This window comes from Patagioenas fasciata, chromosome 1 (genome assembly GCF_037038585.1).
Source record: "Patagioenas fasciata isolate bPatFas1 chromosome 1, bPatFas1.hap1, whole genome shotgun sequence".
NCBI classification, from domain to species: Eukaryota; Metazoa; Chordata; class Aves; order Columbiformes; family Columbidae; genus Patagioenas; species Patagioenas fasciata.
The window spans coordinates 183,605,457-183,857,015 of NC_092520.1; the positions used below are offsets into that span (position 1 = coordinate 183,605,457).

The 251,559-nt window shown below is 39.8% G+C and overlaps 4 protein-coding genes and 1 long non-coding RNA gene across 9 annotated transcripts; 4 read left to right on the forward strand and 1 right to left on the reverse strand.

Moving 5' to 3' along the window:
- The first annotated feature begins 23,690 nt into the window (after window positions 1-23,690).
- On the forward strand, window positions 23,691-88,404 carry PRICKLE1 (prickle planar cell polarity protein 1). Of its 3 annotated transcripts, none has more exons than XM_065853148.2 (8): window positions 23,691-23,929; window positions 78,852-79,031; window positions 81,275-81,388; window positions 82,205-82,342; window positions 82,825-83,028; window positions 83,595-83,781; window positions 83,921-84,784; window positions 86,162-88,404. In XM_065853148.2, the coding sequence occupies exons 2-8, from the start codon at window positions 78,900-78,902 to the stop codon at window positions 87,016-87,018; spliced, it is 2,496 nt and encodes an 831-aa protein (XP_065709220.1). In that variant the 5' UTR covers window positions 23,691-23,929; window positions 78,852-78,899; the 3' UTR covers window positions 87,019-88,404. The 3 variants fall into 3 exon arrangements, with proteins under 3 accessions (XP_065709220.1, XP_071659126.1, XP_065709229.1); XM_071803025.1 differs by lacking the exon at window positions 23,691-23,929 and adding an exon at window positions 72,973-72,994; XM_065853157.2 differs by lacking the exon at window positions 23,691-23,929 and adding an exon at window positions 73,171-73,283.
- Window positions 88,405-94,402: 5,998 nt separating this feature from the next.
- Window positions 94,403-159,247, reverse strand: PPHLN1 (periphilin 1). 3 transcript variants are annotated; one of them, XM_071803049.1, is made up of 10 exons: window positions 159,162-159,247; window positions 153,849-153,896; window positions 152,991-153,082; window positions 149,454-149,624; window positions 148,530-148,591; window positions 134,844-135,100; window positions 130,829-130,911; window positions 126,577-126,696; window positions 124,399-124,539; window positions 94,403-94,996 (listed from the first exon to the last, which is right to left on the reverse strand). In XM_071803049.1, coding segments are annotated over exons 2-10 (1,137 nt in total). In that variant the 5' UTR covers window positions 153,850-153,896; window positions 159,162-159,247; the 3' UTR covers window positions 94,403-94,786. The 3 variants fall into 3 exon arrangements, with proteins under 3 accessions (XP_071659150.1, XP_071659142.1, XP_071659134.1); XM_071803041.1 differs by having other exon boundaries at window positions 134,886-135,100; window positions 149,445-149,624; XM_071803033.1 differs by having other exon boundaries at window positions 149,445-149,624.
- A 68-nt stretch (window positions 159,248-159,315) lies between these two features.
- ZCRB1 (zinc finger CCHC-type and RNA binding motif containing 1) lies at window positions 159,316-175,098 on the forward strand. The gene is made up of 8 exons (XM_065854943.2): window positions 159,316-159,458; window positions 166,697-166,784; window positions 166,955-166,983; window positions 171,262-171,373; window positions 171,456-171,563; window positions 173,073-173,182; window positions 173,283-173,358; window positions 174,456-175,098. Exons 2-8 carry the CDS (start codon window positions 166,701-166,703, stop codon window positions 174,585-174,587), a joined length of 651 nt encoding a protein of 216 aa, XP_065711015.1. The 5' UTR covers window positions 159,316-159,458; window positions 166,697-166,700; the 3' UTR covers window positions 174,588-175,098.
- A 33,489-nt stretch (window positions 175,099-208,587) lies between these two features.
- Window positions 208,588-243,433, forward strand: YAF2 (YY1 associated factor 2). The gene is made up of 4 exons (XM_065854956.2): window positions 208,588-208,830; window positions 208,988-209,113; window positions 232,265-232,417; window positions 234,971-243,433. The coding sequence occupies exons 1-4, from the start codon at window positions 208,805-208,807 to the stop codon at window positions 235,206-235,208; spliced, it is 543 nt and encodes a 180-aa protein (XP_065711028.1). The 5' UTR covers window positions 208,588-208,804; the 3' UTR covers window positions 235,209-243,433.
- Window positions 218,555-221,856, forward strand: LOC139826679 (uncharacterized). The gene is made up of 3 exons (XR_011736835.1): window positions 218,555-218,627; window positions 218,725-218,854; window positions 218,985-221,856. It is a non-coding gene; the product is annotated as an uncharacterized lncRNA (long non-coding RNA).
- Window positions 243,434-251,559: the final 8,126 nt, after the last annotated feature.

A 251,559-nucleotide genomic window follows, 5' to 3' on the forward strand; every position in this document is an offset into this window, starting at 1 on the left:
ACTAGCCTCTATCCTGTTTCATGGCTGGAAATAACATTTGATTAAGTAGCTGAGAAGATAAATTAATTAAAAAGTCATAAAAAAGCCTGCAAGAATATAGCAGTGTTTTATCCCCATACTGACTATGCAGATCTAGAAATTATTTACACAAATAGGGATCATTCACTGCCATCTTTCAGGGGTAAGACACAAACTTTTAAACAGCACATGGTCGCATATGTATTCACAAGCATTTTCTCAGACAGACCAATTTGCTCAAAAATCTTGATTTTGCAGGAGGACCAAACCTCTAGAATATGTTATGCTATTCTGAAGCTGCACCTAAACCAGCTTTCAATCCCAATGTTATCTTGTGCCCACACTGCTTGGACATGGTTCCCTGGTTGGTGTCAGTACCATTCCTTTTATCCCCACGCCTTGATATGATTATCTGCTGACTCATTGAGAAGAATGCTCAAAAGTTATTTTTCTGAAATATATATTTATTTATTTGGTGGCAATTCAGTTAAAAATATTTAATCTCAAACATGGTTGCCTTGTTAAAATAGCGGAAAACATAGGACAAGCATTCCTGCCTGACCCAGAGATTAGATCACCATGGACATCCTGAAGTATACTCAACAGACCTTTAAAAATATTGGTGAGATTTCCACTGGGTTAGCAAATTCTCATATGTTCTAGAAGAACTAGAAAAGATGAACCAATGCAGAGGAAAAGTGATCCAATATCAAAGAAGAATCCTTCAGATATTTTTCTCTGACAATCTAACTACAAATTCCTGCTCTGCATCTGATTCCTTGTTCATATAATACAGGACATTATGAGGCTGTCCACACGAAAGTGTGACTTCAGTAGTACAATAACAGAGTGACCCAAACTCCTAGAATAAACAAAACAAAAAAGATGTAGACAGTGAACTCCATTCTTCCTCAGGAAACCCTTTTGAGGATGCCATGCAAAGACCCCACATGGGACACACCAGCAAATCTCCCAGATGTGACTCTAGAACACTTACCATATGGTCTCAGTTTTATTGGTTTATGCCAGTAACTTCAACAGGACCAGGCTGAAATGCCTTCACATGGTCATCCATTCCATTTAGCTGTTAGCAAGCTCCATGTGATCTCTGTCCATCACAGCTCACGCTCTTCTCACCTGGGTGGGAGTCCTTATGAAAGACTGTTCCTAAATGGCAATATGGGGGGAACCATCCTATTTTGAAGGGAAAAACACTACGGTTTGAGCTGTGCTGTGTCGTGTTGTTTGCCCTCAGAGTGCCAAGGGCAACTGCTCCACGCCCTCACAGGTCCACTTTATTCACTAGAATAACCCTAAATCACAATCCCAGACCGAACACCTTCCATAGCTGCTGAAAGACAAATTCGGCATCTTGTGTTTTATTGTTGATGGCTTTAGTGTTGTTAATAGGTAGAGAAGCACAAGGTATAATAGGGAAGTTTTTCCTACTGTGCCCTATTCCCATAACCTTCTTCACTTTTTCTTTAAATCCCAGGCATGCATTTCTCTTCATTATGGAAAATGTATGCTTAATTTAAGGCCCAAAACTGAAATGCTGCTTACAGTAATGCTTTCTTGAGTCTTATTAACTTATGAACTCTTGGTGGGTTGCCCAGCACTCAGAGCAGCTTTTCTGTTATTTTCCAAGCTACATCAAAGTGTTTGTCTCAAGGGCCTGAGGTTTTCTTGTAATTTTCAGTGAGAGAAAGCCTCAAGAATAGTTTTCTAATGTTACTCATGTGTGCTATAACTGCATTTCTCTTTTATGCAAAGCTTAGCAGTTCCCCTACACAGAACACTGAGGGGATACAGTATTCCAATGCTAGACACAAGTGATGTGAAGGTTATGCGACGTATTACTCCTTCTAGCAACCTTGGGAAGTGAGAAGAGGGCCTCAGACATGCAGTGCAAACCTATACCCAAATCTGCTTCTGTTACAATGACTTGGGGTACTACATAAACACCACATGGCAAACTCCCAGTGAACTTCAAGGCACTGCTGCAAGTATGACGTTAGCTTTTTCTTCCTCTACCGTCCCCAGATAGAGCAGGACCACATCCATCAAAAGTATTTATAAATTCAAAGTTTACTTTCTAGCTGGCAGCACTCACACCTGAAGATGAATAATGAATAATACGGGTTACTCAGGTGTGCACACTTGGAATGGTGACAGATTTCTTTTCCTATAAAACAAATTTTTACAACTGGTCCTTTTCCTCCAAATTACATGAAGCCACAGCTACAGAGTAAACACATTGCTGATGGGATCTGGAGCAGCAAATCTTACACACTCCAACCTCTACAGCACGTATTGGACAATATTTAGATTATTAGTATCGATACATTTCCCAAATCATGAAGGGTAAAATTCACTTAACAGTCACTGCCCTGTGGAGAGACTCATAAGCTTCCCCTGACACCTGAAGAAGCCCTTCTGCATAGCTGTGGATGAAGCAGGACCACCACTGCACACCACAGGGCAATACAATTGTCTCTGCCCAGATTCAGCTCCTGCTCACACCCAGAGCTACCAGTTGGCATATATTGTGCCACTGTATTTTACCTCACCAGTTTCTGGAAAACTTGAGAGCTGGCTATCAGATTTTAATTCTTTCTACTATTTATCTTTGTCCTGGCTGGAAGTAAAGCTCTTTTTTGTTAACCTTTTCAGATGCATTGCACAGCTACCAATACAGCAAAGACTTCAAGCAGCAGCACATACTGATGCCAGCCGTTCTGAACATTTATTGCCTCAGCAGGAGACTGCAAATCAAACACAACAAACCAGCAGCTTTCCTTTCAGCAAACAAATGCCCTGCCTTCACCTCTCCAGGGATCAGAGCATCTCGGCCTCTGGCCTCTGTTTCTTACAAAAGAAAACCTGCTTACATTTATAAGCCCCAGAGATCTGTTTGACTAGAAATGGTCCTTCAAAGCAACTTAGGGTGGATCTAAGTCCACAACATGATTCCTTTATTCTGCTATATGAGATAAAGAAGTCACATTGACCTTCTAATACAACTCTCAGATTAAGAGCAGATTTGTGCTAGCAAATAAGCACCATGGGCATGCATCTGCAAACATCAGCAGGGCTTGCTCCCTAATGCATACCACAAAATAGATAGATACACTGGAGAGGAGTTTGGAGAGAACAATTTTATCATGTGTTGTTTGTGTTTTTTTTTTTTCCTGTGGAGTGAGGGAGTGTGAGGATTAATCAGTACATGTGCAGTGTGGATGATGAGAAGACATCGGTTCGTGCAGGACAGAGACGCAGCCGGAGCGTGCAGCCCCATGCCCAGGACAGCTGCATGGCACTGCCCTGCGCTGCCCTGCACACCTGCACAAGAAGGTGCAGAGGTGCGATCCCACGGGCCTCCCTCCTGTACCAGGGGAGGTGCTCATGGCAGCAGGGGGTGAGGTTAGCTGTTCCTGATTTTCCCCTGGGTTGAGCGTCCTGCACAATGCTCTGTAGGCAACACAACACAGAATCGGACCTTTCAGCAGTGACATTACCCAGACTGGATGAACTTTGCGTCTCGGGCTGAGCTTTGCATCTTACAGTCAGCTCTTTTAGTATGTGCTGGGTGATTTTATGCTATGTGCAGTGTATTGTAATCCACTATATATCCCCTTTTGCATTGCAGCTTCAAAGAAACACACTTCTTATTTAAACATAATTCATTCACTTGGGGCTACAGACAACCTTAAGTGACTCCAAAGGCAAAGGCAGGTAACAAAGACAAGACCTAATCCTGAAGCATGTTAATGTTGAGTTTTGTTGGGAATTTTGTCTGAGCTGGGATGAGAAAATCTGGCCACAAAGTGTTTGTAGAAGCACAACTCTCAGAAAATGTAACCTATTGAACTCTTCCCAATTAGTAATCAGGCTCCTTTCATTCTTCTGAATTACAAATACCAGCTAGAGAGGGAAGGGGAAATCCATACCAATGTTTTACATCAATTAATTCCAACAGAACCTCAGAGTTTATGTATTATTAAATCTTCCGTATAATTATACCAAAGCCTCTTTCAGTGGTTTGTTAGATATGTCAAATAATCACTTTTTCCCTATATCACTCCTTTGTTTATTTCATAATTTTATCTGCCATCAAATAGTTATTTTGTGTTTTTTTGTTTTTGTTTGGGGAGGGGTGTTTGTTTGTGGTTTGTTTTTTGTTTTGGTGGGTTGCTTTTTGGGGTTGTTTTTTGTTGTTGTTGTTTTTTTTTTTTTTAATCTCACAGTTCTTTGCTACTGGTTAGACATCTTTCATCATTAATGTTGCTATAACATCAGCAGCAACACAGGACCAGACTGTGGCCCCCCTGCTCACAATAGCAAAAATTTGAGTGTACCTCTGCTGACTTTGGTGTAATCCCTTGTGTGAGCATCTCTTCACCAATGGAAGCTGTTCACAATTTGGCATGTGATGTTTTCGTGGTCACTGGCACTACTGATTTCAGAGAATTTTTGAAAATATAGTGGCTTATCGTTTATTCTGTCATTGATTTTAATCTTGACAGTCTAGTAAATAAGCACAGGTAAAAGAAAAATATTTCTATGAACCCCATTTTATTGATGAGGATACGTGGGCAGAGGGATGATGTACCACTTCTAAGCCTTGCTTCATAGGTATTTTAGAAACAAGATGGAAAGTGACTGCAACACTCAGTACTGTGGCTCCCAGGCCATGAGGCAGATTGTCAGGAGACTACTGTCTGCAGCTCCTGGGCTCATGCCTTCTGAGGCCAGATGAAATCCAGACCTAAGTTGTTCCTATCTATTATTTGTGTATTTATAGGGTGTCAGTCGCTGAAGTACTGAAAGGCCAGACTAGCCTGAGGCCGCAGACTCAGCATCCAAACGAAGTTCAGATCTCACGAATTCCTCCGTCCCATTCCCATGCTCTGTTCCCTTCTCTGTGTGACATGAAAATAAAAATAAAGCTCAGGCCACCATTATCTCTAGGGTTCTTTGATTTGAAATAATAGATACAAATGTGCCATCACTGCTCCCAGTAAGTATTTACACATTTTGCCCATATTTCTACAGGAATTTTATGATGTAAAAGAGCAGCGCTGCAATCATATAAATCATGAGACTTGTTTCAGAATTGCCATGCTAAGCCAACCGCACTCCCCTTGTTTGAAGTGGACAAGAAGGAGTAGAGAAACAGTGGTGACATAAAATATATGTTAACATTCAGCCACATCTCTGATATGCTCAGTAAAGTGCTTGTTCATTGCCTTAATTCATTCTCACACCCTTCTTTGTCCCATGCAAGACAATAAAAAGGTTGGGAAAAGAGTGAGGTAGTGAAAGAAGGGAATAGGTGGATTTTTTGGGGGTACTCTTTTGTTGCCCTAAGTGATTACCTTTTTCTAGTAATCATGATGTAAGCAGTGAAGGTGACCTCTTATACAAGTTTTACAAACTGCAGGGACCTGAGAACCTCTAATCAAAATCTGCTGGGGAATCTAGCAAAGTTAACTCCTTTATTCTCTTCTTGCCTAAGCCACAGTTGGAAACAAAGAGAACAGAGTTCACCTAATCAAGCATATCTGACTGTATCTGAGTTAATTATCAGTGTTTCCTTTACAGTTAACAGAAATAAACAGGCATTTCAGCTGAAAAAGGCCAGGTAAATCTTGCTGTAATGTTTCTCTCCACTGGTTATGTAGGGGATTTGTGGGTACCTTAAACAAGGTTATCTCTACTAAAATTCTGTGAGACTAATCCCAATCTGATCATTTCTGGATCATGAACAGTATAACACAAGGCATGAAGTGTATAATCCTTTATTTTATTTGCTTGAAATAGATATCATAACTTATAAGTTCCCTGTTCTCTCTGAATGACTCCACTCTAAGGGCCAAACACAGTGGGTATCGCTCAGACATGGTTTCTCTTCGATGAGTAAGAAACAAGGCCCTGCAGAACCCACAGAGCTTCTCTGCCCTCCAATCTTTTAACTTCTCTCCCTATTCTTCTATCTCACCTAAGCTCTCATCACCATCTATAGCTTTTAGCAGCTGGTGGCCATGATAGAACAGGTCAGCTGCTGAAATTCTTCAGATAACTTTTGACAGTCAATTTGGATCAACGGACTACAGGAATAGTGTATTTCTTCTGAAAGCCACGCTCAGTTTATACCCCTGTGCAAATGGCTAATGTTCAAATATGTCAAACAGCTCAGGATTAACTGTACTGGAAAGTACAAATTTAATTTCCTCTGTTTAAGAATTAGAAGAGAAGCTTGTTTTTCAACTTCACATATGCAGAATAGTAATTTCATTTTACTTTAGGGTTGTTTTGTGTGGGGTGGTGGGGTTGGTACCACCTACAGTATTAATTCAACAACATGCTTAAGCACACACATAGTTTTAAGCAAGTAAGCAGCATTAATGAAGAAAATAGATTAATATTGTGCCATACTTTGGTAGGCAAGACCTGAAAGTCTGAAAATAATTTGTATTTTTTCCACACATAAAAAGCAATAGAAAAACACTTATTCCTTTAAAAGCTATTCATGCAGTAACTAATGGCTTGACTTTGGACCATGGCATTGTCTTGATAAACTTTCTTTCCAAAGGTACTGCTTAGTTTACTCCAGAATAGGAAGAAAGCCAGCAAGTGAGAAAGATTGACGCAGGGTTGTGTTTGAGGCCAGATTACCCAGAGGCAGAAAGTGGTGGGCAGCCTTCCTTGGGACCCTGTCCCAGTGACATAGTATGTCTTTTCATTAGAGAAAAATTGCTTTCACAGGCATCATAGCAACTCCTGAAGGACGCTCTGACTTTCAAAATGGGATAGAGAGTTACTGTTTAACACTGAAATACTATTTATTAGATAAACATTAAATTTAAATACCAAGAAAGCACATTAAACCATTGCAAAAGTTAATGTATTTTCTTTGCTGCAGCTTTGCCTTTCATGTTACTTTTGTTGAAGAAAGAGTTTCGTATCGGAGCAAAGCTTCAAAAAGCACCAGTAATATTAACTGCAAATTACTTGCTCAGTAATATTGTGCATTCTCCACACTGTCACATCGTTGATTTCAGTGTTTACTCCTGAATAATTGCTTTCTTTTTCACAGCTCAAGGATCTTCTCATAGGTGCAGAAAGAAAGTAAAAACTTCTGTGTATGTGACATCAGCCTGCTGCCACAGCAATGCGTGTCATCTTACATGCAACCTTTCCAGCTAAATTCTGCTCTTAATTATACTTGATTCATACTGTTGGCTTGCATACTTTTGCAGAAATTTAAGAGAGGAGAGAGATCTATTGCAAGACTATTATGGGTACAGCTCTGCTCCCTAGCTAATCTTACTTCACTGGTTTCAACCAAGTTGCTCCTGATTTATATTAGTTTACCAGAGATCAGGTTCAAGCATGAAAATTATCAGGAAGTAATAGACCTTTATTCAAAATAAAAATATATTTCCTCATTAATCAGGAAAGGCCATGGAAAAAGTAAAGAAGTAACTTTACATTTGCTGATATGTGGGAACATTTGTCGAAGTACTAAATCCCCCTTTAAAGAAAAATAACATGTGCTGAAGCTTTAAAAGGAGTCCAAACACAGGATTAATTGAGGAGATTGATTTCAGTTTTCCCCACCCTAGTTTAATAGGCTTTTTCCCAACTGGATTTTGGGGAGTTTGGTTTTTTCAACCACTTGTTCTTAACAGCAGTAAGGAAGAAATATGGGAATTGATTTATCTTGAGGATTTTCCATTGTACTCAATGGACACTCTGTCCTGCCCTTTTTTCTTACTTTTTAGCTAATATGAATCTGATATATTTTATACATTGCATCTACTAGTATCATATATCTTATTTAAACACAAAAGACCTGGACCCTGTATTTAAAAAATTACATTTCAATATGATATTTTACTGCAACATATAGTTCTTATTTTCAGGTTGCTTGGGACTGTAAATTTGCTGATACACCACTGTGTTTTAGAACTGCTGTGTATTAGCTGAGGAGCATGGAGTTAGATCGAATCTGAGAACTAAAAATCTTTCATAATAAATGTAGCATTTGACCACAGACCAAATCCTGGCTTGGTTTTGGGTCATAAAGGTGCAAGTCCCTCATCAATCAAGTTCTTTTTGAACTGATCTGATTCCAGGACGTTAACTCTTAAGAGCCCCAGGAGCTAAAACAAAGAGGAAATTACTCCTTTTAACAGAGAACACTCTTGTAACTGCAGCAGCGTGACCCACCGACAAAGACAGCTGTGTCGGACACTGCAGGAGCTCGGGGCAGCTCATCTACCCCTGGTCATACCACAGGTGGGGACGAGCAGTCAGAGGCAGCTATTTCTCCACGTTGCTCTAACCTCCTGCTATTTAAAGCTCTGGCACACAGCAGTCTGATCCGGCTTTGCTGCAGCTCCGCTGGCAGATTTGGTCCTGCTCTGCATACACCGGTGTAACTGGGACCAGAGTCAGACCCACCAGGCCAGATCCTTGGCTGCTTTTGCAGACCACACACCCCGCTGGCTCGGTCTCACCTCAGCTAGCAACAGCCAGAGCTGCTCAAAAAAACAGAAGCAAAACGCCTTTCTTTTTTTTTTTTAGCAGCATAATTTTTAATTGTGCGAATGTTCTTCCAGGTTTATTTAAGCCACAAGAGATCAGAACAGCAGGCAGGGGATCAGCTCCCCAGGAGACTATCCCACGCACACCCCTTTCTCTCTAGGAACAGATATGCCCGTACTATGTCCAGAAATTGCTGACTCTGTGATGCAAAGCACATGATCTGGCCCCTGTACTACATTTTCTGTCAAAGCTGTACCTAGAATTTATGAAAATCTGGTGATTATTTTTCCCTCTGTTCTGTTTTAGATCAGGCTGAGAATTCATCTGAGCATTCAGAGATTTTTAATATCGTCTTTTTCTGGCTAAGCAGACATAATGTTTTATTATTTTCCCACATTGCAGGCTTTCCAAAATGTATTGCTTTTATAAGTATAAATGCAAGAAGAGGGAGAAAAAAATGAGTAATTATATGTCCTATCCTTTCTTAACAAAGCTGTGTGTTGGAAAAGAGGGAGAAATTGAGAAAAATTGAGAATAAAATTTATTGTAGAAATTATTTCTCATCTCAGCTGAATGTCTTCCAACTAAGCTTCCTCTCCCAAACCTCGTGATTTCAAAGATTGTGTACGATACATCTTATATGCAAGGATTTTTTTTCGGTGCAAGAAAACGTTTCCAGTCTCACTCAAATACCAGGAAAAAAAAGTGTGTTCAGTGATATCTCCCAGAACTAGAGATGCATTATTATTCTGCAAAGAATTTAAAATGTCTGGCCTGTCTGGCCTACCTATAGAAATCAGCTGGGAAAAAAAAAAAAAGAAAAAACAAACCAACCTATTCTATTCCTATAGGAATCTGAAGGACTCAAGGAAAGCACAATTACTATATGTTGTCACCTACTCTCCAAAAGCTATAGCATGTGATCCTTTCCCCAGGACATATATTAGTGATCTCAAAGGGGCATTTGCCTGTCAGATTACATCCTGGAGCTTTGAATCAATATTTGCCTACTCCTGTCAACCTCAAACACTTGAAAGTCATGACTCCTACCCCAGGCCAATATGTGATGAGCTCCCCAATCCTTAGATGTTTTTTTCTGGCTCTTTCATTTTTCATTAGAAAGTTTAGATCATATTTTTAGATCATATCTTCCCTTGCCAGATATCCATGTGGTATTTACAGTGCTGCCAGATCCAAAATATTGAGAATATTGAGAAATACTTTTTGAAGTTCTTTACAAGACCTTCACTTAGGAGACACACCTGTGGTCAGCTCACAAAGTCTTTGTTTGGGTGTTTTGCCTCTCTTAGTTTCACATCAATTCAGTGACATTCATCCACACATCTACAACTTCCCTTTGCAAGTAGCTCAGCCCAGAAAGCAAAAGCAAGCACAGGCTCTCGCATTATAGATCAGTTCAGCCCCCAGCCTCACATCTGTTTCTTGACCTAGCATCACCCCTGCTCCTTCTGCAGTGTTGGAGGCTCCACGACTGATGGGGTCGGTCCAGGGAGAGTTCAGCACCCTCCCCTCCTCCTGGTTCTGAAGAGGGATGGAGGTTCTAGCAGATGCCTTCTTCTGAGATGGCAAGATGAGAAAAGCAGCAATTGGGGAGCAAGGCCCATGGTCCTTCTGAACTGCTGGGTCTTTTCCTGATCCTCCTGATTCTTCTTCCCTCCTCTAGGGTTAATATGGGGTTCTTCCTGTTCCACGCTTCTACAGAAAATGTCACCAGCTCATGTACAAGAAGGAGTCCTGTGGGCTACCCCAGCAGCCCTGCTGGCTTCCCTGGGGCAGAAGCAGCAAGTCAGGACTGCAAGGCATGCAAGGACTGCAACTTCTTACCCCACTGAGACCTCAATGTCTGTTGAACACACTCTTACTACCAAAAAGTCTTAAAATGGGACAATGCTATTTCTCCCCACCTGTCCTGGGCAGCCCTTATCAGGCTACTCATATTCAATCATCCCAGCAGGAGAGATGTTGTGTCTAGAGCTGCCTTCCAGCGACTTCTTTTGTCTCTTCCTCTAGAAATTCCCTGGCATTCTCTTTCATAAAATATCCAGTTTATCACTGTTTCTCGTTACTTTAGTGACCAAGATGTACTTAAACACGCAGCTATCAGTTACACTCACCATTCAGTGCTCAAGAGGTGAAATCAGCTAAATCAGACGTTCACATGAGAGGCAAGCTTGAAGTTGGCCTCAGTTTCTGAGAGAGGTTATTGTAGTTCTTTGTGTAAATTACGGTTATGCTATTCAATTATAACCAACTACTGGAGCTACCCCAGTACCAGTGAGATAATGAGGAAATCTAAATGAAAACAATGCATTTTTCACCCCTGCATTTAGGCACAGAGGGTAGATTGAATTCCCTGAATGAAAACTTTACAGAATAACACGGGTGTTATGAATTAAGACAAGCCCAGAGGTTCATATGAAATATCATGTTCCTCATTGAAATTCATTTTTAAGATGAATATGTGCTTTGGGTTTGAGCTTAGCATGGGACAAAAGATCTTCACATTTTCCAGTGCACCCAGCTCCTCTACTTCTATTTTGTGCTAACCTGCTAACCTACTAGATTTCTGATATCACAGTATTGCATAGGTGAAAAAGAGGAAGAATGTTTATCTGTTTGTGAAGCACAATGAATATTTCCACACAACAGTATTTTTAAAACTAGTTCCAGCCTATTGAGTAATGCTGAAGAGGGAGCAACTGGGAAAGAGTGTTGCTGTATTCCAAATCACAATGGTCTGCCCTGTACTTGTATACTGTCTAGACTTTAGTATCTGGGAAATTATGAAGAACCTCCAGGCAGTGGAGGTCTCCATAAGATTCAGAGCAAAGAATTGGGAAGTGTGACTTGAAATCAGGATGAAACACTGAGGAGAGTTAGAAAATCTAGCAATCTATAGACAGCTGTCCGAAAAATGGCAGGGAGAGAAAATGGAGAACAGGTTGTCTATGAAATAGGAGTAATACTTAAGAAGTTTGTTATTGCTGAGTGGAGCGGCAACAGGACAAAACAGGATGAAGGTGAGGAACTCAGTAGGTTCTGGTTACCCTTTTTATTTCTTGGAGGTTATTCTTTATATATATTCATTTCAATCAGCTGGTCCTAGGGACTGGATTAGCAGCCTTACATCCTTCATTATTACTGTACTTGTCAAAGAACTTGAAATTAAGCTATTTACACCTTTTCATATTTGGAAGTCCTATTAAAAGACTTCTCTGTAACTAGGATCTTGCATGTGGGGCATAAAGACTCACATGCACCCCAGAGATTCAGGGGTAGAGTCACAGAGAGCAGAGCTCTCCACCATGGTGTATAACCTGGAATTAGTCAAAGGAACTGAGTGAAGTGCAACACCTCCAACAATATCGCACAATGGGATTGGTTTTGACGATTGTTTCAAAATTTATCTCAGCTGTTTAATCTCCCAGTCGCTGAATGCATCTACTAGCACACCGCCTTCTCCTCGCCTTCCACCACACGTTCTACGAACCTGCTACATCTGAGAAGGGTCACTTTGCAAACTGACAGTAACTTAGCATCGCAAAAGTACCTGCAAACAAGGTCACACATGGTCAACTTTTTTCATTTAAATTGGGATGGGGTTGGTGTTAAAAAAAGCAAGGACAGCAAATCTCTAGTAGTGAACAGAGCACCATAGTTTTCACTAGATTATGTCTTCCAGGCAAAATTCTTCTTTGAGAGTAACACAGCCAATTCTCACTGACCTCAGCAAGAGTTGTGGGTGGGTGTCTGGGGGCAGAGTTTGTCTCTTTGATTTTTTTTTGTGGATTGAGGAGAGAGAAACTGGTGTTCCAAGATAACCAGGTCCAAACTAACGCATCAAACATACCCACTACTTCATATACAGTTTATACATGTGCAATCACATATTACCTCGCAACTTGTATTTCACTTTTGTTTGTGAAACAAATAAACAAAAAAAGGAGCACATTTCCCTTCCATTACTTTGAACAGCAAATCAGATTTCAGAGAGGTCATAATTTTTGTTCATGAGAATCAGATTGATAAAACCAGCTCTGCACACAGCACTGGTGTCCCCCCTTTTGGATGCTTTCTTCCTGGGACAGAATCTGTTAAACAAACACCCTGGCCCCAGCAGGCATCTCCTGACAGTGACACACACAGCAGCAGAGCTGATCGACAAGCAGGTGGCATGGGGATGGTATTTCAGGGGCGGGACCTAATAGCAAATGTCATAGAACAAGGTAAAAATGAGATCCCGTATCTCTTCTAATCAGCTCCCGGATATGTGCCTAGCTGATTTAATGTATGACAACCTGAAACCTCACCTGGATTTAGACACTTAAGCTATCCCTTTGGCTCTCAGTGGCTCACTCTTCATTATTGCAAAGATGTCTTGCAGTGATTATCCATTATTTACTTAATAGCTTTTTGTTTAAAGCACTTGACTAAGCAACAGGCCTAAGATGAAGTAATTTTGCTGAGTAGAGAAACAACAAGGCAATAAGGGACAGCAAAACTGTTCACTGCTGCTGTCAAAGCTGTGTCACCACCCAGGAGGGAGAGTGAGACTCGTGACACCAGGGCAAGAAAACACAAGCTACGATGCAGCTGTGCTGGGCAGGGGCATGGGCAGCTCCCTGACAAGGGTAGGGCTTTAGTCAGCATCTCAAACTTCAGGACACTCATGCAGCAGGAATTAAACTGTCACTCGTAAAATAAGAAACAGTGCTGGAAAGGCAGATAATCCCAGGTCTCCAGTTGTGTTTTCTTATACCTATATTTCCTTACTCCTCCTCAATTCTGCTCCCTCTTACCCCCTTCTCTGATCACAGAATCATAGAATGTCCTGAGTTGGAAGGAACCCACAAGGATCATCGAGTCCAATTCCTGTCCCTGCACATGACAACCACACAGCTCACACCACGTGTCTGAGGGCCTTGTCCAGTCTCTTCTTGAACACTGTCAGGCTTGGGGCTGTGACACCTCCCTGGGGAGCCTGTTCCAGTGCTCCACCACCCTCTGGGTGAAGAACCTTTTCCTAATGTCCAACCTAAACCTCACCTGGCACATCTTCCTGCCATCCCCTCGGGTTCTGTCATTGGTCACCAAAGAGAAGAGATCAGCACCTGCCCTTCCTCCTCCCCTTGTGAGGAAGCTGTAGACTGCGATGAGGTCTCCTCTTAGTCTCCTCTTCTCCAGAGGAGAAATCACAAACCAAGTGACTTTAGCTGCTTCTCATATGGCTTCTTTTCCAAAACCTTTGCCAACTTTGTAGTCCTGTAGTGGTCTGATGAGTGGTTAATTTCTTTTCCAGCATCCTGCACCCTGTTTCTCCAGCACAGTCTTCAGTTCACTCCTCTGCAAGGTAGGAGATAGGAATTAAGCTAAGGATGGAAGAGAAACAAGGAAGTCAAGCCTCAGGTTAGTGTTATGGTCACCAGGCTGATGCCTGAAAGATGGGAATCGTGCTCTCCACTATCAGCTATGTGGATCTGGCCCTGAACTTATTCCAATTGACATGCATCCCCCTGATTTTCCAAGCCAAAGCCACCTTTTAGGAAGTACCAATGCAGATACAAGTTTTCTAAAGAGAGTGCTCTCCTCACTGTCTTGGTATTTTTTGCAATGTCTTTAACCAAGTCTTAACTTTGAAACTATATAGATTAGAAAAGAAAATTCTTTCACTTAATGAATGACATTTCTTCTCTCTTTTCCCCCTTTTAAAATCTGTTTCCATTGTGTGTGTGTGTGTGTGTGTTAGCTACATTTGATAAATCATGAGCTAGGAGTCAGTAAGATATTGCTGTGGTTTGACATAGATTTGACAAGTACTGACTAATCCTGATAAATTTCCCACTGATTTCATTTCAAGACACAGTTTTGCAACTGAGTGAAAGAATAGGGACTTTGTAAGATATCTTTGTGGGTGAGCAAATTTCTCAGATTAGTACAATTGGAAGAATGAAAAGGATCCCAACTAACAGACACAAGAAAATACTGTTTTCTAAGTGGAAATGAAATGTGGTGAAAGATTTTACGAAAGGTTGTGATTTTCTGTAATTTTTGTAACCAATTTTAAGTGCATTGGCTCAGGTGCTTTCCTTTGATGCAATCAAACAGTACAGAAAAATAATCATGTTGTACTAAAGGGAATCTCAAAGCAATCTGACGAGTACAGTCAGTGCTGAGAAATTTTTTTCCCAATTAGCTTAAACTGGCCAAATAATCTGGAGTATGACAAATCCTGTTTTGCTGACTTCAGTGTTTTGACTTTCTGGAGTTTCCATTATATCAGGTTTAACTACATAAAATGCAAGCAAAGAAATATAAGGCATATTTAGCTGACAAATCAGGTGACTTGACATATTTTCACATGTCAACCTTGACAGATAAGCAATGCCTGAGAAAATGACACCTCCAAAGGAACAAAGATGCCTTTTTATATCCAGCTCCTGGCCTCACTTAATTGGTGACACTTCACAGAGGCAATTAATGCACAATGAGCCTTACAGAATGGAGAATGAAAAAGTACAAAAATTTGGCAACACGCCCCTCTAACTAGACCTGGAGTGAGAGTTTGTGCTAAAGGGAGCTGTCAGAGCTGCAGCAAATTGTGTTGTGACACTCCATGGAAGAGAAGAAACCTGGAAAACACATCAGTGCCTAATTATCAACTGTTTGGGTTGCATCTTCAGTGACGACACTTGATATCTGAATCTGGCAAATACTGGAGGAAAAAGAACAAGCATTCAAATTCTGTAAACACTTCTGATTTTCAGAAATGCTGCCCGCTCATTATCCCCTTTTCCTTCTGTTAGATTTCTGGCTCTTTACCATCTCTGAAAAACGTTTTTTGATTTATTTACTCACGGCTTTTATGTTTCCATGAACTCCCATGCTACCAAGTCTTACAACTCAAATATTTTCTGAAAATGCATTTCAAAGTCATTTCAAACTGCTAAAGGAAGCAGAATCTTGAATTTGTCTATATGCACACTAGCAGAATAGTGCCTCTACCCAAAACCGAAACAGAAACTGTCATGCAGCCTAACACATGGGAACACAAATAATCTGAATAATGAACATCAAATACAGAAAATATGATATGCATTTAAAACACATAAAGCCAATTTATTGCATGCTTTGATTGATATAAATCTGAGTAATTTTCACTTTTAAATTTTTTAAAAATTGCTTTCAAGAGATGCTGAAAAACATTCACTCACATGAAGACTCAATAAAATGTATTTTGTCTAGCAGAGATGAGAGAGAAAATAAATACTTCTGATGACATTATCATTTCTGTCTGACTTTAGAGGTCTAGCTAAAATGCTATTTAAATATGAATGAATTCTATTCCTCCTTTTCATTTTTTGGAACAATGGCTATTTAGGCAAACCTGGCGATGGAATACATTTTTCAATTTGTTTGTACATTGTCTGCAGACCTTGCCTTTACGGCTTTTAAACTGATTGTTACAATGCATGTTGCTGAGGAAAAAAAAAAAACCAAAACAATTCATGAAACAGCTCATACCTAAATCACAGTCCCAATCATGAATGAAAGCATATTCCTGACACACAAATTTCAAATCTACCTAAATATTTGCACACTGTGTATTATTGCACTCATCCTATCAGCATCAAAACAATGTCATATGAAGTTATTTGCAACTAATAGTTACATTCAGTTATACAGCTTTAATAGTGATTACTTCTGGAGAACAGTTCATCCCTGCTGTTAAAAAATCCTCTAACTTTATAAATCCTTCTGAAATATTTTTCTGAATTTGAAAAAGGAACAAAATTTGCTACCTTTGTGACCTTCCAGTTTACTTCTTCAAGTGGAAGACCATTTAGTTCCTTTCATTTTTAGCATGACACTCAAAAAAATGCTGGATGTTTCAAGAGGAGTGCTGTCAAGATCAGACGTCACCTTTACCTGAGTCTAATTGACTGAGAAATTTCATTAACAGTGATTTTGATGAAGACTAATGCTGATGTTTTCAGTGTTTCCTAGAGATACTTTTTCTAGGTATGCTTCATGACCAAAGACAAAAGGAGATTTCCCATTGATTTAGATGTTCAGCAGGTCAGGTCCTTTATCCACAGAACTAAAAAATCAATTAATAAAGTCAAAATTCCATAAGATTTGAAAACTAATTTCTTACAGCAACACAACTTTCTTGTTGTTCATTTTGAATCTAGATTCTGGGTGGCACTTAGTACGAAAAAAACCCACCACAAATTAGGTTAAAGAAAAATGTAGCATGGGAATTAAATTGATTTGTTTTTATGAATGTGTTTTACTTTTTGTAACAGTGGTGCATTGGTCACATAATAATAGAGGAGACTAAAATCTATAATCATAATGGCATCCTTGCATTAGACAGAAGTAATGCATGGGGAAAAACAGAAAATATTTCAGGCAGCAAATGTCATCAGTGTGCCCATACATTAATAGGCTCTAGCAGATTACACTTTTGTACAATCATTACTCAGTGCCTCAATCAGGCTACTCACATTTTAATTTCAATTTGATTTAATTGCAAGAATTGTAATTTCTAAAGAATTTATCAGTACAGAATCCACTAGTGTTTTATCTTAATTACAGCTTATTCTTCATGTCATCTATTCTTCTATGAGTATGATGAATAATTGATTACATCATTTGCTACAATTATTTGATGAATAATCAATGATATTCAATCAATTTGTTTAGCGATTGTACTTTGCAATTTACATTTAAGTAAAAGATTAAGATCTTCTGCACAGTTAAATAACGAACTATGTTTAAATAATGTTAAAACCGTAACACAGTGAAACAAAAGCTAATCAAGTTAGGGTTGTGATGTACACTTGTGCCGTTATAGAGAAGGTAAAGGACAAATGATATGGCATATCATTCGTACCTTCTAACATCCTGGCTTCTCAAAGTGTAATTTTAAACTAAATTGAATTTAATAAGGACAAAAGATTCTTAAAATAATCATGTATATTTATCAAAAATAATATTTATTGCCTTCCATCAAATTTTTTTCTGTGTAGCCCTTACAAAGCTGGGTTGATCTTCTGAAACGGCTAATCATCAAGTGTCTCAGTGGCTGTGGGATCAGACATATCCTCTCGAAGCTGTTTCATCTCTCAAAGCCAGGACCACAGAAGGTTGTCCAATCTTGGTGTCTCCTGTTCAAGCAGAATCACCTCCAGGCAACCAATGTACACACTCTTGGGGAAAACACTGCGAAAAATCCATGGTGGCCTCACAGGTGTACAGGCAGGAGTCTAATGCCTGGTGGGACTGGGAAATAAATATGCAAAGGACCGCTGGGTTTCTGACTATTCATCTGAACTAGAGAAACACAGGGAGTTTTGCCATTATTTCATGAATACAACTGGATTCATCTGAGACCACTCAGAAGGCAGAGTTCAATCATCCACAGCTGGAACAGATACAGAAATGTTGGGATGTTTTCCAAAAGCAGCCCCAGACGTCACTGCCACTGGCAGGACCGACTCCAGCTCCGGCGGGAGGGAGCACAAGGCACAGCTGTGGATATCAGAAGCAGGACTGGAATTTCTTACACATGCTGTAAACTAAGTGTTGTTCTTTTTGTCTCAATTAAGCTGCCCATTTTGTCCTAGTCCATAGGAGATAACTAGGCTAGAAGAACCAATGAAGAAATCTATGATCAAAGGCAGGGTATGAAGCCTTTGTATAAGGATAACTTTTTAGCCCAGATAGAGAGGACATAGGGAGTTAAACAGCTAGGGAAGATACCTGGGAATGAAATCCATAAGAAACTTTTTTTAGCTGGCCATGCAAGGATTCAGCTGACTTTTAAATAGAGATTAGGAAGGACCATATAGCTGAAAACGTTATGGAGCTGTAGGATAAGGCCAAAATAAGCAAAATAGGCAAAAATCAGCAGGAGAGCTCTTATACAAAAAATGAAGGACTATTGTAAAAATAAATCAGAAAAGGAGACCTTGTAACCTGAAACAATACTTGAACTGGACGACCTGAGAAGTCATCCCCTCCCCCAAAGGCAAGCATGAATTCCAGCTTTGTCCTTAGCCCATATCAGGATGTGATTCCCTCCATGCATGCTACACCCAGGTTTACCTGGGAAAAGAAATCAAACCTGAACACTGAAATGGAGTCAGCGTACTCCTCAGTCTATCCCTGATTTGAATGAGTGTTGATGAGTTTTCTGACTGCCCTCAAAGACCAGCCAGCCCTTGGAGAAGGTTTGATGTATGTTCAATTAAGGCTGAGAGAGTTGAAGTCATTCAGCCCAGAGAAGAGAAGGCTCCAGGAACACCTTATAGATGGCCTTTCAGTACTTAAAATGGGCCTATAAGAAAGATGGGGACAGACATTTTAGCGGGGCCTGTTGTGATAGGGCAAAGGGTAATGGTTTAAAACTAAAGGAGAGGAGATTCAGGCTAGACATGAGGAAGAAATTTTTTACAATGAGAGTGGTGAAACACTGGCCCAGGTTGCCCAGAGAGGTGGTAGATGCCCCATCCTTGGAGACATTCAAGGCCAGGCTGGACGGGGCTCTGAGCAACCTGATCTAGTTGAAGATGTCCCTGCTCATTGCAGATGACCTTTGAAGGTCCCTGCCAATCTAAACTATTTTATGATTCTATGATGTAGATTGTTGAGGCTCCTGAGGATACAGAGGAGAAAAGCAATACACCTAAGGTAGTGGGGAAAGCAATCCTCCTAGTGAGTGACATTTTTAAGACTGCTTTTTTAAAGACAAATCTATACAACTGATAAAGAATGTATTGCTGGGTACAAGCCAAAGAAAGGAGTTGGGTTTATAAGAATCAGCATTTGAAAATCTATGCCTAATTGCTTCCATCAGTCCACATGAGTTGCTTCTAGTTGAAGTGGCCCAGAGTGCACAATGCAGAACTAGAACAAGGTGCTCTTGTTAATACAATTCATTTATGTGCTTCTAGACAGCTTTTTGTCTGAAAAGCTCAAGTGCTGCACAGAGATTAACTAAGCCTTGTGAGACCCATGTGGTGCAAGACAGTTTTATTCTCTGCATGCAAGCAGGGAAACTGAGGCATTCCTACTGCTACTGAGAAGTACAAAGAGGAAAAGAATGGCTGTTGAGCTTCCTTCTTGAAGAAAGACTAAGAAACAAAAAGAGCAAGTATGAACCAAATGTACAGTGTTGTATAAAGTGAACAGCAGAAATTAAGCACATGTCCTCCCCCAAAATCCCCAAAAGAAACTGGTTTATGCTTCACACTACAGAGAAAAGCTAAAACAAGAGTACAATCTCTCCTTGCAAAAACAAACAAACAAACAAACAAAACCTTGCCTCTAATCTAACACAAATTTTGTTTTAAATACATCATAAAACTACCAGGTAGACACCTGTGGGGTGGTCTAATGTCAGTATAAAGGCTGCTATGCTTCACTCAAACTCTCCATCTCCAGGCATGGCCTTTTTCCATTCCCCAATACTTAAACTGCTTTAGCAATAAGACAGCACAGCCTGACCTGTATCTTCAGTATGGGCTGAATCCAACAGCTCCAGATCATAAGATCAGCACTGGAAGTGATCTCTGGGGCCATCTGGTCCAGCCACCTCTTCCAAGCCCAGCTAGCCTCAAACATACATCAGTGCTAGATTGCATTTTAGATACCTAGCTAAGGAGCTATTTTTCTTCACCTACCTGCAGCTGCAGTCTCAACTTTGTATGTAAGGTTTCAGTATGAAAACATGGGATACTTCAAAGATAATAAGAAATATTTAAAGTATTCACTGGAAGAGGTAGAATTGGAAAAGCAGGTCTGATGGATTGCTCTAGGCATTTCCTTCCAGGGTACCTACATGAATCTATACAGATGCTTTTCCCTCTACTTCAAAATCACAAAAACTTTTCATAAATTTTCAGCTCCTGTAACATAGGCCAAAAATTGCATTCCTCACATGAAATTCATGATAGCTGTCAGCACTACTTTCTAGAGAAAAGTCCTAAACATAGAACATATTTTAGAATCTATTTTTCATACAGTAGGTAACAGCCCCATGGAAGCTGGGGTTTTTACTATGTTAAAGCAACAAAGCTGGGACTCAAGCCCCTTCTAAACTTGCTTATCAGTAGTCTATATGTTTTTTCTTGCATAAATATTTTTGAAATATCTAATAAAAGTTTAAGATATACAAACAGATATTGTAATTCTGGGGTTTTTTATGTGCAAGTTTTCCTTGTACCTTCTCTCAACCTACCGCAGTGGCAGAGTAGACCTCATCCTCAAATTGTCCAGACTTCAGGTGAATGAAAAATGCATGCAGCTAAAACTTGTGAACAGTACCCAAGGGTAGAATGCAATGAAATCACAGCAGAGCCATGTATTTCCCACAAGAAATGAAAAGAAAAGAAAAGAAAAGAAAAGAAAAGAAAGAAAGAAAGAAAGAAAGAAAGAAAGAAAGAAAGAAAGAAAGAAAGAAAGAAAGAAGGGAAGAAAGAAAGAAAGAAAGAAAAGAGGATAATATTAAGAATATTATAACCCCTTCCCCAGTAGCTGCATTTGCAGATTGTATTTTTTTTCATCCTGAGATAAAGTCCCATAGCTCCAAAGAGAAAACTATCTGCACTGATTCATCAGGACTACAATTGGTAATTTGAACATGCTTTATTCCTGTCCATGTTGTGAAAAACAGAGCAGGTTGTAACACTATTAAAGCAGTTATACTGGATTTGCATTGCAGACATGGCTGTAGAACGGGTAAATTACATTACTGTAGCAAACTTCCCAGGCTACCCATATGGTTAAGCAGAAACTAAGAGTTTATAGCTTAATTAGAGGCATTTGTAAGTGAGGATCAGATAAACAGATATACAACTTAAAAGAGTGCATTGGCCATAAATTCTTTCATTCCAGATTCAGATCTGCTAATATATGACTGTAAACACCTTTGACAAGGTTATTTAAAAGCCAAGCAGTCTTATTTCCTATGCCTTTGGAACCTGAAGTGGGAAGAAGTAAATGACGGAAATCATGCAATGCTGCCAGCACAGTCTAAATGTATTTAGATCTTACTGATAAGTGCTACAGAAATGCTTGACTAGGTGGCAGGGAAGAACACAGGACAAGGGACAAACAGCTCTACGGCTGCAAGCAGATGGCTACAAGCAGCCCTTTTGCCATCTTTGCCACCTTTTTCTTCATGGTCCCTTCAGAATATATTCATTTGTTCACATTTCCACTTCACCTTTTTTTTTTTTTTTAACTATAGGAGACATCCAAATCATTCTGATGAGAAAAGTGATGGAGACTTCTTTTAATGAGATTTCACCTGTCTGTACAAGTGTCTTTGCTTTCTCTCTGAAAACTTCCATGCAGATGCGATGTTTATTTTCAAACTTGGGTAAAATTTAAAAGGAAGTGTTCAGCAACATGATGGTGATACCACATATAGGCTGCAAGGAAACAGAAGACCAGAGCACCCAGGCTTAGAATTGCAGCTGAAATGTTTAAGGTGATAAGTAAGCTTAACACGCCTGCCTGTCATAAAGTTGTAGCCTAGAGTAGTAGTCTGAAGTTGTTTCCTGTGACTGCTACATTTTTATTTTTTTCAGATACAGAAAGATGATTTTTGACCAGACTGGATTCCAGATAACAAACTTATTCTGCTAACACAGGAAAACCAACTGTACTTCAAAATATGAAAGGAAAATTGCCATTTCCTAACCTCAAATAATTCCTTGTTTAGAGAACCAAGAGAGACACTGCCAGAGAACAGACCGAATTTCAGCTTTATATTAAGCTTTCATGGATCCAAACACATTTGTTTAACCAAGTGAGGAGAGTCTGTGATGGCTTGGAAGTTATTCTGTTAAATTCTCTCACCTGCTAAGTTGCCTTTACAGAAAAAAACAAAAAAACCCAAAAAACAAAAAACAAAAACAACAAAAAAAATAACATTAAGTTAAACATCTTCATTTCCCTTTTATTTTCTTTTTTTTTTTTTTTTCCCATTGAGGATTTAAACACTGCAAGACCCCAGAGAACCAGGAGCTCTATTCTGGTTGCTTAAAGGGTGTGAGGTGTGAGCAATTGAGCCAAGGGCTGCAAACTCCAATAGCTTCAACAGATACCAAAAGTGCCGATAACACTACAGGGGAAAGGATCTAAATGTATACCTGCCTACTTCAGTGCCTCCTTAACGCCTACCGCATTCGTTTTGCCATCTTATTTACGTTAAGAGCAGGGCAGCTTTGCTGTGGGAAGTGCACACCGCTGCCAGCCCTCTCGGGGAAGCTGCTCCGAGCCCAGGGCTGCCGGCTCCACACTCCCGGGGGGCGAGGGCCCCGCGCCCCGCTCTCTCCAGCCAAAAAGAAACCAAATCAAGACAATTAAATAACAGTATTCCCTGAAAATAAAACAAACAGCTTCAGAACAAATATGAGGTTTTGGTACTTATTTTAAAAATGTTCCTTAAGCTTCAATGACTGTTTGCTGCTACCCTTATGTACAGTCATGCTGAATAAGCTATAAATGAATAGAAAGTTAAAGGTATTCGCGAGGTGTTAATGTCTACACCTTATTATTTGCAATCAGCCAGTGGAGATGTGCACCCACCGACTGCACCGAGGGCAAATACAGCCGGGGCGGGTTCCATCGCCACCCCCTGCATAGGTCAGCGGGAAAAGTTTTTTATTAACTTTCCTTCTCCTGCTCCCTCGGGGAGGAGCCAGCAATTGGCGTCAGAGCTCTGTCTGACCGGAGGATGAGGAGAGGGGAGCCTGCGTGTCCTCCCCTTGCTCCCCGGCCTTCCTACACTGGGGAGAAACGGGGTTTCCACAAGTTTTGTCCTCCCCCGCCCGAGGTTCAAGCGCCAGCGCACCTCCCCCCGCGCCGCTACCGCCGCTGGGCAGTCGGGCTGGGCGGGGCCGAGCCGATACCCCACCCCTCCCGCGCCACCGCCCCGCCCCGCCGGGTTTTCCGAGCCGCGGGCCGTCCCGGCGCGACGGCGATTGGCGGGCGCGGCGGGCGGCAGCCAATGGGCGCGGCGGAACGCGCATGTCGCCGTCCCGGGTGCGGGGCGGTGGAGGCATTAGGGCGGGGAGCGGGCGCGGGGCTCGGCCACTCGCGGCGGGGGCGCCGGCGGCAGAGGCGGCTCTGGGCGGGCGGACGGGCGATCGGTCGATCGGTCCGAATCCTCCGCACCTTCCGCGGCGCTGCCGGCGATGCGCGTCTCTCGCCGGCGCTAACTCCCCGGGACAGAGCCGGATACCCGCCTCCTCCGCTGTCGATGTGACGGACCCCGCCGCTGCTCGGGAATACGTCGCCGTGGTTCTACCGCGCAGCGGGGAGGGTAAGTGGCGGCTCCGGCGGCGGAGAGCCGGTCGGCGCGGGCGGCAGCCAGCAGCGACGCGCTGGAACGTCCGGTGGGTCTGTCGGGGCGCCGTCCGCAGCCGGGACCGTGCCGCTGGCCGTTCCTGCGGCATCCTGCCCGGGGTCTGCATGGCCGGGAGGTGCCTGTGCGGAGCCGCCCGAGCACGGAGCCGGCACCCGTCAGCGCCGCTGGTGCAGCGACGTCCTACACGGAGTTGTTGGACGGGGGCTGCCGGCTCGGGAGGTGGCGGGGTGTCCTGTTGAGCCCCGCGGCGGCTGTCGGTGGGGATGTCGCGGCGCCGGCTCCGTGCCCCCGGCGGAGGGGGGAGGCGCGGCGGGCCGGGCCCACCGGACTGAACGAGGGTCCAGATACAGTAACTCAGCTGTTGCCTGTCAGTGGGGTGACAACTGGCCTCTTCCAGGCAGCCTCCGCCTTCTCCCTTGTTCTCAGTGAAGTGTCAGCGTCTCGGCGCCCTCCTGCTCCGAGTGGGGGACCCGGGGGGTTGGGGGGAGTGACCTCGGTTTGCTATCCCGGCGGCACCTTTCAGGCTCTCCGCTGCGAGCGCGTTGTGCTGTGGGGGGTGACCCCCACCCTCCGACAGCGCCTGAGAGGCAGTACGGCCCTAGCCCAAGTATGAATTTTTTCCTTCCTCAATGAAGAGAGCTATGCAATGGCGATGGACACTCCTTGAGCGCCTTCTCCCACATTTATTCCCACCGGCAGATTTCAAACTCCAGCAGACACCATTTATCATCCAGCTGGGCTGAGTCCAGGGTGCCTTCGTTGTGGTCTGAGCCTGGAGTGGCTGGGTCTGGCCTTGGACAGGAATCTGTCATTGTACCCCAGCGGGATGGCCGAGGAAAGCAAAATAAAGCACCCGCCAGTACCAGTGTTTCTAAATGCCATCAACTGAAGGGCCAGGAAACACAGCAGGGGGTATTTTGCAAGCTCTCTGAGAAATGTTTATACAGAGGATTTAAAGGTTAACAATGCATATTCCCTACATGCTAAAACCTAAAAGGTGGCAAAAATAAATGGCTAGCGTTACCACTGGTGAAATTCCCTCTTTTTGTTGTTTAGTTGGTACCTGAGGTCTTTAAACTGCATATTTTTGCATGGCAAACTCAAGAGTGACTGGTGTGATTTTCTAGCAGGATGTGTTTTTTCCCCCTTTAGCTCTAGTTATTATCATCTCTAGGAGCAAATATTGTTATTTGTATTACTTCTCTACAGCACAGGTATATTGCCTTAGCCAGGTTTTCCTGCCAAAATGTCAGCAGGTCAGAGTGGGCTTGGAAAGGGAATGAAGGGAAGAGGAGAGAAGCAGAGCACTGAACTCTGACTGCAGTGATAGATTCTTTCGTTTCTCAGCACAGAGTCCCAGATGAGCCGGGCTGGTGCAGTTCTGCCAAAAGCACAGTTAATTGTGTCCTGTAAATCAAGGTCCACAGAGCTGCTCTCTTTCTGTGTAACAAAAGATTTTGTAATGAGTAAGCCCGGATCAGTCATATAAAAATTTTAACATCAACTGGGCAAGGTGTGTGTGTGGGGACCTTACAGGGTTAATAGCTAAACTATTAAGATTGGAGTCAGATGTGGGTAATAGCAACAGGAGAGTCTGGTTTTTCCTAATATCCTGTAGTATGATAACTCTGAAGAAGGTAATTGTTTTTAAAAAAAAAAAGATCTGTTTCAGTTTAAGATGTATTGAGCAAGAAGAACCTTACGTAAACATAAGAATCCTTTTCTTGTTTGGAAAGGCAAGAAATGGCTAGAAATGTCATCTGAACTTAAAAGTGAAAGACTACAAACTATGCATGGCTTTCCATGCATGTGTGCAAGAGTGTTATTAATCTCACTTTCGACTAGCTTATTTTATGTCTTAGGGGGACTGGGGTGTTTAACTTGGGCTTTTGGCAAAACCACTTCTGTGGGTGTTGTTTGGTGTTTTTTGTTTGGTGTGTGTGCTTGGTTTGGATTGTTGTTGTTGTTGTTTTTTCCCTAGCAAACAAGTTCTTTCTAAGGTTTAATAAAATGTTTAGAATACAGGAGTAGGAAATATAAAGTGTCTTCCAAAGGAGAAATGTTTGGTGTGGGGGAGTGGAGACAGATTTTACTTACATATATAATAAGTTGGAAATGTATATTTGTATATAAGGAGGAGATCTGAAGAATGACTTGGCATGCTAATGACCTGGCTTTTCAGAACTTCAAGAGTTTGGTCTGTCTCCCCCTATGGTTATAATAAGAGATTAAATGCATTTGGCATATTTAATTAATTAGCATATGAAAATCAGATGGCTTTTACTTTGTCATTGTTTTCCTGTGAAACTTTTTTATGCTAACAAACATCTACATTTTACAGACTAATTTAAATGGCTTTGCTTCATATTATGTCTTTGCAGATGGCTTTGACTCTTTCTAATGCTGCAACCTGAAAGTCCTTTCCCTTTGTAATATGAATCTTGTGTAATATATTGTCAATGTCTGCTGTACACAACTTCTAACAGAATAGACTGAGAGTTGCACTTAAATTTAAAGCCTCTGTTTGCTAGGTCTTGTGCATTCCAGAGTTAATTGTATGTGCAGTGGTGAAGTCCATTCAAAACAAACAAGCTGGGTTTTGTTTCTGTTTTCTACCACTTCCTTATCCTAAAGTAAAGAGATCCCTGCTGTTGGGGTATAAAAGCATCCTCTGAAACATTTTCTTAATAAAATTGTCATATTGGAAAATTGTGGTATGATATATTACATTAAGAATACTTGATTATGAGATGGGTGCACAATGGCCTAGTGGTTTATATCAGTATTCAGCATACCCCTTTGTATTAAGGCTTAAACTTAATTTTGGCCAGCACTGTGTTCTGCTTGTGTTCTTTAAACAGAGGTAAACTTGAGGTTAGCTCCAGTCATTAGTATATACTTGGTGTAAGCCATGCGTGCTTAGGTCTCGCTCCTGGAAATGTTTACAAAAATGAGTAGCTTTTACTTGTGTGCTTAAATTGTTTGGATTAGGAGTTGTATAATGGGAAGAACCATCTTGGAAGGATACAGCACAGCTATTGCGAGTCTTTTCCCCCTCCCACCTCATGGCTGAAGAATGGTGGGAAGAAACATGTTTTGCAAGTAACAGCACACTGAAGTCGTAGCATTTCTGGAAGAAATTCCCAGATAGGCTATCAGATCACAATTTGCTAAAATTACATGTTTTTTACAGAAACCACGATTTGGCTGCTGGGTTGTGGTCAAAGGGTATTTCCAATTACTGAGGAAAAAGTCTGCTATAACTCTTTCTCTTTGTATTTTGCTTGTTTATATTGTGCTCTAAATACATTATACTTATTTTGGCAATACTAAATGAGCAAATGACTTCTCAGCACAAACTGGCAATGCTTCTCAAGCGTGTTCTTGTGCAAGGAGATTTTTCTTAATGTACAAAATGAGTGACATGCTCAGATACAAGAGGTATGAGCCAATACAAACACTTTTAGTATTTTAGAAGTATCTGTAAATGACAGGGTTTTGATTTTTTTTTTTTCTAGTTTACCTTTTATTGGAACTCTGCCTGGAAGTCAAACTCCTTAAATGTTCTTAAATATAACCATAAGATTGGTGAGTTGCTTTTCAAGATCATTTTGAACCTATCAAGCTCAGAGTGGTTTTTTTCTAGCTTGTAAACGTGGGGTAGGTAGTCTCTCAGGCAGGCCTTTGATTTCCAAGTGGATTATACATCAACAAAAGCTGGAACTGTGTTCTTTCAGTTGTTCTGTACCAAAGTCATGTACTCCTGTCTAAGGCTTGTGTTTGAAACATTGATTTATAGTGCTTGATAGCTCTTGCTGTTCTGCCTTGTGTGCTTCTCTCCTTCATTTTCCTTCTCTTCCCTCACCCCTTACTCCCTTACTCTCTAGTTCTACTGAGTTCGCAATAAGGTGATAAGAGTGTTATGGAGTGTGCTTGCAGGTTTGTATCTATGACAGTTTTATTCAGTTACCCCTCTTTTATCTAAGCACAGATCCCACAGCTTGCAATTACTGTCTTTGACTTTAGTAACAATGCTGTTTTTTCTGAAATGTTTGTAGTTATGCACAATATTGGCTTCATGGAGCAGCTGCATGCCAAAAAAGCATTTCTGGCTGCCATCCAAATATTGAAATATGATTGCTTTGCTTTTATTTAAATTTTGTTTTCTGTGATGTTTTAATAGCCACCTTTTTGAGCTTGTTGCCTTCTAACTTTGCATCAGGTAGCCCCAGTCTTGGTATTGCGTGATTTTAGAACTAGGCTTTTCTGACAGCAATTTGCCAAATCCATGTCTAATGTTTGTGTTAACATGATGTATATGAAAACTGACTTCTCAGTGGATTTGATCACTGATTTGTATAATTGCAATTGGCATGATTCAAGATCTGCGTGTCAATATCACGATGCTTATAATAAAACTTAGACTTCTTTTTTTAAGCAGGGTGTCGTTAGTACCTTAAATTTTCTTAAAGGGAGTCTTCATTGTCCAGACATCTTAATTTATGAAAGTATTTGAGTGCTCTAAAAAGAAAATAAGAATATAGGTGCAGTTACAATTATAGCAATGTAGGCTTCAGATCACGCTGTGTGGTAGGACTCTTGCATTGTCTTGTTCTGTAGGAAAGCTGCATCTTCTCCCACCAGTCTCAAAAAGACCGAAATGAAAAGCTTACGTATTAAGAATTGTACAATTGAATCTTTAAACATATCTAAGACCAATACTTCTACACCACTCCTCAAAGCACATGTCTCTTCTGTCTTCCCATGCTCCTTGTTAGAGCAATGTCAACCACATCTGACACAAGTGCTGTAATTGTTCAGCCTTACCCGTTTTACCCTCCCCTAATCTCTTCATTAACAAAGTACTGCTGTGACAGAGATAGTGCTGGCTCAGCAAGAGGCTCCACCGGGGCACCCGGACACTCTTGCTCAACCTGTCAAGCACTTGGGGTAGTTGGACGCTGCTCTCACCCATGGCCTGTTCCTGTAGCAACACAAATGCACAATAACCATGGCACAGATTTAAAACCACCTTGCACTTTCAAGTGTGGATCAACTTGTCTAACCACAGTAAAAGCTGACTTGTTTGCAAGTATGTTAAAAATTAGTGCATGATTAGTGAAGATGTTTTTTAAAGATCCCTTTTTGTAATCAAGTGTTTCAGTTAATCACCCAGAAGTTCAAAAGTGTTTATGTAAAGAAATTGCATGTGTTTATGTGCATACTTTAGTACTAATATATTTTGACTTTATTCCAGCCTCATTTCAGAAATGTCATCTTTTGCAGGAATCAGTATTTTCATAGAAAAAATAAAAGCTTCACATGCTGAGACAACTATTCAAAGTGTAAATATTTGTATACTTTAAAATTAATTTTATTAGAGCATTGAAGAAATGCCTGAACCTAGTGTATTTGCATTTATATATACAGACTGCTAAATGAATCATGCTAGGTCTAGAACCTCACTGGTGAATTGCAGATGTCTTTTGTAAAAGTATACACATGGCTTTCTGAGAGCTTTGAACTGTTTTTCATGCTTCACTCATCAGAAAGATCATGTGGATAACTTCATTGAGAGGTATTTCTTCGGTCTTGTTTGGAAAGCATGGTGGATCTGTGTGATAAATATTGGGTTCCCATTCATCCCAGGACTGAAATAAGTTCATTCTGTGCATATGGAATATAGGAACAAGATACATAGAAGATATGTTTATATTTAACAAAATTAAGAGTATGAAGTGCAGAGGAATTTGTAAGCCTGAACAGCTTGGCAGGCCAATAGCCAGCAAATGTCTTAGAATACTGCCAAACATGTAGAAAGCAGACCATGCTCTCATCTGTACTGAGGTATGAGAAAAATCCATAATTTCCATCCTGGTAAGGATGTTGTTACACAGGATGCAGCTTTGTTCTGTCCTCTCAGCAGCTCAGTGTAGGTTTGGATTTCAGCAGGTATCTACTAGAAGGTACCGCTACTATTCAGGAGAAATGTGAGCTGCCTGAAAAAAAACAAACAGTTGTGTTACAGCAGCTCTTTTCCACAGCTGGATTCTAGAGCATGGGTCCCCTTTTGGGGGACACTGGCCTTCCCTTAGGAGGATCTGGGAAAGGAAGCCGTGTGCAGAGGTGAGGCTGGAGAGAGCGTCCGCACGGTGAGAGGGAGCCCTAAGCATTGCTGTGTGCTTGAGTATGAACTGCCAAAAAGCTGTGGAAGGCCTCACAGGGAAGGATGTGCTGCCGAGTAGGTTAGCGAGCTGAAAGGTTAATTTTGGTTGTTTGTGAATCCAGTAAGCATCAAGCTTTACCCCCTGACCTTTCATACAGTCAATCTGCTTGGACAATATTTGCGGGGGATTTCAGGTGATGGGAAGCCGTAGTTCAGTGATCCATGCTAATAGCCCATTTCTTTCTCAAGATATGATTTTTCAACTGGTGATTTCGTGCAAGAGCAGCTCTTACGGTTTTAGAGTAGCTGTTAATATATTGAACTTGAGCAATGCAAGTATTTGATTGAACTAAAGTGACCAGTGACAAGCAAGCAGCTGTTTCATTGCTGCAGATTTATTGCTTTTCAAATTTCTTTGCAAAAATCTCCCCTGACACTCAGAGCTCTATTGTCTAGTTCTGAATCTGCCATCTTTTAGGCTGCAATTTTGACAAGTTAGTTTTTAATGTCTTGCTGTCTGTCTCGTATTGTACTGTAGCTGTTTATAAACCTTTTTGACCTATTAATTGATGTCTTATTAGCCTGGAGCTGATTCTATAAATAGGTACTGATATAATGAAGACTTTGTGGTATTATATAGTAGCACAATGGTATACTTGGTTCCCTTATTTTAGGAATTTAGGTGATACCAGGCCTCTGTTCATTTGAGGCTTTTTTTAATATGTAAACCAGTGTTTAACATCTAAATACTAACTCTTAAACATGCAAAGTTGATATTCAAGGGCATACGTGTTCGTTCTTGGATCTCTTTCCACCTTCCCACAGCCTCTGGAAGGAGGCTAATGCTTTGAAAGAACAGGCTTCATGAAAATCAGCAGGTATATCTTGAATAATACAACATTTTTTCCATGGGTAGAAAATATCCTCCTTCCTGCAGTCCTCTGTATTGTGGGAAGAGAATATAGACCTGTTTTTAAAAGGAAACTGCCCGCACATCTTCCTACTGGAGTGCATGGGGAGACTTAAAAACCAATGTTTGAGGTGTGACACCAGTTGTGCACATGAATGAACATGTGGGAAGAACATCTGCAAACAGGCGATCACAGTAATATTCTGTCAATGTTGGACTTTGAGTGTGAATGACTTCAATCTTGCATTACTGTGGTGTATAAACCTGATAAAACAATGAATTAAGTCTGTATTCCCTCTGTAAAATACTCAAGCTATTTCTCTTGCACTGTTGCTTCACTGCACTGGCACAGCTTGAGCAGAGACATAGAGATGACTTGAAAATGTTGGAGTTTTCTTGCTCTTTCTTTTAAGTGAGCTTCCCAAATCAGTACAGGCCAGTACAATGATTGTGTTAGAGCACAGTGTTGCTCACTGAGATGGTGAAATGGGAGCTTTCTAATCACATGCTGCTGCCCCCGAAAAAAAGACTGTAAAGCTGTAGGTTCTGTTGTGCCATAGGTCCAAACCATCAAGTGGTTTTGTCACCTATATATCATCTAGTGCTTTGTCTGACTTAAGTTCCAGTCACAAGCGTTGCTCTTTCAAAGTACTGTAATGTTAATTGTCTAGATGATCCTGAAGGGTTTTGGAAGATCATCTGTTTGAGCTTGGGTGTGAGTGATGATTAGGCACTGTTTCTACTTATGCAAATATTTCAGACCTGCTTCCCAGATTCTGGGAATGGAAAGTCTGTGTCCTTTGCAAAGAAAATGACCTGCTCCTCATTTTTTAGAATAACTGTAGGAAAATATAAATCCATGGTGTCTGTCAGAAGAAAATGCAGTATTTATTTCTAATTTTTTTAAACCAGTTTAATGACTGGGCTTCTGGTTTCTTAATACTAGTCCCAAATCTTTAAAAAAAACAAAAACAAAAACAAAAAAAAAACCACAAACAAACAAACCTGGATAAGCTGCAAGTTCCTGAGCACCACCCCCAGCTAGAGCCTCTTTGCCTGCCTTTACTTGTGTACTCTATCGGTTTCACAGTTCATATACTTGTGTTTTTTTTAAAATCTCCCCCTGCACTCTGGTGGGAAACATGTCTGCAGTTTCCTTTCAAACACACAAGGCTTGATTCTCCTCTCACAATGGCATAAATTGTGAAGAACTCCACTTGAAATCAATGGAAGCAAAGACATGTGAAATGGGGTGAGAGGAGAGCCCAGCCTCTGGTTTCTATTTTTAAGCGAGTCTGGTTAACCTAAAATTGTTCAGTGTGCCACTGTGACTTTAGTTTGTAGATATCAGTTGCTATGCTTGTTTCTCTTCGAACATAATGTTTCATTTTCGTATATAATACATTACAGCTACTACCCCTAATCATGATGCATATTTCATTGATTTAATACCTCAGTACTACTACATCAATTTTGGTAGTTAAGCAATAGGGATGGTAAAATGCTTACCTTACTAGAGTCAGATCCTACAAGAAGTCTGGGGTGTAGCTATATTCCTGTGCAAGTCCTGAAGAAGAGAAGGCTGGATTGGCTCTATCCATACAACTTAACTTTCTTTGTGGCTTTCTCTTGCTTTAGTACTTCTCATCTGTGAATCTTGATTCCTAGTTATCCAGGTTCAAGATGCTAATTCTACGTAAACAAAACTTCCTTGGTTGTTGTTTTTCCTGTGCTTGTAAAGTGTTTGGCTCCATTCTTCAGCTTTATACATACTCAAGAACTCTCATATTTTCCCTGAACAGCTAGGTACACGTGGCAGTAAACCTAGAATCTCCACACAGAGCTTCTGCCATTGCCTAAGTTTTGGTGGTTGCTCAAATTTGTTTATTTTTTGGCAGTGGATTATGGTCCTTAATTACCATCAGTAGTGAAATAACTGAATGAGATTATACAGCAGTGCTGTAAAAACCGTTCATGCAAGCTATGATCTGTACATGTATGGATATCTTTGAAAACAGTCACCTTATTCATTAACCACTGCAACAGACTCCAACTTCACTGCTGTTTAGTTTTTGAAATTAATGCTGTATTCTCTACCTAACTGAAACATTGCTTTGACTGCCTCTTTTTATAGTTTAAATAAATAACATTAAATAGTTGACTCTTGTAATGCGTTCTAACATGGAGTGGATCTATTGGCTTATTTGAATTTGTTTTCTGCTTGAGTAGCAAATTGCAGGTGTCCACAAGGGAGTACTTTTAAATTTGAAAACCCTGTGGTATTTAGCCTCTTGTGCTGTTCAGTCATTAAGCTTTCTCCTTCAACTTTAACCCCCCACCCCTCAAAAAAGTTGATGATTGCTTAGCTAGTATGTGATGGACTTTCATATCAGGGACAGAAGATGCTGCAGAAGCTTGCTGTGCTGCACAGGGTCATGGTGTTGCAAACTTCAATCTTCTGTGTGGCTTCCCAGCCACAGAGCTGATGCACAACTGACTGCTGACCTCTTGACTACAATAATTCCAATAACAAGTTCACCCTTGTCCCTGCTAAATTTTCAGTTACCATGGGAAAAATCAAACATTCAGATATGTGACTTATAACAGTGAATTGATTATACCTTTAACTGTGGTTTGTTTTTTTGAAGTATGGTTGTCTGACAGTGACGTAGCATGATGATGGAGAATAATCCAAAGTGTGGTGTTCACTGCTGCTGTGACCATGTGCTATGGTCCTTGCCTATAGCTGATAGGAGAAGTGGTGAGGACAGAGAAGAGGGTGTATAATAGGGATACATATGCTTGTCAATCAAATACACTCTTCAGAGTTGGATGCTTTTCAGTCTTGTTCTGGTAGAACCGTCCTTGTGGAGTAGGGAACTGACAGCCTTCTGAATGCAGAAATGTGCAGGCGGTCTTCCTGGTGGCAAGTTTTATTCATTTTTAATCTGATGGCTTTGAGATTCAATCTGTCATACCAGTTTTAGAGCATGTTTAAGCTTTTCTAAGAGTTATTATTGTGGAGGCTGCAATGCATGACTGGGAGAGAAAGTACTTCTGGTAGCATTTTCAAAGCATAAGGTCCAATGTGCAAAAGTCATCTTTGGGTACAAGAGAAGCAAAAGGGCACCATGGCTAGAGTATGAGAATCTCTGGAGAAAAATTAGCCTTTAATGCAAACTGGTATATACAGAAAACTTGAAGAAAGGCTGAAATCTTTGCCAAGCAATATGAAGCACCTTATCAGTTTCATGGATGAAGTAGCTTCCACTGAAAAAGATATGGGAGTAGAAGAGCATCCTTTTGGCTCTTCATTAGTTTCAGTGGTTGACAACTAGTCAAAGACACTGTGCAATAAGGTTAGTCACTAAAGTCTCTGAAGAGTAACTTTCTGCCTGTTGGGAAACTGGTGATGTAAGTCTTGACCTCAGGAAATGGAAATATATTTAGAGATCCATAGTTTGAACTTGTTTATGGATAGTTTTGAGGATCTGTCTGCACAAAATACAGAGCTGGTGGTGCAGCACTGCTGCAAAACACAAATCTGGTTTGGAAGTAGCAATAAACCCAAAGTAAATTTTACAAAGCAGTCCTTCTAGGAAATAATTCCAGATCCACTTGCTTGCAGTCCTGATTCATATGTAGGTATCCTAGAAACTATGACTACTGAATAGGTCACTATGTACCTATTCCCAGCATCTTTGAGAGTTAAGTTTTTATCTTCACACAGATGTTTGACAAGAGGCCTCTGGATGCTTAGCTTCTATGTCTCTTGTGACAGTAAGCAAGAACATCTGGGAGGAGGAGTGTGTGGCACCTTTTCAGTAAAACTTTTCAGTTGCAGGTCCATGGCACAGTGTACAAAGTAACAAAATTGTTTAAAACGCTTGAGAATATGCAGGTGTTAATGACAAAAGTCACTCACTTGTGTGGAGGGAAGTAAAGCAACATTGTAAATAATGCCAGTAGGCTCTGAATTTTTATCTGGTATGTTGTCCTGTTTAAGGAAGGTAAAAATGATAAAAAAACTGGTTCACTGTCAAAGTATGTATAGAAAAGATATCTTGATATCCTTCCAACATTACTATTTAAAGACAATTTTGTAACATTGTCTAACAGCTTTCTGGAATCCTCATTTTCTTTCCCTTGAAACATTTCCAGCCCTCACCTACAAATTAGTGTGTTCTGTGATACTTTATGGAATAAAATAAGTATAGGAAGGATGCACTGCAAAATAATGACCTTTAAATTTCTGACTAAATTATGCTCACAGCTTGATATGGGAATGAATTTTACCCTTAAGAAAAACAGCTCAGAAGACGTGTGAGCCTGTGTGCATGGTGCACCTGTAACACTGTAGTTGCACACATTTATAAAAAAGCTGGAGATCTGCATCTCCAAAGCTGAAGCGTTTCTGTAGCTGTTGGGCCAGCACTGGAGGGTGCGTTACCAGTGTGCAGGGCAGACCGTACCTGCCTGAGGAGATGTAAGTGGATCTCAGATGTTAGAAAGAGAGGGAGAGGTGCTTGGGAATCACAAAAGGGTTAGGGTTGGAAGGGACCTCTGGAGATCATTTAGTCCAGCCCACCTGCTGTTCACCTAGAGCAGGTCGCACAGGAATGCGACCTGGCGGGTCTTGAATGTCTCCAGAGAAGCAGGCTCCACAACCTCCCTGAGCAGCCTGTTCCAGTGCTCTGACACCCTCAAAATAAAGAAGTTTCTCATCATATTCAGATAGATCCTCCTATGTTTCTGTCTGTGCCCATTGCCCCTCATCCTGTCCTTGGGCACCACTGAAAGGAGTCTGGTCCCATCATCTTGACACCCACCCTTGAGATATTTATAAACATTGATGAGATCCCCTCTCAGCTTTCTCTTCTCCAGGCTGAACAGACCCTGCTCTGTCAGTCTCCCTTCATAAGAAAGGTGCTCCAGACCCCTAATCATCTTTGTAGTCACGTTGAAACTGCATAGGTGACAAATATGCAGAATTACTGATAGTCCCAGACATTTTCACTTCAATACTGAAATACTGCAACAGGGGTTTAGCTGCCCAGTTAGGCAAATGTCACATATGTACTCCAAGATGGCAGAAGACATACTAGTTGACTGGTGGGGTATGGAAAGCTCTTGAACTGTGGTGTCAGGGCTCTGTCCACTACTGATTTCCAGTGGGGACCTCATGGTCTGAGTGGAAAAGCGCAATGTGCCCTTATTGTCCCCCTCTGGAAGAGGCAGGATGGAGTTCCAGCTATGGAGCTGATGTGACTCCTGATGGAGGCTCAATTTACAGCCGAGCCAGCTGAGGTTGAGAGAGGTTCTGCTCTGCCTCTACTCTGCCCTGGTGAGACCACATCTGGAATATTGTGTCCAGTTCTGGGCCCCTCAGTTCAAGAAGGACAGGGAACTGCTGGAGAGAGTCCAGCACAGGGCAGCAAAGATGATTAAGGGAGTGGAGCATCTCCCTTATGAGGAAAGGCTGAGGGAGCTGGGGCTCTTTAGCTTGGAGGAGACTGAGTGGTGATCTTATTAATGTTTACAAATATATAAAGGGTGAGCGTCACAAGGATGGAGCGAGGTTCTTCTTGGTGACAACCAATGATACGGGGCAGTGGGTTCAAACTGGAACACAAGAGGTTCCACTTAAATTTGAGAAGAAACTTCTTCTCAGTGAGGGTGACAGAACACTGGAACAGGCTGCCCAGAGAGGTTGTGGAGTCTCCTACTCTGGAGACATTCAAAACCCGCCTGGACACCTTCCTGTGTAACCTCATCTAGGTGTTCCTGCTCCGGCGGGGGAATTGGACTAAATGATCTTTTGAGGTCCCTTCCAATCCCTAACATTGTGATGCTGTGAGAAGGTTGGTGGCTGACAGAGAGCGCGTTTCCCCGCTCACCTCGGCCTGGGAGGCGGCGGGGCCGGGCGGCTGCCCGCGGTACGGCTCCGGGCCGGGCTGGGGGCGGCTCGTCCCGCCCGTCCCCGCCTGCGCCCGGGGCCACGCGGGCAGTGACAACCGGGAGCGACGGGCCGAGGCGCCGCCGCTAGATGGCGGCCGCGCGCTGCCGGACAGGCCGCGGCTCCCGCCGGAGCTGCCGGACAGGCCGCGGGGCCCGGGCCGGGGCCGCCGGGCGGGATGGGAAGCGGCTCCCGGGGTTTTGTGGGAGAAACTCCTGCAGGCAGTGCTGGATGCGGGGAAGTGCGAGCGATCGCGGTTTTTTCGATGCCCTTTGTGGCACGCAGACTGCTTCGCCTTGGCTCTATTTCCAGACTGAAGTTTGGGACTCCTTTAAAAGACTTGTTTGCTGTGGCACCGAGAGCAAAATAAATTAAAAAAAATGTGTACTGCTCTCCCCCATTATTATAATTCTACTCGAGTGAAATAAATGGTTTAAAGGATAGATTGGTGATCTGCCAATGCAAAAATCAGAGGACTCACTATTTTTTCCGTCCTTCTGGTTGCTGTGTCTCTGTGTTAATTTAGCACTGTCCAAAATTGTACAGAAACCCAAAGGAAAAGGGAACAAGCTTGAAGGTCCCAGCCCATATGCTCAAATATATGTTTAGATGTACAACTTATGGGGTGACATCTTGCTTCATTTATTCTGTCAGAAGATGGACATGACTTTGTGGGTACAGATGGAGAAGGTGAAGTGAAGCAAAGCCTTCGGCCTCAATCTGCCCTGGGTGACCTGAGGGCTATGGCAGCCATGGTGTTCTGTTCCTAGAGGGTGAGCTTTTCCTCACCAGGCTTTCTTTCCCTAAAAAGCCCTCTGGCAGGACAAGGACATGTGTTGCATGTTCTTGCGGTGACAGCTCTGTGAGGGTGTAAGTGGTCCAAGTGTGTAGATGGAGGCATGAGCCATCCCAGTAACAGCTGCTCCACAAACACAGGAGAAGAAAACCAAGCACTTTGGTGTCTTTTTCTAGCCCCTTGGTAAGCTGCCCAAACTAGTTTCACCAGGCCAAGGAGAGGGAGGAAGAAAAGGGCTCCGCTGAATAGCCGGAGGAGCGTTCCCTTATCATCCTCATTCCTGGAGAGCTTTTGTGCTGAAGTGAGCCTGTCCTGAAGGTATGGGAGTGAGATAGCCCTGCCTGAGACCGCAGGAGAGATGTGTTTTGTTGGCTTAAGAATTCACATATCCCTGTGCACATACTGTTAACATTAGATAATAATGAGGAGGCCATTTGGGGTCAGTAACTGTTGGTCCTCCTGTGGAAGGAAGGATGGACAGGTGCTAAACTCAGGCCTGCAGAGTAATCTGGCTTGGGAGGCAGCTGAAGCTGCTGTAGGTTCACTCTAATGGCCTTGGAAGGAGAAGGGGCACCTCAGGAGGTCACAGAGGCTTCAGGTGGATTGTGTCTTCCAATTATAGTGTCTGTTCCTCTCCACGGATGTGGGGCCACCATCAAATAAGGAAGGAATGTGACTCACCTGACAGCCCTGTGCAGCCTGTGGCCAGAAGATTACTGGATCAAAGCTGTCAAGCTCTGAGCTGTGTGCATGGTGAACTCCTTCACCTGGATTCAACTAGTCTAACTCTGGAAGAATTTCACTTGGGTGAAATATTATGTATACAGAAAATCTAATGCAGAAAAGAAATGGGGAGGTATTGCTGGCACTGTGGAATTCAGTCGTCTGGCTAACTTGACCAAAATATTGTTTCTAAGAAAAGCACCATTTTAATTTTAAGCATATGGTTTGACAGGTTTTAGCTAAATCCTTGTGAGCATTATCCTGTAAATGTGAAAAGTGTTAGCTTTGTAGACTTTCTGGGGCTGTGGGACAGAGGCGCTAATAATGAATCACCTGAGTGGCAGGTGTAGAAGCTGTTGTCAAATAGACCGGAAGGCATTTTTTTTATCTTCTACAAATACTGGCTAGTGCTACACCAAACAAGACCTATCTCCTTTTGTACGCTTCTTCCCACAAGAGAAATAAAACATTATTTTGGGGGTGTTTTTTTGTTCCTTGAATTCAATCTTGGGAAAGGAAACCCTCAGTGGTAAATAATCAGGTTAGGAACTAGCAGGATGGGCTTAAATAAAAATGCCTCCTTCAGTGATTCCTCTCTCTTCTTAGTTGTACAATGGACTTTCTCAATGCTACTTCCTGGTATTCATCCAAGCCCTCCAGCCTCAAGTACCTGTAAACAATTAACATTCTCCCACATGGTGCACAAACCCTCGGTCAGTGTTTTACAGGCTGTTTGTGTGTGGGAGCAGTTTAACCTCCTCAAGGAATCTTTCTGTCCTCTTTCTGCCGTTCTCTTCCATGTCCTTTCCTCCCAGATGCTTGTTGCTGATACGCATCTCTGAATATGGCACTTTCTATATGATGTTATTGTCTCCTGTGTGCTAAGAAGAAGCTATAATTGCACAAAAAACTCAGGTTTTAATTGTATATCTCTCTAGTTTCCATCTAATTGGTTTGCACCTGCGTATTGATATAGTAATAAGCTGGTGACGGGAACATGGAGTTCCACTCTCATACTGAAAAAATATTTCTGGACATCCTGTAAGGTTTTTTATTTAACTCCTGTTGTCATCTTTTTCTGAATTTGAACAGAGTATGTTGCTAGTTGCCTTTTGACTGGGAAAAAGCACAACATAGGGATATGGAAACAAAAGCTGCTATGAAATGCACATTCCTCGGTACTTAGCTTGGTCATTAGGTGGCAGGAGTTAGGTCTGTGATGCTGAGCATCTTATAATGTGTTAAAATGGATTGAAACTCAATGTGTAATGAGAGACTCTCTAAAGTATAGTTCTGAATTGGAGGACTTACTGGTGAGAAATAATACCTATTAGCCAACAGCAAAAGTAACTAAGTGAAGCAAACCAACCAGCCACTCATTCACCAACCAAAAAGTAAAAACCATCAACTCCTATGTGCTTCTAGAAAGTGGGAGATCTCTTAAATGACAGCTTGCTTTGAGTGAAGCATTGCTCAGCTCTGGTGCTATTTTTATTGTGCAATCATGACATCAAAATTGCCATAGAGAAGTGTTCAGAGCTCAGTACTGCTTTTAAAAAGGAAAACAAGCCCCAGATTTTTCAACGTTATTCAATCAGCATTCAGTTTTCATTAGATGATGCACAGTTTCAAATATGCCTGAAGGATAACTTAAACCCAACGTTTTTGAACGTGAGGAAGTAACAATAACAACATAGTTGCATCTGAGATGCCAGTTCTTTGAGCATGAGCAGTAGTTGGAGCACTTGAGGATTAAGAAGGTAAAGTACATAATGCTTGTGATCATCTTCTTGGTCTTGAGCAACCTGCGCAAGAAAATGACTTCAAGGATCAAAGTTGCACATATTTTACACCAAAAGAGTATGAATAGCAAATTGCTAGAAATTTTGCCAAGTAATGATAATGACTGACAAACTGAGACCTTCAAAACAAAGGAGGAGTGGAAATGGCCCTTGCATTTTAATCATCACCTTTTCTTACAATGTTAATGGAAGACTAGTGTTTCTTAACAAATGCACTTTGCGTTTAAAAGTTCCGATACTTTACTGGAACTTGGAATACTTACAGTGAGACTTATGAACTAGCTGAATGTTTTGTCTGACTGACCATTTCTTATTAATTACAGTGCTAGGAGTAGATTGGATTGATAAGGCATAACCCTGAAGCTGCTTCCTGTACGTGATCTTTAGTGTTTTTAGAATTCTTTTCTTATCATATTCTAATCATGTCTGGCAGCATGACACACGCCTCCAGGGGATGGCAGACTGTGCTCTTGTGGGATTTTTGCTCTTAAGTCTTCTAGTGTAAATTTTAGGAAGCTTATATTGATTAGGTAAGACTTCTGCCTCCAAGTGGATCACATGCAAAGAGCAGTACAGCAATACAGAAAATTGACGTTACAGGCAACACTCTGCAGTTGATATTCCATAGTTCGTTGTTCATGCTGTGACCAGAGCAAGCTAAGGTTTGGCAGGGTTGTTAGCGCAAAGAAAGCTTAGTGTTGTAAATACAATTACTCTCATCTCAGTGCTGCTTCAGTCTTTAAAGAGTCTGTTTAAAAGGTGGACAGCTCTTCTTCTTTATTGGAGCTTGTACTGAATGTCCAAGATGTTTCTGGAAATAAGACAAAAATACATTGAAAAACAAGGACAGGGTGGTTTTGTTTATTCTGGAAGCTCAAGTACGTTTACTGGAGGGCTCACATTACAGGAATGACTGCTGTTGATAGTTGTGTCCACACAGTAACTCTTTGCTTGATAAAACCATTTTTAAATGAAAACCTTAAATATATGCTGTCCCTTTCTGTAGCATGTATAGATTTGTGCCCTTGGCTGCCCCTTTTTGTTTTTCTTCCTTCCCCTCAATAGGACTGAATTCACTTGATGAACCAAGATTGTGAACTGTTTCTGTAAAGCCTCCATACGGTACATCAGGGCATCATCTGGACAAAATGCTTCACAGAAGTGTGTGGTACCACTGGGGAACTAGCTCATAAAACAAAATGATCTGAAATGCTGAAAAAGGTCATCTTCTGTAGCATGTCCAGCTCTGAAGTTCTTAACTCTTCTAAGCTAATATTTCATCAAAGCAACTCTTTGGCAAATTTACCTTGTATAAAAATAATCAGACTTAGCAACTTTGGACTACTACTGGCAACCTCTTTGGAAGCATCTCCTTTAAGACCAAAACAGTTTTTAATCATCTGCACCCTAATAAAGGCAAAAAAGTCACTTTAAAAAGGTTGTTTTTCCTGCAGTGTTCATGCTCAGTTTATAGATTATACTTAACCTGCATCTGTTCATTTTACTTGCTTTTGGCTTGTTCCCTAAAATTTTACTGCACTACTGCTATGGAATACCTTTCATTATTAGGATAGAGTCACATCTGGTAAGTATTGATTACTTTGGCACATTTACACAAGATTATGTTTATTCTATCAAAAGCATATTTTTCTACCTGTGCTAAAAAAAAAAAAAAAAAAAAAGAAAAAAATCCATTAAAGACTTAAAGAATTTCATGTGTGAATGTGCCTTTTTTTTTTCCATTCATTTTTTTTTCTTATCAGTAGAGCCTGTCAGGAACACATATAAAAATTAAACTTATTACATAAATAGTCTCATTTCTAGCAAATGTATTGCATATGTTCTTTCCTGCTACTGGTTAACTTAGTCCAGGCTTGGATCTACTCTTTTCCCACTCAAGGACTTGAGTGCAGTGGTGATTACAGAAGGAAAATAGTACTCATGGGAACACAGTGGTTTAACATACCATAAAGATGCAAGAGGTAAAGATCAACTAACTGAGAATCTGGAGAAACAGAGAAGAGACAGTAATTAGCTTATCTACTTTTCAAACAGTTCCTCCTTTCATTTGAATAGAAACAAGCTTGTAGTGGCCCAATACAGTTGGAAATGAAATGGCGGAGTAGCTGTGACCTGCGTGGGAGCTGTGCGCTTCAGAGGAAAACTTCATAAGGGTGTTTCACTAACCAGGAAACAAAGTTACTATAACTCACTGAAGTATGAGTGGTGCTTGTACATCTGTACTGCTTATAGTTTGCCTAAAAAAGCAAATACTATGGGCATCGTGCTCAAAATGTTACAAATTCACTTTAAGGGGACAACAGTTGTGTAGCACTTCAAAAACATTCTCACCAAACTGAAGCAGCTGCCATGCTGTGTGGGGGTGTTTAATCACAATTGTAAAACACCCATGGATCATTGGAGAACTCTTTTTTTTTTTTTTTTTTTTTTTTTTGGTCCCTTAAACTTATTTTATCATTTAAACTTATTTTTTGTCAGGTCAAACCCAATACAAATCCTGTGTCAGAGCTGGCATAGTTAGTTACTAGGTGTGTTGTCCACAGGAGAAAGCACAGGTGTTTTTGTAGAATTGTTCTGGTTTGAAACAGCTTCAGGAGGTCATTTGTTCTAAGCTCTCTCTCAAGGCAGGGTCAACTGAATTCAGACCTCCCTGCATCAATGCAACATTTACACTTCTGCAGCATGCAACAGATCTCTTAGTAATTAAGCCATTGTCTCTACGAAATGTATCTTCATAAACTAGAATGTCTTCAGTAAATCATGTGTTCCCACTGGAAGAATGGGGATAATAGAAAAATTAAACTTTCCTTCCCTTGTCTGCACTGTATTCTTTGAGGGTTCAGTACTGCATTAGTTACAAAGAGTGTGGTGACCTGTTTGTGTGGCTTCCTTCATTCTTGGATACCTGGTTACTGAAATACCTGGCTGTGTGGTTGTCTAAGTGGCCCTTCAGTAACAATACCTTCCAATTCTATTGGGAGGTGATTAAGATTCAGCTTCTGTCTCTAGTGCCTTTCTTTAATGTGTGATAGGCAGCAAGACAGAATTAATTCAAATCTTAAAAAATATATTTTGTGTGTAGTCAATGGTGTGTTTGGTTCTTATTTTGCCATCCAGTCTTCTGAATCTTTTTCTAGGGCACTATAATCTACTTTGGTTTGTAGGTTTTTGTTTTTTGGGGGTTTTCTGGATTTGCTTTGGGTTTGGTGGTGCTTGTTTTTTGAAAGTGCTAGGAAGATGCCACCACTTCAGTTTATTTTTCAAAGTGAGAGAGCTTGGTTTTTGTGTGTCTAACTTGTGTCATTGATCTTGATGCACATAAGGATCAAGAAGGACAGTGGCAAGAGGCTTAGGAATGCTCGACAACCGTTATTGACCTCTGAAAATTGCTGGAGCTTGCTAGATCTTGAATGCTAAGATTAGTCTCTGTTCATTGTGATTGTGCCAAGCACTTTTGTAAACATCTGTGTATTCTGTCCTTAGTTTGATTGCTTGATCTGTGTTGTACCCACAAATGAAAACTCAGGTATGGTTGTTTATAAACAACTTCTGGTATACATCAGGTGTGTAAAAGTAGAAAAAAACAAGAATGCTTAAAAAAATAATGCATTAATACTGTGTATCCACTACTATGCTCTCAATGAGGATTTCAGAAGTGCCACATCTGAGGACTTGTAGAGAAGTGCAGTGCCAAATTGTGTGTTGCTTCCTCATGCAGCTTTACTAAGTACTGGTTTTTGATACTGACAGACATGAGTTCCTCGAAGAAGCAAAGTGTTACAGAGCATTAAAGTTAACTGGCTGTTATTGAAAGGATGGTGCTCTAACATTAATTTTTATTTTATAGATACCTGTGTAAAACTGTTAGTAGTTCAGCTTTGTGATCTAATAGTTATTAAGAAAATGCAGTATGTTCAATGTGGTTTTAAATTCTGTGAACATGATGACATCTTAAAAATATTAGTATATTCTCTCAGAGAGCAAACTTCTCAACTGCAGTATTGTTATTGAGTCCCCAAAACTGGTGGTAACAACCTTCATAAATGTTAGAACTAAACAGAGATTGAACTTGATCTGGGCAAGTTGTGGCTATGAAGTACTTGCCAAAAATTCTTACTTTGTTACATTCTGCTCCTAGAGAAGGAAGATCCTGATTGCAGCTGTGTAGTAAATAGGCCACAGCATGCTTTAGCAAAGAAGCCAAGAATATAATAGGTGTAGAAATCAGTGCATTTGAAGTGATACTTCTAGTGAGGTGATGATGGGCTGAGATACAAACTCTGTATTGCCAGTGATCTGTGGTGTTCTTACTGTGTTTAAATTTTCCTGTGTACTCTTGTGAATATAAATCTTAAGGAAAAATAAGGGCACCAAATTTATTCCTGCAATTAAAAAAATGCAAAACAGGCCATGCATCTTCACATGGCCAATTGAACTGTTACATGATCTCTTCTGTTATTACACTGTGTGCAGAAAGTTTAGATGTTTGAAAAAATGATTCCACAAGTACAGAGTGGTAAAGGAGTGGAACATAACATCAGATTCTCCAGCTGCAGTGAAAAGCAGACTCAAACGCTAGTTGCTGAGGTTTCTACGGTGCTTGGCTAGTAATTCATTATCTTGCCTTATTCTTGACTTTGAGGTGCTATTGTGCAGAAGTGTGGGTCCCGGCTGTCGAAGCCTTTCCCACTTTCTGCATGTAGGAATGGCTGGAGTTCTGAGAGAACAGATTGTCTGGCTCTTTTTTCTTTCTATTTTTTAGCCAGCCTTGTTTCCAATCTGGTCTGAATGCAATCAGTTATCTGTAGATAGCAAGCAGTGACTGGCTATGAATAACGTCTGTGTTACTTAAAAGTGACATCTGTGACTTGCCAGACTGCCTACGTGAAATGCTTCCAATGATCTCGCTGTTGCTCATGTGCCTGTGTAGGAGGGGATGGCAGCCTTGGTGCCGGACCAAAGCGCTCTGCTTCGCTTTGTTGACCTGGGTCACACACTGCTTGAACCAGAGATCCCCAGATCCTGATGTACGTGATTCTTTGTGAAACGGTGCCCAGCACCACAAGCCACTCCTGTTGCCAACAGCTGTGCCCACTCTTGCCATTGTACAACTGGTGGTATGCAGGAAAAACAAGACTTTGGAACACTTTTTCAGAAGATTTCCTTTGCTGAAAGAGCTTACGTATCAAGGTCAACTCATGAGGATTTCACAGAGAAAGCTGAATTTTTACTTCCAGGGTCAAAACCACAAATCTTTTTAAAGTAATAATATGGACAGTAGATCACACTGGTGGTGGCTGAAGAGTGTATTTTAGGAGACTTCTGAGCCTCATCTGCCTCTAAGAAGGGAACAAAAGGATAATTGCTCAGCTGAGCTCTAAAAGCCTCTAGTACCTCCGAGGTGAGGGCGTACACAGTGCAATAGAAAATAAAGCTGATTCAAAGGGCTGCAGTTTCTTACTGGTTGCGCTCACAATCTGGAGAAGATACTGGTGACAGATTGCTCTCACTGTCATGGCAAGTTCTTTATTCCATTATATTTGATGATGCTGCTGGGCTTCAGCCTAGTGATTGTGGCACCTTTCCCTGCCTGCCCTAAAGTGTGTGTAGTGTTTGTACTGTTTATGTTTACAGGCAGGTCAATGTTTGCAACCATTCAGAAGAGATGGAAATACTTGGGTTTTGGTTTTTTTTGTTTTGGTTTTTTTTCTTTGTTTGTTTGTTTGTTTGGTTTGGTTTGGTTTGGTTTGTTTTTTTTAGGAGAGAGGAAAACTAATAAAGAGTGTTAATTGAACAAAATCCACTTACTTATCTGTAACCTCTCACATCTGCTAGCTGTCCTGAGTGTTGGTTTAACAAGGAATCCAGAGATATGCTCAAGTATTGAAGAAGGCTGGCTTGCCGTACTCGCATCTTGCTCGCATCTTTCTTCTGAGTTGGTAGAAATCGGACAATGACTCTGGCATATGGGTTGTATATATGTTGTGCAGAGAAGTAGTTTTAGAAAGAGTTCTAATAGTGAGTTCGTTCTAAGAAGCAGCAATTACAGCTTTGAAACCTCCTGAAGGAAAAGACTGAATGCTATCTAAATATACTATTATTTCTATGATTTTTTTTTTTAAAAAAAAGCAAATCCACAACATGTGAGATTTAGAAACTGAAATAGGTTTAAACTCATGATATTAACTTAGTCATATAGCCTGAACAAGATCTCCAAAACATAGCTATTACTTGTTTTTACCAATTGATCATGAAAAGTCAAGGTAACCAAGTTTGGTTATCCTTGTGTTATGCTTAAGGAAACCAGAGAGGGTTGTGGTGTGGGATGCCTCACAGTACTGACCAGGTCTACATGCAGTTTGTCTCCTAGACCCTGCATGTTCTTCTGGGACTTCTGTTAAGGACAAATGGATAAATCTTTGCTGCTGTGTCAGTGTTTCTTAAGCCAGCAGGAGAGGTTTAGGGCATAGGGTTTTTACTCCAGAGCTGTTGTTAACTTTGTGTCTGTATTCTCCAAAACCAAAGTTGTTCTCCATCATCCAGGTAGTTACTAACTGATTGTTGTGAGGAGCTATAGTATGCAGATATGAAAGCTATCCTTTGAAACCAACCCTTGAATCTGCACAAAGGATCTCTCTTGCAGTGGATGATTATCTTCATAGACATTAAAAGTGCATCTTTACAGAAGTTCTGTTTACTGTCTAGCCAGGAGATGGCTCTGTCTAGCTGTTCCCAAAGTACATCAACATTTCTGAAGCTCCTTGGGAGAAGTGAGTTTAAAACTGATATTTTTATGCATTTGTTTCATGAATTTCAAGATACCTGTAAGGAAAAGCTTGAACAGGAGGGAATTCTGAGCAGAACTACAATAAGAAAAATGGATGCATATGGACATACTCGCCTGTGTACAAGGCTGAGTTAGGGGCCTTAAAGTAACCAGAACCTGGCTACAAAAGCCAGGTAAGCACTTGCAGGGTTGTCTTGCTGCTGCCAACAGCCTTTGGGCTGAAACATAAGCAGCTGCGAAGCATGATTTTCTTATTTCTCTAGAAGTCTTGTTGTATCTAGTAGCTAATCCCACTGATCTTAAAGTAGAATAATAACAGTATGTGCTGAGTGGCCTCATGCTGTTACACCACTGATGTTTCCTTCCATGTCACTCACAAGAAGAGAGAAAGGAGGGCTGCTGATCCACTCCTTGCTACTTGGTGGTCCAGTGCAAGACTGGGGGACCCAAGAGGCGGGAATGAACACAGACTGTTTTACTAAATTGAAGCAGCAAGATGAATACTTGGGAAGACCCATCTTCAAAGAACAGTTGTTGACCACTGTCTAACGTGCTGTCAAAAGGAAGGAGAGCATGTCAAGCATCTTACCTGCTGCGGAGTGAATTATGACATGAAGGAGGCATGTTGGGCAAACATAGATTTTATAGTTAAAAGACTCAGCTGAAAGAACAGCTACAACCTGACCATGAATTGTAATTCTGAAGTATTAATACATATGCTGATGATTGCAATTCTTACACCACCATACTCTTTTGTCGTCTAAATGTGCACAAGTGAATCCTTGCAGACTAGGCCACGTGAAGTAACTACTGGGTATCTTGAGTACAATCATAGATTCATAGGTCAAAGAAAAGTGTAGTGTTTTTCTGATGGGCAGTAGGTTATTAACTGTTACTTTTTTTCTAAAATCAAATTAAAACAAGGTAATTGGCTAGTATGAAACTTCTTACTGTTGTGTTGTCTTCTCTGTTGTATTGCAGATGACTTGCTTAATTTAGACCCACATTGATATATCCCTAGAGATTTCACCAAATATGGGTTTCTAAGTAGAAGTTTTCTCCCTAGTTGTGCTCCTTACGGGTAACAATGTTGCTAAGACTTTGCATGAGCAAACATTACTGAAAAAGGAGGAAACTGTAACTTCCAGCCCCTAAGCTTTCAAGTATTTGTCAGAAATCTTGAGTTCCAGGTGCAAAAATGTCACATGATGTATTTGGAACTATTGTTGTACAATTGTTTGAATTGGTTTTTGGGGTGTGTTTTTTTTTTTTCAGTTCTTTATATTGGGTGAAATTTTCATCAGTGTTTAATGCTGAGAGATCAGCCTGTCAATTTGTAAATGAAGATCTATACATTTAAACTCAAGCAAATTTCTACTGAAAAGAGAAAAAATATAAGCATCTTAAAATTGCAATAAATATGGTGATGTGATGAGTAGCGTCTGTTCTCCAGGGAGAGGACTCAGTTTAGGACTCCTGAAGTTGCTTGGTTTACTCTTTACTTGCTGCTTCCTTTATAGACAAGATGATTTGCATTTTTCTTGATACTAAGATACTACGTGATCTTGACATAAGAATCTCAAATTATTCAGCACATATGGGAAACTCAGGGTAGTAAATATGAGTAAGTTGAACATTATTATTGCCCCAACTTCTGAAAAGCTGGACTTCTCTGTGAGTTTTCAGTGTGGTAGGTTTTGGGGATTTTTATTTGGTTGGGTTTTTTGTTTGTTTGGTTTTGTTTTCTTTTCCCTCCCATTGGGGTTTCATGGAACTGAGTAATTTTTGGGCACACAAGGCTGACTTGTTTGGATACCCTTTTTTATTTCCTCTGCGACTTGATACTTAGATATTTATATAATAACACTCATATATTTGTAACCTCTTACAAAATCTGTATGGCTGAATGGTCTTCTATAAACGTTTTGCACTGTGACAAAGTATGAAGATCTAATCAGCAGAGGGAGCTGTGTGGAAGACCAATGTTTTCTTCCTTTTTTTTGTGGTCCAAGTTCTGTGAGGCAAGACAAGACTATTTAAAAAGCTTTTGAGAACTGGTTGACTTGCTGTAAAATACCACTGGATGTTTACTTGAGGCACTGGTGTAAACTAACCTAAATGCTTTAGGGAAGTGCATTCCTCTATAAATATGTGTAACTGCAATTATCCTTTTTCAGATGTTCATGAAACCTTAGGCTGATCATAGGAAAGTTAATTTTGAGATTCAGATCCCAACTTGGGTTGTACATATTTTGAGCAACAGATTGCAAAAGAGAAGGAAAAGCACTCATTTTAAAACCCTTTTGATACCTGTAGGGCTCCAACATGTATGGGAAGAATCCTTGTCTTAAATTTTAAGAGCTCATTTGCAACTGTACAAACACTCATCCACTAAGAAAAATAATTGTACATGATTATTTTTTTTTCCCACCCTCTTTAATCCTTGTACTTTTTATAGCTCTAAATTAGGATGGTTTAACAGCTGCCTCATGAGCAGCTGAGACATCCTCATTACCACTCATCTCAGAGAAGGGTGGGACAGGGAGGTGGGGAGGGAACATCTACAGTCATGTAACGATAAATTGTTCTGAACTCCTGGCATATCTAACCACAAAAGGATCTAGACTTAAGCTTTTCATGAATCTTTGATTTACTTCTTCTGAGTCTAACTCCATGAGAATGAATAAGTGTGGGTTTTAGTGTAGCACTATGATATAGAAGTTTTGCATTATTAAGCTCTTCACTCGAGATGCACAACAGCTCGTTGTTGGACGTGTAATTTTGCCAAAGTTTAAAAGAAGAGATTTAAGAACGAAGCTTTTGCTTGTAACTTGTGCGTGCATGTAATTAGTAGGTTTAAAGTTTTCCATCTGCATGATTGTTCTTTTGCATTACATAAGTCTTCAAGAACAGGTTTAATTACCTAATTAAGCCTATGGTTATTATTTCCTGTGGAACATTTTAATTACAAATAAAATCTGAGGTGAAGTATCTAATGTTGAAGGAGAAGGTTTGTTCTGAGATTTTACAGCCATTTATGCTGGTGTAACTTAGTAAATGTTTCCATATGAAACCCTAAGGAGCACGAACTCTTATTTACATGTATCCACCCACATGAACAATTCCTCTAAAGGTAGCCTGCAGAAGACATTTTTGAAGTTGCTCTCAAGCCACCTTTGCTTCATACCTGAAAGTAGGAGGCCTAAAAATGGTTGCATTTAACTGGTACATATTATTTAAATAATTGTTTCTTGCCTTAGATACTGTCCTGGTTTTGGCAAGAAACAATTATTTAAATAATATGCAACACCTTCTGTATCTGTCAAGGTGTTGGATTAGTTACCTAGATCTTGCTGAACTGGTGGTCTCGTTCCCCGGAGCATATGTTTTTGAAGGTTTACCAAGGTATGTGACAAGAAATGGGATTTCTTCAAAATTTACATCACTGAAGTATTATAGGGTAGTAATTAGGTCTTTAATGACTAACTAAAAAGAAATTCTGCTTTTATTACATTGGGGTTTTCTTCATGATGAGTAGACATTAGAGTAAATACATCCTTATACTTTCTTTGAGTTCTGGATTCTCTGGAAAGAGGTCAGTCTTTCAAATGAAATGCTGAAAACTGGAAGTAGTTTGGCTAAACCGCTTTTCTGGTTCTTCAGAATTTAGACTTTTCAAGAAAGCTGTGACATTTTCTGTGGGAAGATGCTCTCTTCTCCATCCCTCAACTCTCAAGAAAATCCAAGTGAAAACCTATTTTTTTCTAGCTGTTTTGTCAGCAACAACAAAAAGCAGATAGTCCTGTATTTATGACAATGGCACGGGAACTAATGCTTGCCCAGTCACCTGAGGTTTGTTAGACAAAGCCTGAAGCTTTAGTGTGAAAATGATTTGAAAATAAGAAAAGCTTATTCAGAAAAAGACACTGTAAACATCATTGAGTCCAAGGATTGCTTTTGCGAAGTGGAGGAAGCCATGTTCTCCTTTTTACAGTAAAGAAAGTGAAACAGATGGACCAAGTGGTTTGGCAGAAGCAGAAAGTTTTATTGTTGGAAAGGATTAGAGTTTAGGAATTTCGGTTTTGTGGTTTGCACACACCCTTCTGACTATTTACTTATTAATTTTTTTTAATAAGGATGTGGTTTGAGATGCAGGATTTCTTGAGGGTTTTTTGGAGAGGTAGGGGGAGGTAGTTCTTGCTTGACAATTTAATTCAGATGTGCTTAATGCTATGCACTGGAAATGCAGCACAGACAAAGCTCCAAAGATAAGCTCCAGAAACCTCTCTCTTGCTGGGGACGGGAATATCCACCATTTGTTTGCTGTGGAGAAGTGAAATGTGGTCACAGATACGTGCTTGCATTCAGGCTTTCCCGTGAGTGGAAGAGTTGTGGTGGAAACAAAACAGCTCTTCGTGTCACTCGCCAGAACAAGCATGAGTCTGCACACTCAGTGAGCCTGTTGTGGGGCCAGCAGTGAGCGAGATTAACCTTTCTCTTTCTTGGGGAAAGTTTGTGAAATGTTCATTCTGTGGATGGTTGTTGGTCGAAATGGAAGAGGATTTGCTTCTCCTTCAACAGTCCACACCTGGCTCAGAGCTCTGAAGTGCAGCAGCTCAGGAGGCTGGAAGATCTGTGTCACCTGGCTGCTAGTTAGCGCTTCAAGAAAAGCAGCCATGGCTTACACAAAATATAGCTATAGCTCTGTAGGCTCTATCCATAGAATAAACTAAACCCCATAAACCCCATCAATTTAGGGCTTGTTAAGCTTGGTGGGGATTTCAAGTTAACTTATTTCAGGTCAAGCTCACCTTGTACCCACACAAATAATTAAGAACGTTATCTGAAGCCTTTTTGCGTTAATTACTCCGGAAATAAATTCTACTGAATACAAAATGAATTATTCCACCATAAAATAGATGGAGGTACTTAGAATAAACTGCTTTGCATCTTTCAGCTTGCTCTTTTAAATTGTATTATTACTTACTTGTCTCAGCCTGTCTACTGTTGTGTCCTTAAGTGCTCTGGAATCATCTTGCCTGCATATAGTCTTGCCTCTGTGTGTACATAAATGCACACGCATGTGGTGTATGTCTTGTGTATGCATATAGTGAGAGAGCGCAGCCCAGTGTATCAGTGTTGTAGCTCCCAGTCTGGGTGCCCTGCTTCCCTGTGCTCCTGGCTCAAGACCTTTCCCTCCCTGCACTTCTGAGTCCTGTCCTGAGAATAGTAACCAAAGTGTTGAGATGACTTCATTTTACATCTTTTCAAATTAAAGAGAAGGAGTGTGTCTTGATCGGTATTGCAGTGAAGTCATAAAAACTGAGATGGTCTTGGGAACAGAAATCATAAGGCCTGTATGTGTCACTTTGAACAGTAAGCTTGATGATGGGGCAGGTCCTCCTTTTGCCAGCCAGGCTGCCAGGATTGCTGTTGCTATCACAAAATAGCTGAGAGCTGAAGCCCCATTAGGTCTTCAGCAGAAAGAATTCTGATGCGAAACTCTGTAGTGGTGTTAGGTGTCCCTGATTGGTGGGCAGGAGGTGCCAGGCTGTGTGTAAACCAAAGTATGTTCTCCATGGAGCACCCCATCTCCTCTGATCATGGCATACCATGACTTTCTGCCTTGCTTTTCTGAAGGCTCTGCCTTTTGGGGGAAGGCGGCTCTGTCCCAGTGGTGTCTCCACTGCAAGAGCAGCCTCTGGAAGCGCAGGTGCTGTTAGTGAGCCCACTCCTGCTGTCCTCCCCTGCCCTGGGATCTCCTGGCACTGCTGGAGCCTGCGTCATCAGGGTCCTCCAGACCAGCACAGTAGGATATGGAGAGCAGAAACAGCAGGACAGCACGGTGGTGTTTCCTTACCTCTTGCCCTCTGTGCTCAAAAGGGAAGTACTTCATGTGGACAAAACAGATAAAATGTTGTTGTATTGCTTCAATATTAATTCTCTAATAGGGAAGGGAGTTTCAGACAGCCCCCAGTGCATGGTCAGACTTTTCTTCCTAGCACTTCTCACTCCCTGTATTTCCAGTGATTTATGTGGCTTAATGGAAGTTGTATTCTGTTGCCTTGCCCTTCCCTTCCCTGCTCTGCACAGCAGTACCTTGTGTTTTGGCCTAGGGCTACAGGCCTCCCTGAGAAGCTTTCCTCCCAATTTCTCAGTCCCAACTCAATCTGCTGCGTTGGTGTTGGCTTTTTCCCAACACTGACAGTGCTGACAGTGCTGCTTATTTATCCCATTGGACATCATTACAATAAAGCTTCAGTATCATTTTTAGGCTATTCGGTAGATCAGTGCTGTTTGCATCTAAAGCTGTCATAGTCTCACCAATACTCAAAGGTTTAACTGAAAGCAACAATCCCTTCTGAGTTTACTCTGATTCTTGTCAAGGACTAAAGTCCTGTTTGAAATTTATCCTTAAACAGCTTTGCACTTCTAACATTTTATTTATTTTTTGGTGTCTTTTCTCCAGTGAGCATCTGTTTCCAGATCCAGACTGTCTACATTAGCTCTTCTGTTCACATCAATCCTCACTTCTGCTGCTGGGTATAGCAGCTGCTTGTGAGGATGGGGGAAAGGGAAGGAGGTTGGTGGTTAAATCTTTCCATCCTCTAGCTGGCAGGAAGACTGTGATTCATCCTGTCAGCTTTGTCTTGGAGCATTTCTAGACCCCAGATGTGTGTTCCCAGTGTTCCTAAATTGGCTGCACTTCCTTGGAAGCAGAAGCTGTGGGAGAATGCAATAGAGACATCCAAGTTCAGTGGTGCAAGAGCTATGTAAATGCAGCTATATCATTGCTGGCCCAAGCTGAACCTCCAGCTGCACTGCATCATGTGGATTTATGAGCTTGAGTCTCCACTAGCTCATGAATCTCTGCTTCTGATCTGTTGCTTGGTGTAGGCACACACGTCACTGCAGATGCGTGTGCTCAGGGGTCTGTCTGAGATGGCTGTAACTCTCTGTGTCTTACCATTTCAAGTACTGGTTCTTGAGCTATGACTGGCAAGGAGCCCAGCAGCCATATGGCAAAAGACATGTTGCCTAATGCCTTATTCTCTTCACTGACTCCATTTAGAGTCTTATCTAAGTTTTGAACCCTCTAGACTTTTGGATGGACTAGCCTGGTCTTCCACTTTGAAGCACCCTCCAAGGAAACAAGTGGACATCTGTGAACCTTAAACTGCAAAAGAGTATTCCTGCATCTTGGTCCAATAAAAAGATGTTTCAGGATAAGTTGAACCCTACAAAATCTTATTTCAGGGGTTTGTTTCTTTTTATTCAAGTAAAGCTACAGATTTTACAGGTTGCACTGCAGTTACAGCAGTGTTGTCAAGGAGAGCCATCTAGATACTAACTGGGCAGATCTTAACTAAGCTTTCCACAGTAGCGCTGCTTTGTCAGTCAGGTCCCTGCTTATATACACCTTGGAGAAGTGGCATTAGATGAACTGTTCTTGTGCATCTTAGCCTGTTGTCCCATAGTTTTCTACCATAAAACTTGCCAAAACCAGTCTACAATGGCATGATGGTTAAATGCCCTGTAAATACTTGTTTTAAGCAGAAGTGTGCAATATAGGTGGAAACTAATGGCTCTGGAGTACATGTAGTACTTATTAAAGTCCTAACACTAGCTTTTTTTCTTCCTGTCAAGCCTACTAGACATTGCTAGATCCTTGAGGATCATGGATAACTTTTCTAGTAATACTGGCTTAGAATTTCTTCTAAAGGGATAAATTAATATGTCATATCTAATTGATAATGGAGAGAAAGGGCTGAATGATCCCTGACAACTGCTGGAGTAATAAACCCTTCCTTAGGCACAGGTTTAGAGCTTCCCCTGGCTGTAGTGCTTAGAGTTCCACCGGCACTGTAGTGAGTGGCTGAGGAAGTACAGCAGATGGGGCCAAGGTACATAACTTGGTATTGAAATGCTTTCTGTTTTCAACATGTCTACACCTAAAAAAACGTGTTTACAGAGGCACAAAGACTTATCTGCACAGGTTGCAGCTGACACTCAAGTGTTGAGGGCTAAAGAAACGGGGCAGCTCTAGAGAAGGGACTGCTGGTGTCCACGTTGGTTGTACCTGGTAGACTTACAACTACTTGCCTTTAAGCTTTGAGAGAATCCTTCCAAGACCAATGTTTTTATTAGAGATTGCTAGCATAAATATTTACAACCCCTCCTTCCTAATTCCTCCAATTTTGTCTTCTTTATTCTTCTTCTCTGAAAAGCATGTTGTTTCTGGAAAGATTGCTCCTCTGAGAGAGAAGGCAGAGAAGGCAGCTACCAATGTTCAAAGATCATCTAAGAGATCAGAGAACTGTGTGCTTTGCTGCACTCCTATGACTAATTGAAAGATAATGCAGTAGAAGGGAGGTGGAAGGGAGAGGACAAAAGAAAGGGAGACGATGTGTATACGAGTCACAGCCACAAGCTGTACTAGTTTGCTGCCGGGGGCATGGAAAGAGAAGGTGTCTAAATGTACATTAGCCAAGATGGAATAAAGCCCTAAGACAAGGCTGTTTATAATTTGTGTGTTATATCCACATCAGCCTGTCAACAGTGGAGATTTGGGTTTTATTTTGCCCTGGTTAATTTTATTAAAACTGCAACATGCCTTGTGTTAGGGGCACGCACTGGGGAATACTTGTGTTGCTGCCTGTTGGTTGAGCCAAGGGAAGCGCAGCCTCTGCAAGGTGTCAGGCGTTGGCGTAAACTGCTCTCACAGCTTTGTTGTGGGGACAAGTGGAAAGTATGTGGGGCTCTGCTGGTATGGTGTAACTTGCTGGGATGCGATAATAGGTTTTGTTTGTATCCCGTGCCCTTCTTAACCATGCCTGCATAAACCAAGCAAGGGTGGTCCAAGTGACTATTACCTTTTCCCTTCTGAAGGGAACTGGAGTAAATAGAAAAAAGATAATTCTTTCAGTGAAGATTGAATCTAACCCCTGAGTTTAAACTGCTTTCTTGAACTAAAACTTAATTTAATCGCTATTTGTTTGTGCTTTCGACAGATACATTTTAGACTAGATGCTTTAGTTTGCTGTGGGTCACATGTTTACTCCTATGTGTAAACTGTGGCCTGTTGATCAGACAGGAAATGTTTTTGGCTTGAAAAGTTTCCTGTCATGTCCTCATGTGAAAATGAAGCTTCTTGCCATTGCAGTATTTTCTGGCCCATCTTCTTACCGGTGTCCCAAGGGTTACAAGCTAACGGGCTTAGGGAACTGCAGTGCAGACATAAAAAAGGGATTGCAGAGCTTTTTCTAAAGGGTGCTGCTCCATCCAAGCAGATGGTTGGCCTGCAAAAACAAGGCTGGGACTCTGAGCCATTGCTCCAAAGAAAGTGGGGAGAGAGCTAAGTGAAAAGGAATTTTAAAAGATGAATGGTGTGCAAACTTCTTGCTCTCAGGGCAGGAGAGTTTAATTAAAACATATGGTTTATGTGCTAGGGAAGGTCACAGATCAAATGCCTGGAAAGGTCTGAGGCTAGTCATTTAAGATCTAGATAAAGGTACGTGCATCCTGCACTGTTGCAAACTGGCAGATGTTGGATGACCAAATATGTGCCTTAATGTGTGTGATCTATATCATGTGATCCTGTGATAACTGGAGAATGACCAGTCAGTCCAAGATGACTCTGCCCAGTCTCCTCATCTTCATTCCATATAGCAAGATAACGAACAAACCCTGTGTCTCCGTAGTCATCTGAGGGAGTGTACTGGCTCTCCTGCCTGTGCAGCTGCTTCAAATGAATCCAGGCTGGTGTGTCAGACACGCAGCTAATCGATAGATCTGCTCTTCGAAATGTCCACTTCTGCAGATTCTCCCCAGCACTACCACTGTCCGTGTGTTTTCTCCTGTGGGAAGGCAGGTTGCAAGTTGCAAGTCCTACTGGCCCTGGCTCCCTGCTAGGGCAGGTTAGTTGAACTTTATACTGTAGTAGCCCTGCTCCTCTGTTGGTCAGGTACAGGCTTTTCTGTACCTAGGAAAACGTGGGGACCTGCTTTGGGAGTAGAGGCACGTGATTGATTTGCTGCATTTCACACCACTTATTTTATTACCTGCTTTTCATTTCCCTAGTGAAGACTATGACCTCTGCATGAAAAAGTCTGTTGGATAGTGATGGCATAGAGAACTTGGCAAAATCAAAGCATTTACAACATCTATATCTTTGAAGTGCCTGATTAATAGTGCCATTGTCATGCCAGTTGGAGGCAACACTTCTCTTTGCAATTGAAAGGCTCAGCAGAGCTCGCTGATAAGCGCTGGTGCCCTGCTGGGAAATTGACCCTTTGAACTGGGAAGAATCCCTCCAGATAAGCGAGTAATGGAATTTTTATCAGGTCTTGCTTTTTATTGTAGTGTGTTTAGAGCTGTCAGTCTTTCTATGCAGCAAAAGTGTTTTCTCTCTAGTTCTGATAGGTGTGTGGGTAATGTAATATTCACACTTTAAAGACGCTGCTCCCAGGCTTGGAAGGAATAACCATGCCATGCGCTTTTGGGAGAACAGAAAGGAAGCAATGACAATATAACTTAAATAACAAACGTATGTTGATTTAAGAGCCAAACTTGCAGAGCATCCTAACTCCCAAGGGAGAGGAGTCATAAGGATAGTCTTAGCATCTTTATGGGACTGATACAGAGGCTTTTTTTACCACTATTACGTTAAAAAAAAAAAATAGGGAATAAACTTTTATTCATTTTATTATAGCGATAAATGCTGTCTTCTACGTTAAACCTCATAGATATATTTGTCTCTAAAATGGCAAAATTTGTCTCAACAACATAACTATATTTGCAAACAAAACACTCTTAAGCACTAAGTTTCTTCTGTGCCAATGAGAATCTGCTTTCATTTAAAGCAGGGATCAAGCTTTTCAAGGCTTTACTTTCTAAGCCATAAAACTGAGTCATTAGACTTCTTGTCTCAAATCCCAGTACCAAAAAAGCAAAGAGAGGGAAACTAAAATTGAGACTTGACCTGGTTTTCAGCCTTGTTCTGTGCCTGTAATATTGATACCTCCAGTTTGACCACCGCAGGAAATGCAGTGGGTCCTGTGGAAAGGCTGCTGTCACCCATGGGAAAGTTTGGATCGGGTTTGTGTGTTCTGGACCATGACGTTGGAGATTCAACCCGTACAATCTGTTTGGCAGCACAGCCGTCTCTGGCAGGCTCCGCATCAAAAACAGATGGTTTGCATTTCAATGTTTGGGACGATAACGGAAGATATGGCTCTATTAAATATATTGATCCAAAAAGATCCATCTCACGGACGACCTACAGAACAGAAGGAAACTGTAAGGAAGGGGATTATGAAGCGATGTGGGAAGCTGTTGCCATTGCGGGGTGGGGGGGTTGACAACAGGGGAACAGTCGTAACATGCTGCTCTCAGTACAAATTCATCAAGTTCAGGCTGACATTCCTTCGTGTCAGGTTTCCCCTTTGGTCTCCATAAGACACTGCTGCAGTCGAAAACCTTTCTCTCCAAGTAGTTTTATCCCACTTAATTGCTCTTTAAAATGTGCTTTACTCCTTGTTAACAATATAGCACTGCAGTGCTATATATTAATGAATTTGTAATTTAAAGAAAGGGGGCAGCGGCTGACATATGGCAAATACATGCTTTAGTTCTGGTAAGCACATGATTTTGAAGACAAACAAAGCTGTTTCCATATCCTGAACATGTACTTATTTTGTTTTGCTGATAATGAGAAAAAATTAACACTGTTAAACATGATTGAAAACAGCAGTATCCTCTGAAATTAAAGTCTGTATGAATGACATTGACAGTCTCTTTGCTTCTTTGCATTTACTCTAAACTGGAGTTTGTTTATAGGTGTAAAATGTATTTAAAAAATCATCCCGACTCCAAAAAGTAGTTTCAAATCTCTCTACTTTGTTTTCTTTTCAGTCTTGTAATAATTGTCTTTCTGCGTTTGCTTCTCAAATATGTATGGCTAAAAGCTATTTTTATTAAAAACAGGATTCGATCAAAAAGTGTCCAAATGACGGAAGAGTTTTTAGAAGTATTTTGTAACATAGATGTTTTGTATTGAAGTTTGTAACTACTTCCAGCACTCATGTTGGAGTAAATAATAGTTCCAAAATTTTGTTTTATATGGAAACTTATGTAAGCATAAAAATTTAGGGAAGGCAGCAGTTATTCTGCTATTCCATGTTTCAAACATGTTCATTAAAGTTAGTGGAAGACTTCTCAGAAGCCCAAGACATCTGTCTGGGCAGCCTTTTGTTTAGCAGTAACTGGTCCCCCTGACCCTGAGACCAGATGTCAAACTGCTCAAATCTGTGTTGCATAGCCCTTGCTCGTAGCTGGCGCTGCGCTGTGCACCCCACCACACACACACCTTCTGTAGAGGCATTGCTCTTTGGTGGGTTGTCTTTTTCCAGTTTGATGCATCTGAAATACTCATTGGGGGGTCTGGGAGTGTGTGTTGCGTGCATGGGGGTACTGCATGAAAGCATGGGCTGGGTGGCTCAAAGCCTCTTTGAGCTGAGCCTGAGGACTGTGGAGGGAGAGTGGAGAAACCCAAACCCAGCTCTTTCCTGGTCCATCTGGTAGGAAGGGTCTGTGGCCTTTTAATATCCCGCACACTGTGCCCAGTCATGCTGTTTACTCAAAGCCACACCATGGAGCGTACCACCAGTGAAAGGGTGTAGGTGACTGCAGGCTTGTGCTTGAGCTTGTGCCCTGGCCCTGTTTTATTTACTAGGGGGGTGTCCTTCCCATTAAAGGAGGGTTGAAGTCCTCTAGGTGCCTCTTGGCTGCAGTGGCTGGCTGTATCTGGCTCCGCTCAGGCTCCAGCTGCACCCAAGATTCGTGGTTCATGTCTCGCTGGTCCTCCCAGCCCATGCTCCAGTGTGAGTGCTCTCCAGTGCCCCTGGGCTGGGGGCTGAAGGCTCTCAGCAGTGTCCTCTTGCAGAAATGCTCAGTGTGATCTGTACACTGCAACTGTCCATCCAGTCTGCCCCTGAGGGATTCCTTTCTGGTGACTGCCTGCTTCCAAGGGGACAGTGAGCCAGGAGTCCCCAGAACACCATTCTGCACCTAAAAGATAAATACACAGTTAGGTTATTATGCACACACAGCATGAGACAAGTTAGTCTAGGGTGTAAAAAGAAGAGCCAGGATGAGGAGATACTATGATGAGTAACCCTTTCTGAAACTGAACTGAGATCAGTGGTCAGTCCAGAAAAAAAGTTGGGCACTGCTGCCTTACAATATTGTTGCAGACGGAGCACCTCTATAACTTTTTACTGAAGCATTCTAGCAGGGAGTCTCACTGAGATAATGGGAAGGAAGCCTGATGCCATCAAAACCAGGAAGCTAGTTTATAAAGGTCTATATCAGTTTAAAAGATGAGACCCCTTTTAATACAAAGCCCAGCCTCCGAAGTGGCTTCTCTCCACCAAATCTGAAAAATGTTTTTTGTGCCCTGGAGCTGTAGGAGGAAAAAAAGAAGAGAACATGCAATTTGGAGACCTTTTGTGATTTTTTTTTTTTTTTTTGGTTGGTTGTTTTTTTTCTTTTATCTTTTAAAACTGTGTTGCAAACAGCACAGAAAAAGCAGTGGGTTGTTTTATGCTTCATAATTCTTCTGATTAATGATGTCTAATTTCTTCTAACACCTCTCATGTAAGGGTTCTAGCTCTGCTCTTTGAAACAAATGTACAACCATGGCAGTAATTAGATCAGCTCCAGTGACCCAGTGACCAAACTTGGCCTGCTCTCCCCAGAGGGAGCTGTGGAGAGCAAAGCGTGTTATTTAGCTGGAAAACTGGATTCTCTTGCTGCGTTGGTCTTCTAGAGAAAACGTGTGTATGTTGAAACCTTTACTAATCAAGTTCCAGTCATTCGTAACAAACTAAGATAATTGTTGTCAGTATGTCATGGATGCTGCTTTGTGGATGAGTTGAGGCAGCAGCACTTTCAGCATTCTTGCTTCATTACCCCTTATCTTGAAACATGTTTTCTTGTAAAACAACCAGAGTTTCTCAATAAATTTGAATGGTGTGACATTAATTTCTCCACTGTTCCCTCCATTTAATAGTGTTGAAGTAGATAAATGTTGATAAAAGAGTGATGCACTATTTTACAGTATTGTCCAAGTAGCATTCAAATAAGTAATGTATCTTTGCAAGGCAAGATAGTGTTAACCCATCTTTCAGATGAGGAAGGCTGACAAAGAATGTAAAGGTTCTGCTGGAGATCTGTTAGTAGTCACAGGAAGGTGGTACTAAGCCTTGATCCATATTTGAGGAGTTGTGGGTGTTATGCACTCTGTTTTCATAGCTGCCTTGTCTTTAAATATTCTGTATGGGTCTAATGACGCAGAAGCTCCATTCTATCTCGTGGATCAGAACTGTACAAGTGTCTTGCTGGAAAATGTGAACAGATTTTATTATTTGGTAGTGGGTACGCTTGCTACTGCTTAGAATAACTAAGAAAACATACAGCTCTGCCTCAGGTAGTCAGCCTTGTCCGAAAAAACCGAATGCCCACTGTGTGAGGGATTCAGTCTTTCCCAAGACAGACCGTGTGTTTAATTATTACCTTCCTGTTCAGAGCAGAGAATGGCTTTTCTAAACTATGGGATTTGCTTTGGATTCTCATTAAATATAGTATGCCGTCGTGTGACACACGATATGCCCTGCAGTGTGTCATGTGCTATGATGCTAATCAACATTCAATACCAAAGGAGGAGAGCAGCTGCTCCACAGTCAGCATGTCTGAACAGTCCTGCGCCCAGCAGGGTATCGCTTAATTCACACTAATGGATAAAGAACTGGCCTCATAACACTTATGTAAATGGGGCCAATGATCAGGGAAAAAATGCAAACTAGTTTTCATTTATTCGTAGAGATAGGTGTAATTAGAGGTAATAGCTGGATCCAAAAACTTGCTCTCCAGCATTTATTTGTTGATAGCACAAAATGTGAATGGCTTGTTTCAGTGTTTGTCTCTTGTGAAGTTATTAACTTCACACAGAAGCTGAAATATGTACGCTCTTAAATTCTCATTGAGAGAGTTACAAGTCTTAATGGGGAAAAGCAACAGATAATTGCATGTCCTAAACTTACCTCAGTCATTTTCACTGTGTGCTAAGTGATCTCTATTGAAAATCCACTGCTGGGAGGATCAGCGTATTGATTGAGTTTTTTAATCTTTTTTCATTATCTCCGTTGTCTTCTGTAGATCAGAGAAATCAAGAGAAGGCAACCGGCAGTTGTGACAGATGAGTAGTGAGATCATAATGGAGTATGAAGATCTTATTTTAGCATCTAGGCTGTAGAGTTCTAGCTGTCCTCTTCCATTTTGCCCAAGCATTCTTCCTCATTCATGGAGTTTGCTGTCCCTTTCACAGGTGTGTCATCCCAGTGGCACAGTGGATGCCAGTTGATAATTTACAGTTAATGGATTGATTCTTCGTGACATAATGGTGGCCTGTTCTAATGATATGAAGGAGTTTCTCTAGCTGCAATTTTAGCAAGTTGTGATCTACTTGGGTACTTTAGCCAGTGCCAAGCGTGTGCTTCTGATCCTGCAGTACTAAGCTGGTTTTGGCTATACAGGTTTCTCTACCAGTAGCGTTCCTGGTGTAATGTGTAGTGAAGAGGCAAATCCAGCCTTAATCTCATTTACAAGAGGAAGCTGGGTAACACTTGAGACTCTGTGGTCCCGATGCAGAGTCAATCCTGGTTGGTATGGGTGTTTGTTATTTTCTGTAGTTTAATGTGGTGCAACTAGCTGCATACAATTCTGTGACAGCTGGTTTCACTCCCAGTGAGCAGGCACCTCTCTGGGCTTTTGCATGGTAACTTAAGTCTTGCTAGATTTTAGATATTATCTGATCAGCACACCAAGAATTGAATGAGGAAGGACTTGCTAATCCATCCGCATAAGGGCACCAAGTTGGTTGAGAAAGCAGTGGCAATGATCAAAATGGGGCCAGGATTCTCCATTCTGTGACTGAAGTCATCTTAATGAAAGTGTAGCTAATTTAATTAGATTATCTTTTTAAACCTTTTATTTTTTATTTTCTTTAATATTGTCATTAGGAATCTGTTAAGGTCCTCTTTCCATCAATAGCGCTTCCACCAGTCTGGAGGTGTAGGGAGCATATCTGCTGATGAAAGCAAATCTTCCAAACATAAAAACTGATTCTTGCCCAAATCCCCACCCTGTTCTTTGTTGGAAAAAGTGTTTCATGCTTTAAAGCTTGCCTGGTGCAGTTCAGAGTGCCTTCAAAAGACACGAGTTTTTGTTATGATGTTGGAAGTGGAGGCTGGCTGTCAATAGATTGCATTTGCAAAACCAACATAATTATGACTGAATTATCCCTGACTCATCACTTCTGCATATCAGGGAAGGGAAGCAGAATTATGAAGGACTGCTACCGAAGAGAAAGTCGATGATGACTGAGGAGGGAGGGATGTGTGTGTAACACAAAAATCCAAAGATTACATCAAGCTGGAGAGTCACGAGTGTATGGCTGTTGTGAAACATTCTCATCTTTCTTCTGCTTACTAATTGCCTGAGAGTTAATCTTGTCTTAGCAATAATTGTTGTAGACAAGAAAGCAAGTCATGAAAATAGGCAAGTTTAAAGGTACTAAATTGTCAAAAACTTAAGCTAACACTAAACATACATGCATATGTGCAGGACTTTTTATAGACCCTGTATGTGACAACTGCAATTTTTCAGATGTATAAAAATGTCATGTGTTGACAAATGGCCTGTCAGACATATCTTGAAGTCATATCAGGCAGCTCTGATGTTCACAGGTTTTACTTAACAAAACCTGATTTGTTGAAATTTAGGGTTTTGCCTTGAGTTCACTTTGCTATCTCAAATATTTGCTTTCAAAACCTGTTTAAAAAGATACCAAAGCATTATGTAGTGCAAAGGTTGCATGTTTTTCTGCTGTCTCATCCTGAAAACGATTGAGCTGCAAATTTGCAGAAATTAATCTTGAACTATCTTTGCAAAAGTGGCCTGACATTTGAGCAGATTCCCTCAACCTCTGATGCTGGAACTCATAGCAATATTGAAAGGCTTCACTTCAAAGTGACTGGAGTAGAAATACATTTTTAAAAATAGAGGAGGAAGTATTGTTTGTTCTAGGAGCGCGTCTTTTCCGTGGACATAAATTGCAATTAGCACTTGATCACTTTCATTAAATTCTTGTATTCTTGCAAAGCGAGGCATTATTACTTCAAGGCTACGCATCTGAAGGAAGCCATCCTCCAAAGCAAGCTGGTAAGAAAAGCTGGGACATGCTGGCAAGCCCAGGTGGGTGTAGCTTAAAGCTCAGAGGCTTCCAGCAGAGTATCAGGTGTCAGGTATTGTCAAGCAGTTGCTGTTTCAGCAGCTGACAGAACCATAAGGACTTAAGGATAAATGGATGCTTGTACAAAGGTCAGTCATGTCAAGGGTCCCAGTTGAGCATTCTTAAAACAAACTTCTTTGTACTGTGTACCTCATACATAACGATTTGCATTATTATGAATAATCTAAGATATTTTACTCTGAAGATATGTTTACATATTCTTAAGAGTCTGCAAATGTTTCTGTAACTACGGGTAAGGAAATTTATATGTATCGGAGGCTCCAGACTTATCTGTAGTAATGTAATGTGGGTGATGAGGCAAAGCTTGATATTTGGGGGACTTAAACTGACTTTTCCTGGTTGTAGTTACAATTAAATACCTTGGCAGTTAGTGCTAGCTAAGGAATATAATTAACTTGATTTCTATTTGAATATTCACTTAACTGATATCCTCACTATTATCCTACTGAAAGCCAGGCATAACTCGCATCTTGAACAGACACTGCCTGTCTGCTTGGCCTTCAGCTTCAAGAGCAGTGGAGACGAAGAGGAGGAAAGGAACACTTTTGTGTCTCCAGCCACCTGATCCTAAGGATCTAGCTCTATGTTGAAGAGAATACTCAGAGGAGAAATTTGACTCTTTCAAATGCCTTTGGACTGCAACTCTACTAGGTCTGGAGTTTTTTTACCGATCTAGCAGTTCTAGGCTAATCTTTCCCCTTGGTTCATACCTATGTGTCCATAATCCTAAGGGCATTTGGCCAGCAACGGAGAGAAGTGCTGGTGAAGCCATCTGCCCTGACTGCCTTTTGATGTGGTTTTGATGTATGGATGTGTTTATAATAGGTAGCTACTGACCAGGAGTGGGACTGTCTCTCTGGGCTTTCCTCCTGTCCCCTCCATAATGCTGACAATTGCACTCAACTCATCCTGCAGTAAACCAGTTCTGGGAGCTAAACCAGCAGAGAAAAACTAATCATACTTGGAGGGCAAAAGAGAAAGAAGCAAAAGGAGGGAAAAAAGAGAGGATGTAACCCCCCAAATTGGCATCCCTCACTCTGTTAAGTGAAAGGCCTGTTTGGGTCTCTCAGAAAACATACTGAATTATAACCCTCATTGGAAAAGGGACAGCAAGCGTAAACCTTGCATGATTGCACCACATCTTATTTGGTCATACACAGATTAATGCTATAATAGTAAAGTGAAGTTTGTACCAAGGGCAAAACACGCCTCACATTGATTTTTACTTGGCTAGGTAGGTAAATGGGGGCTGCTTTAACGCGCATTTGTGGTCATAGGTTACATTACGGGACATCCATTGGGAAACTACGTGGGAATTTTTTAGCAAGATGCCAGCTTATGGAGGTTTGTAACACATTCAAGACAGACGTGGGAGTGAGGGGAAACCTTCATGGCTCTCATAGAAGGAACTTCAGTTATATGGAGGACTTTTTCTTATTCTTCTCTTTTTTCCCTGTTTTTTCTTTTCAGGGTGGGGAGAATAAGACAGGGAGGGAGGACATTTGAGTATCATTTCTGTTTTAAGTCAGTGACAACTTAAAGCGTGGAAACTCATAGTAAAACTATGCATTAGTGTCTGAGGTCAGGGTGTCATTTGGATGCTGTCTGGCCCATGACAAGCCTTCTTAAGCATGAAGAAAAAGAAACTCTATAAAAATCAAGAAAACTACAGTAACAGTGGTGGCAGAGGGCATCAACTGGACAGATATGTGAGTGCAAGGAACATCTGTTGGGGTAGAAGCCTGCCCAGCTTGGAGACGCAGTTTTTTTCTTTGCTGAGCAAGTGAGAGGACTGTTCCCAGGCTCACCTGGCTGTGTTAATTATTTAGCTGTTGCTTTTTCTATGTAAAAGACTGAAACACCTGTCTCTTTTGGTGATACCTTTTGGTAGAGCTTTATGGCCTTCAGTCTTGACAGCTCATTAATCCGTTAGTCTCTCTCTCATAACTGCTATATAAAAGAAAGCTAATAAAGATGTAATGCATCTCGTTATCCACCTGACGTTTTTACATCCTCCTTGTATTGCTGTCTGCCTTGAGGATGACCTGTGAGATTAATTTGGTAAAATAAACTCATAGTTAATCTAAGCATTATTCTCTCCCCTGTATGTGTAGTGTCTGTGGGTATGGCTTATGGAAAATGGCAACGGTTACCTGTTTCAGTGAGTGCTAGATTTCCCTCCCCTTGCCAATTTTAAGCAAGAAGAGATCACCACAAACTTTGCAAATCACATCTTTGGCTTAAAGCTTGGTTTTATTTTCTCTGGATATAATGCCACAGCAGTAGTAGTAATCCTCCACACCAGACTTTGCCTTCACTTAAAATCAATCACCTGTTTTTTTCCTAAGTTCAGGCTGTTGAAAAGCATCACCAACAATGCTGAGTGTAACCAGAGCACCACTCATGCAACAAAACTGTATTCATGAAGGGTATGAAATTTGTGTCTAAATATTAGTTTCTATATCAGTTTCTTTACGTGGAAGCCCCACTCCTGGCGTGAGTGTCCCTTCACATGTGGATATATGTGTTGGTCATAGTGGAAGAGCCACACAAAGTTTGCACCATCTTCTTTTTTAATCTAAATCAATTTCCAAACCACGTTAGATAAACTGTGAGGAGTTTTTCAGAGGCAAAGCCTGAGAACGGAGCTTGACACAGATGAGAGTGACATCATTCGTCATCCACATAGGCTTGGCCACAATACTTGGCTGAAAAGTCCCTCAATAAGCAAACAGAGCATTAGCACGGGCTCTGCAACACCTTCCCCATTGCACCATGGTGTTTGCACTGGGCTGTTATTAAAAGCCCAAGCAGTGATTCCACCCTGCGTCAGCCTCTGCTACTGGCAAAGCGTTGCAGGCGCATGTTGTTGCAATGCTCTTTGTTGTGCCTTGTGCAGCCTGGGAAACGGGGTGCTAATTAACCGCAGGTGTCGGTGTGGGTAGGAGAGCCCCGCTTGCACCCGTCAGTCGGTGGTTGCGGCGGTATTGTGGGTACCCAGGCGGTTACCCCTGCCCTGAGTGACTGTGGGCTGCACAGAGCCAATTACGATAAAATCAAGATTACTGTCTTCAGAAAAGCCTGTGGGGTTCAGAGTTTCCAGATATGGCAACAGACCTGTTGGTTCAGGAGCAAGTCCTAGCCCGACGCAACAAGGAAGGGCATTTTAATGAAACTTTAATTCCTTGCTGCTAAAGCAAAGTATGATTGTGGTTTTAAAAGCTGTGTTGGTCCTCAACTGAGAGAGCACTTAGAAAAGGAAACCAAATAACCCTCTTTTAGATATGCATTCCCGACAGGCAGGAGCTGATGCCAGTTGGTCCTCAGGCCCACAGTAGCTGGTCCAGCTCTCCATAGCAAGCCATTCGGGTGCTGTTTCCTGCTTACTGGATGCCTCAGCAGCTCCCTGCGCCATTTATTGGTGGGTGAAAATACAAAAGAGCATTTATTTATTTATTCGCCTAGTGCTGCTTGATTGTCTCATGATTTGTTACCTGATGTTAATATTTCCATTTGATGTTTTCACTTTCTAAATTTGCTTGGGGCATTGTTGCCTTTCTGTATTTTTTTACTTGTTGCATTTCATGTGCACTCTTCCTTTTATAATCTGCATATCCCCCCCTCTCTGTTGCATATCATCTCTTGTCTTTTACTTGCCTGTCTCCTACAGAGTTGGTTTTATCAGTATTTTTAAATGTTATTTAAAAAATAGCAAAGATTCAGACTCTGGAGCCATCAGGACTTACAGGCAGCTGCCTCCATGCCCTTTCTTTGCAGCCTCAAAAAGAAAATCCAGGAAGACACCAGGCAGCAAACCAGTCAAGAGGCCCTGATACACCAGTAACAGCACTTTTCTGCCTCTTGTAGCTTGTACTCCCAGCAGCACATGGTGATCCACTGTTGGTGACAAACTCTCCCATTTAGGTGGGCAGGAGGAAGCGGTGTTGAATGGGGAGAGCACAAGGAGGTGTCACCGATGACTGTAGACACGGGGTGGCCTTGCTCTGGAGGCACGTTAGTGTCCTTCAAGGCTTCAGCTTTGCTTCAAGGGCATCCAGTCTGTCAGGTGTCTTCTAGTGATCGTATGCAGTGGTAAAATTGTGCAAACTGTTCCCCCCTACAAAGGTGTACTTCCACACTCACGTTCTTAACCTGTGAGAGGAGGCCTAGGACCAGGTCTGACAAGATGTTCCAGTATCTAGAGAAGCAGGTGGGTGTCCACAGGGGTTTCTGAACATGCCAAGGCAAACATAGTTGAATTTTACTTGTATTTAAGTGTCATGTAAAGTGGTCTTGAAGGTCAGGCTATTTAGGCTGAGCAAGACCCTTTTGCTTGGATGTTCACAAAGCCCACAACTCTCAGTTTTCCCAAAAAGGGAGAGGGAGCGAAGGTAAAAGCCGAGCCTGCAGCTCCACAACTGTCCAGCCTCACGTGAGTTGGTCCTGGTTTATCCTTGTGCTAAGACTGACAGGTGCAGGAAACTAAAACAGCATTTTTTCCCTGGGTTGGGTTTTCCAGTAGATCATCTCAGACCATGGTGGAACTGCTTCCCTTACTCTGGCCTCTTTGCTCCCTCAGAGTATATATAGACCTGGGGCCACTGAAGTTAGAAAGGACCTTGGTGCTGTGAATGTCCCAGAGCTCCCTGGCTGTAGCCTGCAGGTAAGACCATACATGGTCGAGTCACCATCCCTAAAATTCCCAAAGGGCATACCTGCCTGTGTCAGGCACTGGCTTTGATTTGTGCATAACCCCCTGGGGAGCAGTTGTAATTCCTGCTCCATGGACTTCTCCTATACCGTCAGAAACACACAAAGCCTTTCTTAGTTTGTTTTGTTTCAAAACATGAAACCTGGCTTATTTTGAATAGTTTTTTCATTGACTTATCTGAAAAAGTTATTACTCACAGATTTTTATTTATTTTGTTCTAGCTTCCATTCACCTTCCTGCATGCTTTCACCTTTCATAGCTGACTCACGACTTTTTATTTTAAATGAACAGGTGATATGATGCTTAATTAAAACCCTTAGAGTGGAGGTGGCGATCATTAAAGGGTGATGATGTAGAGGGTGACCTCCTCTGTTTATACACAGAACTAATGGGGTTTGAGGGGTGGGTGTTATGCCACTGTCCTGCCCGGAGAAGCCACCTCTGGAACACGAGAGGTTAATTTGTTCTCTGCTCCTTAGTCTCTCTTCTGTGACTGCCACCAAAGGCAGCAATTACAGTGTTATCTCAGAGGATGTTCCCTGATGTGGATAATTGTGGAACTGGGAAACAACACTGTTACACTTAGCGAATTTCATACAGGCCAGAGAACACCCACGTCCTGGTCAGCAGTAAAAGTAAGTTGTTACCTACACTAAATTTGTGCTAATACCTTAGGGCAAAAGGTTCCATATCCATTACAGGTCCCTCAAACCATCCGGTTGTTTGAAGGATCAGCTCTACACAGCCGCAGTCAAGAATGTGGAACATGCCTTAAAGGGCAAGTCTGTTTGTGCCTGTCATTTATAGCTTTTTTGGGGGGAGGCAACTTCTGAAGCATAGTTTTTGCTTCAGAGAACAAGTATGTGTCCTGTCATATTTGTTGTGTAAAAATAATAACTAAAAAAAATTTAAAAAATCATAGCCACACATTTATTCTTGTGGAAGCAGCCTGGATCAAAAGAAACAGTTAAGGAATTACTTTCATAATTTGCAAATGCCTAGAAGGAGTTATGATAGCTGGTTCTTTAACCTAATTTTCAAGGGTATGATGTGATTGAGAATCCAGTGTTTGAGCACCAAAACACAGCAATCCAAGACTTTAAAAAAAAAAAAAAAGTTTTAAATAATTGACTACTTGAAACAATTTAACAAGGGCTATAGTGGATTTAACAGAAGTTGTAGTGGGTTTTTCATTGCGGGTACTTTTAAATCTAAATCAAATGTTTTGTTCATGCAGACTGTAATTTTAGGAAAATCTTATGACCACAGGAGTTTAGGCTAGAAGATCGCAATGGTTGTTTTTGGCCTGATAATCTTTAAGTGCATTGCCCAGAACAATATAGTAGTTTCTGTGCTTGAGCCAGGAAAGTCCGGGAAAAAAGAGCAGTGCAGCCAACTGTCTCTGTACACCCTCAAACACTTTGGTGTCATGGAAAGTGTTAGCATGATTTGGGTCAGTTTGACTGCCCAGTAAAGTAGGCGAACATCTCTTCTTTGGCTTTGGTAGGCTCTTGGTCAGGAAACGTTGCAAACTTATCTGCAGTCATTGAGTTGGTTGTGCTGCAGAAGTCCCCAGATGAGATTTTCCTTTTTGCAATGTGCCATGCAGACACAGTGAGCCCTCGCTGCAGGGAGCTACTAAGAAAAGGTCAGGCACCCCTGGAAAAAGGAGTAGATAATATATGCAAATTGTTGGTATTTAATTCAGTTGTGTAGTGGGAAAGAATAAACATAATTCCTGACATTTCCATTTTTGATTAATGATGAATGGAGTTGGCAGATGTTCAGCTGGCCACCAGATGGGGTCTGCTCAGTCCAACGAACAGAATAGAAACAGTCTGGGTCTTGTAAACCCAGCACTGCCAAAAGCTCTGACAAAAATCTCTAGCTCATGCAGGTGATATGCCAACTTTCACCTCAGAACAACTTAGCAATTTAAGAATGGAGGTAGTACAACCAGCGAAACTGCTTATGGAAATGAAATGGGATGTGAAAGGATTTGAGCTGGTTAATTTGCTGGAGTTTCAGCAGTTTTTTTTCTGCTGCAGGAGCCACAGACTGCGACTTTGATTTCATGGGGCTGGATCTGTGCGGGACCCTCGTTCATCCACCCATAGTTACAACTATCCCGTCCCTGGGCGTATCTCATGGCACAGTCGGCTTGTGATGGGGATGGGCTGTAGTCGATGGGCTGTTTTTAACGTCGTTAACCCAGGATAGGCTTTGCGACTTGAGATCAGATTAGCCCGGTATTGGTCTTGATCCATCAGCCTGCCTTTCTGTCTGGCTGCGTCTGGCGATGGTTAATCAGCACACGGGCGGGGGTGAGAGCCCTTGGAACTCGCGTGTGCCCGACTGACGGCCGAGTGGGTCGGGGCCGTCAGGCGGAGCGGCATGAAGATGGGGACAGGGGCGGATGGGGACAATGATCCTTCTCTAAGCGCCTCTGCCCGCGGCAGCCGCCGCGTCTTTGCCCGGCAGGGCCGGCTCCCCTGAGCACCCTGCGGGCAAAGTCATTCAAATTTAGAAGAATGAATTTAAACTTATGCAAATTCGGTTCCTGGGGGAAGCGATAAGTGTCTGCGAAGTGCCTCGTCGCCGTCCCGCACGGCGAGCCCGGGCAGATAAGGCGCCCCCGGCCACGGGACCTCGGGGTGGGGGGAAGAGAGGGGTGCTAGCCCGCCGCTGCCCGCCGCTGCCCGCCGCTGCCCGCCGCTGCCCGCCGCTGCCCGCCGCTGCCCGCCGCTGCCCGCCGCTGCCCGCCGCTGCCCGCCGCTGCCCGCCGCTGCCCGCCGCTGCCCGCCGCCCTTCGCAGCGGGGGCCGGGGTGTTGCTGCTTTGACCCCGAGTTGCAGCGCGAAATAATTCCCTTTGATAATGACTTCCCAAGGGAGACAAAGAGCGGGGGGGGGGGGGGGTGAGGGGGGGGGAAGAGGAAAGAGGAAATTTGACCTCGGCGTTCACGGTTACATTCACGGTGCCGGAGGGGAAGCTGCTCGCCAGCCTTTGAAGCCAAACCACCCGCCTCTTGGGGCTTTTATTTTTTTTTTGCCCGTGCTGGGGTACGAGGGGAGGGAAGTAAAAGCGAGGGCTGGCTGCTGTTGGTGCAGGGGCACTTAGAAAATACTCCAGTAACTCGGGTGTTACTTTTCTGTGCATAAGCTGGAGCTCGGATGCCTCTCACTTGAAATGTGCCAAGGGACGCAGCGATGGACATCCTCTCGCTGTGGTCCTCAGATTCGGATTGGTTTTTTTTTTATTTTAATTTTTATTATTTTTATTTATATATAGCGATCTAGAGCAAATGCTTTCCTGTCCTTATCCGAGTCCTTAATTTCTCGGTGTGCCTGGATGCGCGGGGCGGCAGGACGGCGGTGGCCGGGCAGGGTCAGCCCGGAGCACGGTGGAGGGTGGGGTGGGAAATCTATTTCTGGCGTAAACACGAACAAAAGCCCTGTCACTACACCACATGTCCGTCGTGTCCTGAGCGCAGAAATTTATTGCTTTTGCAAACGCTTGGTCCCTCGGGTAGGCGGGCGGCGATGCCGGCGACCCTTCCTGCCTCTGGATCGGAGGCAGGAGCGGCTCCCCCCTTCCCTCCCTCCGTCCCTCCTCCGCCTTGGGCAGCACTTTGAAGGGAAGATTGCTGGTGGGAGGAATTCCTCCCGCCGCCTGACAGAGGAGCGGTGAGAGGTGCACGGCACAGGGGTCGCACTGCTGCCCCCCGCCAGACGATGCCAGGGGTCGGGGGGAGCTCCCCGGGGGCAGCGAGCGGGAGGTGCTGCCGGTGCCGGTTCGGGGTGCGCTTGGGGAGGAGCGCTCGGGAGGCTGCTCCTTCCCCGGCTTGCAGCCCCGAGGGAGGGGAGGAAGGAAGGTGGGGGGTCGGCGGGGGGCGGTGCAGGTAGGTCTCCCAGCAGGCGGGACGAGGAGGGGAAGCGGCGGCGCCGCCCGGCGGGGGCAGGGCAGGAGAACCCCAACACGCACTGTCCCGGTTCTCGGCGGGGCCGTGCCTGGCGCTGGCCGTTCCGCCGGACCCGCCTGGGGAGCGGAGCCGCGCTCCGGCCGAGGTGAGCCCTGCGCCAGGGGTGCTGCGCTCCGCGCCCGTCCCGCTGCCGGAGCCGGGGTGCTGCGGCCCCCTTGCCGAGTCTTTTGGTCTTTGCAACCCCGGAGGCAGCGGGGAAAGGGGCTCGGTTTTAAACAGAGGGTACAGCGAGGGGGAGCCGGGTCGGGTCTGCAGCGGGCATCGCCTTTCCTGCGCCTCCTCTCCCGGCTCCGCCAGCAGCCTTGCCACTCGCGATATCGGTGCTGTGAAGAGGTAATTTGCGGTTGCTTGTATCCGCTCTCCCTCGCGGCTCGTCCGCTGGAGTGGCCCGGTGGGTGCCGGTGCCTTCGCGGGTGGACACGGGGGCGCGTCTGACGCATCGTGATGTCTGTGAAGCTTGGGCAGGACGGGCAAAGCCAAGCTGTCCTTGAGAGCTCTGCCTGCCGAGGAGGCATTGTCCCGGCTCCTCGGGGATGAGCACGTATGGCTGCGCGTCTGTCAGAATAAACTGGGCTATGAGCGGAATTTTGTTTTTACAACTCTGCTTTTGTGACTTATTGAACACTTTCTTGAAGTGTTTTCTCTGGAAACTTGTCTCAAATGAGGGTTGTGAGCCCTAACAAAGAAGGGTGTTGTTCGGGAGCCAACAGGTGACGGGGTGAAACCTGAGTATATGTGTACATTGGAGTAGAGTCTGGCTGCTGTTTAAAATAGAGTTAAAAAAATCAATGGGAGACTGTAAAAGGCGAGACTTCTTTCTTTCTAAATCTGTACACTCTCTTAAGGAGAGGGGGAAGCATCCGTGAGAATACTGCTTCCTCAGCTAGCGGTTTGGTTCTTGCCTGGCTGCAGCAGGCGCTTTTATTTCCATCAGTGCTACACAGCGCCAAGCATAATACATCCAAATCAGATGTGCTGGCGTGGGGCGATGCTTTGTCATGGTGCTTCCTCCTTTTGTTAATGCAAGTAGTCTGTCTTTGCAGCACGACTTGTCAAAAGAAAATATCCTGAGATGAATTGTCTGACTTCCAGTTGGAAAAGTGATTTTTTTGCTAGGATGCTAGAGGAGGAAAGCAGCTAACTCTTCTGTCAGCCCTTGCACATTGACTAACAGAAGGCAAAAAAAGTTATTGTCTTACTTGTAGGGTCCGTCTAAAGGTCTGTTGAATAAACAAATATACAGATTTAATTCCTTCCTCCACTGCTCTGGATAATTCAGTTATTCAATGGAGCCAACAGCTGAAGAAGTTGCTGCTCATCAACTCTGGATCCACATTTCCCAAGTACAGAGCTATAAAGCTGTCTGTAAATACATTGCTTGCACTGTAGCTAGGGAATGGAACTTTCTCATTGTTTGCATAATATATGTTGGAAATAGTATTTAGATTTTAATAGTTATTTTATGGTGGTTTATTGCTGCTGTATTACACCCTTCCTCTTCTAATGTAGTTATGCACCAGGGATTAAATAAACAGGTGAATGGGCTGGCCATGCTAATCTCCACTCGTTGAGCCTTCATTGTGAATGGATGCATGCGATATGCATCTTGTATCCCCTATAGCCTTGTTAACAAGCCTTCTAACAAAAAAGTTGTTAAACAATTTGCCCTGCAGGACAGAGTAAAACAGCAGGGGATGGGCAAGGAGATGTTTGTCTAACTGTGCTCACAAATCATGACCTCTTCTATCTGGTCAGGGGTGAACATAATCAGTGAGCTGGAAATCCTAACACAGGGATAACCTTCATATGGGGTTCAGCAATAGCTTTGCTCTAAGTTTGATATCCTAATATTTTGTGTACCAATAGGTTTGTAATTAGGAGTGAAGTCTGTTCTTGCTTCTAAGAACTTTGTCATAATAGGATTCCTTTAGCATATCCATGGAAAAACCTTATTGCTTTTATTTTTTAAATCAAATGCTGTTCAACCCAATTATGTTATTCAAAGTTGTTAAGCTGCCAGTGAAATACCTCCTTTTAAGCTGTGAAGCTTTTTTCTTGAGACGTACTATTTGAACAGAGCTGAAACCTCAAAATGTTTCACAGACTTTAGGAAATCAAAACAGAACATCCTTGTTGTGTTTTGTAGATGTCATGGCAGGAGCAGAAAGACCACGGTTCTACTCATCCTTCAGAAAGCATTTATTTTTTCAGCTGTTGTTTATATTCATTTGAATCCTCCTTAGAATGTAATCATTTTAAACAGTTCACTTTGAAGGATGAGTGCGGTTGGGAGGTGGGGAGGAAGAACCCTGTAGTTTTAAAATGCAAACCAAGTTACACTTGAGCAGGAGAGGAAGGAGAACTCCTAAACAAGCAATTGCTAAAACGGTTCTGCAGATCGCCTGCTGTTAAGCTGGGCTGTTTCAGAAACCTTGCTCTCGGCAACACTACAGTATTTGTGACATGGCCATATTGATATATGGTGCACTGTCAGTCATTTTATAGCTTGCTTAACATTAGCTCTGTGGTGGTGTTTTTCTTTTAAAGCGAATGCTGTCTTTTGAGTAATCTCAGGTCATTGAGATTTATGAACCTTGCTTTAAACATTTCTAATCGCCTTATCTGGGGAGGAACACCCTGACTGTAAAGTTGCATTTAACAGTTGGAGGTGAGATATATTTTTCCTTTATTCTCTACCAGCCATACTTTGAACCTGTCTTGTATCACCAGGAAAATGGGCCTGTGGGTCTGTGGTTTTCTCCTGTTGGAGCTGGAGTGTGTGCTGTCAGAGATAACCCAGGCAGGATCACTCCCCGAGTAAAAGCAGCACAGTCTCTCTTGTGCGAATGCCTTGTCTTCCTTTGGAATTGGGGAACATTCCTGCACTTATGTATGTTTGCTATACTTGAAATCCCAGTGTGACCCAGCACTGCTTTTTGCCATGTAGAAGTAGCATGTGGCCTTAGTGTTGAAAAATCCTCAGAAAAGTTAACCAGAATTGTGCATTCAGATTTTGTTTCGTTTCCTTGGCTTTCTAGAGAATAAAGTAAATCAGAGAAGTTAGCCTTTGGTTTTAAGGAGAGAGGTTTTTGAACGATCAATATGAAGCAATTGCTAAATTACCTGATGTGCTTGTGAATGTTGGATGTTGCGTGAGCAGGCTGGGTACACCCTGCACCAGTGCCCGGGACTGGCAGAGCTGAACCCATCCCTTTGCCTAAATTACATTTTAGATCCACTTCCTGTGGTGTGGTTGAGGTCAGGCTGCCTAATGAATTGTTGGCAAAGATGTTTCATCTACTGACTCCTTTTATGCCTGGGTTCTTGGGCAGGAGTCAGTTCTTGAAAAGTGACAGCCTAACCAACACAAGTTCTCATGATGCAATGCCGTAAGAATTGGAAATATCAGCCTAGGTGTCAGCAAGTGGCACGTTACTGTAAACCAGGTATCTACCCTTTTCTGAAAGGAAATTGTAAAGCAGTTCATGTGCTGCTAAGATCATCTTGTAAGGACTTGGACTTCTCATTTATACTCATAGTGATTTTGTACTTTAGAATTATTTGGGTATAGATGATGCGGGACACAAGCTGCCAACCTGAGCATCCCCAGCTGTCTGCAACAGTGAGCATTGTTGCCTTTTTTTGGTAGAGTGATTTCTTAACTGCATCACAGTATTCCTCTGTCCCTCCTTCCTCACAGCCCAGTTTTATACAACCAATAACAAAAACATACCTGATGCTTGCCTTCATTTCTACTGGTACGTGGAGAGGAGAAACAGTTTTGTGTCACTTGTGCTATCATTTGTTTGTGAAGGAAACTTAATTCAGGGGTTCTACTACATACGAAGATGTCTGTCTTGCTATTTTACTTATTCAGGGTTAAGCTTTTAGGATTGAGTTTGGTTTTACTCGCCTTCCTTGACAGAGATGCTAAGTTTGGAAGCTGTTTTGTTAACCTTCAGTTGTTCAGCTAGTGTTGAGATTTCAGAAATTTGCCTGGCAATTGACAAGCTTTGTAGAAACAGCCTGTTCTCAAAGGGGAGGTTGGCGGGTTTGCTCGCCCCATCAGATTTTAAATGAACTTTTTATTACAGTGCAGCTATGCAGGGTAATAGAAGTATTTTGGCATCTTAGAAGTGCACCAAAAATAGTGCATAGGTTTTCTAACCATAATTTTTTAGAGTAAAGTTAACAAGTTAATTTTTTTGAGCCCTAGCCCAGCGGAAGAGTTAAGTAATGCCATCTCATTTTATTGGGTGTGGGAATGTATAGATGTATAGAAAATGGGGGTATGGAGACTGTGTCATATTGAATATCGTCATTTTTCCGAGTTTGTAGCTTTGAATGCATGTGGTCACCTTTTATGACGCAGGTTTGGGGTTATGTACTGAATCAACAGAGCCTGGCACTAACCAGTGCCTCGTGCTTGGAGGAGAAACTCCTGTTGAGTGACTAGCAGAATGCTTGGTCTGAAATCCTTTTTCCACCTGTGATCTAGCAGCAACTTGTTTTCCCTAATATGGTGGTGACGTGACTGGAAATGTAATGTGAGACTCTCTAGAAGTTTTTAGAGTGCTCTCCCCTTTGGACCCACCAGCAAGGTTCTCTGTCAAGGAGATTAACATTTTCTACAGCTCAGATCTAGCACTGACAAAATTGCATCTGTGGTTAGATGAATAGGTGAAAGAATTGCCTAAAATGGAGAAGGCACAGCTCGTGTGTAATGTGGTACTGTAGAAGCAAGCTTGTTCCTAACCCCAGTGGTCAGGATGACTGTCATGGTAGGATACATCCTCTCTACTTTTGGTAATCTCTATTTCACTGAAACTCCTGGTCTGAATTTCCTAAGAACTTCTGCTAGAATTAATGTAAGATATTCATCTTAATAAGCTTTTTACTGCAGAATGCTATGGATGTTGGTAAGAGCCTTCTTTGCCAGTCGTGACTCAAAATGATCCAACTGATACTAAGCTTTGCAGGCTTCATGCATCAACAGAACCATCTCCCTATAGGGTTTCAAATTAACTGAACAATCGTGATGTATTTTGCAGAGCCAAATCTGGCCTAATTGGATTTCAGATATTTAACTGGACCAACACCCTTCCGCTCCGATACAGCTAGAACAAAGTTCTCAGAGGAATCCAGCAGACGCTCGCTGCTCTCTGCCTGCCTGCTGAAAAAATAGGGTGCTTCTTGCACAACAGGCTTTCCCCTACTATTTCTTTAGCTTTTGTCAAAACCGGTTGTCATGTCTTTCTTGTTACTAGACTGGTGGTAGTGATGACTTCAGGAAGAGCTTGTGTCATTCCTTTTGTTAATATCTGCCCAGTAAATCTTTACTAGATATAACTACATATAATCTGTGGCGTGAAACAAGCAGAAGTGTCAAAGAAGACAAGTGTTAATATTGGAATACATTGCGGTTGCCAAATGCGGTAGTGTGTGTCTAGTCTTCTGGGGGTTTTTTGAGTAGTTTTGTTTTTGTAACTCTTTCGAGCACTTTTGAATTGCTTGTAGCAAGCTGTGATGACACTTCAATAATTTATTGTTCTGGGCAGCACAAGGAACATGAAACTGTTGTAAGATCATTTACACTGATAATTAGTTGTTGCATGTTCAAATTTATTAAAGCTCTGTTAATCTCTTCTTCCAGATCAATTGCTTGATGAGCTGCAGCTGAAATATTTAACACTTCACACTTATGCCATTGGAGATGGAGCCCAAAGCTAATAATCTCATTTTCGGGTGTCAGCGAAGCTCAACATCTGACGATGACTCTGGCTGTGCTATGGAAGAATATGCCTGGGTCCCTCCAGGGCTCAGACCAGAGCAGGTACCAACTCTGCTTCTGCATTTTTAAAATAAGCCTTGTAAGGACTGTTTGAGGGACTGACGCACTGCTTCTGCAAGTATCATTCAATTATTACAATATATAAAACTTAAATTTGTCTAGAACTGTTTACTTCTTATTTCCTATTCCAATGAGGCTGTGTTTAGAGAGCTTAAAATCCTCTCCACTGAGGAATTTTATGTTCCAAAAAAAAGTTCCCAGTCAAGATTTTTGAATAAATATGTGCCACAGAGGTATGTATTATCAAGTCTAAAAGTAGCATAGAAATTTACTTTCTCTTTGAAATAAGTTATTAGGTTAAATTAAAGCTCGTGGCATACCTCCTGGCATTGTGCTACTTAGCCCATACTTCACTACACTTGTACAACTCTTTACATAATTAGGCATTTGACATCTAGAGCGTGTACGTTACTACAGCACACATAAACGAAAGTGTCCTGTCACTGTGACAAGGAGTAATGCATTTTATACTTGTTTAAATAGTTGTATGCCTGCCATTTGTTCGTGCCAGGATTTCTCTTGTACAGTCTCTGGAGTTGATGCTCATGGGCTGGTTGGGCTGTTCCTTCCCCTCTCCCTTTTCTGCTTTATTTTTTATAATAACATCATAATTGAAATAGAAGTGAAATTCGTGATGAGCAAGTTTTGATCAAAATGAACCTCTCATAGTATTCATTTACTGGATGATACTGCAGCTGTGCTGAAGCTGCGTACTCAGTGTTATCCAGTGTTAAATGGGTAGAGTGGCTTTATGATGTTTATTAATAGAGGCAGAACAACCCTCCTTCAGCTAGCAAGCTAATACAGTCCATAGTTACAAACGTGAAGAACATATCTCCTTTTTGCTATGCAGAGATTCTCTTAATAATGAAAAAAGTATAAAGTCAGTAGGAATGGTAAGTAATAAGCTACTTTTAGGGAAACTCTTTTTATCACTTACTTAAGCATATATAAGAATCTCGATGAATTGTACTGTCAAGTGAACAGCAAGCTAACGTTCTGCCAGAACAACTAAATGTCATAAAATATTCTCATAATCCAGCTGTATTAAACTCATTAGCAATTCATTTTTGCTAAGAAAAATCACTTGAGAATGGTGCAATAAACTTCAGAAAAGGGCATAAAGATTCTTTAAAGCTTCACTTTGTACTGCATGTTATCTTTTCCTACAGCTTCTTGAAATACAGTCTCTAGTAAGTGGTCTTATAGTAGACTTCTGATGTTTGAATTTTGGTTAAGTGAAGACCAAATCACATTTTGTACAACCTTTCCCATACAATTTTGATTGCTTCCTGAGTCCAGTGACTGATAACTGCTTCTTTTTCATCTGCCTTGCACAGTAAGAAGCTGTTGACCTGAGCATTATTTAAATCTGTATGGCAAGTAATATTTTTGCCAATAGTCAGCTCTTATTTACCGCCCCAGGCCTCGTGACAAGCTGGAAACTGCATAGGAAAAACAATAAATCTGTAGCTGTTCCACAAAAATATTTTTTGCCATTGGGCTTTGTTAGAGTGTTCATTACAGCTTTCCTGTCATAATTTTCTTCTGAAAAAAAGAAGTGAAGATTGATAGGTGTGTACATCTAATACTGATTTCTATATCAAAATCATGTTGCCCCTGAAAATTTCATAGTTAATTTGCATCTGATTGAAATGTGGCTGGATCCAGCCTCCTCCCAAGGGAAGGATGTTTCCCCCTTCTTACCAAAGCCCACATGGAAGCAATGAAAGCTGATGCTTTGGGTGAGCCTGACCAGCGGGAGGCTACAAAACAGCTTTTGTCTCAACAATGTGTAAAATGCAGAGAGCAAATTAAATTTGTTTATACAGTGGCTGTTTTCTGGAAAGCTTCATGCCTTGTGTGGTAAATTGCAGAGGGAAACTTGGAATTTCCACTGGGCTGTTGACCAGCCCTGAAGGGGGTGGGAATAATGAGAACATTAAATGTGCATAATTTATGATACCCCCCTTAATTGTCACTGCAAATTGCATTCCAGAAAAGCAATTCAGCAGCTGGGTGCTGGTTTTATCAGAGACAATTCAGGTTTGCTGAGCTAGTTCATCTGGGTCTCGTATTTTCAGCACAAATACTGTCACAGCTCTAATGTAGCGTAACCTTCTTCCTTCGTACGTGGGACCTGAGATGAAGCAGGAGCTGAAGGACACTTGCAGCGCGTGGGTGACGTGTGTCCCTCGGTCTGATCTCTGCTTCCTCCTGGGCAGGTCCAGCTGTATTTTGCCTGCTTGCCGGAAGAGAAGGTCCCTTACGTTAACAGCCCTGGAGAGAAACACCGAATTAAACAGCTTCTCTATCAGCTGCCACCCCACGATAATGAGGTAAATACCGAATTTAGGATGCACCGTTCAGGGCTTACGTCTCCCTGGCAGCTTTTACATGGAGAGTTACCTACCTGTGTATTTATTACGAGCCTAAACCGTGGTCTGCGGTGGCATCTGACCTGTGAAGGGGCACCGTGTGTACACTGAGCCCATTGTTCAGCTGTCCCCTGGGCGGAGATAAGAGCTGTCTGGGAGGACACTGTCCCTGCCTGTTAGGGAGCCTGGTGTCACTGCCATAAACTTCACACAAGCTGGTTTTATAGTGTTTGCAGCCACCCACCAATTACCAGGGACCTACAAATTCCTGGAATTGCATTGTAGCACACAAAAAGGATGCTTTGTGGTAGTAAAAGGTTTGCATCTCAGATATGCAGTGTAATTTGGAGTAGAAGTGGAAATAACAAACAAGCTCTTTGTAAGGAAAGGGGGCGGGGGTGTCAATACTTAAGATCTTGTGTATACTGCACTACTTAGTTGTGGGCACTTAACCATAAATCTAAAGGACAATGTTGTGGCTGATTTAGGTTCATTCCATTATTTTAGGATAGCAGCAGTTTTGGGTTTGGCTTTTTTAAATCTTATTTTTTGCCTAGACAACTTCGTAGGTTAGTATATATACTGTTTTTCTGTAACACAAAAGTCTTCCTCAGTATTAGTTTTGTATTATGCCCATATTATCTAAATATTAAGACAAGTTGGGAATGCTTAATGATTGCCAGCATGCCTGCTAAATTTCCTGTATATAGGCACGCACTTACTAATCTGTTACTTTGAAAGGTCAGTATTTAAAATCTCCTGTGTTTTCCCTGGAAGGTGAGATACTGCCAGTCTTTAAGTGAAGAAGAAAAGAAGGAACTGCAAATGTTCAGTTCTCAGCGCAAAAAGGAGGCACTCGGCCGAGGCACAATTAAACTGCTCTCCAGAGCAGTGATGCATGCGGTTTGTGAACAGGTAATACTGCTGGTGCCATGAGCCCATGAACTGAATGATATAAAGCTGTAGTATCTTGATATCACGTGTAAGCTTATCCCTATGTCTGAACGCACAAACACACACACAAATATGTTTGAAACTGCTTGTAAACAGAAAGAAGGTAGTGCTCGCTTAAGCAAAACACAACCTTTGATACTAGGAATGACCTAAATCTTTGATATATTTGCTACTCAAAAAAAAGTGTTGCTGACTCATACTAAAGTAACAACAAATGAAAAACAGGCATATGCTTTAAAATGTTATTACCTATAAAATAGACTTCTATTCACAAAAGTTGATGCACAGATTTTGACTAGACCAGAATTAAGAATATTTTTTATCTCTTGTCAGAATTTTGGAATAAAATCTGCATATTTAGTTTGGTGTTTTAACTTAATTTAAATGCCAGAAGTGAGTAGTTTGGGATGGGAAGTGTGTTCACTTTCTGGTTTTGTTCCTAGTGTGGTACAAAAGTTAACGGCGGTGAAGTTGCAGTTTTCGCCTCGAGAGCTGGGCCTGGCGTGTGCTGGCATCCCTCGTGTTTTGTGTGCTTCACATGTAACGAGCTGCTCGTTGACCTTATCTACTTCTACCAAGATGGAAAAATTCACTGTGGCAGACACCACGCTGAACTTCTCAAACCTCGATGTTCAGCCTGTGATGAGGTAAATAATTCACATTTTACAGCCAATCTACACAGCTGCTGTTGCTGAGTTAACAAACTGCATCAATTACTTGAGCAATTAGTAACTTCACATGCATTCACTTAAAAAGTAAGGACTCTGGTGCATAGATGTCTTTGAAAGCTGAGGGGTGTCTAATTTCTTGTCAAACTGGCAATATTACAAGCAATGTGATGGTATTTAGAAAGCACATACCTGTTTGTATTTAGAATTTAATCTTGTAGATTGAATTAGAAAAAGGATCTGTACAAATATTCCAAAATATCATCCTGATAGGAGCTTCTTTAATTGTTGAGATCTTAGGTTCTTGTTTATTTTTTTTTGCTTTGGAAAATACAGGTTTTCTTAATTCTTTCCTGTTTAAGGAAAGATTAGAATGCCACAGCTGCTATGGGAGATGGTTGTATCTATCTTTGTATTCGAAAGGCAGCTAAATAAAACATAAATTTAGTGTGTGAAATGTACAAATAGGATGTTTGGTTTGCTCTGAGTCACAAGGTGAGGTTTGGGCTGTTTTAAGTAAAAGTCTACTTTCTGTCTCTGAAAAGATCATTTTTGCTGATGAATGTACGGAAGCTGAGGGTCGCCACTGGCACATGAAGCACTTCTGTTGTCTCGAGTGTGAAACAATCCTGGGTGGACAGAGATACATCATGAAGGATGGGCGACCGTTCTGCTGTAACTGCTTTGAGTCTCTTTACGCAGAATACTGTGAGACCTGTGGGGAACATATTGGTAAGTGTGTCCTTTTTAAGCGTTAAACTTACACATAAAGGGAAAGCCAAGTTATGAAATAACTTCTCATTCCCAAAGTGTGGATTGTGCAAATTATTTTTTGGACAAACCCAAAGCATTGCTTTTTCTCCCATTCTAGGTGTTGACCATGCTCAGATGACCTATGACGGGCAGCACTGGCACGCCACAGAGACTTGCTTTTCGTGTGCTCAGTGCAAGACATCTCTGCTTGGCTGCCCCTTCCTCCCAAAGCAGGGGCAGATCTACTGTTCCAAAACCTGCAGCTTGGGAGAGGATGTTCACGCCTCCGACTCTTCTGACTCTGCATTCCAGTCTGCTCGATCCAGAGATTCCAGGAGGAGCGTTCGCATGGGAAAAAGCAGCCGGTCAGCCGACCAGTGCCGCCAGTCTCTCCTCCTGTCACCAGCCCTCAATTACAAATTTCCCGGCCTTTCAGGCAATGCCGATGATACTCTTTCTCGTAAGCTGGAGGACTTAAGCCTTTCAAGGGAAGAGGCAAGCTTTGTTAATGAAGACTTCTGGAAGGGAAGAGTAGAGCAAGAAATGCCTGAAGACCCTGAAGAATGGGCTGAACATGAAGACTACATGACTCAACTTCTTCTGAAGTTTGGTGATAAAAGCCTCTTCCAGCAGCCCACTGAAGTAGACCTTAGGTCAAGTGAACACTGGATTTCTGACAGCATGGTCAAGAGCAAGTTGGACTTGAAAAAAAATAACCCAAGCCTAGCAAGTAAGAAGTATCAGTCAGACATGTACTGGGCCCAGTCACAAGATGGCTTGGGTGACTCTGCATACGGCAGTCACCCAGGCCCTGCCAGCAGCAGGAAAATCCAGGAGCTAGACATGGAACATGGGGCTTCGGGATACAAACATGACCAAACACCATGGTATGGAGGTTCACTCGAATGTTTGTCTGACCTAAAACAGCAAGAACAAAGTGTTCGAGACTCAATGGATTCTTTGGCTTTGTCTAACATAACAGGTAATGGGGGGAACGATGGATGGTTTTGGCAGAGAGGTCAACCAAAGCATGCTTGTTGGAATATTTTGAACTAAGACTTTTCACATGTGATTTCTAAAAAGCTGTAGTAGCAAGAGATGCATGTAAACTAGGCAATAGCTTTTATCAAGCACATATTCTTCCGTAAGATACATTTCTGCTACTAAAATTCTATTTATTCTCCTTTCCTTTTGAATTCTCTTTGCTTACAACAAAAAAATCCATAATGGTAAACAGAGGAAAAATGGTCTTGAACTGTGCATGTTATATAGAAACCACAGCTTTAAGCAAATGTAGATATCTTTTTTTCTCTACTTTTAAGTACCAGAAGTTGCATTATAGACTAGGATTAAAGATAATTTGCAAAGCAGTTGAGGTAGTTTCCTGATTTGCTTGTAAAAATATGTAGAAAATCTGAAAGGATGGTACACTTCTTAGCAGTTGGAAATAAGGTTTATGAGATTATATCTTTCTCCATTGACTAAAGATAATGTGATAATCCACTTTTATGAACATCCTTGTCAAACATGATTGAAATTAGCCAAAGGGATAAAAGTCAGATAGACATGCAAGTGTTAACCTTCCTTTCCTATTTCCCTACGAAAAACCCCAACCGTGAGAGTTAGATATGAGACACCCATTATAAAAATTGTCCTGTCCTCTTCTCCATTCCTTTCCTTCTGTAGCCTGAATTCTTGTGGCTGCTCAGGTAGGCCGGGCCCAGCCAAATGCTGCGCTGCCCATGCAGTGAGGAGGGAGCTGCTGAGGGGAGCTTGGTTCAGGGGCACGGGAGAAGGAGGAACTAGAGGTATCACACTGGGAATGTCACTGGGCAGATGACATTGTTGTTGTGGGAATGAAGGGTCGTTGGACGCAAACCCGGAGTAAAGCAGGCCAGCTTACTGCTGATGAGCTTTGGAGGGTAAGGGTCCTTCTTTGTGAGGTAGTAAGCCTGGCTTTCCTGTAGCTGGAATATTGAATTTAGTGATACCAGAAACATGAGCTATTTTAGCCTTAAAAATAGCAAGGACAGACTGTAGAATAATTTTAAGTAATGATTTTTTTTCTGAGAGGCTTAGCTGTACGCACGTTAGAGCTATTTAAAAATTTTAAACTCATTAAACTTCTTCCGCTCTTGATGTCCTAATGTTAGCTAATTCTTTGGTAACCAGAGCTAGCACTTAAATATTTTAAGTCAAAACAAAGGTTATTCTTCTATGAAGCCAATCCTTTTGGTAAGAGTTCCAAAACCAACTAATATGGTCTGCTTTACTGAAATATTTAACATTTTGTTATAATACTTGTCTCTTTGATAGTCCTCTCATTTTTCTTTTCCTCCTTTTTCCGCCTCCACCACAGGGGCTTCAATGGATGGAGAAGGCAAGCCACGGCCATCTCTCTATTCTTTGCAAACTTTCCAAGAACTGGAGGTAGAGGACTGTGAGAAGATGAGCAACATGGGCACCCTGAATTCTTCAATGCTCCACCGGAGCACGGAGTCCTTGAAGAGTCTGAGCTCAGAGCTGTGCCAGGAAAAGGTCTTGCCGGAGGAAAAGCCAGTGCATATGCCTGTACTGAGAAGATCTAAATCCCAGTCCAGACCACAGCAAGTGAAGTTTTCAGATGACGTTATTGATAATGGAAGTTATGAGAATGTTGAAATACGTCAGCCTCCAATGAGTGAAAGGACTCGTAGGCGTGTTTACCATTTTGAAGAGCGTGGAAATCGACCTTCTCATCATCGTAGAAGAAGCAGGAAGTCTCGTTCAGATAATGCACTTAACTTGGCTGCAGAAAGAAGATGCTCTCCAAGAGAGAGATTTCGTTATTACTCCCCTCAGGATCATGAAAAATTTATTCAAAATAGAAGCTCACGGGAGATTCGGGCATATATTCAAAACGCGGAGCTGTATGGACAATATGCCCACACTAGGTCTGATTATGCACTGCGGAATCAGGTGGTTGATAAATTTTTTGGATTGTATGGTGAGGAAGATGACTCCTGGTGTTCAACTTCATCTTCATCATCTGATTCTGAAGAGGAAGGATATTTTCTAGGACAACCAATTCCACAGCCACGGTCACTGAGATATCCATACTATACAGATGACCTTTCTAGTCCATCTACTGCATTATCTAGTTCTCAGTTTGGACAAAGGACAACCAAATCAAAGAAGAAGAGGGGACACAAAGGAAAAAATTGCATCATTTCTTAATTTGTTTTAACAGTTGGGAAGACCAGTCAACTCTGTAGCTACAGCCTGAATCACATCTTTTTATATTGATAATTATACTTAAGCAAGTTGCTAACGTTCTTAACGCTTTGCCAGTGTAAATGATAACCCTGCCAAAGTTTACATTGTACAAGTAACATTCAGAAATGTCACCATGCCAACTGATGATTTGCTCGGATATTGCTAGGTTTACATATTATGTATCCGCTGTCAAAATGCTGGTGTTGCGGTTCTTGATACAGACTTTTTGTAGACATTTTATTTCATGTGCGCTATTCACCTGTGTTGAATTATCTGAGAGGGGGATTCAACAAAGATCCATTAATAAAATCGTCAGTCCTGTGCTGTAGCTATATCCACACAGGGTGATCTTTGACTTTCTCCTCATACTGCCAAGAAAGAGAAGGCTCTATACTGTGCCATTTCTTCATTGATAAAGCTCACTCTTCTTCCTTCAAATTGCCCTACAAAAACTGGATTTTTTTCTTTAATTTGGGAAAACGCTCCTTTTCCAAAGATTCCACTCTTAAGCAGGCAAAAATCAGAACTTAAATGCTTGAGGCCTTGATAAATCCTAAAGCAGGGGTAAATGGTTTATACATTTAACTTCCGTGGTTTTCCCTCCACAATTTTTTTAAGAACTCCATCCCTTTTGTGCCTGTTTAAAGGAAGATATTAATTCAGATGCCAGAACTGGACTTAGCTGCCAATGAGCAGTGATGTTTTTTATGCCATGCCCCCCACACCCCAGCAGCAAAAGGTACAACAACTGCTGCAGTCCTTTGCTCAGGCATGTAACCCCATTTAAGTTAATGAATCTACTTACGTAACAAATACTTTCATAAGGGCTTAAAGGATTAGGCTCCAGAATTGTGTCTTTTCAAATGCATTATCCAGGTTTTAAAATATATTAGCTGCAATTCTAAATCAAAAAACATTGATATTTATAATGTAGTATTTCATAGGCTTAAATGTATTCATAATTTAACAGTGCAAATACTAATGTACATATTGTACAGTTAAAATTTTAAAAGCTGAATATTTTTATATCCCTGAATTTGGAGAAGTTTGTTACAATATCAAACTAGATTTGTTAGGGGTTTAACAGCAGCATTATGGATGAAATATTGCTTGTATTTTAGTCAGGGGTTTTAAGTTGAAAATATTGAAAAAATGTTTAGTGCAAAACAGCTTAATTTTGTCTACTAGGTATTAAAAGCTCTGTATGCATGGTGGGGCTATGTAAATACTCTCTAAACTATGGCCCTCTTAATCTTGCGAGTGTTATTTATGGGTCAAGCAAAATGTAAACTATATAAATGTAAAAACCACACAAGCCTGGAATATATCAGTACAACAAATATGCAACTCCTGTGGATGTGGATTTTTTTATTGCTGTTCCCCTCCTTTCCCAAAAATAGTTTCTGAAGTTCACCTACATAAAGGAAGAGACATGCTGGGTGTTTCTAGAAGGCAAGGTGACAAAAATCTACAAAGTAGTAGGTAATCTCAGAAGCTGCCTTAAACACATACATGGCACAGAAGCTATTTTAGTAATAAACTTATTCCAATGTTCTAGATAAAGGGTAGAAATTTGTTACTTGAATTAACAATGGCACCCACCAATTAAAATAGTAAGTGCTAAAGCCATTGGCTTTCTGACCACCTCAAGATAATTAGTGAAATAAAAGGTGCTTCTTACCAGAAAAGCCTGGCAAATTGAACTAAGCTTGCCCTTCTTGACGATACAGAAGTTTTGGGATAAAAGCAGCTATAAGAAGGGGATGGAACAGACACATGCATATTGGCTTGCACCGAAGAAAATGAAGCTATTGCTAAGGCTAAATCAAACTAGCAGTTACTTGCTTGTGTTTTTCAGGGTAAAATAAGCAAAAGATCCTTTACTCCCAGAGGTGGTATGCACCATATAAGTCACTTTTCTAGTACAAACAAGTCTTGTGTACATGAAAGCTGATCAAAGTAATACCGTGCTACATCGCATGGGCCAACAGGCGGCTGGTGGGACGCTTCCAGCTGGCGGGCTGCCTGGTGGCTGAGGCAGCCTTTGCTTTCCCAGCGGCCAAACGCCTGTTGCGCTTCAGCACAGCACAGCCACCAGGCTGCCAGGACCTCCAGGATGGGAGGAGAGATGCTGAATCGTTGATGTGTTCCCCAGGACACTCAAACAATGGTTGGGACCTTCCGTTCTTACCTGCGTTTCCAAATATGGGGAACTAGGATCCAGAGAAATGCTCTGTCTGCTTGCTACTGCTGTGTCCTTCTTGGAGCAAGAAGTGTCTCCACCAGCAATTCTTCAGGTTTTACACCATCTTCTGAGATGCAGCATAGGTACTCTCCCAAAGTGCAATGTCTTACGGAGTATTAGATGATAAAAGTTCTCTGTAGACTGTTAGTGGCTTCTCAATACTTTTAAAAACACTATTCAACACAGATCTCTTAAAGTGTGTCATTTACAAACTATCTGCAGAGTTAACTTTCACATAACCTCTCTCTAAACCTCAAAATAAACGAGTTGAAAGATGTATTTCTTTCCCCATGCACTTGAACAAAACCCAAGCATAACTCAGGGCTAGAGGTGCCGTTGCTGGGGCGCTGTGAACTCTGCTGCTGCAAGCGCTCCAGGTAATTCTAAATGAATGATGTAAATAATAACACTTCCCCCCTCCCACCGTCAATTTTTATACCGATATTTTTCAGCTGGAAGCTTTGGCAGAGGATAGAGACCTTTCCTTGTCCTCAGGTTTACTCAGGAAAAATTTAGAGGCACAATGCTTGTGCAAGGGGGTAACAGACCTCCCTCCCATCCATAGTGCTGCTTTCCCTCTGAGCTCTGCCCTGCTTTTCCTCCAGACCAGACTCAGACAAGGAAGGCACAGTTTGCACAACATGGTGTTGCCTTCAGAAACTGTGCTCCAGTGGTGCTGGGCGGCTTGTTCAGAGCTAGTTGAGGTACCTCTGCTCTGGGGGACGCACATCACCCTTACTTGTGCTGGGTTGCAGGACCACATGTCATTAAGAGCATTAGAAAATGTTTAGAAAGTTTTGTTTTGCTGAGGAATGGACTGGGAAGAGACATTCGTGTGAGGGAAGAATAACAAATACTTGTAACCACACAATAAAAGAGGGACTAACTCCTATTTTCATCCACTTTAAAAATGAAAATCTAAGTTTAAAGTATACAATTTTGTTTACTTTTTTCAGCTTGACATAAAGGATTCCTTCTTCATTATTTTTGACCACTTCTTATGAGAAGTATTTCTAATTGGTTCTTACACCTTAAATATAAAGAGAGTGGTATGGGATACAGTATCTGCTAACAGCACAAGACTCAGATACAGTTACCAAAGTTGTAAATCCTGGTTTGTGTTATTAGCAGTACTTTTGTATTCTAAGTGGAGCTTATACCCTGGTAGGCACCTAGTATCACACAGCTGCTCACTCACTGCCCCCACCACCCCCTGCTGGGATGGGGGGAGAATTGAAAGGGTAAAAGTTAGAAAATTAGTGGTTAAAATAAGGACAATTTAATAGGTTAACAAATGAGCAAAAAAGCCAAATGATACTAAAAACCCCAGTTGCTCACCAGCAGCCAATCAGTACCCAGCCAGCCCCCGAGCAGCAGCAGCCCCAGCAAACTTTTGCCCACCCCAGCCCAAATTTTATTGCTGAGCCTGATGTCACATGGTGTGGAATATTCCTTTGGCCTATTGGGGTCAGCTGTCCCAGCTGTGTCCCCTCCCAACTTCTTGTGCACCTCCAGCCCACTCACTGGTGGGGTGGTGTGAGGACCAGAAAAGACCTTGACACTGTAAGTGCAGTAACTAAAACATCCCTGTGTTATCAACACCATTTCCAGCACAAATCCAAACTACAGCCCCATACCAGCTACTACAACCAAAATTAACTGTACAACCTTCACCATAGTGAGAAATATTAGGACTGTACATTATACTTATCCTCATCAAAAGAAGAAACCTTGCACAGAAAACAGGGTCACAAGGAACTGGACCTTCTCCAATATGTGGCATTAGCTCCTTTCATGTCCATTGCAGTTTTATCACTGATTTTCACCCTAACTGGTTACGCTGCCACTCCAAGCTGCCAGTGAAGCTACAGATCTGTTCAGAACTGCTCCAGCCTTGGCAGGTAGCACTGAATTTCCAGCCTCCTTTCCTTCTTTTTCCTCTTCCCTTTATATTCTTTCAAGAGTATCTGCACATTAAGGAGTGCTAGGAGTAAAGGTTTCTTTTCAGGAGTTCTTAAGGGGACAAAGAAAATAAACTCCTCCAGCACAGCATCTGGTTCCTCCCACCAATGCTCTTCCTACCACCTTCCAGGAGCCCCATCAAGACTGTCCATGAGAGCAAGGACAACTTTTCACATTGATATAAAATAAAACCAAAGTATATGTTTGTTTCTGCAAGAAGGAAGACTAAAAGCCATATTTCTTGCTTAAATTAAGGGATTGGCATAATATTTTACTTACATCAACAGAAATCATACATCAGAAAAGGTTAAATGTGAACACTCAACATAATGACCAGCATTAAATGTAAACCAGTTACTTATCACTCATGAATGTGAATTAAAACTTCAACAGAACTGGCAGTTATAAAAATTTCAAATGACTCCTTAGCTCATCAGTAAAATTTAATCAATTAAAAAAAAATAAGATTACATCAGGTTTACGGACAGTCATCAGTGAGGATCTCCAGGGCTCAATTTTAGGGCCACTGCTCTTTAATGTTTTTAAAAATGACATAGACACAGGACATCAAATGTACATTAAGTAAGTCTGCTGATGATACTGAACTAGAGGAGCTGTGGACTCCCTCAAGGGCAGAAGGGCCTTGCAGAGATCTGGGAAGACTGGAGAGCTGTGCAATCACCAAATGTATGAAATTTAACAAGAGCACATGCCAGATTCTCCACCTGGGCTGAGATAATCCTGGATATATGTACAAATACCCATGGAAAGATATCTGGGGGTTCTGGTTGATGGCAAGTTGAACACGAGCCACCAGTGTGCCCTGGCAGCCAAGAGGGCAACAGTGTCCTGGGTGCATCAAGCACAGCATTGCCAGCCCGGCAGGGGGGTGACTGTCCCGCTCTGCTCTGCACCTGGAGCATTGTGTGCAGTTCTGGGCACCTCAATATAAGGAGGACATCAAACTATCACATTGTGTCTAGAAGAGGATGACCAAGATGGTGAAAGGTCTCGAGGGAAAGACTGACAAGGAATGGCTGAGGTCACTTGGCTTAGAGAAGGCTATGGGGTGACCTCATCACAGTCTGCAGCTTCGTCAAGACGGGCAGCAGAGGGGAGTGCTGATCTCCTCCCTCTGGTGACCAGCAACAGGACACAAGGAAATGGAATGAGGCTGTGTCAGAGGAATGTCAGGTTAGACATGAGGAAAAGGTTCTTCACTGAAAGACTGGTTGGTCACTGGAACAGGCTCCCCAGGGCAGTGGTCACAGTACCAAGCCTGTCAGAGTTCAAGGATGATGCTCTTAGCCATATGGTTTAGTTTTAGGTAGTGCTGCAAGCAGCAGGGATTTGGATGCCATGATCCTTATGGGTCCTTTCCAACTCAGGACATTCTATGATGCTGTGACTATAAGCTTAGGTCTTACTTTACAGAAAAACACTTGAAAAATCAGATACTTATACCATATTAAATTTAATCAGGCTTCTAACAAAGGAAATTCCTAACAAACTGTACAGTAATAATGGACATTTTTAATAAAAAATATATTAAACATTATTTCAGTATTTTTTTCGGTAGCATTGCTAACCCAAAGCAGAAACTCTGATGCAACAAATGCTCTCGGTCCTGTAAGCAAGTGGTGAAGCGCTGTAGTTACGCTTCTGCCCTGTGGTTTCATGACTGATCTCGGTGAACCAGGCTGTTGCCAGAAGAGGTGGGTCAGGTCTAGCTACTGTGCCACAACACAGCAGGTTGCCTCTCTTCCTCTCTCTCCCTCCCCAAATTAGCATCCTCTAGGATCCATGAGCTGATTCCCACCCACTGTGCAGCCCACACAATCTGGCTGCCAACAAGGTAAGTTGCAGGTCATCTCCTTTGAGTAAGGTGAAGTCTTAGAAATCAACAAAAGCCAACTGCAAAACCACACCCTACTGACATTAAAACTAATCAGGCATCTCAGGAATCCAATGTAATACATATTTAATGTACCATATCAAGATTTGCATGTGTAAGATGCTGTGATATATACAGTATCTTGTACACGCAAAATCACTGCTATTTCATTTACTTTTCTGCACACCGATCTGACAAAATCTGAGAAGTTACCTTGGTAAGGGGCTGAAGTTACTGATTTTCTCATTTAAAAATACTGTGGGGACTTTGGAAATGGTGAGCTTTAGTTATTAGTCCTTGTACAGAGTTTCACGTTTCTAAATACAAATATATACAAAACAATTGAGCTTATACTTAACTCTTTGTGATTATGACTCAAAACATCCCTTTCCTAAAACATTAATAAAAACATTAATAAAACCTGATTAAATGTAAAGCTGTACACAATCCAACAGTCTGGATACCACCAAGGAGTCCTAAGTATTTTTCAACTCTGAAAAGTAATCATGTAGCACTGGCAGCTTCTTGACTCTCCTCAACCTCTGCTCCCCAACTACAAGTCGCTCTCTCTGGTCCAAAGTGGTTACAGGCATTACCCAGAATCACCCAAGTTTGAAATGATTATGAATTTGGGGCCTTAGGGTTCAACTTCACATTACACCTAATCCAAAGCAACCTACGGTTACTAAGGAGACAGTCCTGCTCGCTTTCCTTGTTCCACCTTCCCACCCCAAATTCCTGTTCCTTCTTGATGTCAGAAATAAAGATTACACACAGTCTCCTAATTGTTAAAAGTGATGAATGAAAAGTGGTGAGAAGGCATAAGGAGGGAGAGGGAGAGAGTAGGCAAGACACCTTTCCCTTCTCAGTGGCTGCCTGCAGTTGCACTCTGTAAGGTATAGTAAAAAACCGTAAAAAAGGAAATGTTTACTTGCACATATTAACAAAAAGTTGAGTTAATCCTACATAATACTGCTTAATGACTTGTGATATGGAAAACATCAAAATTTAAAAGGCATTTGCAGAACTTGCTATTGGAGTAAAAATACAGCACTTCTTGTATCAAATAGTTAAGAGCCGTTCAGGCGGTCAGGGACTAGAGGTAGCCCCTAGGGTAATTTTACAGAATGAATCTGAAGTCTAAAATTAATCTATAATAAATAATTTAAATCATAGTTGCAAACAATTTTGCAAGTCTTCCCTTCCTACAGCATATATGAAAACAAGACATATTTCCGCATAAGTTGAGGAATGAAGAACTGCTGCTTGTTATTTTAATAAAAAATACAGTGTTTGAAGTTACACTTATAAACATCAAAACATAAGTGTACATACCTCAGACTGAACATTTTTTCCTAGGTAACTGTGTAAAGGTTTAAAAAATAGTTAGTCACTTTACAGCATTTTTGAAAAGAATGTCCTTTTGAAGGAATATATGTCAAGAAGTACAGGTATGAAGTATACAACTGCAGAGACCACCGCGAACAAGATGTAGCCATCTGAGCTGCTACAAAGGAGCGCAGGCCTTGGGTTCCAATCTCCAACAAGATCTCCTCTTTCCCCACCAAAAGCAGGTTTATGCATTATGGCATACTCAATGTAGAGGAGCTAAAAGTAATTTTTTGTCCTTAGTATGGGCCCTCTTTGAACGATTCTGATAGATCTTGATTGGCAGCATCATACTGAGCAATGAAATGTTTGAGTTCTTCAATGCATCGCTCACCTATTTCATGTAAATTCTGCCTCAGGGCAAACTGGATGGACTTCTCTAACGATGGATCTTTGTCAATTAGCATCTTCACTACCATGCCAAAGGTTTCACAGTCTTGTCTGTAGACCTAGAAACAACACATTTTAGAAAATTATTAAACACACAACTCTTTACATTAGCCCACCAACAGCCCTTGGTGAGTTTGGCACTACTGCAGATCCAAACCAAACAAGGAATATCGGAGTTAACGTGAGGTTCAACCATAAGATGCATTTGCCTCTTCCTCTCCTCCTACCTGTGCTAATACAAATGTAACTAGTTCAGAACTAGCTGGATACAAGAAATAATTATTGTTGGAAGAAATGCCTTAAAAAGAGTTACTAAGTTCCTCTTGCAGCAATATTTAATAAATAATGGCAGAGTAAAGTGCAAACGCTAAACCAGATTTTCATTGCAAATATACGTACAATTAATTTAACTGCGGCATGTCTAAAAATCTCAGTCTTCATACAAAGCAACGCTAACTTTGTTTGTAATATTTCCTAATACTTTAAACACAAGTTGTGTTTAAATAATTTCACCAAATTATGTATGTTTGTTGGATATCTGTTTCTTGTAAGTCCTTGACAAATATGATTTTAATTAGTTTGACTGCATTGACGATTCAGACACTGAGGATACAAGAAATCCTGGCAGTAGTTTACATGAACCCGTCTGATCTTGTACTGCAGGGAATGAAGGCTTTGCAAGTCAGTTATGTACCACAGCTGGGGAGAAATAACTTCTGTTATCAGTGCAACTGTTTTTCAAACAAACATCTGAGTACATTCTTAGGTGCTTTTCAAAGTGAGTCAGTGGCCTTTCACGTTTTTTTTTTTTCCCGATTCCAGCTACAGTTATTAATCTAAACACCCATCAGAAAAGGAACTTGTCAAAATCTTCCAACTGCCAGATGCAGTTTGTTTTCACACCTCTTTGGCCAATTTCCGTTGAGAAAATACACTGTCTTTTTGAATAAAGATAAGTCAGCTTTGTATCTTTGTAGATTTTTAGAAGAGAAAAAAAAAAGCTCAAATGCTGATATTGCTCAAAGTATGATTACCATTTAGTATTGTGTGCTTGTATTAGAAGTTGTTTCTTACAGACATGTGTGACCCTTTCCTCCCACATTTATTTACATTGTGGACACAAGAGACACAACTGTATATATGCAATTCCCCATTAGTAAAAAAAAAAAAGAAAAAAACAAACACCCCCCAAATCAACCACCACCACACTGTTTTATTTGCAAGGACCAGTCCAAAGGCAGCTCAAGCATATTCAGGTCAAAAGAGCATGAAAAAACAAATAAATAAATAACATTCTGCACACAAACTATTCTCAGAAACAATGACTTAACATAATACCTCCAATAATAAGTTCTCAAATGTCTTATAGCATATTCTATAATAATAGTTTAAAATGAGATCCACTTTTCAAACACTGTCTGGCAAATAAAATAAAACCTTTTGGAAGAAATTAATTTTCAATAGAGACTAAGAAGTCAAAAAGTGCAGCACAAAACAAACTTGAACTAAGCATCTTAAGTGTGGAAACAGTGAGCACATGGCTTTTTTTTTGAGAGGAGCTTTGTTTCCTGCTTTGTATGTTTAATTCTTTGGTAGTAAAATACGAGCAGGACTATGGACTCTCAGAGTTCATGTTCCACAGCAAATGGAACTCGGTACTTGCTAAGAGAACTTCAAACAGGGCAAATATGGGTTTCTTTTTTTCTAACTCTTTCGAAGGAAAAAGCTCAGGAAGAACTGCTGTACCTGATTAGCCATATGACAGACAGATGGCATTTCGCTTTAGATAACTCATGCTTTTCACGTACTTGCAGCATGCTTGCTAGCACCTTCACAGAATTATTTCTGAAAGGTTTTTTTCCCCCAGAGCCATTACGTTTTGGGGGAAATAGTTCATCGTCCTTATTGCGTGTCTATTTGTTCTATTTTATCATCTTTGAAGGGGTCAGACCAAGGATGTGTGGATGATTTTCCCCAGGTAAATGAAGCTGGTAGCTGTCAGTGTGCAGAGGACGCCGTGCAACACCGGCACGAGAGAAACCCCAACACGAACAGGGAACACGACTCATCGCCCCGTCTTCTGCACAGGGAGGCACTCACAGCTATGACTGAAGGAAATGCTCCACTTCTAATCTGTCTTCTAATTAATGGCAAGTAGTGCTGTTATTTCCCTCACACACCACAAGAGCTAACACAGACAAAATTCTCTGACCCTTAGCATATAAATACTAGTTCAATTTAAGCACGTTTTATTCTAAATTTCACAAATGAAGACTTGGAGGAGAATCAAAAGAGTCATTGTTGCCATTGCGTCTGGAGTCAGAAGTCCCTTTGCTGTCACAACAATCTGGAAACGAAACACCTTCATACACAAGACAAATGTTTTCAATACTTTCTGACAAGACTTTAAAAGAAATAGAATTGACTTTAAACAGGGGAAGAGGGTGAAGGTGGAGCAGCAAGGCAGTTCTTACAACAGAAAACAAAGAAAACAGCTCAGCTCCTCTAACAACAATTGAGCAATTTTCCCTCACCAAGCTTTGAACCCCAGCTGCTAATTGTGATCCTCCTGGTGCAATCTGCCTCCTTCTCAATTGTGCTGATAAACCTATTTGTGTACCTGCGACGTAAATTGCATCACTGAGATGATCCCTTTTAAAATTACTTCCTCCCCAATTAATGTGATTCACTCACTCAATTCTAAAACCAGATGCACCAGCACAAGTGAAAGAACCATGAGCACCAGTCGTGAAGTGGAAGTAACTTCATAAACCAGCTCTTATCTGAAAGCCAGTACACTACTTACCGACCCTCAGAGAGAAGTTACTATGCTTTGCTGATGGGAGGTGAGACTATCAATTACAAGAATATCAATTACAGAATAATATGAATTACAGCTTAATAAACTATTTGAAAAAATTGTGAAAGCACGCAAAGCTCTTAGAAAAAAAAAAAAAAGGATGGTGGTGTGGGATATTAAAATCTGTCTTCTCCACAGAAGAGAAGGAAGCTATTTCTGGAAAATAAGCAGAGAATGTGATGCTTAAGGAAGAAATAAACTGCAAAAAAGACCTAGAGAAGCAAAAAAAGCTCACTGGTGAAAAAGAATACTGGAAGAACTTGTGACCCAGCAAGGTTTGAAAATACCCCTGTCTTTAAAATTCCAGCTGATATTGATTTTGAGCTCAGACCATGGAAAGCTCATCTGTAAACATCTGGAACTAAAAACTGAAAATTATTCCATGTGTGGGGAAAGAAGAAATAATGTCTTTATATTGAAAAACAAGAAAGGGAACGATACCAACGACATGATTATTCTGATACATACCTCAGGTAATCCAGAAAACAGCTAAAGCCATAGAGTGATCATTTACCAAGGCCATAGCATACTTTTTTCTCTGACCTAAGCTACAGCACCAGCATAATGGAAAGAATGTGTAACACTTTAGTAAGCAGATGAAGGAGAAGCAGAAACAGCTGTTCTTTTTCCCAAATATCTAAACATATTTATTTTATATATACACACACTATATATAGATACATATATAGTCTTGATTTTCCTACAAATGAGAAGTATATAAGCTGAATTCAACTCTTTGAAGAGTTTTCCAAAGTCAGCACATCTGGCATCTGTGAGATCAGAGGATCACAAATATGCCTATTTTTATATTATTCTCAAGACATTTTAGCTCTTTTTATTCTTACATGATACTAGCATAGAAGCTCTAGCTGAGATCAACTCTTCACTGCGTTAGTCTCTGTATAAGCACTTAGGCTTTGACTAGATGGAAATCTCAAGGTGTGATGTACCTATAACATGTCAGTGAACACTCCCCATGTATTTGAGAAAACTATACCAATATTTGCACTGATAACTGTTTAAACATAGCTAACAGACATTTACTTCCAGATCTAGCTAGAGCAACACACATGTCAGTCGCCTAGGTTTGAGGTGATCAAGCTCTAGAACTCACCAGACAGAACAAAACTTCAAGAGCTCCATTATTTGTGTCCCTTCAAAGTTGTCACAGTTGACCTCATAGCGCTATCAACAGTGACTTAAAATACAAAGAGATGAGGCATATCACACATTCTCTTCTTCCAGCTCAGCTCTGGGACATTAACCTGTGATGCGGAAGAGAGAAAGGCAAAAGCAAGCACGTGGGGACTGCTCACATCTTATGCTGCTATATTCCTCCTGTAATGATTATCTAAAAATAGTCTTGGCTTAAACCAAAGAAAACACATTGAATGGTTCAGCTGATGGGTGGAAAACACCATTACCAAGTCTTTGTTGTGCATGTGAACTCTGGGTGTGGATGAAATGATACCTAGCTAGGGAATAAATACCTTGATGACATGTCTACTACTCACTGAAAAGTCTGCATCATTTGCTTTCTCCACCTACCATAGTCCCATGTTCTTCTACAAAACTGTTCCAGAGCTGCCTCTGAATTTTGCGCAGCAGAGCTGTTGGACAACATAAATTAGTTTTTGTTGTCATTACTGTTTAAGATGTCCTCCCCTGCAAGGGACTATAGTCTGCACAAGAGTCAGAAACTTTGTCGTCTTGGTCTCAAAGTCCTGTATAGCTGGCAAAAAAGCAGCTTCATTTCAAAAGCAAGAGTAGACACAATATGAGGCTGGGGGATGAGGCTGGGAAAAACAGAGAAGTTAACATTGCAACCCTTTTTTCAACCCCTGGTGGTTTCCCCAGCTTAGCTCTACAGTCTGTACAAAGAAAGGGTTTTCAACTTCTCAAGGTGACTGAAACAGCTAAAACTGCAGCTTCTGCTCTAGGCAGCCTTTGAAGAAGCGGGAAACGAGAGAAGTTCCCTGAAAGCTGGAAAGACCCTGGTCCCACCGGCAAGTTAGCCTCTGTATCTCCCACATCCACAGCCAGAAGAAGGTACAAGTGAGTAGCAAATGGGAGATGTAAATTTGTCCTCTCCATCTCAGAAAGCACTCAACTGAATCTTTACTTCTCATTTCTGGGAGAATTGTTCTAATCAATGTGCTTTATTTTATATAAAGGTAGACAACATCAATGATCTTCTCAGGCTATGATTTTGAATTAAGATGACTTCTCTTAATGCTCTTGGCTTTATGCACATGTAGAAGACTTTCAAACACGAATGATCGAGACACTTGGGATGCACGGCTCAAGCAGCTTTATACAAGAGATGGGCAAATTCATGTCGCTGCAGAAGGTGGTACTTCTACTCACAAGCACAAGCAGGACCACCAGGCACGAGGAGGACCATGGATGTGATGATTCATCATGTTAAATTGATGTCCATGATTTAATCTATAATTTCCAATCCCTTGCTCTTTTTCATCACAATCTTTCCTGCATTTTTGAGTCTTAGAATTCTATACATTTACAGATTCACCTAACACTCTCTCACCTCCACCAGCATTCCCTCTTCACAGCAGCACGACTCAGCTCTAGGCTCTCTGAGCAGCTCTGCGCCATACGCACACAGCCACCATGGCTGCCTGGGAGCCACTGCTCATCTTCAGAGACGTCTGTTCCCAGCTCCTCATCCAGAAGGCCAAAGAGCCTCGAGGCGCAGTTCACGCAAGGGGAAGGAGTTCGGGTTGTGGCTCAGAAACCACGTTAAACAGCCTGCAACCCTTAGATACTAACTCAGTCTTGAGAAGATCCAACATGCCCAGCAATCACAATCTTGTATCTGTGATTCATAAAAGTATTCATTTAATATATTATCTTTCAGAAAACAGAAACCTTTCAGCTACTAAGGGCACATTTCCCACAAGTATCAAATACCCCATGCAAACAGGAAAGCAGCAGCTTGCTCACTGGTAGTTGTTTGATTTCTGACAAAGGCAGAGCTTGAACTTGCAAAGCACAAGCACAGCACAAGTTTGCAAGCCAGACCATATCCCCTCCAGACACCCCATTAATGAAAGAGCAAACTGCCTGAAATCTCTCTTGCTTCAGTGATGCTCCAGGGCTCCTCTGCCTCAGCCAGAGGCACCAGCTGAGTCATGCAGCCAGCTCGGTACAGCCCTCTGGAGGGACAAGCCAGCTTCTTATTTCCCCTCCTCAGCAGACCCAAAATAAGTCTGACAAAGCACTCTTCTTCTGTTAATGCAGCCATATCTACGCCAGGTTCTCTGGCATGCGCAGGCAGACTATGAGGTACCATTTTTCTCACACTCCTAAGAGCTATGCTAAAAGATTTCGTAATGTAGTCCTAGCTCTAAGCTGATTGCATGTGCAGTAAGATTTTGCATTATAAACTTTAGTAAACTGAGAAACTCCTCTACATTGAATGAACTCAGCACTGCTGGTATCAAAGGATTTTCCTTGTCAAAGACATTTTTTTAAAGGCACTATTACCTCTCCCCAAGTCACTTATTTTAACTTATTTACATACTATCTTGGATTTTTCTCAACCACGCAAATTAGACTTCATTAACCTACCCAAAATTTACTCTCCTCGAGTACAATAAGCTAATCCTCTACTGAAAGAGTACAGAGAAATTTCCATTACTGCAGTGGCAATGTAATTGTACTGTTATGTTTATGAGTACAATATAAAAATTTATAGCTCCATAGTGCAAAGAATGCTCAGAACTGTCATTAAACCACTTGCAGACAATTCCCATGACCAAGACATTTAAAATTGGTTTTCAACCAAGTTGAACTATTTTTCATGGTTACAAAAAGCTAAATTAGCATACAAAAAATTCAATACTTGGTTACAACAGTGGTATACAATTTTTAATTATTTAAAAAAAAAAAAAATCAACAAGTCTACTCTATTCCTTTCTTAAAAATGAACTAGCAATTTTGCCTGGAATCTATGTAATAATTTCTGCACCCATTAATCAATATGTTTATAGACCAATTAGATATTCATTGAAATGCAAACTCGGGGAAACAAGTTATTTAATCGACTGCGTAATAATTAACAATTTCATGATAATTCGCTGCTTATTGAAGATAAACAAGATATCAAAGCTACATGCACTTAAATGCAATTCTGCCTCCCTTTGTGTTGAAAGTTTTGGGTGCCCGCTTTAATAGATTTAATCAGCTTTCATAATGTAAGGCGACCATTTTTGACATCAAAGTACCTGACTGAAAGGTCTGCTTGGAAGTCCCTCACGTGGAACAGATGCTAATACAGCCTTTATTTTAAAAGAAGTGCAGATCCTGATTTAAGCCCCTCCTTCCCCTCAAGGACAGGGGCTGGTAACATCTTGAAAGAGGAAGATGCAGTCTCAAACAATATCACTGTGCAGCCTTTCACTTCATTTTAGAGTAGAATTCTAGTATGAAAGGAGATGAAAAGCGCTCTGTAAAATTGTGGGGTGGGTGTCTATGTGCACAGTAACAAACTCTCTGCTGAGTTTACATGTACATTTCAAGGCTGAAAGGAACTGAAGAGTTGGCTTGGGGCTTGAGACACAACTCTGGTCTTTCCCGTGCTGTGTAACACACTGGGAAGCAAACACGCAGGCCGAATTCCTCGCATGAAACCATTATCTCTAATTTTAGCTCAAGACATCACCTGGACACTCCTTTGCTTCATAACATGGCGCTGGTGACCGCTTTGCAATGACAGTGAAGTCATGGGGCTGGTCAGCCTGTGGCTAGCGTGGGTGTGCAATGACCACAGCCTCACTTTCCTCTGACTCTGCTGCACAGGGCTCTGCCCCTCTGCAATAATTACCGCTAACCATCACCTCTGCAAACGAGTGCTGGCACTCCTCACTGCTCTTCTTATTCCCTTCTCCATTCAGACAAAAAAATGCAGTCTTGTGCTTTTCTTCAACGCTAATAAAGCAATCTAAAGATGGAACACATGGCTTTTGTGTCACACTGTTGAACAAAAATAATAAAAATAAAATACAACTAAAAAGACAAGTCCTCAACAATAGTAGTAAGTGTTTAAAGCTCCAGTTATACGAGGAGAAATCTGCAGCGCAAGGCTATATAGTTCTACATAAGCATAGCAAAAGCCAACCAAGTTGGTACCATTTAGCAATCTGTTCATATGAACTATTAAACTGTTTCAGCTCTCTTTAAAGCCAAAGGGAACAGGGAAAGCCTCACAAAGTATTCAGCATAGTGCAACATAAACCTTAAACTGCTGTGACTTGTAGTGCCTGGTATTTAAATTAGTATACGGAAAGTTCAGCAACAGAGTTTTCATTTATAGAAACTTTCATTTTCTAAATAGTTTCCCGCTGTTTTAAAATTACTACAAAGAAGTTTTCAATAAGAAGCGAGACATTTACTTCAGATAAATTGCTAGGAAATCCACATATTTAATAATTTTTAATACTACAGTGGAGGACTAAGTGAATGTTTAAATGAACAAGAACTGATACACAGCAAAACATAAATGACAATCCACTTCTTTTAAAGTTACACTTTGGCATGAGCAAGTGCATTATTACTTCTTCAAGAAACGTCTTGCTCAGTCAAGCAGAAGTAGCTCCCGTGGGGGAGAGCAAGGACTATTATGTTACATGGTTTTACTGGAGATAATTCTTTACTAAACCAATCAGACCACATAATAACAGCATTCTAACACCAACTACAGGCCCTCGGAGACCAGTTTGTGTGTGGCCCAGTTTTCATAGGCTTCTTTACAACAGATGTGTTGGATGAGGGTAGTGTTACTTCATATGCGAACTCGTGTGTTCCTTAGGTAAAACAGAAGAATTGGTCTACCTCCTACATATTATTCTTATAGAATGTGTTTGCCTTCTGCAAACAGATGACAAATCTGCATTCAAATAATCCACAGCAATTACAATTCATCAGTTTTTAAACCTCATTAGAAGTACTGGTAATCTCTTAAAGACATATCAATGACACCTTTTCAGTTCACGTGTCAGACAACCCAGCTACATTTAAGAATTTTCAGTTGCTAACAGCTGTGCAGCTAAGTAAAAAAAAAAAAAAATGCCTGAAAGAGCAACAGTTTCTCTATCTAATAATTTCTCTTTGTTCTATAATGATCATCAAGTCTAAAAACTGCATTTTCATAGGACCATAAATGAAAACAAAATCCTAAAATCTCTCCTTTCTGATGGATGCTAAAAAACCCCCATTACTTGAAATGCACCAGTTCAGGATTAAACAGGAAATAGTCAGCTTTATGCCAAAGGAAGGACCTCGCCCTGTAACTTTTTATTTATAAAATACTGAATTGATGGAAAGCTATTTCCTAAATCTACTCCATGGTAAACTTATTGCTCCATCCAAAACAGGAAGGCTGAAGTTTATCTACAAAAGACTCTATGTTAATTCTCTTGTTAAAAATGCTTTAATGGCTTTCAGTTATGTCCACTAACCATAAAGGAAAGTGATATTCATTTCAGCTTCATGGGAATGGGCTGTATATTAATGGCAAGAACTACACAACAAACCAATTTTCCTTGTCATAAAAACACATAAATATTTTTGTACAGAAAGTACAGTACTTTAAAATCCACATATATGGAGTGAGTTGCAGTCAAGATCAGCAATGGTGCATGAACTTTTACCAAAAAGTGACTTGTGGCAATCTAGTTTTCCCTCAAGAAAAGTCTCCACACTTCCAATTTCAAAAAACATTCTCAGATTCAACAGTCTGCATGAAGAGGGCTCATTTTTATTAATGGGTAAGACAGAACTTTGTCCTGAGGTATCGATATTTTCTTCAGTGGCACAGTGTAAAACAAGCAATGAGAGTAGAAAACAAAAACATAAATGTTCCTTTTCCAATTAAGAGCAACTCCCAGCAGATCAGCTGCACGATTAACTGGCAGCATTGTTATTACTGTAAACTCGAAGCCTGCAGATCGATGAGTTTAAAAACCAGCCCTTAAATGAGGAGGTTTTCTCATCATCACTGCCTAAAGAGCAAATTCTCTTTTCTTCTTTAATGCTTAAAAAATGCTAACGCAGGTTTAGATATGCAAGCCAAAGGCTAGGTGTTTTTAATCACATATGTGGCTTAAAGTAAATACTACCCAAAATAAGTAAAGTACTGTATGCAATGGACAACTTTTCAGGAAAGAAAAGCAACAGCTGCAAGAAGAAAAACAATTACTTAGATTACCAACATTTTATTACTTAGTTTATGTTAAACCTTAAGGTTTCTGAAAGTTTAGAATTACTTCACACATTATATTAGCCTCACAAATCAGTTTTATTAGTGTCTCAATAATGGATCTGATTTTTTTCATGTCCAAGTCATGGTCCTGTCTCTACCCTCTAAGTAGCCACTCTCTCCATTTACTTTAAGTACTCATTTCAAATATAAAATCAAATAAAAGAATAAGTAAATTAAGTCCATGTTTTTGAAGACTTCTGTAATCTTTCCCTACATTGTGGATGGGTATCTTTTTCCACATGCAGCTGTGATGACTGAAAAGACTATTCCCCCTTCTCAGCTGTCACCAACCCCATGCCAGAAACCATCACCACACTTGTTTGTGTGAGCCAGCAACATGCAGGACCACTCCTGAAATTCATTTAAGGCAAAAATGACCCTGATTAGGTCACATGCTATAATAGCATATCAGCTAGGCTGCAGGGAGGAATCACCTATTCAAGGTGAGAAGGTGACAAGCAGCTGCAGATGACATCTCAAGAGGACATTTATCTGTAGCCTTTCCAGCGTGCCCAGTCTCTTTGAGCTCATCTGAGACCACCAGTACAACTGTTACCCAACCCCGACAGACAAAGCAACAGGATCTGTGTTTAAATGATGGTGCATCTTAGCATGTATCTTCAGTCAAATACAAAATATATAAAGAAACAGAACATCAAGCATAATGGCTGGGGATGGAGCACGTGAGAAAAACTGTACGATGAAGCCTCCTTTCTCATTGCAAATATATTCGTTCCTTCTGGATTTTTCAGCATTCAACATCCAAACAATCTCTCCTTCTGAGTCTGCTCCCACGATTCTAGCTATTTCCACTTCATTTTGGATGCAGAAATCTGATCCAAAAATTGGTAAAAATAGAAACCTTGACTCTCTCCAAAGAGAGAGCCACAAGAAGCAGTGGTTGTCTTTTATGGTTAGTAAATAATATGTCTTAGGGCAGTGATTATCAACTGTGGTTCCAAGGGAACATATTAGGAGTTCTGCATTTACTCAGTGGATACACCACCGACTGTATCCCACAGTACTTGGAATTAGTTATTTGATATGTCTGGGTTACAGCTCATAAGAAATATTGAAGAATCACTGCAATTATCTCATTCAAAAAAGCTTGGGAATCACTGATTTTTAAGTTGTGAAGTATTTTTCCATGCAAAAAACAAGCCTACTTTGTACTTCAAAAGATCTTTTGAGACTAAGAACACTGGCTTTCTATTTTCTCATTACAAGCCTTTACTAATGAGATAGTTAAGCAATGCTGCAGCATTTCAGCACAAGAACTGTTACCTATCAAACTCGTTTAAAGGAATGTCTGCCCTGTTCAATCCAGTGTCACTGAACATTTTCCAGAAGTTGCCTGATGGGGTGAGCTGATAGAGGACAGATTTGGAACAAACTTGGCAAGATATGGTGAACACACTCATGACTTTTTGAAGTGTTCGCTTGTCTTCAGATTCTGGCATTCACTGAAAAGCTTTGATTCTTTTAGAGTCTAAGTTCAGTCAATCCTTATAAAAAGCATTACAACCGATAGAAGAAAACTAGGATCATCAAATGCTATTGTATGTTGGATATTTTTTTATGACAAGAGTTTCTGAGAGCTTTAGCTCTGTATTCCTCAGAAAGCTCAGAGCAGCTTTCTGTGATCCCCCGCATCTATATATTGTGAAAACAGCCTGATGCAACGAACAGTTAAAGTCTAAAAATAACAGAGATATTTCTAGTACTCAAGAGACAAAACTTGCACAAGGATGCTAGAGGTCTAGACTCAGTCCTGTGGGATTTACTTCATAAAATATCTTATTTACTCTAAGTGTAAAGGAGGAAGCCTAATTATGGTACCAGTGTTTGTTTACTAGTAATGATAGCAAAGCATCATGTAACTTAACAAGTCTAGGAAAAAAAATTACAGCTAGAACAAATTACCAGCTGCTCAGTAACTCTGTCAGCTTCCTGCAGGTTAAAGATTTGTGGAGTATCACCAGCAGCATTACGTATCGCCATCACTTCAGAGATGCAGGAAGTTCTGCCTGGTGTAGAATTTCACTCTGGCAAATCACACAGACAAGAAATGGTACGGGGGAGCTGACCCTTCAACTAAACACTTCATAAAATTTCAAATTACCACCAACACCCTGACGATTTGAAGATACCCTCAAATAATCAGGAAATTGATTAATACCTGCAAACACACTTACTTTAACGTATTTAACTTTTCTTTAGAGATACATAGGCTATTGTTTGAATAGTCTAAAATAATTGACGTTAGGGCAGATATGAAAACAATTTCAAGTCAAACAGCTGAAACCTGGAAAAAGAGTAAGCTCATAAGGAGGTAATACAAAAGATCTAAACTAGATATTGAAACTGGAAACCACAGTACCATACAGGAAAGTATTTATTGAATAAAATGTACTGTGACAATATAAATAAACTTTTTTATGCCGCATCTCTAAGCAGAATAATGGCTGTTGCTGATAAAGTCTACTGATACTGGATTGATACGGTGTGTTTTGGATAAGAACAGCATGGAAAGAGAGCAGTGAAGTCTCTTTTGATAAGCAGAACTAAACAGTTTACTGCCTAAGATAAAAATAGGTTGCTAAAGGTCAAACACTTTAATGCAATAGCCAAAAGAAACAGTACCATGCCATTTACCTTTTAACCTTACTTCATACAGGATTACCATGTGCTCTCAAAGATACAGAATAGACAGGGGTTGTTCGTACAAACATATCCTGGAAAATAAGGCATTCCTCCCTTCATGCAGCCTTCCAGAACTCCTTTTTTTTTAAATTTTAACCAAACAGTTCAAGCTAATAAAGATCTGGCTGAACTACACTGTCTGCAAACAGACAGAATTAAATGAGGGAAAAAAGAATTAATTATTTAGAACAGAGCAAGTGAAATTAAATTTAAAAAACCCACAATGAAAATGAATGACATTTTCTAATTTCATTTAGAAATTCCAGTGTGGTGTTTGGTTTGTTTGTTTGTTTGTTTTAAATCACATAAGGGTACAAACATTGCAAACTATCTATTTTCAAATCAGCAGGTAAAACATTTTGCTATTTGAAAGATTAGTATCTACAAAGAATTGATTTACATGCTAAACAAAGGATTATTTCATTTATTTATTTAAGAGTACCATGGATTTTGTAGAATGATAACAGTAATTGTTTCATAAAAAAGAAAAGTTGCCTTTTACAGGCTAAGTCAGTAGATTACACTCTTAATGAAGAAAATACAACTAACATTTTCCACTTCTTAGCTGCAACGCACTGAAACAGATCTTAGAACTATTGCTTAGATTTAATATGAGCCACTGCCTCACTTCACCTTACCTCAACATTAACCTCTCTTTCACTTGTTCACCTCTTCTCTTTGTTCTCCTTAGTTCTCCATTGATCAGCAAACTACACTGTGGACAAAGCCAAATCGCTTTTCCTGCTCCAAAGACCCTGCAGTTGGCCAATTCATACAGAACAAAGGAACCACCACTACCTCTGACTACCTTCACTTCTGCCACCACAATTTTATCCGAGTTCTCCCCGTTCCCTTGGCAAGTCTTCACTCAAGCTCTCATATAACTTAGCGCTCTGAAAAAACAGAAATTAATTTAAAAATATTTCACATCCGTTATATTATCTGAGCATCTTTGTATTACCTTGTGACATTTCACGCATTTCTATCAAATACAAAACCATGAACAAAAGGTATGTTTCATAACTAAATGGAAACATTATTTAAAGAACAGAAACACTGCCCACTGTATACATTATGTACGTATGCACACATGTTCCTTCAGAGCTTTAATATAACATATAATACAGCAGTTTTAAGGAATATAGTAAAAAGTTACTTGCTTACCAGTTACACATGCATGCTGAGCAATTCATATTGAAATGAATTGCAGGCTTACCAATGAAAGCTTGCATCCTTATAGGTATAAAACCTTACCTGACACTAGACACTGAGTACTCAGACTTTGTTATTAACATGTTAAATGACCTTGCCTCTTTTAAAATCTTCGTTGATCCACAAACAACAGACAAAACCAAGCTCAGCACTTTATCCCTAACAGATCTCTGCATATCTTAATATGAGTCTTCAGCAATATGCACATATATTTTTCAAGAATACTTAGTCTTACCGTACAGAAACACGTAGTCAAACAGCAACAGACTGAAGAGAAACTGAAGCCCGAAATAAAGAAATAAGACACAAGCCATGGTACTATTAAGGCACTACTAGACTTTCAAAAACACCCAGTATCATTTTTAACAAAAGGTTTATAAGGGATCAAATCCTGCTTTACCTAAAGTAGAAAGAATAATTCTTATTCTAAGCATCATAATTCAAAAAAGTGAACAAATTGTTCCATAAGCAGAGTAAAGAAAGGATTGTGCTGCAAAGCAGAGGTTACATTCTTGGAAGTCCCAACATAGGGCAGAGGCCTAAGACAAGCAAGGAGTTACCTTACATTTTCACTGCACTGTCAGAAATACATACAAGCAAAAATTATGTTTCTCCCATCAATTAAAAAAATGTATTTGGACCAATATAATTGGACACAGAGGGAATAATCTTTACAGTACATGAGATACTTCTCTTCCGAATCGCTGCTCTGGCTGCTTAACCGGGACATGAGTAACACCTACACAAATTAAAAGGCTCCAGATTCAACTCATTATAATGATACAGGCTTCTCTTGGTAGCAAAAAGCCAACCCTGCTTAAAATAGAAAGGAACACTCCTAAAACAGTTTCTTTGCTAACTTATCTGGGTCATGAAAGACCATATAATTACTTTAAACTCAACAGATTTTTAGCACTGCCATTCTCCAAATGGCTGACAAATTATGTAGAAAATTCACACACCAAGAATGTATACTATATTTAAGTAATTTTTTAGAAGTCTCTCTTATCAAATCACATATAAATTCACCATTTTAGATTAATCACATCTGGATTAGGCATGTTAATGACTCAATACCACAACCATTTTACTGTATACTTACTAGTATACAGATGATAATTGTCACATTTGGAATGCAGATGTAAACCTCAATCCAAAAAAGACTGCAAGAATAATGAGACCAGTAATTCTGTTGCATGTGTTGTGAAACATTTCACTGTGTTATTAAAAGCACAAATCACTTATACATGGGCTCAAGAAACCAATAGCCTCAACGAAATCAAGAGTGAGTTAGAGACCTTTCAAGAGTTCAGAGTTAAACATTTAGGTATCCTGTTACTAGAAAATCAAAGGCAAAAAAGCATTAACTGACCTCATTGAAACAGGAAACAGAATCTCAGAGTTTATCTTTGCTTCTGATTTTAGCAAAAACATAGTTGCAAGGAAACATCCTTCAATAGCAATGTTAGAAAAAGGAAAATTTTACAGTGAGCTGTAGTTTTATGCCTAGTAGTAAAATTGAGAAAAACTGAAGAGAGTATTTTAAAATTAATTGAGGCATTTTTGAGTTATAGCTAGATATACGTTTGCATAAGCAGATTAATGGTTTCATTAAAAATAATATTCACATTGGTTTTATTTTTAGTTGATGAGAAATACAGTGAACCAAATGGACAACAGAACAATCTGCAGTAACTGACGTGTTTATCAAATTCTTCAGTAACGATGTCAGGTAGTGGATGCAGGAACGCTGCATTTCCTGCCTCACCATCACATCTTCCCGCAGATGCCTCGAGGGCATCCAGAGGGGAAGACACGGAGATGGAAGTACCTGACTGCTCCTCACTTGTTTCTGGCACCAAAAATAGCAACTTGAGTTTTCTTGCATGATGTAGCGTCTCCACCCTCCAGCCAGGGAGAAACTCCACTGCATTCGCCGATGGGCTTCCAGAGCTCCTGTGGAATTCATTCCCATCTCCACCCATGCTCCTCTTGTTCCCCAACTCTTTCTTTTCCCCACCCTCTTGGCTGCAGTTCCTGATCTTGGCACAAATCTTTTTTCAACTGCAAGTCCAGTCCCACCCTCGTTCATTGCTTCCCACACTCCCAATTCCCAACCCTACCTCTCCTGTCACCACAAATCCTTTCACCTGTTCCAGACGTTGTCAATCTTCCAATTCAGAGGTCATCTCATCCCTCAGCTAGACATAATTCCACTCCGCCTCCTCCTCAGAGACCCTTATATCCTTTCGCCTCTGCCTTCTGGATCCTCCCCTGCATCCGGGCCTCCTTGTGTCTTCCCTTTGGCATGGTCCATATCTCTCCACGGAGAAGGAATTTTGACAGGAAGATTCCTAACTTGACATTCACATACCTTTCTACCCTGGTTTCTCTCCTTTCAGCTGTGTAAAAAAACCTCAACTTTCTCTGGGGGTGGAAAAGTACACCAGTCATTCCCAATAGCTGGTGAAGGTACAGTCTCCATCCCCTTGTTGGGAGAGCTATGGGCAAGACCACGCCACCAGCAGAAGTAATCAGATCACAGGTTTCAAGGAGGCTGCATCCAGCTCATAGGTTCCCCCAAATGAACAAAAAGACATCTTTAAATGCAACAAGAGTCCTTGAAGCCACTCTCCTGTTCAGTAGTAGGTAGCAGACACATTCAAGAGGGCCTTCAGCTTTGCTTCACAGGGAGCTGTGCCTTGGTGTGGCAACATTTCTCTGTAACTGCACATTTTCAGTTCTTCATCACATTAGCTGACAGGCAATAAACACATTAACCATTTGGAAATCTTTTGATCTTATTTTCCTAGAAGTGCAAATACTTTAATGAACTGTCAGAGGTTAGAGCTTTAATTAAAAGGGACCATGTAGTTCATAAAATTTAGCTATCTCGCTACCAAAAATGCTGGTTATTGTGATTGCTCTTTCCTCTCCAGATCTACTCAAGAATTTCAGGGGCTGGAGCAGCTGGATATCAGCTTGGTTCACGACTAGATCAAAGTTCAGCTCCAACAAGCCAGCTGGAAGAAGTTGTTATGAGGGTGTCTACTGATGCGCTAGTGCTCGCAAGTGAGTAAACTCTCCAAAATATGTAGAAACAAGGGTACTGAAGTTAGAAGACAGTGAAGCGGCCTAAAGGATGACGAGAGTTCTGGTGACAGCAGCTTTAGATAGAAATTAAACATATATATAAAAATATTATTAAAAGTTTTATCTTCCCTCTGACAAAAAAATAAAGTTACTATGCAAATGCCAAAACTACTAAAATCTATGGCTTTCTATACGTTTCCACCTGATGGTTAAAAAACTTTGAGTACCTAAGGCAGCGCTTTCAAGATACTAAATGTTCAGAGATGTGAGTGGCTCAACACACAACCCAGCGAGGGTGCTCACTTGCGGCAGCAGGTACATGGAAGGAACCACACTGGGAATAAGAGAACTGGTTAAAGATACCCGCAAATTTCTCATTCTTTTTCCTGATCTGACACATAGCCAGGCCCCACAAAGACTTCCGTGCCAGCACAAAGGGCATTACAGCCCAGGGACACAGTTTCTTGAACTATGGTTGTCACCAAACTCTTTTGCAGCTGAGGTCCTCAATGGTACAAGTTGTTCTGGTTTTTAAAACAACGGCAGCACTTGCTTAAAGGGGACTTTCTGATGTCTAATGAGATGCATCCATGTTATGGTCTTTCTTCACTGAACTCATAGTTTCCAGCATTGCCTATTTTCATAAAGCTTGTAACAACTAATCATCTTGGTTTATGCCTAAATTGAATTTAGTTGAAACCTGACAATAAAGTCAAGAGATACTCAGCACAGATACGCTGTGATTGCATAAGCTAGTTTCTCCAGGAAGCCAAGTTAAAAAAATGTAATAAAATGGGCAAATTTCCAGTTGAAGATGATCACCAAAAAGCTTGTGTCAGCATACCCTAATCTATTCTGATTTAGTGTTTAAAAATGCTTATGAGGAGCTTTTTTTAGGTAGCACGTGACAAGAAAAACGGTTAATATATAAATTATCTACTATACTAAGGTGGTGAACTGTGTGTGGGGAATAATTATGGTCAAGTAAGTACACACAGTACCCACATAAGTACAACATTACGTGTTGTAATGAAACCAAGTATTTAAGCTATCTAGGGGGCAGAAGAGGAGCAAAGATTGCTAACAAGACAACTAAGGGCATCAAACACTTCTATTCAAGTTTATTAGTGCCATTCAGAGCAATACTCAAAGTTTGATAGTTCAAAAAATTAATGTACAGTTCTTCTCAGGAAGCATGAGAAGCTAAAGAGCCATGAGCAACATGACCCACTTGATCTTGTCAGTATTCACCTTCTGTGACTTTAGAAGCCAAGTTGACTCTATTAGCCTTCCAAAGCCAAAGTACCAAGGCAAAACAATCACACTATAACCTCTGTCCTGTGGGGAATCTTGGCCCTTGTTTTTTTTGCCATATTTTGTGAAGCATGACATTAAAAGTTGTGATATGTGTATGTCTCATGTATTTCCAGACAGTCACTGAGGAATGAAAGTCACAACATCAGTGCAAATAAGAGGCAAATAAAATGTGAAAGTGATCCTTGTGGGTTGGTGATAAATGATGATGTGCATTAGTCATTTACACCCCAAGATAAAAATCTAATGTTTTTATAATCTTAACTTACAGTAGAAACACATGCATAAGCAACTTATGCAACAAAAGGGTTTTCCTCATATCATTTAGGAAACTAAGTTCCCAATTCTACAGCCTTTTGAATTTATCTTTCTAAAAATTAAAATCAAACAAACAAACAAAACCCCCACAAACAAAACCATACTATTACCTTGTATTTTAAAGGTCAGCGCAAATTAATACTTTCTATGCCAAGCTTTTAAGATACAAACCTATAAAAATACTATATGCGCTTCAAATAATTTGAACAAAAAACATAGAATAAGTTGTAGACTTTTGATTTAAAATAATTTGTCTGCTTTTCAAATGCCACCCAATGGCTGTCAAATCACTAACGTTCACAGAAAAGAACAAGCTATTTTAAAAGAAGTGTGGTCTATCCAACTTTAAAACATATTGAGTTTAACCTGCTCAGTGAGACAATTGCCAGAAGAAAGAAGACATCAGGCTAGGCACCAAGATACAGAATATAAAAAGAAATAGAAACTTAAGAACCAGGTGATAAATGCAACCTGTCACCAAAGCGTCTTTGGTCACAGATGATCCTATATTTATACATGCATCAGTGTTGTATACAACCCAGATTACAAATGGATTATAGGATTAAACTACATGCACCACCAAAACTTGTCATCTGCAAAACAAGTTTCTCTTACATCAAGATCAGCCCTGCGGTATGTAAAAGACACACAAAAACCCCATAAAACTGTAGATTCACACTTGAGCACATTTTCCTTGCCTACAGGTTGTCTGTGTGATACTCTTCTGTTGCTGTCTGCTCCAACCTCCTGAGGCCTGAAGCTCCTGTCTGTGCAGGAGAAAGGGAAACCAGCTCCCATGCCAAACATCATGTCCCTCCTGTCACCTGCCTTTCTGCCATTATGTGTCATTTGCCACTTCCCAAGGGTTTTTGCATGTTCGCTCAGTTACTAACTTCCCATCATCACATACGGTTTTATGAAACTTCTCCTTTATGACACTGTTCTCCGTTTGCCCTACATAAATCCTGTTTTAAGTACCACTTGGATTCCCGTTTCATCTCTAAATCAACCAGAAGATCAGTGCTCAGACTGTATTTGGAATACTGAAAGAGCTGATGTGAAATCAGTATTTGTGGAGGGAATACATGTTAGACAGTAGTTCTTTGAGCTACAGGTATTTCTGAGGCAATTTAAATTTCTGGATCTAATGATTAGGTATACTGGACTGATTTTATTCTCATTCTGTTCTAAGCCAGAAAGCAGCAGGTTTCCCAAGCAGAAATACTGAAATATTCCTCCAAACTTCAGAAGATGCCTTGTTCAAGAGACACTCAGTTACAGGAAAGGAAGATACTAAAAAGTTGAAACTTTGAGCCTAAGTGCACTGAGTCAACTAAAAGAGAATTTTATCTTCCACCTTTAAAACAGTTTAAAAATAAAATCAAACAACACTGCTAAAATCGTGTCTCAAAATCACCAATGCCCTTCTGTTAAGCAAGAATAAACTGGTGACAAAGTTGGAGAGGAGGATCTCTCTGTCCTCTATGTTAAAGTTATTAAAAACAGTAACAAGAAAATCCCGCCACCATCACCACCAAAAAACCCACACAAAAACAATAACGCTCACCCCCAAGAAACTACTGCTTTTGTCAAGGCTCAGACTATTCATTGTTTCTGGTTTTGTGCTTTGGTTTCCTCGGGAGATTTGCCAGTGTCATTTCTGTTTATCCTTCCAAGCATCTTAACTTCTGACAGTTTTTTCAGTAGGCAATTTCTCATAATTAGTCTCTAATTACATATCAAGGCACACATTTTTAGAGAGTTTCTTCTCTTCCTAACGTCTTTTCCAATCCTGTTTACACTCATCATCTCTTGAAACTAATCTCTCTTCTTCCTAGCCTACTCACTGTTATAGTTTCCAAGTCTTCTTTCATTCTGTTGTTAAGTTCTTTTGGTTTCTCATGACAGAACAAGAAATTTTAAATCAAGCAATGACTGCTAGCTGTTGATTGAAAAAAATACTACTTAATGGACAACTCCTTAGTTTTTTTACTTTATCTGACCAAAAAGTGATCTTGTCTTTCAGATTTGAACAGCTGGGCACTGAGTGAAGCTGGTACAACCTTCTTTCACCATTTTATTTGGTTTTTAACTAAGTCCAATGACTTTATCAAGTACATAACTACTAACACTCTCTCATTCAAATCTTCCAGAGATCTGCCATGAAATTATAACATCCATAAACAATCCCCCTGTAAGCAACCAGACCTCTTTGAGATCTTGGAACCTGAAGTCTTGCTTGGACACATAAATGAAGCGCCACCACATCAAAAACTCTATCAGTTACAAGATTTGCCAACAGGTCCAGGCTACAGCATTCACCAACTTCAAAATAATATGCTTAACACAGGTTGAAAACTGTTATAGTAAAAAAACCCCAAACCAATAAACTGTCACACACAAAATCTTCCATAGATAGATAACGATAGAAAGCTAAAGGTCAATTCTATCTAATGTATTTGAGTCTCTCTAAGAATGAAAATACCCTACTGTTACTGTACACTTATAAACAGTTACGGTGTTGAGTTCTCTTTAAAGTATCACTCTATAAGTGTTGCATATTAAACACTTTTTATCAGCTTTCCAATGAAAAAAGCTGTGGGCAAAAAGCTGAAACGTGGTAATACATTTACTTATTAAACTATACCTTGAGGTGCTGAAGTAAATGTGTGAGTTGCACTGATTTTGCATATGCAGCAGTTTGTAATTACAAACACCGCGGTACATATCAAATAACCCATTAATGTCCACAGAAAGGGAAGAGAACACAGCTAAAAAAAAAAACCAAACAAAGGACTGCAACTTGTAAAGCATGGTGACCCAAACACAAGAAAAGGAAAGTAGTTAAGTTTTTCACATCCTTTTAAAAGTGTCCCGCTTTAAATCAATGTATTTGTAGGGAGAATCAATGATACTATGAGGATACTGACTGAAATCCTTTACATTCTCCATCTTGAAGTCCCAATAAATATGAAAATGTAGATTTATAACACACACCTCAGTTTTAGAAACCTGAAAGACCGCAGCACAAAAAAGTCTTAAGGCAAGCGTGAACTATAAAGATGTAAATAAGAATAACAACTTAATTGATTTGATTTTGCAATGGTAAAAATTAAGGAGATCTAGAATAAATACTAAAAGATAACAGAAAAATCAGCAAGTCAGAATTAATATGGAGTAAAAAGTGCCCAAGAATGTGTAAAAAGTAATAAATTACTTGCCTTGTATGTGAGAGGGATACTGATACAAGGAAACTAATAAACTGCAAAAGGATGAGGCAAGATTATAGGCAGATTATATCATTAAGTAAAAGAAACATCATCAATTTTTCTGAGAAGCCTAAGGCAAAATACCAAAACCTGAGACAAATGTTTTCCTGATTAGGAAAAAAATAAATTAACACACTTAATTACATCTTACATTTAAATAAAATAAACATAAGCTCAGAGGAGGCATGATACAAACTATGCTACCAACCAAATTAGACTAATGATGGCGAGTCCATTATTAAGGTCTCGCTACTGTGTATGAAGTACACAAGGTTTGAAGGACAACAGCAAAGCCAGGAGGGAACCAACATCCACAGCTTCCCCATCTTGTACTCTCATCTGGCCTGTTACTCTTGTCTGGTCTACTCCTGTCAGAAACAAAGCATGTCTGACCTCATCCATAATCAGAAATAATCCTTTAATGTGTTCTCTAGCTACTGTTCCAGTTCCCTCAGCTTCACTCAACTTACCTACCTCAACTCATATTTTAATTAGGGGATTTTTTTCTAACCTAGATAATTTTGCCTGAAATGAGCAACAGCACAAGCAGACCAACGAGCTAATCTAAGGAAATGGCAACTTGTTTCCCTGGCTCAGCTGCAGTCAAAAGAAAAGGGACACCCAAGGCCAGCTTTGACAGCCTCCTCCATTCCTTCCTGGATTCCCACTAGCCCAATTTATTGATTTATTTTACTACAACTGCTAAAATGTAAATGTTTAACATATCCAGAACTTATAAAACTTCTCAGATATACTTACCTCCGTTTCTCATCAGCTTATTCCTAGCCAAGATGGGGAAGTTACCTCATATTTACATCCTCTTTCATGTTTATACTTCTGAAGCACTGTAAAACAGTTTTGCTGAAGAAAACAAAAACTAGCAATGGACACAGGACAGGGTGGGGAGGAAGGCATCTACTGTGTTTCCATACATTACAGAAATTCTAATTGTTTTATTATTACAGAAATGCTTGTGTATTTTCTTTATAGTTTGATCTTAAACTCAAAACCTTCTTAACTAAATCTTCGCAATATAAAGGTTCACTTTGTGAGCTGTCAAGTCTTCTCTCAGCATCTCCAGAGAACAGAGTCCCACTAAAGTGTTAAATATACACAAAGTTATGGTTATATAGATCTTACTAGAACAAGAGATCTGACAAAGCAGAACAAGAAACCGTTCTTCCGAACCTACACACGTCACAACTGCTAAAACCTGTTTTTCTTACTTAACTGCAACTTCTAGTCCAGAGATTTAAGTAATTTACCTAAAACTGAAAAGCAGTAGGACAGCAGGAAACAGTAGGATTCTAGAAGCAGAATTCAGGCAGCCTGTTGACCCAGCTACACACTCATGTTCCCATCTTTCTGTGCACCGTATCTATGAAGCTTTAAATACAAGCTTTACATAAATCTGTGATTTTCAGCATCTTCCAGCAAGGAGGCTGTCCAATTAGGGTAACAGTTCATTAACACTACTGAGGGCTGTTAACAAGTAATATTAATTTAGAAAGTCAAGTAAACAAGCAATTAATCCAAATGTTTGAACACTTACAAAATTGTTCTGCTAAATATTTTAAAATAATGTTGAACTGAAAGCAGTCAGCCAGTAACTCCATTAAGAAAAAAAGCATTCATTAATGCGTTAATTCCTGTGCTTCCTTCTCAGATGCCAGAGTTCTGTGCTAATAGACAAGTTGAGTGTCAAATCACATTCAGAAACTCAGAGGTTTGATTTTTTGCCAAAATCAAGCAAGATATTTGGCTCATTTGGCAAAATTTGTCTTCAGAAAATAATAGATTTTCAGAGGTAACCCATGTCACTTCAGCTTGCATATGCAACATTTAAGAAACTGGACACATAATAATGGACTAATTAATACAGTGTTGCAGACTTGATGTCTAGACAAGATAAGACATTTCAAGAATCCCTGCTACTAATGCTCGTAAAGGAACAACAAAGAGATAGCCTTTTGTGTAACACCGACGCTGAATTGCTCCAACTGTGAATTTAACACCACGGACATATTTGTCATCACTTCCAAAAAATCTCCACACTTCAGCACATTATGTGCTAAAAGCATAAGCTGATACTTAACTATATAAAAATAGAAACTGAACAAGTTCAAAACAATAATGTATATTGCATATTATTAAATGCAAAAATAGAAAAAAGTGCATGAATTTGTTACATCAGCAACCTATGAACATTCATTGACCTTGATAGGCCAATGCAAAATTCTCTGCTACACTATCCTCAAGTACCCAGACCAACTTTTTAAATACTTATTTAATGGGCTTTTACACCACCATGCTCAGACAACATGGAACACCCAATTTCAAAACTGAATTGTGGAGGAAAGAGGGAAAGGCATTTTCAAAGGCATAAGGAAACACTTAGCTCAAAACCAAAACAAAACAGGAAGGGATCTACTTACCTCACTATTTTTGCTTTTAAAAACTCTCTAAAATTTCTGATTGTTTAGAAACAGAACATCAAAAGCCACATCATAGATCTAGCCACGACTTCACAGAACACATTAAAACAAGACAGACACATAAATGCTGCAGAATTTTCATCAGCGCGAAGAGGCACAGAGATGGAAAAGAAGATGCACCAGGATGGGACCAGTTTTCTCAGCACCTGCCGTGCAGAAGTGCCCATAAAGACTTTGTTCTACTGACCAAGGTGGCAGAGCCAGCAGGTCCTGGGAACTCAACCCTTCCCTGTGAGCAGCTGAGCCCGCTCCAGGTGTAACAGGTCCCTCACCTCCCCAGGTGAGGCCAGCCAAAAACAGGGGACCACAGCAAGGAGCTTGGACTCGGCAGTTCAGGGATGGGGACAAGAAACTGTCACGAGGAGCAGGGAGCAGAAACTGTGTCCTTGGTGGAAAGAAATCATATTCTGGAGAACAGAACGCAGGACTGACAGCAGCTGAGCTCAGAGAGCAAGCAGTGACACACTGAGTCCTGAGTACTCCAGTGAGGCAGATTCTGCTGTTTTTCAATTTGAGAGAGCTCTGAATGACCTGATCTAATTTCAAGAGAAGATTGGCCCAGGTGAGGTCCCTTCCAATCTGGACCTTTCTATGATACTGTCACTATACCTGTCATTGCAAAGATGAGACCACAGAGACGTCCAGGATCTGCAATCCCTGTTCAGCAAAGATCTCGGGTGCCTACAGATCTCCAACCACGTTCTTCTTTTCCAAGTAATACTGTCAAACTTCAAATGAAATGTATGCTTTGGAGTTTTTCTAGTTTGGGAGTCACACAGATAATTCTTGGCTCTGTTCAGTGTCTGGATTCTTCCAAGACTTTAGCCATTAGCACAACTTCTATTCTTCTCACTTTATGTCAGCTTCAGTTAATACTTGCAAAGCAACTGCGGGCTAAATTGCAAACAGCAACTAGCACTTGTTTGACAGTTCTTATCCTGTCATAGTCTGCACACAAAGAATTCTGTTTTTCTTCAAAGACGTGATTTGACATGAAAGCTTGCAGTAAGTCCCCCATCAAACAAATAATACACGTGCAAGTATTTTGTTGATGAGCCAGAGAGACCATTTACAATCATATTCCATTTAAAATTCTTAATTTGGCAACTGTGTTATTGTAACTTAGAGGAGAAGTAGAAGGAACTTCACAAATGAGTGATATGAACGATACATAAGATAGAGAGAAGGACTTGTTTAAACTGAACACCTGTATGAATATTTAATTCAACTGCTTAAGGGATTTTTTTGTTCTTTTTTCTTAAGAGAAATAACAGACTATACCACAAGCTGCTGCCCCCCCTCTCCTGCCCAGGGCATCAGGCTGCCTGTTTCTCTTCTGTAGAGCAATGAATTTTCTCATTACAACACAGTGAGTATGTTCTGTCAGCAAAATTTTTTGCCTCTACATTTACCTGAAATAGCACCACGCTATGAAGTCAAAGTACATATTTGGAAAATATGTACTCTTTTTCCTGGTTGGAGCTTTGGAGAAAGATGGATATGGAGATGACAAAGCAAAGAGGGCTTTACAGGGAGTTTGGAACAGCAAGGATACCTGGGAATCAGGATGAAAATAAACTGAAAAGCAATCATCACTAGATCTGGTGCTCCAAGAGAAAGCAGAAAAACTTAGACAACAGAACGAGAAGAGGTCTGATGGGTCAAAGCTTCTAAACGAGCTTCACTTAAACACATAGCCAGTGGCACAAGAAGTTATTTCTATCCTGACTGACTGATTAATTTTAAATGCTTTAACAGCTGCCCAGTGAAGAATGCAAACCAATCTTTCTAGAATCTTGCTTTGCAGAAGGATTAACAGCTTCACCATTTTTCCAGTATCATTCTTCGCAATAAGTACATTATTTTAGTAATCCTTCCATTAAATTATGTTCCAGAAATAATACATTAAAACTAGGTATTCAGAAACTATTTTAAACACCCGAACTGGAAAAAATCCACAGAACAAAAAATTTTTCTGCTGTTATTGATTCTTCGATAATCAGAAACAAATTATAAGAAAGCTTTCTTATAAATGTATTCTATATTTAATTATCAACTCAATCTTCTTATTCCTAAAGTGCATTACAGCCTACAGTTCAGTTTTAAGATTTAAATGTTACATATATGTAAAACTACACCATGACTAGTCATACTAATAAATTTGCATGGGTTTTTTTAATGTGCTAATTTTACTGTGCAAAAACCAGAAACATACTTTCAGTTAAACCGTAGTAAAACCAGTATACATTATATTAAGAAGTTAATCCAAGGAACCTTTAGTAAGCTGTTCACCACAGGACTGCAAATTTAGTTTCCATTCCACTCTTTCCTCCCTCTCCCATTCCTTGTGGAACCCACGCCACAAAGAATTAAACCCAATTTACTTTAGATGCTGACAACTCAAAGTCAACAAAATAGCATACATATTTCTACAGAGAGACTGCTTCCATATACAGTAGGAAGATTCACAGTATTTCACAACTATGAAAATCATCAGTAAATTTTCTGGATTTTTTTTAATTGCTGAAGCAGAAGTTACTTTTAAACATTTATTTGAAAAACACATAGGTCACTTTACAGTCTCAAGTTTACAGAATCACAGAATGGTTGGGGTTGGAAGGGACCTCTGGAGATCATCTAGTCCAGCCTACCTGCTAAAGCAGGTTCACCAGAGCAGATCACACAGGAACGTGTCCAGGTGGGTTTTGAATGTCTCCAGAGAAGGAGACTCCACAGCCTCCCTGGGCAGCCTGGGCCAGTGCTCTGGCACCCTCGAAGTAAAGAAGTTTCTCATCGTATTCAGACAGAACCTCCTGTGCTTCAGTCTGTGACCCCTCATCCTAATGCTGGGCACCACTGAAAGGAGTCTGATCCCATTCTCTTGACATCCACCCTTGAGTTATTTATAAACATTGATGAGATCCCCTCTCAGCCTTCTCTTCTCCAGGCTGAACAGACCCCACTCTCTCAGTCTCTCTTTCTAAGAAAGATGCTTCAGCCATCATTTAGATGATTAAATACATATCTTGTCTAGCTCTGAACAAATTATCAGTACCTGATTTTATAAAAAAAAATATGATTCTTGTTCAATTGAATAAAGTGTATTGAAGATGCTTCCTGTATCTTTCTAAAACCTTGTTTTAATTCTGTGGAAGCTGACAGCTTCAATATTCAAATCAACAACAGGATAAACTGGTTCTGTGAAATCCAAGTTGTCTTAAGTTATTCCTCAGGCTTTTCTGAGCTAAGTTCCTAAAATATTCTGTTTTACAGAACATAATCTAGATTTCCTTGAAGATAAGTGCAAACTCTACCAAACATAATACCATTAGGTAACATATAAAACAACATTTTGTTTCTTTGCCCAAATTTTCATCTGTCTTCACTATAAGCCTGTCCTTAGCACCAAAGGGCAGATCTTCATAGGAAATAAACCGATCACAGATTCACCAGCATCAGGCAAAACAATCACATTTTTTAAAAATCTGCTACTAGTTTTTACTTCTTTCAGTTTGTCATTTCTAAATACTCACATATTTATGTATTTGATAGTAGCTGATTTAGGCCATGTACAACCTGGTGATCAGACACACTGGGATAAACAAACTGCATCATGACCCTCACAGTTACAGCCTGCTCTGGTTAACTCCATCCCAGCATGCATGCATGATTATGCAAAGTCAACGTAATTAAAATTAAAAAAAAAAAAAAAAGAAAAAAAGAAACAAAACCAATTCAGTAGAAAGCTGGTTTTTCAAGTGTCAAGACAAAAGGAACAACAGTGTTACAGTTCAGGAAATGGTCTCACAGGCAACAGAACAAGGGCCACTAGAATTAAGATGGAAAATGAAGACCTAGAATAAGCTTAACCCTAACAAGACCAGAGACGTATTTGCTTGATGATGTTATTATGAGATAATCATGAGGGGGAAAAGTGATTTATATTTCCCTTCCATCCATCCCATGGTACACACTGAAAACACTAAGAGCAAGTTTGAAGAAAGTCATCTCTTTCTCCCACCCAAATTATAAACTGTAAATGCAATTTCCAGCGTTGGGTACAGTTGTATTTATGTCAGAAAAATCTCCAAACTCTCTATTTATAGTAACAAAAACACGGAAACTAAACACTTTGATTCTCTATGACAAATGAAATTGAAAGTTATTGTACATAATTTCCTTACTGTGAGGTGACATGATATTCAAGAATAATACATGAATAAGCTTCCACTGAATATCCTCAAAAACTCAATGATCCAAGAATAATAGAAATATTGTTTTATTATAAATCAGTCCCCAAGTACTCAACACAAAAAATACAGATTTTGAACATGATATGCCTGTCTCTTTCAGATATAAAACACTGGAGTCATAGCAAAACTTAAAGGTTCTTAACTTCAAAGAACAATAAAAAGACTGAGATTCAAAGCTGATTTAAAAACAAAACAAAACCAAAAACAAGAACCAACCACCTCCCAGAAAACACATACAAAAACCCAAACACAACATGCAGCTTCTAGTATTCAATCCCAAAATGTATGTATTTCAGGAAATTACAGTTTAAAAGTAATTTCTGAAAATGTGTTCTCACATAAATGCTTACTTTTTAATTAAAATTTTCTGTATTATATTTTATTTTAAAACTATTATTCAAAGCAGTAGGCATTTTCTTGGCTAGCAAAATAGCAGGTGTTGCATGTAAGTTACAGAGAACTACCACTAATTCCCACATGCAGATAAATGCCATGCTTCTTCAGAATTAAATAGATGGAGATAATATCCTCACATCACCTCAAGAAATCAGATTTAATTCATATTATGCTCCAAGCAGGAGGAAAAAATAAATCAACATATTTCTAGGAGACCAAACCTGATACAGGTACTTCATCAGTGACAAAATGTCAAGAGGACTCACCTGTTCAATCTCCTTTGTCTTAGTTGCAATTGCTTTTGAGCGGCCAAGAAGCTGGCCATCTTCATATAATTCCGTAGGATCTGTTATGTTTGTTTCTGTTTCCTCTGTTTGTTCGATGTACAACGGAGCTGAAGATCCAGCCTAAAAAAAATAAAAAAAAAAAATTAAAAAAAGAGGTTTTGAGATAAAAATCAAATCCTGATAGTGTACAAGCAAAAATAAAACCCCAAATACAGTCATTTCATTAAATATGAGTTTGCTTATCAAGACTATTAGTGAAGTATTACTGCTATGATCTATCAGATACAGATATATGGATTTTACATATGTAGAAAATATGACATCATAAAAACATCTTTGACTTAAGTCTTAACTGTATAAAGACAATGATGTCAGATAACCTTCACCTGCCCTTCCATGGAGAAGGAACTCATATATGTGATATTTGTAACACCAGCTAGCAAGAAAAGTCCACAATGAAAGTGGGATTAGTTTTCTGAGAAAGGATACAAGTCACAAAACCAAAGGTAAATAGGCACTGACAAAATCAAAATGCTGTCAGAAAGAAGTCTTGCAACATTCAGGACCATGAGTTTAATATTAAAGGAATGGTGATGACTATTGTACAGCAAACAGACAGAGGATTACCAATAATATGAGAAATCTTACTGAAGTGCCAATATTGTATGAGCTTCCCTCTAAAACAGAAACTAAGACAGCATCTGTGCCCCAAATAAAACAGACTCCTACTCCAGGGAGTCTATATAGAAGATGTAAAAAGAGAAGAAATTACTACAGCGTACTTATATCCAGCATTGTGGAACAGATTTGCAGAATGTAGCAAATATTTTTTAATAGGATCTGAGAAGTGCAGAAGATATACAAAAATATTTTCTACTATCAAAAATAATGAGAAGCAGAATCTTAAAGCTTAGCTAACATGAAAGAGAAAAGCATTAGACAAAAAAAATCTTAAATGGTCCTATGAGCATCTGCTTAAAACTTAGCAACAATAAAAACTATGAGGATTGCATCCCAAATCTTGTTACTGCAGTAAATCAAAAAATGCCAGAGGGAGTAAAGGCTGCTAGAAAATTCAGTGCAATACAACGTTCTAACTATTAAGCACTATGTATGATACACTGGAAAAAAGTTAAAAACTGTTGCAATTCATACATCATAGCCTACTAATCGAGATGAGATGATATGTATCGTTTCTTCTAGGAGTCAGAATGAGATGCCTCACCTCCTTCCTCAGCATCCCTGTAGCACACTTTTAGCCAAGTCATCTCGGACTCTGCCATAATCAATTGTTTTATTCTGAATCTTTATTTTGAATCTTTTTGCCACTGCAATTTTCTCTGAAGCACAGAGGAAGTTTTAAGCAACTCTTCTCCATATGGTCTGCTCCCTTGCATTAGCTTCTCCTCATCGAGAACAGAAGCGACATTTCTCTTCCCTGTCACTCTCCTGAACCTCTCAGATATGTCCATGCATATGTTCTCCTCCTTATAGTATTCATGCTTGGATCAGTTTGTTGCTTTTTTTTTTCCCCCTCACTCCAGCCCTTCTCCCCGCCTCCCTTTTTTTTTAATTTCTTTTTTTCTGGAGGGAAATGAAGTGTTTAATTATCCAACTGGATTTTCCTGTCCAGAATCAAGCAGCTGTTGATGTCCTCAGCCATTATATCAATGGACAGGACTTAAAAGTTCAGATAAATATGGATCCAGTGAGTTCGTTTATTTACCTAATCTAGTCCTTACATTCCACAAGTGTGAAATACAAGGAGGAAACCTGATGCTTCCCAAGATGCTTTTATTATCCCTTAAATTACTCCCAAACAAAAAGAAGTCCCTTTCTAATTTTAAGGAGTTCAGCAGGCACACATACTTACACTAGGGCAAGAGTTCCTTGGAGAAATCCCTGGAAAACCTGAAGCCGTATTTTGTCAGTTGTGGCTCAACATACATTCAAATTACACTAACAAAACCTACTCTGTTTTGTGTACTTAAAAATAAAAAAATAAAACAACTACAATAACAAGGCTTTAGTCTCCCTCTCTCACTCTTTCAACAAACATTTAATAGCCTATGCGGAAAAATTCAGGGGTAAGTACAGAAAAACAAGAGTCTATTGTTGCAATACTTTAAAATAAAATGATTAATACTCCTGTCTTACATCATACTCGGTTATTTCAGGTAAATTGTTTTCATCCGCCTTCTCTAACTTTTCAGCTGCCCACTTGCTTGCGGCTTCTGCAAGTTCCTTTTCCGAGAGTCTGTGGCTCTTATTCAAGGCCTGTGCAAAAATATTATAGTCAAGGTTTAACATTAAATATACTTACAAGTGGCAAAATACCTAAAATATTCACATCCCAAAAACACTTTAAAATAGGGAACAAGGAAGCTGAAGCTCTTGATTTCTTTAAAAAGAACAGTGGGTAGGGAGACAGCAAAGAAAAAAAGAAAAAAGAGGAGAAAAAGACAAATCAATTAAGTTCAGTAAAATGTTAAAAAAGTGCTATACTTTCAGAATCAGCTTTATTAAATTCATAGGACAGAGATAATAGAAAAATCGTTTGAATCAGTTGAGTTCAAAGAGACATGGATCAAATGGGCACTAAGAAGTGAGATATAAGCGTGGAGTGATCTAATAATTCAATGTGATTTTCAGGCACAAAAAGTTGTAACAATTTTAAACTAAACTATTAAATACTGTGTAGGATATAAAACCTAAGCTAATTAGGAACAAAAAGTATTTTACACATACTTCAAATAATCAGAGCTGCTTCCACTAAAATTCATTATTTTTTATTGGAGTGAACGCTGATCATTTATAATAGAGTCAGTCATGGTCTTATGGCCTATTCATCTGCCTTTTCAGATGGAAATACTCATATAAATAACATTTAACAATTTGGCTTTTACTAACAGGGCAACAAACAGACAGTGACAAATAATCACATACCAAAACCATTTTAGGAATAGCTAGCTTTATAAATTTTGTTACCACTATGTGGGGTATTTAATTTGAATCAACTGTATGTATAGAAGCATCCATCCATCTAGTACTAAGAACTGTAGCACTAAGGTAGATATCTAAATAGATACAAAAATCTTACTGCCTGAAAAAGGTTATCACAATTTATATGCAATGCCTGTTCCATCTCAGCAAACAGAAGGACCAAAAAAAAGCAAACAAAAAAAACAAATGAAAAAAACAACTCTTCCCTTTTATCGTTAGTTCATTTCAAATTACATAAATGGCCAGAGGAAGCAAATACTGTGACCTGTAGTAAGACTGCTTCACCTTCAGACCTTCTGTGATTACCTCAAGTAAAATACTATCCAAATACCTCTTTGTGCTGTGGTATGGCGTAAGTATGAAATTCACAGAACCATCCCAGGATTCTGTGTCCTAAAGGCACCACCTTTACGTGAATCCAGAAGAGAAGTGCAACACAATGTTAAAATAGGAATGTCTCATTACTGTATTGAAAATTACAGAATTATATCCAGCGAAGTCAAGAGGTGACAAAGTTCAATATGGGTACAAAGAGGGTTCTTGAATGAAAGGGATAATATAATTCACAGAATAATTAGCCCAGTTCACCTATTCAAACTACACAGTTTTCTTACATTAGTCTCACTGCAAACTGTCTGCTGCCAATTTTTTTCCTGTATGTTCTTATTTGCCATATTACGGTTGACTTCTACCTTCAACCTTACTTTTCCCAAGCTGACAAAAAATCCTGTATTGTGGTACTGTTATTAATCTCTCTCTTTCCTCAAATGTACCTCTGGCCAATATTAACAAAAGAAAAGACCGGCATCTTTGCCATCAACAGCCAGCTTTGCATGAAATGAAGATAAATAAGATCTCACATGACTTAAAATATTTCCACAAGCCACAAACAGAAATTAACCACTCTATCTACTGGAATACAGCAAAAAGAATCTGTTTAAATGAATCTTACTAAATTCAGTTCTATAGGTCACTTGCCAACAAACATGTATTAAAAATCCTGAGTGTATTTAATGCAATAAAGTAATGGAATTTCCACAGGTACACAACTGAGAAACAGTAACTTATTTACTTAGACTGCAAACTTGCAAGAAATGAAGAACATAGTACATCTCACAAAAACCAATCAAACTTCCCCGCACCTCAAAACAGAGGTGTCTTTTTAATTTTTTTACTTTATGCAAAACATAGAACAGCAAAAACTTGACAGTTTCCTGCTATCCTTGCTGTGAAGTTTTCCCTGTCTCACAGATCTGTCTTTTGCTCTAATTATGTCAGATACAGCCTCCAAGGCTTCCAGTCCAGACAGCTATTAAAGAGAAACACAAAAGATTTCATGCCACAGTCAATTAAACAGGTGGTTAAAATCAGATAACACCAACATGTATTAATTCATATTCGTGAATATGTAAAAAATTAACTATAAGATAGATAAGAACACCTTTACAGATTTTCATTTAGTTACTACAGTGAAAAGATATATTGCTGTGGAAGCATATACCTTTGTATGTATTTCAAAGCTAAATTATAATAGAACTTAGAGCACTGAAAAATTTCTCCTTTAATCTATAAAATGAAGCAGATAATCATTTCTCAAGTCTGAATAGATTGTAAGACCCTGGCCCTAGAGATGTTCTTCATGTCTTGCCAAGAATTTTTCTGTCAATATTTCTTATGTCAGTGAAGCACCTGTATAACTTAACTGGTCGGTGTAATCCAGCCATTACCCAAGAGGCTCCACTGACACAGGACAGTACATTACAAGTAGATTTCAGGACTTCAAGAGAAAAGCAATAAAAGGTCACTGAAGTACTTCAATTTCTGCAGCTGATGCAAACCCAATAAATATTTGTGTTGTCTGGGGAAATGATTTTCATCAAACAGAAAGTTTCATTTTGTGTAGCTTACATCAAGTGGATATCCACTGCCAGCAGATATATGCAAAGTGCTGGCAAAAAACACCCAATACAGCATAGATCAGATATGACTGAAGAAAGCAGAACATTTAAAGAATACTTTATAGTTCAAGCTTACACTGCATATTAATATGAGAGCAAGAGATTTTGCAGTGCCTTCTTGTTCTCAAGGGTTCCTATTAAGCAAGGGTTTGGTATTAAGCTGTAGAATGCCTAGTCTGTAAGCAAAATAGGTGAACTAATTATAAATTTTATGTTATAATCCAACTCAGTGTAACTTGTGCTTAACAACTTTTATCTTACTTTCCTTATTTATATTACTGAAAATATATCGCTTGCCTCCCCCCTCAAGGACATTGGCAATTAGCTAGTCTCTGGCACAGCAGCTCTGAAAGAGCTGCATAAGTACTTAGAATGACAGAGCACAACAAAAGCCTGATTTTTTCCACACCTAATTATTTCCTTCAGTCTCACCTTCTCACAACAAAAAGTACCTTTCTTTCTTCCGTTTTTATTTTTTTTTGTTTAAGCATTTCACTGCTTTTATTAAAAAGACCCCAAGAACCGGGCTAGTACACCATGCTACTTAGGGCAAATACTACTTTTTAATAGGACCTTATTCACTTAGAACAATATAATGCATTGTTTCTTTATTTCTCATTAAAGTATCTTTCAAAAATATAGCAAAAATACTCCTGTGGAAGTGCTCATTTGAACCTCAAATATAATTTACAAGCAAGCAGTCAGTGACGTGAAAATGCTTTTGCTGCCGCAGGACAGCCAGAACAATATTGAACACTGATTGTTCATTAGTGTTTATTAGCCTGCCCATTTAACTAATTAACAAGATTATGTAGTTGGTGTTCAGTCCACAAGATTTTTTTTTAATGGAAATTAAACAGCATCATTTAGAACATAAAACGACATTTACCAAACTATCTTGCAACGCGCCTCCCTTCCCAAGTAAATGCTATCATTGTCACCATGTCCTCAAGCAGCCCTGTTTCCATGTCGACTCTGCTATGCACATTATCTTCCCAGTCTGTCAGACACTTCACCACACTGTTTCCAAACCCAGTCACAGCTTAGGAACCTCTGAAGGATGGAGTTCAGTGCAAGTATGGGCTTGTCCAATAAATCTGTTGCTCCTAAAAAACAGCTCCTCCGTTTTTCTCCTTGGCACTCCTTTTCTAGCACACTCCAGATTTTGGAAAGTGACAATTTTAAAAACATGCAAAACTCCATTTATCCTAAAATAAGACAACTGAATACAGAATAAAAAGGTTTGTCAGTGTCACCATTAGATAGACAGCATTATCAGCACCCTCCTGCCAGATAAGGGAAACAAATCCTCTGTTGGATTCCAGAGCAATTCAAGATGCTCCTCTCTTAACAGCTGCACACAGTATCTCCTTCCAACTGAGGAAAAAAATCCAACAACAATGAGCAATCTGAAACCATGGTGAGAAGCACTTGAAAAGAAAATTCACCTTTGACGAGGATACTGCTGTGGAGCCTGAAGGTGATGCATCTCTCGATGTCTTCAGGGATTGAACTGATGTCCTCTCTTTACCTACAATTAAGAAAAAAGTCATGACAGTAAATTATATTACAGCTATACGTTGCAGATATATGTATTGGCTTAGAAAAACTGCAGTGAAATTTGCTCAAGTCAGACATAAAATCTACAGACTTCAGCATCTGATAAATATTTATCGCATTTTCTTCTCTTTACAAAGAGAGAAGAGATAGAGCTATATTATTTCACATCTTTAGGAAAACCCATTGGCCTTTTTTTCGATATTACCTGAAAGGGTGTATCAATATGATTTGGCAAGATGATGTGGTTTTACTTTTAACATTCCTGTAATTATATAAACAGGTGAAATATTAGACACCAGTCAGTCACTCCAGGAAACCAGGCAGTGTAGGAACTGGTTTAGCAGGCCACAGTATGTTGAAAAGCCCTGCCATGGGAAACAGTCGTATCAACCACAGGTTAGATGTTCTTTACATTGTCAGTGATTTTTTTTGTAAGAGTTAAAATTGGCAAAATGGCAATTCAAATTCACTGTGCTAATCACAATCCGTGCATAGTTTTGCCACAGACTGGTTACAGGCAGCCCCCCAGCAGCAGAACTGGTTGTGGTGTAAACTATTAGTTTTCAGCCCGTGGTCCATGGATTACACCTAAGGGATCTGCAAAAGGTAAATACAAAAAGCAAACGTTGTCAGTAGCCCTACCTTAACTAGACTACTCACAATCACAGGGAAATGGCTGACTGTTCACAAATGGAAAGTGATACAGATTCCTTTAAATTTGTACCAATACAATTAAGAAAGGGATGAATTAAAAAGTCTATCAAATGCTTTAAAAAAGTGATATAAATTATTTTAGCAGAACTATAAACAAATACGGCTTTAATTTCTTAAGTTGAAGCAATAAAAAGCAAACCTGACGCCTCACTCCTAATACCTGAGCTATTTTCTTTTTTTACTCAATGCCATAAAATAAGACTGCATCACGTTGTGTATTTTTAAATACTACAACCTACACAAAAAACATAAGAAAGTCTAGCCAAAAATACACACTTTTAACAATAGGAAATGTTTAAGAAAAGTTGGTGTCCTACTCTTTCCCCACATTTTCATACCATATGTACAGTGTAGACTTAATACAAAGCAAAGATCAAACACCTGCTCATCTCTGTATGTTCTTAGAAGCGAGGTACTGCTATGATATTGAAGGCCTACAAACCATGCAAAAACCTTCACAGCTACCGATGAGTCTTTCAAAAATGCTACTGAAAATACTTGAGGAAGTTACCTTATCAAAAGCAAAGATTCCAAATTGCACTTTAACCCTTGATTTGAAGATGATGCTAAACAGAGAGTGTACTTAAAAACATAGCAAGCAGCCTTATTTAAGAATTTCTAGTAGCCATTAAACAAAAGACAAATTACGAATTACCTTTAACTAAAACCGCTCTTTAACAATGAAAAGAAATAGCAAAATCTATGAACACTTGAAAGTTCCTATAAATACAAAGTACATGACAAAACCAAAAACATGAAGACAGAAATAATTATGTCTCACATAATAATAATCACACTCCCCGAAGCACAGGATATCTCCCTCGACACCACCAAGTAACACAGAAGCTTTGTGCCTGTGGTATCTCCTTTTCAGCCCCTCGGTTGAGCCACCTCCTTTTAAATACACAGACTAACTGTGCCTCCTACGTGCCTCCTTCACACTGGATTCTTTAAAGGTTATCCAATTTGTGCTTGAATAGATGAAATAAGTTGATACAAGTGGCAGTAAACCATTCAAGGTTAAGCAGAGAGAGAAACCACCATTTAATCTGGAGACATAATTAGGCCATTTTTTATGAATGCATGTGGCTACTGTGAACCCACAAGCCCTCCCTGCACAGTGGAGCACGACGCTTGCCAAGCACCACTACTTGCCTTCTTGCAGCTCCTCAACGTATCAGCCTACAGAGCCTGCACTGAGTGTCCCACTGAAGGAACACCAAGCACCCCGCTGCTTCTCTCCATGCTCTCCCAGCACAGCTGAACATCCCTCCTTTCTCATCAGCCCTTTCCCTCCCTTTACTGAGCTTCTTTATGTCCCCCCCAGTTTTCTTTATCCAAATCCTGTATTTATCCTCATTTATAAAGTGCTGGAGAGCATGCGATATTATTCCTCCTTCAGCGGAAGTCATGAGGCCAAACTGATTCAGATGGCATGATTTTAAACAGTATTACAATATTTTAAAGAAACCCCATACTGTAAGTTCTGCATGAAATAGCATATACCTCACATGTTGTAAATCAGTTTAAGTACAGACTAAAATGTATTGCTGACATCTATGAGATATGTCCCACTTTATGTTACTTTTACATCTGTAATACATGAGCTTACCTAAGACAAATCATATTCAAACATGACTCTAAAAGCTATTTAAGCCATTTATACCTTGCAAATAGGCCATTTTAATTCAGTCACCTAGATGAACAGTTTAGTTGTACTACTTTCCAGGGAACAGGCAGTTATAAAGAAATACCCCAGTATACAAGCCACATAGCCTCTGAAAACTGACTTAAAGATGATGGGGAAAGGTGTTTAACCATGGAATTGGAAAAAAAAAATCCTAAAGCCACAGACCTATATGTAACCTCCTCTCCTGACCAGCATCTCTTCTGGTTTGTGAAGGTGTCTGCTTCTACTTCACTGCCTCCACTTCTGTTTGAGTAATTCTGTCAATATACTACAAATGTGACAGAAGCCAGCTCAAAATTTTATAAAAACCCTGAAACACTCCAATATTTTATATGGTTTCTCACAACAATTTTTTCCTGTTCCTGGTATTTATGACCTGCACATCTACAACACTTTACAAATTTAGTTGAATATAATATTTTTGTCTTCTCCTGTACTTAAAGGAATTCACGTTCACTTAGTATTGCTACAAAATGTTAAAAGAACTGCAATGATGAGCTAGAAAGATAATTCGTATTCTACAACCAGTGAAATTATTCCTCAATATTTAAAAAATGTTAACTAAACTCCACAAGATCTCTTTTGGTAAGAAGTGCTCCACAATGGTCCAGTGTGCCACTCCTGAACCACATAATACACCTACCAGTGAACAAAAAATACCTAATTAATGTTTTAAAAGCTGCCAAAATGAACAGTAGTTCGTATACTTTACTAGAAAGCATTTGCAGAAAGAGAAATCAAATTGGATTAATTTACATCAGCTGTACAAACAGCAGTGGCTAAGATTATAGTATACTAAAACCTGCAATTTTGCCTTTTATTTCCAAATTACTTAAAGAGGAAAACCTTAAATATTTTCAAAACAGATGATTAATTAGATTTCTGGGAAAGATTAACAGCCAGGTTTTTAAAAGGCAGAACACACACAGTATAGACTTAACTCAGCTGTTTTGCATTTCTCTGAGAAAACAAGATTGGAGACAACCTGAAAATGAGATGAGATTGCTAAAAAGAAAATCAGCTTCAAAAGCTTAATAATACAGATCTAAGAATATTTTCAAAAAATGTAACAAGTAGCAGTATGCACTTCAATTTCTCCCGATTTTTTAAGCCTTCTTTTCTCCTGGTGAAGGAAGAAAAGTCTTCATCTTCTACAAATATCAATAAAGTTTCTTGTAATGCAAAGAAGCACATAAAGAAGTAACAGAAGCAATTGATGCTAGAAAGAAAATAACACACGATACTAGCAAAGCTGTGCAGCTGAAACTCCTACAGTCAGTATAGGGCTGCTACTGAAATAACACCTACAATTTCCCACATGAAATACATACGGGAACAGAGTACTATGACACAACCAAAGAGCAGACAACACTTAATCGGTACAAAATGTCTAGTTTTCCCATTGTGAAAGAGCATGTAAAGAAAAAGGGTTGAGTTGCAGTTGCAGTGAGTTGCAGTTTCACCTCACTAACCAGTTCTCATCATTAATCCAGCATTACCTTGCTGAGAAGAAATATTTCTTTTATGTAAAGATGACATACTTCTGCTATGCTGGGACTGGTGGAAAGGATAGGCTTTGCTTCTTTCAGGAGAGTAGCTCCTGCTGCTGACACTGGAGCCAGATCTGCTGTGCGGAGAATCCCTTCGGCTCCCCGGCGATTCCCTGAAGAAAGGAGAGTCCCTCTTATGAGGGGATCGCTCTCTCATATAATGAGAAGGATAGAAGTTTTTTCTTCTGAAGCCATCTCTGGTGTCCCTTTGAAGACAACAACAACAAGAAGTTACTTGGTTATTCTTCCAATGTTTGTGGAATTGCATTAGATAATAAAATGGCAACATTTTACATCTGGTAAATTACAAACACATTAGCTGTCATCTGCAGAACACATCTGAAATCTTCAGCATTGTTAGAGTACTAGACAACGAATGAAAAACCAGTAGGAAAGTAGAAAAAAAAACGTATACGTATGTAATTATCTGGGTTTTAATTCAACTACTTCATGGGTAGAAGTTAATTCCTTTATATTTCTCAATAATGCAGAGAAAGAGACATTCAAGAAACAGACTCTCACATTTTATTTCTTCAGATTCACTGCACTTCACCTGGAAATTAAGCCTTAACTTACAATAGGTAAAAATGCATATGCAAATATTGCTTACACTATTTCGCTGGTTTTCAACTCTATTTTTCTCTTACCCTTATTTTCAAGGGACTATGTCCCTCATTTGATTTCAGACACATTGCTATGGGAAATATCCCTGCGGGATTTGAGTTTATATCCAGCAAGGACAAAAAGAAAACTCCGGAATATCTATCCTCATGCCTATATATCCACCCAAGGTCAAATCCTGAATGAAAATATGAAGATTATGCCTACTAACAAGTCTATGTCTTTCACAATATTCATTTTGAACTTTACTGTAAAATGCCACAGATACACTCAGTATCACATGAAACCAAACTGATTCAAAACCATAATCTAGTAAACATTAAAACTTTCTACTAAATTTATATATTGCTACTCCAGACCATACCACAAATGTCCTGGTGACCTGCAAATTATATTAATATGTACAGGTCAAAGTCAAAAAACAGTATCAAATTGAACTTTACCTAAAGAATCTCAAGGCTAACAACATGCAAGCGAACACCTACTGAATCTAGACTTGTGACATCTGCCTTGGTGAGAAGACACATTGCAAAGAGAAGTAAGCAATGCTGTGGAGGAACTGAGAAGTGCTAAGTAAAAATAAAGACTTCATAGCATTTATAGTAAGCCAAAATGTACTTTATTTCACTGCTTTTCTCTCCTATTTCTCATCATAGGCTGGTATTTTAAATAAGGGGCTGTCTCACAAAGACGATCTGGTGGTCTCATTGAGCACAATGTAGCTATAGTTAATTTTATATTGGTGAAGGAAAGGAAAAAAGCCCTCTAGTGTGCAATTCCTACAGCATGTTACAGGCCCATGTTTGTGACAGGTAACAAAGGATTCAGGGTGCCAAAGGTGTTTTGGACTATCGAAACTACACAGGTGGCAACACAACCATTCAAATTGTATTACACCGATGTGTTCTACACAGTGCCGATTTACTTTTTGCATGGAAATCACCACTTGCATGAGTGGTTCTGCTTCAGAGCACAAACACTCCACAAGCTACATCGAGGTTATTCTGCAACAGAAAAATCATCAGTGTGGGGGCACAGCCAGTAAAAATACAGACTCCTTCAGTTTATTTCTCCAACTCCTGATAAAATAAAGTATCAGGAAAATAAAACAAATCTTTATTTTCAAAATTTTCATTTGAATCTAAAGTATGAGTCAACAGCTCTCAGCCACCCCAGTTTTCAGTAAAACATCAGTGGAGCAAAGCCAGGTTTTACGGTTAAATAATTATTTCACTGTTAACAGACCACAGGCCTTTTATGGGTATCTTATCTTACAGAGAACTGTATTTTACAGGTCTGCATACCAAAACTGATACAAGACAATGTTACACAGACTGGTATCTAACAGGTGTGCTAAAAATCAATATTCATTTCCTTTCTAAACATCTTTTCTGCTGTTTACTGGGACACTTTCTTCTCCCCAAGTGAGACAAGGAAAAAAAAAAAGGAACCGTTAAATAGTACTCTATTTAAGAGCCTCTACACAGTAGCCACTGTACAGATGTTTACATCAAAGAATGAATCACCCATGCATACACAGGATAATCCTCCTGCTTTCTTCAAAGGCCTAAGAGCAACGTGCTCACCTTTAGACACTACTCTTGAGGAAGTGTGTGGATTAACAGACTTTCCAGAAGGAAACAACCAAAGAGATCAGAAACTGATAAAACATATTTAATGAAGAAACACTCAACCATTTGTCCACTTAAATTTAGGGAAAAAAAAAAATCCAAAGAAGCCAGGTGAATTCTCAAATCTATGAGATGTAACTGAAAACAGGAAACAAACATTTTATCTGCATAACATGTATAAACATTTCATGTAGCAATAGTTGGCGGAGAAAGATTTAGTTCAGATTAAGAATATCAGAGAGATGAGCTCAGCATCGAACAAGTTTGTCTAGTTAAGTGGGCTTTTTTTAATTAAAGAACACATTGGTCAAATACTTACCAGGAATGAGTTAGGCACAGCACGCTTTTTCTTCAGTTTCCTTCTAAACTTCTGTCTTTCTAAATAACCTTATTTATTTTTAAAGCATAAGCTTTCTGGTAGACCAGTACACCACTTTTATGCCCAAAGCACTTTTTTATGAGCAGGTTATTAAGCTCTAGTATACAGAGAAGTTTATTATGGAAATGTTTACGGAGCTCCAGCTATTGCACACATATAATAAATGCTCTAATATCCACACAAGAATCTACAAAATATAATTGAAACACACTTTTAAACAGGAAAACATTTAAAAGTCTAATTCTACAATGATATTATACACCCCAAAAAAAGGAGAATCTCACTTCCATTTTTTAAATTTTCATTTCATCATTCCATGTCAATGCTTAACTGGACCCTTTCTCATACTGAACACTCAAGCCATTAACTGTATTGAATCTGATTTGGACAGCATAGCAACAGCACAACATTTCTGATGTTTTCCATTAATGTAACAAACCACACCGAACAGAACAAAATAAGCACTGTTTTATTTTTTTTTTCCCTTAAATATTTACGCTAACATACACCTGCAATTTGGTAATGAAGGCCCCAATTCAGCAAAGCAGTTAAGCACATGCTTCAGATTCCAACACATACTCAAAAGGTTTATTGAGCAGGGACAATATCTAATAGAGATGCAAAATTTTGTGCTCGGCTGTAACTTTAAAATAGAATTACTGCCCTTAACAACAAACACAGGATCAATCGCTTTTATTTGGATCCCTCTTATCTTTATACCTTGTATTCACATCTCACACTTAGTCCTGAAGCACAAGTTAGTTCTCTCAGCAGGATTGCAACAGGAAGTATTTGTATTTTTAACCTCCATGAAACCTAACCATTAAATTCTCGCTAAAGCTGATAATCTTGGATAAACTCCTGAGAATTTGTAAGTAAACAGCCATAGCCTGACATATCATTCACCAAGGGGAGCTGAGGAAAGAGCAAGAGCCTGAGAGTTATTTCAGTTAACCATTGGTTCCAGTTTCTTGGAAGAACAAAAACACAAATACAGAATAGGCAAAGGTACGGCTTCCTGCACAGCAGGAGACCGAGAGAATACAACAGAGGGGAACTCCTCTGTTGCCAAAGGACTAGAGACACCACCTTTCCTAAACTATCACCACCACACTGAGTCCTTCTGGTCTCATCCCTCTCTGCCATTTTAAGCCCTGCAAACAATTCAACAGCAACATTGTGGGAAGCTCAGGGCTGCAGGACGCATTCTAGTTTACAACAGGGAGCGGTACAGCTTAAGTTATGTGAAACAAAAACCAACATGAACCGGTGTCTCAGTTTTGTAATTTAAGAGTTTGTAAAGGAAAATTCAATCACTTGCTATATGTGAAATGCCTGGAATGGAGGTGTACTTGGGTACACAAAAGCATATCACATACAACATGGGAAAAGTTTTCGTTTGTAAAAGCAAGCCTGGTTCACTCTCATTGAATTCATGCTACTGTGCAACCACATACAATACTCATGCTTACAGCACATCTCATTTCATCAATTAAGGGAAGGGGGGTTACTTGCATTCATATAAATAAACAACATCTAAGCAAAGCCCATCCCAGTATTCTCATCTTCTCTCAGTGGGAATTAAATTCCCTGAAATGTATATTCAAAACATAACAAACCAGTCTTTGGAACCTAAGTGATGAAGAATTTATCTTCCTCAGGGCAATTATGCACCAGTTCTCTGACAATACACCCCACCCTGAGAAAGGCACAGCTACATACACTGTAAACAGAGGATCTCCTTACAGTTTATTAACATTATGTAAACATCACTGATAAGAAGAAAATAATCATTTTCCCAAAATGTGACTTTTACACAACAAATCAGTGATATTACAAAATTTAACCAAGTTTGCACACAATACTGAATTTTTCCTGTATAACGTACTAATAGCTGCAATAAATAGTTCTCATCAAATAACCACTGTTAAAATATAACGATGACACCAATTTCATACGACAATCTACAAGCTTACAAAAACTGCAGTAGGCAACAGTTGTACACAGATAAAGCCATAGATCCCTAAAACATAACACAGCTTTGTATCAAAAGTAAGTTGAATAAACACATGATAGCAGTTGAGAACTGTCATGATGAGACCTTTTAGGTTTTCTGTAACCAAATTTGGCATGTTTACTGTAATTGTTGTCAAATAAATATTTACAAGACAATTTACTACCTAGCTGTTCCTTACTCAACAATAACTCAGGCTGGTTATTTAAGAATATCAAAATGTTCTTTGAGAAGATTGTAACTACCTGTCTTTAGTCCAAAGTATACTTCGCCAATCCTTTAGAGTCACAACACAGAGGCTGTGTTTAAATATAACCGAAACACTTCAAGGGACCAAAGTATAAGAAATACCATACACACAGAATCAGACTGAAATTTGTAATTATGCTTTTCAAAAACAAGCTTGCCCAGTTTTCTCTTATGGTTCTCAGCAGGAGTTAAATCCAAGATTTAGAACTGTACTACATTTCATATAAAGGGTAAGCTCTACTGCATGAGGCTGTATATTTACAGGTTAAGCAGGGAAAAAAACCATCAGGTAGTATTAAGTCATAGATGAGAATTGTCAAATTCACAGAAGAAACTATGAAAAGTTTTGATTAGAAAAACAAAGCTTCCATAGCATCATTCCAAAATGAAATGGAACAGCCAGAACACTCTGTAACCAACAACAGTCAAAAAAGTCTTCTATCAGCTAGGATGTAAAAATCACAGGTCAGACTCGTGCAGGAGGTTCCAGGATCCCAGCTGAATGGCAAGAATACTGGCACTTACTGGCACTGACCTCAGAAGCTCATCAGGAGAAATTATTAAGAGAAAACTAAATTAAATTATCAATACAGCACATATTATGATTTTAACATTCAAACTTCTTCCCCTCAACCTGAGATGAAAACTGCATAAGCAATTAAACCAGAGTTCTGTAAGACCCTCTAAAAGGAACAAAATTATCAGTAAGCAATTTTTGAGAGCAAACACATTTTTTAGGATTGGAATGAGAATACAAAGAAATACAAGAAAACAGACCTTCAGTAAGGATCATGGTCAACAGTTATGCAAATAAAAGTATTTAAAAATTAAAAGCAATCACTCAACAGCTACAACTAACTGCCAGTGAAAGCAACATTCATCTTACAGAATAACCCCACAATTAGCAAGAAGTCTAGTTGAAACTAAGAGGAACTTTTACCTCCCCCTCATATTTTTGCATGGGCAAAAAAATTCTGCAATCGAAAGCCTGTCCACCAGTCTCTCCTTTTCTCCTCATTCTCTCAAGCAACAAACATTTGAGAAGTGGAGTGACAGCAGTCTTGCTTTGAATGAATTTTCTAGTATAATTCTAGATATAAATGAAGCAGGTCCCACCAACATAAATAACAGCAGACACTTAGTTTGACATCATATTCTAAGTAAGAAAACAGTCAGTGTTCACACATATAGTTCTAAATTTCAGGGTTCTAACTTAAATAGGAGAAAGAGATTCACCACAGCAACAAAACCAGACTTTCAATTGCATTGACCTGTAGTAGTGGAGAGTCTTAAACTGTTCTTAATTATATGCAGCTTTTAGTACAGGGCAGTTTTAAAACACTGATATCTGCATGAGAAGATTCGAGTTCTTCAAATACATTCAAAATAAAAACCCACAGTCCAAAGGAACCCAAAGCATTAGTAATACAACAATTTAGGCCAAGTAACAACAACAAAAAATTTAAATTATGAAACACGTATCTCAGTTTGCAAACAAACTGCTTGTCCCAAGCACAAAAGTGCTAAAGAGGTGGTGGAGCAGAAAACAACCCTCAAAGAAAATGTAGCAACTACTGAATCACTAAGACTGCTGCATAAGACGTGAAGTGTAATATGAAGTCATTAAATATTCAGTGTAAACCAGAATCTACTTTTAAGTTATCTATTGCCTATTATCTTGTTCCAAAAGCTCTAATTCACCCCTCTACCGCCTCAAAATACCATAAGCCAAGGTAAACTAATTTAGCTAGCAGCCTAATACAATGGGTCTTCTGAACTAAAGATTTCACCAGACAAGTCCTTGCCCAGAGTTGCAGACAGGTATAACGAATCTACCACAATGACCTATTATAAGGAAACGGTAATTTTGTATATGAATAAACAAGTCACTCCAGTAGTTCATGTGAATACCGGAGAGGTTCAGTGTTCTGGCAGAGATTTTATTCATTTATTTATTAAAAGAAAAAGGCATGTGGTAATGAATATGATTAGAATTCTGCTTATCAATCTCTGTCAAAAGCAAGGCCATTTTCTTTGGGTGACTGCCATATTTATTTCCCTCCACACATGTTTTTTAATAAAGAATGAGGTTCTTGTATGGTGTCCCTTAAGACCTGTCAAATATTGCAACAGAACAGCAGACTTATGTACATTTTTAGCACCATCTCATAAATCCTTTTGGCTAAGTTTTTCTTCTATAAGCAAGACAAAGATCAGTTTACATTACAAGAAAATTTAAATCCAAAGCCTAAAGACCTCCCAGAATATAATACACTGTTTTAAATAAACATAAACTATTTAAACAGGTTCACTGTCTCATTCACTAAAAAAATACTTTCAGAGGGGTAAGAAAGAAGCTACCCCCTGTAATTCAAAGGTGATTGCACAGTGATAATGTAAAGATAACTGCCTTGGCCTATGACACATCTGAACCCTCAATATTAAATCCTGGTCTATTGAGAAGTGTCAGTGGCCCTTAACTTCTATCTGGAGACTCTCGGTAGTTTTGGTTTAAAAATAACCATTCTCAGCAAAGAACAATTTTCTTCTTAACGTACAATCTTCAGATCACTCCTCTATAGCAGGGGTGTCAAACTCAGTTTCACTGGGGGCCATGTCAGCCTCATGGTTGCCTTGAAAGGGCTGAATGTAATTTTAGGACTGTTTCAATGTAGTTACTCCAAGGCAACTGTGAGTCTGACGTGGTCCCCAGTGAAAATGAGTTGGACACCCCTGCTGTAGAACATCCTGCCATCACATACTGCACCTGCCAGGAGTGAATCACCAAACTGCAGGGTAGTGCGAGCAGAGATCAGAAAGACGCAATTGCTGGGCTTCTGTCTCTCACTTTGCTACCAATTTTCTTCATGGACTTCAGTAAATGCAAGTGTCACTGTGAAGGTTTATGCATCTACAAAAATTGGGATATATTATGCTTTACCATCCTAAGGAAAGGCAATGTGCCATTGATTTCAAATATTTTCAAAAAACAATATAGAACAGACAAACCTTAGTAGTTCACAGATCACCAATTGTTTAAAATTAAGTTTTGACATTTTGCCAGATGGTCTTTGTATGGGAATATAGCGGAAGATTTGGCGAGGAGGTTAGTTAAATGTAAATACGCTCAAGTGACTTGCACCTGTCTGTAGAAAAAGCACACACATCACACTAATTGTCTTACTGACCTTGTGTGATTGATGAGTAGAACCTCTGTGTTAGGTAACACAGGCCTGGGAGAAACTCTGGGCACCTTATCACTGTGTCTGAGATTCCTGCTTTGTTGTGAGAAAGAGCAGGAGGCTGCGCCTGCCTGAAGCCTTGAAATACAGGCGAGCTCAGCAGGCCCAGCGATCTTCCAGCAGGGCTGAACTGACCAGCGCCTGCGTCTCCGCTGGTGTCACCTTTGCCTGGGAGCTCAGGTGTGGCTTCGGAGATCCCCCAGTAGAGAGGTAACTAAAATAAAACTTCCTCTTTGCAATGCATCCATGGCCTCTGGCTCTTCTTGTGATGTGCCTGTGTATGTGCACACAGTCTTCTTTTGTTTTTATCATCAAAATTACTTTTTTATTATTTCTATCTATTACAAAATATTTCCTGTACACTCCACAGAGAAGCAGATCTGTTTTATCTACACAAAGGCATCAGTATTAAAGATTGGACTAAGACTACTTCCTTATTTCACACAGGACATGGGGGAGAGGGGGAGCAGGGAAGAAGACACGTAGTAGCAGCAAGTTTTGGTCCCGGCTATATAAGAAAAGATGTGGACAGGAAGGAGAGGGGCCACAAAAATGATCAAAGGGCTGGGAAGCCACCATATGAGGAAAGGCTGAGAGAACTGGGCTTGTTCAGCCTTGAGAAAAGAAGGCTTGGGGGAGACCTTATCACCATGTTCCAGTAGCTAAAAGGGTGGCTACAAAGAAGATGGAGCCTCCCTTTTTACAAGGAGGCACATGGAAAAGACAAGCGGTAATGGCTACAAGTTACTCCTGGGGAGATTCTGATGGGACAAAAGAGGGAAATTTTTCACAATGAAAACAATCAGCCAGTGGAATAATCTCCCCAGGGAAGTGGCGGATTCGTCAACATTGGACACTTTTAAGATTCAGCTGGACAGGGTGCTGGGCCATCTTGTCTAGACTGTGCTTTTGCCAGGAAAGGTTGGACCAGATTATCCTTGAGATTCCTTCCAACCTGGTATTCTATGAATCTGTATCTTGAGTAAAAGATACTCAAAATGTCCTACATGAGCCAGTTCTCAGGAGTTTGTATCCTAGGAACCAACTTTACTACTGATGCAGAGTGCTTCATCTACAAATACGTCAGTCCTTATATTACAAAAATCTGGACCTCAGATAATTTTAAGGATCAAATTTAATACATGTACAGCTGGGATTTACAAGCGCGTCATTTTGTAATTTCTCTTTGAAGATGAATCTTACCCATCTTAAGTTGCCAAGTTTCGCATATTTCACATCTTATGAACTCAGTTTGGCTGAAAAAAAATAATAAAGTAATGCTCTGTGCACTCAAAAGGATTAAAAATTAGGATGACTAAAGCGAACAGCAGTTAACAATCTTCTAAAGCATTTCACACCGAAAAGCTCATCTGACTTCATAAAAATGAACTTGCATCCAAAATCCATTGCTATGAGGCCCATACAGAAGTACTGTAAAATCTGAGTTCTTCAACATCTAACTGCACTGTTCCCTGCAACTTCTCAAAAAATATGACATGCACAAAATAATTTGAGTGTTTTGAATAAATTAGTTTGATATATCACTAAAGACAAGTAATAACACAGCCCCAGAAGTTATCAACATCAGTAAAAGATAAGTCGTGTTATTTGATCTCCTCTCATAATTTCCCAGTTTCACAATTCTCATAACATCAGCAACTGATACATTAAAACTGTCACCATGTGTGCAGAAAATTCTCTGTTCTCCAAACTAAGAGATCCTCCTTTGATGTACAATTCTTTATACACGCCAACTAGGCCTGAACCAAAAGCCACTTCAAACCGAACTATAACTGCAAGGTTACACAATTTACATCAGTTCCTGGAGCTCAGAAATCCATCAAGAATCCCTTAGGTCAGACCAAGAGAAAAAGGGTTGGTAACTCATTTTGATATCCATGCCCAGCACATTCTCTGAATTACTTTATTTTTTACATATTAAAAATTATATTACCATAAAGAAGTCATGGTCAGGATGAGAGCTGGTCACTGAGCACAGTATAAAACAAGGCTAACAATTCTCAAGAATGAGTAGTCCGGGAAAGAGCAGAAGGATCAGCAATGCTCTACTCAATGGCAGACTACCAGCAAACAGCAGCTGCTTAGAAACTGAAGCGTAACTCCATAAGGCGGCAAGAAAAAACACAGCTGAGGCAAGTGGTAGAACCTCAACAATCCTGTCCCTCATGGAGAATTGCTGCTGGTCAGTGGACACATCACAGCTACACAACTGCTAAGTAAACACACACTTCCAATTTTTAAATACGAGGTAAGAAGCTTAAACAAACAAACAAACAAAACAAAAACAACAAAACAAACACACAGAAGAAACAACTACAGTAACAAAAACGACCTACCTCCCAAAAAACCTAACATACGTTTTTTTTCCATATAGGAAATTTTCACCCCCTAAAATTCTGCATCATTTAAGGAATTTTGATATTCCATCTAAGCAGCTTCTTTCACTTTGGGAGAATCTCTACTAATGTTTTTCATCACTCCAAAGATATGGGAAACAAACATGGAAAAAGTAAGACATCAGAAATTACTTTTTGACAGTTAAGCATTAATCATTCACATTCTCCTGCTTTGGTTTTTGGCAACTTAAGAGGAAATGCTAAACATAATATTAACAACAACTTCTTATAGCACATTTTTAGCTGCTGAATGAATTTTTAAAAATACTCAAGAAAACTGATTATTTATGTCAATAAAGAGCTATTCTTTTTAGAACTTATAGTCACTGTACTGACTATGAAAACCCATTAATTTTACAAGTCTCCTGAGTGTCTTTAGCTTCAGAAATTTAACTGCATACTATGTTTTAGCCATGTTCAATGCAATTTCTTAAAAAGTACTTCTGGTTAAAGTGATCTTAAATCTCTTCTATTACCTCAAAGGAAAAAAAAAAATATTTTTGTGTACTCCAGAAGAACTTACACAAAATAACTTCTCATACCCAAAGCAAAAGCATCTTTGCATATAATAATTTTTTAATCTCCTGTTTTCTAGTGCAAATTTTTTGAAATGAAAAGTAATTAGCATTTTCACCACAGGAGACAACATATACCAAGTACTGTACTTTGATTTCCTCTGTTGAGATCCACTACATAGCTCAATAGTGAGAGAAAAACAAATCATATCAAGTTTATTATCCAGCACATAACACTACAAGTGTTTAGCAGTCTGATCACAGGATTTGACATTCAAGGTTATTTACTATTCCTGTGCTCTTCTGTACAATCAGACTTCTGCCATGCTAACACATATTTATATATCAGCAGAGCTTCCTTCAATCACAAATAGATTCCCATACCCTTAATTGAACCAAATATCTCTTATGAAGTTCTTTCGTAGTGCTACTGCAGTTGCATAACAGTTACATATTCTGAAATATATAATAATGACTCAGATGGGACCATCGCCTACCACGCAACACATTTTTAAAGACATCAGCAACAGGAGTTGACATTTTATTCTCACATTTTATGAGGAAGAAATCAGGATGCATTTAAGACAATCTTTTTGACCACTGGGTGCCACTCTTGTACTGTGTAAAATATACTGTCTTTTTTTCTCTCCCAGCTTCAAACAATTCTTATTCTTGTAATGTAGGAAGAAAATTTGCAAAAACTTCTACACGTTTCTTACCACTTTCCAGAACTTGCTTCCAGCCCCAAGAATGGAATTTTGAAAGAAGTCTAGTACATACCCTTACAGTTTGGATTTTTTACAGTGAGGTTATATAATAACCTAGTTATGCTACACTTAAATCATCACATTCAGAGGAACAGATAGCTGCTGCAACTGTGTAGCCCCACAGCACTGTAATGGCATTTTCAGTAACAGCTTCCTATTGAGCCTGCGAGGCCTTGAGACTGAGGTTTTGAGCAAGCTTGTCAGGCTTGCTCTATCTGAGCTTTTCTTGAACTGCCTGAAGTCTTTTTTTCACCTTGGTACAGCTTTAGCAGCTATTTTTCTAGCTGACCAGGTATCTGTAGCTAACTTGTTTTACTTTTATTGATCTTTGCATGGTACAACCATCATTTGATAAAGACAAGGAGTTATTCTATGTAGAGTCAGATATTTCGGGCTAACAACATGATGTGTTATATAGAAATACAGGCCTGTTTTAATATCAGACACCTTGAGAAGTGGAAAAATGGGATGTGGCATATAAAAGTACAGGCATGAGATGACAACAGAAGGGGGCACGAGCCTGGCACTGGAAACTTCTGGGTTATGAATGATTCACCACTGGTCAGACAGACAAAACTAGTTCTAGAGATAACAAAAAGAACAAGGAAAATAGTATCTAACATATCCAAAAGGCACCACATACGGTAAAGCTGGCTGTAACAAGGAGCTGTAGACCAATGAAGAATGAACAAGGACGTGAAAGCATGTTAACAAACCTAAAAATGACCCCAGGTGCATCTTATGGTGAGGAAGAAGCAGCCATCAACACAAACATCAAATTCTACCCAGCAAGAGTGAAGATGCTGACAACTCACTGTTTGACCACGACTGACCTTAAGACCCACAAGAGCAGGTGAAGAAAGATGTTTAGAATATAAGAAGTGTGTGTACAATAACAACTCAGGCAAAATTGTTATCACTGCATTTTTTTTTCTGTGTAGACATAATCTTTCCACAAGAATTAAATTTGAACAAGGAGTGATTTCTTAGACAGCTAATACTTCAGTTCTTGAAGTAAAAGTGATTCTTAGATTAGACTGTTAATATTTCAGTTGCACTAACAATTCATTCTTGTCCGAATTTTTAAGGTGAGTTTCATTCTTGTTTATAAATTTTTGCATGTAACGCTATCCTATGCACTTTATTTGTCCTATCAAATAATCCCATATCAAACATCATTGCAGGCGTATGTATATTATAGTCCTATTGTTTAACACTATTCCTTACATTTCATAGATAGAAACCTGAAGTACAGATTGAGAAACGCTCACAGAAATTAATGATGCATGATGGAAATACCTCCTTATCAGTCCACCTAAGAAAACAGGGAGGTCAGAAGGCGGCTGTGGTAAACTTCATGATCTCATTATTCACGCCAGCAACCTTTAAAATGCTGCAGGTATCTTTCTGCTGTATTGTGACCCCAAGGTGCTGCAGTCACAGCAGCAAATATTAGACCAAAGAATTCTTTGAAGTCATGTAAAAAGTGTGACTGATCAGGGAGCTGCACTAAACTATTTCCAGTCCCAGGCTAACATCCTAAAGATGCTATCGTAAGGCTTCTTATCCTTTATAATCAAATACTAAAATAGAGACTTTCATATCACACCATTTATTTAGTTTATATTTCAAACAATACAACTAGAAGCCACTTTTCTACTATCGTCTGTAACAGATGCCATTTCCCATTTCGCTGTCACTTTATTCCTCTGCTCTACAAACCATTTTGAGAACAAAAAAAAAAATGCCCCAAACAATCCCAGTCCATGCATGACACTACTGTGAAGTCTTATAAAATACCTGTATTCTGGATGCCGGTTTCCAGGATGATCATCCCTTGGCCATCTGTATCCTGATTCATCCTGCAAAAACACACATGCAAAACAACTGCGTGATGTGTATCTCAACATCGGATGTGAGGTACATTTAGTTGCCAAATGGTACTTACTTACTTACTGCAAAACCAAAGCATTTAATGAGCTAAAATAAAGTATTAATCATTTATCACAATGCTCAAGAGAGCAACTTTGAAATGCTGTATAAAACACAAAAACTACAAAAATTTCCAAACTATATATATGGATCTTGACTGAACAAAATGTAAATTATCATCACTAGCTTGAAATTACATAATTTCAAACAGCTGGGGTGGAGGAGGAAGCAGTAATGACCTTTCAAAGGGACCACACATTTTGTACTTATCCGTAGTTACTGGGAAAAAAAAAATGCATTCAACATCATGTCAGAATCTTAAATAAGTGAATAACCGTGCAAATTAGAAGGATAGGTAGACAACATTCAACAAGTTGCGTGTGCAAGGATTTGCTAAATAGAAAGATTTTGTAGTCATTCTTCTATTCATCCAGATAACTTTACATTGCATTACCGAGAGGACTTCTGGCCACTTTTGTTTTCTCAGTTCAGACTCTCAGCTTTCCAGAGAGCTGGACAAGGGCTATTTTTTAAGTCAACAGAGTAAGGAGGAACCATAAGAAGCAGCAAACAGGTATTACCATATAAATCACAAAAGTCTTAGAAGCACAGTAACTTCAAAAAAGCACTAAGGATCAAAACCTAGATGTTTTTTCTATTAGTTCTGTTTCATTTTATGAGAACTTCACTAACAACAATGCTCTGTCAAAAATAATATTTTAATCATTCACTATTCAAGCTTAAATGAGAAGATAAACATCACAAACATGTGAAAAGAATCACCTTACGTACACCTCGGTGTGGAGGGCCACTTCTTCGGTCATGGGCAAAACTGCGACCCTCTTCGTAGCCTCTGTAGTCGGCGTGACTGTAATCATCATATCGACTGTAATTCCCATCCCCAGGTCTTTCCAGCAGTGGTGGTTTCTTGGGCGCAACGTTTACTACTCTATGGTAATCATCCTAAACCACAAAACAAACAAATCATATTGGTATTAACAGCTGGAAATCTGTAGTGAATACACAAAAGTAAAACCAAGTTATCTCTAAATACAGGTCTATAACAATCTTAAAGCTGAAAAAGCACAAGACAATAACAAACATTAAAAACTATGCAAGTCTGATGGTGGAACAACCTATTAAATCTAGTTGGACACTATTCAGATGTTATCCTTAGGCATTACACATTAAATTATAGAAGGAAAATTTTCAACATGGTTTAAGTTTCTTTTGAAAGTTTAAAGCGGTAGCATTAGCTACATTCTAAGCATCAACTTTCTTTTTTTAAGCATTAGCCACATATATTTCTCAGAGACTTTTACGTTAACTTAGGAATGCAATAAAGGAAGTTACACCTGTGAGGTCTGTAAAACCAAGAGCCCACTTGAAAATACTATCAATTTTCTTAATGTCAATTATATCCTCCACACTATGGAGATTGTAGCAAAGACAGTCCTTGCTTCATAATCTGAATAGATGAGGGTCTTCTCAACACAATGCAGTAAGTGATCTGAGGATTCAAGCGACAGAGTTTTAACACTCTTGGTTTTTCTTTTAATGCAAGTTTCAGGTAGCTTTCTGCTAGAATACAAAATTAATTTATTGTATTTCCTTCAAATGAAATGTCACATACCATTTACCAATTAAAGAAATCCTGTGTCTACTAAGTGTAAATTGCACAGCTGTAAAACATACAAATTCAGTTTTCTAGAACTAAGTATTATATAAGCCAACTGCAAATATAAAGCAAACAAAAACAGGAATGCAAGACCTTGTATATTAAGCCTTCTTCCTTTAGCCAGATTTTTTTTTTCTATGGGCCTTAAAAACACAAGCTAGAAATGGAGAGACTTGAGTTAGCATACGCAGCTGGGGGATGGAGATACTCAGACTAGATTTTTTAATAGTAGTACAAGTTACAGTTCAAAGCACCAATTTTTTTTGTAGAAAAATACATTAAATTGACAAACTGCTAAATATTATCACACAAAAAAGTTAGCTCTGATTTCAGAGGCCATCCAACAATTTCACTAGAGGGCAATCCAAAGCCAAACTACAAACACATCCACACAGCCACAACGCTTGATCCACTCTTATCTCATTGAACATCCTCCATGTTTTTTTGGTTTTTGTTTTGGGGTTTTGTTGGGTTTGGGTTTGTTTGTTTGTTCTTTAGGGTTTTTTTGTTTAGTTTTAGTTTGTTTTTTTGGGGGGTTGTTTTGGTCTGGGTTTTTTTGTGGGTTTTGTTGGGTTTTGTTTGTTTCTTTTTTAGTTTAGTGTCTTACAAAGAAGATGTGCTCTGAAGGCAAAACAAAACTGCTCTGTGCTTTAAGCTGACCCAGAAGTCCCCATCACATAAATAAATGGACATTCAGAAGGACATTTACATGAAAGTTCAAGGTGTATCCACTTACAGTTAATTGTGCCAAGTGCCTGCAACTTTACATTGTTTACCAGGATCTGAAAGCATGCATTTCTACTGCAACCTATACTTGAGATATAATTAGCATCCAGTTTAGATTAGGACAAGTCTCTTGCTCTTTCAAACAAGAGATACTTCATTCTGTATCACTGTTGTGTCTCAGTTCCAATGTATCAGCTAATGCTCAGCACATTCACAGATTGAATAAATTAATTCAATTTTACATGACTAGTCAAAATTAAGTCAGACCTCTCTACATGGACACAGACACAATGACACAGGCTTACAAGGACAGAAACTGCCTGCCAACTATCTCGAATCAGTAGAGCTGTACGAGAAGGGGCTTCATATCGATCTTTCAGTAAGGCAGAGGGACACCAAATCTTGGTTTGCCCAGCTACTGTGGGTGTTGTTTTGGTGCAGATGGATAGTACTGATTGTGATAAATGAGTGTATTCTGCTAGTCCCTTCATCCCCAGTTCCAAACACATGTAATATCAAGCTAGCATTGAACCATCTAGTAAATTCTTGCATCATATCTTTTAAATTTTAAAGTAAATTTTCATAACATATATGCTATGCATTGTTCCCTGGATATCTTGAAAGACTAAAAAGATTTAGGAATGTCACTGATGCAGTGGTTAGATTAAATTAGCAATGTGTTAGTCAAGCCAAACACTGACTAAAAAAATTAAAATCTGAGAAAATACATTCTGCCTTTCCTCATGTCCTACTGTTGATAAATATTTTGGAGAAGCACCTGACTAAATACCCTGTGCAAACTTATCTGATTTCCAGTTTGCTGAAAATGCAAAAATTCTGTTATTGCCTGTAAAGAGAGATAAAATGTCACCAAGCAGCCAAACACTAATATACTACTCAATAGAGAAGACTATGTAACTAGTTACCAAGTACATCAACATTGGTATGTTTCCAAAACAAGCTGAAAATATGGTAGAGGAAACCCAGAAAGTATGCTCAATCAGTTATGCTATTATTCCAACATTTAAAGGAACTAAGGAAAAGTCAGATAACAGGTACAGGTACCTAAAATTTTATTTTGCAAAATGTACATTGCATAGAACATTAAGAATACTTTTTGATATTTATACTTAAGTTCTGTTTAAGGTGTAATAGCTCAGAAGACAAAGTTACAACCTGTTTTCTTTCTTCTCTAAAGCCTTCAGACACAGGAGAGAAAAAAAAAATTACTCAACTCTTTGGCACACAGATTTTCTAAAAGCATTCTAAAGTAAGAGTAAGCACAGCTTTTGTGTTTGCTTTTACAAGTATAACATACAGTAGACGTCTCCATGCCTACAAAGTAGATTTCCATCAGCACTCAGGCGAGTGATAAGCATTTCTCTTACAAGGCTCCAAATCACATTTTGTTAGTAAAGATGTATTTTTTACTTTTTTTGTAAACATCTCCTTCTATATTTTCAGTATCATCATAAAAAACTGCATTGGTGACAAGAACAATAGTGAAAGTATTTATTTTATCACCTCAAATCACTTCAAAGATGTAATAACGAACAAAAAAAAAGTCTGAGGAAAAATATGATATAGTATGGCCTTTGGTTTTCCAGAGATTACCAAAAATCCTGTGTTGAATAATATAAAGAATTACACACACACACACAAAAAAAATCAATTCATCAGGAGACAAATATTCTATAACACTTTCAATGGATTTGGAAATAAATACAAGATTTAATTTTGTAGGCATCCTATTATCTCTGTGCAGATGCGTGTGCTAGATCGTTGACTTAAATGAATGAGAAAAGAAGGGAACTTGAGGTATACTAGGTACTACAATACATACACAAATCCAACGTTTATGGTACAAATCATGGTATAAACATAGTATAATGGCATAATGCTAAAGAAACATACTATACACTTACATCAGGATGAATCCTTGGAGGGACACGTTCTCTTGGAACTCTCTCATAGTCGTATCGCCCTTCAGACCACATTTCATCTCTTCGATATGCCACTGAAGATAATAAAAATCCAATTAGCCAAAACTGGACTCATTATGAAAAGGATAGTGAGCACAGAAATAAAGGTTCCCCAACTTTTTTAAGAAAGAGTTCAATTCCTATATATTAGATTGAAGAATTTCTACTTTTTATATAGTATACTAACTTAGAATTATTTGATCAGCTCAAGCATCTAGAAAGATGTTAAAACACAACACATCATTCAGTTAGTACAAAACCGTTTTGAATACATGAATGAAATGCATTCTTCACATGCAGATTTTCCTCTTTTAAATTGGGAGCCAGCAGAACACAAAAATTCCTCTTTCCAGGGAAAGGTGACATTCAAAATTAATCACTAAATACAGCTGGAAATAAACCATCAGCATAAGAGATTCTAGTCACACTGTGTTAAATAACACGAACTTGAGGAGCTGAAATCTTCCTGATGATATTAAAAATGACAAATTTAGACTACACATTTTTAAAAATAGATAAGAAATTGCTAGAATTACATTTTTCAAAGTTTACCTTCATAATGGTCACTCTAGCTATTAAAAATAATCAATAAGAAAAATAAACAGCAGGACATGTTCAGAAGGAGAAATACATAACATTATCTACTTCTACAAAATAAAAAAACTTATTTGGAAACAGACTTATGAGGCTATATAAAAATATTTCTTAGTACAAATTTTAAGTAAAGGGTCTATTAAGTAAACAGAGATGGCACAAAGTCAGATATATATTTTTGTGAAAAACGAACATTCACATACTTACTTTTCTGTCAGTTTTAGCAACTCTGCTTCTGAAGACCCATTCAATTACCTACAAAATTAAGAAACTGAAGTCAGCAAAAATATGCATATATATTCATAAGCACATTTTTTAAAGTAAACTAGGCATTTAAAAACTAAATATTTCAACTGCCCATTATCTGTCTGAATTAGTACAGAGTAATTCACTACACTCAATTAAGAAAGAATATGAACTACTCAGCTGGATTCACAATATTAAACAATTTTGTGTGACAAATTGTTACAGATAAAACACTTTCCTAATAAATTCTAGATATTTTCTTTCCCTTCTACCATCTTTTACTCACTATTTCAAGTCTCAGTTTTTCGTCCATTTTTAGCAAGGGTTTTTGGAAACCACTGTAATAGCTTTCTTAAGAACACTCAGGAAACTATCTAATATATTCACTTATACTTATTTTCTGCCTTTAAGTATCATTAAGTGGAGAAAAATAAGACTCAGTTGCATGTGATGAGAGGGTAATGAAAAGTTTGGTTTAACAAACGCTTTTCCTTTGGTAATGGATGGCAAATCCCAATGAAGCAGCTCTTTCCTCAACTGTAGTAAGCCTTTATGCTCAGAAAGTTTTGACCCTACCATTGTTACAAATGAATAAGAGTATCTTCATAAAATATTCTTACATTTTATAACAGACTTGACCTTAGGTATGTTCCATAACCAAGACACAGGACTAGTCTGCTGTAGTCACAGATTATGAATCACAAGCAGACTACACCAACAGAGTTTGGTTGGTCCTAGTTTTGGTAATGGTAAGAGAGAGAGTCTGCTGACCTTGCCCTCTCCAGTGTGCTCCAGCTACCAGTTCCGAAACCATTGCTGTATTTGTTGGTCTGAAATTCTGAAACCGTTGCTGTATCTGTTGGTTAGGCATAGCCATCAGAAACCCCTTCCTGGCACTTTCACAGTCACTGCCTCAATTTTTCTTCATTCCCTACTTCAGGGACTTCTGCTGAAGCTTTAAAAATTCACAGCAGGGGCTATATGTGCATTAACTGTTCTTAGGTCAACCCTCTGCCCTTTATTTCCCACCTCAGCAGGAGGGTGCTCTATCTGCTCTTACGCTGTCCTCACAATCCTCTTTTCTTTGTACTAGAACCATACCTGAACACTCCTATGTTTTACTTGTATGGGGAGGGACAGAATTAGCTGATGCCAGTCAAAATCATTACACTGGAAGAGCGTCACACGCTCTTTCTCAAAACACTTTGCCGCTGGTTATTCAGGCCCAGCCCTTGCCCAAGGTGGACCATTCCTTGGGCTGGCAAGCACCTGCTCCCACCCCTGCTCCTCCACAGCCCACCCCCCTCTCCAGGCACAAAGACTCTTGGACCTCATGGCAAATCTGGCTCAGTTTTCAGAACAATAGCAAGTATCAGAAGCTGGATTCAGATAAGGTTGTCAAATGGATTTCTCTGCATTTTGACAAGCACAATAGCATCCATGCCCTGCTGCCTGCAGCAGTGACAGAAATCCTTAACTGGACACCATGTTCAAAAAGCAACACATTTCATTTTAGTGCCACCAAAGCTGGTGCAAGCTCACGCATCATGTCAAGCCACCTCCAACATCCCAAATCACATCACTGGCAGCAGGCACCGATATTCACGTACACGCTCTGTTATACTATCAGACAGCAATGCTGATAAAAACACTTGCATTTTTATCATTGTTGATGGACCTCATGGAAACTAGCAAGAATTATTACCAGTATTTTGACAAAACAAAAACGCGAGCTGGAAAAAAAGGCAGAGATATACTACCACAAAAGCCAACAGACTGAAGAAAAAAGATAACACAGTTACATCAGACAAGAAGTATGGAGGTGGAAGAAGAAAAAAAAATCTCAGAAGTGAGAATATTTTGTATTTAAAGGAATGAAATTAAGAAAATTAATCAGACAAAAATCAATCACCAAGTTCATTTCTCAAAATGCTGTTAAGGAAAAAAAGCAGGAAGAGACCAATTTTATAAAGAAGACTAAACAGAAAAATTTTAGCTGAGACCAATGAGATAAAGGACACATCCAAAAATACCAGAAAAATAAACTAAAGGGAAGAAAATGCATTTTTCCAGCACCTTGAGCACATTTAATCTGTTTCTATTAAAAAAAAAAAAAAAAAAAACAACAAACACAACAACATTTCTTAAATGATGTGACCTAACACTGCTTTAATAAGAACCATGAAGAGACTAACCTCTCAGGATCAATATGAGATGATTCCATTAGCAAGGATTCAAGAGATCAAACCTCAAGTTTACTACATTGTATTCAGATTCATTTGTTTTCTCAGTACAAAGTTTTTCTGAAACAAAGATTTAAAAAATAAATAAATCTAGTTTTGTTTCACACCTAACACCATTGTCACTCATATTGACAACTTTCTATTAGCATATGCAGCAAAGGTAGTTGATATTTCTTGAATATCATTATATAATCACTTGCTATATTAATGTAAAAAACCTTTTCCTATTTTTCATCAGAGGTGACTGCTTTCCCTAAAGCAAGGTCTTTATTTTCTCAAATAAAGACGCTCCAGCATATGCAGAAGCTATTCTATTAACGCAGCGCAAGCTGCTCCACTGTGGCCAGCTGCCAAGAATGGCTTTGCTCCGACTATCACAGCACTATGAGCACTATGTCTTGCTCTGTGCTGGTGTAACTGTTGTCACAGAAGAAGGGTTTCTTCACTGGGCAGATTATGTGGGTCACTTAAACTTCAGATTTCTTTGTACAATAGAGTTTTCTTTATCAGTGAATCACCTATTTATTATTTTTTTGCTTTCTAAATACTATATGCTAAAGAAAAGATGACACATTCGCAAAAGCACTCCAGTATTCTACAATATTTTGTACACAATTCTTGTCTGTTTACACTTACTTGAGACATCAATTGTCATCATGGCTAGAAATATCTACTTCTCCAGGATCTGTTATTTTCCAGTGTGTGCTATCAACCTGCAGAATCTACATTTTTGTTTCAAAAACATACATCTTTCTAACCCAGACAGCTGCATTTTGGCATATGTGAACAAAGCACAAAACCAATGCTGTGTTATAAATGCAGAGGCAGGCAGCTGCAGTACCTCTGATGCTACTGGGATATATCTGTTTTTATACTGTTACTTTGACAAACAGCTGAGATTGACAAATGCAGGTCAGATCTGTCTCTCCTCTGCTTTGGAAAGCTCTCAAAAAAAAAAAAAGTTTAGATGCTTTTGTGTGAGTAAAACCTAGGAAAGATACTTAGAGAACTGTAACGTCTTCAAAATATCATGGCCAATTTTGCAACACTTGCTGCTTTGAGGACATAAAGACAAAAACCAATGCTTTTTCTTCCAACAATTAGAAACTGTATTTGACAGTGCTTCAAAGATATCCCAGTGTCTTTTACCTAGACAAGAGGCAGGACAGATAAAACTGAGTTGGGGGAAAAAAAAGTAACTTTTTCCCCCCATATTTGGGACAGGTAGAAAACACTGACTAGACATAGTCCTCAATTGGTAAGATAAAAAAGCAGAAGTGTAAGAGCAGAGGGAAAAATCCACCATGATAGTATATAAAATACTGCGAAAGAGTCACTGAGTACAAACAGCCATGACAAGAGAATCCACTTCTTCCTAATACCAAATCTTAGACTATAAGTTTTTCAAAAGCAATTAGAAACATGATTGCAACAAGTTTAGGCACATTCAACCCAGATACCAAATAACTTGAAAGAAGAGACTTTCTTCCAGTCTTTTCTGACTTGTTCACAATAATTTTGACTTCAAATAAGAGAAGAAAAAACCAACCAACCAACCAACAAGCACACACACCACAAACACTGATCACAAAAGCCAAATTAACTCCCAGCTCAAAACAGAAAAAAGCCAGAAATATTAAGAGCAGCAGCATTCTGATGAGGTTTTACAATCCTACTGATTCAGTTTTCTTACCACATCATTCTAATATGTCCCTGGGTGCAAGAGAAATGAAGGCAATGTGCTGGGGGTTACAGTAACACAATGACTGATGTACAAGTGCTTATCTTAGCCTGAACACCTGCGGTTACCAACATCCCACCCTTCATCAGTGTCAATGCTATGAAAAGAATATTCTACCAGGTTGCGATGGGGCTGGCTGTGCTAGCAGTGGCAATGTAAACAACCGCTTCCACCATGCCTTTTCGTCTTGCAGCACAAACATTTTGACAACAAAATATGTCACTTCACCACGCTGTTGTCATAACAGGTCAAAACTTCAATGCTTTCAACATTTACACTTGAAAGTACCAACCAACTCCAAATATTTCACCCAGGGCAAATAGATGTATCAAACTCTACTCATTGCTTGCACAGATTCTGTAGGTTTCCACATCTTTTTACGTATTTCTGACAGAGTCTCTGTTACTTTGAAGTCCCAGACACCTCAAATAAAGAACTGTTATAAGACAATCCCTGAAAACCCTAATGCATGGTAAAGAGCCAACTTAAGGAGTACAAGTAAGAACAAAGAATGATGGAGAACAGATTTAAAGTGTTTAAATACTAATACTTAAATATACTACAGGACATCTTATTGTTAAGCTAAGCACAAAGATTTATTGTAGTACTTCTAAGGAAATAATCTAAGTGACACACTCATGTCTTATTCATCCCTCTAGAAACATAAAGATATTGTTGTTGCACCATCATACCCACAAGATGCCTCACTGCAGTGTTTACAACGGGATTTAGATTGCCTTCAGACATTCATTACTGAAGTTTAAAATAACTCTCCGAAGTATGCAGAAGTAGTAACATCCTTCCCTTCAAAACAAAACCAAAAGGTAAACTGAAAGTCAAAATATTGTCACGAATGGGTTTTTAAAAGGAATAAAAGGTAAAGTTTACCACATCCACCCTGGGTGCTGGCGCAGCAGCCCAGAGAAGGTCACACATCCCACCCCTCCCGTCCCGCCACTTTCATCCATCCCAACCTCCCAGAAACCCGGGAAAACAAAAAGGCCCGGTCCGGGGCTCTCCGCAGTGCAGGACGCGGGGCCCCGCTCCCAGCACCCCGGGGCTCCCAGGACGGGCCGCGCAGACGCTTCGGCGACCACCCGCGCACGCGCCCGGCCACGGCTGCGGCCCCAGGCGGGAGCGCAGCGGCCGACGGGCCGGCATAGCCCGCGGGCTGGGGCTGAGGGCCGCGCCACCGGCTCCGCCGCGACCACGTGTCACGCTCGCCCCGCGGAAGAGGCGGGCGAGAAAACCGGCTCCGCACCGGAGCCCGGACCGGTCCCCGCTGCTCACCTGCCTGCCCCGCTCACTCCCGCGAAAGCTCCCCCGGCGGCCGCCGCGCCTCCTCGCGCCGCTTCCGGCGCTCCCCGAACGTGCACGGAAACACCCGCCTTCCTTCCACCATCGCCACTGTCTATTGGCCTGGGACCGCGCCAGCGGCTGCGTCGGCGGAAGCGCGCCTCTGTGCCGGGCGGCGGCGGAGTAGGGGCTGTGTCGTGCCGGGTCCCGTCCCGTCCCGCCGGGGCCTGCGCGTCGGCCGGTGTCGCGTCTCACCATGGGCGGCCGCGCGGGCTGAGCCCGCCGTGACGGGTAGGCCGCGTCCCCGCGCGGGGAACGGGCGGAGGAGCCAGGGCGCGGGTGGGCCGCGACCGGGCGGGTGGTGTTCGCCTGGCTCCCGGCCTTCGTGGTTGTAGGGAGGGACTCTGGCGGGGGAGCGGCAAGGGGAACCACGGGATGTTCTTCCGAACAGCGAAAAGCTTTAATACAATGTGTGGAAGTTCTGAGTACTCTGTAGTGTTCCAGCCCTAACATCGGTTTGCACGTAGTGAGCCCTGAAATGGAGTTGGTTTTCTCAGCTGGGGTTTTTAGGAGGAAGGGGCTTCTCTAAGTGACTTACCTGGTTCTGCCCTTCCTGGGTGGGGTTCTGGGAGAGACTAGACATGACTGAACCAAGAAACATTTCTTGTATCTTGACGATGCTGGAAATGCATTTAGAAAGAAATCATTGTTAAAGCTCTTAATGTAGTTCCTGCTGATGGCCCGGTTCCCCAGTCTTATAATCTCAAAGTTTTTGTAGTTGGATTAGTACATAGGAGTAGTTTGATTCAGAGAATGGATCTGTTTTGTTTACATCTTTGGCTTGGACAGATTGAAAGGCTCTTGCTTCCTTTCTTCTGATAGTGTCAACTTTATTTACCTAAATCTGATCCTGTTATTATTGTCTTGTAATATTTAAGTGACTATGTTGAGATAAACATATTCTGCTCTGATAGTTTATTACATGCTCCTGGGTAGGACAGAATTGCAGCAAGTGGTTAATACCCTTGTCAGGGACCAAGGAGAACATGCATTCCATTTTCTTGTTTACCATAGACTTTTGATTATAAGCTTGAGCCAAGCTCCTTCCACAAATAATGGTTTGTGGATATGGGTCTAACCTCTGTCGATAGCATTAAATCAGAAATAAAATATGTTGTTTAAGGATAAAAATAGAAGAACTCGGATTAGTTGCCCTGAATGAGCATATGTTGAGTAACTTACCCACAAATTTTTTATCTGTACCTAATTGATTAAGGCACAAATCTGACCTTGCTGCAGTGCACTTCAAACAAAAAAAAAGTTTGTGCTTAAGTTGAAATGTTGATGTTAAGTCAAGAAAATATCAGTAAATTCAGACTCTACTTGATGATTCAGACACATCGGAACTATTTTGGTGGTGTCCTTATGTGTTCTGGGACAGAGTAGAAAAGCCAATTACTGAAATTAATAATTGTCTTCTCTTGTGATTGTCTCAGCATGGGTGACAGATGCTGTATTAAGCTTATTGGATTCGAGTAAAACATATTCGTGTACTCAGTATATTTTGCAGGCAACTTAGTCATTACTGCTGAATGGCTTTTGTTGAAGAGTGGCTTCTTTTAATTTGAGTTGTTGGAGAAGACAAAAAAGATTGAATTCAAGAAGTCATAGTAATGAGAGACAACCCCATCCTGAAAGTTAATATGTGAAAATGATAAATGAAGAACATATTAGTATTACAGAGAGGCTATGACATTAATGGGAGTTGTGCTCAATCCCATGGAGATAATATACTGGCTCCCAGCTGATGCTTTGAAGTTAAGTAACCAGGTAATACCTTGAAGATCAGGAAAGCCCCATAAAAGCATTCAGTATAAACCAGAAAACACTTGCTGGGGAAATGAATCAGGATATAAAAGCCAGGTTGCATGTGAGACTCAGGTGAGTTCCCTGCAGCAAGTAGAAAGAGGTTTTTATCTATCTATTTATTTGTTCGTTGTCAGCCTGTGAAGTGAAAACCTATAAAGCAGAGAGACTGATGACCAAGCAGAAAGAACATGATGAAAATGTCAAACTTGTATTGGGCAGTTCTATGAAGTTAGAAAATTCCTGAAGTAAAGGGATTCTGAGCTCTGTAATGATGAACCTCTCATCTGGAAAGTTAGCTTAAAGGTCGAATTGGCTTTTTTCACTGATGTTTCACTGGAAAACATCAGACCAATAAATGTGAAGGTGGCATGGCAAGGTTGGCATCCATAAATGAAAGAAGGGGTGGTGTTTGCACTTGCTTTCCCCGCAGGGTCTTCATGGTGGTTTAAAAAAAAGACTAACAAATTTGTTAAGGCAGGGTTAAAATTGACCTGTGCGGTGTGGTTTTTTTTGAGGCTTATGAGGATAGGAAGAATTGTGCCAGTAGCTGGATCTAAAACTGCATTTATACCACTGTATTTACAACAGATAATCAAAAGGGTGCATTTTAAAATGCTCACGCTTTTTGAGAGATTGCTTTCAGTAAAATGTCATGTTTGGAGGTTCTGCAGAAGGCTTAGTAAGGACAATGAGACTTTTAAGTAGATGAGTGGCCCAAATGTTGCCCTTCTACAAACCTGTCAGTGTATCTGCTTGCTTAAATAAGATACTGATAAACCATCCCAATGATCCCTTAGTATTTAGAACAGGAAACCCTCCTGCAGATCTGGGGAAATATTCTTTCCTAGAGTGACAACTTTGAACCTTTGCCATCTTGAACATGAGCATGGCAATACCCTCACAGTTAGTGTCCTTCCTCTTTTATTAAAATAGTGCCTGTCTGGTGAGCCAGACATAAAAATTAAGAAATCCTGGCATGATAGACCTAAACAATACAAATTGCTAAGGATATTTGGGCAGTCAGAGCAGAAAGACTGTTTTACTTAAATTTGTCCAAGAGTCTAGAAACAAAATTCAACCTTAGCTATCTGGCATTCAGCACTCCAGGGTGCAACTCTTTCAGCTTCCTTCTGGAAAAAGTAGTATACAGCTGAAACTGGCAATTCTGTAGCTTGCAGTCATTAATAATTTCCTATCAACTGAGCTACAAGGGCTGTAGTAGTTTTCACATGACTTATCACCTTCTTTTTGGAGGTTTATACTGTGGTGTTGTGGAATACACAAGCTGACTGCTCTCCAGTCGTGCCATCCTCACTGGCATTTGTTCATTAATATGGGGTCTGCTTGGTCTCCTGTTACTAGGTGCTATAGCTTCTCTTGTCTTCTAGGCAGAATTAAATTTCTCTTTACAGCCACCTGAGGTTTACCTCTGCTGTTTTCTCCTCCTCTGTTGCAATATATTAACATTGGCAACATACCATAATGCAGCACTAAGGTAGCTCTTGGTGAATCCTCTGTATCCACTGTACGACTGGATAACTGCACTTTGTGCCATAGATTTGTGTGGCATGTTGCCCAGCCAGCCTGGTTAAACTTGTCAAGGATACTAATGCCAAGCAGGAAGGAACTGGGGATAATGAATCCAGTCTGCATAACACCAGATGCAACGTGTGGCCTTTATTGCAAATTTATTCTGTTTTCATTTGCGCAACCTTTATGTTGCCATTTCTGCTCACTTCAAAGAACACAGCCTCTCAACATGGAAAACCTCAAAATTCAATCACTTGGTAACTGCCATTCAAGTGAATTGTGATACAGTAAGTGTGTCGGGACAGAGAAACAAAACACTTGGATAACCAGTGTCTGCTGGGAATGTCAGGTCTTTAGATGACTGAATCATGAAATGTCAGAAATAACCGCAGCCAGGTTAGAGTGATACAAGTTACTTCATTGGCACTTGGCCAAACAATCTGCTCAGACTCGCTACATGAAAAATCCCCTAAGAAATAGTGTGAACTGTGATGAATGTTGATTTCTAATACCTGAGTTTCTTTCATCCCTTCATCAGCTGTTGTCTGTATTCTTAAGATGAGTTGGTCTTGCTGAAGAAATGGCAGTTAGGATTTGGCTGGAGGTGCCAAGAAGCAGGAATAAGGGCTGCAGGAAGCTGGATAAGCAGGTAGTCATTGGATTGTGTAGGGAACATTTTTGCTGTACTGTCTGATGTGCCCTCTCATAGGGTTTGTGCTTTATTTTGTTAAATTTTCCTCCTTAGCTGTTGGACCAAGCCATGGCTGCAAAATGGATTGGAGGGAAGTAGTGTTTTGCACAGACTTTAGCACCACTTAAATATCCAAACATGAGGAAAAACGCAGGCTGTTCTTTTTCAAGTTAGTTTAGTTACTCTTTACCTAGTATTAGATGTGTATGCAATTACAACAACGTTTTTGAATTGATTCATGGTTTCTAAGCATATTCCTGGCTACTTAGTTTCAAGAGCTTAAAACAGATTGGAAATGAAAATGGCTTTCAGATTTCACAGAATCACAGAATGTCAGGGATTGGAAGGGACCTTGAAAGATCATCTAGTCCCATCTGCCCACTGGAGCAGGAACAACTAGATGAGGTTACACAGGAATGTCTCCAGGTGGGTTTTGAATGTCTCCAGAGAAAGAGACTCCACAACCTCTCTGGGCAGCCTGTTCCAGTGTTCTGTCACCCTCACTGTGAAGAAGTTTCTCCTCATATTTATGTGGAACCTCCTGTGTTGCAGTTTGTACCCATTGCCCCTTGTCCTATCATTGATTGTCACCGAGAAGAGCCTGGCTCCATTCTCGTGACACTCACCCTTTACATATTTATAAACATTAATGAAGTCACACCTCAGTCTCCTCTTCTCCAAGCTAAAGAGACCTGGCTCCCTCAGCCTTTCCTCATAAGGGAGATGCTCTGCTCCCTTAATCATCGTTGTTGCCCTGTGCTGGACTCTCTCCAGCAGTTCCCTGTCCTTGAACTGAGGGGCCCAGAACTGAACACAATATTCCAGGTGTGGTCTCACCAGGGCAGAGTGGAGGGGAAGGAGAACCTCTCTGGACCTACTAACCACCCCCCTTCTAATACACCCCAGGGTGCCATTGGCCTTTCTGGCCACAAGGGCACAGTGCTGGCTCATGGTCATCTTGCTGTCCACCAGGGCCCGCAGGTCCCTTTCCTCTACACTGCTCTCTAATAGGTCATTCCCCAACTTATACTGGAACCTGGGGTTGTTCCTGCCCAGATGCAATATTCTACACTTTCCCCTGTTCTATTTCATTAAATTTTTCCCTGCCCAACTCTCCAGCTTGTCCAGGTGCCACTGGATGGCAGCACAGCTTTCTGGTGTGTCAGCCACTCCTCCCAGTTTTGTGTCATCAGCAAACTTGCTGACAGTGTACTCTATTCCCTCATCCAAGTTGTTGATGAATATATTGAATAATACTGGTCTCAGTACTGACCCTTAATGCACTCCACTACATACAGGCCTCTAACTAGACTGCACCATCGACCACAACTCTCTGGCTTCTTTCCTACAACCAGTTCACAGTTCACCTCACTAGCTGATTGTCCAAACCACACTTCCTCAGTTAGCTGTAAGGATGCTGTGGGAGACTGGTTCAAATGCTTTACTGAAATCAAGATAGACCACATCCACTGCTTTGCCATCGTCTATCCACCTCGTTATGTCCTCATAAAAGGCTATGAGGTTGGTCAAGCATGACTTACCCTTGGTGAACCCATGTTGACTGCCCCTAATGACCCTCTTATCCTTGATATGCTTTGAGATGGCACCAAGGATCAGTTGTTCCATCACCTGTCCAGGGATGGAGGTGAGGCTGACCAGTCTATAGTTAGTCGGGTCCTCCTTCTTGCCCTTTTTGAAGACTGGCCTGGCATTTGCTTTCCTCCAGTCCTCAGGCACCTCTCCCGTTTCCCAAGACTTGGCAAAGATGATGGAGAGTGGTCCAGCAATGACCTCAGCCAGCTCCCTTAGCACCTGCGGATGCATCCCAGCTGGACCCATGGATTTATGGATGTCCAGACTATTTAATTGCTCCCTAACCCAGTCCTCATCGACTAAAGCAAACTCCTCCATTCTCCTGCCTTCCTCTGGGGCCTCAGCGGTATGGGGCTCCTCAGAACAGCCTGCAGCAGAGTAGAGAGAGACAAAGAAGGCATTCAGTAACTCTGCCTTCTCTGTATCTTCTGTCACCAGGGCACCCACCTCATTCATCAGTGGGCCTACATTGCTTCCAGTGTTAGTTTTATCTGCCATGTATTTAAAGAAACTCTTTCTATTGTCCTTGACCCCTCTCACCAGGTTTAATTCTAAGGAGGCCTTAGCTTTCCTAGGTGCCTCCCTACATCCTCGAACAGCAGCCTTATATTCTTCTGAAGTGGCCAGCCCCTCCATCCATGATCTGTAAACTCTCCTCTTCCACTTGAGCTTACCCAGCAGTTCCCTGTTTAACCACACAGGTCTCCTGGCTCCCTTCCTTGACTTCCTACATGTCGGGCTCTGATCTTGAGCTTGGAAGAAGCAGTCCCTGAATGCTAGCCAACTATCTTGGGCCCCTTTACCTTCAAGCAGCCTTGCCCGTGGGATTTCCCCTGGCAATTGCTTGAAAAGGTCAAAGTTGGCTCTACTGAAGTCCCGGGTTGCGATTCTGCTTGCTATTCTGTTCCTGCCACACGAGATCCTGAACTCCACCATTTCATGGTCACTGCAGCCAAGGCAGCCCTCAGCCTTTACTGCTTCATCCAGACCCTCCTTGTTGGTGAGGGTGAGATCCAGCAGTGCACCTCTCCTTGTTGGCTCCTCCACCATTTGCATTAGGAAGTTATCATCAATGCACTGGAGGAACCTCCTGGACTGTGGATGGCTGACTGAATAGTCCTTCCAGCAGACATCAGGATAGTTAACAGCTGCTTAATCAGAAAGAGTGCCTCAATGGGAGACAAAGGTGTCCGTGATCAGCTCTGGATACTTGAGGTTCCAGAGCAGTGTGGAAGCCTGAGCAGTAGATACAAGAGGAAGTACTTGTTTCTTTAGCTGCAAAGATACATTTTAAAGCAAATACAGCATATTTTCCCCCCCAATAATTAGGATTCTGGTTTAGGGAAGCTTCTGCCTTTGCCCCATTAATTGAATGTGGTTTATTCTACTTTGAATGCAGCTGAACTGAAATTTCTGTAAAGAATCAGAACATGCAGCTACTTAAACAAAAGTTACTAATTTCATGTATTGACCAGAATGTTTAATAAATGGAGATTACTTGTTTCTTTCTGGACCTAAACCTCTCTTTACTGCAAAAGTCACAGAGGCTTATTTTAAATACACTAACTTGTCTGTTTTTTCGTTACTTAAAAATTGACTCACAGCAAAAATATGCTTTGGATCCAGTGGATGGGGAAGGAATCTATGTCTTCTGTAGCACAAAAAGGCATACACTAATTTCATGTAAAATGATGAAAGGCAATGAAAGCTATGCTTTCCTGCAACTTTATCATGATGTTTGGGCTAAGTTTGAAAAAAAAAAAACCCTCTCAAAAAGTCTTGCAACTGTTTTATAATGACTCTGTTAAATACAGCTTAACTCTTCTCTCTTTCTCCTTTTTTTCAGAAAAATGAGCGGTGGGTTGGCACCAAGCAAAAGCACAGTATATGTGTCCAATTTACCCTTTGCTTTGACAAACAACGATCTATACAGGGTAAGCTCAAGAGCTGAATTGTGCAGATTAAACTTGTTGACAACAATTTTGAGTGTAAATACAATACTGATATGTATTTCTTACTTAGAAAAGCTTGTATTTATAAATTTATTACTAATGAAATGCAATTGCATATTGTTAAGTCTTTTTTACTTTGTTGTCTATTTCAGATCTTTTCAAAGTATGGGAAAGTTGTCAAGTAAGTGACCTGATATGGCCTGTTATTTTTGTACCTTTCATTTTAAATATTTAATGTCTTTGCTCCACTTGAAAGTCTTGTGCTTATTATAGTTTAATTATGAATGTGGAACTATACTGAAGTTCTCTTTGTTTTTAACACATTTAATTAAAAACTGGAAGTTCTTCCAGTAACACACGTAATATAAGAATATTTGTGCTGGTTACAGGTCTTGCTGACCACTTCTTGAGAGCAAGTAGAACGTTGTTATGTACCAATGGTCTTTTTTCTGAAATAGTTGAAACAATATTTTTCTGGAAAGTGTTGTTCCCCTTCACCCAAACACCACCTGGGACACAAGCGAATAAGTGTAAAAGTGGGAGCTTCTGCTTAACGAACTAGATGTCACAATTCCAACAAACAGTTCCCACAACTGTAATGTACAATTCCTGTAATTGTGGTTATAGAGGGACTTGTTACTGTGATTGCTTTGTGTTATAGTTACGATTAGGTGTAAGGCTGCATAGTAATATGTGGGGTATTCATGAACAACGTTCGTGAATAGAATACGTGCCTCTGTTCAAATGATAGAAACAAATGCCACAGTAAGGAACTTCCTGTTTTGTTTCTGTATTTTTTTTAACTGGTCATAATAATGAGACACAGTAAATCAGTTTTCAACCCTACACCAGCAAAGTCTATTCTAACTTCTAATAGCTGCTGTAATAATCTGTGAGATAGCTGAATTTGAAGTCTCAGGACTGTGTTTCAGGGGACAAACATCAGGTAAAGCCAGACTACAACTTTAAAAAACATATTTTTTATATTGACTGAGAGGAAAACCCTTATGTAGGGCTCTGGCAGACATGTAGTGACCAATACAACTGTGCACCTGTAGTCTCTATTGTTTCCAGGGTGGAGTGTCTGTTTCAGTTGATTGCTGAACTACTGATTTAGAAAAAATCTTGAGCGACGTTGTAGTAACACTGGTGTTTGATATCCATTGAGGAGCCTGTTCTTCATAAATTCAACCATTTGGTATTCTACCTGTACTCTCTGTGTTTGGGGGTAGGGGTCTCCTACTGTCTTGGCTTTTGAACTTGTTTGATAGGAAGATGAGAATTGTATGAAGTATTTGGCTGCAGGAAGCATTGCTTATTCTAAAGGTGTCTGTAGCAGGATGCAAACCCCCCTCTCTCCCCCTCCCTCCTTCAGTATGGAAGGAGTAGGCACATCTCCCTGTCTCTCTGCTGTTTGAGGCTAACAGCTTCTTTTGTTTGGCCCCAGAGCACCCTGGCCAGGGCCATTAGGAGAAGGGAGTGCCAAGGCACCAGTGAGCCGCTGGGCGCCTGCAGCCAGTGTGGGGGGTGTTTGGAGGCTTCAGGGACACCCCCACAGCCAGTGTAGGGGTGCAGAGAAGCTTCTGGAATGCCTACAGTCAGGTCTGATAAGCCAATATAAAAAACGGGACTCTCGTCGAGACTCCGCCCATTGTCGCGGGTCTCTTGGAGCACAAGGGAAATGCTGCCGCCAAGAGCCCCCCTCCCCAGGATGGAGACTCCGCTTGCCTTGCCCCCACGGGTGTGAGTAAAACTTCTCGCAGGATTGCGAGTATATTTATCCTTTCCGTGCACATATGCACGTGTAACTTTCTGTGCACATTTGCAAGCGTGATTTCCGTGCTTAATACATTTGTACGTGTAACTTTCCGTGCACATATGCACGTGTAACTTTCCGTGCTCAATACAAGCACGTGTATAAATTATTTTCTCGCACAATCGCAAGTATATTTTCTTCCCGTGCTTCCACATAAGCACGTGTAGTATTCCATGCACATTTGCACGTGTAAGTAAATTAACCCTCGCAGGATTGCAAGTGTATTATAAATTTACCCTCGCGGAATCGTGAGCGTACACTTTCCGTACTCACTACGAGTACGTTTATCTCTTTAAAATAATCCCGCACCGTGTTCAGGCAAGTGTGTACTCCTCTGGGACTCAGAGATGGCTCCAGCGTTGTTTTGGTGAAGCCATGTGCATGCACTCTGTGGACCGCCTGTCGTATTAGTTGCTGCCCCTTAATAATTTTCCTCAACTGATATGCGAACCTGTATTTAAGTCACTTTTGGAGTGCTAAAACCCTGTTTCTCACATGTTTAATAAAAGTTGTTTTGGACCCTGTTGTCCCTTAAACTAACCTCGGGATGCCTCCGTGACAGTGTCATAGTAGCATTCTCTCTTTTTTCCTTTATTAGTACTTTCTAGTGTTTTATTTACTTTTTTTTTTGGACTGTCATAGACAAAATAAATGGTGTCTTTAGGTGCCATGCAGAAGAAATCCTAGTAGCTGTTTTAAAACTTGGAATTCTATATGCGTAGTTACTGTTTTCCCCCATCTATATATCATTTCACAAAAAAATTCACTTACTGATACCTCATTTTTCCTAACATTTTGTCTAGTCCCTGCAAGAAGTTAAACCAAATGCAGAGTCACAGAATAACATGTGTGAAACACTACTATGATTATTTTTTTTTTTAATCTAGCAAAATTTGTTTCCTGTTTGCCCCTTTGCAAGCTGACCTGACTATAAACCAACCATGGAGCTACTGTGGGATTCTACGGATATTGTCATTATGCTGTGAAACTGAGGCCAACAAGGATCAGTTTTCATCTTTATAACTAGTTATTAATTCCCAAGAAAAACCTTTTCAAATATTAGCTTGATTTCTGTAGAGTCCTTGTTCAGAGGCTTTCGAACACTTTGCAGAAAGCTTTGCGGTGTCATCTAGGTCAGCTTTAACTTAATTAAATAAGCTTTAATAGACTTTTTTTACAGCGTGTCTTGACTCAGAAAAATCGTGCTGACTTTTCTTTGTAATGCATTTCTCATCCCAGTATATCCTGACTTATGATTTCAGCTCAGTTTGCCCAGTGAGAAGTCAGACTTTCTAGGGCTCCAAGAAGTTGCTGACTTCCAAAAGATTTGTCACACTTGTTTCTTTCTACGCTTGTGTTATTAACTGGTATGATCAATATTTCAATTAGAAGCCTGAGAGGCCTATTAGGTTTCTGTTGGAACTCTTGGAAGAGTAACTTGGCAAAAGAATTAACAAACTTGTCCTAAGTCAGTTTTACTGACAGTTCAACTTAGTGTATTCAATTGGACACATCCTTGTCCAAGAGGCTTTGGTAGAAAACCTCTTCTAAGCTCTTTCATTCTATGCATGTATTTAAGGGAAAACTGAGCTTTCTTTATTGAGCTTTTATTTTATATACCTTCTGCTATGCAGGTCATCTGTTACTTATACATGTTTTCTGGTAGGCCTTCTGCATTGAAGTGGGGTTTGTTTGGGTTTTTTTTTTTTTTTTTTTGAAAAAGGTCCTACTATTTCTTACAATTTTGGCTTGCCTTATGCCTGAACCTGGTTCTACCTGTGATAGACACAGGAAGGTGTTTATTCCCTACTTTTTAACATGTGCTTTATTTTTATGTACATGCAGACTGGCATCCTGTTTCTGAATCTTTGTTTGGTTGTTTTACTTGTTTTTTGTGGGTTTTTTTTGGTTTTAGAAATTTTTAAAGGGCTGAATACAATTGATATTAAGATTGAAAGAATTGAGGTGTTGTGGGGTCCCCCCTTTTCACCTGTTGTCATTCTTTTTCTGTTGTTTGTACTGGATATAAATCTTTCTTTAGTTGGATGATGTGCTACTGGAGCTGTTGATTCCAATGTTAGACTGAAGACTTAATTTGTATGTCATGTAAAACAACACATGCATCCATTAGCTGCTTGGATTCCAGTTGAAGATAGTTGTGGAACAATCCTGCATATACTTACTATTTCCTATCATGAACATGTTTGGCTCATTAGTCCTACTGGAACGTAGAATCCTCAGTTTGGATGCAGTTCAATGCACTGTTTTTCAGCAATGTCAGCGATATTCAAGATTACTCCAGAATTTTAATTTTACCTCTGGTATGTGTAGTTCCCTCCAGTTAAGCTGTATGCAAAACTAAAGAGTATGTTCTCTATGCTGCAAGTCATGCAAGGGAATAAAGAATGATATTGGAACCAGGAAAACCCCACACACTTTTCAAAACCATCTCCACTCTACCCGCAGGCACATGGCCTGGTTATCTGTTCCTTTTAATTTCTGTTTAATGAGCCTTTCTATTGATAAATATACTTTATTTCCTTTTTGCTGTGTAACAAAACTACGATCCCACTGAGATCTTTAAGGAAAAAAATGTCGCTGAAGTAATTTTTGCGTATCAATAATGTGGTTATATGTTTTCAGAGTTACTATTATGAAAGACAAAGACACAAGGAAGAGCAAAGGAGTTGCCTTTATTTTGTTTTTGGATAAAGAATCTGCACAAAACTGTTCTCGGGCACTTAATAACAAACAGGTAAATTGTGGAAAGTTGTTATGGTAGGAGGGTTGGATTTAAAGCCCCAAAATATTTACCTCTTTTTTCCAATTTGCTATAGTTGTTTGGAAGAGTAATAAAAGCAAGTATTGCCATTGATAATGGAAGAGCAGCAGAATTCATTCGCAGGCGTAACTACTTTGATAAGTCTAAGTGTTACGAATGTGGGGTGAGTAAAACCAAACATGAATTATTATCTTCCAGCTTTTTTATTCAGTTTGGCCTTTGCTAATCCTGCCTGTGGTGTTAAAATAATGTATTCTCCAGGTACTGTCAACTTGCATAGCAGTTTTGCCGTTTTCGATAATGATAATACCCCTTTTGTCTTTTGTTTGGCTTTTTGTGGGTGGGGGAAAACATGTTCTTAGAATCGCTATTTAATGTGCTGATGAGCAGATAGAGAAAAGTATCTGTAAAAGCTGTATGAGAAGGAAAAACTCCTAATTTTGTTTCAAAATATTTGCTTTTGCTATATCTTTGGAAGGTCATGGTATAATTGATGGTAAAATTAATATTGGAAACAATGGTTTTTTGCACAAAATAAGTGTGTGTTAAATTTTAGGCAATTCCTCACTTTTCATTAATATAATAACATTGGAGATTGCAATTTGGATAGTATTTAACGTCAAATACAAACTTGATTTATATTCATAACACTTTTGAGAGCAAAAATGTTGACTCCTATTTCTTAAACTGTTAATGCTGAGGTTTATATCTTCTCTTGAACATAAACTGTTGTCAAGGGTTAGATTGCGGGGTGACAATAAAACCCCGGCAGATGTATTTTTAACCTCCTCTCCCTCCCACTTCCCCCTCTTGCCCCTCCCTCTCCCCCCTTCCCACTCAGGACAGGCGATCGGGAGGGAAAGAAGGGCAGAGAGAAGAGAGTTGGAAAAATTAAAAATGTTTTACTAATGCTACTGATAAGAATATAGAAAATAATACAAAATATACAAAACCAATCTTGAAAGTCTCAGCAACTGCAGAGCTGGCACCCAAAGTCCTGGATTAGACTCTGCAGCCAACTGGAGCTGGATTCAGTCTCTCACTAGGCCTCAGTTCGCAGGGACGACCAGCAAGGTCCTCTCCTAATGTCGGCCACTAGGGAAAAAGGGAAAGGCACGAGATCCTCGTGATCTCCCACTTATATATGAAGTATTCATGTGAATGGAATGTTATATACAGTTGGTCAGTTTCTTGGTCACCGGTTTCTCATTGCCCCTCTTGGAGATGTCCATCCATGCTTATCAATAAGTTTGCATTCCGTTGCTAGGTTTACCAAAACATGTGTCTGGTTCTCCAGGAAAATGCAGCTAATATGAAGGCTTTAGCTGACAGGCAAAATTCATTAAAAGAGAAACTTGTTTTTTAACAAAACCAGGACAACTATACTGTAGTGTATTCAGCTATTGCAGTAGCCAAGGAAAATCTACTTTGCTCCTAGTTTGTTCTCAATTTGCAATTAAACATGCATATCGTCACCAATCTCTTAGTTTCTATGGCAAGCTTATAGAGGAGAGTTCGTCTTCTATGTGCTAAGTCAGCATTCCATTTATCTTACTAATTGCTTCCATTTTTTTCCCCTGTGAACTGTCTTACATTATCTTTCCACATGGTATGTTTCAACATATAGTTGTTTGTAATGGTTTCTGTTAAGCAATATTTCTTTTTCTTCAAGGAAGCAGGACACTTAAGTTATGCTTGTCCTAAAAATATGTTAGGAGAGCGGGAGCCACCAAAAAAAAAAGAAAAGAAGAAGAAAAAGAAAATAGTTGAGCCAGAAGAAATGTATGTATATTTATTTACATTTTAGTACTTTTGGGCAGCTTCATCATACTGAACACTTAAAATAAAGATCTGTGTATTTTTTTCTCTCTGCACAATGAAGTGAAGAGGAAGAAGAAAGTGAAGAGGAAGGAGAAGATCCTGCTTTAGATAGCCTCAGCCAAGCCATAGCTGTTCAGGTACAAAACTACTCTACTTCCCTTTTTTAGCTTATTTCCAAAAGCTCTGAGATACACCTTTAAGTCTGTCCTCTGTTAACTGAGCAACCAGAAATATAGTTCTGGCTAAACGACCAGGGACATCCTTTGCCCTCAGTCAGTAGAATACCCTTGAACAACATGAATTTCTGGAGCACTTCCTTTGCCTAGTGCAGTCCATTGCATTCTCTAACAGACCTCTTTGCTCCAAATGTATTTAATACATTTTTTGTTATGTAGCTAGGTAGTCTGACAGCTGTATTACTGTCTTCTTTAGTACTTTATAGGCTTTTGCTTCACTACACAGAGCAAGCCTGACCTGATGTTCAGATTTCTTGGCTCCCTTGTCCTCAGCTGTCCCCTGTGTGCCCCTGCCTCCCCCCAAGAAAACTCTCAAGAGTTTTTAAGATGACTTTGTCCTGAAAATGACTGTAGTGAGTGCAAATCTTCTACATAACTTAGTAAAAAAAACCCAATGCAAATATGTACAATTATCCAACCTCTCCCCCCGCAAAAAACCCTCCACAATTGGAATTAAAACCTATAAATGTAAACAAGCCAAGAAACATTCCCATTTCTCTCATCATCTAAAGATTTTAACTGGATAGCATATTTCCCAGTAAAACTAGGAAACATCTAGTTAAACCTTTAGTTGAATAACTTTTACATCCCTGAAGACGTTCATTCCCTGAATGAATGACAGCAAAAGAGAACAGATAGAAGACTTACTGGAACAAAGCTGATTCATTGATGTCAATGTAAAATGTGATGCATTCTTTGCTTCAGATCTCAGCTGCCCCGTAGTTCTCTAAGTCTGCCATGTGCAAAGTTCCTTTCTTTGAAAACAGAGGCTGCTTCACGCAGCCTCCATTGGTGCGGAAGACTTACTGTTTGCACATGACAACTACTTTGAGAAATGTTTTCTAGTGCATTCATCACAAACTTTATCTGGAAATGGAGATAAACCTTTTGAATTCTCTATTTAATAATTAAATGCATATTAATAATTTGTATTATTTTTTGTCATGCATCTTAATTTTTCTTAATCCTAGCTAAATCTTTTCCTTCTTATGTTGTAGCAAGCCAAAATTGAGGAAGAACAACAAAGATGGACACAGACTGCAGGGGAATCTTCAATTTCAGATGATTCAAAACGTCCACGGATTAAGAAAAGCGCTTATTTCAGTGATGAGGAAGAACTCAGCGATTGAAATAATACTGGTTTATATGCATATATAATATATACAGTGTACATTTTGTAAAGTGCTACAAAGTTATCTGTAATACAGGTTTGTCTTGGTGTTGAAGACACTGAAAATCATGTTGTAGTTCTACCCTACCTCCCATCTTTTGATATCTCTCTCAAAACTTCACTCTTCAAGGCAGCTTCTTAAGAAAACAATGTGTTTCTACACTTAAATCAATAAAAATATCTGGGAGGATGCTTCTTGCAGTTACTATCTAGACCCAAACCCTGGGAGTGAAGTCTTTCGTAAGAGAATTTCCCAAGGTTTTTTTTTTTCCTAACAGAAGTTCCTTTTAGAATCATGATGCTTTATGTATTGGCCTGTTTATTGCCTGTTTGGAAGCAATGCTTTTGTTGTACTTTACTAGTGCATGAATCTTGCACTACTTCCTCTGCACAGGGCTGAATTTCAGCCTGAAGCATTGTACTAGTCTTTTACTCTTCGTGCAGAAAGATAATAAATTACTGTGACATCAGCTTGGTCTGTGAAATAATTTTAAACTAAACAAAACTTCTGTCTCTTCCAAAAGGATATTAAGACGTCGATCTTCTGTCTTATGCAGTTTTATAACTTGATATACACTTCATAGTATTATATAACGTGTATACAATATAGGCTTCATAGGACATGCAGTTAAAAGTGATGTGGTGATCAATTCAGTCTTGAAATTCCACACTTAATATTTTTGAAGAGTTATAGTTCTGTTGCTCTTGCATTAAAAATGAGAATGGCCATATGTTTTAAAAATGGGAATGTGTATATGTTTTAATATGCTCTAATTTGATATTGAAAGTCTCTTGCTTTGATAAGGGCTTATACTGTACTGTTTCTCCTGACTGCACTTTGGGTGTATAACGTGGTAATTATGGTTATGCATAGGTTTCTAAATATACTTGTATCTAACATAGATCACAGTCCTATCTATCTTCTCAGGCATCTAAACCTGCTGGCAAAATTCAAAGGGTACAAAGTTTCCTGCATGCTTAAAAAGCAGCTTTCATGTATACATGAGACTGTCACGGTCTCTAAGCAAAGAGAGTGTATTGGTGCCTATTTTGCACCTAAAGCTGTTCAGATCTTTTAAATAGGGACTCGATCTTTAAATCTCTGTAGGGTTCTAGTCATGTTCTTCTAAAAACCCTCACAGACACATTAAGAACAGTACAAAGCCCTGCAGCAGTGATCACTCCCATAACCACGGACACGTGGTGATGGTGGTAACCCTTTTATATTGGCCACTTTCTGTAGTCAGGCTTTTCTTTTTTAGGAGGCACGATATACAACACATTCACATTTTCACACTTGGAGGAAGAGAGCAGCTAGCCTCTGTTTCTATTTTCAGCTCTTCCTGTTGTTCATCCGGACTTGTGTTGGTTTGGTTTGGTTTTTTTCCAAGTATATAAAATGTAAATTTAAATACACCATTCATTCTTAACTAATACCAATTTGCATTCAAATGTATAACTGGGTGCAAAGAACAGACACACACACATACGCTTATCCCTCCTGTAAGCTACTATAGAGCAATCAGATTCAGAAGGTCATTCTGGAGTCTTTTGTTGCTACTTTTTACGAGAAATCAGAAACAAGAATAAGGTAAGAAAGTGAAAGATTTTTTTGTACGAACTATTCAAGCCACAGAATGGGGAGAAATATTTGGCTTCATACATAAAAAGATCTTGGACTCAGTAATCTAAAGAATGTTTTTAAGACTTTGTGACTGCTGAAAGCACTATATATTCAGGCTGGTTAAATCTGAACCTTCCTTTACTGAATTTCAGAAAAATCTCTTGATAATGAATAGCCGAGTGCTGAAGTGCCAGCTGTGACTTAGTGTCTGTCAATAAATGCAAATTGCTGTACATCATGTGTGTAATAATGAAGACTGAGGAGTTCTAAACTACACTATGGAAGAAAATCTTGCTGCCAGAATGCATCTTTGCAAATGCTAGCTTAGGGCTCAATGGCAGTTAAAAAAAAAAAAAAAAAGAAAAGGAGAGTGAAACAAACAAAAATGTTATGGCACTGCTTAAAATTTGGTTTGTCATCTTCTCCAATACCATGTTCAATGCTGTTTTTTAAAAAGGATAGAAAACTAAAATGTGACAGAGGACCAGTTTGGCATTGTCCATGACTGTGATTTGGGAATGTTTAATAGCTTATAAAAATTAAGATTTCAATGAAGTGATCCAGCAGCAAGTTTCAAGCTTTTATCTCATTACACTGTGTAATGTATTAGTGGAACTCACTGCTCTGAGACTTTTTTCGGATTCATAGAATCAAAAAGATTAGATTTATGTGAGAACTGTGATAGTTATTAAAAGATGTTAGATTAAATGCAGTGTCCACTCAGAAATACCTTAAATTACTGACTACTTTTAGCCGTAAAATACACAGGGATATTAACAGTCTAGGAATGTTTTATCCTTACCTGCTTTTCTGTTTCATTTTTGCTACTGCTGTCTTGTCAGAAAGAATAAAAACAAAACTGACCTTTGTTCTGACCTAATACAGCACTTTTTCAGGAGTTCCAGTAGCTGGAGCATGTCGATATATCTTTCTACTCTGCTGCTTCTGCCTCACCAGTTTCCTCGTAGGATTTGCTTTTGTCAGCATGAAGCACTAGCTCAGTTCAGACTATTACCCCTGACCCAGTGGTGTTCCACCGTGTCCTTTTGTTCCAAGCATAAAGTCACTTGACACAGGTGGCATTAGGAAAGAAACAGATAAAAATGAGCCTGTTTCTGTGCAGAATTGGCATATAGAATTCCTTACCTTAAATCATCTTCCTTTAACAGTTTTCTTAACTGTGTTTGAACTTCTATTGATTAGAAGCGTTTATAGGATTTGGCTTCGAGTCAGGGTGAAGAAGAAAGCATCTAATGCCTAAAACAGGACCTAGAGGGACTTCAGAGGAGTAGGTTTTTTGCACTTTGGTCTCCTGAATAATTTTAAGATTCCATTCTTTGTTGGCAAGATAACAAATCATCTCTGAGTGAGAAATTCAGAGTACTAGCATTGAGTAACCATTAAGTTAGATAGCATGAGTACCTGTTCTGCTTGCTTAAATGCAAAATTATTGTCTGCAACAATTCCTGACGCGGCTGCTTCATTCTGAAAAAAAGGCCAAAATTTGTCAACTAAGTCCCTTTTTGATTTCTGAACACCAAGGGATTTGCTCCTATTCATGCCCAACCTCATATACTCCAAGCATCATGGCTTCAGACTTCCATCTGAGCCCGATCAGTGCCGAGAAGCTAGGCAGAGTGTTAACTAGGCACCTAATTTAGATCAGACCAACAGGGTGCAATTAGTTTTCAAAACATGAGTGAGGGAGTGGTGTTTTTGTCAGAGTTTGGAATCTTCAAGCACCAACTCAGGATGCAGAAAATAGCTTTGGTGGCTGCAGAGCTCTGGGTCAGACAGATGAGGCTGCGTAGCCATATTGTCAAATGAGAGAAAAATAAAATGCCTTGTGCAACACCTTCCTGTTATTCTTACAAAAACCACAGGGGTTTGTGGGTGGTATTTTTGTGTTGGTTTGAGGGTTTTTTTAGTACTTCGAGGGCCTAGCTTCGGCTAGTGAGTTGAATGCTTGTTTCAGAGTATATATAAGGTGTCTCTGATTATAGTGAAAATGACATTAAGTAGTAGACAGATTTTTCTTTTTTTAAATAATATCAAAACCTTGGATCCTTCTGCAAACATTCAATTATTAGATTCTGTCTTTTGTATTTTCAAAAGAGCCTGAAAATTGTCAAAATTATGTTTTCTGGGTCATGGGACCTCTTGCCTCTGGAAATGGCTGAGTAGTGTCACAACAGCCACCAGAAGATGACTTTTATCTGTCTTTGGGGAAAAAGCAGGTGTGGACAGGGTATAGGGATGATTAGCTTAACTGGTTATAAATTGTATTACACTGTGCCTGTGCAGCACTTGTTAAACCAGCAGCTATGAGATACCGGGGTAATTTAGTCCATGTTTAGCGGGCTACCACTATGTTCTTGACATATTCAGGTTACTACTCTCAGCAGAGCAATAGACAAGGGATGTAAATATAAAGAACTATGTGTAGCTAAATAGGTGATGTCTGGAACAAATTGTAAACACTTTATCTTTGGCTTCTGGGTCACCGTGTTCTCTGGGATAGCTCTTTTTTAATCCGCAGAGGTGACTTACTGTAGCATGCAAAGGTGAGCTGTGCGTGCTGTTTTGGCTGCAGTCTTCTGAGGCACAAAATATCAAACTGCTTAGGAAAGCTAGATGTAAAACATGATATTTAAAAATGGGATCTATTCAGTGTGACTATGAACATTTAGAAATCACTAGTATAGATACCTCTTTGTTTCTGCTTTCTATTCTATTTGGCATCTGCAGTGTCAGTATATTATATACCATCACAATTGCACCATTGCTCTTCTATAAAAATATTTCAAATAACACTTCTAGATGTGTTATCTTAAAATAACTGGCATTGGATAGCTGATTGCTTCTTTTTAGTATAGATTACAAAACTGCTTTTAGGTGTCCTTAAAATTTTCATACTAAACAGCTTTGTTTATCTTACGGATCTTAACAGGGTGAGGTTTTTTCTGTAGCTGTTGACGGCAATATTAAAAATTACTACACTGTTCCTTCTTTAGAGAAAAAGGTGTCAAGTGAAGGGCTTAGTCACTCACAACGTAGATGACATTGTTTCTTGTATCTGCCCTGGCGTCTGTAAAAAGTATCCTAGAAGGGATAAGCTGAGGAGATTCTGTGTGTAAGAGAAAGCAATATATTTTGAGTTGAAGAACTGTGCAGGATTGTGAAATAAGGTTCTGTCAGCACCAGGCTGACCCTGACCCTGCTGGGCATTCAGACAGATGAGATGTGTGCTTATAAAAGTATTTAATGGATGTGATAGGTAATGCAGCAAGTAAAGAGTTACAGAAAATGTGGCAGTAAGATGTGATAAAAGTGTGTGTGAAAAATCTAACCAACCCAGTGAGGCAATGTAGGCCACAGTCGCTTGAAGAAATACCACAGTTATTAATACAAGAACTTTCCTATCTGATTATTAGGATGCTCCAGAGAATGAAATGCAGCTCTGAGATTGTGAGTCCATCAAAGGCAACAGCCAGAAGCCCCTGTTAAGATGAGCTGATCCATGAAAATTCAGTTTTATCAATATGCAGTTAAAGAAAATTAGAAGGCATCCAAATTTAGATACTGCATCAAGCTTGATGCAGTACAGCAAAAACTGTCACTTGGTTGCAGGAGTAAAGATGCATTTCATGGAACAGATCATCTTGAGTGCCATCACATGGCACATACAGGACAACCATGCGATCAGGCACAGTCAGCATAGGTTTATGAAAGCCAGGCCCTGTTCGACCAACCTCATCTCCTTCTACAACAAGGTGACCCGCTTAGTGGATAAGGGCAAGGCTGTGGATGTTGTACTTAGACTTCAGTAAAGCCTTTGACATTGTATCCCACAGCATTCTCCTGGAGAAGCTGGCAGCTCATGGCTTGGATGGGTGTACTCTGTGATGGATAAAGAACTGGCTGGAGTGCCGAGCCCAAAGAGTTGTGGTGAACAGAGCCAAATCCAGTTGGCGGCTGGTCACAAATGGTGTTCCCCATGGCTCAGTATTGGAGACAGTTCTGTTTAATATATTTGTCAATAATCTGGATGAGGGGGTTGAGTGCACCCTCACTCAGTTTGCAGACAACACCAAGTTGGGTGGGAGTGCTGATCTGCTGGAGAGTAGGAAGGCTGTACAGAGGGATCTGGACCAGCTGGATCGTTGGGCTGAGGCCAGTTGTACGAGGTTCAAGAAGGCCAAGTGCCAGGTCCTGCACTTGGGTCACAACAACCCCAGGCAGTGCTACAGGCTCGGAGAAGAGTGGCTGGAAACCTGCCTGGTGGAATAGGATCTGGGAGTGTTGATTGACAGCCAGCTGAACAGGAGCCAGCAGTGTGCCCAGGTGGCCAAAAAGGGCAACAGCATCCTGGTGTGCATCACGAATAGTGTGGCCAGCAGGACTAGAGAAGTGATTGTGCCACTGTACTCGGCACTGGTGAGGCCTTACCTCGAGTCCTGTGTTCAGTTTCGGGCCCCTTGCTACAAGAAAGATATTTGAGGTGCTGGAGTTCAGAGAAGGGCAACAAAGCTGGTGAGGTGTCTGGAGCACAAGTCTGATGAGGAGCAGCTGAGGGAACTGGGGCTGTTTAGCCTAGAGAAAAGGAGGCTGAGGGGAGACCTTATCACTGTCTACAACTACCTGAAAGGAGGTTGTAGCATGGAGGGTGTTGGTCTCTTCTCCCAAGTAGCAAGTGATAGGACAAAGGAAATGGGCTCAAGTTGCGCCAGGGAAGGCTCAGATTGGATATTAGGAAAAAATTCTTCATGGGAAGGGTTGTCAGGCATTGGAACAGGCTGCCCAGGGAAATGGTGGAGTTGTTGTCCCTGAAGGGGTGTAAAAGACATATAGATGAGGCTTTTAGGGACGTGGTTTAGTGCCAGAGTTAGGTTATGATCGGGCTTGATGATCTTGATGGTCTCTTCCAACCAAAACGCTTCTATGATTGTTATAATTGTGTATGTGGTGGCAGAGGACATAAACACATTCTGTCCAATGTGGCTATGGAACAAGCAATGCGAAATAAAACCAAAAGGGATATTAAGGACTGTGTGGGTATGCTGTGAAGTTCTAAGGCACTGAATTGTATTTTTAGAGTGAATGAGATAGAACTGCTTGTACTATGTTGTGCTTAATTGAAGAATGAGTGTCTTCTATTTGAAAATTATCAACCTTTTGGTCATATGAGTTTGTACTTATGTGCAAATATTCAAGGAAAGAAAAGGAACTAAAGGATGATACACTTCTACAAAGGACCTCACTTGGGATGTCCTTGATGTGCAAATTTGATGAGGTGGCAAAGAGCCATCTGCCCATGAAGCCTGGAGCCATGAGGGTGCATATAAAATGAAATGACTTAGTAGCATATGGCAGTTAGGGAAAATGAGAACATGCAGTACTTGGACGTGATGGTTTTGAGTTCATGAACCCTGTATCTGGAATAAGTGATTGTAGTCCTTGAAATTATGTTCTTTCAAAGAAAGTTTTTTAAAAATCAACAGCTAGATTTATTTTAGTCTGCTGCAGTAGAACATTTTTAAGAAGTGTTTTTTCTGTGGGAGGCTTTCACAGGAAAAGCTTAACAGAGGAAACTCAATTAAAATCTGGAACACAGTTCTGCAACAAGGGTGGATTCTCTGCAAGTCCCATGCCTGTGGCATCCCAAAGAATGCAGGGCCCCAGGGCGTTATTCATGTTCATATTTAATTTAGCTGAAGCTGTTGGAGAATGTCCAGAATCCTCTCCATTTGCCGCACAATTTAGGTCAAGCCCATGATGGAGTACTTGAGTTCACCACAAAGTAGTCCTTGCAAAACTTTTACCTTTTTTTCACTCTTCTGTTATTTGTGCTAGGCTGGTTGATGTTATACTGTATTGCACACATGTTATATGCCTGCTAAATATTAAAGAGTACAAGCTACAATATGTTGTTATTAGTCCTGCCAACTTACTGCAGATTTGGTGTGGTGCTCTTCCTTAGGATTTCGTATGAGTGCCATCATTACTGGAACCTCTGGAATGGCCAACTGGTTGATGGGAAGGCACTGAGCTCCCTTGATCTGAGTGTGGTTGGAGGACTACACACAGATTACTCTGCTCCTTTGAGGACAGGGCAATCAGTAAATCATAGAGTCATTGAATCATAGAATAGTTTGTGTTGGAAGAGACCTTCAAAGGTCACCTTGTCCAGCCCCCCTGCAATGAGCAGGGACATCTGCAACTAGATCAGGTTGCTCAGAGCACCATCCAGCCTGGCCTTGAATGTTTCCAAGGATGGGGCATCTACCACCTCTCTGGGCAACCTGTGCCAGTGTTTTGCCACCCTTATTGTAAGAAATTTCTTCCTCATGTCTAGCCTCAATCTCCCCTCTTTTAGTTTAAAACCATCACCCCTTGTCATGTCATAACAGGCCCTGCTAAAAGGTCTGTCCCCATCTTTCTTGCAGGCCCCTTTTAAGCACTGAAAGGCCACAATAAGGCCTCCCTGGAGCCTTCTCTTCTCCGGGCTAAATGACCCCAACTCTCTCAGCCTGTCCTCACAGCAGAGCTGCTCCAGCCCTCTGATCATTTTTGGGGCCTCCTCTGGCCCCTCTTCAACAGGTCAATGTTCTTCCTGTACTGAGGGTTCCAGAGCTGGATGCAGGACTCCAGGTGGGGTCTCACCAGAGTGGAATAGAGAGGCAGAATCTCCTCCCTTGACCTGCTGGCCATGCTTCTTTTGATACAGCCAAAAAATATTACAACGGCGTTCTCTGGATGCAGCTTCACTGCTCCAAGAAGCTGGGGGCCAGCGGAGGAAGGAAGGAGACAGGAAGGGCAGAGAAATAGGTAGGCCAAATGACTGTATATCAATTATGCTAAATACTTCCACATTTCTTTCTACAGATTCCGCTCTTGGCAGTGCTTTAGATCACAATTTATGAGGAATGTGGCTGTCTGAAGTCCATAGGTGTAAATTCTAACTTCAAATATTTAGTTTCAGTTGTGGGACTGTTTTAGAAGTACAACAAAAGCACTGCATGGATTATGTTAGTGCAAATGGGACTTGCTACATCTTCACGTTAAGTTATCTTCATGCTTTAACCGGCTTCTCCTGGGGAACAATGACACCTGTCTGTTAGCAGAACTATTTATTGTAAACGGTTTTTTACATAGGTGTTATATTTAAATAGGTTCTGACATGAGAGGCTTGAATGCAGACAGCACAGTGGCTTTGTGGAAACTGAGAAGATGTACTGTGCTTAGGAGGAGAGGAAGGGGGGCTTGAGAAGGGGGAAAAAATGTCAGGCGAGAATGAGAACATTGGTAAAGCAGGCACCACCATCAGAATAAGGGGCAAAAGGGAGCAAAAAGGTCAACTAAAAACTAACACGCTCATCTGTAACATTAATTCTCCTCTATTTCAAGAAGGCTGTTAAAGGATATGAGTGATTTTGCATATTGCAGTGAAAGTTTGTTTTTCACATTCAGCTCTGAACTCAGTTTTCTGATTTTCTCACGTGCTAAACTTCACAGCAATGTGGCAAAGGTGGATGCGACTCAGCTTTTTCTTTTTTTTTAAATAAAGCCATGAGTGACTGCCCAGTCTATCCCTTTTGTCACCAGTTATTGTTTGAGGGCTCTTTAGCCAATTAACAACTTCTAAGACCTAATGGTGCTGCTTCTGAAAACCAGTGTCTATTAAACTCATTTCCCTGCTCTCTTGTCCATCCCCATGGGATTCTTACTGTTCAGAGCTTTCTCCAGTTTTTCCAACTGTCTGGATGATAAAGTCTTTCTCTCGCTATTCACTTCACCACTGATATGAGTTATGCTGAGGGTTTTTTCCTCATTCATAACTCGGTGTTTGTTCTGCTTATGATGAAGGTTTCCTCCCTGGATTTCTGACTCAGATGGAGAGATTTCTGTTCTGTAGTTTTCATGTGTTGATATACAAGCTGCAGACCAGCTTCAGGGTGTCTCATTTTAACTATACTTTCCCTGCATTATGCTTTTTTAAAATAAAATTGCTTTCCAGCTATCCCATCCATTTAGTTATTCTGTCCAATTGATTTTCCACTTTCCTTATCATTGACTTGATTTAATACCTAAATAAGGGCTTAGGTTTACAACTGAAGGAAACGTTACTCTTTCAGGTTCTTTTTCCTTCAGTAAACTGCTAATAATATGAGGGGATAGCCCATCTATTTTTTACTTTTAATTAATCAGAAAAACATTAAAATGTCTAAAAATGGACATAACCCTAGCAAGCTGAAGTGAGCAACTACTAATAAAAATTAATCCTATGGTTTGTTCTAAAATTACTTGTATTAATAATGAATAAGGAACAAGAAATTAATTCAAAAATTTGCTGCCTGGAAACTTTCCTCTGCCATCTCTGTTTCTCTCTCTCTTCTTGAGATATAATTGTTACAGTTCCTTGACATAATATGAATGAGTTAAATTGAATTCACTCAGATGAATAAAATATATATGGTCATCATTAACTGAATTATAGCAAAACGAGCAATAAATCACACAGGCTAATGTTTGCTGCCATGTTTGATGACAGATGTATCATACTTAGGCTTCAGCTGATGAGAGAAGCCAACAAACTGTATTTCAAATGTCTAGACATATTCCTTTGGAGAATACTCAAGTATGAGTTTCATACATGCCTCCAGTCTGAGAGATAAGTGCATTATTCATTGATAACTGGTTTTAAAAGATGTGTTTTGTGCCACAGTATTACGATAGGCAGTATTTTTTGTTGTTATTTGCTAAAAAAGTTTATTAGCTGTTCTGTTATTTTCTTTCTTTCTTATTTTCCCCCTCCTTTTCAATGGTTTAAGAGTTCACTGCGGAAATCTGCTGATGTTTGGCAGAAAACACTCCCTTTAGAATCATGTATTCTAAAATAGAAAACAGTGTGGTGGGGAATCTCTGTAATATTTTTATATGATTTCAAATATACTGTCTTAAGCTTATTCAGTTCATTTATTATATGTTTATTCATTTAGAAATAAAAGTTAGCTGTCTGTCCCTTTTAATAAGAATAAGCAAACCAGCAAATGGTTATTTCCTATTTTGATTCGTATTTCCATAGTTCCATACTCGGGCTGTTCCGAAATCTTTGTATTTCTTACTAGTATCACTACATCTGAATACTGGTTTAGGGAAACAGCATTTCAACTCAGAGAATCACAGGAGGGAACCGAGAGACTCAGAGGAGCCTCAGTAGGCTGCTATCACTTACATGACATGAATAGTTTGTTAAGATACGTGACAGTCATATGAAGTAAACCAGCCACCTTGCTAAGGAGCAATCCCTCATGACTGATCATTTACTCTCACTGGTTTCCCAACCTGTTTTTCTCATCCAGAGGCAGTAGATCAAGTTCACTTGTAAAAGTACTATTGATCCCATTAATTTTCAAAAGTGTCACAACAAAACTGAAGCAGTAAGAAATGAAAACTCAGAGCTCATGAGAAGTAGTCAAAAGCAAAAAAAAAGGGAATTGCTTAAAGGAGCTGTGATGAATGCATTATTGCAAACTACCCCAAAGTGGAATAAAACGAGAAATAAGAGCCCAACTTAACTAAACCATGAACTCTTCACCACTCTTAAAACAGGAGAAGAAAAAGGGAACCTAAGTCAGTTTGCTAAGTGTTATAATATTAGCACAAGGTTGCAGAGGCAAAATAAAAAAATCAGTCAATCAAACAAAAAAGTAATGAGTGTTTTAGGAATAACAAGAAAAGAGGAGTATGCTCATAGGAGGGGTAAAACCAGGGAGCAGGTCGATCCCCGCTTCAATCAGGAGAAGTCCTCAGTGCAGCAGCTGGAAAAGCAAAGGTATTTCAGCCCTGGTGGAATCAGCCCTTACTAATAAAGTCAAATCTAATGCTAGCAGCCATCTATCAGAATAAAAGCTGCAACAGGGAAAAATAGGGATAGGGAATACTTAGATTAGTTTGATGTTGTCAAAATGGCTGGGCCTCCCAGAGTACCTAGAGACCCTAGGCAATTCTAAAAGTTGTCACTGAGAATTTGCATTTACAAGTATATGCTTAGATTCTGGTTTTAAAAAATGGGAGCTGAGGAATTTTACATCCATGGTTAAAAAAAAATCCTGGAACAAAATTATCGAGCAAAGGCATCAGAAGTAAAAATCAATATGGACTGCAATTAATCTGATGTCTTTCTGTACAAGGCTACAGATTGTACATGTAAAAGAGAGGTGGTAGAAATCGTTTATCTTGAATCCATTAAGATTTGTGATATTGTGACATAGTAACACCATAGTCTAAATACTACTACTGCAACCTGAGTGAAATTTTGGGGGGAAAACTGCTCTCAGTAATTCACAGACAAACTGATGAGATGTACTGAGTGGGCTTCTGCAGAGATCTGTCACGAATGCGATACTGTTCAATACTCTTTTTAAAAGCTTGGATGGTGGAATGGAAAATACGCTTGTAAAACTTGTGAATAACGAGCATCACATAGGACACCAGCTGTCTTGGCTTTTCATCTGATACTGCTGAATATTGAATGGGCATAAGAATAGCTCTTCCTTTCCTCGCTGTTCCTGAGCTGATCGGTTACCTCCAATGACCTCTGCAAGCACCTTCTGCTCAGCCCTTGCTTCTCCCCATGGTTCTTCCATCCTGGCATGGGCTTCTGCCCTCTGCTCGTCACAGTGTTTTCACCAGCAGAACTGACCTGTGCTTGAGGTTTATGTGTCTTTGTCCTATGGGGACAATGGCAAGATGATCAGTAACTAAGTGCATCCCCAAGGCAGAATATTTTAGTAAAATATTTCTGGATGAAAATGGCACTGAAACCCCTACATCTTATTTCACTCATCTGACCATATTTTTCCTGGCTGATCTAAGCTTTCAGTAAATTCTGTATCTCTTTCCTAGAGTATAGTAGGTCTGGTAATGTTTGGTTCACAGGCACTTTAATATTTCAGGGGGAGATCCTTTAAAGCTGGGTGGGGTGTTTTTTTGTTTTGGGGAGGGGGTCTGTTTCTTCTGGGGTTTGCGTTTGGTTTGGTTTTGTTTTTCATCTTCAGAGTCCTTGTCTAGCAAAATAAAACTCTCTTTTCCTTGGAGGCGAGTTATAAGATCTTCAAAGCTAATAACTGTCCTCTGTCTTTCAAGGCTATGTAGAAGCCTGGGGCCATAGACTGTATTTCCCACAGCCCCCAACAAGCTCCATTATGCCTCTAGCTGTGATGCTTCTCTAAGTATCAATAACCTCCCATCACTAACAAGGTCAAATACCGCATTTATAAAATACCTCAGTGTTCTTAGATTGAGGGCACCCCTATCTTTGAGTTTATACTCCTTTACAGCAGGAGGCTGGTGCTCTGGTGAAGTGGTAGGGGGAGACATCCACTGCCAATGTAGTAAATGCCAAAGCTGAAATACAAATTTTCAGGGCTCATTTGAGCTCAGCCCATTCAGACTGTCAGCATGGAGTTTATCAGCATGTGGGGGAAAGAAAGACAAACGGACTCTTGAACATAAATAAGTGACAAAACTGAAAAGAAAGAGCTCTTTAAATGTGTTCTTATACTTCAAGGCTTTTTGTTAATTGGAAAGAAAGCCTTGTGTGGGATCATCCTTTAAAGAGGAGGCAATTGCAAGCAATTTCCATTAGACAACAAAAGACAGTAAACCTGGGTGAAGTATTTGTCATATTCATTACATTTCTTATCTAATTGTGTGATACTATCAAGTCCTGCTCACTGGAAATGCAGCCACTTTCATTATGTATAGAATCATGGTGCTAAATAACAATGTGGTTAGATGAGAAGAGTCAATGTTTTAACAATTTTGCAGCCTTCCCTGTACATTTGCAGGGCAATAAGATGAAATTTTCCAGGTCTGGCTTTGATAGATCACAGCTTATAATTATAGTCACGTTGCGTGGGAACGTGGGCACACTGCTGGCTAGATTAGAGAAAGAGACAGACAAGATCGAAGCCTCTCTGTTTTTTTTTCCCCCTCTCCGAGTGTGCTAACATGTGCCTATTTCAAAAATTTTGATGAGAATGTTTTCATACTTTTTCTCCTTTTCTCATTTTTACAGCACTGAAGGTTTCGGTGGTTCTGCTTTGTTTCACTTCTAATAAATTATTTTGGTTGACCTTTATCTATTTCCACCATATTCACGTGACTGTACTCTGTATTCCTTCTCTCCCTTCACCACAATCTGAGCTCTCCACCCCCTTGGATGCTGTCTCCACCTCCCTCCCTGGAGGCAGCCCCTGTCATTACCACCTCTCCTTCACTCCTCTCCTCCCTGACATAAGGGAGAAGCTTCATAACACACAGTTCCCTGCTTAAGAGGAGGCTGTTCATTGCCAAACTGTATTTATTTAATAACCCCCTTTCAGAATGCTACTTTACAGTTTATTGTAGAATATACAGGAAAGAAAATCAGAAGGTGGTTAGTGAGAGAGAGCTGTGGGTTCACCTGCCATTCCTGGGTCATGCCCTGTATGAAACAGATGTGATAGTACCATGGGCTGAAGGGCTGTGGATCATAGCCCGGCAGAGCACTAAACCTGACTTTTGAGTGCCTTGCACCTGATTAAAGTATTCATAGTATCATACAATCATTTTTGTTGGAATAGACCTTTAAGATCATCAAGTCCAACTGTTAACTGCCTGAGTCCAGTACTAAACCATGTCCCTATGTGCCATGTCTACACATCTTTTAAACACAGCCAGGGATGGTGACACAACCATTTGCCTGGGCAGCTTGTTCCAATGCCTGACAATCCTTTCTGTGAGGATTTTTTTCCTAATATCCATTCTAAACCTCCCCTGGCGCAACTTGAGCCCATTTCCTCTCATCCTATCACTTGTTACTTGGGAGAAGAGACCAACACCCTCCATGCTACATCCTCCTTTCAGGTAGTTGTAGACAGTGATAAGGTCTCCCCTCAGCCTCCTTTTCTCCAGGCTGAACAGCCCCAGTTCCCTCAGCTGCTCCTCATCAGACTTGTGCTCCAGACACTCCACCAGCCCTGTTGCCCTCCTCTGCACTCTATCCAGCACCTCAGTGCTCAGTGTCTTCCTTGTTAGTGAGGGGCCCAAAACTGAACACAGTACATAATACAAAATACTGATCAGGTATAAAGTCACACCAAAAGGTGAAGTGTTCCTGAAAAGGGTGTTTGCTCATGGGTCTTACAGCAGATCACATATTTTCTTTTCTCACTAGGATTTCACTGGACCTTCCATATCTATACTCAAGTCTTTTCTTGCTCAGTTGTTTGCCCACTTACAACTGTTTTGGCCAAGAGCACAGCTGATTCTTCGAAGCACCCATTCTCAGCTCTGTCCTTCCTTTTACTGGGTCTCTACAGCCCTTATTTTGGACCTGGCCTTACATCAGAGGTTTCCACTGCCGTAATAGCCAGCAGTGGCACTGTCACCCATGTAGAGCCCATCAAAGGCCATAGCAATGTCATTTTTTTCAGTCTTATCTGCTGTGATCTGACATGGATCTGGGAAGAAACTTGCTGAGGCTCTTGAGAGGAGCTGCTGGGCGGCAGACACTGGCAAAATGACCAGGGATGAGGAATACGGTGCCATTGCCTCGTACGTGCTTAAGGAGAGGCATCAAAAAAAAAAACTTGGACCAGTGGAGCATCTAAACAAGGCTTTGCAGAGAGCCTATAAAAAGTCTAAGAATACCAATATATGGTCCAGTGCTGGCGGATATGTTCTTTGTACTCAAATGGACTTGGCAGCAGTTGGTGTGATAGGGGCATGCAGTTCCTGAGTAGAGTGGGGCTTTGGTGGTACAGCCCCAAACCTCCCTTCTGTAGGAACCACTTCCCCTCCTCTGAAGACGGGCATCCATCTGCACTGACTGGAGTATTGTGAGAGCGGTGATGGGGGGACAGTGGATAAACAGGACTTCCTTAGTTCCCAGGTATCCTTGAGAAGGTCCCAGGCTAATGGGCACAAAATGAGGGACAACCTCCTTTGTGGATGCTTTGCTTCCATTTCCTGGCATGTTTTATTTTCTGGGCACACTGCTGGTTTCCAGCAGGTCTATCCGGTCTTCTCCATTATCCCACACTGACCTTTCTGCACTAGAGGTGCTCCCTGCTCTTCCATCCCACCTCAGAAGCTTTGATCAAGACCATGTCATATCCCCATCCCTTGGTGGTTGGAAAACTACTTCTAAGCATTTTGGTTTTGCTTGCTCTCTCACTCCCAAAACCTTTCCCACTGAACAATTTTTAAGGTGATGGCAGACACATTCACACCTCTCACAGAAACCCAGAGCTGTTTGTTACCATCAAAAAGTGTTTTGGCAATAGATGGATGTAGAACCAACCTAGCTGTCCATCCTTTGCCAGTTTTCAGTGATCACATAGATTTGACTTAAGTGATACTGAAAATTACATGACTGTTTTTGGAGAAAACTAGGCATACTGAAGCACCTTTGTGACCAAGATATTTTTTTTTATGAATCACTTCTTCTAGTTATGTGTTTAGTTCCACCCAGAACATAGTGTAGGTACCTAATAGGTCAGATTATTTAGGTATAGGTTTCAGTCTGGTTATTAACTCAAAAGTAAGAACTGCACAGTTCCCTGCTTACAGAGCTACCCAGCATCACCATTTCCTTTTAACTTGATTGTAGAAAACATTTTCCTTTCTAATTATTGACCTCAGTTTATAATCAATCAGCTAACCAAACGCACCTAGACAAAGCAGGTAGAATAACTGCTCGCAGGAAGATCAACTGACATACTGCCTCCCAAATCATGTTGGTCTTATCCCTAACCTCCTAGGAGAGAGCTAGAGAGATTAAGAGATACTGCAGTTTCACCCACATATCCTACTCTGTACCTGATATTACCCATGACAACAGAAAATACAAGGAGGAAAACACTAAATATGCACTTCTAAGAGATGGATGCCCTGGAGCAACAGAAACACAGAGCAGCTCCCACAGGAGAAGAGTAAGAGTAACAATCTTGATTGTTTTATAGTGATGTCTAGTATGTTTTTCCTATATGAGGCACAAAAAGTTATATACTACACATTAAAAATACGTAGACCCTACCTGGTGCTAAAAGGCGAACACATGAAGTGTAAATAACTTAGAAAGTGAGAGAATGACTATGGAAAGAGTTCTGCATGGATTCATCCAGGCATGTGCTAGTGATAGTTTAAGGGGAAAAAAAACCCAAACCACCTTAGTTAGAAGGATTTTTTACATGTATCCCATTTCTGAAGTGCATAAACTGTGACTCTGGCTCCTGAGAGGGGCAAGCCAATGAAAGCCAAACTAAAAAAGCCAAAAGAAGTGGGAAGTAGCTTCTGTTACCTTATAATGTTGTATTTTCTCCCGTAGAGAGATCGTAGTCAACATGTTCTTCTTCGAGAGTGGTTCACACTGTACTTAATCTGGTACAACTGTGGGCTGCCACCAAAGATGCCAGTCTTTCTGTCTTCATGTCCCCACTCCCACACATGTCCCTGTTCTCTTCCTTGCATCACATGGAGGGATTATGCAACTTCAGGGTGAATCAGTTCCCTTGATCCAACAGCAAATGAATAAGTTTTTGATGGGATAGTTCACTTTGGGCTGACCCAAGAGAACTGAGCTGAAAGTAGATGGGGAGGATGGAGAGAAACTGATGAGCATGTGGGACAGTGACCTCTTTACCTCCATTATCTTTAGCCAGTGCAACATTTCTGACTGCAGTCTTGGGCAGCTTCAAAACTGGAAAAGCACACAGGGAGAGCTGTTCTCTATCAACATGCTGCTGGACCAACAGCAAAGATCTGGGAGAGGAAGAGGTGCCAATAAACGTGATGGAAGAGGCAGAATTCTGAGGGGTTTGAATGCTAAAGCACATGGGATATTTGGAGAATGAGAAACAACCATCTCAGCTCTTTTTGGAGAACAGAAGGAGCTGGTCTCATGCATCTTCCATAACCCAGTGGCTGAGGAGAGTTTTGACTGAGGAAAAGAATATCTCACTGCTTCAACCAAATATTAATTGTTTTCTCATTTGCTGCTGTTCAGATATTTGCTGCTGATCAAAATCTAGCAGATGATGTGCTATGAAAGGTGAAGGCAGCATAAAATGCCTTGCTGAATAATTGATCACCACCCCTCCAGGCTGTGTCCATGGATGAATGCATATGCCAGTTAGGATGACTGTGTCCCCAGTTAATGCTCTTAATTGACAAATACTTGATCTGAATTAAAAACCAGTATCTTTAAAGACATCTTACTGTGCCTCATCCCAGCTTCCTCAGTGTTGCTTCTCCTGAAATGCACAGTGTCTGGCGCTTAGAGGCCTTAGGCTATTCTCTTGTCTGTTCGCCTTTGGGAGGATTAATGGTTATTTGGAGGCAGCTGCCTGGATTTTCTCCCCATGTGACTGTTCATGTGGTCACATCCAAACTCGGTCATATTTGTTTTACATTTGCGATGATAAGCTGATTTACTATTTCCTATATAAACTGCTTAATATGACCTTGCAAGTCCAAAGTTAACATGAATTTAAAAGGAGATAAAATCAAGTCTCATCATTAATCATTTTATTTTTCAGTCTTTTTAAAGGCATTTTTACTTCTCTTTCAGGTGAGAACGTGGTCCAAAGTATATACAGGTGTGTCAACACACATCGTGCATACTGAATGTAACCCTCTGCATTACAGGAATATTAACTGACATATAAGGTCCAAGGTGAAGCTTTTGAACATTAGAAAGTGGCAAGTTTAAGATCCCCTTATTACTACTTTTTCATCTGTATTCTGCACTGAACCAGACAGAGATCCCATGGAGGGACAATACGTGCTGATACTGCTAATGCACTTTGTGCAGGGGACCAAGTCAAGGTCATATAGTCAGCTGGCATCTTCTAACTTTTGGGTAGCTGGCTTTGCTATCCACAGATGTTCTCCTTAAGTAGCTTCCTTCTTTTTTACAAAAAGTCTTGTGCTTATTTTAAATAAGAAAATACAACTGTTTCATGTGTGTCCCAGGCTATGGACAGATGCCCTTTTCCAGATGCAGCTGTGCTGGGGTGAAGAGTTATCCTGGTTCCTGCCCCTTCCCCAAGAAAAACTCCTGTCCCCTGGTACCCACCAACTGAGCCCACCGTCCACCTCTGAGGCCAGAATGAAATCACTCCAGGTTAAACAGGGTAAGCAGGAGAAACTCATTCAGACTGAAATGTTTAGGGGTAAGTCACAGGTCTCAGGGTGGGAGTCTATATCTCTCTCAGCAGACCCTAAGGAACGGGACCTAAGGAATGGTGCTTCCCAACAGAGAAGGCTGTGAGTGTGCCAGTGCGCTGTTTGCACAGAGGCACTTGCAGAGTGGACTTCTGTCTACATTTGAACAGTCCAAACAGGAGAAGGACAATGATAATTTTTTATAGTTTTGTTCTCTGCTAAAGCTACCTAGATTTTTTTTTTTTTTTTTTGGTAACAGAGGAAAGGCAATTTCCCTGGAAAATATCATAGACTTTGTATAAACTGTGGAACTTCTCAAATAGAGTGAGTTTTCAAGGGAAAGACAAAGCCCTGAGCAACCCCATCTCACTTGAAAGCTGACCCTGCTTTGAGCTGAAGATTGAACTAGAGACCTCCTGAGATCCCTTCCAACCTGAATTATCCTGTGCCCCTATGAGTTCTTAAAGTGAAAAATAACCAGCTACAGGTTTGCTGTCACTAGCGCTATAAACCGAATGCAAATACCCAGCACTTCAGAGCACTCTTGGGAGGGTTCCAATTATAGCTGAGACACTCGGATGCCTGGCTGCCCCCAGAAGGATGCTTTCCATTCTGCCAGTCTTTCTGCTTTCTTGTTACTGCCTCGCGTGGCCCCACAGTTTGTTGGATCCGCTGGCTGAGCTGGCAGAAAGCTCGTTTAGTGAGCTGAGCTGGCTCACCCGTAGGTCAGATAGTGCCAGAGGCAAGAAAATGGGAAAAGGTGGGGCCAGGATTAACCCTGGGAAAGCAGGGCCTTAGCTTCTCATGTCAGCAAGCTATGAGATAGTACAGTTTTATTCTTGCAAGATAATGTAGATGTGTCTAGTCACTGTCTGGGTCAGTTCTCCCATTGCCATGTTTAATTATTTAATGTAGAGCCTGATCCTTCAGGGCTGCAACCCCGTGATGTAGGCTGGTCTCTGTGCCTCTGTATTGCAATGTATGTTTAGACTGTAAGTGCCAGGACTCAAATCTGTGAAGTACCACTTACACGTCTGCTATTTAATAAGCGATAATCCACAAAGAGCTTTTTGCTTCCCAGGGAGTTTCCTGTTTGGTGGCTTTTCTGTCTTTTGATCATAGGTCAGATCCATGTCCCTTTTGTCATTAGGGTAATTTCTTTTCTGAGTGATTTTCAGTACAACCTTATTGCTCAGGTTACCTATTTTTATATTGCTGACTTGTGATGTGTGCAATGAAGTCTGACTCGCTGCAGCCTACAAAGAATGGTCCAGCTCTCTCCTCCTTGCCTCTGGTTACAAGCTCCTGCTGCTTCCAATCAAACAGCTGTGGGCTGAGCTGAACCAGCTCACAGATCAGAGCAGAGAAAATGAACTCTGACAAAAACCCAGCAGAGAGGTTCCAGCCAGCCTGGCAAGCTGATTCAGCTCACCATGCCCTGCTCTGTCCCCACGGTGGCCAAGGCAGGGGGAAGGCAGGGACAGACCCCTGGGCAAAAAAGGGGAGCACTCCCTGGGGCTGTGGCCTACAATTAGCTTGTATAAAGTGATCCTGAAACTGCCAGATCAGTCACCTTTTGCTCTTCAGAAATACTTTCATTAAAATTTTTCTTCAGGTGATTTTACACGTAAAATGTACCAGGAGAAATTCTCCATGAGGCTGCAGAATCAGTAAAAGACACCTTAACATACGTTTTGGTTTTTTTTCCTCAAACAAATGTAGCAGAAAAGAGTGATTATTTAAAAATTATTATTTCTTCTGGCATAGAACAAGAACAAGCCAGAGGATGTTTCATACTTCATCAGTTAAATATTTGCAATAGTGAAGTGGTGGTTTTCTTTTTAGCTTTCGGCAACAAATGCGAAGCTGTGCAATGATTAGCTTTACATGAAGTCAGTGTGAAAGAACAACAGTATTTTTAAGGAGATGTCAGTGGCTTATCTCACAGCTGGCACCTATAAATACAGTGAGTAATTTCTGCAAACCCAAATAGACTCCAAAATTAACACTATCCATTAAGAAAGACCATGGAGTGCTGTAACTTTTTCAGAATACTCTGACTGGCAATAAAAAACTCATTCTTAATGCTGTATTCACATCAATTAACACAGGTTTCTAATAAGAAAAGCTGTAAATTTATTTATCTTTAATACAGCTTAATTCATACATAGTTTAACATCATCCAGAAAATAACAATTTTTCTATTATTTCCACATTAGCAATTTTTATGGGAACTACCCAGTTTGACATAGCGCTTTTTCCTAGTAACATTTCCATGTTAACGTGTGCTTTCACCCAGCCTTCTCAGGCTGCTCAGAAGTGACACAATTACTTCAGACTCAGCAGTGCAGCAATAAATTACAAATTGTGCTCTAGCTTGTTTTTGCACATCCACGGAAAACTTCTTCCCTGTGGTTGCTCTCAGAAGACTTGAGATTCCATTTGCTTATTTTATTTCTCAGGTGAAAAACAAAGGGAAAAAACCCAAACAAGATAAAACTGAAGAGTCTGCATCCATTTAAACCTCTTCAAAATCCAGAGTGAATGCTTCGCTTTAAGCAGAGTCACTGAAGATTTACTGCGACAGACAGAGAAAAACACAAAATCTTAGTCCAAGGCTGACCTTGGAAGGAGGTTTAACCAAGAAGGAACTTGCACCCACTCATTATTTCAGTGCAAAGACATAATGCTATCTTGAAATAAAGTCTGTGAATCAATTCAGACAGTAAGTTTGACCCTAGTAACTACCAAAAGAAGGTTCCTCAGCTGAGACACTGGAGGAGTATTGAATACTAAGCTCAAATTCTCAGCTGTTAGTTAAGTGGGAAGCCAGGCTGCAGTATTGCCATGATTCTGGGGATTGAGGTATTGCAAGGGCAGCTTCCGAAAAAAAATAAAGCCCTAAGAACTTACTAAGAGGCTACAACTACTGCAAGTTACTGGACACATAAAAGCTAGTAACAATAACTTTTTCTGGAAACATAATTTAATCTTTCTATGGGGACCTCAATGCAAATGTTTGCAGGAGTTACTGGTATTCTGGAATAATGTATCTGGGCTTTCTGGCTGAATAATGGGTTTTTCCACATTACAGCAATGCAGTTACCCTAATTCAGCTGGAAAACACGGTGTATAACTAGCTTTTCCAAATGCTCCCAACTGCTCCCATTGCTATTTCAAACACAGAGCAAGTGACTGGGCTGTCACATTTGCCTGTGCAAAATACGCCATGTGCAATAGAAAAAACAGCACAAATCAAAACAGCTATTACATAATCTGTTAACCTGTGTTCAGTTGCTTCTTAAAATAAATGTGTATCTAATAAAGCAACTTAGTAGCTTATAGTTTTTCCAGGAAAATAAAAAAAAATACACTGTCTTACTGTATGTATGACATTTCTTGACTTTTGGAAGGCTCCTGGTATCAGAATATGACCCCTCTTCCTCGTCAATTAAAAATGAAATAAACCAGCAGACAATAAAAGAAAAAATTCACCCAGACCATCTTCTGGAACTGACTGTCTCCTTTTAACTCCCTGGCTTTCCCACTGTCTAGGCACAGCTGCAGCACACTCATATTATCACTGATGTTCCTGCTGTACATCTTTACATGGGTAACATCAGCTTTACAATACTTCCCATCTTTGATAGCACTGGAGACAGACATTTCAAGGTTGCTTCTGAACTTGAACGTTTTGTATAGCAACACCATTCATCAGCACATCTAAGACACTATGATTGGACTGGCCAGAAATAATTCTTCCAAGGTCTTTACCGAGAACTTCAAACTGAAGTAGCAGCATGCTGTGAGAGATCAGCCTGACTATGCCTACTATGGCAACCCTTTCTGCACCTTCTGAACATCAGAGAAAGCTTATATAATCTGTAATACCATCACCATAGGTGATTTTTTTCGGTTGCATTTCCAGGCCTTGAATGTACTGTGAGGAACAGAGAGTACTGGTGTGTTTGTGGTATGTGTCTTCTTATAGAAATCTGAGTGAATGGTTCAATACTCAAAACTTCTTTGCTTTGTATACATCAAAGTTCAAGATCCTTTTGTATGGATTGTAGGATGCATCACCTAGGATATGAATTTCATGGGATGTATCACCTGTGCTTTGGATATAGCACTCTTTGTGACAATTTGCAGATAAAATGTTTCCATTCATTTTAAACTTAAAAATTAAAACAACAAAAAAATCACTTTAGAAATTTGCCGTTTGCCAGTCTTTTATCCCATATCTCTGTTCATAATGCGAAAGCATTCAAACTTTCCATAGAGTTAAAGCTCCCTAAATCTCACATGTAGGCTTCAGCTGGAGGACATAGATTCACAGTACATTATTATTGGCTGGTATAGAAACTGCTGTGGCCGATAAGCAGGTGCAGATCTAAACCTTGATGTATAACACTGGAGATAACAAAGCCAAGTGTCATCCTTCCTCATGCACTGATTTGCATGATTCAGTTTAATTGGGCAAAATCAGTCAGGGACACTGGCCTCATCTGTTAATAGCTCTCCCTGACAGTGCACACAATTACCACCCCGTCCCCAATGTCACTCTTCTAAAGGATCTCTGTGCCTGACTGCTAGTCAATTAATGATCAGGCTTATAAGGTCTCTTTGTCTGGTTAGTTCGCCCAGTAATGCAAAGCAGAGGTAGACGTGGCCTAGCTTACAACTTTGCTTTTGCTTTGCATTGCAGTGTAGCAGCACAAAGCAACTAGTGCCTACTGATAAATCTGTCTCAAAACTTCAGATGTTTTCAGCTGAGCCATATACATATACATCTTTAGCTTATGGCAAATTTCGTGCTACTGTTCTTGTGTCTTCTTCTTGTGTTTCTTCCTGGGTTTTCTTGTTAGATGTTCTTATGTAAATACCTTTTGAAGACATTATCAGCCAAATATCAACTGGACTTGAGATTGTATATCAGTAATTTAACTGAAAGTACTCTCAGGAAAGATATGAATTGCATCTAGTGATGGCTATTTGTATAAAAATATAGATCCCTTTTTCACAGATTTTCACACATCAGTCATATCTGCAACTGATGAACTGAATGTCAGGTCCTGAATGGAGACTACCAAAGAGACTAAAAGTAAATACATATTCTTGCACAGATGTCTCCTACCTATTTTACTTTTGTAAGTTGATATCTCAAATGTAAGGATGTTTTGAATTATAAACTGGATAGTCTGGTTTAGTTCTGTACTGTTTTATCATTTGATCTATGGATTACAACACTTGGAAAAGTAGAAGGTACAAATCTGCAGCATATCTAGGCACAGAGAGGAAAACTTTTAGGTTGCATTAGTCTTTTTTATTGGTGTTGATAAAGCAAACAGCTTGCTGTCAATTACAAAATACTTAGCTTGCCTAACCCTATATTTAGACTACCAATTAGTCATGCATATCAAGGTAATCTGATGATTGAAGACTTCTGAATGTCCATCTCTTGTCTTGGTAAAGCTAACTAAAAAATCCCATTGGCTGGTCCATTTCCAGCACGATAAACTGAACTTCAGACTATGTTGTGTTGCTCTTTGAAGCTATATCATCCTTTGATTGCTACAGCGTCTAAAATGAAAATTGGAAGGATGATACTTACTGTGATATCCAGCCAATTCTGTAGCTTCAAAGATTATAGATTAAATAGATTTGCTTTGGAAGATTAGTCTATCAATAATGCTAGTATTAATGAAAATAATTCTCTTCTACTCTTTAATAGGCTTTCTTCCAGGTCTAGTCTGCCTCTATTCTTCCTCATATCTAGGAAGAAGGTTTCAAACATGAAGAATTCCATATTCCAAATTCCATTTAAATAATGTATTATCAATGCTACTTTGAACACTTGTTTTTGAAGCATTCCACATTTTCCCTGCCTTCTAAGAGTGTTAGGACACCCTTTATTCTTTCAGAATAATCCAAAGAACTTGCTCGATATACTTGTGTATTCTACTCTGTCAGAATGATATCTTACCTTGGCAAATGTCCAACTGGTATTTCATTTAAATTTAAACAATAGAAACCATTATGGTTTTGAACTCACTCCTCTCAATTTTCATCACACAAACCGATGTTTGTACCCCAGCACAAATACACGACCTTCCCACAATGCTGTTTGAAATTAAGGGATAAGAGTTTTTGGACATGCCATGAAATTATAAACTGAAATCTATCTTAAAGCTACAACTTGCATAAACCTCAGTTTGGCAGACCAGGGAGATTATGATTCATGCTTTAATTTTATCTGTCAGGTGCTAGTGCAGTGCTCTTCTGGCTGGCATCCCAGGCAAACTCCTAAGACAGAACACAGCTTTTAGAACATGTACACTTTTTCAGACTTCAAAGCTCTCCAAGCTCTCTTGTATTTGACCTCCTGAGGTTACCAAATGAACACAAAGTCAATCAATCATTTTCTGCCACTGTCTGGTTGAGGCGCTTTTTTCTTATGTCTGCTATACAGTTTGTTATCTTCTAGTTACACAGGGACAGATTCTTATCTGGAGTTAAGTGCACAGGTTAAACAGCTTGCATAAAGGTATGTTGGTTAACCCAAGCAGAGCATCTAGATCATTTTACTGCAGTTTAATGAGAGACATGGTTAAAAGAGTTTCTGCTATGCGTCTCCCTTCTTAACTGTGAAATAGCTTTTTTCTTTCAACAAATAAATCCAATTATAGGATTTCTTTTTTCTTTCAAAGAATTGAACTACAGATAGAACTACTGAATTTATTTGAAATCTTCTTACATGTGCAGCTAACAAATATTCTGTTGTTACTATATAAGCTAGGAACTCACATTATTAATTATTTTATCTGCCTAAGTATTTCCCCAAGGATAAGGGAAATGGTAAAGCCTTTGCTGTATGTTCTACTAGTATCATAAAAAAGACATTAAACACTTCATTCTTAGCAATATTTATCAATGTTTATATGAAAAGGGTAGTAGTTAAATAGACCTAGTGAGGACAAATTTGGACATTAAAGTTGTCTAGAATGCTACAGAATTTGCAATTAATTAAAAATAGAAGCTTCTAGATAGTCTTTTCATAAATCCAGTCTTCCGGAAAATGTTATTCTTCTCTGAACCATCTAATTTAATAGAGCATGTGTAAAGATTTTATTATTCTTGGAGAGGTACATTAAGGCACTGTATGCCCTTATGTATTTTGCAAGTGGTAACTAACAAACTGGGGCAGAGATCTGTGGGTATGTTTGAAAGCATAAATCAGAAGCTGTCACACAAAGCTGACTTAAAGCTTGTGCTTACACTGCCTTGATCCCGGTGTTTCTTTGAAGATTTCTTTGTAAGGCTGTAGGAGAGCATTCTGAGGGACAGTCAGATGCACGTAATGGCTACAGATGATGATAACTCCAGTGCAGAATTAAGTAGCAAAATTTGTCATTTTTCAAACTTGCTTTTGTAGTATCTATATTGCCTTTTGGTTTTTAGCAGGCAGAGAGCAGCAGTTTAGCTCGAGAGCAGAGCTTCTGCATGGGTGGTGTGCCTTTGCAGCATTAGCCGTGCAGCCTCCCCCATCATTTGCAGGGCAGACAGCACCCGTCAGACCGTGCTGTGCAGCTGCTTCCTAAAGAAGTTGTCTGACCTCAGTGTGATCTGTGATGATCATCTTGATAATTGCAGTATTTTTTTCCAGGGTACTTTTTTTTTTTTTTTTAAGGGTATAAAACGTCTTAAAAACAGCAGTGCTGCAAGATTAGATAGTATTTTATTTGAACGGTTCTTCCTGATCCTGAACAATTTGAAGAGTCTTCTACTTGAGCAATTGCCTAACAGGAGGAATCAACACCGATCCATGTTGACTGACAGGTTCCTCTGGGAGATTTTTGCTTCTCCCAGCCCCAGCCCACCTGTCAGTGCAATGGGCTTTCCTGCAGACAGTGCTCTGAACCTACAGGCAAAGCCTGAGGGTATGCTCCACGTTAATTAAAGAAATTCGTTACTCTTTCTCATTTATGTATTTATTTTGCAAAAGCAGCTCTGTTAAGAGCTTCTACCAAATATTGAGTCTCTGCACGGTCCAGCCCTACACTTAGCAGAGACACAAGTCCAGAAAAAAAAAAAGACGGGGAAACAGAGGAAGGTGCGGTAAGATGCGGGCATGGTTATTTAGGGATGCTGGCATTGCAGTAACCTTAGCACAGTGGCAAGGAAATTGTCTTTTCCTCAGGGGAGAGGCTTCCTTGCTCAGCTTTGATTCTGAACCCACATGGTGATGTGTTCTATTAGCTGGATCTGATCCCTATGCTTTTTTGATTCATTTTTGCTGTTTAGATGCTATATTTTAGATTCATTTAATTTAAAGGAGGGGGAAAAAAAAAATAAAAAGAAGGAAAAATGGAAAATGTAACACTGGGGCTGGAGGAAGAACATACTGACAAGGATATAACCTTTTGCCAAATTGAAACAAAACCAGTGATTCCAAGCCAAAAAAAATTAAAATGTGAGATCTCTTACCAGCTCTCCTGCGTGCCGCACCTTTATTAAATCCATCTTTGTCTTCCTTACATGGAATAGTGTGGGAATTGGGAAAAGGGGACTCAAAAGGTTTCTCGTGGAGATCTCTTACCTTAGAGTATTTCATAATGAAAATGTAATGACCTCATATGGAATACCTCTTAAGACAAATTTGCAACTGTTTTGAATATTAATGTACCCATGTCTCTGCGTGTGTATGTGTATATATATATAGCTATGAGCAGTGAAATATGCTTTTTATTATACACAGAGAAGGCATTCTTCTTAAGGAGTCATCATCTTTGTATGGGTTTTTTTGACAAAAGGTTGGTTTGTTCATTTACTACTCCTATTATATCTCAAAAAGCAGTACATCTGCAATATCCTTTTTTTCCTCCTGATGCCACAGTGCTATACATTCACCCTTTCCCCTTCATTTGTCAGAGATAATGCCTGTAAGTCAAATTCTGATCTCAAAGTAAATCTGGAGGAATGTATAAAAGATATTTACAGTGAGAAAAAACTGAATGGCACTTTTGATCCAGAGGTGGCTTATGGCACTTGTGAATCCAGCCATCGCAGTAGGTGTTTGCATGCTGACTGACACAACGTCTGAGTACTGAACTGAAGCTGGAACTTGCTTAGGGGCTTTAGTTCTAGTATTTGATATTTTGTGCTGACAGCTTTTAAAAAATGCCATGTAGGACCAAGAAGCTGTGTGACTTTCAGTCATATCCTGTAATCAGATTCAGAATGCTTTAAATATTGCTGTAAAGTGTGAAATCTCCTCTGGACTCCTGTTCTTCCTTTGGCACTATTTCCACTGGAAGCCTGCCACCTGCACGACACAAAAATAGGAAACTCAACCTCTGGCCAGATTTTAACGCTTTAAAACAGCTCCTAAAAGAGAGAGCATCAGTGAAGTTGAAAAATAAGCATGAGATGAGTGAACCATGACAGAAGGGGAACTTGGAGGATGGAGCCGGCAGAATTAGCAGTACAGAAGACCAGCTAGAAAGATAAATTTCAGATATAAAGACAAGGAGAAAAAGAAAACAGGAAGGTGGATGAAGGAACACACAAAGAAGAGAAGGAAAAAGGAAAAAAAAAATAAACCAAGAAGATGACAAATAGCAGAGAGGGAAAGAGGATGCAAAGTAGGAGGGATGAAGGCAGATGATGCAATCAGGGAGCAGACCTGAACCAATGGCATGGAAAGTGGGCTATTTCTTTTCTCTCCTGTAGCCCCGAAGGAGCTGGGCTTGCTAATCAAGGTATGTATGTGTTCACCCCTGTAAGCAGCTAGATCTTACGCTGATGTCAGCAAGAACTGACAGCTGAAAACAGGGATTGCTTCTGTTTAAAGAAGCCCTTCAATGCATACCCATTCCTCCTTGGGGGGCTCTGACTTTGCCAGAATGAATTCCCTTTTCCCCCTTGGCAGAGGATGTACTGGACATTACCTCGGTTCACCCTGATGGGAGGAGCCAGGGAAAGATTTAACCCCAAATTTTAATAGCTGATAATGGCAGCTTTACTCCAGTTCCTTCAACCCCAGAGATCCAAATTCACAGAGGTTGGTGAGCCTTGCCTCCCTCTACTCCCTTTATATTATTGATGGTTCAAAGCATGGCCCCAGCTTTACCACTTCGAACCATTTGCCCTGGAGAAGCCAGTTTTTCACCATTTGTTCGGATGGAAACTTCCACTGGCTCCTCAAGTCTAGACACAGGGTGTGTGAACAGATTTCTGGTGTCTGAAGGCATCACCTGGCACACCTTCAATTTAGCATTCACAGGCAGTCTGTAGCACACCTCTCCTGTGAGAGGTATGATAGAAGAATTAAGTATGGGTATTATTTATTAACAATCTTTAGTAACCTATCCAAAATGAATTATCATCTTCAGTCTAAAAGACTGTCATGTGTGCCACTATGCCTGGGAATCTTAGCAAAAGGACCAGATATATTTAATGAGTGTTGAGAATGTTCTTTTATTCCTAGCAGTGATCCCTCACACCTTGGATTACCTCTGAGAGAGGCTGTATAGAAAAAATAGGGAAACTTCCACTTTAAGAGTTTTCAGTGACAAAATAGAGGACTTACACAGACTATAGAGTTGAATATTTGGCATCCTTTGAATTCACTACAAACTCTGCAAGGATAAAGGCAGGGCCCAAATCAGGAAAATGAATGAAAAGTAGGCAGTAACTGAAATAATTATTTGATATTTACCAAGTACCTGAAGTAAAATGGTTTGGTAATTTCATTCCAGAAGACAAATATAAAAAATTACCACTATGGTCAATTTTTTCTTGATCCTATACACACAAATGCTGCTGCCATGCTATAACCTGCAAGTGTTCTGTATACAATCCTCTGTCTTACATGTTTGGAGCCAAGTATGCACAAACATACAAATTACAGCCCTAGAAAGAGTCCTGGATTTATCTACCACCATGTTACTCTGGGTTAATGACAACGTATCCCTGCTGATGTCAGGGTCATTTGAACTGTGTAAAACCTGAAGGATGTGTTGGTGAAACAAGTCTCATGAATGCAAGAGTTCCCTACACTTATATAGTGTTAAGGTCAGGCTTGAACACACAAAATCTTTTAAAGCATGTTTTAGGCTCTCTGATGTTACAATGTACTCTAGATGTGGTCCCATTCTGCCCCAGCCCTTTCAAAATCAGAATTTACATGTTCTGCCTCCACACTTTAATAAGTGAAGTGTGGACTGCCCAGGAGCCACTGATACTTTTTTGATAGCTTGGGCAGACCCCAAGGCTGAGCAAACACAAGCTGGAGGGGCAGTTCTCACTGTCACCAATCTTATTGTCTCTATTACAGGGTCTTCGGGCCTCATTATACCAAGTGTGTTAAAAAAACTTACCAGACAAATTTCCATGAATTGTGTGGATTTTATTATATCAGTGCAACTCAAGCAATGCAGATATACTGTCCTGGAATAATGTGTGTTCGTTCCAGTGCAATTTTATATTTATGTAGTTTTCCTTTTTATAAGTAGGGCTTAAAAGGTGGCTTATCTACAATATCATGATAATCATCTTTATGGAGAGTTTTTTAAACTCAAGCAGTGATGAAGTGATTACTTAGTTGCTCGAGATGCTGGTGATGCAGCAACTGGCATAGCTTTGATGTGTGCAGTAACGGTTCAAATATTGACTAAATGGCAAGTCTTCATATGGATTTACACAGCAACAGCCTATTCTTAAATAACCTCACATGTGAACACTTTTTTTCAGGAACAACGGTAATTGTCTCTGCAGCAAGATTTTTCACACAAAGATACTCAGAAATTGCTACTATCCCCTTTCACATCCTCTTTAACAAGAATAAACTTTTAACCGAGAAGTCATGCATGCCAGAACATTTATACCATAAGATGTTGAAAATATTATTAGGTTTTTAACTTTCACAAAGCTATCAGTGTATCATCTTCAGTATCATAATCATACTGTGAGCATTTCCCTAGTACAATGCTATAAGAAAGTCAATTTTAAGATAATAAGAGACCAAACACTAGCTAGAGAGTGAATGCCTGATGTACAAAAACAATTATATCACCCATCCCTTCTGTCTTAAAGATATATTTACTTTAGCTCAGCTGAATTAAAATAGGGTTATCTGGAATAATGATTGCAGAACAACAATACTTCTAGATGAAATCAAACTTAAAACTAAGGGAATTAAAAATGAGGGCTCATTCATTCCCTTTCTTCCCCTGAAACATTTTTTTAAAGATTGCCAATACTGATGCCATCAACTTTGTCATTCAGTCTAGGTAATGTGTCACACAAATATTCAGCAGAAGAAAGATGACTTTTCTGGGGTCACATGAATATCACTGGATGACAAAATTCTGGCTATGAAATTCTTAACTTTTGTCAGCTTGTAGCAAAGTCCTCCTAAATCTCTTGGTTAAGCATTTGACTATTACACGCACCTCTTCAATGTGCTTTTCTGCATTGCTTCTAAAAGATGCTTTCCACCACTGTTTCTGTTGCAGAGGTGACATGGGATGGCTCAGTACTTTCACTGGTGTTCTCTAGTGCTATTTGAAATAGCCCTTCTTTCCTCTTTGTTGTTACTCGGGATTGAGACGCATCCTTGCACAGACCCATGGGCACTGTGACCCATCTAACTGAACTTTTGAATGCACCATCTGAATCACCTTTCAGCTCCCAAAGTAAGGATTAGTTGAGAGTTCAGTGGGACATAGGCTCAATGCTGCTGGGAAAACACCACCATTTTTAAGCACAGTGGTTTGGGTGATGGCCACACAACAGAAGGTCTGGAACACGACAGCCAGAAAGATTACTTGGCTGTTAGGGATAGCATTTGTGGCTGGCAGTTGCAATTCCCTCTGCTGATTAGAAATGGTTCTCTGCAAGAATGGTTCCTATGGGACTGCAACATATCGCAGTGTTTTGTAACCATCAGTGGAAGTTCTGTTTTGTTTCTCACAATCAGTATGGAAAAAGCATGCTGTGACCCAGGAGAGGTTACAAGAAAGAGTCTGTTTCAAAATAATTGCTTCTGAAAGTGGGGAAATGTTTATTTATACATTAGCAAGAGTGCACTGTGGAAAAGTGCACAAGGAGACAGGTTTCACTATTGCATCCTGTCCACAGATTTCTACGTAGCGTGAGGTTCAAGCACAGCTGAGTCAGCTCACTTAATTCTGTAATTTTAAAGGGTAGATGTCCAGTTCTGGACTACTAGTGCAAAGCTCTCTTTATAGTCAACTGGGAGAAATGGTCTCCATAGATAAAAATTTGCTTGTCCTAGCAACAGATCAATCACCTTGTGCAGGAGCTTGCTTCTCCCTGCTAGGGGTTGGATCTCGGCATCTAGTTCATGTCTAACTAAATACAAATTAACCTGGGCCAGCTGTCTCCACCTGGTGTGGCCTGTCCTCAGATGTGCAATCCATACATTTTACTCATAATTTACAGAAGGCTCTATGAGAAATATAAAAAGAGAAGAATAAAATTGCAATAGAGGAAGAAAGGAAAAAAGCAAATATAGAAAAAAAAAAACAAAAACAGAAGGCAGGGAAAATTACAATTCTGGAAGCAGGATGTGAATGCAGAAAGAAATCAGGCTAAATGACCAACCACAAGCAGGAAATACTACACAGGCTTCCAGTTGCTGGTGTACAGAAGAGACACAGAAAACTGTGAACCTTGGAGAAGTATTAGTATGTTTCCATAATTGTAAATGGCCCAACTTCCCTAAGATGATGTCAAGCACTTTACTACATTTTCCTTTTCTTCATCATACCCCAGCATTTCTAGCTGAAATTCTTTTTGACAACTTTGCCTTTAGATTCAGAAAGTTTCTCCATTGTTCACTTGCTAGATTTTCAAAGACATCTACATCTTTAGTTATGCTTTTTCACACACTTGGGTAAACTTCCCCTGGGGCATATTTTGTTCTCGAAATCACACCATTTCTCGACAAAGACCATGCAGCAAAAATAGCTTTGACCACTATGATGCTGACCAATATAATCTCATTGTTTGCGCTCTGCCATCTACCTGAGTCTAACTGCCGTCTTTTGTTACGTCCTAAGGACATGTGCTCTTTGTTCTGTTTGTACAGCATCTTGCAAAATGGCATCCTAGGCTGCGACTGGGGCTCCTGTGCACTAAGACAATACAGGTAACAAACACTAGTGTTTTGTTTAACGTTGCTATGCTGCACGTGAACCACATTGTACTTGTAAACTTTAAAAGTGCCAAAGCACTGCACTGCACACAGGTACCAGGTAACACCGCTCTCTCCTGGTTTTGTATTGTACCCATCATCTTCTCCACCCACCTCCGGGGAACAGGCTGGTTTAGACCAAGGTTTCTAAGCAGAACACTGTGTTTATTTTTTTGCCCGTTTCCCTCTTGCTGTAAAGCACAACCTGCAGCAATTTCTTTGGGAAGGAGAACAAGGCAACCTAGACGCTACTGCAAGCAATACCCTGTGATACAGAAAAGCAGCTTCCCGGGGGAAAGCCGTGCGGGCCAGTTTAAATCACCCGGTCGGCCCGTTCTGCCCAACACGACCTCACGCCTCCCGGCCGGGGACAACCCTCCGCCGGCTCCGCGGCTGCACCCCCGCCGAGCCCCCGGCCCGCACCGCTCCGGCTGCCCGCGGCCTGCCTCGGCCCAGGCCTGCCCGCCGGGCCCCGGCCGCCCGCTCCGCCCGGCGTGCAGAGATCCCAGGGACGTTCCTCCCCGCCCGGCCCCACGCAAGCCCCCAGCCCGTGGGCCCGCCCAGCCGCCGCAGCCCGCCCGGCCTGACCCGGCGCACGGAAGGCCTCCATGCGCCCCGGAGCGGTCCGTCCCCGCTCCCCGTCAGGACAATGGCCGCAGGGCGCTCGCACGCCAACCGCTGCCGGGGCCGCCCCTCGGCGCCGGCCCCCTCTCTCCGCCGCGCCGCCCCCCTCAGCGCCGGGCCCGCCGACCACGCCGCGGCTCCCCCCGCCCCTCCGCTCCCTCCGCTCCCGCCGCCCCCAGCAGCCCCCGCGGCACCCCGGCCCCGCCGTGCCCGACTCGCAGCGCCCGAGCCGCCGGCGCTTGCGAACCTGCCGCCGTGCGCGGCCCGCCGGGCGCCGCGGCCTGCGGGCGGCCGCTGGTTGGCGGCGGGGGGACACGTGAGGGGGGAGGGGGCAGCGGCGGCGGCAGGAGTTTCCCCGACAGCTGGAGGTTGCGGCGGCGGCTCCTCCTCCCTGGGTCCCCGTTAGAGCCGAGAGACCCCCCGCGCTCCTCCTTATTGACAAACACACAAAGGGCCGCGCCGGGGCCAGGCCGGGGACGCGTCTGGAGCCGGCATGGGAGACAAGAAGAGCCCGACCAGGTAGGGGCAGCGGCGGCGCCTCCTCATTTCCCCGGGCCCGCTCCGCGGCGCCCGGGTGCGCGGAGGCGATGGCGCCCGGCGGGCGCCCCCGGGGGGGCAGCGGCGGCGTGAGGGCGTCGCGCCCGGTGTTGCCCCTGGCGCGCGTGTGTCTCCACAGGCCGAAGCGGCAGCCGAAACCTTCCTCGGACGAGGGCTACTGGGACTGCAGCGTCTGCACCTTCCGCAACAGCGCCGAGGCCTTCAAGTGCATGATGTGCGACGTGAGGAAGGGCACCTCCACACGGTGGGTCGCCGGCGGCGGCTGAAGGGGAAGCGGGGGCGGAGGGGTGGTCGTTGGGCGGCCTCCCGGGGAGCGAGGGGGGGCGGCTGTGACAGGAATCGGGGCCGGGAGGAGCCGCTGGGCGGCTTCCCGGCGCCCCGGGGTGTGAAGGTGGGCGGCTGTGACAGGAACCGGGTCACGTTTACCGGGGCTCCCCGCTGAACGCGCCCCGAGCCGGGAACGCTGCGCCAGCGTGTGTGGATAGAGAAATTATAAATACCAGGAAGGGCGTAATTGCCTGCACAGCCTAACCCCGGAGAGGCCGTGCCCCTCGCACCAAGAGCCATCCCTTGGGGCGTGCCTGCTAACACACCATTTAATGTTTTTTGCTTTGTGGGGTTTGGTTTTTTGTTTGTTGTTGTTGGTTTTTTTTTTTTTTTTTTTTGCTTTAAACTATTTTTTTTTTTCTGTGAGTTCGACTTGGCCTTATAAATACTCCGTTTAAAAATTTTATTTTTTCAATTTGCTTTTCATCACCGAGCATCAGTGTGCAGGTTTCTGGGGCTGCAGGGGTGGATAATAACCACTGGCAGTTTGGGGAGGGGTTGCTGATTAGCTGAATTGCGCCGTATGGAAGTGCCACCCTGTGTATTGGTGACTTCCCAGGAGACCCTTGTCTCTGTGACCCTGTCACTGCTTGCGGTGGATTACCTGTTTCCTGCGCCTGCCGGTGTTTTTCAGTATTGTGGCCTAAATGTGCATGCTTGGGGAATGGAAGTTTTATAAAACCAACAGGAGTGCACTTGTAGGCTTGCGAGCTAACCAAAGAGAATATTGCTAAAGAATCCTTTGTTACAGTTATCATACCTATGGGTTAATCGCGTCAGCAAGAGAAGTTTAAGTGGTAATAGAAGTTGCAATCCTATCAAAAGCACCAATTACATTACAGATATCCTTCAAAGCAGCACCAAATATGACTTGCAACAAATGTTACATGTTTGAAATTGTAAGTGCAAGGCTGAGTGCAAATACTTGACAAAAAAAGAGATTCATCTTTCTCTCTAGAGATGATTTTGTAGACTTCTGAAAACTGGAATGAATGTTGAAAGGACTTGTCATAACTTCAGGTTTGAATACTAGTTGATTTCTTTAATTTTTCTTCTTTAACCGAAGAAATCAGTGAGCTAAATGTGCTGAGAGGTGTCCAGTTATAACAATGGCATTGTATTTATACCGCAGATAGATGTGTACAGATCAGTATTTTATTTCAGCAAAGTAATACTGCTGAAATAATGAATGCAAAAGCTTTAAAACAGCACAAATAAAGCCTCTTTAACTTCCAGTCAGTTTGATAGGCAGAGTCAGTTTAAAATTACGTTTTGTTGCACTGCAGACTCAGTTGGATAAAAGCACTAAAGCTTAAAAAACCTAAGCAACTGTGGAAAAAATAAACAGTCCTGAGAAAACTATGTTATCATGGCCTTCCTTTTTCCTTGCTTGAATATTTCAAAATTTTAAAATATTTTAGCAAAAAAGTATTTTTAAAAAAAATTTATTTTATTTCCAGTTTCTCTTCCACAGTGATCTGGTATGCAGAGCTCTAGTTGATACATTGATTTTTGTTTGTCTACTTAAACTCTGAAACAATGCGTAGCTGGGTAGGTTTATGGGTTTCTTTTTTCCATAGGGTTTAAATGAGTTGCATGTTCACATGCTTGTGAAGTCCAGGATTTACACACGACATGAGGTAAATACAGGTTGAGGTTTTAGGTCAGGCAGTTTTGGGCTCCAACTCTGAAATTAGATTTGAGCCAGTAAGTAAACCTTTGTGTCTATGGAGAGAATCATTAGGGTGCCAAAGAGACACAAAAGGCCATTTGGGTGGATTTTTTTTTTTAAGGAGCTGGAGTCCAAGAGACCAAATTGGGGCCTTGTTAAAACATTTGCTGGTACTGCCCATGCAACAAAATGTTTTTCATCAGTGTTGGTCAGAATAACAATAGAATGGTGTTTTGATGACCTTGTGAATGCATTTTTTTCTTTTCAGTCTTCCATTGTGAAGCTTAATGCTAGATTAAGTTGATGCCTCAGCACAGCTCTTAGAGTGCAGTGGTTCTTACTTCAAAATTTCTACTGCATTTTTTTACTGATGGGAGCTTTGTGTATAGTATACTGTAAAGCACTGTTTTTTGTTTTAGTTAGAGAAATCCCTGTCTTTGCGGTACACAATTTAATGTCTTCATCTGCATGTTAAAATTCACTAAATGTGACCAGATTTGCAGATGTAAAAACATGCAACCATAGTTGTGTTTGTTGGTTTTGAAGGCAACTGGAAATTAGGCACAGAGTGGATTAAAACAGTTGTATTTTTTATACTAATAATGTGCAGTTAACTTTAGAGAAATATTTTCAGATGTGTGGTAGGGTTTGTGAGTGTTTTCACTGCTGAATAATTTCTTCTCTCTGAAAGAATAATCTTTTATGCCAGAGGCTAGGCATGGATTATGATCTTTAACAACTGGTGGAATTGTTAAGATTAGTGGAAATAATTCTTATGACTTTGTGATTATATTTCAATATACTTCTAGGCTGAATTTTCAAAGCAGATTCTATTATGGCGTTAAATTAGCTTTGTCCGTGACAGCGTCACCTTGAATGGTTAAACTGGGCTGTGCTTTAGTGGGAGATGTCCAGGAGAAATCCTGACTGCTGCAAGAAGTGGTGTAACTGATTCCCAAGGTGGTGGCCCTTTTTTTGCTGGGTTAGTACTGAGGGAGTGCCCCAGCGTGGTGCCAGTTGGATGCGCCACGAGTCAGATGTAAAACTAAGATGCTATCTGCCAGCTGGAAATCCCTGTACCTTTTACTGTAGAACTGTTGCCAGAGTTTAATTTATAATGTCACTGAGGATCTAAATTCTCCCTGTAGACATGTATTTCTTATTTACTTTCTAACCTAAATTGTTCTGTATTGTTGCTTGGGTACTGAGAAATTACTATGTTCCCCTTGATAGGAGACTGTACTGAATATAGTAATTTTCTGTATGTGACCTTTAAAACGTTTTAAAATCTTTCTAGATTAAAGATGTTGTATAAACGTAAGGAACCTAGGGCTGTAATAATCATTCCTTACTTGGGTAAATCTTCTAAAGAACTTCAGCAGGAGCACGACTAAGAAATGCTGAATAGAACCCTAATGTACTGTGTTATACAGCGAACTGGTAATGAACTCTGTATTTAAGTTGCCTAACAGTTTCCGTGATAAAGAATTTGTATGATCTCTGAGAAGCTCTATTGTTTGTAAAAGCCATTGAAGTTTGGTAAGAGGAAGAGCCCTTAGGCTAAATAAGTGGTTTGATTTCCTTGCCCCATTAAATTGTTTAAGTTTTGCTGAGACGTAAACACTTGAAAATCATCATTTACCTTCTGTCACTTGTGTTGTACAGAAAAGTGAAGTAATTGCTAGAACACTGAAAAAGCCCAGACCAGCATCACTGTAAAAGCAGCAGTGGCAATGACATTATGCTGAATACCCAGAATGGAATTATCTGGCCTCTGGAGAGGTTATAGTGGGGTTGCCAAATTTGGTCTGACTCTCACAATTGCTACTTTGCCGAAAGAATGTTGCCTCTATGGGGACACTGCCATTTCTTGTCTGTCTTTATGTCTGTCTTTCTGTCTGCCTTCCTTCCATCCTTTTGCTTTTCATGGCACTATCTGAATCAGGAATACACCAAGACTGGTTTGACCTTCAAGGATTGGGCTGGATCCTGGGACAGACCTTACTACAGAAAGTATTTGCTCCCAGTTCGTCTGTCCTTTAATAGGTGTTTGGTTTGTTTGTTTTTTTTTTTTTCTTGCCCCCTAACATGGTTAGTCGTTGTAATTTAGATGTGCTGTAAAGGTGAGGGTTCAGAGTTCCAGTCTTGCTGGCAAGAAGTACACAAGACAACCAGCGTTTTCTCTGAAGGGATGTGCATTACTGTTCCATCACCTCTCTGCTCCATCTTCTTCAGATCATATTAACACTCCTGTTATTCTGTTAGTGACAGCATCCAGATTTAAAAATACCTGTCACTTTGCTTTTCTTACTGTGGTTATACATTCATATTGTGGTCTGCTCTCTAGTTGCAGGGTCCCTTTATTTTTCCGTGCTGTGTCAAACCACTTCTCTGTTCAGTGTGAAGGATGAGCATCCAGGGGAGTGTAGTCAGAGCTAGAGGAGGAACTGCATATCTGGCTTTTTAAACTTTGAAATGATATTTTGCTGTGTAAGTAAAGGAAAAAATAAAAAAAAAAAAGGAACTGGGTATATGATCAATTTCCCCTTTCCAGAGTCAGTAGCATTCTGTGATATTCAAGTTAGGAAAAAGGGCAGAATTTTAAATGATATTTTTGCTAATAGTATTCTCTTAGCTAATAACAGGAGAAGGATTGTTGTACAAAGATGTAACTACTTTATGCTTGTTGTGATTTTATTTCATTTTGGTTTTTAGAACTACTTTTATTGCTTGCTTTGAATTCAGTAAAAACTTAATTTTTTGTATGAATCTATGAGACCTAGTGCACACTATTCAAGCCCAAAGTATTTTTTCTTTTGGCCAGGGGAAAGAAGGAGGGAGATTAAACAGGTTAAACAACAAGTACAAATGACTTCTGTGAAGTTTTGTTTGGGGTTTTTTGTTGTTGTTGGTTGGGTTTTTTTAGATATTCCTCTGATACATGTTGGACAAGCTACTATATGCAGTGTCACTTACATAAAATAACCCCTGAAATTTGTAGCCAGAATGAGAAAGTAATCTCAAGTCAGGATGAATTTCTGTCTATTGGGGATCTATACCTCTTCACATTCTGTACTGCTGAAGCAGAGACAGGTATAACGTGCTGAATGGGGGGCATGGCTTCTGTCTCCTATGCTCTGTTAATCTGCATTAAGGGATTGTTCCTTTCCTTCCAGCCTAAGCAATGAAAAGCCAACTTTAAATCACACCAGACAGAAGTGTCTGAGGTATAAGGAACTGGGATGCTGTCTTTCTACACTTGCTTGATATTTGGTCTGTGCTAAATTGTGCCTGTGGACATTCAGTACGTGCATGTATTTTGTAAGCATGTCTGACAGTCTCCTAAATATGAGATGCAGGTCTCTACTCAAAGCTGTCATGCATTTGTTTTATGCCTTACAAAGCATAAATAAAATGTTTAATTTTTTAACTTGGATATCAAGGTCATTTTTCTTCAGCAAATATGTGCAATTTGTTTAGTCATGTACCATCTGGATGTTTATAAGCACGAATCAGTTACATTTAACCAAATCTGGTATTTTTATTTCTGTTGAAATGCAGTACTGCTCAGGACAGAGAGTTGGTACTTATCTTGTATATCTGGTTTAACATGTCTGTTTTACAACAGCTTGTTAAGGACTCTCTTCTGCCTTCCAGCGTGCAGCCTCTGGGTGTGCACATGCGCATGCGTGTGTCAGGGTAAGGTTGTGAAGGAGAAAAGGAAGAACCGCCTGTCATGCTGATTTTACAAATACACGATTGAATCAAGCTTAACAGGCTGGAGAGCGGTTTGTTACTTGTGGTAGTTTTGGGGAGGAAATATTTGCAGGAATGAAGTGAGTGGAAAAGTCATATATAATCCATACTTTACTAAGCTCTGTAATACACGTTATGTTTCAGCTTAAATATTAAATTCTGAGAAGCATGTATAGATAATTCCCTTTTGCTCTGTAGGTAGACATCAGGTAATCTAGTCATTCTGGGCTTCCAGTCTTATTTTTAAAAAGAGTTTTTTAAGTAACCTTTGTAATTATTAGGTAATTTATTTAGGAGTGATTTTTCTCTGAAAAATACAGTGAAACTGAAGAATATTGCACACAGCAACTTGAATTAGATTTGTTTTTTCCATATAAAACCGTGAAGTAATTTTTATTGACTGGAGTGGCTCTGTTAGATGCTGTTGATAGGTGTAGCTTGTATGTGCAACAGAGAAAGCAATGGTCACCCTATCAAAAGAAGATAAAGCTTGTGTTTTAGAAAGGCTACATAAGTAGGTTGTGTCATTGTTTTTGTTGTTGTTGTTTTTTTTAAGGTTAATTCTGTTGTTAAACCTTTGTAGTTTTGAATCTGACAGATATTTTAATCCATTACTCTAAAGAGCCCGTGACAAAATATGCTTTTTTTTTAAGCATGAACTTGATGTTTTTGGTTTGATGTTTGTTTGGGATTTTTTTCTACAACTCTTTCCTCATGTCTGTTGCAGCAGCTTGGTTGTTTGGTTGGCTGTTTCATCCCTTTTTTAATGCAATGTCTCCAGAACAAAATGAACAATATTTCACTTGACGTTGGGCTAAGACCTGGTAGGGCCTGTTTGATCAAACTATGATAGTTGATTTAAAGCTAGCTTAGCTGTTTCTTTTTGCATCATATTGAAAACAGTAGTTTTATCAACAGTCATCTTTGGTCAGAAATTCAGGTAGCTGTCATTGTGTCCTGGCCTACTGTATATAAATACCTTATGTAATTAAAGAAACAAAAGGGAGCAGAAAGAAACTTATAACTTTCTATAAACTTTCTCTCGTCCCCTCCTATGATAACAAATTATGTCAGAGCTGCTGAACAGGAATAAAAACTTGTTAGCCCTCTCTTTCCAAGATTCAGATCTGATAATGTATTTAGAAGATTCGCTCTTTAGAAAGCCACCTTTGTTAATGGGCACTGCAGAGTCAGAGGTAGGTTCTGCCAGTCAAGAATGACTTGTTCAGCTGCATTGTACCAAAGCCAAGTAAAATACATTAGCATTTGTTTTCCACAGTTACTAAAAGCTTTGAATACATTTGAGTTCACTATAGGGGTGGTTCTAAGGAGGTTAACATCTTGTTTGGCTTATCTGTGTTGCCCTAGGAACTGAGGATGGAAAAAGTCTTCTAGTGAATTAGACCCTCTTCCCTGTTGAAAGAGGATCAGTAAACCTGGGCAACTTCTAACATAATCTTTGTTCTAGCAGGTCTCCAGTGAAGGAGACTGTAACCCCTTTAGGCAGCTTATTTATAGTGCTTTTACCCATGATGTTTTTCCAGACACTTAACCTTTCTGTTCAGTAAGATAAGTTGGTTTATACTCCCCCTATCCCAGTGATTTACCCGCTGTATTTGTAGTTCTTTGGTTATTGGGTTTTCATGTTCACCCGCTTTTTCTCTCCAAGTCTTTCTTACAGAAACAAAATTTTAGCAGTCCTTTCTTATAGGTTGTAGTCTTCTTCAGTTTATATCATGATTCTTTATTCTTGGCTCTTCGGTTGATGCACCTGTTTCTTACAGTGGTACCCCAAAATGAGGACTGACCTTCAGCTGAGTAATTTCTAGTATAAGGTTTAGTGGACCGGTGCTTTTCCAGAGTCCTGCTAAATCATTATGTCTGATGTTGGTACTTCCTTGAATGAGGATTTTCTTTTTGTGCAATATTACCATGATGTTGGCTTCTCTGTGCCTTGTCATCTACTTGGTCTGGTGCAGTCTGGTGTCCTTTTGTGTATTATTGTTACTTCAGCAGGGCTTTTTTTATGCAATCATGAGGGTCTGTGGTGTTTTATGCTGTCTTACTTGGATTTCAGAATTTTGATTTTTTGAGTCTTTACTCAAGGTGATCTTGGCAGATAGTTCTAACCACCTTTCAGCATGGTGCTGTTTGCTTGTTGTATTCCATATTTCTTTGTCTAAAGCAAGATGAAGAATATTAAATAGAGTACCTCTAAAACCTCATTCTAAATGCTATCATACATCTATAGCTGGTGGTTGAGAACTATTGAAAGCAAACCATAATTTTGAACTTCATTCTGCAACATCTTTGTCCCAATCATAGCCTAGCTTTACTGGGAGAATGTATTTTTGATTGTGTCTCAAGTCAAGCTTTGGGATGTGTATTGCTTTTCTCCTAGTCACTAGGGCAATTAGTCCATTAAAGAGAGAAACTAGGCTGTGGCAAGCCAATCGGCTTTATCCTTTAATGCTCCCAATTGTTAAATAATTTTGTTCTAGGATCCTTCTGAAATTTGAGTTAGACTGAGTCAGCTACTACTTCCTATGTTTGTATTTGCCCACCATGTGATTTGCCTTTCTTTTTTTCTTTTTTTTTTTTTTCTCCTCTTTTGCAGTACTTGTTGACTTCTTCCATCTTCTGGTAGTTCTCTAAACAGTATCTTTTGGAGGGTGAATTTCATTAGATGTTATTCGCTGTGATATATAACATTCAGTAGCCTGGTCTTTTTCTTATTCTAACTTGTACTAGTATCCCCTTGTTCAATTTGGTTAAATGGAATTAAAGTTCTGTGTGGAGACTGAAGCAAAGAAACCTTAATGCCATCTGGTACATCCAATATTTGCTTTCTTTCCATGTTTCATAATAGATATACTCCTTTCTGTTTCCATTATTAAGTACTTTACTTAGGGGGCATAAGTAGTGCATGTTTTGATGTGTTCAGCTGTTTGTTGTTTTTTGTTTTGCTTTTTTTTGTATGTGTGTGGAAACTTCACCTTTGTTTTTAGTGCCACCAATGGTATTCTTGCTCACTGTGTCTTTTCTAGGGAAAATTATTAGGTGTCCTGGTGTAAAAGCTACTGGGATTTGAATAAATACCTACAATAAGACTATGCTAAAAGAAGTCAAGCTGGTAAGAAGAAAGCTCTTTTATCACCTGTAGAGTGATGAGAAGTTGTATTTTCTGCCTCATGACTTCATATAACAATTTTTCCTTTATTTTTGTGACAACCCACGATGCCTGTTCCTGTTTAAAACTTGATACCAAGTGTCTGTTCCTTTCATCTTGAAAGTCAGGTTAGGACAGTTTGCTTTGCAGAAAATTTTCTCAGAGTATCAAATGATGTCTTGTCTCGTTGGCTGATACAGTCAGCTACAAAATACTTTCGAAGTAGGCTAGTGGAACAAAATACCAAGTGTTCATTTTTTATGCTTTCATGCATTAACTTATACTTGCTTAAGTAGGACAGAGAGATCCTGAGGATTGTGTGTTCTCTGTGAATTGCATTCTACTGGTATGTGGTACCTTGATGTAGAGCAGACTTGAACTTGGAGAGTTCAGCTGCAGGGTGTTGTTGGTAGGCTCTTGGCTGGCAAACTTTCCATCTGAAGTCAGACTGAAGACTATAAGATATTACCTTGATGCTAGCTAAAAGTTTTTCTTGCTTTTGTAGGAGTTGTGGGATAAGGAGGAAATGAACAATTGACAAGTCCCAAACTTCCAGCAAGTTAGAATGGGAAAAATCTCTTTGAACATTTCCATAATGCTTGAATATGCTTTATCTGAACTGCACAGTTCAAATGACAGTGCTTTGTAGAAGAAAATGTGTGAATGAGAGGGGGTTTTAAAATTTACTTTAAAATAGAGCTCCTAATTCTAAAAGCTGAAAAAAGTTGGTTTGGCACATTCAGTGAAAGTTGCTTCTTACAGATATGACTGAATTCTGTGATTTGGGTCATGAGCTAGAAGTTCTGTAATTGAATAAGAAGGGGAAAAGAAAAGGTGAGTGCTGATGATTATGTGGCATCCTTTTCTATGAATATACACCTTTGCTGAAGAGCATTATGGAGACTTGACTCTTTTTTTTTTTTTTTTTTAGGGAAAGTGTGTAGTCTTTTCCCCTACTCAAGGTAGACATCTTTGTGAGGCTGGCTCTGTATGGAGGAGGTTTCTAGAATGCTGCAACCATATGGCAAGATCACACCCACAGTGCAGAACAAATAGGACAGGTCAGAAGCAGGCTCTGTCCTGTTTGATCCCAAACTGAGCTGTGCCAAGTATTCACCCTCTTTTGTGCAACAATAACCGTGCTGCTGCTTCAGTATGAGCCTCCAGTTTTGTGTGTGTTTGTTTGCATAGGTGCAAGGAGCATCATGGTTTCTACAGGAAGGGGACAGAGGAGCAGCCTGCAGGATCCAGTTCTTTGTGGGATTGGAAGTTGGGAGAGGTCACTTTGCCATGAATCCCAAGGATCTAGGGGTCTAAAGGACTGTAACCACTGCCTTCTCTGCAGAGTCCCAAATGCTTCCTCCTTGGGGGATACTGTTGAGGAAACTGAGCTTTCTGAACCTTGCTCAGATGTAGCACATTGTCATCTAGGAAACACAAATTGGTTGATACTCATATGCTTCTCAAACAATATATTTTCAATATAGCTGTCATGCAGAGCATTGGTGAACCACAGTTCATGGCATGTGTGGAAGAATTTCTGGGAAGTGTGTGCAAGAAGTTGAAGCCTTAAAACTGGTTGTTGGAAAAGTAAAATCTGATAGCTGCTTTAAAAGCTATCCATGAAGATAAATTTGGGATTTCTAAAGGTCCTGATATGGATATTTCTTCTTAGGGCAGACTGTTGTGCAGAGTACCAGTTGTCTTCAGGAGGCTTGCTGGCCTCATCTGTTAAATGTCATCTGGAAAATAGGGCATTCCCTTTAAGGGAATGATTAAATAGGGACACTGCCTCAAGGGGTAGTTTTCTGCACATTTATGCAGTGACTGATAAAACCATATGGGTCTTGTAAGTCTATTCTAATTGAATCAGCTTTTATTGAAAGACAGAATTGCTAGAAATGCACCAAATGGATGAATTCCAAGTAAATGATTCAGGCTGTAAACCAGCTAGGAGTATGAACGCACTGGAAATCAGCACTAGCTGAAAGTTAGAATTCAAATATATGTAGGATGTGTAGAAATGGCATTGTTATTCCGCAATATACATATGGATCTATATTACGTTTTCCCATACAGACCACTAGCTCCATTGTTTGCGCTGTCATCATTATTCAGTTGTATTATTTGCAGAGGCAAGGTAATGTACTGTTAACACTCGAGGATATGACAGAAGTGATGGTAATGAGAAAAAATAATTTTGGGTAGCAACGTAAATTACCAATGAACTGCTTCAATGTAGAAATAAAGACAGTTTCTCACAAGATGACTTTATGTGGTGATTAGTGTGAGCATATTCATGTGACACGGCAAGCTAAACGTAGTTTAATCTGGTAGTTTTTATGCTATGAATAGCTTAATAGAGTACTGATGACTGAGGCAGCGTGAACTACTGTCAGAATTCAAAGGCAGCTTCTCCTTCTAATGATTTAATTTAATTGCTAGCAACTATTGTACTTGCATTACGAGAACTGGTAATAGCAAATATTTTTTGTTTTTCATAATGTGACTTCAACTGCTAAAGATCAGGAGTGGCATCATTATATGAAGTGCTGGCTTCTGTGCAGACCACAGTTTGCAAGATCTAATTGGCCACAGCGTTTGCAATTCTACTTACTATACACAGCATTCCTGATGATTTCCTGTTTGCTTTAAATAACATCACTTACGTGCTTATACAGAAATGATTTATTTTGTTTTTTCCTTCCCCTCGGGCATTAGGAGAAGTTGTGGTGTGGTTGTGCTTGATCACAAAAATCAGCCATCATAAGAGAACAGATAATTGTGCTGGATTTTTAGTGAAGTTGAAAAAAGCAGTTTCCTTTGTTCTGGAGTATGTTTTCCTGTGTGTTTTGGCAGAACCTAGAAGCTCTTGTTGCCCAAGGTGCTGCTCAAAGAGCTTGTGGAATAGATGCCGATGGTTTGCTAAAAGATAAATGTGATTTAAAAAAGCAAATTTTGCTAACATATCAATTCTAGAAAAAAAAAATGCTAAGTTAGTTTAAAAATTGCTTGATGGAAGAAAATAGAGTGTCAAAACATTGTAGCTACTGATCTGGAAATATGTGGAAGGTTATATTAAAAGTTGGTGTGAGTGCATGACAATTCTTTCCATTTGGGAATGAGTGTTTTGCGTTTGACAAAAAGAGTCCTCCACTATTGGAGTTTGAAAAATATTTCATGTTTACTGTCAAACTGGCATTTGAAAAATTCATTGTCTTCTTGAGGCATGAAGAAAGATCAGTAAAAAAAATAGGGGAAATTGATAGGGTAAAGGTAGGGAAATTTTATTTGCTTCTGTATAGCCAGATTGCATGTACTTGCACCTTAACAATATAGATCTGTGCATAAGCTGGAATGAATGACCTAAATGTAAGACTTAAATTTTTTTCTTCTTACTTGAAATTTAATAAGATTCTGCCATTCACTCTGTGTCAAATTGGCTGTTGAGTGTCTGAGTTATTACATGAGGACAGTTATTCTGTTGACTTAATGCATGTATGCGTGTCTTTATTCTATTGGTTTCTTTCTATATTATAAAGAACTTAAATATCAATTTTTTGACTCTTAAGAAATTCTTCATGTGTGCATTCATAAGCTGTGTTAATAAGATTATGATGCTAAATTAAATTTGATCCCATTTATTTTATTCAAAGCGGTCAACACCATTGCAGTGTCTTCCAACACTTTTCATGGATTCCTGGTCTTTAAAAAAGAAAAAAAAAAAAAAATCTCCTTGAGGTTAAGCTCTTTGCATGCAGAGGTCAGCTCAAAACAAGGAAGACTGGGGTAGCTGTATATATTGTTAATTTTTCCATCTGGTTAGGTGAAGTTGCTATTGTTAAAGTCAGTTACAGTGGGAGGGAAAAGAGACTCTGGAAGGGGCACAGCTGCAAAAATCATGGGTGTTATTGTAAACTGTTTTGCAGAAAGAGTTCTGAAAAAAAAAAAAAAAGAGAAAACGTGCCAGATGAAGTGGAAATTGCAATTACTTGATATTTATAAAGTAACTTGTTATCAGTGTATGGCAGTGGCAGGGAGAGGATATAATTGTATTTAAAATAATTGATGGGAGGAAAGTTTATTTACATTAGTAGCTTCTGCTTCAAATTAGTGTATTACTTCTAACAGAAATTGAATTCTGAAATACATATGTATTTTTTCACTGTGGAGCCATTTATACCTTCTGGCGTCTAAATCTCCGTCATCCGTCCATCCTGGAAAAGTTACATTCCAAAGCTGCTGGTTGTAACCTGTCCTGTGATCTTCAGAGTAAAAAGCTGTCTAAGCTGTTTTACAAAGTTACGGTTAGAACCTTGCATAATTAATGTAATTTAGAAAACATGCAGGAAGTGTATCATACTGTAATATTGCTACAGTATTTAACTGTAGCTGTACCCTGTAAAAGATACTGAAATAAATGCTGAAAAAATCACTCATCCATACCTAAGTGAAGATATTCTCCTAGTAATATGTGATACAGGAGTAGTGTTTCACTTAGAAAATCTTCTCCCTAAAACCACCTTTTAATATCCTTCTTTTTGTCTGTCGTAAAAACTGTTTACTCTAGAATCATACATCTTTTCAGCTGATTCCCTGTATCTATCTACCTGCTTTGGAGATCAGGAACAACTTTTTATTTTTAAATTAATTGTGCTAATTACTGTGTTAAGATATATTTGAGAATGTGGACCTTAGTAGTTAGAGAAATGAGAAGCAGATTTGAGTAGGGACTCAGAAGAATATGATAAGTAGAAAGTATGCAAAGATAAGCTTTTCTTGAGATTTCAGTAATGACTGTGAACTAGAAAAATGGAGATTAGAGTATTACTGTGGATATCAGATTCCTATTAGGTTCTTGAGACATTAATATTTAGGATAGATGTGAGTGCAAAATGATCTTCAAATAAATTAAAGGATATTTAAAGCCTGTGCATTTGTATTGGGAAATGATCCAGTCTAGTAATAAAAGAACAGAGCAGGGTTTGAATGACTTGACTTTGTCTTGGGCAAGATTTTAATGCACTTAACTGTGTTATGTTTAGACTTTTAAAAGCCATGTATGTTACAAACATGGCAAAACAAAATTTTTATTAGGGTTTGGTTAACCTTCTTCCAATAGTTTTGTTTAGTTCACAGTGGCATGCTGCTAATTGAGTTAGAGTGGAATGAACAATACAATGTTAGGGTTTTCTTTCTTGCTCAAGGATATGAATTATTTAAGAAAACACAAACGACTACTTACTCTAATAGTAGCTTTACAGGAGTTCGTCTTTTTGGTATTGGTGACAGTTCCAAGAAGTGTTGAGCCAGGCTGTCTGTAGGCTTTTAGATGCTCAGCTCTGTGGAACGAGCGTCTGTGGTTTTTGTTGGTGAGCTGATACATCAGGTCTCATACTGTCTTGCAAATGCATTCTAAAAATACTCATGGAAGTGCCTTAAACTGTTTCAATTGTTTTTAATGTAGTTTTGTAGAATTTAACTAGCCCATGTATAAGAGTTTTTACTTCTAACAGCTTTGTGAAATTATCTAGCCAAGTGATATTTATGAAGGGATATTTAGAAAACTATTTGATTAAGTATCTAATAGTAAGATTTGATTTGATTTGGGTGAAGAAACAGTCATAACCATAATGAGGTTGACTTTGTGTTGCATGGAGGTGAGGAATACATAAGATCTAAAAATAAAGAAGCAAAGGAGCAGTAGAGAATATTGAGCATCACAACAGTGTGTATTTCTAAGTACAGATGTCTGAAATATAACCCTGTATTCAAGATGCAGTACTAAAATTGTGCCATGAATTTTCCAAGAATGTTTCAACTTGTCTGAAGTAAAATACATGTTTGCTGTTAGCAAATGGGTAGCACACTTTTTAGAATTGTCATTGGAAATGGCCCCCATCATGTTATTTTCTTCATAAAGGCTGAAGCTAGAAGGAGGAGATGACTGCATTTAATGAATTCCAGGTTCTGCCCTCTTTTATCAGGGATTACTCTTATTTCCAATGGCAATGCACTACAAAATACAGACAACTGAAGACTTTCACTCCACCTCCTGTCACAAGAGTTAAATTTGCTACCAAATTCTAAAGGAATTGAAGGCTGGAAGAAGTCAGGCATGTTAACGAGGCATTTCTGAAATCCTCACTAGATGAGGCAATAGCAAAAGCTGTTGGAGGAGAAGTACTAGTACACAATCAAAATTATAATTCCATTTAAAAAAAATATTGAGTATCTTAATTCACCTCTGTCAGAAACACACAGAAACCCCACAGTAGCAGATGGAAAGGAAATATGCAGGTCTGCAGGGTGCTAGAGAGAGAGGAATAGTATTTTTTTATAACAGTGTAAGCCTATGGTAACTTCTAGATAAAATACTACTTTTGTGGGCTTGATATGAAGTGAGGAATTTTAAATTTGGTGCAGAGTAAGCTGAGAAGAGTTTGATAACAGCTTTTAAAAGCTAGCATTTAAAAAAGAAGATAGACCGCCGCCCTCCCAAAAAGAGGTGGGTTGGAGGGAGGACAACGAGGTACAATAAAAGCAGAAATTACTTGTGTCGTGGTAGTAGTGTTTTTATAACATGGTATATATTACTGCAAGTTGGATGCTATTTTCAGGTATCCAACAATTTTTTCAGTGTTGTAGACATTGTAAACCTATATTTGATGTGTCTGAACCTTCTAACATGGTTGAATACCTTTAAAATTGGGTCTTTAATACACTGGGGATAGTATAGAAGAGTGTATCATTTTGGGCAAAACCAGGAAGATAGTAAGTATGAATACTGCTGTACATGGGGGCTTTGTGAAAAATGTACCAAGAGTGATTAGTCTTTGAAATATCATACAATTTCTTGACTAGAAGGGCAACCTGTGGGGAAGGTGCTCGTTTTGAATTTAAAAATGTGTTAAATGCTTTCCTAGCGTTTGGCAGTAATTTTGAAAAGTATCTTAACATTTTAATAGTGTTCGAATCGTTACAGTAATACAACATGTTCCTATGCATCACGTTGTTGGCACAACTGCCTGCGGGAAGGCTCCACAGAGAAGGTGTGTTCTGTCCAAAGTTACTGCGCATTTGCAGTGGTTTAAGAGTGCGCATAGCTGGTTACTGCATATCAGCTTATCCATGATACTTTATTTCTGTAGATCCATGGGACGCATTTTATATGGAAATCAGGGGACAACAGAGCTGTCAAAAGAAGCAAGCAGTGTAATTGTAGGTAAATGAAAGGAAAGCTTCTGTAATTAAATTAATGATGAGTGCTTGAACAAAACTTTCTAGCTGTCCAAATAGAAATAAGCTGAATTTCAGCATGACTTAAAATACAAGTTGCCTAAGCTTGTGCGTACAGGATAAAATAGAAGGAAAAATCAACGGGGTGTTAATTAGACAGAAAGTGGAGGCATTGTCATGAAGATACTCTAATAGCCGTATTTCCTTGACTGTTAGAAATGTGTGATTTTTGGGAAGGTTGCTTTTTAAAAACTTGTCCTTCATAAGAAGTAAACAAAGAAAATGGTGCAATGCAGGCAAACTTGCAGTGGTTTGAGGAGCTGACTGACCTTCTCTGATGCCTAGTGATCAGTTCTAGGTATTTTTTTCCTAGAAGCTGACTGAGCTTATTCTCTTATGCTTTGCCTGAAGATGCTTACTTGAGAACTGACTTTGATTTGAGAGTTTCTACTACCTTAGTCAGAACTGTGTCAAGTGTTCTGAGTTAATCCATAGTATGTTGGCATACTCTATGTTTATAATGCAGCTTTTGGAGTAAACTTCAAGACTTTTGCAAGGAGACATCATAAAAAAAAAAAAAAAAAAAAAAAAAACACCACAAAACAACCCTATGTAAAGTCTGTAAAGGCCAAAGCTGCTTTTTTTTTTTTTCTCTTTTTTTGATACTGATCATATTCTGTAGCAATCAGCTTTGCAAGTTTGACCAAAGAGGACTTATATAAATGGATTAGTTACTGTTTGTAAGGCCTTTTGCCCATAGCGATTTTGATAATTCTTGAAAAAAACCCAGAAAGTGAAATTGAGGGCACTGATTGACTAGATTTCTGGTTTCCAAATAATGAGTTCTGCCATGCCTTGCTGGTGAGACACAACAGATCACTGAAGTGTGAATGAAGCCGATGTTCAAAAACATGCTGGACTTGTTACTTGAGTCCTGTGCAGTGAGAGCCTTAAAGCAACAAGGGGCAAAGCAGAAGAATTGGGAACTTCCATTAATTTGGAAGCATTTATTCTGTCCTTCTGGATCACCTGAGAGAGCATAATACTTCATATTTAAAGAATAATGTGGATTTCTCATTTTTTGAGGAAAGGATTCTGTGACCAAGGGCAAGACTGAATCGGTGAGATTCTGTTCCAGATATTTCTAACCTCTCTTTCTGGAGGGATGAGTCTGCTGTCTTGAACAAAAGGTCAGTGTCTCCCTGCAGGGAAGAGAAGTTTAGATAAATGGTACTTCTGAAGGATTAGGGATGCCTTTGAGTAAAACCCCTTTAAGCCTCTGAAACAGGTTTGTTGTTTTTTGGGGTTTTTCTTTTGTTTTGTTTTTAAGAAATGATCTTTTACAGTGGAGGGAAGGAGAAAATTTGTGTGCAAGATTGAAATAATGAAATGTAGGAGACACAGTGCAGAGATTCTATATAAAAGCAAGTGAAGAATTTTAAAGAAATATCCCAGGCTTTGTTTTGCTCAGCTGCTGATCTTTTCAGGAACTGAAAATATGATAGGAGATAAGACCAGCCTGAAAGCTCAAACTGTTCTGCTGAATAAATGATTCCTGTTGTATCATAGTTACCTGTTCTGTTTGATAGTATGAACGTCTTACCTGTTTCATTGACTCCTGTCATTCAAAAGGTAGTTTCTTAGTATCTGGAAGGGAAACTTGAGTCCATGAACTGAAAATAGAACAATACCATATTGGGCAGCTATGACACAACATCTTTCTGTAGGAATAGTACTTCACAGCCAATTTCTTCCTGATTTCTAGGATGGGGCCAGATGTATATAATTTTGTAAGAAACTGGGGAATAAGAGTAATTCAAAACCAGAATTGTATCAGCTCAGTGATGGGTAAGTAAAACTGGACTAGAATATTGCTCTAGTTATTGGAAGAGAATTGTGGCAAGTGAAGTGACAGTAGCAGACTTAAATATCTGTTTTAACGTGTGATATCCTACAAGTTTTTAGTATGTTGCATGTGGCACTTGCTTTACAAAATAGATAATTTGCCGCTCCAGACAGGATAATAAGCCTCCAGCAAGGGGAACTGAAGCCAGGACATGGATGAACTTGCAAAAAGAAAGGGAAGGAAAAGTTCATACTAGAATGGAAGAACTGCTTGGCAGATGTTATTCTCGATCCAGGTTATCTGTCAAAGAACATCTTTCATATTGATTGAAAGCTGAGGTGACAGCATTTCTTTAATTTAGGCCCGTTTTGTTCAGATAGGGAAATCATAATTTTAATACTTCTGCAACAGTAAAATATACAAAGCCGGGGAGATTTAGCTTCAAGAAAGAGTGTACCTTTTAATATGTCTTATGTTCTTCAGAATATATGAACTCTGTAAACTCTGCATTATAGATGACAATACACTTTTCCCACAACTGGTTGAAATGGTTTATGTATTAAACACTGAGATTTAATTGTAGCATCTTGCTTTCTGTACAAAAAAGCATAAGTTACATTCTGTGATCTGTGGATACTGGGAGGATATGGGTACTGATTCCTTGTGGACCAGTCCGAGTCCAGCATGGCTCACGCTGATTGAAAGCTGAGGTGGTGGCTGCCGTGTTGGGCTGTTTGTTGATGTCTCTGGGCTGTGCTTCTCAGCAATCTCATTTGCTTGGCTGCACTGTGTGCTGCTCGGACATCTTACTTGGTTGGCTCTGTGTGTTCAGGACATGCAGCATCAAACAGATGCATCTTCTCCAGACGCTGCACACAAGGGTGCATCACGCTGACAAAGGACTTGCTTGAGATGTAGTTAGATTTGGGGTTGCTTCATGGAAAAACTGTCACTGTTGTCCACATCATGCTCTTTGTTTACAGAATGTAGCAAATGGACCCTGGAGCTGGTTTGACAGATAAGTAGCTCAGGTCTTTCAGAATATGAGCTCGTATTCTGAGTAGTGCAGGAGTTGTTGGACTGCTTTATGGACTCATGATGGCTGTAGAAGCAGCACTGTGCAAATGTAGTTGTGCTCTGTATAAATTAAATAAATTCAGCCAGACCCCAAGATGCCTTAGCATTAAGTTGGTTTGGTTGATGCACAACTCAGGCAACCGAGACTTTACTGTATGTCTGCTGCACATGTTTATTATTAGTGTTGTACCTAGATTTTATTTTTTTTTTAATTCTGTTTTCAAAACAGGCCGACTTTGTTTTAATGAGAATTTGTCAAAATTCTTGTTACATAGATTATTTGTGAATAGCAGGTGAGGGAAATTAAGGAAGCACATATTGCTCTGACGTGTCCAAAATGACTTATGAGCAGGAAGGTGCTCCTGGGAGAGGGAAATTACTTGGGGCAAAAGCTGCAGATGTCATTTGGTCTAGTGCACCACATATATTCTTGAATAAGTATTTTTCATCTCTAGGTATGTAAATTGCTATGCTTGTATTTTTCTTTTTAAGACTGCTAACAAGGAAAACTAATCCATGCTTTTCAGTGCTAAATATTTGCTCCCTTTGAGAGCATCAGTTTTGAATGAGTTTCTGCACACAAAACGTAAATAGACAAGTCACTGCAGCCTCTGTAAACATACCCTCCAAACCAGCAGCTAGATCAAATGCTGTAAGATAAAATGTAGTCACAGTCTGCAACAAGAATAGCATTAAAATTATTGCATCCTTATTGTTTCACGTTAATGGCAATTGTAGGAAAGACACAAACTGTATCCTTGAATTTGTATTACTGTCTGTGGCTTTTTAAAAGCAAACATTTTATTTTTAAAGGAGATTGTGAAGTGTGTGAGTATTTGCATTCAGGACCTTCAAAGCATCTTTGGAATTAGATAATTAAGAAAACCATAATGGATGAGGCTGGAATAGAAATGTAGGTAGAAGTATGGCTGATGTTAACTTAAAAGAAAGATAACACTGGTGGAAAAGAAAGAAAATCTAAGTGATAGAGGCATAATATTTGTAGCTGTGATGTTTAATGATCTCTTGGAAGCTCAGTAAATCAGGTTGTTGGTATGGCTGCAGTGCTTAGGGCCTGAACCATAAAGTTCACCTCTGGAAAAAAAACTGATTGCTCTTATCTTTTGTAATAGTGTATTCCTCTCTTGATTATTGTTCCACTTAAAATGACTGAAGTGAAATTATTAGGCAAAAATACAAAGTTTTGAGAGGCTGACTAAGCAATATGTATTGTATTTGTGAATGTTTCTGCCTATAGTTCTGGATTGTTCAGTTGTAAAGTCACCTTCAGTGGCAGAGGCAGAAATGCTTATAATCATAATGCATAAGTATATATAGAGCTTCCTTCTAAACACTAGTCAGCTCAGGTGCTCTTGAATATGTTCGAAAAGCAAATTGCTTTAAATATATTGATGAAATAAAAGGCAGCATTAACATTGTTTGTGCCTACTTAATCTGTAGCAGCCTATTACAAGGAGTCTTTAGCTGGTTTTGAAAACCAGTAATTTAAAATGTCATATTTTGGCAAATCATCCAAATCAATTTCCTGTTACAGGAATAGTTTTTCTTATATTTATCTTCTCTGCAAGAAAATCTTCTCTGTATGGATTCCTTCACGGTTGAATGACATGATTCAGCCACTGCTAAATCATGAACAATTCTATCGTGTTAAAGCTTTATGAGTGGTAAAGTTACCTGCTGAAGGCTGCATAGCTTGCAAAGTGCTTGGTTGCAGTTCAGTAGCCCTTTTTGAGTACTTGGGGAAAAAAAAATGCTTGAAAGACGCTGTGTGTTGATAGACATGCATTTTTTTCCCCTCAGTTATTTAATATGAAAACATTGAACACCTCATTTAATAAATCTGGGAGTAACAAAGCAGATAATAAAATTTAGAACAAGATATAACAGCTATAGAAATAATTGTCAACAAAACGATGGATATTTAATTGGGAGGAATAAAATAACTGAGTGGAATTCATTGCCACAGCAAAACCACATAGAACCTCTTGATTAATTTTTAGTGCATCTTCCCAAACATTATTTCCCTGTGGGTTTTTTTTGTCTTAGCTGACTTCTCTTCCTTGTGGCAAAGATCTTTTTCTGTCAGTCTCATTTATTTTATGGTACTAGAAAAAGAAGTTCTAAACCTAGGACTTAGTTCCAAGTTTAATTTCCCAGCTGTACTCTAATAGGAATTACGTAATTTGCCCTCAGGAATTGAAATTGTTGCAAATTTAGAACTCCTAAAATAGTTGGCTAAGATTTTTCTTTTTCCCCTCTCTGCCCCTTTTTTAACAGGTTTCCATGATCATGGTGTTGTCCACAGCCCTGGGCAATAATTAATTCTCTGTCAAGAAGTTCACTGCTGTCTTACTTCATAAGTAACAAGTCAGATTATTCTCTCAGATCACTATGTATTAACAGTAATGACAAGATTGTCACTTGGCAATCACTAGAAATATTGATTTCCTGTATCTCTATTGCCTGGAGCAATCTTCAATTCAAGACAGATCATCAGTTTTGTTTATATATCACAAGTGTTTTTCACCTGAAATTATAACCTTGTGCATCAACTACACCTGGATTCTTCTTGCTTTGTTATGAACTACTATTATGAAAGGTCAAAATAGTTCTGAGACAAGTTTTCTACAAAATGTCCTGTGTACCCTGATAATGTAAACAATTGCAGTCCATGAAATCATTTTAGTTATTTTGGACACCATGTAAGGTGTGGTTTGCAAGGTCCTAGTTGCAATGTTCTCCTGAAAAGCATTTAGTCATATATGTGCCCGTTGATATAAGTCGAGTAATTTTCACTAAATGGTCCATTGCTGACCTTCATCTCTCCATGAGTTAGCATGGGCTTAGTTCATGAGTGGATATGTGGTAGTCCAGTTTTCACCCCAAAGTTCAATTGGGTTGACCTTTTTAATACTCTATTTTTATTTGAACTCATTAAGAACTTGCTGTGAGGACTCAGGAAATCTCAGCTGGTTTATATTAAGTGGCTTTCCCACACTTTATGGATTCTTGTAACTGGGCTTTCATTCTGTAACAGGAACTATTGCAATCATTACTGAAAATATAACTTGCTAATGGGAGCTGTCTTGATTTTCTGCTTTTGTTATTTTACTCATCACTTCACCTGAGCAAGAAGTGCCTGTAGTGTGATCCTGTGGGTTGGGATAAATAAATATGTAGGTGCTTGTAGCTTCTGTTGCTTTAGTAACTGTTTTGTATTTTCAGAATATCACAGTGCATATAATTTGTGCTTTTTCTATTAAAAGCAAAACCAAACCCATACAACAACAAACAAATTACAACCCAACTAACAAAACCCAAGAGCTTGGGAGGGTAAACATTCTTTTCAAGAAGAAATTTGCATCTTCAAAGTCATAATAGAATCACAGAACTGTCCTGTTTATATGTCATGACTTGAAACTTCTTCATTCCAAAATCTCAAAATAAAGAAATGTGCATTGGAAAGAGTAAAATGTTTCATTTCATGTTAGAATCATTGTATTCTAATACAAAATAAAGTGAAGCCATTTCAGAAAATGTAAAAAATAATAAACTGTTGAAATCCTTTTGATTCCTGTTCCTCTTCTCACCCTGGTTTTTAGTTTGGTAATGTTTACTTGGAAATGAAGCCTGTGCCATGTATACTGATGGAACACGGTTGGAAGTTTCTGTTGCCAGCTTTAAAAGTATATATGTACTGACAGCTATATCCTATTATAATTAGTGCAGTATATTATTTTCCAGTGAACAACTTAACCAAAATGATACACAAGAGGATTTGTCATTGTTTTCAAGCTGAAATTTGAGCTGAAAACAGTTTTACTCTGTAAGGCCAACAGTGGCTTTAGCTCTGATATCTGAAAGGTCAGCTTCTTCCTTTTTGCGATATGGATTGTATACTTCAGTATTGCAGCACACTCAAAACGGACGCCTGCATCATTTGAGGGGGGAACTGGCTGGTAAAGTATTCCCTATGGAAGCTTCATCGTCTGGAGGTTGCTCTGTGTAAGTCTCTGTCTGGCTATGACAAATGGGAGAAGATGGCATATTGCAAAGTCTTGTCTCTAAATCCTTAAAAAAAAATATTAATCTCATTTCTTATAATGTGAGTAAAACAAAAGGCTGTTATGGGTTTAAATTTGATATGCTATTTTAATTAAGTATGAGCAGCAAGATAAGTTTTAACAGTATTTTTTCTTATAGTGGTTGTTAATAACTGAAGTGTAGTGAGTTTGAGACTTGTTGTGAAGTCTAAGCATTATGCATGTCTGTATATATGTGCACACAGGAAACCTCGACCTGTCTCTCAGCTGGTTGCACAACAGGTTCCTCAGCAATTTGTGCCCCCTACGCAATCAAAGAAAGAGAAAAAAGACAAAGTAGAAAAGGAAAAAAGTGAAAAGGAAACAACAAGCAAAAAGAACAGTCATAAGAAAACCAGGTAAAAATTTTAGAAACTTCTGTGGTATTGGGAAAACATAATTTAAAAAAGAAAACAACAAAATCATCGGTGATTTTACTACTTTGTGCTGTGGCAAATTCTTTCAACAATAAGGCTGAATATTTGTGTGTGAAGTTTCAATTAAATGCAAAGAAAACCTGCAGTTTGTAATTTTGACCAGAAGATGGAGACCAGCTGAATAGAGAGAGAAAGACTTAGGTATTTTTGTTAAGGGTTACAGATGTATTGCTCACACCATACAAAATTGTAGATAAGCAAATGGATGATACTAATCTCTGAAAAAGAGAGGGGACAGGAGTGACTAGTTTTCATGGAAAATAATTCGAGAGAGAGAGAACCAGTACCAGACTGCAGAAGTGTAGGCAAGTAATGTGGTTATTGCTGTCCTTGCTGGAATAAACTTTGAAGGGCTGAACTAGGGTATAAATTAATGTGACAGGATAATGCATGTGTGTTACCTAGTGATAAAAATCTCTAGGCTACATCTGGGATGCTGAAGAAAACCTTGGGCTCATAGAAGAGAGAACATGAAATATTACAGTACGGACAAACGGTTGTAAAATCCTTAATCTTGCTGTAAGACCAGGTGGAAGGAGGGTGCAAACTGCAGAACAAAAGCAGCAAGTTTAACCCCTACAGCATCTCAGCCTGAGCAAAAAGTTATTGTGACAAGAATGCTGTGCCAAAAAGTTGAGAACTATACAAGAAGTAGTCTAATCAAATGTGGGAGGAACTGAGGACCACCATCTGAGGTCAGTCTGCCAAGGAAGATTCTTTGGGATTAGTTATGCAGAGAAGTAGCAGATGCTTCTCTGTCCCTGAAATAGAATCATCAGAATCAGAAACAAGGAGAGACTGAGAGTCAAGAAAGAACAGTCATTAATAAAGTTTTAGTTAGGATTAAGGACATGGAAATGTTCCTTCCTTTTCCCTTTTTTTTTTGTTTTGTTTTTGTTTTTTTAATACTCAAATTTACTAGCATGCTTCATGTAGCTGAAGTGCTTGAAGTTAACATAGTGAGTTTTAATTAAGCTAATTAAATATTATAAATTGAAATTGGTTGAATTGCAATCTTATATTAAAAATGCAAAATGTAAAGAAAAAGGGAAAGCATTTAAGAAATAACTAAAATTAAAGTCTTGGACTGAAACAGCAGTATTGAGATCTGAATTAGGAATTGCTATTTGAAATAACTAGGCTACCTTTTTTTTTAATGCTTCAAAGAGTTAAATTTTTCACAGAATTGATTCAGTAGGTAGGACAGCAAATTAAGAAGGCTTGATTATTTTCAGCAGATTTCTTCAGTATCCTCTGGGAAAAGGATGTCCCTTTGTCTTTGCCTTAAAACTTGTATATTATTGCTGGAAACGATCATAAAAATCTGCACGCACACTCCATATAATCCATAAGTTCCAGGCACGGCACTTACACAGATTGATAACATTGAATTTTTCTCTCCATTCCCATGTTACAGAGCAGTAGATTTTCAGTTTTCTCTTAGATTTTTCAGTCACACTACTTCAGCCTCAGGGGAACGAGATGTCAAGGCTTGTCTCTGTCCTAGCAGAGGAAAGGCATGAGGTGTTTTGGCTGAAGTGACTGGGAACCAGTTCTGTTTCAGACAAAGTCAGATGGCAGGATAAAGGTTAGGGCTTTGTCATTAGCACACCTGCTCACATGCAATGTCATTATTTTACTGCAACTTGAGCTGGTGAAAGCTGTGGAGTCGCTTAACTATATAAAGCTATGCTGTTCATAACCACTTGTGTAAGTTCAGCTGCCTCGTGACAGATTTTCATGGTAGTCAAAGAAAACAGTAAATTGAAAGTACATTATACTCATCACTAGCAAAAATATGATGACAAAATACAAGTCAAAGTGTTCTTTGTTTGTTGTTGTTGCTGTGAATTGAAAGAATAGATGAGGAGACTTACCCTATCAGCACCGTGTAATGCTCAGCTCTGTATGTATTTTAAATCACATGCCAGAGTTATACTGTGAACACAAAGTCCCATTCAAAAAGTATACTAGCAGTCCTAGTGAGGTTTTGAGATTAAGTAATACTTTCTGTGAGTTAATGCTGTCTGTGCTGTGAATTCAGAAGACAGACACCAACATCTTCGTTACTGAACATCATACTCTACTTACAGTTGTTGCTTAAGGCTGCTGCAGAAATCAATACTTATGTGGTTCAAATTTATAACTTTCTATAGCCACAGTAACGAAAGACTTCATTTTCAAAAATAGAAACCTTCACATGTGCAACATGTCCATATTGCTGCACAATTACATTTCTCACAAGGTCAACTTTTAAATAATCTTTAGAGAAGGTAATATGTTCAGCTATTTTAATGTAAAACATACTAGGAAACACTCTACCATAAATACTTTTGGTACGTTACTTAAGTATTACATGTTGCACATAGCAGTCTCATGTACACATATATGTTCTCCAGAGCTCCTAAAAAGTAGGAGGAAGACAAGATAATAAGGTGGCGTGTGTGCTTTTAATATGATATTTGCTTTATTTAGGCCAAGATTGAAAAATGTGGATCGAAGTAGTGCTCAGCATTTGGAAGTTACCGTTGGAGATCTGACAGTCATAATTACAGACTTTAAGGAGAAAACTAAGTCACCACCTGCTTCCAGTGCTGCTTCTGCAGATCAGCACAGTCAGAGTGGTTCTAGCTCTGACAATACAGAGAGGGGAATGTCCAGGTCATCTTCACCCAGAGGAGAAGCGTCATCACTGAATGGGGAATCTCATTAAAGTTTATTTTCTCCAGTTTCTTTAGTCTCTTCAAAACATGCAAATACATGACTTCTCTCACCTGTTACCACATTTTCATGACAGATTAGCCATGCATAATTGATATGTTTACTAGAACATAATTTATGCTGTTTAAAAAAAAAAAGAAAAAAAGTGCAGTGGTAGAAACAATAATTTAAATGCAATCGACAAATGCTTAGAAAGCATTTTCAGTCCAGCTTTTTTAATCTTCATGTGTAAAGGTGCCATGAAAATGTGGTTTGAATGTTCATTATGCAGTGTTATTGGTAAGTCCATTTTCACTTTTAGTTTAGTGAATTCTAATACAACTCTTGGCGTCTCTACTATTGGCATGTACTGAATTTAAATTTTTATAACATAGTTCAAGCTGCCTAAATATGTATTATTTGAGAATTGTGAAACATAGTTATATGTATGCAAGTCAAAGATCAACTTAATCAACTATTGCTGCAACAAAATTTTCATAATAATTATCTTCTTAAAAACACCTGCTGGTACTTGGTGTGGTTAAATAGGAAAAATGTTATTAAATAAAACATTTGTATGAATTTTTGCCAATGTTTGACACATTTTACTAGATTACTGAATTATGTTGATGGTTTTACCAATATTTTTTCACACTTAAAACACTTATTGTAATGTTTACAAGCAAAATGGAAAATACATTCAAAGCATTGATTGATTAACCTTACCGTTCAGGTAAAATACTACATTGTCACTATACACTGGTATTCTGTGTTGTGTAACAAATATTGAACCTCATATGACGACACATTTGGCAAAAACTAACATTTGGAAATACAAAAGTTTGGAAGAGCTTTAAAAATAACAAGTGCAGTTCTCATTTCTGCTAGTGCTGTTTCCTTGCCCCAAATTTATCTAGTGTCATATAGTCACTTAGCATTTCGTTACAGGAATATCAGATGTTGTACAAGAATAAGGAAATAACAATACTATTGTTTTCCTGTATAAATTTATTCAATATTGATTTGGCCTGTTAAAATATATTATGTCATAAATCATATGAAAAAACTCAGTACCCTACTTTATGGCATAAACTGTCAACATTTACACATTTAGCAATATACCGAAACAGAGCAGAACTATTTACAATCCCATCTGGTATTACGTAAAATTACCAATAAAATATTTTTGTGAATACAGATTTTGCATTTGTGTTTACAACCAATAAGTGTTTTGATATACATATACAATCAATGTATAGATTTTAAATTATATATTCAGGTTCAGTACAAAAGTCCATTTAGCTTCTTTTAGTGAGATAGTCCACTTATACTCCTGTAATTATTTTCTTTTTCCTTCAAATTACATATATTTTTAAGCCCATGTAAAAGTTGGATGTACCTTCTTGGTAGTGAATCCAGCCCCAAATTATTACCAACATATGATAAGTCTTCTTAACAGCTAAAACAATGGATTTTTGTAGCCCCTGACAATTGTGATGTTTGGTGGTTTCTTGTAGTAATGTATTTTTCTGTTTTTAATGCAGTACTTCTACAGGCACAATGGTACTGTTCTAATTTGTAAGAAGCTAGTTGTGAAATACAGTTAGTTGCATAAAATGGAAGTCTGATGTGATATCTGAGAACATACATACCTCATTCCTTGGTGTTGCTGTTTAAACTTTTTAGACATCAAATGTTAATTATAGGCTGTTTCAGATGGATAACTACTGACCTGTTTATTATGTATTCTGCTTTATCTTACTAAATAGTATGTCTGTTCATTGCCATTACCTGGCCAAATCTTAGTATCTATAAAAAATGCATTTCAAGGTTCTTAAATGTATTCTTGGGCAGGGCCGGTGTTCAGAATAACATACACTAGTTTCCAAAAGAAAAATACATACTTCTCAACTTTATTTTTTTATATTTTATTTTTAGGTGGGACTATTTGCAGAATCTATGGATGTAATGGATTACAAGAGAGCCGAACTTGTTTAAATTAAACAGTTAAAGGATAGCAAATCTCATTTCAAGATGTTTTATGAAATGTGTTTCTATTTTAAAATAATGTAATGAATGCTAACACATTTCAATATTCCTTGCAGGCAAATAATAATCTATTACCAATAGCTCACTAAATGGGAAACACATTTTCATTTAAAATTAAGTGAATAAACCACCCAAAACTGCCAACAAGAGGTCTCCTTGTATCTTCAGAAATAAGTAGCCATTTGGTTTGGAAGGGAGAATGGTGTGGATTTTGTTATGATTCAACTGCCTCTAGAGAATAATCTCAAAAAATGTGGTACAAGTATGGTTATAATCAAAAAGAATGCAGAAAGTCTCACTGTTGATTGTGGAGTAAGACACAGAAAAGCAATTTCTAACCACAGATATAACACAAGTCAGCTAAGATGTGAAAACTGAGCTGTGGTGGTTTTAATTGAACATGTTACGTTGCCAGTGTTTACCTTGCAATGTTGCCTGTTTTGGCATTAAAGTTAAGATACTTTTTGCCTGTTTGTGATTAAAGGGATGTGACAACACTGACAGCAGAGTAGACAAATTCTAAGTAGAATATGGCATTTGACTCTGTTCAGAATGTTTATAATTTAAATGAACTTCACTAATTTTGACTTGTAGTAATCCTAAATCCTTTTTCTAACTGTAAATATATTTAAAAGCATCTTTACTCAATTTATAAAAAGTGAAAATTTAATGTTGTAATGTGTTTTGATTAGCTATTTTTCTCTGTGACTGCTTTCTGCATCAGAACTGTTATTTGTTAAATCTATATATGCACTAGTTTTCAACAGCCATACATCCTGGGTTGTTCATGAAAAGGTGACCCAACAAAGACAAGTGTGATAGTGTTCCGTGTAAATTAGTTCCTTTATGTGCTGATGGATTGTCTGGTTTCAGAAAGGAAAAGGGGGGAGAAATGGGGAAAACAAAGTATAAATAGTTCATTGATACAATGTACAGTTGTGTACAAAAATGTAATTCAATCTCTTATCTTCCTCACTTTGCCACTAATTACAGGTGGTATATGGAAAAGAACAAATGTACAGTTGTAGACTGTGATCCTCTTTTTCTCCTGAGTTTAAATCTACCTACGGGAGATAGACAAAAGTTGTTCTTTGTAGCAGGATAAATTATGCCATATAAAATCTTGATTCTAACAGAAGCTGTAGTAAAAAAAAAAAAAAATACATAAGTTTTGTAATTCTTGACATTAGAAGTCTTGGGATTAAAACTATGACTGAAGGTTTAACCTGTTATATGTTTCTCTAGATATTTGATGTTTTGGGGCATAGATTGTAAAATCTCAAAAATGGTTTGATTTTATAATTTGTGCACTTTACTTTTTTTTTTTAATATTACGGGTAGCACATTTTTAGGTAGCCGTGTAAGATAGAATACTTTTTATAATTTGTTTCCACCAGTTCCCTATAGTGTTCTGGCAAACACTTGACACAAGTGTGTGGCTCTGCATCTTAGATCCTTTAATTTGTCTCTCTCCTGTCTCAAAAGCCTGACAGTTTCCCACATTATGCTGGTTGATTATACTTTTGTTATACGGGTTGGATTTGGCATGGAACTGTCTATTGTGTACTTTTTATGTACATCTGGGGTTCTTTAACTGTATCTGCTTGGTTTTTTTTCTGTCACATGCCTTTATTTGACTCTGGTCCCTACTAGGGAGTCTGGGTATACTTCCTTTCTAATGTCATAAACTATATGGGAATAGAAATGCATGTTAATTTAATTTCTCCAAAAGCAACAGCAAGTGGTATACTTGTAGTAAATTTGTCTTGTGCTTACTCAGGAATAAGATAGGTAAGATAAAAAGTTAATGCTGGTTTTGGCTAAAGGACCAGTCAAATATGATATTTTGCAAAAGTGTACTTTAATCTCTATGCTAAGATTTGGCTGTGCTGGAAATACTGTTTGAGCTTTCAGAGGTTTTTCTTACTTCAAATTATGCCCTGACTTATATCAAAGCAGTGTCAATTTGAAAGGGTGTAACTTCACAAACTAGCAAAAGCTGTACAGTAAAACCAGTCAAAATGAGGAAGCTTAGTTGGTTTTCTTTTGTACTGTCAAAGTTTTAAGAGGAGAAACTTTCTCCTCTTGTTAAAAGAGACTTGAGGTTTGTCTAAAACAAGCAGCAGATATTGAGCTTAGTTTGACATCTACAGAAGAACCCATGTTTTAATGAGAATTAACAGGATTTAACTACAAAGTTTAACTTGTGAAGTACTTTTCTGATGTAATTACAAACCAGTCCTTTACAGACATTATTGTAACTTCTGTCTAGATGGATACGAATGGAGTAAGTGGTGCAACAGCAATGGATGGCTGCACACTTGCTAGTAAAGTGTATTATCCAACAGCAAGTGATGTGTAAGTGACATTGCTAAGACATGGCACAAGATTGTGATATGTGTATGAACAAGGCCTAGGAGTCCAGGTGCCTCCATTCCCCCCACCTAAACTATGCTGCTGCATTCAAACAGTGAAAGAAAATGCAGCAAATAAATAGGTTCAGATCCTAGAGTCCTAGAAACACTGGAGCTGTTTACAGCTTCTGTTTAACTCTATCAGTGAAAATTAATTAAAATAAGCTGCCACTGTATAATATATAATCCCTCAGGAGATGTTTTCGATCCTAATCTTGCCCCTTTTATTATGGGAAACAGATAAAACTCATCTAACAGAACTTGCCTTGTCTGCTATCACAGGGAATTTTAAGAGCAGAAACTTAAATATGTGTAGGAAGTTATAGCTGTATTTTTAAAGAGTTAAACATGGAAAATGAAGGGCAAATACATATTCCATAGCTCAAATGACTATTAGTAAGAATGATCACAAGAGACTGCTGTATGATTTGGGGTTTGTAAAAGACAAAATGGTAATGTTATCTAATCACTTCTTGTCCCATATGTTTAAAAATGAAATTGCCACCAGAAAAAATATTGTTCCAGTAACAATGGTTTGAAGAAGAGTTCCAAAATGTTAATTATTTTGTGGAAAGCGTGGCATATTTTGAAATACCTGAGCACAAAGCCCTTTGGGACTAGATTTTCAGGATCTAGGCCACGTGGAAAAGCGTAATCTTTAATTACTCTGATCTTGGTGTGTAAATATTGATCTTAGTCAAAGTGCTTGCAAAGTGAACAAGCTCCCTTAAACTTTAAGATTTTAAGGAATGTGGCTTTAGACCAATGGAGCTCTAATATACAGTGGAGTTACTGAGAAGATGACAGGAGAAGAGAGCATTTATCTATTTTTTGATAACCTGCTAACCATGTGCTCATAATTTTCCTCCTCTGTATGAATAAGCAAAATTATACAGAAGCAGGAGATATCTATATCCAGGGCTAATGAAATTTGGTTCTTTACCACCTTCCCAAGCTCACTACATTCTAGAAATGCTGTTTGGATCAAAGGCAGTTGCAGGTACTTTGTCACTAGAAAGGATGGAGTTGTTCAGTCCCTCAGCATCTTTTAGTTGAGTGGTCAGACCAATTCTGCTTTCCGAGTCCCCACTTAGAGAATACAGAGATCTAATTCGCTATTTATATGCATCTAATATGTAACTACCATCCATGAATTTCAAGCTGATCCTTCTTTGCACAGAATAAATCAAAATGCTTCAATGCCAAACCCAGTTCCTGTCGGCACAGATCTGAGCAAGAAAATCTGCCATCTGATCATCTATTACTGTAACAGCCTTCAGCTATGAATTAATCTAAGCAAGGGAAATCTCTTAAGATTACATGTATTCGTTGAGTGTGCTCCCATCTCTGAATGAAATACGTTCTGGTTCCTTCTCTTTTTTTTCTTAAGAACATCTATAGTAAAAGTGGATGCAGTGAGTTTGAAATAATTTATTATGCCTGCTTTTCTAAGTGGGTAATTTGACTGCTATTCCCAGTTCTTCAGCTATATCTTGGTATGTGGAGCTTAGAGGTCATCTATCAATTTTGTCACTATTGTCCTTGTTTCTTTATAATTGACTTACTGAGCAGATTCTTGCCGAGCAAACTTACTGGTATCAATCCTGTACCATTCACGCATTCTGGCTGAGGGAGCTGGCATTCTGGGGTGCCAATTACAGGGCTTTCTATCTGCATTTCTGCAAATGGTCTGATTCTATTTTTGAGAGGCTTCCAAACATGGGAAAATAAGCAAAATGCTTTCCAGCTGATGGAGGCATAATGTTGCCAAGTAACTTGCGGTACCTGGAGGCTTTTTGAAAGGTGCAAGAAAATGCTCTCAGTGCCGGCTGGAGGAAGAGATCTGAGGCACGTGCACAGATACTGGGTGCTTTCTCAGCTTTTCTACAGAAATTTTCAGTAGCTTCTGTTTCTAAACCATCAAACACCTTCAAAACCCTTCCGTCAAAGAAAAAAACATAGGAGGAGTGTGGGAAAGAACCAAGAAAATGTATTTTCCGAATAATACCTAGAAAAGCCACTATATAATGGCTTCTTTGTGTGTTTAGTATTCCTTTCTGTGTGTACTGTATTGGAAGTAGGCAGCATCCCACACTTAGAGGTGTGGTTTGCTTTATAATTCTTGATACCTGTTGGTTCAGTGACTTTTGGCCTAAAGATAGATGTAGGTTTTTGTGAATTTCATCGTAAATACCATGAACACTTCACTCTTGGATACAGGTCATTTATTGAAAGGGCAGAAGTTTTGATTAAAGAGCTAGTCAGGAAGAAAATAAATTCCTCTAGTACATTTAGACACTAACCAGTTTTGAAGGGTCTGATTCCTGGACTGCTAGAAAAAGGATAAATGTATGTTGAAAGGATAATAAGAACACAGGCTAGAATGGATGTGGCTTCTGAAGAGTTTTGTGCCCAGTAGTTCATATGGCTGTTTTCAGTGATTATTCCACACCTTAGCCCGTTAATCTTGAAGTGTTGGTAGAGCATCCTCACAGACAAATCAAAACTACCAACAGCGCTGTCAGATGCTCTTAAAATTTACTAAGTGCCTTACACAGAGCATCACTGAGGCAACGGTTTGATTGAAAGGAAGCTTGATGAAAGATTTACTCCTCTGGATGGAGTCACGGGTCATCAGTTGTAACCAAGGTAAGGTTCCTGGTTATAACACACTAGAGTCTTATATTGTATTACTGATACAAGTACCCAATAAGAAACAGTCCAGAAATTTGTGAGGCTTTCAGTTGGTAAAACATTCTTTGGAAGGTAATTTTTTATTCTAGTCGGTAGTGATAGCCTACAGGAATATCACAGAAGTATATAAAACATCTGAGTATTTCTGGATGGTTTCACACTTCTCAGTTTCTCAGTCAAAGACAGTATTATCCTTCTTGGGAAGGAGTATGTAAGTTGGTTTTATTCATAGTGTTTATGTTTATCCAACAGTAGTTTTTAAGGATTTCATTGTCAGAAAAAGGGCTTGTTGTTTTGAAAATAAAAATCTTACCTACCAGGTGTCTTCCCCAAAATGAGTAAGTGCCTTTTCTGTTCTGACTCTTAGAAGTATTCGCTTTGCCAGATTGAATCTGAATGTCCTGGATAAACCAACTATTAAGTACTGGGTGTTACCAATGGCTTGAAATCCTTTCACTGAAAGAACAGGAGACAGAATGTAAGCCACTTGAATTATTTTGAGACCTGATGTTATCAGAAGTTTTATAACTGCTATGAGTAGTATACTTCTAAGAACAGTGTTACTTTTCAGGAACTTGACACTGATAGGAAATAAATATTTATTAAAAGAAATATATTAAATAAATATTTATTTACCCATTTAAGTAAGAGAAAATGTTACACCATGAGGGCAACAGTCTTGCTGTTAGCAGTCCTGACTACTTAATGGAGAGTAAAACTGAGGCCCTGGACTCTGACTGTGAAAGAATGTGTGGTATTTGGTGAGAGATTGGGACTGTGAATCTTAGGTCCACATTCTAATAAAGTAATTCTTCCTACCTAAGTTTTGACCAATTCTCAAGCAGAAAAGAAAGCATGAGCAGATATCAGTAAGAGGCCCTCTGTTTTTATTGGTGCTGCTTCCTATCTCTAGAAGTTTGGTTTTGTTTTTAGCTTTGCTCAGGACTGGTACAGCTGAAAGTTTATTTTCCCTTCATTCTTAAGTCTAGACTTTGAATGGAGTTTCTCTGAGACACTTTTGTAGTGAAACCGTATTCCCTACGAATATTGACGACAAAAATAAACATCTCCGTGAACAAAAGATTGTGTGTGGTTTTAATTTTTTTTTAATATATACGAATCTATTATAAAAATTCTAAAGGTACTCTAAGAAAAATGTAACCAGTGTATCAACCTACACTTAACAGCTCTCTGTGTAGCAGTCAGAAAATAGTTTGCATCATAAGATGCTACAAATTTTGTCTGATAAACTATGTTCAATTCCAGTGAAGTTCTCCTTTAAATAAATATGACAATACATTGCATTTAGCCAAGTGTATAGTAACCCATGCAGACACTGCCCTAAACTGGCCCCTTCCCAACCTCAATTCAAAGGCATTATTAAACTATTTAAAATTCTGAAAGCTTGGCAGAAGAGCTATGGGGAAGTGACAGGGAAGAAGGAAACAGTAGGAATCACAGTGCAAAGGTATTTTTTCCAAAACAAATGCCATACAGTGATAATGGAATTGTTTAAAAACGAACAACTCTATAGTTATTGCAAATTGTTTCATGACATACAGTTGATTTCAGATGAGCGTAAATATGTGTTTGAAGCCCAGAATAGTGACACATATTGAAATGCCTTCTCCAGCAATAAATGAATACTTCTTGCCTGTAAAGAATCTGACAAGCAAGTTTTTTTGGTGAAAACTATTGTGAGTGCACTATATTCATTCTTGACTTCCAGTGGTGATGCTTAGGGTGTGTTATTATAAATAAAATGGTAAATAAAATTATTAAATTGTTCAGAACCCTTCTCTGAATGTGTTCTTTGTACCTGTTAGGAGAAAGTGCAAGAAGTGGACAATTTGGGGATAAACAGCAGACGTAGGGAACTTGATCTCAAAATGTCAGGAGGCCTCTGCTAATTTATGGGCACAGGTGATTCATTTACTCCTTTCAGCTGTGATGGAAGTTGAGGTACTCCTGAGAGTACTGCTTGCAAGGCAAGAAATCAGGAAAGCATCCATGCTTACAAATTAAAGTAACATCTGTGATAAGAGGCTTGACAAGAAGGCTTAGTCTGAGGCTTCATGGAATCATTTTAGTTGGAAGAGACCCTCAAGGTCATTGAGTCCAGCTGTTAGCCTGACTCTGGCACTAAACCATGTCCCTAAGAGCCTCATCTATACATGTTTTAAACACCTCCAGGGATAGTGACTCAACGACTTACCTGGGCAGCCTGTTCCAGTGCTTCACAACTCTTTCCATGAAGAATTTTTTCCTAATATCCAATCTGAACCTTCCCTGGCACAACTTGAGGCCATTTCCTTGTGTCCTGTTACTTGCTACTTGGGAGAAGAGACCAACACCCTCCACACTGCAACCTCCTTTCAGGTATTTGTAGATAGAGATAAGGTCTCCCCTCAGCCTCCTTTTCTTCAGGCTAAACAGCCCCAGTTCCTTCAGCTGCTCCTCATAAGACTTGTGCTCCAGACCCCTCACCAGCCCCATTGCCCTCCTCTGAACTCTCTCCAGCACCTCAATGTTTTTCTTGGGGTGAAGGGCCCAAAACTGAACACAGGATTTATCTTATTGTATATACGACTACTCTTTTTGTAACTAAAGCAGGTTCTAAAAAATGCTCTGCATGGGTTGTCTCAAGTTATCTTCAAGTTACATACAGTTGCTGTGTTCAGTTATCTCTGAATTGTCTGTTGTTTGTTTTGCTTTGCAGTGTGAAGTAAATCCTACAAGGCATTCTTGAAAGAAGGTGGTTCTCTTGCTAAAACAGTCGGAGATTCCTAGTTGTGTAGCAGGTGACTGAAGTATTGGCCATGAGTATGTAAGCTCATCCTCGGTCCAAGGAGGCAATGTGTGAGGCTGACACATCCTCAAGTGCAAGATGCTTCTAATGCTGCCCTGGAAGTGTTGGGCATGGATCCCAAAGTGCAGGCAGCAAGTGATCTCAAACTGTTGATACTTGGTACTAGCAGAAACACTGACTTGTACAAGATTCAAATACCAGAATGGTGCTATTATCACTAAATAAGGAAGTCTAATTTAATCTACTTACTCATCTTTAGAAGAGAAAGAATTCAAAAGAGGAGAGCAAGCTGTAAAGCCTTTATATTACCCTTCTATTAGTTTATTACCGCTTTTGACTGCTTGGTAAGTCTGCTACACAATTACAGGTCTGAAGAGCAAAACAAATTTCTTAAATTCCACACAAATGTTTTGGCAGCCATGGGAGATCACAGCATTCTACTGTGGGCCTGGTGCCTAGACATATCTTGGGACAGTGTTCTATTTTATTTTACACTTTCTTGACCTGAAAGAAAATAAAAGAGGGGGATGGGGGAAAGTCTTTCTGAAATTACAGATAAAGAACAGGTAAAGGAAGGCAGAGTAAGGTATTAATGCAATCATGAGCCAGCAGTGCTTGAAGGTATCTTAGATGTTTCAGGCTCTAAGTTCTGTGCAACACCATATCCCTACTACTCACTGACTCCGCTAACACTTGGGCAGTGGAATACAATAGCTTGAGAACACAATTCTAATGACAAATCAGATAAATCAGTATGATGTCTGCACATTCCAGGGAATAGCACAGGACTGTGCAAGGTAAGCTGACTGCTCACCTTAATTACTTCTGTGAACTTCAGACATGACTATTGACCAAGGGTACTTGGTACCAAAAGCCTGTTATTTACCCCGGGCGTTTGTTATGTGGCTGTTCTATCCAGTTTTAAAAGGGGCAATCAGTACAAAAGAAACTATAAATGTCTTGCCTCTTCTTCCTGGTAATTCAAGCGCTAAATGCTTTAAACAGCTAGCACTTTTCACTGTTCTAATCTGCTTTTTAATCAGTAATTATGAAAATAAAGCAATCCCTAGAGGGGATATGGAGAGGTGAACCTTACGGATCCATTTCTGTATCCTTGACATGTCTCTACATTGGTTTATAATGTTAAACTCTACTTGAAGAGGACCAGGGAGCAAAGGCAGGGTACAAATAAACAAAATAAAATGTAAAACAGCAAGTGGTCTTGCTAGAAATTGACAAAATAAATCTGCACTTCAGCTGGTTTGACTGACTGACTGCTTCCCAAAACCTCTCCTCCTTACTGAATGACCATCTGTCATCTTTTCCATTTCAGGCAACGCTGCTCTTGCAAAAGAGGAACAACCAGCTACCTGGCCCACGGCCTCCAGTGCATCATCTCGCTTGCACTGCCAAAGGGCTCTGAGAGACCCAGACAACTCTCCTAAACCTCTTCTTGGAGGGGCACCCGGCGGTTCCCATATAACAATTTTTTTTAAATTTTAGCTCTTTGCCGCATGCAGTTTCACTCTCCTAGCTATGCAGGCTTTTTGCACTCGGAAATAATAAATACATAAAATGTATAATTGTTTTTACATCATACGTGAAAAATATCAACTAAAAAAAAAAGCAGTTGTTTTCAGTCTGTGATCTGAGGATCTCAAGATTTAATGCATTCCTTCAAAGAGTCTTCAAAAAAGCTACGAGGATGAACATATGTATTACAAGTAGCATTGAATTCACCATGTAGTGCCTGCATTGTTACTGTAAAGTGGAAAAGCTATTAAACACGTTACAGGATTAATTTCAGATTAGTTGGTGTCCTTTATCTTAAAAACTGAACTTCCAGCCATAATGGAAACTTGCTATTGTGTATGATTCCTGTTAGTAAATATTTATTGTCTTACAAGAAAAAAATGTTGTATTATAGAAGCTTAAGGACTCAGAACACTTGATGCTGTGGCGAACAGCAGGACAAGGTAAGGACTTTCAAACTTGTGTATAGCCATATATAAACAAACAGCCAGTCCCGTTTGCCTTATTTCTATATTTTTGTACATGGTACATATTTGCATAAGAAGATAAGTTTGCTTTGACTCCTCCCAGGAGTATTTTAAACACAAATACTTCTGCCAGGTATGGTCCTTGGAGAATTTCAGATCAGGCAAAGAAACCAAAGCCCAACACTGAGGATCCCCTTTGGACTGGTGTTCTGGAGCTTCAGATTTAGAAATCTTTACAGAAAAAAAATGTTTTGACACACAAATACAGAAAAAGAGATAAAAAGAAAATTCTCTTTTTGCTCGTAGAAAGTATTCTTTCTGCTTATTTAATGTAGTAAAGCACTAAAAAATGTGCAAATCTACATATATAGATGCATATTTATTTATTTAGGACATGGAAGTTGAACTTTCTTAAGAGGAACACCACAAATATTTTGACTCTCTACTGTTTAATAACTTATATTTGTTCCCAGAGAATTCATTAAATACGTTTGGAAGTAAATGGTACTATTGACGAAGAAACAATTGATTCAAATTAGAAGAAACTAGGAATTTTGCAAAGTATCACACCACTTCCCAAATTGCTTACAATGCAGCTTGTTTAATTTGGTGTACTATTGTCCTTGGGTGTGTATATTGCTGATACCAAGAGTAATTGCAAAATATTGTAAGCTTCCTCTTATAGTCCAAATACGTTAAACGCGAACTACAATGCAAAACACTGAGAGCTAAAAAGGGAAGAAATGGAGGAAGACAATAATATTTTGGTCATCAATAAAAGTTGATTTTTAGAATTTTAATTAACATTTTTGACACTGGTGGCCAATGTAGGGCAATTTGAAGAGTAGAAGGCAGTTGTAAAAAAACTAAATCCTTGTCTTAAAAATGAATTGGAAGGAAAGAAAAATGATGTCTGGTAGCAGCAGCAAAGGGACATTATACCAAGAAGTCTGATGACACCATGTGCACAACACATGGTAGTAAAGCAGTTTCCACTGGCTTACCCAGCCTTGCATCTATCACAGCAAAGTGTTGACACTGCAGGTTGTACGAAAGGGCACTTCAACATCAAAGAAAGTGTCTTTGCCTTTGAAAAACCCTTAACTGGTTTGCACGCGAGGCAGCATTGACACAAATCTGTCAACACAAAATCTTATTGCTTCGCCAACTTAACTGATGGTTTGACTTCCTGAAAGAACAAAACCCAAAGGAATTATACAAATGCATGTGGTCAGGTCTGGGTTTTTTAATTAGCAGAAAGCTGGAGTGGAAATCAATTTCTCTCTTTGTTCTCTCTGTTGCATCAGATAATCCGCTTCCATAACTGTGAATAATTTATTTTTTTTAGTTGATCTAATTTACCTCTTGATCTAATGAGTTGTTAGATTTTGGGTTTCATTTCTGACTTTCAGTAAATGCTTTTATGACCATTGAACACACTTGCAGAAGTATAAGGTACTGATTCTTTAAAAAAACACAATTGCCCTAATTACTTGTCTAACATCTGTAATTCACTGAGTACGGTTTCCTGGATTTCACCTATTTTCTGAACATAGTAAGCAGAATTGAATCCTAAAGATACAAAAGTTACCATGGCTAAGTAAGTGAATTCCATGCAAGAAAATGATTTCAAGATTTAATATTGGTAACAAATGGAGATAACCTTGCATCTAATTGTACCTCTTCACGTTTTAAGTTTATTAAGGACTAGCAAATGCTGTATCATAAAATGTTATATATTGTTCATTAACTGTTTACAATGAGTAATAAAGATGCATAATTATTTCTCTTTTAAAGTATTTTAAAAGCTGAATTAGCAAATTGGATACCATCCAATAGTGGTTTTAACCAGGGATGCAACCTAAGTATGATATTTTGGTCACTTTTGCTTATCTTTGTTATTCACAAGGCCAAATTTCTAGTGAGAAGCATTTTATCTTCTATCAGATTAACTGATAAAACATGTCTTGCTTTCTCTGAGAGACTGCAAATAATAAGATGTAGACATTACCACCTCGTAAATACATTTAACTTTCCATTTAGCTATAGCTTTATTCAGCATGACTGTACATAAGGGTAGCAGCAAACAATCATTGAATCTTAAGGAACATTTTAAAAATAAGTACCAAGGCCTCGTATTTGTTCTGAAACAGTTTTCTTTCCAGGGAATACTGTTTTATTTAATTGTCTTCAATGCAAAGCTTTCACACTTTGCAGTGTGAAAAAAGGCTTGTGTGTAAGATTATCTAGTTTTTCCTCCCCGGTTGCATTGGATACCTTAACAAATGACACTTTCTCTCTGACCTTGCCTCAGTAATACTTTTAGAGCACTGCAGGCACATTCTCATTAATTATTCAGGCATTATTAGACAGCACTGAATGAAGAGAATCCCGTAAATTCCTATTTAGGAAATGGTATGATTGATAATTTTAATTTTTTTTTTGTCTCTCTATCTCTCTTTAGCACTCCTGATTTCTTCTTTTCTCATATATGAATATACTTTCTTGTTCTGAAGCATGAAAGCATTATTGCTACCCAGCTGCCACATTCATTCTTAGTCCCTCTATAACACCCTTCAGACTTCATTTTCCCTGACTGGAACACTCTTCAATACAAAAGGCAAGTGTTACACCTCAGTAGTGACTAACTCTTCTTCGGTTTTATGCTCACTGTCAGTAAAGAGTCCATTATATCTCTCCGCTGTGAGTCTCGTATTGCTATGTTACTTATTCCCTGCCATATGGACTTGATAGGGTATGATACGGACTTGTAAGGGGTTGTGACATGGGACAGTGAGTGAATTCATGACACAGGTGGGCAGGCAGATAGGCAATGAGAGCAATGAGCCGGGTTTTGAGCGCAAACGCAAATTCAGGGAAGCCGGCAGAACGGTGGGTTCATCCATTGTGGCAGAAAGTGCGGAGGAAAGGAGAACAGAGGGGCAGAAAGCCCAGCAAAGACTCTGAGCGGCACTTTCAGAGCTGGTTGTTTCTGTGATGCGTGCCAGCACGTGGGTCTCACTTACATAAATTTCCCTTCCTTCATTAAGCAAATTCATCTATGACCCTCCCATCATCAACCCACCATCACTGGCCCTGAATTCTCATAATTACTCTTCATCACCTCTAGTTCCCTACTTCTCTTGGATTCTACTTCTTTTTTCCTTGGTTCCAATTTCCCCACTTTTATCTCTTAGAAATCATCCTGGCATCTGTGCTGCAAACATAGCAGCTTATCTGCCATCTCTGAAGGCCACTTTTCCTCGCTTTCGTTTTGAGGAAGAGGTGATGAACAATTTTGGCAGGACAATTTTGTCATTACTTCTCTTCCAGCTACTAGAGTTGCCAGCTGGCATTCTGCTTTCTGGCCTCTTTCAAACAGAGCCAAGAGCAGCAGTGAGCTACAGCTCAGGTTTTGTGGTCATTCACATACCACATACACCCTCAGGCCCCAGAATTTACAATGGAACTATTTTTTTAAGCTGTATTGTAAATCATATTGGCATTTTTCTTAAAAAGCAGGGTCCTGAATTCATGTGATTAAGTGGGAATGTCATCGCTTATTTTGAAAACGTCCATAGAGAAAGAAAAACAGAAAAAGACCATAGAGAAAAAAAAAACATTTTGTAGAGAAAACATGAGCTCAATGCACCATAAGGGCAAAAAAGCAAGCAGAATTGTTTCAAATTTGTTGTTTTTTCATTTTGTTTTTAAACCAACATCAGGAGCTGAGGGAGAAGCATTGGCTGGCAACTTTCAAACTTGTATCTTGGCCACAGTGGGTTCAGCTGTTGGGTCTTTGCTCAGCAGACTGGGCCAGAGAGCGGGTCTGCAATACTGTGTTGGATTCAGCTGAAACCCAACCAACATGCCCCTGTCTGGCAGGACGCACACCTATTATTTATTCTTCTCCTGTGTGATGAGGCCAGAGAAGGGAAGGGGCTGGAGTCCAAAATGATTTGAACACTCGGGTTGTGTCTCCACAAGGAGACAGGACACCTGTGTAAGCCCAGCTGCCTAACGAACATGGGGAATGTCCCTGTAGGATGCAGGTGTGGAGCTTCTACATGGGAAAGCTGAAGTTACAACACCAGGAGCCTTAAGTGTAGGAAAAAAAAGTGTCATTTTCAGGCAACTTGAGCCTCATATTTGCCCATGTCAAAGACAGGAGCCTGTGCACTGAGCCCGAGGACTTCTGTTTCAATCAGACCAGTCACTGCATCTGCCTCGGACATTTGTTCTTCCAACTTTTTCCCACGGACACATTTTCTGGAGACCAGAGCGGGCAGTGACACCAGGCTGAACACAGGGGCCTGGTGGGGACAGGCAGCTCCTCCTGGGCCCTCTCCTGAGGGCAGCGGCACCCCCAGACTATTTGCCACGGTAAGGAGGAACATT

Excerpts from the sequence above, each read along its gene's own strand:
- PRICKLE1 (XM_065853148.2), top strand. The coding sequence starts at position 78,900 with ATGCCATTGGAGATGGAGCCCAAAGCTAATAATCTCATTTTCGGGTGT. Across the intron at positions 83,029-83,594 it reads GATGTTCAGCCTGTGATGAG|ATCATTTTTGCTGATGAATG; the intron begins GTAAATAATTCA and ends GTCTCTGAAAAG. Across the intron at positions 84,785-86,161 it reads GGCTTTGTCTAACATAACAG|GGGCTTCAATGGATGGAGAA; the intron begins GTAATGGGGGGA and ends CCTCCACCACAG.
- YAF2 (XM_065854956.2), top strand. The coding sequence starts at position 208,805 with ATGGGAGACAAGAAGAGCCCGACCAG. Across the intron at positions 208,831-208,987 it reads GACAAGAAGAGCCCGACCAG|GCCGAAGCGGCAGCCGAAAC; the intron begins GTAGGGGCAGCG and ends GTGTCTCCACAG. Across the intron at positions 209,114-232,264 it reads AGGAAGGGCACCTCCACACG|GAAACCTCGACCTGTCTCTC; the intron begins GTGGGTCGCCGG and ends ATGTGCACACAG.
- ZCRB1 (XM_065854943.2), top strand. The coding sequence starts at position 166,701 with ATGAGCGGTGGGTTGGCACCAAGCAAAAGCACAGTATATGTGTCCAAT. Across the intron at positions 171,374-171,455 it reads GGGCACTTAATAACAAACAG|TTGTTTGGAAGAGTAATAAA; the intron begins GTAAATTGTGGA and ends AATTTGCTATAG. Across the intron at positions 173,359-174,455 it reads GCCAAGCCATAGCTGTTCAG|CAAGCCAAAATTGAGGAAGA; the intron begins GTACAAAACTAC and ends CTTATGTTGTAG.
- PPHLN1 (XM_071803033.1), bottom strand. Across the intron at positions 130,912-134,843 it reads AAATATTTCTTCTCAGCAAG|GTAAAGAGAGGACATCAGTT; the intron begins GTAATGCTGGAT and ends TCTTAATTGTAG. Across the intron at positions 126,697-130,828 it reads CAGCAGTATCCTCGTCAAAG|GCCTTGAATAAGAGCCACAG; the intron begins GTGAATTTTCTT and ends ATTTTTGCACAG.